This window comes from Somniosus microcephalus, unplaced genomic scaffold, assembly GCF_052327205.1.
Source record: "Somniosus microcephalus isolate GS21.2 unplaced genomic scaffold, FLI_Smic_1.0 unresolved_chr9, whole genome shotgun sequence".
NCBI classification, from domain to species: Eukaryota; Metazoa; Chordata; class Chondrichthyes; order Squaliformes; family Somniosidae; genus Somniosus; species Somniosus microcephalus.
This window is the reverse complement of record NW_028225187.1, coordinates 37279974-37568331: the sequence shown is the minus strand read 5'-3', so window position 1 is coordinate 37568331 and position 288358 is coordinate 37279974. Positions and strand designations below refer to the sequence as shown.

The window sequence follows — 288358 nt, the reverse complement described above, 5'->3', positions numbered from 1 at the left end:
ATACACAATGAATGGAAAGACCCTAGGCAAGACGGAGGGTCAGAGGGATCTGGGTATGCAAGTACACAGATCCCTGAAGGCGGCGGAACAGGTGGATAATGTGGTAAAAAAGGCATATGGGATACTTGCCTTCATTAGCCGAGGCATTGAATATAAGGGCAAGGAGGTTATGATGGAGCTGTATGAAACACTGGTTAGGCCACAGCTGTAATACTGTGTGAAGTTCTGGTCGCCACACTACAGGAAGGATGTGATCGCGTTAGAGAAGGTGCAGAGGAGGTTCACCAGGATGGTACCAGGGCTGGAGCACTGCAGCTATGAAGAGAGACTGGGCAGATTGGGTTTGTTTTCCTTGGAGCAGAGGAGGCTGAGGGGGGACATGATTGAGGTGTACAAAATTATGAGGGGCATAGATAGGATGGATGCTGAGGAGCTTTTTCCCTTAGTAGAGGGGTAAATAACTAGGGGGCATAGATTCAAGGTAAAGGGCGGGATGTTTAGAGGGGATTTGAGAAAGAACTTTTTCACCCAGAGGGTGGTTGGAGTCTGGAACTCACTGCCTGAAAGGGTTGTGGAGGCAGGAACCCTCACAACATTTAAGAAGCATTTGGATGAACACTTGAAATACCATAGCATACAAGGCTACGGGCCAAATGCTGGAATATGGGATTAGATTAGACAGGGCTTGATGGCCGGCGTGGACACGATGGGCCGAAGGGCCTCTATCCGTGCTGTATAACTCTATGACTCTATGACTCTATATTTCAGTATTTAATTATGTGGATAACTGTGAGGATATTTCTTTGAATAAAACAGTGTTTAATTCTGTAAAAAATTGTGAGGAACTTTCTTTGGATATTTCAGTGTTTAATTCGATGGATAATTGAGAGGATAAAGATTTGGATATTTCAATGTTCAATTCTACAGATAATTGAGTGGATAATTCATTGTATATTTCAGTGTTTAATTCGATATATAATTGAGAGAATAATTCGATGGATATTATAATGTTTAATTTGATTGATAATAGTGCGGTTAATTCTTTGGATATTTCAATAATAAATTATATAGATAATTGAGAGGATTATTATTTTTATATTCAGTGTCTAATTCGATAGATAATTGTGAGGATACATCTTTGTATATTTCTGTGTTTTATTCTGTTGATAATTGTGAGGATAATTATTGCAATAATTCAGTGTTTAACTTGATGGATAATTGATAAGATAATCTTTGTATATTTCAGAGTTTAATTCGATGGTTAATTGAGAGGATAATTCTTCAGATATTTAAGTGTCTATTACAATAGATAATTGAGTGGATAATTCCTCAGATATGTCAGTGTTTAATTCTATAGATATTGTGAGGATAATTCTTCAGATATTTCAGTGTCTAATTCTATACAGAATTGAGAGGATAATTCTTCAGATGTTTCAGTGTTTAATTCTATAGATAATTGAGAGGATAATTCTTCAGATATTTCAGTGTTTAATTCTATAGATAATTGAGAGGATAATTCTTCAGATATTTCAGTGTTTAATTCCATACAGAATTGAGAGGATAATTCTTCAGATGTTTCATTGTTTAATTCTATAGATAATTGAGAGGATAATTCTTCAGATATTTCAGTGTTTCATTCTATACAGAATTGAGAGGATAATTCTTCAGATATTTCAGTGTTTAATTCGATAGATAATTGAGAGGATAATTCTTCAGATATTTCAGTGTATAATTCTGCATATAATTGTGAGGATAATTCTTCAGATATTTCAATGTTTAAATCTATAGATAATTGAGAGGATAATTCTTCAGATATTTCAATGTTGAATTCTATAGATAATTGAGAGTATAATTCTTCAGGTATTTCAGTGTTTTATTCTATAGATAATTGTGAGGATAATTCCTCAGATATTTCAGTGTTTAATTCTATAGATAATTGAGAGGATAATTCTTCAGATATTTCAGTGTTTAATTCTATGGATAATTGAGAGGATAATTCTTCATATATTTCAGTGTTTAATTCTATAGATAATTGAGAGGATAATCATTCAGATATTTCAGTGTTTAATTCAAAAATAATTGAGAGGATAATTCTTCAGATATTTCATTGTTGAATTCGATAGATAATTGAGAGTATAATTCTTCAAATATTTCAGTGTTTAATTCTATAAATAATTGAGATGATAATTACTCAGATATTTCAATGTTGAATTCTATAGATAATTGAGAGTGTAATTCTTCAGAAAATTCAGTGTTTAATTCTATAGATAATTGAGAGGCTAATTCCTCAGATATTTCAGTGTTTAATCCAATAGATAATTGAGAGGATAATTCTTCAGATATTTCAGTGTTTAACTCTAAAGGTAATTGAGAGGATAATTCCTCAGATATTTCAGTGTTTAATTCTATAGATAATTGAGAGGATAATTCTTCAGATATTTCAGTGTTTAATTCTATAGATAATTGAGAGGATAATTCTTCAGATATTTCAGTGTTTAATTCTATAGATAATTGAGAGGATAATTCTTCAGGTATTGCAGTGTTTTATTCTATAGATAATTGTGAGGATAATTCCTCAGATATTTCAGTGTTTAATTCTATAGATAATTGAGAGGATAATTCTTCAGATATTTCAGTGTTTAATTCTATGGATAATTGAGAGGATAATTCTTCATATATTTCAGTGTTTAATTCTACAGATAATTGAGAGGATAATCCTTTAGGTATTTCAGTGTTTTATTCTATAGATAATTGTGTGGATAATTCCTCAGATATTTCATTGTTTAGTTCTATAGATAATTGAGAGGATAATTCTTCAGATATTTCAGTGTCTATTTCTATAGATAATTGAGAGGATAATTCCTCAGATATTTCTTGGTTTAATTCATAAGATAATTGAGAGGATAATTCTTCAGTTATTTCAGTGCCTATTTCTATAGATAATTGAGAGGATAATTCCTCTGATATTTCAGTGTTTAATTCTATAGATAATTGAGTGGATAATTCTTCAGATATTTCAGTGTTTAATTCTATAGATATTTGAGAAGATAATTCTTCATATATTTCAGTGTTTAATTCTATAGATAAATGAGAGGATAACTTTTCAGGTATTTCAGTGTTTAATTCTATAGATAATTGAGAGGATAATTCTTCATATATTTCAGTGTTTAATTCTATACAGAATTGAGAGGATAATTCTTCAGATATTTCAGTGTTTAATTCCAAAGATAATTGAGAGGATAATTCCTCAGATATTTCAGTGTTTAATTCTATATATAATTGAGAGGATAATTCCTCAGATATTTCAGTGTTTAATTCTATATATAATAGAAAGGATAATTCTTCAGATATTTCAGTGTTTAATTCTATAGAAAATTGAGAGGAAAATTCTTCAGATATTTCAGTGTTTAATTCTATAGATATTTGACAGGATAATTCTTCAGATATTTCAGTGTTTAATTCTATAGATATTTGAGAGGATAATTCTTCATATATTTCAGTGTTTAATTCTATAGATAAATGAGAGGATAACTTTTCAGGTATTTCAGTGTTTAATTCTATAGATAATTGAGAGGATAATTCTTCATATATTTCAGTGTTTAATTCTATACAGAATTGAGAGGATAATTCTTCAGATATTTCAGTGTTTAATTCCAAAGATAATTGAGAGGATAATTCCTCAGATATTTCAGTGTTTAATTCTATATATAATTGAGAGGATAATTCCTCAGATATTTCAGTGTTTAATTCTAAATATAATAGAAAGGATAATTCTTCAGGTATTTCAGTGTTTAATTCTATAGATAATTGAGAGGAAAATTCTTCAGATATTTCAGTGTTTAATTCTATAGATAATTGAGAGGATAATTCTTCAGATATTTCAATGTTTAAATCTATATATAATTGTGAGTATAATTCTTCAGATATTTCAGTGTTTAATTCTATAGATAATTGAGAAGGTAATTCCTCAGATATTTCAGTGTTTGATTCTATAGATAATTGAGAGGATAATTCTTCAGATATTTCAATGTTTAATTATATATATAATTTTGAGGATAATTCTTCATATATATCAGTGTTTAATTCTATAGATAATTTAGAGGATAATTCCTCAGATATTTCAGTGTTTAATTCTATAGATAATTGAGAGGCTAATTCTTCAGATATTTCAGTGTTTTATTCTGTAGATAATTCAGAGTATAATTCATCAGATATTTCAGTGTTTAATTCTATAGATAATTGAGAGGATAATTCCTCAGATATTTCAGTGTTTGATTCTATAGAAAATTGTGAGGATAATTCTTCAGATATTTCAATGTTGAATTCTAGAGATAATTGAGAGTATAATTCTTCAGATATTTCAGTGTTTAATTCTACAGATAATTGAGAGTATAAATCCTCAGATATTTCAGTGTCTAATTCTACAGATAATTGAGAGGATAATTCTTCAGATATTTCAGTGTTTAATTCTATAGATAATTGAGAGGATAATTCCACAGATATTTCAGTGTTTATTTCTGCAGATAATTGAGAGGATAATTCCTCAGATATTTCAGTGTTTAATTCTATAGATAACTGAGAGGATAATTCCTCAGATATTTCAGTGTTTAATTCTATAGATAATTGAAAGGATAATTCTTCAGCTATTTCAGTGTTTAATTCTATAGATAACTGAGAGGATAATTCTTCAGATATTTCAGTGTTTAATTCAATAATAATTGAGAAGATAATTCTTCAGGTATTTCAATGTTTTATTCTTTAGATAATTGAGAGGATAATTCCTCAGATATTTCAGTGTTTAATTGTATAAATAATTGATAGGATAATTCTTCAGATATTTCTGTGTTCAATTCTATAGATATTGTGATGATGAATCCTCTGATGTTTCAGTGTTTAATTCTAAAGACAATTGAGAGCATAATTCCTCAGGTATTTCAGTGTTTAATTCTATAGATAATTGAGAGAATAATTCTTCAGACATTTCAATGTTTAATTCTGTAGATATTGTGAGGATGATTCCTCCGATATTTCAGTGTTTAATTCTATAGATAATTGAGAGGATAATTCATCAGATTTGTTAGTATTTAATTATATAGATAATTGAGAGGATAATTCCTCAGATATTTCAGTGTTAAATTCTATAGATAATTGAGAGGATAATTCTTCAGATATTTCAGTGTCTAATTCTATAGATAATTGAGAGGATAATTCTTTGGATATTTCAGTGTTTAATTCTATACATAATTGAGAGTATAATTCTTCACATATTTCAGTGTTTCATTCTATAGATTTTGTGAGGATAATTCTTCAGATATTTCAGTGACTAATTCTATAGATAATTGAGAGGATAATTCTTCAGGTATTTCAGTGTTTAATTCTAAAGATAATTGAGAGGATAATTCTTCAGATATTTCAGTGTTTAATTCTATAGATAATTGAGAGGATAATTCTTCAGATATTTCAATGTTTAAATCTATATATAATTGAGAGTATAATTCTTCAGATATTTCAGTGTTTAATTCTAAAGATAATTGAGAGGATAATTCCTCAGATATTTCAGTGTTTAATTCTATAGATAATTGAGAGGATAATTCTTCAGATATTTCAGTGTTTAATTCTATAGATAATTGAGAGGATAATTCTTCAGATATTTCAGTGTTTAATTCTATGGATAATTTAGAGGATAATTCTTCAGGTATTGCAGTGTTTTATTCTTTCGATAATTGTGAGGATAATTCTTCAGATATTTCAATGTTTAAATCTATATATAATTGAGAGTATAATTCTTCAGATATTTCAGTGTTTAATTCTAAAGATAATTGAGAGGATAATTCCTCAGATATTTCAGTGTTTAATTCTATAGATAATTGAGAGGATAATTCTTCAGATATTTCAGTGTTTAATTCTATAGATAATTGAGAGGATAATTCTTCAGATATTTCAGTGTTTAATTCTATGGATAATTTAGAGGATAATTCTTCAGGTATTGCAGTGTTTTATTCTTTCGATAATTGTGAGGATAATTCCTCAGATATTTCAGTGTTTAATTCTATATATAATTGAGAGGATAATTCTTCAGATATTTCAGTGTTTAATTCTATGGATAATTGAGAGGATAATTCTTCATATATTTCAGTGTTTAATTCTACAGATAATTGAGAGGATAATCCTTCATGTATTTCAGTGTTTTATTCTATAGATAATTGTGAGGATAATTCCTCAGATATTTCATTGTTTAATTCTATAGATAATTGAGAGGATAATTCTTCAGATATTTCAGTGTCTATTTCTATAGATAATTGAGAGGTTAATTCCTCAGATATTTCTTTGTTTAATTCATAAGATAATTAAGAGGATAATTCTTCAGTTATTTCAGTGTCTATTTCTATAGATAATTGAGAGGATAATTCCTCTGATATTTCAGTGTTTAATTCTATAGATAATTGAGAGGATAATTCTTCAGATATTTCAGTGTTTAATTATATAGATAAATGAGAAGATAATTCTTCAGATATTTCAATGTTTTAATCTATATATAATTGTGAGTATAATTCTTCAGATATTTCAGTGTTTAATTCTATAGATAATTGAGAAGGTTATTCCTCAGATATTTCACTGTTTGATTCTATAGATAATTGAGAGGATAATTCTTCAGATATTTCAATGTTTAATTATATATATAATATTGAGGATAATTCTTCATATATATCAGTGTTTAATTCTACAGATAATTTAGAGGATAATTCCTCAGATATTTCAGTGTTTAATTCTAAAGATAATTGAGTGGCTAATTCTTCAGATATTTCAGTGTTTTATTCTGTAGATAATTGAGAGTATAATTCATCAGATATTTCAGTGTTTAATTCTATAGATAATTGAGAGGATAATTCCTCAGATATTTCAGTGTTTGATTCTATAGACAATTGTGAGGATAATTCTTCAGATATTTCAATGTTGAATTCTATAGATAATTGAGAGTATAATTCTTCAGATATTTCAGTGTTTAATTCTATAGATAATTGAGAGGATAAATCCTCAGATATTTCAGTGTCTAATTCTATAGATAATTGAGAGGATATTTCCTCAGATATTTCATTGTTTAATTCTATGGATAATTGAGAGGATAATTCTTCAATAATTTCAGTGTTTAGTTCTACAGATAATTGAGAGGATAATTCCTCAGATATTTCAGTGTTTAATTCTATAGATAACTGAGAGGATAATTCCTCAGATATTTCAGTGTTTAATTCTATAGATAATTGAAAGGGTAATTCTTCAGATATTTCAGTGTTTAATTCTATAGATAATTGAGAGGATAAATCTTCAGATATTTCAGTGTTTAATTCTATAGATAATTGAGAAGATAATTCTTCAGGTATTTCAGTGTTTTATTCTTTAGATAATTGAGAGGAGAATTCCTCAGATATTTCAGTGTTTTATTGTATTAATAATTGAGAGGATAACTATTCAGATATTTCTGTGTTCAATTCTATAGATATTGTGATGATGAATCCTCTGATACTTCAGTGTTTATTTCTAAAGACATTTGAGAGCATAATTCCTCAGGTATTTCAGTGTTTAATCCTATAGATAATTGAGAGGATATTTCTTCAGATATGTTAGTATTTAATTATATAGATAATTGAGAGGATAATTCCTCAGATATTTCAGTGTTAAATTCTATAGATAATTGAGAGGATAATTCTTCAGATATTTCAGTGTCTAATTCTACAGATAATTGAGAGGATAATTCTTTGGATATTTCAGTGTTTAATTCTATACATAATTGAGAGTATAATTCTTCATACATTTCAGTGTATAATTCTATAGATTTTGTGAAGATAATTCTTCAGATATTTCAGTGACTAATTCTATAGATAATTGAGAGGATAATTCTTCAGATATTTCAGTGTTTAATTCTATAGATAATTGAGAGGATAATTATGCAGATATTTCAGTTTTTAATTCTATAGATAATTGAGAGGATAATTCTTCAGGTATTTCAGTGTTTTATTCTATCGATAATTGAGAGGATAATTCCTCAGATATTTCAATGTTTAATTCTATAGATATTGTGATGATGATTGCTCTGATATTTCAGTGTTTATTCTAAAGACAATTGAGAGGATAATTCTTCAGACATTTCAATGTTTAATTCTATAGATATTGTGAGGATGATTCCTCCGATATTTCAGTGTTTAATTCTATAGATAATTGAGAGGATAATTCTTCAGATATGTTAGCATTTAATTATATAGATAATTGAGAGGATAATTCCTCAGATATTTCTGTGTTTAATTCTATATATAATTGAAAGGATAATTCCTCAGCTATTTCAGTGTTTATTTCTACAGATAATTGAGAGGATAATTCCTCAGACATTTCAGTGTTTAGTTCTATAGATAATTGAGAGGATAATTCTTCATATATTTCAGTGTTTAATTCTACAGATAATTGAGAGGATAATCCTTCAGGTATTTCAGTGTTTAATTCTATAGATAATTGAGAGGATAATTCCTCTGATATTTCAGTGTTTAATTCTATAGATAATTGAGAGGATAATTCTTCAGATATTTCAGTGTTTAATTCTATAGATATTTGAGAGGATAATTCTTCAGATATTTCAGTGTTTACTTCTATAGATAATTGAGAGGATAATTGTTCATGTATTTCAGTGTTTAATTCTATAGATAATTGAGAGGATAATTCTTCAGATATTTCAGTGTTTAATTCTATACAGAATTGAGAGGATAATTCTTCAGATATTTCAGTGTTTAATTCCAAAGATAATTGAGAGGATAATACCTCAGATATTTCAGTGTTTAATTCTATAGACAATTGACAGGATAATTCCTCAGATATTTCAGTGTTTAATTCTATATATAATTTAAAGGATAATTCTTCAGATATTTCAGTGTTTAGTTCTATAGATAATTGAGAGGAAAATTCTTCAGATATTTCAGTGTTTAATTCTATAGATAATTGAGAGGATAATTCTTCAGATATTTCAATGTTTAAATCTATATATAATTGTGAGTATAATTCTTCAGATATTTCAGTGTTTAATTCTATAGATAATTGAGAGGATAATTCCTCAGATATTTCAGTGTTTGATTCTATTGATAATTGAGAGGATAATTCTTCAGATATTTCAATGTTTAATTATATATATAATTTTGAGGATAATTCTTCACATATTTCAGTGTTTAATTCTATAGATAATTGAGAGGCTTCTTCTTCAGATATTTCACTATTTAATTCTGTAGATAATTGAGAGTATAATTCATCAGATATTTCAGTGTTTATTTCTATTGATAATTGAGAGGATAATTCCTCAGATATTTCAGTGTTTGATTCTATAGACAATCGTGAGGATAATTCTTCAGATATTTCAACGTTGAATTTAGTAGATAATAGAGAGTATAATTCTTCAGATATTTCATTGTTTAATTCTATAGATAATTGAGAGGATAAATCCTCAGATATTTCAGTGTCTAATTCTATAGATAATTCAGAGGATATTTCCTCAGATATTTCATTGTTTAATTCTATAGATAATTGAGAGGATAATTCTTCAAATATTTCAGTGTTTAATTCTATAGATAATTGAGAGGATAATTCCTCAGCTATTTCAGTGTTTATTTCTACAGATAATTGAGAGGATAATTCCTCAGATATTTCAGTGTTTAATTCTATAGATAACTGAGAGGATAATTCCTCAGATATTTCAGTGCTTAATTCTATAGATAATTGAGAGGATAATTCTTCAGATATTTCAGTGTTTAATTCAATAGATAATTGAGAGGATAATTCTTCAGATATTTCAGTGTTTAAGTCAATAGATATTGTGAGGATCTTTCTTCAGATATTTCAGTGTCTAATTCTATAGATAATTGAGAGGATAATTCTTCAGATATTTCATTGCTTAATTCTACAGATAATTGAGAGGATAATTATTCAGATATTTCAGTGTTTAATTCTATAGATAATTGAGAGGACAATTCTTCAGGTATTTCAGTGTTTTATTCTATAGATAATTGAGAGGATAATTCCTCAGATATTTCAATGTTTAATTCTATAGATATTGTGATGATGATTGCTCTGATATTTCAGTGTTTAATTCTAAAGATAATTGAGAGCATAATTCCTCAGGTATTTCAGTGTTTAATTCGATACAGAATTGAGAGGATAATTCCTCAGATATTTCAGTGTTTAATTCTATAGATAATTGAGAGGATAATTCCTCAGATATTTCACTGTTTAATTCTATCGATAATTGAGAGGATAATTCCTCAGATATTTCAGTGTTTAATTCTATAGATAATTGAGAGTATAATTCTTCAGCTATTTCAATGTTATTTCTATAGATATTGTGAGGATGATTCCTCCGATATTTCAGTGTTAATTCCATAGATAATTGAGAGGATAATACTTCAGATATTTCAGTGTATAATTCTGTAGATAATTGTGAGGAAAATTCTTCAGATATTTCAGTGTTTAATTCTATAGATAATTGAGAGGATATTTCTTCAGATATTTCAGTGTTTAATTCTATAGATAATTGAGATGATAATTCCTCAGATATTTCAATGTTTAATTCTATAGATAATTGAGAGTATAATTCTGCAGAAAATTCAGGCCTAGAAATGGGTTTTGGCGCAGCGACGGCTTTAGCGCCGGAAGTTAGTGCCGGAGCTAAGTCGCGCTGGGCGGGCCAAAAATTCAATAGTTCTGCGCCCAAACGGCTGCCGGCGCTGCTGAGAGCTGTTTGCGCCTGAAAACTGGCGCTACGCGCTGAATATGGGCGCTATTCCGGCGCTGCGGCGCCCGCTGCGGTGCGGCAGGTTCGGGAAGTGCAGGCCTCCTCCTTCCCTTAAGGAGGAGCTGCCTGCACCCGGCCGCGGCCCGCGAAAATCATTGTAAAAATGAGCCCGGCACCTCGGCCAAGTGCCGGACTTGCTTCTGTTCCGGGGCGCGGGGGGGGGGGGGGAAGTCCGGGGAGGGAGCTGCGGCCAGGCGGCCGGCGGGAAAGCGGCCGGTCGCCGCGGGGCCTTTAATGCGCCGGCGCAAAGTCATGTAAGACTCTGTTGCCAGAGTTTTAGTTGTGGCTGCCACGGGCGAGGCGGCCGCAACTGAATTTCGGCGCTGGGGCCCGTCGGCATGGCAACCGGGACGCTGCGCACACCGATGACGTCATCGGTGCCGGCGCAGCGCTACCGGTCTACCGCGGCGGAAGGGCCCCAGGCAATTTCGGCGCCGGCGCCAATTGCAGCGCTAGGCCCTCTAGCGCCACAAAATCGGCGCTAAGTGCACTGAATTTCTGGGCCTCAGTGTTTAATTATTTAGATAATTGAGAGGATAAATCCTCAGATATTTCAGTGTTTAATTCTATAGATAATTGAGAGGAGAATTCCTCAGATATTTCAGTGTTTAATTCAATAGATAATTGAGAGGATAATTCTTCAGATATTTCAGTGTTTAATTCTATAGATAATTGAGAGCATAATTCCTCAGATATTTCAGTGTTTAATTCTATAGATAATTGAGAGGATTATTCTTCAGATATTTCAGTGCTTAATTCTATAAATAATTGAGAGGTTAATTCTTCCGATATTTCAGTGTTTAATTCTCTAGATAATTGAGAGGATTATTCTTCAGGTATTTCAGTGTTTTATTCTCTCGATAATTGAGAGGATAATTCCTCAGATGTTTCAGTGTTTAATTCTATAGATAATTGAGAGGATAATTCTTCAGATATTTCAGTGTTTAATTCTATAGCTAATTGAGAGGATAATTCTTCATATATTTCAGTGTTTAATTCTACAGATAATTGAGAGGATAATCCTTCAGGTATTTCAGTGTTTAATTCTATAGATGATTGAGAGGATAATTCCTCAGATATTTCATTGTTTAATTCTATCGATAATTGAGAGGATAATTCTTCAGATATTTCAGTGTCTATTTCTATAGATAATTGAGAGGATAATTCGTCAGATATATCAGTGTTTAATTCTATAGATATTGTGAGGATAATTCTTCAGATATTTCAGTGTTTAATTCTACAGATAATTGAGTGAATAATCCTTCAGGTTTTTCAGTGTTTAATTCTATAGATAATTGAGAGGATAATTCCTCTGATATGTCAGTGTTTAATTCTATAGATAATTGAGAGGATAATTCTTCAGATGTTTCAGTGTTTAATTCTATACAGAATTGAGAGGATAATTCTTCAGATATTTCAGTGTTTAATTCTATAGATAATTGAGAGGATAATTCTTCAGATATTTCAGTGTTTAATTCTGTACAGAATTGAGAGGATAATTCTTCAGATATTTCAGTGTTTAATTCCAAAGATAATTGAGAGGATAATTCCTCAGATATTTCAGTGTTTAATTCTATAGATAATTGAGAGGATAATTCCTCAGATATTTCAGTGTTTAATTCTATATATAATTGAAAGGATAATTCTTCAGATATTTCAGTGTTTAATTCTATAGATAATTGAGAGGATAATTCCTCAGATATTTCAGTGTTTGATTCTATAGATAATTGAGAGGATAATTCCTCAGATATTTCAGTGTTTGATTCTATAGATAATTTTGAGGATAATTCTTCATATATTTCAGTGTTTAATTCTATAGATAATTTAGAGGATAATTCCTCAGATATTTCAGTGTTTAATTCTATAGATAATTGAGAGGCTAATTCTTCAGATATTTCAGTGTTTAATTCTGTAGATAATTGAGAGTATAATTCCTCAGATATTTCAGTGTTTGATTCTATAGACTATTGTGAGGATAATTCTTCAGATATTTCAACGTTGAATTCTATAGATAATTTAGAGTATAATTCTTCAGATATTTCAGTGTTTAATTCTATAGATAATTGAGAGGATAATTCTTCAGATATTTCAGTGTTTAATTCTATAGATAATTGAGAGGATAATTCCTCAGCTATTTCAGTGTTTATTTCTACAGATAATTGAGAGGATAATTCCTCAGATATTTCAGTGTTTATTTCTACAGATAATTGAGAGGATAATTCCTCAGATATTTCAGTGTTTAATTCTATAGATAATTGAGAGGATAATTCCTCAGATATTTCAGTGTTTAATTCTATAGATAATTGAGAGGATAATTCTTCAGATATTTCAGTGTTTAATTCTATAGATAATTGAGAGGATAATTCTTCAGATATTTCAGTGTTTAATTCTATATATAATTGAGAAGATAATTCTTCAGTTATTTCAGTGTTTTATTCTATAGATAATTGAGAGGATAATTTCTCAGATATTTCAGTGTTTAATTCTATAAATAATTGAGAGGATAATTCTTCAGATATTTCAATGTTTAATTCTATAAATATTGTGATGATGAATCCTCTGATGTTTCAGTGTTTAATTCTAAAGTTAATTGAGAGGATAATTCCTCAGATATTTCAGTGTTTAGTTCTATAGATACTTGAGAGGATAATTCCTCAGATATTTCAGTGTTTTATTCTATAGATAATTGAGAGGATAATTCTTCAGATATTTCATTGCTTAATTCTATAGATAATTGAGAGAATAATTCTACAGACATTTCACTGTTTAATTCTATAGATATTGTGAGGATGATTCCTCCGATATTTCAGTGTTTAATTCTATAAATAATTGAGAGGATAATTCTTCAGATATGTTAGTATTTAATTATATAGATAATTGAGAGGATAATTCCTCAGATATTTCAGTGTTAAATTCTATAGATAATTGTGAGGATTATTCTTCAGGTATTTCAGTGTCTAATTCTATAGATAATTGAGAGAATAATTCTTTGGATATTTCAGTGTTTAATTCTATACATAATTGAGAGTATAATTCTTCAGATATTTCAGTGTTTAATTCTATAGATATTGTAAGGATAATTCTTCAGATATTTCAGTGTTTAATTCTACAGATAATTGAGAGGATAATTCCTCAGATATTTCAGTATTTAATTCTATAGATAATTGAGAGGATAATTCTTTGTAGATTTCAGCATTAAATTCGATGAATAATTGCGTGGATTATTCTTTGGATATTTCACTGTTTATTTCGATAGAAAATTGAGAGCATAATTCTTTGTATATTTCAGTGTTTAATTATATAGTTAATTGCATAGATAATCCTTTGGATACTTCAGTGTTTAATTGGGTGCATAATTGAGAGTATAATTCCTTGTACATTTCAGTGTTTATTTCTGTAGATAATTGTGTTTAATTATATAGATAATTGAGTGGATAATTATTTGGATATTCAGTGTTTAATTAGATGGAAAATTGTGTTGGTAATTATTTCGATATTTGAATGTCTACATTTATAGATATTTTAAGGGTAATTCTTTGGATATTTCAGTGATCCATTATATCGATAGTTGTGTGGACATTTTTAAAAGAAATTTCAATGTTTAATTCGAAAGATAATTGAGAGGATAATTATTTGTATATTTCAAAGTTTAATTCGATAGATAATTGAGAGAATAATTCATTGTATATTTCAAAGTTTAATTCGATGGATAATTGAGAGGATAATTCTTTGTATATTTCAGTGTTTAACTTGATGGATAATTGAGAGGATAATTCTTTGGATATGTCAGTGTTTTATTCGATGGATAATTGAGAGGATAATTCTTTGTATATTTCAGGTTTTAATTCTATAGAAAAATGAGATATTATCCTTTCGACTATTGAGATAATAGTCATTCTTAACCGCCTGATGCACCTGCATCCTTACCTGAAAGTAAGCATGCAGGTGCAGCAGGCGGTTAAGAAGGCAAATGATATGTTGGCCTTTGTAGCGAGAGGGTTTGAGTACAGGAATAAGGATGTCTTGCTGCAGTTGTACAGGGCCTTGGTGAGACCACATGTTGAGTATTGTGTGCAGTTTTAGTCACCTTATCTGAGGAAGGATGTTCTTGCCATGGAAGGAGTTCAGCGAAGATTCACCAGGCTGATACCTGGGATGGCAGGAATGATGTATGAGGAGAGATTGGGTCGATTGCGCTTGTACTCACTGGAGTTTAGAAGAATGAAAGGGGATCTCATGGAAATTTATACAATTCTGACAGGACTGGACAGACTAGATGCAGGAAGGATGTTCCCGATGGTCGGGCAGTCCAGAACCAGGGGTCACAATCTAAGGATAAGGGGTAGGCCATTTAGGACAGAAATGAGGAGGAATTTCTTTACCCAGAGAGTGGTGAACCTGTGGAATTCTCTACTACAGAAGGCAATAGAGGACAATTCATTAAATATATTCAAGAAGGAGCTGGATATATTTCTTAATGCTAAAGGGATCAATGGGTATGGGGAGAAAGCAGGGACCGGGTACTGAATTTGGATGATCAGCCATGATCGCATTGAGTGGCGGACCAGGCTCAAGGGGCCGAATGGCCTACTCCTTCACCTAACTTCTATGTTTCTCTATGTTTGTATGTTTCAGTGTTTAATTCTTTAGATAATTGAGTGGATAATTATTTGTGTATTTCAGTGTTTAATTCGATGGATAATGGAGAGGAAAAATCTTTGCATATTTCAGTGTATAATTCTACAGAAAATTGTGAGGGTAATTCTTTCTTTATTTCAGTGTTTGCTTCGATGGATAATTGAGAGGATAATGCATTGGATATGCGAAAGGCTCAGAGGGTGTAGAATTCTTAAAGTGCTTCCAGGAGAGCTTTTTGAGCCAGCATGTAGAAAGTCCTACAAGAGAGGGGGCGGTACTGGACCTAATTCTAGGGAATGTGGCTGGCCAAGTGGAAAAAGTGCTAGTAGGTGAGCACGTTGGTGACAGTGACCATAATATGGTAAGATTTAAGGTGGTCATGGAAAAGGACAGGGATGGGCCGGAAATAAAGATTCTAAATTGGGGAAGGCCGATTTAAATAGGATAAGGCAGGATCTGGCCAAAATGGACTGGGATCAGCTACTTGTAGGAAAATCCGCATCGGAGCAATGGGAGGCTTTCAGAAGGGAGTTTGATATCATACAATGGCAACATGTTCCCGTAAAGGTCAAGGGTCCTTCCAAAAACCACAGGGAACCTTGGATGTCAGGGGATATACGAGAATGGATTAGGAAAAAAAGGAGGGCTTTTGGCAGATACAAAAGTCTAAAGACGGAGGAAGCCCTAGAGGAGTATAAAAAGTGCAGGGGGATACTTAAAAAAGAAATTAGAAGATCAAGGAGGGGCCATGAAATAAAACTGGCGAGCAAAATAAAGGAAAATCCTAAGATGTTTTATAAGTATATTAAGGGTAAGAGGATAACTAGGGAAAAAATAGGGTCCATTAGGGACAAAAGTGGCAATCTGTGTGTGGAGACGGAAAATGTAGGAGGGGTTCTAAATGAAATTTTTTCATCTGTTTTCACTGTGGAGAAGGACGATGTAGACATAGAAATAGGGCGGGGGGACTGTGATATGCTCGAACATATTAACATGGAGAGGGAGGAGGTATTGACGGTTTTAGCTGGCCTAAAAATGGATAAATCCCCAGGCCTGGATGAAATGTATCCCAGGCTGCTGTGTGAGGCAAAGGAAGAGATTGCGGGGTCTCTAACACATATATTCAGGACCTCGCTAGCCACAGGGGATGTGCCAGAGGACTGGAGAACCGCTAATGTAGTACCATTATTCAAGAAGGGTAGTAGGGAAAAACCGGGGAACTACAGGCCAGTGAGCCTAACATCAGTGAGGAAAATTATTGGAAAAAATTCTGAGGGACAAAATTTGTCTCCACTTGGAGAGGCAAGGATTAATCAGGGATAGTCAACATGGCTTTGTCAAGGGAAGATCATGTCTGACTAATTTGATTGAATTTTTTGAGGGGGTGACTAGGTGTGTGGATGAGGGTAACGCAGTGGATGTGGTATACATGGATTTCAGTAAGGCCTTTGATAAAGTCCCGCACAGGAGACTGGTCAAGAAGGTAAGAGCCCATGGAATCCAGGATGCCTTGGTACATTGGACACAAAACTGGCTTAGTGGCAGAAGGCAGAAGGTGATGGTCGAAGGTTGTTTTTGTGACTGGAAGCCTGTGGCCAGTGGGGTACCACAGGGATCGGTGCTGGGTCCCTTGCTGTTTGTGGTCTACATTAATGACTTGGATATGAATGTAAAAGGTATGATCAGTAAGATCGCGGATGATACAAAAATTGGTAGGGTGGTAAATAGCGAGGAGGGTAGCCTCAGTCTGCAGGACGATATAGATGGGTTGGTCAGATGGGCGGAACAGTGGCAAATGGAATTCAACCCGGAAAAGTGCGAGGTGATGCACTTTGGGGGGACTAACAAGGCAAGGGAATACACAATGAATGGAAAGACCCTAGGCAAGACGGAGGGTCAGAGGGATCTGGGTATGCAAGTACACAGATCCCTGAAGGCGGCGGAACAGGTGGATAATGTGGTAAAAAAGGCATATGGGATACTTGCCTTCATTAGCCGAGGCATTGAATATAAGGGCAAGGAGGTTATGATGGAGCTGTATGAAACACTGGTTAGGCCACAGCTGTAATACTGTGTGAAGTTCTGGTCGCCACACTACAGGAAGGATGTGATCGCGTTAGAGAAGGTGCAGAGGAGGTTCACCAGGATGGTACCAGGGCTGGAGCACTGCAGCTATGAAGAGAGACTGGGCAGATTGGGTTTGTTTTCCTTGGAGCAGAGGAGGCTGAGGGGGGACATGATTGAGGTGTACAAAATTATGAGGGGCATAGATAGGATGGATGCTGAGGAGCTTTTTCCCTTAGTAGAGGGGTAAATAACTAGGGGGCATAGATTCAAGGTAAAGGGCGGGATGTTTAGAGGGGATTTGAGAAAGAACTTTTTCACCCAGAGGGTGGTTGGAGTCTGGAACTCACTGCCTGAAAGGGTTGTGGAGGCAGGAACCCTCACAACATTTAAGAAGCATTTGGATGAACACTTGAAATACCATAGCATACAAGGCTACGGGCCAAATGCTGGAATATGGGATTAGATTAGACAGGGCTTGATGGCCGGCGTGGACACGATGGGCCGAAGGGCCTCTATCCGTGCTGTATAACTCTATGACTCTATGACTCTATATTTCAGTATTTAATTATGTGGATAACTGTGAGGATATTTCTTTGAATAAAACAGTGTTTAATTCTGTAAAAAATTGTGAGGAACTTTCTTTGGATATTTCAGTGTTTAATTCGATGGATAATTGAGAGGATAAAGATTTGGATATTTCAATGTTCAATTCTACAGATAATTGAGTGGATAATTCATTGTATATTTCAGTGTTTAATTCGATATATAATTGAGAGAATAATTCGATGGATATTATAATGTTTAATTTGATTGATAATAGTGCGGTTAATTCTTTGGATATTTCAATAATAAATTATATAGATAATTGAGAGGATTATTATTTTTATATTCAGTGTCTAATTCGATAGATAATTGTGAGGATACATCTTTGTATATTTCTGTGTTTTATTCTGTTGATAATTGTGAGGATAATTATTGCAATAATTCAGTGTTTAACTTGATGGATAATTGATAAGATAATCTTTGTATATTTCAGAGTTTAATTCGATGGTTAATTGAGAGGATAATTGTGCAGATATTTCAGTGTTTAATTCGAAGGATAACTGAGAGGATAATTCTTCCTTCTATTCAGTGTTTAATACGATATATAATTGTGAGGATAAATCTTTGTATTTTTCAGTGTTTAATTCTATAGATAATTGTGAAGATAATTCTTCATATCTTTCAGTTACTAATTCTACAGATAATTGAGAGGATAATTCTTTGGATATTTCAGTGTTTAATTTGATTGTTAATTGAGAGGATAATTATCTGGATATTTCAGTATTAAATTTGATTGATAATAGAGCGGATAATTCTTTGGATATTTCACTAGTTCTTTAACTAGATAATTGAGTGCATAACTGAGTTCGGAATTCTGTTGAAATTCGTTGAATAATTCAATAAATAATTATTTTGATAATTCCGTTGATAATCGTTTAGATAATTCTTTGGATTTTTTAATATTTAATTCGTAGATAATTGTGTCGATGTTTTAGAGGACAATTCTTCGATTGTTTCAGTTTTTTGTGTTTGGATAATTATTGTATAATTTATGGGTGAAATATATATATTATCCATGTGAATGAATTTCTCGAAATTGCAGATCCAATGAAAGTTCTGTCCATGTATCTGTTGTTCATTATCATAATATTGACTTTCATATTTCAAATTAATCCATATTAAATTAAACTCATCTCTTCATTTGGTTTAGTGGCGAGGCCTGGGGGGAGGGAGGGAATTCTGCTTTGAATTATCGAGTGTTTTATCCACAGTTTGTAACATTGCTAAGCAAAGTCTCTGTGGCCAACAGCAGCAACATAATTGATATCAGACAGACAGCAGTGGGGAGCCTACACCCAAACCATCTTCAGATGCTGCCAACCTGTAAATGTAGAAGCTTTCTCCGCATCTATGTATGAAAATATACTTATCCTCGTATCCGGTGCTTGCGCTTTCTGCCCAATATCTGCTCCTGGCTTCCCTCCAGAGGGCGCTATTCATGAGCTCTGGCGGCTTCCTATCACAGATTGGGTCCACCTCTAACAAAATCGCAATGCTTCAGCAATTACAACAACACGTTACTTATTTTTCACTTCTCTATCATCCTGCCAAGTCCCCATTGCAGTTTAAACCGCTCCAATCCCCACCATTTCTCCTTCGCCAGGCACAGTACCCATTGAACCGTCACCAGGCCGAGCCCCCATTGAAATTTCACCCTGCCCAAACCCCACTGCACCTTCCCGCTGCTCAAACCCAACTGCAACTGCTCTCTGCCCAAATCCCACTGCACCTTCCCCAGCCCAAAAACCACTGCACCTTCCCCCTGCTCAAACCCCACTGCACCTTCCCCCTGCTCAAACCCCACTGCACCTTCCATCTGCTCAAACCCCACTGCACCTCCCCCCTGCCCAAACCCTGCTGCACCTTCCCCCGTGCCCAAACCCCACTGCACCTTCACCCTGCCCAAACCCCACTGCACCTTCACCCTGCCCAAACCCAACTGCACCTCCCCCCTGCCCAAACTCCACTGCACCTTCCCCCTGCCCAAACCCCACTGCACCTTCCCCCTGCCCAAATCCCACTGCACATTCAACCTGCCCAAACCCCACTGCAACTTCCCCCTGCCCAAACCCCACTGCACCTTCACCCTGCCCAAACCCCACTGCACCTTCCCCCTGCCCAAACCCTATTGAACCTTCCCCCTGCACAAACCCTGCTGCACCTTCCCCCTGCCCAAACCCCGCTGCACCTTCCCCCTGCCCAAACCCCACTGCACCTTCCCCCTGCCCAAACCCCACTGCACCTTCACCCTGCCCAATCCCGACTGCAACTTCCCCCTGCCCAAAACCCATTGCACCTTCCCCCTGCCCAAACACCACTGCACCTTCCCCGTGCCCAAACCCCACTGCACCTTCCCCCTGCCCAAACCACACTGCACCTTCCCCCTGCCCACACCCCACTGCACCTTCCCCCTGCGCAAACCCCACTGCACCTTCCACCTGCCCAAACCCCACTGCACCTTCCCCCTGCCCAAACCCCACTGCACCTTTCCCCTGCCCAAACCCCACTGCACCTTCACCCTGCCCAATCCCCACTGCACCTTCCCCCTGCCCAAACCCCAATGCACCTTCCCGCTGCCCAATCCCCACTGCACCTTCACCCTGCCCAAACCCCAATGCACCTTCACCCAGCCCAAACCCCACTGCACCTTCCCCCTGCCCATACCCTGCTGCACCTTCCCCCTGCCCAAACACCACTGCACCTTCCCCCTGCCCAAACCCCACTGCACCTTCCCCCTGCCCAAACCATACTGCACCTTCCCCCTGCCCAAACACCACTGCACCTTCCCCCTGCCCAAACCCCACTGCACATTCCCCCTGCTCAAACCCCACTGCACCTTTGCCATGCTCAAACCCCGCTGCACCTTCCCTCTGCTCAAACCCCACTGCACCTTCCCCCTGCCAAAGCCCCACTGCACCTTCCCTCTGCCCAAACCCCACTGCACCACCCCTGTGCCTAAAACCCACTGCACCTTCACCCTGCTCAAACCCCACTGCACCTTCCCCATGCTCAAACCCCACTGCACCTTCCCCCTGCCCAAACCCCACTGCACCTTCCCACTGCCCAAACCCCACTGCACCTTCCCCCTGCCCAAAACCCAACTGCACCTTTCCCTTGCCCAAAACCCACTGCGCCTTCCCCCTGCCCAAACCCCACTGCACCTTCCCCCTGCCCAAACCCCACTGCACCTTCCCTCTGCCGAAAACTCAATGCATCTTCCCCTTAGCCCAAACCCCACTGCACCTTCCCTCTGCTCAAACCCCACTGCACCTTCCCCCTGCCCAAACCCCACTGCACCTTCCCTCTGCCCAAAACCCAATGCATCTTCCCCATGCCCAAACCCCACTGGACCTTCACCCTGCACAAACCCCACTGCACATTCACCCTGCCCAAACCCCATTGCACTTTCCCCCTGCTCAATCCCCACTGCACATTCCCCTGCCCAAAACCCACTGCACCTTCCCCCTGCCCAAACCCCACTGCACCTTCCCCCTGCTCAAAACCCACTGCACCTTCCCCCTGCCCAAACCCCACTGCACCTTCACCCTGCCCAAACCCCACTGCACCTTTACCCTGCCCAAACACCATTGCTCCTTCACCCTGCCCAAACCCCACTGCACCTTCACCCTGCCCAAACCCCAATGCACCTTCACCCTGCCCAAACCCCAATGCACCTTCACCCTGCCCAAACCCCACTGCACCTTCACCCTGCCCAAACACCATTGCTCCTTCACCCTGCCCAAACCCCACTGCACCTTCACCCTGCCCAAACCCCAATGCACCTTCACCCTGCCCAAACCCCAATGCACCTTCCCACTGCCCAAACCCCACTGCGACTTCCCTCTGCCCAAACCCCACTGCACCTTCCCCCGGCACAAACCCCACTGCACCCTCCCCCTGCTCAAACCTGACTGCACCTTCCCCCTGCCCAAACCCCACTGCACCCTCCCCCTGCTCAAACCTCACTGCACCTTCCCCCTGCCCAAACCCCACTGCACCTTCCCCCTGCCCAAACACCACTGCACCTTGCCCCTGCTCAAACAGCACTGCACCTTCCCCCTGCCCAAACACCACTGCACCTTGCCCCTGCTCAATCCGCACTGCACCTTCCCCCTGCCCAAACCCCTCTGCACTTTCGCCCTGCACGGTTTCCATTGTACCTTCACCCCGCATGATTCCCATTACATAGAATAGAATGACGAACAATTTTACATCACAGAAACCAGCCATTCTGCACTACTGATCTATGCCAGAGTTTATGTTCCACGAGAGACATCTCCCACCTTTCTTCATCTCACTCCACCAACATATCCTTCAATTCATGTTTGCCTCCTGTAGTTAACTAGTTGCCACTTAAGTGCATCTACGCTAAGCGCCGCAGCCTCTATGGCCTAGAAATTCAGTATAGCCCCTTTTGGGGCAGTAAAGTCGGGCGGCCACTAAAGTTTGCGCCCGGCGCAAAGTCGCGCCCCCTTCGCCGATATTCAGTCGCAACGCCCCAAGAGGATGCTGCTGCGCTAAAACAGGCGATGCATGACTATCTTTAGGTGCTAAGCCAGCGGTACTGAGCGATACCCCCGAGGCCGGGCGCAGCACCGGTGCGGCGAGTTTTTGATTGACGGCAGACACTCTGGCGCCGGTCAGCTCTTAAAGGGGGAGGGTCGATTTGTTTGCCTGCCACGCCCTGCACACTGCAGCCCTCAACCTAGGCCTGACCACTTCAGCTTCACCTGTACAACGCCCAGGACGATGGAGAAGGCCAGGGAGAGAGCGCAGCACTTCAGCGACAGTGACCTGAGGGTGCTGGTTGGCGGAGTGGAGCGCAGGCACCATGTTTTGTACCCAGAAAGTGGCAAGAGGCCGCTGCCCAGCGCCTACTGGAAAGCCTGGAGGGAGGTGTCCAACAGATTCTCTTCCCACAGCGTGGTTGCCAGGGCTGCTGTGCAATGCCAGAAGAAGTTCAACGACCTCACTCGGGTTGTCAGGGTGAGTACCCTTTCCAGTGTCCTCCTCATCCTTGCATGTGCGCCTCACACTATGGGCAAAGGGACCTGAAAGCCCTAATGGCCAGCCCTCACCCAGCAGCTATGGGACTGGCATGAAAATCACTTGCACATTCAGCACTTTAAACACTGTCCAAGCTATTCGACCATGGGAGGCAGTGCAGACAAGATCAGGGCTACGCACTGTCCAAGCTATTCGACCATGGGAGGCAGTGCAGACAAGATCAGGCCTACACACTGTCCAAGCTATTCGACCATGGGAGGCAGTGCAGACAAGATCAGGGCTACACACTGTACAAGCTATTCGACCATGGGAGGCAGTGCAGACAAGATCAGGGCTACACACTGTACAAGCTATTCGAACATGGGTGGCAATGCAGCCAAGATCAGGGCTACACACTGTACACAGAGGCCATCCTTTCTCTTGCAGGCCAAGGTTGCGCACAACCGGTGCAACCAAACTGAGACCGGGGGAGGCCATCCTGTCATCAAAGAGCTCTCCGACCTCGACCAGCGTGTGGAGCGCATTATGGGAGGCCGGCTGATTGGCCTCATCGCCACTGGAGATGCCGACCCTGTTCTGGGCACCAATGGTAAGGGCATGACCTTTTGGACCTCTCTCGTTCCACTTGCGCATCAGATCAGCATCCTTTGCCACTGTCCGACCAATGCGGTGAATGGCACCACTCATGCCACCCTCGCTGCCGCCCTGTCCTCATTCTAAAGCTACTCTTGTGCCTTCCTGCTTTCAGATGGTGAATCGCCAGGTGAGGAGGCGGGCCCTCAAGCTGCCACTGTCAGCCCTTCAGAAGACGAGGAGGAGGAAGTGGAAGCCGGCCCATCAGTGCCACCTTCAGCCGCGCCAGCCCATGCCGATGTAGGGGACACGTCTTCCCTGGAGGTGAGCCGGGGGAAGGGTCGGAGGAGAGTGAAGCTCCGGGGACCAGCGGCCTGCAGCAATGCGGGAGGGGTGGGGAAGCTCGGCGGACTTCTCTCCAGAGGGTGAGTGCGGCCTCCAGTCCTGCGACGGTCAGCGCAGAGGAGGTGCGCCTCCTAGAGGAAATGGCCATCCAGGCTGAGTGGAGGCACACTGAGCTCATGGCTGCAGTGGCACGGATGCCTGACTCCATAGAGTCACTGGCAAGGAGTGTGCAGGAATTCGGGTCAGCAAAGGCCAGGAGTCTGCAACAATTCAGTGCAGCACAGGCCAGGAGTGTGCAGGACATCAATGCAGCACAGGCCAGGAGTCTGCAGGACATCACGGTAGCACAGGCCACGAGTCTGCAGGACTTCACGGCAGCACAGTCGGCTTCTAGCAAGTGCTCAGTCGTGCCGTCCATTCACTGGCTGGTGTATTGCGGACACAGACCAGGGCCACACGGGCACTAACTGCTGCCACCCTCGCTGGATCAGCGAGGCCTCGCCAGGGCACTCGCCGTGCAGCAGCAGCCCAGCAATCTGTCCTTCAGCTGGTTGCTGCGCATGCTGCACTGCTGGCCCGTGCGAGTGCCAATGTGTCAGGCGACCAGCGAGCACCTGCGATCTGCCAGGTTGCCACCATCCCTGCAGCCGACACTGCCACTCTGCCATTGCAGCTGCCACGAGCTGCTGGACAGACTGCTGCCGCCCAGCCACAGTTGGAGCAGTCAGCAGCCGGCCCCTCCAAGGCCAGAGCTGGTGCAGGCCGACCCCCAAGGGCATCTGCCGTCTCACCATCTGCCCCTCAGCAGCCTTCCCCCAGCCTTGCTGCAGCCACTGGGCTCCCATTGAGGAGGAGCAGCAGGGCGGGCAGGGGCCAGGCAAGGATGCGCAAGGCATCGCCCTCGCAGGGCAAAAAATAGAGGTATGCACAAATGCCTGGTGCTTGTTGGAAGGCCGACACTTGTGCAGTTGTTTGGGTGTAAGGCCGAGACCGGTGTCTATCTTTATTTGTGTAAGGCCGAGACTGGTGTATATCTTTATTTGTGTAAGGCCGAGACTGGTGTCTTTCTTTATTTGTGTAAGGCTGAGACTGGTGTCTTTCTTTCTTTTTGTAAGGCCGAGACTGGTATTTTTGTGTTTTTGGAGGGGGCTTCTCCACATGAGCATGTAATGTGGGAAGGGCAGAGGTTTTCAATAAATTTTTGTTGTTAAATTGCTATGTGCATGGTTTTTTGGTTAAGTCCTGGTTGCCCTGCTCGGCTGAGGGCTTGTGGAGCGGCTACATTCATCTGCTGACATTGGCACAAGCCGGTTCCTGAGAGGGGGCCTAGAACCAACGTTCAATAAGCCGGTGACGGGCGGCCCTTGCACTTTGTGCCTCCCTCCTGTGCTGGTCCTCCTCCTCCTCCTCCTGCTCCTCCTCCTCAGGTGGTCCTCCAATGTGTGGTGGCAGTGGCTGAGTCCTGCGGATAGCCAGGTTGTGCAGCATGCAGCAAACGATGACGAAATGGGAGATTCGCTCCGGCGAATACTGCAGTGCTCCCCCGGAATGATCAAGACAGCAGAACTATTGCTTCAGGACGCCGATTGTTTGTTCGATGATGTTCCTGGTCGATTGATGGCTCTCGTTGTATTGCTCTTCAGCAGGGGTGCTGGGCGCACGGAGCGGGGTCATCAGCCAGGTACACAAAAGATAGCCTTTGTCCCTGATAAGCCATCCTCGTGGGTGAGGCTGGGCCTGGAACATGTCTGCCACAGAAGTCTGTCGGAGGAAGAAGGCATCGTGGCTGCTGCCTGGAAAGCGGGCATTGACAGCTAGGATGAGCTGCCTGTGGTCACACACCAGCTGTACATTCAGCGAATGGTAGCCCTTCCGGTTGCGGTAATCCTCGGCATTCTCCAGAGGTACCCGCAAAGCCACATGCGTACAGTCAATGGTGCCCTGCACCATGGGGAAGCCTGCGAATGCTGCAAAGCCCATTGCATGCTGTTGCTGCTTGGCAAGGGCCATGGAGAAGGAGCTGAACTGACGTCTCCTTTTGAAAAGGGCATTGGTCACCTGGCGGATGCAGCAATGCACGGCGAATTGGGAGATGTTGGCAATGTCGCCAGTAGCGGCTTGGAAGGAGCCGGTGGCATAAAAGTTGAGAGCCACCGTCACCTTCACTGCCACCGACAGAGACGTCCTGCACCTCAGCTGTGGCTGCAGATCACCGGCAAGCAGCTGGCAGTTCTCTGTGACCACCTCCCTTCTGAATCGCAGCCTCCGAACACACTGCTCCTCAGACATCTGGAGATAGGAGAACTGCTGGCGGTATACCCTGGGTGGGTAAGGCCTCCTTTGCCGACGCCGGTTGCCCCCTCTACCGTCTAGCCAGGGCTGCCAGTCTCTCATGGCGTCTCTGAGCCCTTTGGATGTAATTGAGAAAGCCAGCGTTTACACCCATTGCAGCCCCCATAATATGCTGGCAAACAATGAGATGTCAATGAAGGCAAAAACTTTTTGAAAGCTGTGGCCTGAAGCCAGAAGTACCTGTCCGAGTGTTGGGCCAAAGCAGAAAGCTATCTACCTTGGTCTCTCTCCAAAGATCCGTTTCGCAAGAAGGTGTGCTGCAAAATGGCAGCGTTTTATACTGCAGGATGAGTGCCCTTCAATTTGCGCCCCCCGCGCCCCGCATCGGCTGAGTACCGTTCCACTTCACATTCGTTAGGGGCGCCAGGTGCACAAAGGGGCGGCGCGACTGAAGTTCTGGTTGGGGGCGCACAAAGGGCGTTGCACGAGGAAATGACGTCATGATCTGCGCACGCAGCTGAGCGCGCGCAAAGACTTTGCGCCGCCGCTAAATCTCTAGTGAAGTTGGGGCGAGGCGCAGTTCACGCTTCTCCCGGGCGCAAGCCGCCTCGCACCTGGAATCTACTCCTCCTAAGGTGCTAACGGCTGGCGCAACCAACTGAATTTCTAGGCCAATATGTCATAGAGTCATAGCGTCATAATGGCACAGAAGGAGGCCATTGGCCCACCGACTCCATGCCAGCTCTCTGTAGAGCAATCCAGTCAAACTCATTCCCCCTGGGGGTTGTTTTATGAAGAAAGGTTGAGCAGGTTGTGCCAATACTCATTGGAGTTTAGAAGAATTAAATGTAAACTTATTGTAACATATACGATTCTGAGGCTGCTTTACTAGGTAGATGTAGAGAGGATATTTCCCCGTGGGTGGAATCCAGATCTCGGTCATAGTTTCAGAATAAGGGGTCGCCGATTTAAAACGGAGATGAGGTGGAATTTCTTCTCTCTTAGCAGGTCGTGAATCTTTTACATTCTCTATCTCAGACAGCTGTGGAGGCTGTGTCATTGAATATATTCAATATGGAGATAGACTGATTTTTGAAATATGGAGGAGTCAAGGGTAATGAGGAGCGGGCAGAAAAGTGGAGTTGAGGCCAAATCAGATCAGCAATGATCTTATTGAATGCAAACGTGTTTCAAATTCTAACCCATTTTGCACTTTCTCCAGTGCTTCTGCATACTTGTACTACGCAGATCATAACTGTGCACTGCACTCTAAGTGTGGTCTCTCCACTGTTCTATATAAGTTTAACATACCTCCTCTGTTATTGCAACCCATTCCTCTAGAAAGAAACTCCGTTGCTTTGACTGCACGTTTTATGGCTTCCTAAACCTCCTTAGCTACTTTTAATAATTTGTGAATTTGCCCCCCTAAATCCGTTTTCTTCTCTCCCCCATTTGGACTCTAATTTTCCAAGGCTCATGTGGCCTCCTTATTCAACCTAACAAAATTCACCACCTCACATATATATTTATTGAAAACCATTTATCATTTACTCTCCTTGATTCCATTCTGTTAATATCTTCTTGAATTTTGTCGCAGATTTCCTCAGTGTTAACTTTACACCATAATTTGGTGTAATCCGTAAATTTTGATGTTGTACTTCTGATTCCCAAGTCCAAACCTCCACTATAAATTGTAACCAAACATGACCCCTGTGGAACAACACTTCCCACCTTCCGCCAATCTGAGCAACTACCTTTAATCTTTACCCTCAGTTTTCTATTTAGCAGCCAGTTTGCTATCCATGCAGCTACTTGTCCACTGAGGCTACATGCTCGGATCTTAGCCACGAATCTACTATGGCGGTGGAAGCTCTTTGAACGTCTATGTATACTACATTCACTAACTTACCCTTACCTACTCTCTCTGCTAGTTTGTCAAATAATGCTATAATGTTGGTCAAAGATGTCCTTCCCTTTTGAAATCCATGCCGACAAGTCTTTATTATTGACGTAATAAAGACTCACTATGCACTTTAATCGACTTGTAACAAAACATGGAGGTCTAGTTAGTAGCCATTAGCTTCCTGTTTCCAGACTGTCTCTGGCCAAGCTGGCCTCACACCCTAGTATTTATACTCCTCGGGCGACGCCCTCAACTGGCCGTTCAGTAGTACTTCCTGAGTTACTTCTTGTAGAAGTTGCGATTTATGACAATTATGTTTTCGGATTTTAGAGTTTTTTCTATTTTATGTTTGAGCAAAGATTTCAATACCTTTCCTCTCACCGATTTTAAGCAAACTGGATGACAGAATTTGTTTTACATATAATAAATAAATAAAAATATATATATATATATAGTGCCTCTGCTATCTCTTCCTTAGCTTTGAGTATGAGTGGTAACTGTCTTTCCAGACCCCGGGTTATATCGTCCAGTTAATTAATGTCCAGTTCATTAAAAATCTCGCTCCTGTCTATCTTTGAAGCCATGGTATCCTTTTTGAATTCTTTGGCTAACTTCACGTGCACCATGTTTGTGACGCTTGTAAAAACTGCGGTAAAATAACTGTTCAATATTTCTCATTTCACTACCTTTATTTTAGAGATTATCTTGTGCATTCCTCGGTGGCCATATCCCTATTTTCCTATTCCTGTGTTTATCAAATACTTAACTATTTATTTCTATATTGGTTGCTAATTTAATTTCGTATTTTGTTTTGAATTCCTAATTGTTTACATACATTTAATAACAGAAGAACATAAGAAATAAGTTCAGGTGTAGGCCACATTGCCCCTATTGGCTGCCCCACCAACCAACAAAATCATGGCTGATCTTCGACCTCAACTCTATTTTCATGCCCGACCTCCATATCCCTTGACTCCCTGGAGTCCAAAAATCTATCTATCACAGCCTTGAATATACTCAATGCCTCAGCATTCACAGCCCACTGCGGCAGAGATTTCCAAAGGTTCACAACCCTCTGAGTGAAGAAATTCCTCCTTATCTCAAGATTCTATTGTAAGGGGAATAGATAGGCGTTTCTGCGGCCGCAAATGAGACTCCAGGATGGTATGTTGCCTCCCTGGTGCAAGGGTCAAGGATGCCTCGGAGCAGCTGCTGGGCATTCTGGGTTGGGGGGGGGGATGAGCAGCCAGTTGTCATGGTGCATAAAGTTACCAACGATATTGGTTAAAACCTGGTATGAGGTCCTAAAAGTTTAATACAGGCAGTTAGGAGATAAATTAAATAATAGGACCTCAAAGGTAGTAATCTCAAGATTGCTACCAGTGCCACGTGCTAGTCAAAGGAGAAATAGAAGGATATTTCAGATGAATACGTGGCTAAAGGACTGGTGAAAGGGGGAGAGATTCAAATTCCTGGGACTTTGGAATGGGTTCTGGGGAGGTGGGAGCAGTGCAAACTGAACGGTTTGCACATGGGCAGGACCGGGACCGATGTCCTTGGGGGAGTGTTTGCTAGTGCTGTTGGGGAGGGTTTAAAGTAAAAGGGCACGGGGTTGGGAACCAGTGCAGGGAGACAGAGGAAAGGGAAACATGGAATGCACCAAAGGCGAAAGACAGGAAGGAGAAAAGCAAAAGTGGCAGTCAGAGAAATCAAGGGTTTATATTAAACATGGCCACAGTAAATGATAATTTTAAAAGGAATAAGAGTGCTAAAAAACAAGCCTGAAGGCTTTGTGTCTTAATGCGAGGAGCGTTCGTAACCAGGTGGATGAATTTGCTGTGCAAATAGACATAAACGGATATGATATGAATGGGATTACAGAAACATGGTTCCAGGCTGACCAAGGCAGGGAAAACATCATCAATATTCAATATTCAGAAAAGACAGGCAAAAAGGAAAAGGATGTGGGGCAGCATTGCTAGTTAAAGAGGAGATTAACACAATTGTTAGGAAGGATATTAGCTCTGGTGATGTGGAATCTGTATAGGTAGAGCTGAGAAATATCAAGACACAGAAACAGTTAGTGGGAGTTATATACAGACCCGCAAACAGTTATGCTAAGTTTGGGGATGGCATTAAATGTCCAGATGAGATTTGAAAACAAGAATGAGAATATTAAAATTTAGGCTTTGTCAGACCGGAAGCCAATGAAGGTCACGAGCTCAGGGGGTGCTGGGTGAACGGGACTTGGTGCGAGTTGGGATAAGGGCAGCATAGATTTGGATGACTCAAGTTTATGAAGGTTGGAAGATGGTAGGCCGGAGAGAAGAGAGTTGGGGTAATCAATCCTAGAGGCCACAGCGGCAGAGTTGATGGGGTCACCAGCAGTTGAGATGAGGCAGGGGCTGAGTCGGTGATGTTACAGAGGTGGAAGCAGGCAGCCATTGTGATGGAGCAGATATTTGGTCGGAAGCTCATATCGGGTTCAATAAAACATCAAGTTTGGGCAAGGCTGGTCCAGCCTCAGAAAGTTGCAAGGGAGGGATGGAGCCGGTGGCTAGGGAATGAAGGTTATAGCAGGGACCGAATACAATGGCTTCGGTCTTCCCAATATTTAGTTGGAGGAAATTATAGTTCATGACAAATAGTGTGAAAATTATGGGCAAGGGACGTGTTGGGTGAGCTGGTGCTGAGATGGAGCTGGGTGTCTTCGGCATGCCTTTGATTCAGACGTTGTTTTATCGGATGATGTCACTGATGGGCAGCATGAAGATGATAAATAGGAGGAGTCCAGAGGTAACGGTGCATGAGTGGGAAGATAATCTGCTGCAGGCTCCGATTATATCGATAAGATTAGAACCAAGTGAGTGCAGTCCCCTGCAGCTGGCAGACGCTGGAGAAGCATTGGAGGAGGATTGTCTGGACAAAGGATGCAGACAGGTCGTGAAGGAAGAGGAGGGATAGCTTACCACAGTCACAGTCGCATAGGATGCCACTTGTGACTTTGTTAAGGGCCGTTTATGTACTGGGGCAGCGGGTGACACCAGATTTGAAGGGTTCAAACATGGAATTCTGTGAAAGATGGGCAGCGTCTTGGGAGGAGACAGCAGGAGCAAGGACGGGGTAAGGAATGGGAGGTTGGAGATTGGGCGGTAGTTGGCAAGTATAGAAGCTTCAAGGTTGTTTTTTGAGCAGGTGCTGATGACGGCGGATTTGAAGGGGAGGGGACAGTATGTGGGGAGAGAGAACTGTTAACAATATCAGCTAACATGGGGGCCAGGAAGTGAAGTTGAGTGGTCAGCAGTTTGGTTGGAATAGGATCGAGCGAGCAGTAGGTGGGTCTCATAGACAAGTTGAGCTCGTAGAGGGCATGTGGGGAGGTTTGAGAGAAATTGGATAAAGATGCGAGTTCAGATTAGATGGCAGATGGCAACCACCAGTGCGTGAATGATTTCCTATTAATCAGTGCAATAATAACTTGAAAGTTCACTCAAAACAACTTTAATAATGAGGGTTTTACTGCGACTCTGAGTGGAAACAAATCTCACTAATCTTTCTTTCTCTTGCAGTTAACTTGGTGGCGATTGTGATCCTGTCCCGAGGAAAGTGCGGTCTCTCCAAATGTATCACTCGCTACCTGGTGGCCATGGCAACGGCTGATCTCCTGGTTGTTTGTACGGATGTAATATTAGGGTGGATTGTTGTAATTTATTTCCCAGTTTCATTCTTGACCATTACCCCCGTGTGCTGTCTCAATATAGTCCTGGTTTGTGCAGCCACAGCGGCCTCGGTCTGGTTCACAGTGGTTTTCACCTTCGATCGATTTGTGGCCATTTGTTGTCCGAAGCTGAAAACAAAATATTGCACCGAGAAAACAGCGGCTGTCGTTATCGGGGTGGTGAGTGCACTGGGCTGTTTAATAAACATTCCCTGGTACTTTGTATTTGACCCTGAATATATAATGGAGAACGTGCCCCGGGGTTGTGTCTGGAAACCGACCTTTCTTACCTCACCCGCGTGGGCAGCGTTTGACGTCTTTAATCTTACTTTAATCCCTTGTGTCCCATTCGTTCTGATTTTGTTGCTCAATGTTCTCACCGCTAGACACATTTTAGTGTCCAGTCGAGTCCGCAGGGGACTCCGGGGCCTCAGCAATGGGGAGAATCACAAGGATCCCGAGATGGAGAACCGCAGGAAATCCATCGTTTTGCTCTTCAGTATATCGGGCAGTTTTATTTTGTTATGGACGACCATTGTTGTTTATTTTCTAATTCTCCGTATTACCGTCATTGAGTATGATAATGTTAATGACATTGAATCGGTGGGATTCATGCTTCAGGTTCTCAATTGCTGCACAAACACATTTATTTATGTGCTGACCCAGGATAAATTCAGAGAGGAGCTAAAGAATGGGGTAAAATATCCACTGAATTCAATTGCAAAATTATTTAAATAAGTGAAATAGCTGAAGTGTTTCCCACACAATATTTATCGGCGATAGCAATACAGCTCAAAACATGTTTAATGGATCAATCAATATTGGTACAACATTTTAAGCAAAGTTGCAAATCGATGCTTGCTGTAATATATTCTCCTTAATACACTGTGTTATGTATCGTCACAGATGTGATTCTTATGTTAAAAGTTTTCCTGTTATTAACTGTTAAAATTAAGGTAAACGAAGACTGAACATGCCCAGGTGATTCAGTTTCTCTTCTGATGGGAACAATTGTTCTAATGATACACGATGCTGCATCACTCTTCCAGCGGACACTAAATCCATCCAATAAATCATCGTGTGCAACATTAATAGTCACCTTTTATTATTCATTGATGGGATGTGGGCGTCGCAGGCCAAACCTACATTTAGTGCCCATCCCTAATTGCCCTTGAGAAGATGGTGGTGAGCTGCCTTCTTGAACCGCTGCAGTCCATATGGTGTAAGTACACCCACAATGCTGTTAGGAAGGGAGTTCCAGGATTTTGGCCCAGCGACAGTGAAGGAACGGCGATACAGGTCCAAGTCAGGATGGCGTGTGGCTTGGATGGGAATTTGTAGGTGGTGATGTTCCCATGCGTCTGCTGCCCTTGTCCTTCTAAGTGGTAGAGGTAGCGGGTTTGGAAGGTGCTGTTGAAGGAGCTTTGGCGAGTTGCTGCAGTGCATCTTGTAGATGGTACACACTGCAGCCACAGTGCACTTGTGGTGGAGGGAGTGAATGTTGAAGGCGGTGGATGGAGTGCCAATCAAGCAGGCTGCTTTATCCATAATGGTGTCGAGCTTCTTGAGTGTTGTTGGAGCTGCACTCATTCAGGCAAGTGGAGAGTATTCCATCACACTCCTGACTTGTGCCTTGTAGATGGTGGAAAGGCTTTGGGGAGTCAGGAGGTGAGACACTCGCCGCAGGATTCCCAGCCTGTGGCCTGCTCTTGTCAGACCATACCAGGCCAGCCAAAGAAACTGGACTCAAGCATGGCCCGTAAGAGTGTCGTGTAAAAAGCAAGAAAGTCAATTGCAGCCACTTTCCTCTCAACACAACAAACATTATCTGAAATGTACAGCCTTATGGTCTTCCACAATATCTCAGACAGTTCCTTCACCAGCAACTCTTATTTTACCTAATATCTTCAACCAGTAAGACGCAGTGAAAGGCTCTTGTGACAGATATTCTGTTACTAATACACGTTTTCACCCAATGAATGAATGCGATATGAATCCAGAGATGTATCACGTGTTATTTTTGATCAGTTTCACTCGAGCAAATTTCTTCTATCATGAGAACTAGCCTAAAAGCAAAGAGAAGGTAGAATTATCCTCACTCCCCATGGGTTGTGCTCTAAAAACCCACCTGCAAACTAAAATGCTTGTGCTCGCTCGATGAGGCAAGAGGCCTGTGCTGAAAATACAAACAATAAGAGCTATGAGGGAGACGTTCATAAACGTCTAATACCAGGTATCTCAGAATCATTGCTTATATTGTACATGTAATACTGCTTCAAATTACACTTAACAATACTTATAACTCAACATTGCTGATTTAATTGAGCGACTCAAACGCCTCACAATTCCGATTTTGGTTTACAGGCTTTATCAGATCTAATCCAATCATATGCATTTGTTCAAAACTACCACTTTTTTTTTACCTTTTTCTCTTACCATTATTTAGGATGTGATAACAGGGCACTTAGAAAATCAAAATGGCCCTGAAATTAGGAGCGGGTGCTTGCCGCGCGTGCAAGCCCCCGATCTGCACTCACCCTGCACGCCGACATCTGAAGCACGGGCCTGCTTGCATTCCCTGTCACAGGCCCGGTTCCGATGTCGGCGCGCTGTGCTAACCTGATCCAGCGGCGTAGTTAGTGCGATGTGCCGGCTAGGATCAGGTGAGCACTGTGCAGCCAATCAGGGAAGGGGAAACTCATTCATGAGCTTGACAGTAAGAGCTGTGAAACTCATGAAAAGTATGGGCTGCCAAAACACTATTTTAATTTTAAATAAAATTTTTAAAAACATCCCACTGATTATATTAACTATAAATAAGTTATAAAAAATATTTTAAGCAATTAATCAATTTTTTGAAAAAATAAAATTTAAATAATAGAGTTGAAAACTAAACTTACCTTACTGTAAATTCTTTAAAAATAACAAACCTGTGGAATAAAAAATTCTACATTGCTCTAAAAGCCCACTTACCTGTAAAACGAAATACTTACGTTTGGTTTTTCCACGCGTAAAGACCGGAGGACTATACACTCGGGCAACTCTGGAAAAAAAAAGGAATTTCACTGCGCACACGATGCCTGTGCAGTCGCGTGCATGCTACCTCTTAACCCCTTGGGTCAGAGGACAGGAAATGCCGGTGTTCAGCGCATGCGCTGTGCCTGCTGAAAACCGGCAATTCCTCCAGGCACACGTGTGAGTACCCCGTCCTTACTCACGCGTTGTGCCCGGAATTACTGGGCCAATATGATTAGGCAGGCTCAACATGGCTTTTTGAAAGGGAAATTGTGTTTAGCAAATTATTGTTGTATATTGAGGATGCAACGAGCAGGGTAGTTGAAGGGGAACCAGTGGATGTACAATATTTAGACTTCCAAAAGTCATTCAATAAGGAGCCACTTTAAAGATTGTTGTGGAAGATAAAGAGCTAGATTTTTAGTATAGGCAGTTTTGGGGCGCTAACCTTAGCGCCCGCCCGAAGTTAGCGCCCGCCCCAAAGTAGCGCCCCGTTGCCGGGAATTCAGTGGCTTCGCCCTAAGAGGTTGGTGGAGTGCTAAAAGAGGCGTTCCACTACTCTCTTTAGGTGCTAAGCTGGTGGTCCAGAGGGATAGCGCCCAGGCGGGGCGCAGCGCGGGTGCGGTCATTTTTGGACTGACAGCAGACCCCGTGGCGCCGACCAGCTCTTAAAGGGGGAAGGGACGAATTGGTCTGCTGCCACGCCCTGCACACTGCAGCCTTGCAAAGAGGCCTCAACACTGCTGCTCAGCCCCAGGGAGTCATGGCAACGCCAGAGAAGGCCCGTCAGCATGCCCTGCGCTTCTGAGAGGGTGATCTGGACATAATGGTCACAGCTCTGGAGGTGAGGCACAAGATCTTGTTCCCAGAGAGTGGGAGGAATCCAACCCACCACGACTACACCAAAGCCTGGTGGCAGATCGCCCAGAGGCTGACGTTCACCGGCGATGCCCCCAGGACCCACAAACAATGTCGTAAAAAATACAACGACCTGACCAGGATTGTCAAGGTGAGTAGCCTTTCCAGTCTCCTCCTCATTCTTGCATGTACACCTGACATGATGGGCAAAGGGAGCTGAAAGTCCTATTGGCCAGCCCTCAGCCAGCAGCATTGGGACAGTCATGAGCATCAAATGGCCATTTGGCACTCTACACTTTGGCCAAGCTATTCCACCATGGGAGGCTGTGCACACTACATCAGGGCTTCACTCTGTCCAAGCTATTCCACCATGGGAGGCAGTGCACACTGCATCAGGGCTTCACTTTGGCCAAGCTATTCCACATGGGAGGCAGTGCACACTACATCATTGCTACACTGCGCACTTACAGCCCATCCTTCCTCTTGCAGCCTAAAGTAGCCTTTAATCGCCAGGCCCGTGCCAGAGGTGGCCGTGCCAAGCTGCAGAAGCTCACTCGGCTGGAGGAGCGCGTGTGTGCGCTCATGGGAGCCCGTGTGATCGTCCCCACAGCGTGCGGAGTATCCGACACTCCACTGCCCGGCAATGGTAAGGACCTCGCCTTTTGGCCCTCTCGCGTCGCACTGGCCCATCTGAGCTACCTCTTTTGCCACTGTCCCACCAATGCGCTGAATGCCACCAGTCCTAACTCCCTCGCTGACACCGTCTCCTCACTCTGAAGCTACTCTTGTGCATTCCTGCTTTCAGCTGGTGATGACCAGGACCCTGAAGCTGCCAGTGACAGCACCTCCGAGCAGGAGGAGGAGGAGGAGCAAGCCGGACCATCGGGGGAACAGTCACGTCCCGCAGGAGAGGAGGAAATGCTTGGCACCTCCTCACTGGATGAGTGCCTGGAGGAACTGTCGCAGGGCAATGCAGCTTCTGGGACCAGTGGCGTCCAGCCACCCAGGAGCCGTGCGCGTGGCCCGCGGCCTTCCCCCCAAAGGGGGGAAGGATCAGAGGGGAGTGCTGCTGATCGGCACACTCGCCGACACCAACGTGGCCAGGGTCCCTTAGTTCGGCCCCATCCTCCCCAGCGGGAGAGTCGCGACTACAGTCCGGACACCTTCACCTCGGAGGAGGTGCGGAAGCTGGATAAGATGGCCGAGGATTCGGACCGGTGCCACACGGAGCTCATGAGCATGGTGGGGCGCATGCCTGAGGCCATCGAGTCGCTGGCGACCAGTGTGCGCGAGTTCGGGGCAGCAACTGCCGTGAGTGGCCGCATGCTGACTGAAGCCGTCAAGACCCTGGCGGATGTGATGCGCGCGCACACCAGGACAACAGGGGCACTCACTGCTGCCACACGCACTGTCTCAGGCAGGCATCGCCAGGGCAGCCGCCGCGCTGGACCATCCCAGCAAGCCGCCCCTCGGCTGATTGTTGCGGATCCTGCAGTGCGGGCCCGGCCGAGTGCCACTGTGCCACAGCACCAGCCAGCGCATCCTAGACGCCAGCTGGCCCACATTGCGCCGTCCGTCGCCGCCATTCCCCCACTGGGGCGTCAAGGGCAAGCGGCTGCAGCTGATGGTGGCCAGACTCAGGTGCGCCACTCAGCAGACGGCCCCTCGAGGCCCAAACGCCATGTAGGCCGCCCCCCAGCGGCATCTGGTGGAAGGGCATCTGAGCCTCAGGCACCTTCCCCCAGCCTCGCAGCAGCCACTGGGCAGAGCTTGCAAAGGAGCAGCAGGCCGGGCAGGGGAGGCAAAAGGCTGGGCAAGGTCTCGCCCTCGCGGCCCACTCAGTAGAGGGTGTGGCCAGCTTTCCTTTTATATGGCGGTGGCCATCTTTATTTTGCCCATGGTTGTGTTGTTGGAGGGTTTATTTTTTGCATTAGGCCGACGTTGAGGCCCGGTTTGAAGAAAGGTGGAGTGACTCCTCCCCAGTTTGTGGGAGTGAGTCGTTTGTTGGGCTTTTTGTGGGGCCCGTTTATTGTTTTTGGGGATTCATGTGGGAAGGGCTTTTCATTTTTGTGTAATAAAAAATTATCTTTATTCATGCAGTCTCCATGGTTGTTCTTCTTAGTGTTTGTTGGCTTCGCCGGCTGAGGGCTTGCGGAGCAGCTGCATTCATTTTCCCTCATGGCACCTGGCCATTCCCTGACAGGGGGCTTAGAAGTACCGTGTAATAAGGTGGCATCGTGTGGCCCTTGGCCCTGGTCGCTCCCTCCTGGGAACGTACTCCTGCTCCTCCTCCTCCTCCTCCTCATGCTCCTCCTGCTCCTCCTCCTGAGGTGCTGGTCCAACGTCAGGTGGCAGTGCCTGAGTCCTGCGGATAGCCAGGTTGTGTAGCATGCAGCAAACCACCACAAATTGGGAGACCCGGTCCGGCGAATACTGGAGAGCTCCTCCGGAGCAATCAAGGCAGCAGAACCGCTGCTTGAGGACCCCAATAGTTAGCTCGATGATGTTGCGGGTGGTTTGATGGCTCTCGCTGTAGGCCTCTTCAGCAGCGGTACTGGGCGCGCGGAGCGGGGTCATGAGCCAGGTGCACAAAGGATAGCCTTTGTCCCCGAGTAGCCATCCTCTTGGGGGAGGCTGTGCCTGGAACATGTCATGCACAGTACTCTGCCACAGGATAAAAGCATCGTGGCTGCTGCCTGGGAAGCTGGCATTGACTGCCATGATGCGCTGCTTGTGGTCACAGACCAGCTGCACATTCAGAGAATGGTAGCCCTTCCTGTTGCGATACTGCTCGCCATGCTCCAGAGGGGCCCGCAAAGCCACATGCGTACAGGCAATGGCGCCCTGCACCAAGGGGAATTCCCCGAGTCTGGAAAATCCCAATGCGCGCTGATGCTGGCTCTCCAGGGCCATGGGGAAGGAGATGAATTGGCTTCTCCTTCTGAACAGTGCTTCGGTCACCTGGCAGATGCAGCGATGCATGCCGTACTGGGAGATGTTTGCTATGTCTCCAGCAGCGTATTGGAAGGAGCCGGTGGCATAGAAGTTCAATGCCACCGTCACCTTTACTTCCACCGACAGAGACGTCCTGCACCTGAGCTTTGGCCGCAGATCTCGGTGAAGCAGGTGGCAGGCCTCTGCAATCACCTCCTTTCGGAATCGGAGCCTTTTAACACATCGCGCGGCACTCATGATTAGGTAGGAGCGCTGCTGGCGGTATAGCCTGACTGGGTAAGGCCTACGTGGCCGACACCTCTAGCCCCCTCTGCCTCTAGCCAGGGCTGCCCCTCTCACAATGCGTCTGTGAGCCCTACGGACATGGAGCTGCAGCTCCGCGTTGGCACCCCATGCAACCCCCATCAAATCCTGGCAAACACTCAAATTTCCAAAAGGCCACTTGCAGCGCTCTGGCCTGAGTCCAGAAATACCTGAGCTTTTGCTGCTTGAAACCAGATAGCTATCCTCCGTGTTGTGTCTCCAGAAATGCGTTGCACAAGAGTGTTTTCTGAAAAAAGGCTGGCCTTTATACTAGAGAGCACGTCCCCTTTAATTCGCACCCCCCGGGGCCCGCGCTGGTTGTGTTGCATTCCTTTTTCCAAACGCTCCGGCCGCCAGCCGCACAATGGGGCGGTCCGACTGAAGTTTGGAATCGGGGCGCACAAAGGGCGTTGCACGAAGATGTGACGTCATTTTCTGCGCGCGCATCCGGGCGGGCGCTAAACTTTGCGCCGGCGCTAACGGGCAACTTAATTTGGGGCGGGGCGCAAGCTGCGCTGCGCACGGGCGCTACACGCATAGCACCCGAAAATCACTTCTCTTAAGGCGCTATCTGCTGGCGCAATCAACTGAAAATCTAGCCCAAAGACTTATTAGGGTGGGGTAAATTACTGGCATGTTTAGAGGATTGATTAGCGGGCAGAAAACAGAGAGCAGGGTTAACCGGGTCATTTTCTGGGCGAGGGGAGAGAGTCTGGCCGAGGGGAGAGACTCTGGCCGACGGGATAGAGTCTGGGCATGGGGAGAGTCTGGGCGTGGGGAGAGACTGGGCGAGGGGGCAGGCTGTAATTATTGGGGTGCCGCAAGGATTATTGTTTGGGTCTCAATTATTTACAATCTAACTTAATGATTTACATGAAGGGGCCGAGTGTAATGTACTCAATTTTGACGACGAATCAAAGCTAGGTGGGAAAGTAAGTTGTGTGGAGGATAGAAAGATCCTGCAAAGTGATATAGACTGGTTATGCGATTGGGCAGTATAATGTGAGGAAGTGTGAGGTTATTTACTTTGGTAGGAAGAATAGAAAAAAAAAATACATTTTAACTGGTGCCAAAATAATGAATGTTGAAGTTCAGAGAGATATAGGTGTTATCGAACAGGAACCTTAGATGGTCAGCATGCAGGTACAGCAAACAATTAGGAAGGCAAATGGCTTGTTGGTCTTCATTGCAATGGGATGGAGTGCAAGAGTAAGGAAGCCTTACTACCATTGCAGAGGGCTTTGGCGAGACCACACCTGGAGTACAGCGCACAGTTATGTTCTCCTTAATTGAGAAAGGTTAAACCTGCCTTAGAGACGGTGCAACAACAGTTTACTAGATTGATCCATGCGATGGGAGGATTGTACTATGAGGTGAGTTTGAGTAGATCAGGCCTATGTCGCAAGAGTGGAGGCGGTGATGCTACTGAGGCGGAAGTCAGTGAACTTTGTTATAGAGTGACTGATGGTAATAACGCAGAACCTAGGATCAGATAGGTGCTGAGGGTCATTGGTAGCTCACAGCCAATGTGGGGATTGGTTTTGGTGGTTAGGAAACAAAGTTTGTAAAATTTGACTAAAGATGATGGGCTAGAAATTCAGTTGGTTGCGCCAGCCGTTAGCGCCTTAGGAGGAGTAGATGTCGAGCGCTAGGCGATCTGCGCCTCGCCCCAACTTCAGTAGACATTTAGCGCTGGCGCAAAGTCTTCGCGCACAGATCATGACGTCATTTCCTCGTGCAATGCCCTTTGTGCGCCCCCACCCGGATCGTCAGTCGCGCCGGCCCATTGTGCGCCGGGCGGCCCTAGTGACTGTTGAGTGGAATGGTGCTCAGCCAATGCGGGCTGCAGGGAGCACAAATTAAAGGGCACTCCTGCAGTACTAAGGGCAGCCGTCCTGCCACACTCCTTTGTGAGCGACAAAGGTAGATGATGATGATGGTGATGGTGGAGGTGGAGGTGGAGGTGGAGGAGGAGGAGGAGGAGGAAGAGGAGGAGGAGGAGGAGGAGGAACCACATAACAAACTGATGGAGAGACGCCCTCCCCAAAAACACAAATACAGCGGACTTTCAAAGCAACAAATCCACCCTCCCCCTTTAAGAGCACACCAGAGCCAGAGAGTCTGCCGTCAATCAACAGCTCGCCGCACCTGCCCTGCGCCCAACTTCCGGTGTTAGCACCCCGGGCCACCGGCTTAGCGCCTAATGATAGTCGTGCATTGCCTGTTTTAGCGCAGCAGCAACCTCTTCGGGCGATGCGACTGAACATCGGCGAAGGGGCCTCGACTTTGCGCCGGGCGCAAACTTTAGCAGCCGCCTGACTTTACCGCCCCAAAAGAGGCTATACTGAATTTCTAGGCCGATGGCTTTTGCCTTGCCAATGTTTGTTTAGAGAAAGTTATGGCTCATTCAAAGCAGGATGTTGTAAATGTAGTCGGATAACACAGGAAAGGGGGTCGAGAGAGGGGATGTTAAAACTGGTGGCGTCAACATACATGTTGAAGAGGATCCCATATCTGTGGATGGAAGTTTCAATGGGAAGGAGGTAGCTGAGGAAGAAGAGAGGGCTTGGATATGGAGAGTTGGAAAATAAACAACAGGAGCGTCCATAAACATATAAAACTGTCGGATATACTGAAGACCAAAACGATGGATTTCCTTCGGTTCTCCAACTCTGGATTCTCTCCATTTCTGCGGCCCCGGAGCCCCCTGCGGACTCTAGTGGCCGCTAAAATACCTCTGACCGTCAGAGCTTTGAGCAACAATATCAGAAAGAACTGGACACAAGGGGTTAAAATAGGTGCAACAACTCAAATGCGACCCATGCGTGGGATGGAAAGAAGCTCAGTTGATTGACACACCCCCAGGGCACATAGAAACAGAGAAACATAGAAACATAGAATATAGGTGCAGGAGTAGGACATTCGGCCCTTCCAGCCTGCTCCGCCATTCAATGTGATCGTGGCTGATCATCCAAATTCAGTACCCTGTCCCTGCCTTTTCCCCATATCCCTTGATCCCTTTAGCCTCAAGAAATATATCCAACTCTTTTTTGAATATATTTAATGAAGTAGCCTCCACCGCCCTCTGTGGCAGAGAATTCCACAGGTTCACCACTATCTGGGTGAAGAAATACCTCCTCATTTCAGTCCTAAATGGCTTACCCCTTATCCTTAGACTATGACCCCTGGTTCTGGACTCCCCGGCCATCAGAAACATCCTTCCTGCATCTAGTCTGTCCAGACCTGACAGAATTTTATAGGTTTCGATGAGATCCCCTCTCAATCTTCTAAACTCCAGTGAGTATAAGCCCAATCGACACAATCTGCCTCATACGTCATTCCTGCCATCCCAGGTATCAGCCTGGTGAATCTTCGCTGCACTCCCTCCATGGCAAGAACGTCCTTCCTCAGGTAAGGTGACCAAAACTGCACACAATACATAAGGTCCGGTCTCACCAAGGCCCTGTATAACAGTCGCAAGACATCCTTGTTGCTGTACTCGAACCCTCTTGCTACGAAGGCCAACATACCATTTGCCCTCTTAACTGCCTGCTGCACCTGCATGCTTACCTTCAGCGACTGGTGCACAAGGACACCCAGGTCTCTTTGCACTTCCCCTTCTCCCAATCTATTGCCATTCAAATAATAATCTGCCTTCAAGTTCTTGCCACTAAAGTGGATAACCTCACATTTATCCATATTATAGTCCATTTGCCATGTTTCTGGCCAAACACCCAACCTGTCCCAATCGTACTGGAGTTTCCCAACATCCTCCTCGCAGCTTACCCTCCCGCCCAGATTTGTGTCGTCTGCAAATTTGGAGATATTACATCCAATTCCCTCGTCCAGATCATTAATATATATTGTGAACAGCTGGGGTCCTAGGACCGATCCTTGCGGTACCCCACTAGTCACTGCCTGCCACTAGGAAAATGACCCGTTTATTCCAACTCTTTGCTTTCTGTCCGCCAACCAGTTCTCTGTCCAATTCAATACCTTGCCCCCAATCCCATGTGCCTTAATTTTGCACGCTAAGCTCTTATGCGGGACCTTATCGAAAGCCTTCTGAAAGTCCAAATACACCACATCCACTGGTTCTCCCTTATCTATTTTACCAGTTACATCCTCAAAAAATTCCAGTAGATTAGTCAAGCATGATTTACCTTTTGTAAATCCATGTTGACTTTGTCCGATCCTGTCACTGCTTTCCAAATGCTCTGCTATTACATCTTTTACCATACATTCTAGCATTTTCCCCACTACTGATGTGAGGCTTACCGGTCTATAATTCCCCGCCTTTTCTCTACCACCTTTTTTGAATAGTGAGGTAACATTAGCTACCCTCCAATCCATGGGTACCTTTCCAGAGTCTATCGAGTTCTGGAAGATGACCAGCAATGCATCTACTATCTCTAGGGCCACTTCCGTAAGTACCCTGGGATGTAGACCATCGGGCCCTGGGGATTTATTGGCCTTCAATCCCATCCGTTTTCCGAACACCATTCTCGTACAAATACTGATTTCTTTCAGTTCCTCTCTTTCATCAGACCCTATGTTCCCCGGCATCTCTGGGAGGTTATTTGTGTCCTCCTTTGTGAAGACAGAACCAAAGTATGTATTTAGTTGGTCGGCCATTTCCTTGTTTCCCATTATAAATTCCCCTGATTCTGACTGTAAGGGACCTACGCTTGACTTCACTAATCTTTTTCTCTTCACATATCTATGAAAGATTTTACAGTCAGTTTTTATGTTCCCTGCAAGCTTACTCTCATATTCTATTTTCCCTTTCTTAATTAATCCCTTTGTCCTCCTTTGTTGACTCCTAAACTGCTCCCAATCCTCAGGATTATTGCTTTTTCCAGCGAATGTATATGTGCTCTCCTTGGATCTTATGCTATCCCTAATTTCCCTTGTTAGCCACGGTTGAGTCACCTTATTTGTTTTATTTTTATGCCAAACTGGGATGAACAAATTCTGTAGCTCATCCATTCGGTCTTTGAATGTTTGCCATTGCCTATCTACCATCAACCCTTTGAGCACCATTCCCCACTCAATCCTACCTAACTCGCTCCTCAGACCATCGTAGTTTCCTTTATTTAAATTGAGGACTCTTGTCTCTGAGTCAACTACTTCATTATCCACCTTAATGAAGAATTCGATCATATTTTGATCGCTCCGACCCAAGGGGCCTCGTACAACAAGATTTCTAATTAAACCTTTCTCGTTACATAATACCCAGTCTAAGATGGCCTGATCTCTGGTTGGTTCCTCGCCATATTGGCCCAGGAAACCATCCCATAAACACTCCCGGAATTCCTCCTCCACAGTATTGTTACTAATTTGGTTGGCCCAATCTATATGTAGATTAAAGTCACGCATGATGACAGCTGTGCCCTTATTGCACGCTTCTTTACTTTCCCTTTTAATGCCATCCCCAACCTCCACCTTACTGTTTGGAGGTCTATATACCACTCCCACTAATGTTTTTTTCCCCTTAGTATTTCTCTATTCCACCCATACAGATTCCACATCATCAGAGCCAATATCCTTCATTACAATTGTACTAATCCCTTCTTTAACCAGTAATGCTACCCCACCTCCCTTTCCTTTTTGCCTATCTTTCCTAAATATCGAATACCCCTGGATGTTGAGTTCCCAGTCTTGGCCATCCTTGAGCCACGTTTCTGTAATCCCAACCAAATCGTACTCGTTTCCCTCTATTTGCGCAGCCAATTCATCCACCTTATTACAAATGCTCCTCGCATTAAGACACAAAGCCTTCAGGCTAGTTATTTTAATGCTCTTAGACCTATTAGAATTATTATTCACTGTGGCCATGTTTGATTTAAACCGTTGATTTCTCTGACTGCCACTTTTGTTTTTCTCCTTCCTATCTTTTGCTTTTATCCCTGTTTTCCTTTCCTCTGTCTCCCTGCTCAGGTTCCCAACCCCCTGCCATTTTAGTTTAAACCCCCCCGAACAGTGCTAGCAAACCTCCCCGCAAGGATATTTGTCCCGCTCTGGTTCAGGTGCAACCCGTCCGTCATGATCAAGTATATACTTAGGTTCATAAATGAAATACCAGGGGACAGACTCTAAACAGCCCAGCACACTCACTGTTCCGGTCACCAGAGCCGCCATTTTCTCTGTGCAATATTTTGTTTTCAGCTTCTCACAACAAATGGTCACAAATCGATCAATGGTGAAAGCGACTGTGAGCCAGACAGAAACCGCTGTGGTTGGATAAACCAGTAAGGTAACGAGACTTAACACGGGAGTAATTCTCAGGAATGAATTTGGGATATAAATCAGAAACATGCGCCTCAATATGGGATCAGTGATGACAGCCAGGAGATCGGCCATTGCCATTCCCAACAGTGATACATTTGGAGGGACCGCACTTTCCTCAGGACAGGATCACAACCGCCACCAAGTTAAATGTAAGAGAGAGAAAAGGAAGCAGAGAAATTACTGATCAGAGCTGGAGCCAAAGCAGCAGTTTGACAAGAACTGGGCTGATATTGCCAGATTTGATGCTGCATCGAACGGTGGAAACTGATTCATGGACCTGGGCAGCGCTTCAGGGCAGAGAATTGTATTTAAATACAATTATCATTAATTTAAAGGAACTTTGATAAAGAAAGTGAATAAAGTGATCACCGGATCCACTGGATGGGCCAAGTGAGGTCACAGCACAGTGGTCTCCTCTACATTGGGGAGACCAAACACAGATTGAGTGACCGCTTTGCGGAACACCTCTGTTCAGTCTGTAAGGGTGACCCCGAGCTTCCGGTCGCCTGTCATTTAAATTAACCACGCCATTCCCACTCAGATCTCACCGTCCTTGGCCTCTTGCATTGTTCCATGGAAGCTCAACGTAAATTTGAGGAACAGCACCTCATCTTCCGATTAGGCACTTTGTAGCCTTCTGGACTCAATATCGTGTTCAAGAATTTCAGTTCATAACCTCAGCCCCTATTACATTTTAACATATTGTTTTCCACCCCTTTGTTTTGGATCTTCCCCACCCCACCCCTTTTCTTTTTTTTTTCTCTCTCCCACACGCCAGCTGTCTCTCATCCTGCCAGTACACTTCACACCTAATCTTAGCCGTCTTTTGTCTCCACTGTCCTATTACCATCTCGTCTGGTTTTGAATACCTATTAAGGTCTCTTTTACTTCTTTTACTTCTTTTGTTCTATCGCAGCCCTGCCTTCGATCTATTGTATTTCCTTTCCAGTTTGAAAAAGGGTTAGACCTGAAACGTCACTCTAATTTCTCTCCACGGATGTTGCCTGGCCTGCTGAGTTTTTCCAGCATATTCTGTTGTTATTGAGGGCACAGTGCCGGTGGGCAAAGGAGGAGGGGTATCACGGAGCGGGTATCCAAAAGGTTAAATCTGGATTTAAGCTACAGATGGAGTATAGGAAATTTAAGGCCGGCATGATTTCGGGACAGGGGGAGGTGCTGCTGCTGTGTTGCTCCGGGTTAAGGGAGCCGACAGGGACTGGCACTAAACAGGAAAGTGTGAGAGCTGCGGCAGGGAGTTTGATGCTTTGGATCTGTTGGAAAAGGTAGCTGGAGGCCGAGTCAGTCAGTGAGATTGGGAGGGACTTGGGCTTAAAAATCAGTTCTACGGGAAATTTCAAACTGACTGTGAATGAACTGAAAGAGAAAGCAAGAAGGGCATTCTGTGCCATTAAAAAATCAATCCAAATAGAAATCCCAATTAGCATTTGGCTCAAAATTTTCAAATCAGTAATTGAACAAATTGCACTCTATGGCAGTGAGGTGTGGGGACCGCTAACACAACAAGAATTTGCAAAATGGGACAAACACCCAATTGAGATCCTACATGCAGAATTCTGTAAAAGTATCCTCCGGACTCAATGGAAAACCGTAAACAATGCATGCAGGGCAGAACGAGGCCAATATCCATTAATAATCACTATCCATAAAAGAGCCACCAAATTTTGGAAACACCTAGATATGAGCAACCCCCAATGCTATCATTACGAAGCCCTGAAATGCCAAGAGAGGACCATAAAGAAGAATACCCTCAGTCAACTAGTCTTGGGACTCAGTGAAGTAACTACTAACACTACGAACAATAACCAGCCCCAGGACAGTGACAGCGTATCACAAAGAATTCGACCCAACACAATCGTCGCTAAGCAAAAGGAAAAATATCTGTCATATTGGGCAGAAACAACAAAAACCCAAAGCAAACTCAATTGCTACTTGGCCCAAAGCAGACAATACAACATGGCTCATTACCTGACCATGGTAAAGGATAGCAAACTGAGAAAAACCTTGACAATGTACAGACTTAGTGAACATAGCCTGGTGATCGAAAAAGGTAGACACAGGGAGACCCGGCTACCAAGAGAGGACAGGATATGCTCTCACTGCAGTCAGGGAGTGGTGGAGACAGAGATGCACTTCCTCAAAGCTTGTAGAAAAGATCAGGGCATAAAGGAGAATTTCTACCCAAAATTCACAAAAATATGCCCGGAATTCAGAAATTTGAATGATGACCAAAAGCTGCCATACCTACAAGGGGAAGAGAGAAATTGTGTAACACCAGCGGCACACTATGCTACAGCTTGCCATAAACAGAAGGACATCCACTAAATATAAGAAAAGAGTATATATAAATTATATGAAAGTATTTTTATACACTCAGGGATATATCTGGTTATACACTGTATGGATAGATCTGTATTTTTGTGTACAAATATGAGGCCTAGAAATTCGGTGGGGTTAGCGCCCAATTAGAGGTGCTGGAGGGCCTTGCGCTGGAATTATAGCCGCGATCGTAATTGCGTTGGGCCCTACCATCGGTGTTAGCCGGTAGCGCTGCGCCGGCACCGATGACGTCATCGGTGTGCGCAGCATCCCGGTTGCCGTGGTAACGCGGCCGGACGCCCAAATTCAGTTGCGGCCGCCTCGCCCGTGGCAGCTGCAACCAACGATTGTTCAACGGGATGTTGCAGCACGTAGCACCGGCGCATTAAGGTGGAGCGGCGGCCGGCTGCTTTCCCGGCGGCCGCCTGCCGCACCTCCCTCCCCGGACTCCTCCACCACCCCCCCGCGGCACTGATGTGTGTGGCCCGCGAGCCCGGCACTTCTCCGAGGTGCCGGGCTCATTTGTCGGGCGAATCAGCCGTCTGGGCGCGGGGCAGCTGAATTTTTGGCGGGCGCAGCGGCAATTATCGCGGGCGCAAAATTTCGGGCGCAAAAGCCCTGGCGGAGGCAAACCTAATTTCTAGGCCTAATGTTTTTCGATGCTTTGGCAACATAAGATGTAACTTGTCATGCCAATAAAGTGATTTGAATTGAATTGAATTAAATTGAAATAAGGAAAAGGACACGGGGGAGCTGGAGGGGTGTCAAGAGCAGAGGGTTTGGGAATGCGGACAAACTGAAGAAACGGGTGAGGAGACAGAGGATTCAATGCAGGGGGAGGAGAGGCTGGGATTCACAGGGGGAGACTGCAGCAGAGAGTGAGAGGAAGTTAATGTATAGATCACAGTAACACCACTCAAATAATAAACTCAAACATTCATTTCTGTGTTTACTGGTGTCAGCTTGTTGTGTTTAAAATGTGGTCAAATAATTAACTCAGCAATTCAGTTACATCAAATTCAAATTCAAATATATCCGTTATAACTACCTCATTTTTTATTGAATACAGCTGGTGCACCGTTTTAAAAATCCACTATTCCAATAATTGATTAAGATTACTAAATCATGCATCCTGTATGTTAAGTCATTTTTTAATAATGTGTACTTATAAGTCATAAAGTAAGGAAAACAAATATTCGCCAAAACAGACAGAGGATCTGATGCACAAACACAGGGAGCGGGTCCAACAATAACATCTCACCAAATCTGACCACATCCTAATAACACCCTGAAGTCACATCTACTTGTAATTTTACTCGAGGTTTCAGTAGCTCGCTCTCTCTCACTTTCACTAAAACATATCCTTCTCGCTTGCCTTCTCCCTCTCTGTTTCTCTATTGCTCCTCTATCTTTCCGCACTGTCTGTATTCTCTTTGCCAAAGCTCTTTTTCACATCCGATTCAATCCTAACATTCGGCCCACATGCTCCGTGCTCATTGATCCTGTTCTCAGTGTCAGTTTGTCCATTGGCGAGATCTCTGAAAAATTAAATATCTCTGCAGATGATCCACGTCTCCTCCTGTTCATCGGCACTCTTCCCTTCATCTGTAATACATGGAATCAACAGAATTGAATATCTCTACCAGACAGAACTATAAGTAATTGAAGTGCTTTCTCCTGTAATTATAAATTGCAGCATTAGATGGGGCGATTTTTCAGTTAACAAAACACCAACATCACCGCTGCTCCTTATAATCTCCAGATCAATAGAAGGGCTTCTGATTCCAACAGATACAGTGCAAACTGATACAGAATATCCTAAAAATATTTCATGTTACAATGAAGTCCAGTGACAGTCAGCGAGTCCATCACACTGAAGCAGAGAAGGATCTATGAAAGTGTCAGCAGCAATGAAGGTAATCACAAGGATCCAGAGATGGAGAACCGAAGGAATTCCATCGTTTTACTCTTCAGTATATTTGGCAGTTTTATACTGTTTTGGGTGACCCTGATTTTATATTTATTCTCTATCAGCGAATTGCAAAGATTTATGCTTCCTCCGTCAATGACCCTCTTTATATCACAGGAGCCACAGCAGGAATGCTGCAGCTTCTCAGTTCCTGCACCAACACGTGTATTTATGCTGTGACCCAGACTACATTCAGAGAGGAGCTGAAGAACGCGGTGAAATACCCACTCAATCTAATAGTTAAATTAGTTAAATCATAGAAAGAGCGGAAGGGTTTGAAGCAGTAAAACTGATTCCCATTTCATGCTTCATTCCCTCAGTCCCCACTGGGCCGAAACTAAATTTTTATTAACAGCCCAGAGCCCTGAAATGAACTTAAATCTGATCCTGTTATTATTTTTTGTTGATGATCTGACCTATTGAGGCGGGACTCGCTCCGATGACGACACATTAATTGTTTCTCAAAAAGGCGGCACTAAAGTGCTCAGCTGGAATTCCAGTAAAGGCCCGCCCTGCACCGACAGCAACATGGGCAAACCAGCCAATCACAGTCGTTGCTCTGGGCCTGGTCAGTGCTCTGCACTGCACATAAATGGAGACACAGAATGACAGAGATAGATAAAGAGATAGGTTATCAATAGATAGAGAAAGGCAAAGAAAAGAATATAGAGTTACATAGAGAGATAAACATACATATAGTGGCAGGTGGAAAGTGGAAATTGTGGTGTATGTGCCTTTAAGAGCAATTATGGTGTATATACCTTTAAGAGCCCCAGGTGTGCATAATGCCGGTAATTGCCACTTGGGCTATATAAGTCTGTGTATTGTGTATATCCTTTAGAAACCCCCCCAGACTAGCTTAGTAAATACCTATGAACCAACTTCTGTCTTCAGTGTCTTTATCTACACACAGACACTACAGTGGCGACGAAGTGGAAACGGACTTACCTGCAATTCGGCAGCACCTCAAGGACATCGATTCCTCCAGCGTCCAGAAGACTCAAGGAAGTAAGAGAAACTGTGGTTTCACCAGCTGCCCAAGCTGGTGACAGGTACTGCGCTAATCCTTCCTGGGCGTCAGGCTGGAGCTCCAGCAGCGGGCTCTACAGCTGAGACAGGCAGCGAAATCGGAGGCAAGCAATAACGGACTGGGAGGGTGCACTCGAGAGACGGCCGGCGCGGCAAGCAGGTCAGCGTTTAGACCTCCGTCGGGAACGAGTCTCCAACAGTGAATAAACGGAAACCACAGTAAAACAGCGTTGTTATCGGTAGCAGCGGCGGAAAGCGCAGGAAGCGCCATATCTTTCCTGAAATGCCTAAATCCGGTAATATTGAGGCTTTTGATGGCGAAATAGAAGATTGGACCACATACGTGGAAAGAGTAGAGGTTTATTGCACTGCAAATGGAATAACAGATGAAAAAAAAGCTTCAGTACTTCTGAACTTAATGGGCGCAAAGACATACGGGCTGTTACGAAATTTAATCACTCCAGCCAAACCAAAGGACAAGACTTTTAAAGAAATTGTTGATACCCTGAAGGCGCATTTAAACCCAACACCGCTGCTGATAGCGGAACGATTCAAGTTCTTCAAGAGAAATCAACACAAGAATGAAAGTAACTCTGTTTACCTAACCGAATTAAGAAAGCTATCAAAGTACTGCCAATTTGGAGCAGGACTATCGGATTATCTTCGAGACTAATTTGTTTGCGGTCTCTTAAGTGAAGGAACACAAAAAAGACTGCTTTCTGAAAAAGATTTAACATTGGACAAAGCTTTCAGTATGGCTGTATCATACGAAGCAGCAGCAGAAGGAGCTGCAGAGATACAACAAGAGACACAGGAATTCGGCACCCATAAAATGACACAGGAGTTCGGAAGATGTTATCGCTGTGGCAGATCCACCCATAACCAGAGGGACTGCTGGTTCAAGGGCAAAGCATGCAGGCAATGTGGTAAGATTGGACACATTGCACGGGTATGCCAATCTGGACAAAATAAATCCACTGACAGAAAACAAAAAATCAATAAAGAAAAGTACAGGAAGGTACAAATGATGACGGACAATAGCTCCGAAGACCAGAATAGCGATAGCGATTCCGGAAACAAGAGACTAAGCTGTCTCAAATTACATAATGTACTTGCCAAAGAGGATTACCAAACCATTTGGGTTACCCTCACAATAGCAGGGTCCCCAGTTAAAATGGAGCTAGATACAGGATCAGCTCTAACCGTAATAAATCGACGAGATTACAAGAGGTTATTTTCGCATATACCTCTAAAAGACACATCCATTATCTTAAAAACATATACGGGGCAGAAAGTCTACCCCAAAGGAAAAATAAGTGTGCCTGTGGTATACAACGGCAAAGAAATACAAAAGTTGTATTTATACATTCTACAAGATGGTGGTCCACCGTTGTTGGGACGTGAATGGATAAGGAAGATACGTTTAGACTGGCACTCCATTCAGGCACTGACGGTTACCAGTAAGGAAAAAAACAATGATGACATCATACCTGAACGATTAAAAGACACCTTGGCCAACGCCAAAGAAGTGTTTCAAGAGAAACTAGGAACCTTGAAAGGCATCACCGCCTCAATAAAAGTGGAAGATACAGCAATTCCAAAATTTTTTAAGGCAAGACCGGTGCCATACGCAATATGTCCGGCAGTCGAGGCAGAGCTGAAGAATTTGGAAAAGGCAGGCGTATTATCCAAAATAGATTGGAGCGAATGGGCAACACCCATCGTTCCAGTCATGGAAAAAACATTGAAAAATAACTCTGAGGAACAGAAAAAAATTCGCATCTGTGGGGACTTTAAGGTGACTGTAAACCCGGTCCTTCACACGGTACAGTATCCTCTTCCGAGGCTTGAAGATATTTTCACCTCACTATCCGGAGGGAAACGTTTCACAAAAATTGACTTGGCACAGGCATATCTACAGATGGAGGTTGAGGAGACCTCTAAAAAGTATCTCATAATAAACACACACAAAGGCCTGTACCAGTACAATCGACTGGTTTTTGGAATAGCATCAGCTCCAGCTATCTGGCAAAGAGCTATGGAGCAAGTCCTGCAAGGGATTCCGGGGACTCAATGCTACCTAGACGACATCCTTATAACAGGAGAAAACGACAACGAGCACCTTGCCAATTTGGAGCAGGTGCTCACTAGGCTGAAAGAATGGGACCTACGAGCAAATCGCCCCAAGTGCGAATTTTTCCAAAATCAGATATCATATTGTGGCCACATAATTAATAAGGAAGGGTTGCATAAGTCACCTGAAAAAATTGAAGCAGTTATAAAAGCCCCAGCACCTGAAAATGTTTCACAATTAAGGTCATTCCTGGGATTAATAAATTACTATCATAAATTTTTACCGAACTTATCAACTATTCTACAGCCTCTTAATGATCTTCTACAGACAGGAGTGATTTGGAAATGGAACGAAGACTGTAAACGTGCCTTCCATAAATGTAAAGACTTAATCACATCCGCGAAAATTTTGGCTCATTACAACCCATCACTACCAATCAGACTGGCGTGCGATGCATCCCCTTACAGCATAGGAGCGGTATTGTCCCATAGATTCCCTGATGGCTCGGAACGGCCGATAGCTTTTGCGTCATGCTCATTGAACTCAGCTGAGCATAACTATGCCCAGATAGACAGGGAAGCACTCAGCCTGGTATGGGGAGTGAAGAAATTCAACCATTGCCTACACGGACAAAAATTTACCTTGCTGACTGACCATCAACCCCTCATCTCCATATTCAACCCTAAAAAATGTGTCCCCATTATGACGGCACAAAGACTACAGAGGTGGTCCCTTTTTCTAGGGGCACACCAATACAACATTGAATACAAAGGGTCAAAACAGCATGGGAATGCTGACGGTTTATCACGCCTACCGTTGCCAATGATAGAAGAGAATCATACAGTAGACCCAGTAGAGATATTCCACTCTACCATAGTGAAATGTCTACCGGTGTCAAATTCTGCCATTGAAAGGGAGACAAGAAATGACCCTACTCTCTCACGGGTCTACGATTTAACAGTGAAGGGATGGCCAGCACATGGCGAACCACTGTTGCCAGCATTCTCGTAAAGAAGAGAACAGCTGTCAGTGTGCCGAGGAACCTTGATGTGTGGATCCAGAGTGGTGATTCCACCCAAACTCCACGATAAAGTGCTAAAGGAGCTTCACGAGGGGCATCTGGGTGGAGTGAAAATGAAGAACCTAGCCAGGGCGTTTGTATGGTGGCCAGGTATCGATGGAGACATCGAAGAAATGAGCAAGAGCTGCCTAGGATGCCAGAAGGTCCAAAATGCTCCGCCACAGGCCCCTCTACATCCATGGGAGTGACCCTCATCTCCCTGGCAAAGGGTGCACATCGACTTTGCTGGTCCATTTATGGACTCAATGTTCTTAATCGCAGTTGATGCACACTCCAAGTGGCTGGAGGTAATAACGATGTCCTCCACCACCACAGAAAAAACCATCACAGTATTAAGGACCATATTTGCCAGGAATGGGCTGCCGGAGCAGATATGTTCTGATAATGGACCACAATTTGTGTCCGAAGAATTCAGAAAGTTCTTAAAGAACAATGGGGTAAAGCACTACACGTCCGCCCCATACCATCCCGCCACCAATGGATTGGCTGAAAGGTTTGTCCAGACCTTCAAGAAGGCCATAAAGGCCATGGGTAATGAAGACATAAAACCTCAGCACAAGGTGGATAACTTCTTATTTGCATATAGAAATGCAACGCATATGGTTACTAACCAAACTCCCGCCATGATGTTCTACAATAGAAAACTAAGATGCCGGCTGGATTTGGTCAAGCCCAACATCCGAAGGGACGTGGCGAACCGGCAGTTTCAGGGCATGAATGAAAGGCCAACTAGGGCCTTCCAGATAGGCCAACCGGTTTTGGCCCGGAACTACCGTACTGAGAAATGGCAGCCTGGAACTATCTGCACACGATTAGGACCACTGATGTATACCGTGGACATCGGAGACAGCATAATAAGGCGCCATGCTGACCAAATCATCAAGTCATCTGAAAAGGGACAACCTACAGCACCACTGTATACATCTAACGATGAAGTAGAGATACCCATATCTACCTCCGATCCGGTGATACTGGAGCCCGATGAACCCAACACTGGCCTTCAAGCCGAATCAGCCTTGCCAGAAGAACCTACTACACCACCAGAAACTACTACACCCCCGAGGCGTTATCCAGACCGAGTCAGGAAGCCTCCTGAGAGACTAACTTATAATTAATTAATACAGCAATGTATATTATTTTGCATATAACATGTAATTAATAATTACTTAAAATATGATGTACTAGTTAGCTAGAAGGGGAGGAATTGTGGTGTATGTGCCTTTAAGAGCAATTATGGTGTATGTGCCTTTAAGAGCCCCAGGTGTGCATAATGCCTGTAATTGCCACTTGGGCTATATAAGCCTGTGTATTGTGTATATCCTTTAGAAACCCCCCCAGACTTGCTTAGTAAATAACTATGAACCAACTCCTGTCTTCAGTGTCGTTATCTACACACGGACACTACAGAAATGACAGATAGTGAGAGCCCTAAAACAGAGACAAAATATAGGTCAGAACTCAGAAGGGAAGAAAGAGACAGAAATGAAACGTAGAGCAACCGAAAGTGAAACTGATTGCAGAGCGTAGAGAGCAGAGGTAACACGTTAAAGAAAGTAAACACAACAAGAGACCAATCAAAATAGGTAAAGAAGCAAAGAGTAAGAGATGCAGATGTTGAAATGGATAGTGAAACAGCAGAGAAAAAAGAATAGAGAGAAAGAGGGAGAGAGGGAGAAATTAATGGGCAAATACACTGAGAAGGCAGAAAGAGAAAACGGCAAAAGATGAGATGGAGGAAAGTAGAAAGAGATAAATATAATGAGGAAAGTTACATGGAGGGAAACCATAAACAGTAAAGGCACATGTATATAAATTTAAAAAGCAGCACACATTCAGCAGAAATTAAGAGAAAGATAGGAGTTTGTGAGCAAAAGAAAACTGCGAGAAATTTTTGAACAAATGGAGACAGAAACTGAGAGAGGTAGAGGAAAGTTAAACAGGAATAATACAGTCACGCAGGGGATTTATCAGCTTTCATTCCCATTAATTTCTCCAGCACTATTTTTTTACTATTAATTATTTCCTTTAATTCCTCCTTCTCCTAGACCCTTGGTTCGATAGCATTTCTGGAAAGTTAACTGTTTCCTCTTCCATGAAGACAGAACCACAGTATTTGTTTAATCACCGCACCATTTCCTTGTTCCCCGTTATAAATACCCCCGTTTATGACTGTAAGGGACCTCCATTTGTCTTCTCTAATCTTTTACTTTTTACATACTTGTAGAAGTTTTTACAATCCGATTTTATGTTCCTTGCAAGTTTTCTCTCATACTCTATTTCTCCCCTCTTAATCAATCTCTTTTCCCTTTTTAGATGAACTCTAAACTGTTCCCAATCCTCAGGCTTGCTACTTTTCCTGGCAACTTTATATGAATTCTCTTTCGATCTAATACTCTCCTTAATTTCTTTTGTTAGCCGTGGTTGTGGCTCTTTTGCTTTTGTGTTTTTGCGCCAGAAAGAAATGAATAACTGTTCCAATTTCACAGTGTTCTGGTTGACGGTCAGATGTAGTTTTAATTACATTAATAGAGTCATGTTTAGAGATGTTTGATGACACTAAGCTGCTTAAAAAATGCGATGTTCAAAAGTGACTCCCGCTGTTACACTGCCTCTGATCCCTCCCGTGCTGATGGCAAGAATTCAGTCATGGCCATGTGATGCCGCGTTGACAATCACCCTATACATCGATGATAAGCAGAAACTGCACCACGGGCACATAAGGTAAATAGCAGAGGATCCACAGTGCGAGTTAAGAATTTTTTTTATGCAGCAAGATGTTATGTTCTGGGCTGTCCTACTTGAAATGGTCGTGCTATCAGATTGAATGTTAAGTCTTGAAAGAAAATTGGATGTACATATGTAAAATGAATAAAAGTGCAGGGCAATGGGGAAAGAGCAGGAAGTGGGATGAATTGGATAGCTCTTTCAAAGAGCCGCCATAGGCACGGTGGGCCAAATGGCCTCTGTCGGTGCTGTAACATTCTAATATTCTATGAATCTATGATTCGGTTTCTACGATTCTATAACAAGTTAGGAAGTGACAACATCCAAGCTTCGACAATTGTTGTATTTGCCTGGAGATCACTAAGCCGCTCATGTGCAAAGTTTTTCAATTGCTCCATTGTGCTTTTCCGTTTAGTTCTTCGCCATCTGATTGTCAGACAGGCGATATAATGTGAGCATGTGACATTAAAATTAATGCCCAATTTATTAATATAAACCTGAGTTCACTATTACGTGACTGATTCATGGTTGATTGATAATCGTAATAGGTGTAGAGCTCTAGGGTGCGCTAAGTTATCACATAGAGAAATTCGGTTGGTAGCGCCACCGATTAGCACCTAAAGAGGCTGAGAAGTGGGGCGCTAGCCAATTTCCGGGCAGACACAAGTTGCATAGTGCCTCGCCCCATATTGAGCATGCATTTAACGCCGGCGCTAAATCTTAGCGCCCGCTGATGGGCGCAGGCTGATTATGACGTAATTTGAGTGTGCAACACCTTTTGGGCGTCCCGGGCCTGAAATTCAGTGGCGCCCCCCTCCGTAGCACCTGCCGCTAATAGTGACAGCTTACCTGGAACCTTACCAAGTCGCTCTCGGACTGGAGGAGCATAATTTAAAGGGGACTGGTGTGGTTTAAAAGCGGTAGCTATTTTTGGAGCACAACTTCCTCGAGAGCTACAGAGAGTTGCTGAGCTGCACACTGAGAGCCATTTGACCACTGACCCAGTGCAGGCAGACGATCTTTAGCCTTCTGACCATCACCTTGCTGTTGGTGAGCCTTAACAACGGGGAACCTTCCTGTGGGCACTTATTATGGGGGCTGCATTGGTGGGGAATGTCCTGCTGCTGCATCATCTGCAAAGGGCACTGAGACGGAGGGAGAGAGGGGCAGGCATGGCGAGACGGAGGAGGGCCAACAGGCATCGTCACACAAGACCTTACGCTGGCAGGGTTTTGCATCAGCACTTTTCCTACATGAGCATGTCGGAGGAACAGTGTGTCCGAAGGCTGCGATTTACAAAGGAGATGGTGACTGAGCTGTGCCAGCTGCTTCGGACAGATCTGCAGCCTCAGATAAGGTGCAGGACATCTCTGTCGGTGGCTGTGAAGATGACTGTTGCCCTGAACTTCTATGCGACCGGCTCATTTATAGCTGCATCTGGGATAATAGCCAGCATCTCGCAGTTTGCGGTTCATTGCTGCATCCGTCAAGTGACGGATGCCCTGTATAAAAGGAGGCAGCAGTACATCTCCTTCCCAATGACCCCAGACAAGCAGCGGGAGCACGCAGAGGGCTTCGCACAATAGCGCACTTCCCCATGGTGCAGGGTGCCATTGACTGCACGCACGTGGCTTTGCGGACGCCTATTTTCAATCTGGAGGAGTACTGCAGCCGCAAGGGGTTCCATTCCATGAATGTCCAGCTGGTCTGTGACCACGGACAGCAGATCCTCGCAGTGAATGCGCATTTCCCAGGCAGCAGACGTGACACCTTCATCCTGCGCCAGACTTCTGTAGCAGACATTTTTGATGCCCCGGCTCACCCAGAATGCTGGCTTCTCGGGGACAAGGGCTATCCTCTGTGCCTCTGGCTGATGACCCCGCTCCGGATGTCCATTACCACTGCTGAGGAACACTGCAATGCGAGCCATCAGGCGACGAGGAAGATTGTGTAGCACACAATTGGTGTGCTGAAGCAGCGGTTCCGCTGTCTGGACCATTCAGGGGGAGCACTGCAGTACTCGCCTGATCGAGTCTCGCACTTCGTGGTTGTTTGCTGCATGCTCCATAACCTTGCAATCCAACGTGCCCAGCCAATGCCTGCAGACATTGATGCACCAGCAGAGGAGGAGGGGGAGGAGGAGGAGGAGGCCCAAGATGGGAGGGAGGGACTTTCTGGAAGGGCCATGAGTCAGAGGCTCATCAGAAGTCACTTCTAGGCCCCTCTGACGGAATGCTTGTTGCCATTGCAAGAACAGAAATGGAACCAACCTCATACCACCAAGCCTGTGAAGGGCAAGATGCATGTAAATAGCAGACATGGTCATTGTAAATGAATAAAGGGTTTTATTACAAAAAAATCTGCTTCCTTCCAACATGATAAAACAAGACGGACAGAAATGTAAACTTAAACACAGACACGTTAGGCTCTCCCTCCCGTGAGACTGGTCAAATGATAAATAACAATACAGACAGCTCCCTTGGGCTTGAATCGACCTCAACAGAGGCTTCAGGTCCTGCCTTCAGTTCTGGCCCCTGATGGGGATCTTGCTCTTTTGCGAGTCTGTCCCCGTCCCTCACTGCAGCTCCTCCTTAAGGGGACCCCCGTGGCTGCAGCAAGGCTGGGGGAGGCCTGCTGACTATCCCTGAGCACAGGTGCCCCTGAGGTGCGGCTTGAACGACCTCTGGGCCTAGAGGGCCCAGCTGCTGACTGCTCCACCTGTGCATGGGTGGAAGCAGTCTGTCCGGCAGGTGGTGGTAGCTGCAGTGGAGAAGTGCCAGTGGTGGCAGCAGGAATGGTGTCATCTTGAGAGAGGACAGCACCTACCTGCTCCAACAACACACTGGCACTCCCACGGGGCAGCACTTCAGCATCCAGAGCAATCTGATGGAGCACAGATTGCTGGCCTGCTGTGGTGCTGTGAGGTCCCCAGGTAATCATGCCAGAGCCATCGAGGGTGGCAGCAGTCACTGGTCGCGTGGCCTCAATATGTGGTTGCAGGAGACCAGCGAGTGACTGCGTGGCAGCACTGAGCACTTGCGTGGCAGGTGCCAGTGCTTCGGCGAAGCCCTGGACAGTCCTTTCCATTGCTTCGGCGAAGACCTGGACAGACCTTTCCAATGCTGACCCGAAGTCCTGCGCACTCCAGGCCTGTGCTGCGCCAATGTCTTGGACACTCCTCGCCAGTGTCTCGATGGTTTCAGGCAACCTTGCCACTGCAGCCATGATCTCAGTGTGCATCCGGCCAGGCTGGGCGCTAATCTCAGTGAGAGCACGCACCTCCTCTGTGCTCTCTGCAGCAGCACTGGTGGCCTGACTCGCCCTCCGGGGAGACTGCCCCCGAGCTTCCCTTCCCCCCCTGCGTTGCTGCAGCCCGCTGGTGCCTGGCAATGAGTCCTCCTCCGAGCTGGCCCCCCCGCTCCCCTCTAGGGAAGGTGTGCCCCCAGTCCCCCATTGTGCTGGCTCGCCTGAGGTTTGTTCCAATGGGCTGGCTTTCTCCTGATCATTGCCTCTGGAGTCACTCATAATGGCAGCTTGAGGGCCCGCCTCCTCACCGGATGAGTCAGCATCTGAAAGCAGGGAGGTACAGGAGTGGCTTTAGTGTGAGGACAGGGTGGCAGCGAGGGAGGCATGAGTGCTGCAATGAACAGTAGTGGATCGACAGGCAAGAATCATGCTGCTGGTGGTACAAGTGGTAGGAGAGATTTCAAAAAGGGGAGAGTCTTACCATCGTAGGCCACTATGTGGCCGGCATCTCCAGAGGGGACAGGGTCAGTCAGCCGGTTTCCCATGATCCTCTGGACCCTTTCCTCCACATCGCTGAGGATGTGGCGGTCAGGAAGGCCTCCACCAGTGCGCAACTGGTCGCGCCTGTTGCTGGCCAGCTTTGCCTGCAGGAGAAAGGAAGGGAAGTGTTGAAACATCCTGCACTAAGCAGACATCACCTGCCCCCCATGATTGAATAGCCCATGCATCCTACACTAAGCAGATATAACCTGCCCCCCATGGTTGAATAGCCCATGCATCCTGCACGAAGCAGACATCACCTGCCCCCCATGGTTGAATAGCCCATGCATCCTGCACTAAGCAGACATCACCTGCCCCCCATGGTCGAATAACCCATGCATCCTGCACTAAGCAGACATCATCTGCCCCCCATGATAGAATAGCCCATGCATCATGCACTAAGCAGACATCACCTGCCCCCCATGGTTGAATAGCCCATGCATCCTGCACTAAGCAGACATCACCTGCCCCCCATGGTTGAATAGCCCATGCATCCTGCACTGAGCAGCATGTGCGTGTGTGTTTCCTAAAAGGGCCATGGGTGCTGGCTGACAGATGGCCTTTAGGGGTGCGGGCACCCTCTAGCCATGAAGTCAGGTGCAGGTGGAGGGATGAAAATGATCGTGGAAAAGGCACTCACCCTGACGACCCGAGTGAGGTCGTTGAACTTCTTCCTGCACTGAACGGCTGTCCTGGGGACCACGCTTCTGGATGCCACTCTTGTGGCCACATCCCTCCAGGCTCGCTGGAACTCTGCAGGTGGCGCCCTCCTCCCATCCTTAGGGTACAGAGTGTCTTGGCAGCGCTCAACAGCGTCCACCAAAGTTTCAAGGGCCAGGTCTGTGAAGCGCTCTGCCCTCTGCCTCTGCCTCACCCGCTGCATGTCTTCAGAAGTTGTTGCGCCTCTGGCAAGTCTGCGCTGAATGTAAGCCATGCCAGGAAGTGCTGTGTCTGGTGATCCTAATTGACCTGCCCCTTTAAGAGCTGTCCGGCGCCAGTGTGTCTCGGGGTCAGTGATTATTGACAGCACCTGCGCTGCGCCTGGCCAATGCGAAATTGGGTTGCGCCGCCGGATTAGCACCTTAGGAGTCCCGTGCAGCGCCTGATTTAATGCCGCAATCACCATCAGGGGCGCGACTACCCAATATCGTGCTAGGTGGCGCTAAATTGCGCCTGGCGCTAAACTTAGTGCTTCGCCAGTACTAGCGCCCCAAACGGGGCATTAATATTGATCAATATTTTCAATGGGAGACTCGATCGGCACTTGTGGGAAATAAACTTGCTGGGTGGGGGAAAAATTCGGTATCGCCCCATTTGGGGCACCATTATTGGCGGTGTGCAAAGTTTAGCGCCTGGCACTAATTATCGCCTCCGGCAGCAAACTTGGCTGGAGGTGATTGGAGCGCTAAATCAGGTGCTTCACACCTGTCTTAAGGCACAAAGGCCGAGAGCGAGGCGCTACTTCAGAGCGCTGGCGAAGCAAGGAAGGGCCAATCAAAATAAACCTGCAAAGTGCTGCTCAGTACTCAAAACTCCTTCACACAGCGTTGAATCTCTCCAGAAGTCTCTCGCTCTCTCTCTCTCAGAATGCGTGGTGCAAAAATGTCACCGACAAATAAAGGCAGGAAGCGGTCGCCTTTAAATAGCGCTCCCGCAGTCCCTTTCTGACAGCATATCACTCCCCTCAACCTGTCGTTGCTAGCGGCAGGGGGCGCCACTCAATGTCCGGTCCGGGGTGCTAACGGGGCGTTGCGCACTCGACTGACGTCACGAACTGCCGGCGCAGGAGATCGTGGCGGTAGTGTTTCGCACCGCCTCAAAATGTCTAGTTAATTTCACGAGCGGCACAACCATCGCGGCGCCCGGACTCTAGTTGCTTTGCACCCCAATTGGCGCCCTCTTAAGGTGCTAATGGGAGGCGCAAACAACTGAATTTTTCACCCGATGAGTAGGAATTTCTTCACTCAGAGGGTTGTGAATTTTTGGAATTAACTGCCCCAGATGGTTGTGCATGCTGAGTCTTTGAGTATATTCAAGGCTGAGCGAGAGAGTTTTTAAGACTCTAGTCGAATCAAGGGATAGAGAGATCATCGGGAAAGTTGAGCTGATGTCGATGATCACCCATGATCTTATTGAATGGCGGAGCTGGCTCGAAGGGCCGTATGGCCTACTCATGCTCTTATTTCATATGTTCTTATCTTATATTTATGCAGGCCTACGCCTGCAGGCCTACAAGACCCTAACTCTCTGTAGCTTTACTTAGGATTGCATTACATAGGACATATGGCACATACACAGGACATTCGGCCCAAACAGTCGATGCCTGCGTTTACGCTCCACTCGAGCCTCCTCCTTTCTTTCTTCATCTAACTCTATCAGCGTAACCCTCTATTCCCATTTCCCTCATATGCTTATCTAACCGCCCCTTAAATGTATCTAAACTACTCATCATAACAACTCACCCTGGTAGCGAATTCCACATTCTCACCACTCTCTGGGTAAAGTTCAGTTAATCGGCTTTTAGTGATATTGGTTGAGTGAAAAATATTGGCTACTTCACTGGGCAGAAGTCCTCTGATCTTCCTCAAACTAGTGCCATGAGATCATTTACGTCCATCTGAGAGGGCAGACGGGGCCTCGGTTTAACGTCTCATCCGAAAGTGGGCACCTCCGACACTGCAGCACTCCCTAAGTACTGGAAGTCGTCCACTGAGAGAGCATTATTGTATAAATCTACAACGCTCTCACTCAGATACTTTCAGACATTAGTCGATGTAATACCATTTCTTATTCAGAGCATTTGCCCACATCAATACTTTCCCTGGATGAACCGTCGAGTGTAATGCTGATCGGAAGACTAGTTTCCTTCACTTTAAGCTGTCAGCGACCCGGTTGGAAAATTTATCTCCATGAATCCAGCTCCAGGTTTAAAGATAAGGATGTCCGTTCCAACTTTCTTTGGGATGCTAAATCAATGATAAATGGAAACAGCTTCACATGTCAATGCATGCTCACTAACAATTCTTAATTTACAGCCTTCTGGACTCAACATAGAGTTCAACAAATTCAGGCCATATTTTCTGCCCTATTCTTTTTTTCCTTTTATTTCTTTATATATTTCTCTCTCACATGGCAACTGTCTTTCATTCTGCCAGTGCCACTTACACTTCAACTAGAGCCACTTCGGTGGCAAAAACAGGAAGGCAGATTATTATCTGAACGGCAATAGATTGGAAGAAGGGGAACTGCAACGAGACCTGGGTGTCCTTGTGAACCAGCCATTGACGGTAAGCATGCAGGTGCAGCAGGCGGTTAAGAAGGCAAATGGTTTGTTGGCCTTCGTAGCGATAGGGTTTGAGTACAGGCACAAGGATGTCTTGCTGCAATTGTACAAGGCCTTGGTGAGGCCACACCTTGAGTATTGTGTGCAGTTCTGTTCGCCTTATCTGAGGAAGGATGTTCTTGCCATGGAGGGAGTGCAGCGAAGATTCACCAGACTGATACCTGGGATGGCAGGAATGACTTATGAGGAGAGATTGGGGAGAATGGTGAAGCTGTGGAATTCTCTACCACAGAAGGCATTTGAGGCCAACTTATTAAATATATTGCAGAAGGAGTTAGATATTTTTTTTAAGACTAAAGAGATCAAGGGATATGGGGAGAAAGCAGGGACAGGGTACTGAATTTGGAAGAGACGCCATGATCTCATTAAATGGCGGAACAATCTCGAGTGGCCGAATGGCCTACTCCTGCTCCTATCTTCCATGTTGCTATGTTTCTCTGTTCCTTAACTTGTCCTATTACCATCTCCTTTTGCCTTGCACCATCTCTTAATGTCTCTTAATCTCTCCTGCCTTCCATCCTATCACAGACCTTCCCTTTTGTTCTTTACTCCCCTCCCCACTTTCCCTGCCCCTGCACTTGCTAAAAACCTGTTCCATCTTCAGCTTTTCTCATTTCTGACGAAGGGTCATCGATCTGAAACGATAACTGTGTTTCTCTCTCTATTGGATCCGTGGTTCAATGGATAAATAATCACACGGACGCTGTACATTATCAAATAACAGGTCTTTACTGGAGGAGGGTAATCTCTAGACTGCGGGTACAGAGGCATGCGCAAAGCTTATATACCGGTGTGGTCACTGCCGGTACTACAGTATACAGGAGCTGTAAAAGTAGTTCTGAATTAAAGGCACATACACTACAATTCCTCCCCTTTTAGATTAATAATACCCCCTAATATTCAAATAACAATTAACATTTTTACATGTACATTAAACAACAAACGTCCATTTATAGATTCAATCTTTGGGGCGGCTTCCTGACCCTTTCGGGATAGCGCCTTTCCAGAGGTTCTTGCTCTTGGTGCAGAGGCGATTCTGACCCCTTTTCATCGGGTAGTTCATCGGGTTCCACTGCTACTGGGTCTGAAGTAGATACTACCGGTATGTCGGGTTCATCCCCAGGTACTCGAGACATGGGGTTGATGCATTCCTGTGATGCTAAGATCTGATCGACGTGGCATCTCACAATGTTCTCCCCGAAATCCACTGTGTAATTCAATGGCCCCTGCCTTGTACATATCGTTCCGGGTTGCCACTTCTCTGTTCGATAGTCACGGGCCAAGACTGGTTGCCCTACATTGAAGCTTCTTGTCGGCTTCTCATTGATGTGCTGGAATTGTTTGTCCTCAACATTTCTTCGCACATTTGGTCTGAGCAAGTCCAGACCAGATCTCAAGCTTCGGTTAAAGAATATCATGGCCGGGGTCTGGTTGGTAACTGCATGTGTCACGTTTCGGTAGGCTAATAAGAAATTGTCCATCTTATGCTGTAGTGGAATTTCATCGTTGCACATGGCCTTTATCGCCTTCTTAAAGGTTTGTACGAACCACTCAGCCAATCCATTTGTGGCTGGATGATATGGGGCGGATGTATAATGCCTTACCCCATTACTTTTCATGAATTTTTGGAACTCGTCGGACACAAATTTTTGTCCATTATCAGAGCAAATCTGCTCTGGCAAACCGTTTCTGGCAAATATGGTCCGTAGGACTGCAATCGTTTTCTCTGTAGTGGTTGAAGACATTTTTATCACCTCAGGTCACTTTGAATGAGCATCCACTGCTATTAAGAACATTGAGTCCATGAATGGACCAGCGAAATCAATATGCACCCGTTGCCATGGAGAGGAGGGCCACTCCCAGGGGTGTAGAGGGGCATGTGGTGGTGCTTTTTGGACCTTCTGGCATCCTAAGCAGCTCTTAGTTAGGTCTTCGATTTGTTGATCGATTTCGAGCGACCACACATAAGCCCTAGCAAGGCTTTTAATTTTCACTCCCTCCAGATGACCTTCATGTAGCTCATTTAGCACTCTCTCCCTTAACTTGGGTGGAATCACCACTCTGGATCCACACATCAATGTCCCCTGGCATACTGACAGCTGTTCTCTTCTGGATGAGAATGCTGGCAACAGTGAGTCACCATGTGTTGGCCATCCCCTCACCGTCAATTCATATACCCATGACAGCGTCGGATCATTGCGGGTCTCCTTCTCTATATCCGCATTTGTTACTGGCAATCGTTCAATTATCGATGAATAAAATATCTCCATAGGATCCACTGCTGGTGCTTCCTCCACAGTAGGCAGTGGCAGGCGTGATAGCCCATCAGCATTCCCATGCTGTTTCGTGCCTTTATATTCTATTTCATATTGATTCGCCCCTAGAAACAGGGACCATCTTTGTAACCGCTGTGCAGTCATTACTGGAACGCCCTTCTTAGGATTAAAGATGGAGACAAGTGGTTGGTGGTCAGTCAGCAAAGTGAACTTCTGCCCATGCAGATAGTGGTTGAATTTTTTTACTCCCCATACTAGGCTGAGGGCTTCCCTGTTAATCTGGGCGTAGTTGCGCTCGGCTGAGGTTAGTGACCGAGACGCAAAGGCTACTGGCCTCTCCAACCCGTCTGGGCATTTGTGCGACAGCACCGCTCCAATACCGTAGGGTGATGCATCACATGCCAAACGAATTGGTAGTGCTGTGTTGAAATGGGCCAACACCTCTTTTGATGTGATCAATTCTTTACACTTCTGGAAAGCTCATCTACGTTATTCATCCCACTTCCATGGTACCCCTGTTTGCAGTAGGGTGTTCAGCGGGTGTAATACCGTAGACAAATTTGGTAAGAACTGGTGGTAATAGTTTACCAGCTCGAGGAACGACCTCAGTTGTGACACATTTTCCGGTGCTGGAGCCTTGACTACTGCCTCAATCTTGTCAGGGGACTTATGTAACCCCTCTTCATCGATGACGTGGCCACAATACGAGATCTGTTTCTGGAAAAACTCGCACTTGTGGCAATTAGCTCATAGCCCATACTCCTTTAATCTGGTGAGCTGCTTCTCCAATTTGGCGAGGTGATCACTTTCATTTTCGCCCGTGATAAAGATGTCGTCCAAATAACACTGGGTCCCTGGAAAACCTTGCAGGACCTGATCCATCGCCCTTTGCCAGATAGCCAGAGCCGAGGCTACTCCAAACACCAGCCGGTTATATTGATAGAGGCCTTTATGGGTGTCGTAAGGTAATGTTTCAAAGCTTCTTCTACCTCCATTTGCAAGTACGCCTGGGCAAGTTCAATTTTGGTGAAGCGTTTACCTTCAGATAGCGAGGCGAAAATATCCTCAATTCGTGGAAGCAGATATTGCACCGTGTGAAGGACTGGGTTCACTGTCACCTTAAAATCCCCACAGATGCGGACCTTCTTTGGTTCCCCAGGCGTATTACTCAACGACCTCTTCATTACAGGAACGATGGGTGGAGCCCACTCGCTCCAGTCCACTTTGGACAGTACTCCTGAACGTTCCAACCCTTCCAGCTCTGCTTCAACAGCTGGTCTGATAGCATAAGGCACTGGTCTGGCCTTCAGAAACTTTGGGCTTGCATTTTCCTCTATTTTAATCGTTGCTGTTATTCCTTTTAGTGTTCCTCGTCCCTCCTGGAACACTTCTTTTGCATCAGTTAGCATTTTTGACAGTCGTCCAGGTGTGACGTCATCATCCTTTTTGGCCTCAACCTTCAGTGCCTGTATGGAATGCCATCTAATTGTATCTTCCAGATCCATTCACGTCCTAGCAGTGGTGGTCCTCCATTTGGCAATACATATATATCCATTTTAGGTATTTCCTGGCCTTTATATGTCACTTTCACCCTTATTTTTCCTTTGGGGCAGACTTTTTGCCCCGTATACGTCTTCAAGACAATCTCTGTAGCTTTCAAGGGTATGTGTGAAAATAGCCGCTTGTAGTCTCTTTGATTTATGACTGTTAGAGCTGATCCTGTGTCCAATTCCATTTCCACTTGGACTCCGTCTATCTTGAGTGTAACCCAGATAGTCTGGTGATCCTCCATTTCGGTTACCTTATGTAGTTTCAGACAACCCAGCTCCTTGTTTCCAGAGTCTGTGTCACTTTTCTGTTCGTCTGCACCACTGTCCATCACCTGGTGTACCTTTTTGTACTTCTCCTGTGGAGATTTCTTACTGTTGGTTATCTTCCCAGACCTGCAGAATTTTGCTATGTGTCCTGCTTTCCCACACTGTCTGCAAACTTGGTCCTTGAACCAACAACCTTTCTGGTCATGTGTTGTTCTGCCGCAGCGATAGCACTTCCCTGTTCCATAGGACATTTCATTGGTGCCATATCCTTGCGGTCTCCGTTGTATCTCTGCAGCGCCCCTTGCGGCTGTTTCGTGTGATACTGCCATACTGAAAGCTTTGTCAAGCGTAATGTCCTTTTCTGATAGAAGCCGTTTCTGGGTTCCTTCACTTTGTAGCCCACACACAAACTTGTCCCTTAACGTGTCTGCTAGTCCCGCTCCAAACTGGCAGTGCTTCGATAGCTTGCGCAGTTCAGTTAGGTACTCAGCATTGCTTTCGTCTTTGTGTTGGTTCCTTTTATGGAACTTAAATCGTTCTGCTATCAGCAGCGGTATGGGGTTTAAGTGGTCCTGTAGTATTTCTACTATGCTTTCAAAATTCTTGTTTACCGGCTTCTCTGGGGTTATTAGATGTCGCAGTAACCAAAAGTTTTTGCACCCATGGAATTTAACAGAACCAGTGCTTTATTAGCATCTGACACTTCATTCGCCCTGCAGTACACCTCAATACGTTCCACATATGTCGCCCAATCTTCGACTTCATTGTCGAACGTAGAGATACTGCCACTCTTCAGCATCCTTGGGTGTGCGTTAAGTATCACCAATGGCGCCTCCCGCACTTCCCCTTCTTCACCGCTGCCACAAAATGGCGTCTCCCGTGCTTTCCTTCCTTCCCGCGCACGCCCTTCTTCTCCGCTGCGGCTTCTCAAAATGGCATCTCCCATGCTCTTCCTTCTTCTCCGCGGCTCAATGGCATCTCCCGCTCTCTCCCTGCTTCTCCGCGGCTTAATGGCGTCTCCCACGCTCTCCCTGCTTCTCCACAGCTCAATGGCGCCTCCCGCGCTCTTCCTTCTTGTCCGTGGCTCAATGGCGTCTCCCCTTTCTTCACCCCGCGGACCCTGTTCAGCCTGTGATCCCTGGCTGTGCTCTGTGCGTTCTTCTTTTGATATTTTTCGACGCCGCTCATTCTAGAACCCGGCTATTTCTTACCCTCTCTCTCTCCGGTTTGTTTAATTTTCCTCGACGCCGCTCTGTGTTCAACCCCCGGCTGTGCCCTGCGCTCTTCACCCTCTGTCTTACCCCGTCGACGCTGCTCGGCTCTCTCTCCACCGTTGGTCGGCTCCAGCCTCCTCTGCTGGGGAAGGGTCTGTGCTGGACCTGTCATCGGTCTCTTACTGCTCATTTTGGCTGGGGAACAAAGCCCGGCTCTCCACAGCGTCCCCTGCTAAGTTGGATCTCTGCCTGACTGCTGGACGGTTGCTCATGGTCGACGCCTGTGTTCCTGGCCTCGACTATTTTTTTTTTCTTTCTTTTATGTTGCAGGTAGATTCGAATCGACACTCGTCGCCACTGTTGGATCCATAGTTCAATGGATAAATAATCAAACGGATGCTGTACATTAACATATAACAGGTCTATGCTGGAGGAGGGTGACCTCTAGACTGGGGTACAGAGGCATGCGCACAGCTTATATACCAGTGTGGTCACTGCCGGTACTACAGTATACAGGAGCTGTAAAAGTAGTTCTGTCTTAAAGGCACATACACTACACTCTCCATAGTTTCTGCCTGACCTGCTGAGTATTTCAAGCATTTTCTCTTTTTAATTTGATAAATGGACCAGAAATTCGGGTCCCAACACGTGAGTACGCACGGGGTATTCATGCGTAGACCTAACGAAAGTGCCGGTTTTATGCATGCACTCTGCATGCACGGGAAACCGGCACTTCTGTTCCCTTGGAAGAAGGGGTTCAGAAGTCGAACGCATGCGCCGGAGAGGCAGCGCGTGTGCATCGAACTTACAGGTTTCTCCGGGAGGGTAAGTCTCCAGCAGTTACACTTTTAAAAAGCAGGTGCAAGGCCTGCTTTTAACAAGGTAAGTGGTGAATTATATTAAAATTTAAAAAAAATTTCCACTGCTTTATTATTTTTAAATACTTTAAAGAAAGGTAAGTTTATTTTTAGCCCGTTAGAAAATGTAATTATTTATAACTAAAAATTAAATTATTGTTTAAAATAGTTATTTCATGTAATTTATAGTTTATTTTAAGAATATAATTTTTAAAACATTTATTTGAGGTTTTAGTGATGTTTTGGGGCTTAAAGTATTTATAGGTTTGACAGCTCTTCCTGTCAAACTTATGAATGAAGCATTCCCTGCTACCATTCGCTCTGCATGTCCCACGTGATCCCAGGGGATGCAACAAACTAATTGCGCCCCTGGGATATGCAAGCACTGCGCGCCGGCAGTTGGAGGAGGACCAGGATCGCAATCCGACGCGGGCGCACAGCACAATGGCCGGCGTGCCAGGTAAGTGCAGGTAACCGCGGGAAGCCCCTGATCCGAATTTCTGGGCCATTATGTTTGTGCTCATTGTGAATTAATTAGTGCTACCCCTGTGTGTATAAATTTACAACAGTCACATTGATAAAGTACATTTGTTTTCCTGAATCTGTGGAGCATCGCCTCACGCATAAGTAGCTGAGTTTTCAAAAAAGCTGCGAAAGCAGTTACCTGAGCATGATTAATAATGTGCCTTAAAACCCATGTTACTCAGGTGTTATTCACAAGCCAACGCTGTACTTGGACCCTCCACCGGGTATGGTTATATGTGGAGAAAGCGTTACATTCATTTGCAGCACCCGGATTCCAGGTTTCAGATATTTATTCTTCAAAGAACAAATTATATTGGATTTCCGTGACAACCCCAAGGATACTTACAACACGACATTTGTCATCCAGAAGGCAAGGCTAACCGATACTGCGAACTATCATTGCAAGTATGTAAAACGCCTCAATGGGGTTATGATAGTTTCAGCACAAAGCGATCCGGTGCAGCAAATCATAGTAGGTAAGAAACCATCGTCATATACCTTTAACCGTGAAATATTTGATGCAAATCTTTATTGAAACCTGAGCTTTAAAAAATATTTGATGATGCCACATCAATTTCAACGAATAAATTATCTCCGCTTATAACGTTTGTGCAATGAAACTTGCATCTCGAGCATTGAGGCAACAATAAGTTATTTCGAACTGATCAGCATAGTGCAACCATGATGCATTGGAACGTGCAATAATTTACCTGGAAGTTGGGTTGGTGCGTTGATCACTCTGTGGAGATTATTTTACTGGGTGCAATGGCGTAAAATGGCCAATTTCGAATGATTCAGTAGAACGGGAAATCAAGCATGTCTTGGCTCAAAGTTAAAATTCGCTGCTTTAACCGCTGTTCTTGGTAGATGTTTGGTCCAAATGGCTTGCTAGGCCATTTCAGAGGGCATTTAAGAGTCAAGCACATTACTGTGGGCCTGGAGTCACATATAGGCCAGACGGTGTAAGGACGGCAGATTTCTTTCCCGAAACGACATTTGTGAACCAGATGGGTTTCTGTGACATACCGTTAGTTTCATGTAGTTAGATAGAAATATAGAAACATAGAAGATAGGAGCAGGAGTAGGCCATTCGGCCCCTCGAGCCTGCTCCGCCATTTAATGACATCATGGCTGATCATCCAAACTCAGTACCCGGTCCCTGCCTTCTCCCCGTATCCCTTGATCCTTTTAGCCTTAAGAAATATATCTAACTCCTTCTTGAATATATTTAAAGAATTGGCCTCAACCGCCATCTGTGGTAGAGAATTCCACAGGTTCACCAGTCTCTGGGTAAAGAAATTCCTCCTCATCTCAGTCCTAAATGGCATGCGCCTTATCTTTAGACTGTGGCCCTTGGTTCTGGACTCCCCCTCCATCAGGACCATCCTTCCTGCATCTAGTATGTCTCGTCCTGTTAGAACTTTATAAGTTTCAATGAGATCCCCTCTCATTCTTCTAAACTCCAGTGAGTATAAGCCCAATCGACCCAATCTCTCCTTATACAGGTAGACTATCCTTTATCCGAAAACCTCGGGACCAGCCGAGTTTCGGATAAAGGAGAATTTCGGACTTCGGAAGGTGGGTCGGCGGGGGTCCGCGGGGGGGGGTCGGCGGGGGGTCGTGCGCACGACTTACGCTGACGCTCAGCGTAGGTCAGGCGGGGTCGGCGGGAGTCGGGGCCGGCGGGGTACGCGGGGGGGTCGGCGGTTGTCGGGGCCGGCGGGGTACGCGGGGTGGTCGGCGGTTGTCGGGGCTGGCGGGGACGGCGGTTGATGGGGCCGGCGGGGTCCGCGGGGGGGTCGGCGGGGGGTCGTGCGCACAACTTACCCTTTATCTGAACTTCCGAAACCGGAACCCTCTAAAAACCAAAGGTTTTTTCGTTCAGCGTAAGTCGTACGCACGACTTACGCTGAACGAATAAGCCTTCGGTTTTTAGAGGGTTTCGGTTTTCGGAAGCCCGGATAAAGGGTAGTCTACCTGTACATCATTCCTGCCATCCCAGGTATCAGTCTGGTGAATCTTCGCTGCACACCCTCCATGGCAAGAACATCCTTCCTCAGATAATGGGGAACAAAACTGCACACAATACTCAAGGTGTGGTCTCACCAAAGGCCTGTTCAACTCAGCAAGACTTCCTAGCTCCTGTACTCGAATCCTCTCGCTATGAAGGCCAATATACCATTTGCCTTCTTAACCGCCTGCTGCACCTGCATGCTTACCTTCAGCGACTGGTGCACAAGGACACCCAGGTCTCGTTGGACTTCCCCTTCTCCCAATCTATTGCTGTTCAGATAATAATGTGCCTTCCTGTTTTTGCCACCGAAGTGGATAACCTCGCATTTATCCACATTATACTGCATTTGCCATGCATCTGCCCAGTCACCCAACCTGTCCAAATCATACTGGAGTTTCTCAGCATCATCCTCACAGCACACACGCCCACCCAGCTTTGTGTCGTCTGCAAACTTGGAGATATTACACCTAGTTCCCTCGTCCAGGTCATTAATATATATTGTGAATAACTGGGGTCCTGGCAACAAATCCCTGCGGTACCCCACTAGCCACTGCCTCCCATTCAGTAAAAGACCCGTTCATTCCAACTCTTTGCTTCCTGTCTGCCAACCAATTCTCTATCCAAGTCAGCACCTTGCCCCCAATCCCATGTGCCTTAACTTTACCAATACTGAAACTGGCTTTTTAAATCAAGCTCTATTTAATGAACTGTATTAAAAGTTCCCCGCTACCCTGGTGGGATTGGGAACTCAGGCCTCCATCTTACTAGTCCATTAACCATAAACACTATGCTACTGCTGCCAATATAAGAAGGCTAGCTAGGAGGATCTTTCCTGCTTATCTCCGATGAATGCCATTTACTTGGTTTTTCTATCATTGACCCGAGATCAATTTAACCTGAATTTGTATTTGTTTTTAGAGGGAGATCACATATATGTAGGTGAATTAAAGTTTTCCATGATTACTGTACTAAATAGAGCTATTTGTCATACTCTGTCATAAACACCATCTATCCCTGGGGATTAATTTGATTTGAGCTCTTTGTAGCTAGCCGAGATCTTCTAGATCATTCATTTGGAAGTCATTCATGTTGAACACTCTCTTTCCCGAGGGCTTGCTGCTCATCTTTACTCTTCCTGTGCATTGCAGACCAACTCCCGAAGCCTACAATCTCCATGGGCCCCACGGCTGGTGTAGTTACAGTGGGAGAGAATGTAATGATCACCTGCAGTGGTCTCACGCGTTACTCTGGTGACAGATATTATTTATAAAGAGAGGATGGGGCGAATCACATTCGCCAAAGGAATGTCTCAGCATCGGAGCATGCAGAAACCTTCATCATCACAACCATGAGCACAAATGACACTGGAAAGTGCACATGCAGTTATCAAACAATGATAGACAAGAAAGCACAAATGTCCCCAAGCAGTGATCCGGTGCAGATAACTGTGGAAGCTGAGTAGCATTAAAAGATTTTGTAAAGGTGGTTACTAATAAAGACCCATTTAAACATTGCAACTTACATTTTGGCAATATATTTTCAAAGTGACTATTTTCTGTCTATCCTGGTGGTGGCCTATGTTAATCACTAACAAAAGAAATAAAACAACAATCAGGATGAAATTCTTTGCAATTTCATTTAAACTTATACAATTCTGTCAGGACTGGACAGACTAGATGCAGGAAGGATGTTCCCGATGGTCGGGGAGTCCAGAAACAGGGGTCACAGTCTAAGGAAAAGGGGTAAGCTATTTACATAAGAACATAAGAAATAGGAGCAGGAGTAGGCCAATCGGCCCCTTGAGCCTGCTCCGCCATTCAATAAGATCATGGCTGATCTGATCCTAACCACCAATCCACTATCACAGAACCATCTCCTGAATCTAACAGAATTAGACACAGGAAATAGGCGCAGGATCAGGCTTCACGGCCCCTGGGCCTGCTCCGCTACCCACAGGGCCATGACCGATTCGAAACTAGACTCATGTCCAAATTCCTGCCCGCTCCCCGTAACCCTTAATTCCCTTTACTTCTAGGAAACTGTCTATTTCTGTTTTAAATTTATGTAATGATGTAGCTTCTACAGCTTTTTGGGGCAGCATATTCCATGTACCTACCGCCCTCTGAGTGAAGTAGTTCCTCCTCATCTCAGCTTTGAAAGAACAGCCCCTTATTCTAAGACTATGCCCCCTAGTTCTAGTTTCACCCATCATCGGGAACATCCTCCCCGCATCCACCCGATCCAATCCCATCACAATGTTACATGTTTCAATATGATCGCCTCTTATTCTTCTGAACTCCAATGAGTAGAGTCCTAATCTACTCAACCTCTCTTCAGATGTCCATCCCCCCATCCCCGGGATTAACCGAGTGAACCTTCTTTGCACTGATTCGAGAGCAAGTATGTCCTTTTTTAAGTATGGACACCAAAACTGTACGCAGTATTCCAGGTGCGGTCTCACCAATACCTTGTACAAGTGAAGCAATACCTCCCTATTTTTATATTCTATCCCCCTAGCAATGAAAGCCAACATTCCATTGGCCTTCTTAATTACTTGCTGCACCAGCATACAAACCTTTTGAGTGTCGTGCACCAGGACCCCCAGATCCCTTTGTACTTCAGTACTTTCCAGTTTCTAGCCATTAAGATAATAACTTGCTCTATGATTTTTCCTGCCAAAGTGCATAACCTCACACTTTCCAGTATTGTATTCCATCTGCCAAATCTCTGCCCACTTACTTAGCCTGCCTATGTCCCCTTGCAGGATTTTTATGTCCTCCTCACTCACTACTTTCCCTCCCATCTTAGTATCATCTGCAAACTTTGATATGTTACACATGTTCCCCTCCTCCAAATCGTTAATATACATTGTAAAGAGTTGGGGACCCAGCACTGACCCCTGTGGAACACCACTAGTTACTGATTGCCAGTCTGAGAATGAACCATTTATCCCAACTCTCTGCCTTCTGTTAGATAGCGAATCCTCTATCCATGCCAGAATATTACCACCAATCCCGTGATTTTTTATCTTAAGCAATAGTCTTTTGTGTGGCACCTTGTCAAATCCTTTTGGAAGTCTAAATATACTACGTCCACTGGTTTCCCTTTATCCACCCTATATGTTACTTCCTCAAAGAACTCCAGCAAATTTGTCAAACAGGACTTCCCCTTCATAAAACCATACTGACTTTGTCCTATTAAATTATGATTATCCAAATGTCCTGTTACTGTCTCCTTAATAATGGACTCAAAAATTTTACCTACCACATATGTTAGGCTAACCGGTCTATAGTTTCCAGCCTTCTGTCTACTGCACTTTTTAAATAAGGGTGTTACATTAGCAGTTTTCCAGTCTGCCGGGACAGAAATGAGGAGGAATTTCTTCACCCAGAGAGTGGTGAACCTGTGGAATTCTCTACCACAGAAGGCAGTAGAGGCCAATTCATTAAATATATTCCAGAAGGAGTTGGATATATCTCTTAAGGTTAAAGGGATGAAGGGGTATGGGGAGAAGGCAGGGACCAGGTATGAATTTGGATGATCAGCCATGATCGCATTGAATGGGGGAGCAGGCTCGAGGGGCGGAATGGCCGACTCCTGCTCCTCTCTTCTATGTTTCTATGTTGCTATGCTTATATAAAGCGATATGCACGACCTCAGGAAGTCCAAAGCCGGCCTACTGCCATTTAACTAATTTATAGTTGTATTCAATGTTGTAATGTAAAGTCGCACGGATGCCAATTTGCACACAGTACGACCCCACAGGAGTAGGCTATTCAGCCCCTTGACCTGCTCCGCCATTCAATGAGATCACGGTTGATCTGCGAACTTACTCCATATACCTGCCTTTGGATCATATCGTCTAATACCTTTGGTTAACAGAAAGCTATCAATCTCAGATTTAAAATTAACAATTGACCGAGCATCGATTGCCATTTGTGGAAGTGAGTTCCAAACTTCTACCACCGTTTCTGTGTAGAAGTGTTTCCTAATTTCAATCCTGAAAGGCCTGCCTCCATTTTTTAGACTATGCCCCCAATCCGAGAATATCCAATCAGTGGAAATAGTTTTTCTGTATCTACCCTATCTGTTCCCCTTGATATCTTGAAAACTTTGCTTGAATCACCTCTTAACCTTCTAAATTCTAGGGAATACAACCCTAATTTGTGTAATCTCTACTCATGACTTAACCCTTGAAGTCTGGACATCACTCTAGCAAACCTATGCTGCACTCCCTCCAAGGCCAGTATATCCTTCCTAAGGATTGGAGCCCAGAACTGCTCACAGTGCTCCTGGTATGTTCTAACCTGGGCTTTGTATAGCTGCAGTACAATTTCTAGCCCCTTGCATTCTAGGGCTCTGGATATAAAGGCCAGCATTCCATTAGACTTTTTGTTTGTTTTCTGTACCTGTTCATGACATTTTAATGATCTATGTACCTGGAACCTCAGGTCTCTTTGGACTTCCACTGTTTTTAGCTTTCAACCAATTAGAGAGTACCCTGTTCTATCCTTTTAATGTCCACGGTGGATGAGCTCACATTTGCTACATTGAAATCCATTTAGAAACATAGAAACATAGACGATAGGAGCAGGAGTAGGCCATTCGGCCCTTCTAACCTGCTCCGCCATTCAATGCGATCATGGCTGATCATCCAATTTCAGTACACGGTCCCTGCTTTCTCCCCATACCCCTGGATCCCTTTCGCCTTAAGAAATATATCCAGCTCCTTCTTGAATATATTTAATGAATTTGCCTCTACTGCCCTCTGCGGTAGAGAATTCCACAGGTTCACCACTCTCTGGGTGAAGAAATGCCTCCTCATCTCTGTCCTAAATGATCTACCCCTTATCCTAAGACTGTGACCCCTGGTTCTGGACTCCCCCGCCATTGGGAACATCCTTCCTGCATCTCGTCTGTCCAGTCCTGTCAGAATTGTATAAGTTTCAATGAGATCCCCTCTCATTCTTCTAAATTCCAGCGACTACAAGCCCAATCGACCCAATCTCTCCTCATACGTCATTCCTGCCATCCCAGGTATCAGTCTGGTGAATCTTCGCTGCACTCCCTCCATGGCAAGAACATCCTTCCTCAGATAAGGCGACAAAAACTGCACACAATACTCAAGATGTTGTCTCACAAGGCCCTGTAGAACTGCAGCAAGACATCCTTGTTCCTGTACTCAAACCCTCTCACTATGAAGGCCAATATACCATTTGCCTTCTTAACCGCCTGCTGCACCTGCATGCTTACCTTCAGCGACTGGTGCACAAGGACACCCAGGTCTCGTTGCACTTCCCCTTCTCCCAATCTATGCCATTCAGATACTAAACTGCCTTCCTGTTTTTGACACCAAAGTGGATAACCTTACATTTATCCACGTTATATTGCATCTGCCATGCTTCTGCCCAATCACCCAACCTCTCCAAATCATCCTGGAGTTTCTCAGCATCCTCCTCACAGCACACACGCCCACCCAGCTTTGTGTCTTCTGCAAACTTGGAGATATTACATCTAGCTCCCTTGTCCAGATCATTAATATATATTGGGAATAGCTGGGGTCCAAGGACCGATTCCTGCGGTACCCAACTAGTCACTGCCTGCCACTCGGAAAAAGACCTGTTTATTCCAACTCTTTGCTTTCTTTCTGCCAACCAGTTCTCTATCCAAATCAATACCTTGCCCCCTACTGCCTGTCTCCTGCTGCTCAGCCAACTTCCTAACCAGGTCAATAGCACATGGAAGCAATTAGGTAATGACCAAATAATCTGTTTTGCTGATGTTTGTTGAGGAATTAATTTTGATCAGGCCTCATGGGAAAGCTCTGCTACTAATTTTTGAATAATTGGATCGGATCTATCACATCCACCTGAGAGGACAGGTGTGGCCTCGGTTTAATATCTCAACTGAAGGAGAGCACCTCTGAAAGTGTAGCCCTCCCTCAGTACTGCACTGGAGTGTCACCCTAAATTATGGGCTTATGTCCTGAATGGGACTTGAAAGCATATCTAGAGTGCTACAATTGAATCAAGTCTGAAATGTTTATAGAACTTTTGGGCTAGAAATTGCGATCGGAGGCATACCTCTGGAGCATGCCTCCGACACACGAACAAATTATAAAATTAACTGCTGCCAGCCAGGCTGCACAGAGTTACAGTCTCATGACTCGAGGCAGAGGGCAGCGTAATGGCTCACGGACACCAGGGCCACAGGCGGTGTGGAAACGTGCCTGGGATCACAAGGGCCTGGTCCTCGGCTGACAAAGGAGAATTCCATTCCAATCGTTTCCGAAGTGAATCCCCTCATAAAATGCACTTGAATCACGAAATGTAAAAAGTATACAATTGACAGAATTGGAATTTTAATCATAATAACCTTCATTTCATCAAACTGAAAAAAAAATTGTTATTAATTTCATACTTCATTAAAACTGTATTCCTGGCCAACGTTTTGCATAAACTCATTTAATACAGTGATTCTGCTTAATTTTGGATATGTAAATGTTTAATTTAAGCCTTAGATATCCTCTTGTGCTGAAGCAAACATGCCCTGTTCCTGCTTGCATCAATCGTCAGACTTCGGTGGGCAGTTGATGGCCAGTCGTTGAGGAACTCTCTGCTAGTGATTGCTTCTCGGAGTCACCCGCAGATGGCCTGTCCACGTGTACCTTGACAGGCCTCAGGTTACGGATTACGTGCAAGTGCATGTGGAAATACAGAACTTGCGGGGTATTTCCAAGCGATTACAATGGCGTACGCTGAGACTACAGACACCGCAATTTCAGGGCCAAGATTGTGCTCCTTTAGTTTTCAAATTGCTGCCCTTTTATTGGCTTTTACTTTTCGTTAATCGATTGCTCTTTTTCATCTTATCATAGAGCCTCACTCTGTCATTGGAATGGCCCAATTGTGCCTCAGTGTTGTGGTTCTGATTTTACTGGTTATTATCATTGCCGAACATTTTTATTCCAATGTAAGCAAAGTTAAAGGTAGGTACTGGTTTTCATCACACTTCTTACATTCTTCACTAAAATTTCAGGATATTACTTTACATTAAAATGTTATAGATCATAGAACTAATAGATGCAACATTTTCTGAAGAAGGAACTGCAAAAGGTAATTTTCAAGTATTCCACCCAATACATGTCCTAAAGAATGGTTTCTGGGATCCGTCAGAGCTAACATATAACCGTAGGGAAAGAAAGAAAGAACGAGAGAAAGAAAGAAAGAGAGAAAGAGAAAGAAAGAATGAGAGAAAGCGAGAAAGAAGAGAAAGAGTGTATGAAAGAGAGAATGAAAGAGAGAATGAAAGAGGGAATGAAAGAACGAAAGAAAGAAAGAAAGAAGGAAGGAAAGAAAGAATGAAAGAGAAGCAAAGAAGGAAAGAAAGAATGAAAGAAATAAAGAAATAAAGAAAGAAATAAAGAAATAAAGAAGGAAAGAAAGAATGAAAGAGAGAAAGAAGGAAAGAGAGAAAGAATGAAAGAAAGAATGAAGGAGAAACAATGAAGGAAAGAAAAAGGAAAGAGAGAAAGAAAGAAGGAAAGAAGGGAAGAAAAAAGGAAAGCAAGAGCGAAACAATGTAAGAAAGAAGGAAAGAAAGAAATAATGTTTTTATTCATTCATGCGATGTGGGCTTCGCTGGCAGGGCCAGCATTTATTGCCCATCCCTAATTGCCCTTGAGAAGGTGGTGGTGAGCCGCCTTCTTGAACCGCTGCAGTCCGTGTGGTGATGGTACTCCCACAGTGCTGTTAGGGAGGGAGTTCCAGGATTTGGACCCAGCGACGATGAAGGAACGGCGATATATTTCCAAGTCAGGATGGCATGTGACTTGTAGGGGAACGTGGAGTTGATTGTGTTCCCCTTTACCTGCTGCGCTTGTCCTTCTCGGCGGTAGAGGTCGCGGGTTTGGGAGGTGCTGCCGAAGAGGCTTTGGCGAGTTGCTGCAGTGCGTCTTGTGGATGGTGCACACTGCAGCCTCGGTACGCTGGTGGTGGAGGGAGTGAGTGTTTAAGGTGGTGGATGGGGTGCCAATCAAGAGGGCTGCTTTGTCCTGGATGCTGTGGAGCTTCTTGATTTTTGTTGGAGCTGCACTCATCCAGGAAAGTGGAGAGTAAATCAATATATTAAGTGTGAGGTGGGAATTTCACAAAGACAAGTTCACGGCCAATGTGGATTGGAGACGGCTAACATTTAGAATAAAGGTAGAAATTGCAGCCACTTTCTGAAATGCAAACAGGATAAAAATGTTTTTGTATTCTTCTTCTGATAGGTAAATCAACCAAGCCGATACCATCCAATTCTTTCCATTGTACCATTTGAGCAATGAGTCTCATTTTCAAGTGATGGAATCTCGGTGATGTTCAAATATGTTCTACCTAATTTCTTCCTGGGGAATAAACAGCTATTATTCCTCAAACCTGCCTTTGCTTTGCAAACTAAGGTCAAGGACCAGATGAAATGCACTTTAATGATAGCATGTGCGATTTTTAAAAAAAGGTTTGCGTTTAAATGATGAAATTCATATCGTGTGCGTACATTTTTGTTTAATTTACTTGCCAGAATATCTACTCATGATCGCTCAATGTCTTTTTTCCTGTATCCTTCTGAAGCAGATGTTTTATCTTTACTTGGTTGATATGAAGAATTTTGTTTTTGCTCATCTGTGAATGCACTGCTCAGGGTTAGGTCGTGGCTCTGTTTATATTATTAATTTCCACCTCTGTATCATCGCCCGTCTCGGCCCTTGCCTCAGCTCATCCGCTGCTGAAACCTTCATCCATGCCTTTGTTACCTCTGGACTTGACTATTGCAACACACTCCTGGCTGGCCTTCCACATTCCACCTTAAGTTAACCTGAGGTCATCCAAAACTCAGCTGTCCGTTTCCAAACTCGCGCCAAGTCCAGTTCACCCATCTCCCCTCTGCTCGCTGACCTGCATTGGCTCCCAGTTAAGCAACGCCTCGATTTCAAAATTCTCACCCTTATTTTCAAATCCCTCCGTGGACTCGCCCCTCCATATCTCTGTAATCTCCCTCATCCCCACAACACACCGAGATAGCTACCCTCCTCTAATTCTACCCTCTTGAGCATCCCTGATTATAATCGCCCAAATTTGGTGGCTGAGCCTCTTGTTGACTAGGACTTAAGCTCTGTAATTCCCTCCCTAAACGTCTCCGCTTCGCTGCCTCTCTTTCCTCCTTAAGATGTTCCTTAAAACCTACCTCATTGCACAAGCTTTTAGTCACCTGCCCTAATTTATCATTAAGCGGCTCAGTGTCAATTTGCTTGTCTTAAAATATGTCTGTGCAGTGCCTTGGGACGTTTTGTTGCGTTAAAGGCGGTATATAGAACAAACTGTTGTTGTTGTAACTGGTAACATGGTTTTTGCTGTTTCATTGCATTTATTAAAGTGCCCGTTCATTTCAAGATAGAGTTTAACGCACACATGTGCATCAAGATCCCCAGTAGTGTTCTTGATGTACATATGTAGCAGTTATATACAAGCGATTGACATTATCCATTGCAGATACACAGGAGAGTTGCATTGATGGCTGCCTTGCACAGTCTTGGCGCGGACTATAGCACTTGTGGGCGAGCAGGTCTTGTGTGAGTTATACAAACACGTTGCTGGACTATGAACAATGTTCAAATATGTTATTGCACCTGCCTTAGTATCGTTGCCAAGTCCAGGGGGTGGAATTGATCTTCACTAGGGGGGCTCATAGTGAAGCCAAAATCAGCAGATCCCTCAAACTATGTAAGGGCAACATTTAATGGCAATCCCTAATTTCCCTTGAGAAGGTGGTGGTGAGCCGCCTTATTGAACCGCTGCAGTCGTTGTGGTGAATGTACTCCCACAGTGCTGTTAGGGAGGGAGTTCCAGGATTTTGACCCAGCAATGATGACGGGATGGCGATATATTTCCAAGACAGGATGGTGTGGAACTTGTAAGGGTACTTGAATGGGGTGGTGTTCACATGCGCTTGCTGCCCTTGTCATTCTAGGTGGAAGAGGTCGGGGGTTTGGGAGGTGCTGCCAAAGAAGCCTTGGTGAGTTGCTGCAGTGCATCTTGTAGATGGTACACACTGCAGCCACAGTGCGCTGATGGTGGAGGGAGTGAATGATTAAGCTGGTGGATGGGGTGCTAATCAAGTGGGCTGCTTTTTCCTGCATGGTTTCGAGTGTCTTGAGTGTTGTTGGAGCTGCACTCATCCAGGCAAGTGGAGAGTATTCCATCACATTCCTTACTTGTGTCTTGCAGATGGTGGAAAGGTTTTGGGGAGTCAGGAGGTGAGACACTCATCACAGAGTACCCGACCTCTGACCTGCTATTGTTGCCACAGTATTTAATTGTCTGATCCAGTTAAATTTATGGAATATTGAGACCCCCAGAATAATGGGGCATTGGGCAATGGTAAAGCCAATGAATATCAAGGGCCGGTGGTTAGACACCCGTTTTTTAAAGTTAGACATTGCCTGGCACTTGTGTGGTGTGTATATTACATGCCACTTATTAGCCCAAGCCTGAACGTCGTCCAGCTCTTGGTGCATGCAGACATGGACTTCTTCATTATCTGAGGAGTTGTGAATGGCACTGAACACTGTGCAGTCCTCAGCGATCATCCCCCCTTGGACCCTCTCGTCATCCCACCCTGTGCCTGTGAATGCCTCATAAAGTGCTTTCCCTCTCATGATTAGCTGTTTATGGATTGCTTCATGCTGCTCTTTAGACAACCCAACAAGAATCTTCCCCCGTTAGAGAGAAAAATTGTGCCCATTTAACAAGCCGCCTGATTTTCTTTTTCAATAGATATAAACATCGTGTAATGTGTAATGCGTGCTATATCATCTGCTTTCCTCTAGGGCCACAGTGTCATTTCAACCCCATTCTGCAAGCTTTTCGGGCTGTCTCCCCACTCCAAACCACTGGAGGCGCCACCCAAAACCTTCCCCATGCCTGGCAAAGGATACCTAAATAGTTCTGATGTGAATATTTGTTTGGATGGAATTGCACTGCTGCAGATACGTTGATTTATTCATCAATAAATATTTAATGGCAAATCTTGTGTTATCATTTATTCCAGTTTATAACTTGATATCTATAGTTTCCATTGTAACTACATTCTTTTGCATTTTTTGCATTGGAGAAAGAAAGAAAGATTTGCATTTATATCGCGCCTTTCACGATCACTGGATGTCTCAAAATGCTTTACAGCCAATGAAGTACTTTTGAAGTCATAGAGTCATAGAGTCATAGAGTAATACAGCACGGATAGAGGCCCTTCGGCCCATCGTGTCTGCGCCGGCCATCAAGCCCTGTCTAATCTAATCCCATATTCCAGCATTTGGCCCGTAGCCTTGTATGCTATGGCATTTCAAGTACACATCCAAATGCTTCTTAAATGTTGTGAGGGTTTCTGCCTCCACAACCCTTTCAGGCAGTGAGTTCCAGAATCCAACCACCCTCTGGGTGAAAAAGTTCTTTCTCAAATCCCCTCTAAACCTCCCGCCCTTTACCTTGAATCTATGCCCCCTAGTTATTGACCCCTCTACTAAGGGAAAAAGCTCCTCAGCATCCATCCTATCTATGCCCCTCATAATTTTGTACACCTCAATCATGTCCCCCCTCAGCCTCCTCTGCTCCAAGGAAAACAAATCCAATCTGCCCAGTCTCTCTTCATAGCTGAAGCGCTCCAGCCCTGGTAACATCCTGGTGAACCTCCTCTGCACCCTCTCTAACGCGATCACATCCTTCCTGTAGTGTGGCGACCAGAACTGCACACAGTATTCCAGCTGTGGCCTAACCAATGTTTTATACAGCTCCATCATAACCTCCTTGCTCTTATATTCAATGCCTCGGCTAATGAAGGCAAGTATCCCATATGCCTTTTTTACCACCTTATCCACCTGTTCCGCCGCCTTCAGGGATCTGTGTACTTGCACACCCAGATCCCTCTGACCCTCCATCTTGCCTAGGGTCTTTCCATTCATTGTGTATTCCTTTGCCTTGTTAGTCCCCCCAAAGTGCATCACCTCGCACTTTTCCGGGTTAAATTCCATTTGCCACTGCTCCGCCCATCTGACCAAACCATCGATATCGTCCTGCAGACTGAGGCTACCCTCCTCGCTATTGACCACCCTACCAATTTTTGTATCATCCGCGAACTTACTGATCATACCCTTTACATTCATATCCAAGTCATTAATGTAGACCACAAACAGCAAGGGACCCAGCACCGATCCCTGTGGTACCCCACTGGCCACAGACTTCCAGTCACAAAAACAACCTTCGACCATCACCCTCTGCCTTCTGCCACTAAGCCAGTTTTGTATCCAATGTGCCAAGGCACCCTGGATTCCATGGGCTCTTACCTTCTTGACCAGTCTCCTGTGCGGGATTTTATCGAAGGCCTTACTGAAATCCATGTATACCACATCCACTGCGTTACCCTCATCCACACACCTAGTCACCCCCTCAAAAAATTCAATCAAATTAGTCAGACATGATCTTCCCTTGACAAAGCCATCTTGACTATTCCTGATTAATCCTTGCCTCTCCAAGTGGAGACAAATTTTGTCCCTCAGGATTTATTCCAATAATTTTCCTACCACTGATGTTAGGCTCACTGGCCTGTAGTTCCCCGGTTTTTCCCTACTACCCTTCTTGAATAATGGTACTACATTAGCGGTTCTCCAGTCCTCTGGCACATCCCCTGTGGCCAGAGAGGTCCTGAATATATGTGTTAGAGCCCCCGCAATCTCCTCATTTGCCTCACACAGCAGCCTGGGATACATTTCATCCGGGCCTGGGGATTTATCCATTTTTAGGCCAGCTAAAACCGCCACTACCTCCTCCCTCTCGATGTTAATATGTTTGAGCATATCACAGTCCCCCTGCCCTATTTATATGTCTACATCGTCCTTCTCCATAGTGAAAACAGATGCAAAAAATTCATTTAGAACCCCTCCTACATCTTCCGGCTCCACACACAGATTGCCACTTTTGTCCCTAATGGGCCGTATTTTTTCCCTAGTTATCCTCTTACCCTTAATATACTTATAAAACATTTTCGGATTTTCCTTTATTTTCCTCGCCAGTGTTATTTCATGGCCCCTCCTTGATCTCCTAATTTCTTTTTTAAGTATCCCCTGCACTTTTTGTACTCCTCTCGGGCTCCCTCCGTCTTTAGCCTTTTGTATCTACCAAAAGCCCTCCTTTTTTTCCTAACCCATTCTCGTATATCCCCTGACATCCAAGGTTCCCTGTGGTTTTTGGAACCACCCTTGACCTTTACGGGAACATGTTGCCATTGTATGATCTCAATCTCCCTTCTGAAAGCCTCCCATTGCTCCGATGCGGATTTTCCGACAAGTAGCTGATCCCAGTCCATTTTGGCCAGATCCTGCCTTATCCTATTAAAATCGGCCTTCCCCCAATTTAGAACCTTTATTACCGGCCCAACCCTGTCCTTTTCCATGACCACCTTAAATCTTACCATATTATGGTCACTATCAACAAAGTGCTCACCTACTAGCACTTTTTCCACTTGGCCGGCCACATTCCCTAGAATTAGGTCCAGTACCGCCCCCTCTCTTGTCGGACTTTCTACATGCTGGCTCATAAAGCACTCCTGGATGCACTTTAAGAATTCTACACCCTCTGAGCCTTTCACACTCTGACTATCCCAGTTAATATTGGGGAAGTTGAAATCCCCCATTATTATTACCCTATTATTTGCACATTTCTCTGAGATTTGCCTACATATCTGTTCCTCTATCTCCCCCTGACTGTTTAGAGGCCTATAGTACACTCCCAGCAAAGTGCTTGCCCCCTTTTTGTTTTTAAGCTCCACCCAAATGGCCTCATTAGAGGACCCTGCGAATATATCATCCCTCCTTACTGCAGGAATTGACTCCTTAATTAATATTGCGACACCCCCTCCTCTTATACCTCCCCCTCTGTGTAGTTACTGTTGAAATGTGACAACCGCTTTCCACAATTTCCTCTCAGCAAGCTCCCGCAAACAGCAATTTGATGACGACCAGATAAACTGTTTTATTTTTATGTTGATTGAGGGATAGATATTGGCCAGGACACCGGGGCTAACTCCTAATCTTCGAAAGAGTGGCCATGGGGTCTTTTACCTCCAGCTGAGAGAGAAGACGGGGCCCCGGTTTAACGTCTTGTCCAAAAAATGGCAACTCCGAAAGTGCAGCACTCACTCAGCACTGCACTGGATTGTCAGCTTTGATTTATGGGCTCAAATCCCTGGAGTGGGACCTGAACCCACAACCTTCTGACTCAGAGGCGACGGCTAACACTTTATCAGCTCTCAGCTGGTGTGACGTTTTTAAATAATAGCCTGAATGCTACTTAACAGAAGCTCAGTGTAGTGGAGAAAATGAGGTAATGGGGAAGTAGGAAGAATGGTATAATGCAAATAGACAAGACCACCTTCAATTTCTCCATCGGGAACCAAGCTATATGTGAGTGCCAGACTCTATCATGTGTCTCACTCTTGAGAGCTCCAGCAGTAATGGCCCAGAAATTCGGGTCGGGGGCTTCCCGCGGGTGCAAGCCCCCGACCTGCACTTACCTAGCGCGCCGGCCGCTGAGCTGAGGGCCCCCGTGGGATTCCGATCCTGGGCCTCCTCCAACTGCCAGCGCGCAGTGCTTGCGTATCCCAGGGGCGCAGTTAGTTCGAAGCGTCCCCTGAGATCACGTGGGCCATGGGGAACCAATCAGAGCAGGGAATGCCCATTCATAAGTTTGACAGGAAGAGCTGTCAAAACTTATAAATACTACGGGCCCCAAAACATCGCTAAATCTTCAAATAATTTTTTTTTAAATCACATTTTTTAAATAAACGATAAATTACATGAAATAACTATTTTAAACAATAATATACATTTTTGAAAAAAATAATTTTATTTTCTAACGGGGCTTAAAATAAACTTACCTTGCTTTAAAGTATTTTAAAATAATAAACCTGTGGAAAAAATGTTTTAATTTTAATTAATTCACCACTTTCCTTGTTAAAAGCAGGCCTTGTGCCTGCTTTTTATGTGTAACTTCTGGAGACTTACCCTCCTGGGAAAACCTGCCAAAAAACGTAAGTTCGATGCGCACGCATTGCCTCTCCGGCGCGCACGTTTGACCTCTGAACCTCTTCATTCAGGGGAATGGATGTGCCAGTTTCCTGCGCATTCGCAGTGCATGCAGGAAACCGGCACTTCCATTGGGCTTATGGGTGAGTACCCCGTGCATACTCAACCGTGGAGACCCGAATTTCTGGGACAATTATATAATGAGATACTTTAACAACAGTTCTATATATGGATATTCCCAATCTTATAATGAAACTATACAACTCTCATGCTGCATTCAGATAATTTCATAGTAACGTAGGAATAGGAGTAGGCCACTGATCCCCACACACCTGTTTCACCATTTTATTAGATCATAGCTGATCTGTACCTGGACACCATCTATCCGCCTTGGTTCTGTATCCCATAATATGATTACTTATTAAAAATCAATCAAAGCTAGTTTTCAAATTTCAATACAAAAAGCCTCAGCTATCTCGTGGAGAGAGCTCCTGATTTCCATTTTAGTGTGAAGAAGTGCGTCATGGCATCACCCCTAAACGACTTAGCTTTAATTTAAGGATATGGCCCCTTTGTGCTGGACTGCCCCCACCAGAGGAAATAGTTTCACTCTATCTCCCCTATCATCATCTAAAACACCTCAATTAGATCACCCATTAGCCTTGAATACTTAAGGGTACACAAGCCTAACAATTGCAACCTGACCGCATAATTTAAACCTTTCAGTACCGGTGTCATTCTGGGGAATGTGCACTGCTCGCCCTCCAAGCCCAATATTTAATTCCTGATGAAGGGTCATCGACCTGAAAGGTTAACTCTATTTCTCTCCTCATAGATGCTGACCTGCTACGTATCTCCAGCATTTCCTGTTTTTTATTCAGCTTTCCAGCATTCAGCTTTCCGCCCCCCTGCCATCTGGGAGACACTACAGATGCATTCGCACCAGAACGACCAGACTTAGGAACAGCTTCTTTCCCAGGGCTGTCATCCTACTGAACTCCGCAAATAAACTCTAAAGCCTGCACATCTGCCAATGCACTTTATTATGTTTATGTTTATGTATTACAAGCCAAATGAATGTTGAATGTTTAAATGTCTTAATTTAAATGTACACTATCGGGAGCCGCAAGCCTACATTTCATTGTACTGCACTTGTGCACTAAAAATGACAATAAAGTTGATAATTATTATTATTATTATTATTATCTGCAGTATTTTCTGTTTGATTTAATTCCTGATGCCCGGCGCCCAGACACTGATAAAAGTGCTGTGAATGTAAGCAAAAAGTGTTGGTGGATCATGTTTTCTCCGTGAGTGAAAGAAATGTTCATATCATCAGAATAGCAGGATGTTAGCATTGGTGGAAATTTTAATTACACGGTGGAATGCTTCAATTTCAGTGGCAGTGAGGCGATGGTACTTGGCAAGTGCCAAGATAATGTTCATAACAGAGAATGGGGAAACGCAATTTGCAATGAGCACAGAATAACGTAGAAGTGAGGTCTTCTGGACGGAGTTAAATTCTACAAGGTGTTTCCTCTTGGGTGCTTCATATCAACTCCCGTAGGTTCGGTGCAAGATCGACTTGAACCCTGTTTACGCTGTAATCATTATGAGTAATGCACCAGAATTATAGCACTTGATAGGTGTATGCCTAGGCAGCGATAATCCTTAACATTTGAGACTCCTGAAGATGTCCCATATAGATAAAAAAATAGTTTTAAAAATCATGTAATATTCTTTAGCTGCATGTTGCTTTCTTTGTGCTCATAAATCTACTTGGTAGCACACCAACTAACTATCAAAGCAACGCAAAGTTACTGTATTCCTTGCCTGCAGAGCAGCATCCGAACAGCTTAATAAGCCACACTTTGGACATATGCTCGCGTTCAGTTTACCAAAGTTCTTGTTTGCTAACAAGCTGTATGAACGTATTCTGGATGATTCACACATAGGTGAGACTCCTAAACCAAAAGGGCAGTTTGTGGCAACGTCAATTTGCAGGTAACAGTTGGTTAGTAAAATACGACATTGGATCTCAACACATTCAGTAAGCCGACTCGTTGTTTTCCAGTCCCTGCGCCAATCAATTCCTAGGGGACGTTTTCTCTGTATCTTACTGGGACATACTCATTAAGATGAGGTAGGAACGTGCATTGCATTGCATTCGACGAGTTGGTTCGTGTCAGTAATTTTATTGAGAATGATCGAAGGAAGGAAGGAAGGAGGAAAGAAGGGAGGGAGACATAATGGAGCAAGTTAGAGAGGGAGGGAGGCAGGCAGAAAGAAACGGAGCAAAGGAGTAAAGACTTTGTGATGTAATTCTGGCATCCAGGTTGAATAATATGAATTGCATGTTTGGGTTGCTAGCTTGAAGGCTTAGTGGGTAAATGGTTTGGTTTGTGCCTCTCCATAGCTCAAAACCCCGAGTGCTCATGCACGGTGCCGCTAACGCCTCCCGTGAAATTCAGCAGGAGGTAAATGGCGGTGGCAGCCAGTACCAGCCCGCGCCGTTGCACCACCGGTGATGACGTCATCGCCGCGCACAGTGCCCAAATGGGTGCCACCCAATTTGGTTATAACTTTGAGATTTATGCTGACTGAGGTGTTGCCTGACTGATCACCAGGTTGACCATTAAAATCAATGGATATTAACGCATCAGATGCTTAATGCGTTCGTCCAAATAATCTTCTCTCAGATATTTAAACGGAAACGGATAATCAACTTTAAATGTTCAAGATTTCCATTGGGGGAAAAATTCATTTGGTTGTGGCTCCCGTTAGCGCCTTAAGAGGGCGCTAATGGGACGCATCTAGCGCCCGGGCGCGGCACTGCCCACGCCTCCCGCAAAATTCAGCGGGCGCTTCCTGGTGGCGCTAACCAGTACCGCCCTGCCGCGCTGTGCTGCTGGCGATGACGTCATTGGTGTGCGCAGCACCCCGCTTACGCCCCCGCCATGAACTTCGGGTGCGCCCCCTGACTTACCGCTTGAAGCTAAGTCCAATGGGGTCAGGGGACGTACCTGCGGCCGGGGAGGCGCAATTTAAAGGTGAGGTGCGGGGCGGCCATTTTTGTTGCTGGCTGCCTGCCAGCACCTTCCTGCGCTCCCAACCCAGACCTCCTGAAACGCCCCCCCCTGAAATGCGCTCCAAGAACCCGGCACTTCTCTTGAGTGCCGGGCTCTTTTGCCTGCACTCCCGATCCCCGGGGACCCAGCTGATCCCCGGGGGCTCAGCTGGGCCCCGGGTCACGCTGCACAATGCCCCTCCCCTTAAAGAAGGGGAGGAAGGCCTGCAAAACTGCGGCGCGACGTGCCACAGCGTGTGGCGCTGCGGCACATAACGCCGCAATATTGACACACAGTGCCCCAAGAGGGATGCGGGGTGCTTCCAGAAGCGCCCTACTTCCATCTTGGGGCGCAACCACTCAATTTCCGGTGCGGGGATGCTAATTTTTCCAGGGCGGCACTTTTAGCACCCCGGCGAAGTTAGCGGCCCAATTGAGCCGCTACTCAATTTTTAGCCCTTTAAACTGTTCCCGTTGGCAGAAGAGTCGAGAACCAGAGGACACAGATTTAAGTGATTGGCAGAACAGCCAAAGGCGACATGTTAGGATGTGGAATGCACTGATTGAAAGGGTGGTGGAGGCAAATTGAACCATGGCTTTCAAAAGGGAATTTGATAATTACTTGAAGGAAAAAAAAATACAAGGCTATGGGGAAAGGGCAGGAGAGTGGGACGAGCAGAAGTGCTCTTGCAGGGAGCCGACACGGGCTCGAGGGGCCAAAAGACCTCCTTCTGTGTGGTGACCATTCTATTCTAAATTGCAGCCATCTTTGATGAAGGATAAAAAGGAGAAAGGTTCTGTTGTTTGCTTCTTCTGACAGCTAATTCAATAAAGCCCATAATATCTGATTTTTCCATTGTCCCCGAAATATGGTCAGTGAGCCTTCATGTCAAGTGTTTGAACCTCAGTGATGTGCCAATATTGGCCTTGCTCCACATAAAAGAATTGTGACACTTTGAACATCCTCACAATTATTAAACACTAGAATCAGCGACTCGATGGGTTATGCTTCCCACAGGATCATGGTTGAACAGTGAATCTTGCAGAGTAATGCAATTTGGTGAGATGAGAGACTGAGCGATCCTCCCTGTGCCTTTAACATCGAAGCAGGCATGGCGAAGATAAATCGGAAAGCACTGATTAAAGTTGAACATTCCTTTTTTTGTTCATTCATGGGTTGTGGGTGTCGCTGACAGGGCCAGCATTTACTGGCCATCCTGGACTGAGAAGGTGGTGGCGAGCCGCCTTCTTGAAAAGCTGCAGTCCAGGATACTTCTTTGATGCGGTTTGGTACAAATGAGTGGCTTGCTAGGCCATACTCAGAGAAGCACGTGAGATTCAACCATGATTTTGTTGGTCTGGAGTCACATATAGGCCAGACCAGGAAAGGACGGCAGATTTCCTTTACTAAAGGACATTAGTGAAACAGATGCTTTTTTTTACAACTATCCGGTAGTTTCATAGAAATATAGAAGATAGGAGCAGGCGTTGGCCATTCTGCCCTCCAGCCTGCTCCGCAATTCAATGCGATCATGGCTGATCATCCAAATTCAGTACCCTGTCCCTGCCTTCTCCCCATATCCCTTCATCACTTTAGCCTTAAGAAACATATCCAACCCCTTCTTGAATATGTTTAATGAATTGACCTCTACTGCCTTCTGTGGTAGAGAATTCCACAGGTTCACCACTCTGGGTGAAGAAATTCTTTCTCGTTTCTGTCCTAAATGGCTTGCCCCTTATCCTTAGACTGTGACCCCTGCTTCTGAACTCCCCGTCCATCAGGAACATCCTTCCTGCATCTAGTCTGTCCAGTCCTGTCAGAATTTTATAAGTTTCAATGCGATCCCCTCTCATTCTTCTAAACTCCAGCGAGTATAAGCCCAATCGACCCAATCTCTCCTCATACATCATTCCTGCCATCCCAGGTATCAGACTGATGAATCTTCGCTGAACTCCTTCCATGGCAAGAACATCCTTCCTCAGATAAGGCGACCAAAGCTGCGCACAATACTCAAGGTGTGGTCTCACCAAGGCCCTGTACAACTGCAGCAAGACATCCTTGTTCCTGTACTCGAACCCTCTCACTACGAAGGCCAACTTACCATTTGCCTTCTTAACCGCCTGCTGCACCTGCATGCTTACCTTCTGCGACTGGTGCACAAGGTCACCCAGGTCTCGTTGCACTTCCCCTTCTCCCAATCTGTTGCCATTCAGATAAAAAGCTGCCTTTCATGGTCATCATTACTGCTACTAGTTCTTTATTCAGATTTATTGAATTAACATTCCCCAGCTGCCATGGTGGGATTTGAACTCTCAGTCTACTGGCCCTGGATAACTAGTCCAGTAACATAACCACTATGCTTCCATACCCTAAATGTGACAGTTGAAATCATCAGTGTACTAAACGCTGCAAATTCAAATATCTGTCTGGGCAATATCCATCTGTTTCTCGCCTGCCTTTGCTTTGCAAACTAATGTGAGGATCCAGATGAAACCCACTTTAATAACAGCATATTATGTGGAGTTTTTTTTTAAAAGGCAAGGGTGCAAATGATGAAAATATTATTGTGTTTGCTATGGTTTCCTAATTTACTTGCGAAACTACTTGCTGACGATTACGAAACTTCTTTGTTCGTTTATCGTTATGTTGCAGATGTTTACCCTCAGTTGGTTCACATGGAGAACTAGCAATGTTTTTCTCATTTGTGAATATGATGTTTAGGGTCTTGGAGTGGTTCAGTTTATATTCTTGATAGGTAATACATTTGTTGTTATGAAACAAAGAAAAACTTGCATTCCTATAACGCCTTTCACGATCATGTCCAAAAGTGCTTCATCATCAATGTAGGAAACGCGTCAGCCAATTTGCGCACAGGAAACTCCCACAAACAGAAATGTGACAATGACCTGATAATCTGAAATTTTTTTAGTGATGTTGATTGAGGGATAAATATTGGCCCCAGTACACCGGGGATAACACCCCTGCTCTTCTTCGAAATAGTGCCTTGGGATCATTTAAATCCGCGCGACAGAGCAGACGGGGCATCGGTTTAATGTCTCATCCGAAAGACGGCACCCTCGACATGGCAGCAGGGGAGTGAGCAGATGAGTTTATGTGCACAAATAAGCATATCGTGTCCCCCAATAATATTTTTGATGTTCACATGAGGTAGTGGGACAGCAGGGATATGTGTTCATCATTGTAGATGGTGAGCGGAAACACATTGATGGCAGCCTTGCGCAATCCTGGCTCTCACCACAACAACTGTGGATGAGCAGGTCTTGGGTGAGTTATGCAGAGAGTACTAAGTTCTAAACAGTGCTCCGAGCCAGTTATTGTTCCGGCTTAATAAGGGTGCAAAGTCTAGGGGGTAGAAATAATCTTTGCTGGTCGTGTAATTAAACATATCCAGTAAAAGTTTTGGGCATAGAAATTGACTATCGCCCCATTTGGGGTGCCAGCCTCGCCAGGGCGCTAAAAGTAGCGCCCCAGAAGCCTCGCGGCCGCCTGCCAGAAATTCAGTTGTTGCGCCCCAGAGGGAAGCGCGACGCTGCTGGAGGCGCCCCGCATCCCTCTTGGGGCGCTGCAGCTGAATATCGCTGTGGCACGTCGCACTGCAGTACTGCAGGCCTTCCTCCCCTTCTTGAAAGGGAGGGGCTTTGTGCAGCGCGATCTGAGGCCCAGCTGGACCCCCGAGGATCGCGAGTGCCGGCAAAAGAGCCCGGCACCGAGGAGAAGTGCTGGGCTCTTGGAACGCAGTCAGCAATCCGCAGGGGCTGGGGGGCTCAGGAGGCCGGGGACAGCAGCACGGAGAGGTGCTGGCAGGCGGCCAGCAACAAAAATGGCAGCCCTCCGCACCTCTCTTTCAATTAGCGCCTCTACCGCCGCAGGTAGGCCCCCCTGAACTGTTCGCACATAGCGTCCGGCGTTAAAGCAGGTGGCGCATCTAAATATCGGGATCGGGGCGTCAGCTGGGCGCTGTGCACACCGATGACGTCATCAGTAGTGGCGCCACGCTAACGGCTAGTGCCACCATTAGCGTCCCGCTGAATTTAGCGGGAGGCACGGCCAGTGGCTTACGACCCACATCGCGCCCTCTTAAGGCGCTAATGGGTGGCGCAGCCCACGGACTTTCTAGGCCTTGCTATTTTCCGCAGACACGGCAGCAATGCATTTTCAGGGTTTTGTTTTCCGCTCCATCCCTTATATGCTCATTAGGATTTTGACCTACAGCCATGCATCATAACTTTATTAATTGGAGAGTAAAGAGCAACTTGAGTTCAGAATGATTTAAAATAACCAAAAATATACTAGTTTTGGTCAAATAAAGACTTGCACTTGCATAGCGCCTTTCATGACTTCTGGACGTACTAAAGCGCTTTACAGCAAATTAAGTACTTTTGCAGTGTATCCACTGTTATAATGTAGGAAACGCGGCAGCCAATTTGCGCACAGCAAGCTCCCACAAAGAGAATTTTTTTCCACTCATTTATCATTTAAAAACTTTTAAAACAGTTAAGTTTATTTTACAGGCCCATAAAAAACTAATTATTTTTCGCAAAAGATAAAATTTTTGTTTAAAATATTTAATTTATTGTCATTTCAACCCATTTTAAAAATGTGATTTAAAAAAGAATGTATTTAATGTTTTACTGTGTTTTGGGGGTGATCGCCATTCATTTATTTAAAGATCTATCTGTCAAGTGTATGAAGGGAGAGTTCCTTCTCCTATTGGCTCCCCATGGCCCAAGTTATCCCAGGGACGTTTGCGAACCGCATGCGCCTCTGAGCTACGTGGACCCTGCACATTTCGAGTTTGGAGAGGCCCAGGAATGGAAGTGTACGCACCTTGGGAGCCCTCAGGTAAGTCTGTAGATTTTTTCCAAATCGGAGGCCTCCGCATGCAGGAAGCTTCCAATCGGAAAATACAGCCCAATTCTCTCTTTGACTGGATTTCCATTTTAATTACAAATATCAATCAAACCCACCATATACCTGTGGGCTCTTGCAGTCGGATGCTTTACTTTACATTTTTACTGTTTGCTTCAGTTAAATTTGGTATTGCTCGCGCATTTTTTGGCCGTTAACATATTTAAGCCTTTCAAATGAGATGAGTTTTGCCATCTCTGCTGAACCAGGCAGACCATCTGAAGTGTGTTACTGAGTCCTTGTTTGCATTACAGATGACACAAAGCTGGGTGGGCGTGTGTGCTGTGAGGAGGATGCCGAGAAATTACAGGATGATTTGGACAGGTTGGGTGATTGGGCAGAAGCATGGCAGATGCAATATAACGTGGATAAATGTGAGGTTATCCACTTTGGTGGCAAAAACAGGAAAACAGATTATTATCTGAATGGCAATAGATTGGGAGAAGTGGAAGTGCAACGAGACCTGGGTGTCCTTGTGCACCCATCGCTGAAGGTAAGCATGCAGGTGCAGCAGGCGGTTAAGAAGGCAAATGGTATGTTAGCCTTCGTAGTGAGAGGGTTTGAGTACAGGAACAAGGATGTCTTGCTGCAGTTGTACAGGGCCTTGGTGAGACCACATCTAGAGTGTTTTGTGCAGTTTTTGTCGCCTTATCTGAGGAAGGATGTTCTTGCCATGGGAGGAGTTCAGTGAAGATTCACCAGGCTGATACCTGGGATGGCAGGAATGACGTATGAGGAGAGATTGGGTCGATTGGGCTTGTACTCGCTGGAGTTTAGATGAATGAGTAGGGATCTCATTGAAACTTTTAAAATTTTGACAGGACTGGACAGACTAGATGCAGGAAGGATGTTCCCGATGGTCGGGGAGTCCCGAACCAGGGGGGCCAGTCTAAGGATAAGGGGTAGACCATTTAGGTCAGAAATGAGGAGGAATTTCTTCACCCAGAGAGTGGTGAACCTGTGGAATTCTCTACCACAAAAGACAGTAGAGGCCAATACATTAAATATATTCAAGAAGGAGTTGGATATATTTCTTAAGGCTAAAGGGATCAAGGGGTATGGGGAGAAAGCAGGGACCGGGTACTGAATTTGGATGATCAGCCATGATCGCATTGAATGGCGGAGGAGGCTTGGGGGCCGAATGGCCTACTCCTGCTCCTATCTTCTATGTTTCTACATTTCTATTAATACAAGTACTGAGTTATTCATTATAGGTTTATAATTTGAACGTGCAAATGTACAATGGTGGATGTGCACAGCGTGTCCACCTATCGTGGTATCAGAAAGAGGTGGCATTTCCTTCATCTATCTTTTTAAACATTAGCCCGAGCTTCTGCAACCTTTGAAGATGTGAGTGTAGCAATGCTTTCATTAGTTGTTGCATATAAGCCTACTGATGTATGAATGTTCTTTTAGATGTATTCCCTGAGCTGTATATTTTTTACAGGGCTTCACATGGGAAAAAAACAGCTTCCCCGCACTTTTGTGTTGCAGTTTCCTTTCCTTCGCGCTTGGTCCTGCAACCTCGCCCTTCGCTAAAAACATTCATTTCATCCTCTTTCGTTCTCTCTAATTATCCTTCATCCCTCTGCACCCCTCCTCTGCCCCTTGTTCTCCCCTCTCTCCAACTCCTTGCTTATTCCTCTCCCCTTGCACTCACCCCCCTACCACACCCACGACTCCTAGAAACCCATCTTCACCCTCCCTCTATCCTTATCCTCTCACATTGCTCCCCTCCCTTACTTATCTAGCTACCATCCTCCTCTCCCACCAGCAATCAGTGCTCCGCCTCCACCTTCATTCGCTGTCCCTTTCTCCTCTCCCTTTTCCCTCTTCATTTCACACCATCCTACGCTCCTCCAGTTCATGCCACTTCCTTCAATGCCTCTCCTCTTCACATCTAAGTTATTTGCTTCAACCGCCTCCTGTTGTAGCGAGACATACATTCTATCCATTTTTGAGTAAAGGAATGTCCCCTTGTTTCGCTATTGGATGTATTACTCCACATTCTTGGCCTGAACACTTCCCTTTGCAACTGGACCCTGGACATCCTAACTAACAGACCCCAGTCTGTCAAATTAGGTAACCACACCTCCCCCACCGACCCTGAACACGGGGGCTCCACAAGGATGTGTGCTGAGCCCCTCCTCTACTCCCTCTTCACCCACGACTGTGTGGCTGTTCATGGTTCCAACACCATCATCAAGTTTGCGGATGATACCACGGTGGTAGGCCAGATCACCAACAAGGATGAGTCAGCCTACAGGGAGGAGATCCAGCATCTCTTGAAGTGGTGCGCCGATAACGACCTGGCCCTTAACATCAAGAAAACCAAGGAAATCATTGTGGACTTCAGGAAGTCAAAAGGTGGAAGTCACACCACCGTCCACATCCATGGGGCTGTGGTGGAAAGGGTGGACAGCTTTAAGTTCTTCGGAGTCCACATCATGGAAGACCTCTCCTGGTCCCTCCGTAACTCCTCTTTGGTAAAGAAGGCCCAGCAGCGCCTATATTTCCTAAGGAGGCTGAAGGGATGTAACCTGTCACCCCTCATCCTCTCTAACTTTTACCGCTGCACAATAGAGAGGATCCTGACGAACTGTATCACAGTGTGGTATTGCAGCTGTAGCTCCTAAGATCGGAAAGCCCTGCAGCGGGTAGTCAAAACTGCCCAACGCACTACCGGCACCCGGCTGCCGACCATAGAGAACATCTATCAGAAACGCTGTTTACGGAGGTCACTGACCATCATCAAAGACCCTACCCACCCCAGCCACAGTTTGTTCACCCCGCTGCCATCTGGGAGACGCTACAGATGCATTCGCACCCGAACGACCAGATTTAGGAACAGCTTCTTTCCCAGGGCTGTCATCCTACTGAACTCTACAAATAAACTCTAAAGCCTGCTCATCTGCCAATGCACTTTGTTATGTTTATGTTTATGTATTACAAGCCAAATGAATGTCGAATGTTAAATGTCTTAATCTAAATGTACACTCTCGGGAGCCGCTAGACTACATTTCGTTGTACTGCACTTGTGCACTAACAATGACAATAAAGTTGATTATTATTATTATTGTTATTATTATAATCTATTTTGTTTTTGATCTCCCGCAAGTGGAAACCTAATTTCACATTTACCCTGGACAAATGATTCATAATTATAATGACCTCGATCTGATCACCTTTAAAACTTCTCTGTTCCAAAGAAAAGAGTCTAAAGCTGTTCAATCTTTCCCGAATGCTGTAATCTCATTTATGTTACCATCTTGTAAATATTTTGATCATTTTTTCCACTAATTCTGTGGCCTTATCATAATGTGGAGGTCTGATCTGTGCGGCGTGAACAAGGTCCTATAAAGGTTCAACATAACTTCACTAATTTGGAACACTATTCCCCTGAAATAAATCCCAGTGCTCTTTTAGCAGTTTTAATTATTTTGCTGATCTGTGATGCTGCATTTAATTATATGTTCACCTTTAGCACTAGTTCATTGTACTCTTCGCCACATTCAAGTTCTTATATTACACGGAATAGGTGACATTTCTATCAATGCATCACATCACATTTATTTATATTAAAGTGAATTTGACACTTATCTTCCAAGTCTACAATTTTTCTAGACTGTATTATGTTAATACAATACTGACGTCATCTTATTGTATTTGCATATTTAATTAAATCTGACATTGCAAAAACAAAAAGAAACTTTCAAGACAACAAAAAGTTTACTCGCTACATTATTCATGTTACAGATTTGATAAACTGTTTCCTTCACTTATTGAAAACTATATGCAGCCAGTGAGGTATTTAAGAGGAAGATATTTTGAACACCCGTAGATAGTTAACACACCATTTCACAAATCTCTCATCTCCGAAAATGAGCCACTGCATTATTCCAAAAAATGCAGCAAGTAATTCAGTTAATCCGAAGTACATTGTGCCCTCTCAGAGCAATAATGCATTTTGCTAAATCTCTCCCTGTCTCTCTCTCTCTCTCTCATATCTTAATTAATCCTTGAATGACTACATTGTTGAAAATGTATTATCATTGATATCCAGTATTGATTAACAGGCACGTTCTCTGAGCAACAGATTAATTTTGTTGTCTGTAATTGATTAGAGGGGATATGACTGATTCGATCATTTAAAACGGTATATAGCTTATTTTCCCAGGAAATAGACTACTGATGGCCGAATCCTTAAAATGTTCTCAGTCCCGAGGGCACTTCTACAAATGTATATCCTTCCTAAGGGCAGCACGGTGGCATAGTGGTTAGCACTGTTGCCTCACAGCGCCAGGGACCCGGGTTCAAATCCGGCCTCGGGTGACTGACTGTGCGGAGTTTGCACATTCTCCCCGTGTTTGCATGGGTTTCCTCCGGGTGCTCCGGTTTCCTCCCACAGTCCAAAGATGTGCAGGTTAGGTTGATTGGCCATGATAAAAATTGACCCTTAGTGTTAGGGGGGATTAAATACGTGGGGTTACGGGGATAGGGCTTGGGTGGGTTGCCTGTCGGTGTAGGGACCGGGTGCTAGGGTTTGGATGATCAGCCATGATCTCGTTGAATGGCGGAGCAGGCTCGAAGGGCCGAATGGCCTACTCCTGCTCCTATCTTCTATGTTTCTATGTTACATCTAATAAATAGGCATTTTCAAGCGTAAATATTGTTTATTGTTCCAGCTTCATGCAAATCGAAATTAAAACATTGCTTTCAAGCTTTTTTAATCAACTGCTTCGCATCGTAAATGTCACATATGATAAGATATGCCCACAGCATTAGAACAAAAGGAATAGGAGCAGGTGTAGGACATTTGGCCCTTCGAGCCTGCTCTGTCATTCAATAAAAGCATGGCTGATCTTTTACCTTACCTCCACTTCCCTGCACTATCCCCATATCACTTGATTACCTTAATATTCAACAATCTATCGATCTCTGTCTTGAATATACTCAAAGACTGAACCTCCACAGCCGTCAGGTTTAGCGAATTCCAAAGATTCACCACTCCCTGAGTGAAGAAATGTCTCCTCATCTCAGTCCTGAATGGCCGACCCCTTATTCTGAGACTGTGACCCCTGGTTGTAGACTCGCCAGCCAGGGGAAACCTCCTCCCTGCATCAACCATGTCAAGTCCTGTAAGAAATGTGTATGCTTCAATGAGTTCACCTTTCATTTTTTCTAAACTCTAGATAATATAGGACGAATCTACTCAATCTCTCCTCATAGGACAATCCTCCCATCCCTGGAAACAGCCTGGTGAAACTCCGTTGCACCCCCTCTAAGGGAAGTATATCCGTCCTCCTGGAAGGAGACCAGCACTGTACAGAATGCTCCAGGTGTGTTCTCACCGGGGCCCTATATAATTGCAGTAAGACGTCTTTACTTTTATACTCAAATCCTCTTGTAATAAAGGCCCTCATACAATTAGCTTTCCTAATTGCTTGCTGTACCTGCATGTTGACTTGCAGTAATTATTGTACAAGGACACCCACATTTCCCAATCTCGCGCCATTTAAAAAATACTCTGCTTTTCTATTTTTCCTACCAAAAGGAATAACTTCACAAATTTCCACGTTATATTGCATTTGCCATATTCCTGCCAACTCATTCGCCTGTGTATATCCCCTTGGTGCCTCCATACATCATCCTCACATCATCCATTCCATGTTATGATTGAAGCAATTAGTATAAAACATGTTGCTACATGTAACAGCTTGCATGTGAAAAGCATGCAATCCTTTATACCTACTAAAAAACAACATGCTGAGCTAAAAAATAATGAGGCAATATAGTTGTAGATTTTTGTGTTTACCACTAGGGCATTAAGCATGTTCTGGGCAAAGCAGAAAATTGAAAATCCAGCGGGGTGAATCGCCTGTAATAGAAACCACCTCATTTTCTATTTTGATATTAATGGAAAGGAACTCTGGCCAGTTCTGTCGGAGTTGTGCATAATATTCTGCCGGAATTTCGAGCCTGCCGTTCGCCCCGGTCATGCTTAATCTCCAAGCATTAATTACGAAAATCGCGACCCTACTCCCACCATCCATCCCGAGAAAGCAGTTGTCTCCACAGGTCTTGGTGAGTAACATATATCAATGCTGCTGAGAACTTTTATTTCTTTTTCACTTCGGCATACACAATGCTTTCTGCAGCAGTGGCCAAGGCAGCTTCTTTCTGATTCAGAGCTTCCATATTCAAAGTAGCATAGGTGAGTTCCTGGTGGTCGCTCTCTGGTACATCAACAGACGCTCCCTGTGAAGAATAACATGAAAAAATGGCAGAAGTAGATAATGTACAGATAATGTGTTTCTTTCCTCCTCTCCAACTCTCGTCGCCTCTCCATATCAATCTTTTTCTCTCTGTCTCACTTCCTCTGCCTCGCTCTCTCTCTCTCTCTCTCTCAGCTATCTTACTCTCCATCTGGCTCTCTGCCTTTGACTGTCTATCATTCTCTGTGTCGCTGTGTCTCACTGCAGTTTCTCTCTCTCTTTCTCTCACTCTCTGTTTCTGTGTCTGTCTCTCTTGGAGTCTGTCTGTCTGTCCCTTTTGTTTCTCACACCTCTGACTCTCGTTCGTTCGTCTGTCTGTTCATTCTGTCTTTCTGTTCATATTGTCTGGTCAGTCTGTCTGTCTGTCTGTTCGTTCTGTCTGTCTGTCTGTCTGTTTATCTGTCTGTCTGTCTGTGTGTCTGTCTTTCTGTCTGTCTGTGTTTCTGTCTGTCTATCATTCTGTCTGTCTGTCGTTCTGTCTGTCTGTCGTTCTGTCTGTCTGTCGTTCTCTGTCTCTCGTTCTCTTTCTGTCGTTCTCTGTCGTTCTGTCTGTCATTCATTCTGCCTGTCGTTCTGCCTGTCGTTCTGCCTCTCTGTCTACCTATATATATTTCTATCTATATATCTATCTGTCTGTCTGTCTGTCTATCTATCTATAAATGTATCGATCTCTATCTCTGTGTCCATCTGTTCTTCTCTCGGTCTTGTCTTTCTCTCTCCTTCTCTCTCACTCACTCTCTATCTCGTTCTTTCACTCTCGCACTCTCCCTCGCTCACTATTCTTTAAGTTTCCGACTCTCTCTACAGGAGCCAGCTTATCGGTGTTTGCAAAGCAAGAGGCGTAATGATTGGTATTTGAGAAAAATTGAACTTACGTTTTTGTCAGGATCTAAAGGAAGATTCGCAGTCTCATCTGAAAAGAAGGACATTTATTTTGTGAAGTCTCTGCCTGTTTTTCCAGTGAGTTTCAAAGGGCTAGAATGCCAACTGGCTGCTCGGGCAGACAACTGCCGTTGCCATGCTTTATAGCAAATGCCTAGTTACTAAATTCCTTTAAAATCAGTTGATGGGCAGTTCATCCCCGCACTGAAAATCTTCCCCGATATTAAAAAATGTCCTCACTAATCACTCATTACCACAAATTTAGCGCAAAATTAAAATCATGTTTAGATATTTGTCTTTACCTAATGGGTAATAACAATCACAAGGCCACATTTCAGAAAGCAAAATATCACAACAAGTATAACATGGCACTTCATTTCAAAGGAAGGGAAATCTGGCGGGTTAGGTTACAAGCAGGGATCAGTGTTGGGGCCTCAGCTATTTACAATCTATATTAATGGGCGAGATGAAGGGACCAAGAGAAAACAGGGAGGGGGAGAAGTATGTTTCTGGAGGTACTCACAACTATGAAATTAATTAATTCAGATGAAGTCCGTGGTCAGGGACAGGATGGTGTGACTATAAGTGAGGCAGGTACGGGGATCCAGGAGGTAGTGTTGAAGGAGCCGCAGCCCTTGCTCTTGTCAAACAGGTTCGAGGTACTTATTCCCTGTGAGGGATGAAACGGGGACTGCAGGGAGGATGAGCAACCTGGCCACAGCACCGTGGAACAGGGGGCCATTCAAGTGAGGGGAGTAACAAGAAATGTTGTAGTGGTAGGGGATAGTATCATTAGGGGGATAGATAGGGTTCTCTGCAGTCGAGGGCGGGAGTCCCGAAGGCTGTGTTGCCTGCCCGGTGCCAGGGTTAAGGACATCTCTTCTGGGCTGGAAAGAAACTTGGAGTGGGAGGGGGAGGATCCAGTTGTCGTGGTCCATGTTGGTACAAACGACGTAGATAGGCAAGGAAGAAGGTTCTGTTAAAGGAGTATGAGCAGCTAGGGGTCAAATTAAAAAACAGGACCTCAAGGGTAATAATCTCTGTATTATTAACTGAGCCAAGAGCGAATTTGGCTAGGAAAAATAAAATTAGAGAGTTAAATGTGTGGCTCAACGACTGGTGTGGGAAAAATGGGTTTTGCTTCTTGGGACACTGGCACCAGTACTGGGACAGGAGGGAGCTGTTCCATTGGGACGGACTTCACTTGGCCAGTGCTGGGACTAGAATCCTGGCGAAACATATAACTAGAGCTGTAGAGAGGGCTTTAAACTAATTAGTGGGGGGAAGATTTCTAGAGAGCAAATAATAAAAATGACAACGGAGAAGGCTATAGACTTAGGTAGCAGTGGGGGAATTAAAAACCAGAGCGTGTCAGAAAGGGACAGAAGGTATGGAGTAAAAGATACAGTAGTAAAAGGGGAAAAAGCAGGAACTAAGTGTCACAAAACGTATTTGAAATTTCTTTATCTGAATGCACGTAGCATTTGTAACAAAATGGACGAGTTAATGGCACAAATAACTACATATGGGTATGATCTGGTGGCCATTACAGAAACATGGCTGCAGGGTGACCATGACTGGGAATTAAACATACCAGGCTATTTAACAATCAGAAAGGACAGGCAAAAAGGAAGGGGAGGTGGGGTGGCTATGTTAATTAAGGATGGAATCACTGTAATACAGAGAAATGATATTGGGTCAAAGGATCAGGATAGTGCAACAGTTTGGGTGGAGATAAGGAATAATAAGGGGAAAAAACACTAGTGGGCTTGTCTATAGGCCTCCGAACAGTTGCAACTCTGTTGGACAGAGTATCAATCAGGAAATAGTTGAGGCTTATAATAAGGGAACAGATATAATTATGGGGGATTTTAACTATCATATTAACTGGACAAATCAAATTGGGCAGGACAGCCTTGAGGATGAGTTCATTGGGTGTATTAGGGATGGGTTTCTTGAGCAGTGTGTAACTGAACCGACCAGGGCGCAAGCAACCTTAGATTTGGTCCTGTGTAATGAGACAGGATTAATTAAAAATGTCCTAGTAAAGGATCCTCCATATTAAATTAGAGGGTGAGAAGGTTGGATCTCAAACAAGCATGCTGAGCTTGAATAAAGGAGACTATGCAGGTATGAGAGCGGAATTGATTAGAGTGGACTGCGAAAATAGATTAAAGGGTAAGACGGTACTTGATCAGTGGTGTACATTTAAGGAGTTATTTTAAAACTTCCAAAAAATATATATTCCACTGAGGAAAAAAGGGCGTAAAAGAAAAGATAGCCATCCCTGGCAAAGTAAGGTAATTAAGGATAGTATCCGACTAAAAATAAGGGCATATAAGTTAGCCAAATCTAGTGGGAGGATAGAAGATTGGGAAGTCTTTAAAAGACAACAAAAAATAACTAAAAGATTGATTAAGAAACGAAAGATAGATTATGAATGTAAATTAGCAAAAAATATAAAAACAGACAGCAAAAGTTTCTATAGTTATATAAAAAGTAAAAGGGTGGCTAAAGTCAATGTTGGACCCTGAGAGGATGAGACTGGGAAATTAATGGTGGGAAACATGGAGATGGCAAAAACACTGAACAAATATTTTGTATCAGTCTTTAAGGTCGAGGACACTAAGAATATCCCAACACTGGACAAACAGGGGGCTCTAGTGGGGGAGGAGCTAAATATGATTAAAATCACTAAGGAAGTGGTGCTCGGTAAAATAATGGGACTCAAGGCGGATAAATCCCCTGGACCTGATGGCTTACATTCTAGGGTCTTGAGGGAAGTGGCGGTAGGGATTGTGGATGCATTGGTAATAATTTTCCAAAACTCCCTGGACTCAGCAAAGGTCCTGGCAGATTGGAAAACTGCTAATGTAACACCCTTATTTAAAAAGGGTAGTAGGCAGAAGGCTGGAAACTATAGACCTGTTAGCCTAACATCTATGGTTGGTAAAATTTTAGAGTCCATTATTAAGGAGACAGTAATGAGATATTTGGATGAACATAATTTAATCGGACAAAGTCTGCATGTTTTTATGAAGGGGAAGTCATGTCTGACAAATTTGCTTGAGTTCTTTGAGGAAGTAACATACAGGGTGGATAAAGGGGAACCAGTGGACGTATTGTATTTAGACTTCCAAAAGGCATTTGACAAGGTGCCATACAAAAGATTATTGCTCAAGATTAAAAATCACGGGATTGGGGGTAATATTCTGGCATGGGTGGGGAATTGGCTATTTAACAGAAAGCAGAGAGTTGGGATAAATGATTCATTCTCAGACTGGCAATCAGTAACTAGTGGTGTTCTGCAGGGGTCCGTGCTGGGTCCCCAACACTTTACAATCTATATTAATGATTTGGAGGAGGGGGCCGAGTGTAACATATTAAAGTTTGCAGATGATACAAAGATGGGAGGGAAAGTAGTGAGTGAGGAGGAAATAAAAAACCTGCAAGGGGACATAGACAGGCTAAGTAAGTGGGCAGAGATTTGGCAGTTGGAATACAATACTGGAAAGTGTGAGGTTATGCACTTTGGCAGGACAAGTCATAGAGCAAGTTATTATCTTAATGGCAAGAAACTGGAAAGTACTGTAGTACAAAGGGATCTGGGAGTCCTGGTGCACGAAACTCAAAAAGTTAGTATGCAGGTGCAGCAACTGATCAAGAAGGCCAATGGAATGTTGGCTTTTATTGCTAGGGGGATAGAATATAAAAACAGGGAGGTATTGCTGCAGTTGTACAAGGTATTGGTGAGACCGCACCTGGAATACTGCATACAGTTTTGGTGTCCTTACTTAAGAAAAGACACACTTGCTCTCGAGTCAGTACAAAGAAGGCTCACTCGGTTAATCCCGGGGATGAGGGGGTGGACATATGAGGAGATGTTGAATAGATTTGGACTCTACTCATTGGAGTTCAGAAGAATGAGAGGAGATCTAATTGAAACATATAAGATTGTGAAGGGGCTTGATCGGGTGCATGCGGTGAGGAGGTTCCCAATGATGGGTGAAACTAGAACTAGGGGGCATAATCTTAGAATAAGGGGCTGCTCTTTCAAAACCATGATGAGGAGACACTTCTTCACTCAGAGGGTAGTAGGTCTATGGAATTTGCTGCCCGAGAAAGCTGTGGAAGCTACATCATTAAATAAATTTAAAACAGAAATAGACAGTTTCCTAGAAGTAAAGTGAATTAGGGGTTACGGGGAGCGGGCAGGAAATTGGACATGAGTCTAGGTTCGGAACGGTCATGGCCCTGTGGGTAGCGAAGCGGGCCCAGGGGCCGTGTAGCCTGGTCCTGCTCCTACTTCTTGTGTTCTAATTCTGTGTTAGATTTCTGGAGATGGTTCTATTCACAGGGATTAGTGGAGACATCGAACAGGCTTCCAGCTAGGTGTCCTTCAAGAGTAAATTGGGCCTGTTCCTGGCTGGGGTGGAGATCAACTTTTACAGAAGGTAAGTACTGTAGGAAATACAGGGACAGATTGATCTCCTGGACGAGTTTTGATCGCCTAGATGGGTCGGAGAGGAATTTCCCAGATTTTTTTCCCCAAATTGGCCATTGGGTTTTTTATCTGGTTCTTCGCCTCTCCCGGGAGCTCACATGGGTTCGGGTGCGATTGCGAGTGATAGTAGATTTGAGGTTAGGATCAGTTCAGCCATGATCTTATTCAATGATGGAGCAGGCTCGAGGGGCCGATTGGCCTACTCCTGCTCCTATTTCTTATGTTCTTATGTTCTTAAATGTATCCAAAATTGATCACAATACAATGCAAGGTGGGACAGTAAACTGTGAGGAGAACTAAAAGGGTCTGCAGAGGGATACAGATAGATTAAGTCAGTGGGCATTAAGGTGGTAGACCAACTATAATGTAGGGAAATGTGAGGTTATTTACATTGGTAGAAAGAATAGAAAAACAGAACATTTTATTAACGATGAGAAACTTTCAAATGTTGGTGTTCAGAAAGATTTGGGTGTCCACCTGCAAGGAACACAGAGAACTAGCATAAAGGTACAGCAAGCAATATGTAATGGAAAAGGCATGTCGGCCTTTATTGCAAGGTGGGTTGGAGTATAAGAGTAAGGACGCCTTGCTACAATTGTACAGAGCCTTGGTGAGACCACACCTGGAGTACTGTGCACAGTTTTGGTCTCCTTATCTGAGGAAGGATATACTTGCCTTGGAGGCGGTGCAACGAAGGTTCATTAGATTGATTACTGGGATGAGAGGGCTGTCCTATGATGAAGGATTGTTTAGAATGGGCCTATATTTCTGGAGTTTAGAAGAATGAGAGGTGATCTCATTGAAACATACAAGATTCTGAAGGGGATTGACAGGGTAGCTGCTGAGAGGATGTTTTGCCTGGCTGGAGTGTCTGGAACTAGGGGGCATAGTGTCAGGGTAAGGGGTCGGCCATTTAAGACAAAATACGGAGGAAATCTTCACTCTGAAGGTTTTGAATCTATGAATTCTCTACCCCAGAGGGCTGTGGATGCTCAGTCGTAGAGTATAATCAAGGCTGAAATAGATACATTTTTGGAATCAAGGCAATCAAGGGATATGGAGATCTGGCGGGAAAGTGGAGTTGAGGTCGATGATCAGCCATGATCTCATGGACAGGCGGAGAAGGCACGAGGGGCCGAATTGCCTAAACCCGCTCCTGTTTATTATGTTATTGTGTTCTTATGTAGGCATGCGTCCCTTCCATGGAGCTAGTACCTTTTCCACCCCGTTCAGATGGTGCCGGGTAGCCAGGCTCCAAAGAGCTAAATTTGACTCCACGACATTATTAATTGTTTCACATATTTGGGGGACAAATTTGTACATGGGTGTGATGCAATAAAGGCATTATCGCTCCTGTCATCTGTAATCCGCTCAAGTCCTCATTCAGTTCCATTAACTTGAATAGATTGGAATATCAGACGTGTCGTACAACTGTTCACATTCAAAGGCATTACCATCGCTGAATCCCCCACTATCAACATCCTGGGGGTCACCATTAACCGAAAACTTAACTGGACCAGCCACATAAATACTGTGGCAACAAGAGCAGGTCAGAGGCTAGATATTCTGCGGCGAGTGTCTCAACTCCTGGCTCCCCAAAGCCTTTCCACCATCGACAAGGCACAAGTCAGGAGTGTGATGGAATTCTCTCCACTTGCCTGGATGAGTGCAGCTCCAACAACACTCAAGGAGCTCGACACCATCCAAGACAAAGCAGACCCTTTGATTGGCACCCCATCCACCACCTTAAACATTCACTCCCTCCACCACCGGTGTACCATGGCTGCAGTGTGCACCGTCTCCAAGATGCATTGCAGCAACTCGTCAAGGCTTCTTCGGCAGCACCTCCCAAACACGCGACCTCTTCCACCTCGAAGGACAAGGGCAGCAGGCGCGCGGGAACACCACCACTTCCAAATTCCCCTCCAAGTCACACACCATCCTGACTTAGAAGTATATCGCCGATCATTCAACGTCTCTGGGTCAAAATCCTGGAACTCCCTCCCTAACAGCTCTGTGGGAGCACCTTCACCACACGGACTGCAGCGGTTCAAGAATGCGGCTCAGCCCCACCTTCTCAAGGGCAACTCGGGATGGGCAATAAATGCTGGCATTGCCAGCGATGCCCTGATCCCATAAACTAATTTTTAAAAATGTGAATCCGCCTGTTTGTTTCCAGGCCCGTGTCAAATTTCACCTGCATTGTATCTAATTCAATCGTATGCAGGGTATTATTTTGCATTTTTCATTCCATATTAGTTACACCAGTGCATTAATAACTAAAAGCCGATCCAGCTACAAATATTACAAATTAAGCCATTAAGATATCTGTCGCTGTTAGCGTCGCATAGAATCATATTGACCTGGATCTTACGGTCGGCAGCGTAACTACTCTGAACGCAATGCGCACTTAGCTCAATGTACCAAGCACTTCCTCCGAGCTTTACATGGACATTAGAAAAATTGCCTGAGCAAAATCTGAAAATGCTTCCCTTTCCGGCCGCATATAGCTTTTAGAAATTCTTGGAATTGACAGGCGGTATGTGTCATGCCCTGCGCCTGTTTGCATAAGCTGTTAAAATTGTAATGTTGCTGAGCAATTAGCCCTAATTTTTGGCCAGCAATTAGAATATCCCCATCGGTGCAAATCATCTGTCAAGTCGGAACGGAACAGAGAGCAATTTCGGGATGTTGTGCACGTGCATTCGCATGTGGAAATTCCGAACGTGCTGCACATTTCCATGGCAAATTCTGGCCCATTATATTTAACCTTATTCATTAAAGCAACACCGCACTTACACGTGTTATCAGCATCTTCGTGACTCGTAACTCCATCTGCAGAGGCTGCCCTTCTGTAACATACACAAACATGTTATATTATCCTAAATATAGCCCCAAATTAATGTTTAGTCTCTGCACCATTACCTAAGATGCAATGAACTTGAGTGATTAAAGTATAATTGCATAATTTGCATAAAACTATGAGTATCAAAATAAAGTGTGTCTCATGGTATTCTCACCTCTCAATATTTTGCCTTCTTAATTGTCCTGCAAGGTAACAATGGGAACATATAAATCACTATGTTAAATTTCGCAATAAAGTGACCCAAACTATCAACATTTCCACTGTTCAATATTAATACAAGTGAAGTAGATTAAATTGTTTAATATGCACCCTTCCCAGAAGAAATCAAGGAATGGAGACGTGCATACGCACAAAAGGTGCAAGAAAATATGGAATGAGAAAGAAAAAAACAGTTTCCTCTACTTGGTTACCTCAGCAACAACGCGAACTGCTTGCTGTTTTCGGTCTAGAAATTCGTCTCTTCCTACCCCAAAATATTGACAGCAAAGTCGGAAGCTATTACCACCTTAAATAGTATTGGGCCTAAATTTGCGGTTGGAAGTGTACCTCCGGAGTACGCCTCCGACCCGAAAAATAAATCCAAAAGTACCTGCCGGCTCTCAGGAAGGATATACTTGCCTTGGAGGTGGTGGATCGAAGGTTCACTAGATTGATTCCTGGGATGAGAGGGCTGTCCTATGGTGAGAGATTGTGTAGAATGGGCCTGTACTCTCTGGAGTTTAGAAGAATGAGAGGTGATCTCATTGAAACATTCAAGATACTGAGGGGGATTGACAGGGTAGATTCTGAGAGGTTGTTTCCCCTGGCTGGGGAGTCTAGAGCTAGGGGTCATAGTCTCAGGATAACGGGTTGGCCATTTAAGACTGAGATGAGGAGGAATTTCTTCACTCAGAGGGCGGTGAATCTTTGGAATTCTCTGCCCCAGAGGGCTGTGAATGCTGAGTCTTTGAGTATATTCAAGGCTGAGATCGATAGATTTTTGGACTCTCGTGGAAACAAGGGATATGGAGATTGGGCGGGAAAGTGGAGTAGAAGTCGATGATCAGCCATGATCTTATTGAATGGCGGAGAAGGCTCTAGGGGCCGTATGGCTTATTCATGCTCTTACTTATTATGTTCTTCTGTCACGGGCATCAGAGCCGTTGCGTCCTCGGGCCGCATAAAGGCCCACGGATCCCAGGTAGGCAGGTGGTTAGGAAGCGTTCCTCGATTCCCATGAGCCAGATCAGCACCCCATAATAGACTGATGAACAAGTTCAGGGAATGCGGGGTCAGGGGACAAGTAGCAGAATGGATTGCTTGCTCTCTTCAGGACAGAAAGCAGTGAGTAGGAGTAACGTGTAGCTACTCAGAATGGCAGGTGTGTCTAGAACGAGGGGTCACAGTCTCAGGGTATGTGGTAGGACATTTAAGACTGAGATGAGGAGAAATTTCTTCACTCAGAGGGTGGTGAACCTGTGGAATTCTCTACCACAGAAGGCTGTGGAGGGCAAGTCACTGAATCTATTTAAGAAGGAGATAGATCGATTTCTAGACACAAAAGGCATCAAGGGGTATGGGGAGAGAATGGGAATATGGTATTGAGATAGAGGATTAGCTATGATCATATTGAATGGCGGAGAAGGCCCGAAAGTCTGAATGGCCTACTCCATGTTACTATGTTTCTATAGTGGCTGTGGGGTCTTTTCCATCCACCTGAGTGGGCAGACGGGGCCTCGGTTTAATGTCTCATCTGAAAGACGGCACCTCCGACAGTGCAGCACTCCCTCAGTACTACAGTGAGGACTGTCAGCCTAGATTTTTGTGCTCAATTATCTGGAGTGGGACTTGAACCCACAACCTACGGACTCAGGCGAACTGGACCACAGATGACACTATCAAGGGTAAAGAGTAGCTATTCACAGTGGCAGAAGGTGGGTAGTGGTGTTCCACAAGGATCAGTGCTGGGACCACTGCTGTTCACAATTTACATTAACGATTAAGACTTTGGAATCAAAAACACTATTTCTAAGTTTGTGGATGACACCAAATTGGGGGGGATAGTCAATACTGAGGAGGACTGCAACAAATTACAGGAGAACGTCAGTAAATTCGGAGAATGGGCATATAATTGGCACATGAAGTTCAACACGGAAAAATATGATGTACTACATTTTGAGAGGGAGATTGGGGAGGTCACTGGTCACTTGGAGGATTCGAGTCTCGGTCGTGTAGAGGATTAAAGGGTCTCGGAGTACAAATTCACAAATCTGTAAAAGTTGCGACACAGGTTAGCAAGGCTATAAAAAAGCAAACCAGGCACTAGGGTTTATTTCTAGAGGGATAGAATTGAAAAGTAGGGAAGTTATGCTAAACCTGTATCGAACCTTGGTTAGACCGCACTTGGAGTATTGCGTACAGTTCTGGTAGCCATATTATAAAAAGGATATAGAGGCACTGGAGAGGGTGCGGAGAAGATTTACAAGGATGATACCAGAAATGTGAGGGCATACATATCAGGAAAGGATGAACAGTCTGGGTCTCTTTTCTCTTGAAAAAAGAAGGCTGAGGGGTGACCTAATAGAGGTCTTTAAAATTATGAAAGGTTTCGATAGAGTGGGTACAGGGAGAATGTTTCCACCTGTGGGGAAGAACATAACTAGAGGCCATCAATATAAGATAGTCACCAAGAAATCAAACAGGGAAGTCAGGAGAAACTTCTTTACCAAAAGAGTGGTGAGAATGACGAACTCGCTACCACAGGGAGTGGTTGAAGTGAATAGTATAGATGTATTTCAGGGAGGCTGGACAAGCATATGAGGGAGAAGGGAACAGAGGGATACGCTGATAGAGTTAGATGAGGAAAGACGGGAGGAGTCTCGAGTGGAGCATAAACACTCGCATGGGCTGAATGGCCTGTTACTTTGCCGTATATCCTATGTAATCCTACGTAAGCACATTAGAAGGGAGAATCCACATAAGCAAATGAAAAATCCCCAAATAAGTAATAATTTACAAAATTCTAATAAAATTAAATATTCTCATGTTCAAAATTAATTAAAAGCTCCAAATTAAGCATTTAAAATAAAAATTGAATTGTCTGAAAAATAATTTTAATTCAGGACAAAATTTAGATGAGTTAATTTTAAAGGTTTTTTATATTTTTATCATTTAGAAAATGTAATTTAACATCTATTTTAATCCTTACTCTGGTAAAAGCAGGGCCAGTGCCTGCTTTTACCAGGCGTCAGTGTTTTCCTGGGCACTCACTGAAGTAGATGAGTCATCTCAGGAGTAGTGACCAACAAATGACACGGTTTCAGGTCCAAATAGAAAGAGAAAAGGTTTATGCAAAGATGAGTGAGCGGATTGAGGCAAGGTGGAAAGACAAAGCTTGACAGACAGGACTGTAGATCAGCAATGGGATTTTGTTTTAAATTGCAAGGGTATGTAATAAATATCTACCATTTGGTAAAAAAGAGAGCAATTCTGGACCCCATTTGCGCACAGCTTCTTTTTAATCCCGAGATAGTCAAATCCAAAACTGCTCCAGCAATAGAGTTTTTTTTATAGCGCATGCGATGATCACCTCGACAGGTCGCAAATTCCGGTTTATCGTGCATGCGCAGCGTTATGCCGAAACCTGGAACTTGCGGGGCTATTCTGAGGGCTTCCTATGGTGTGTACACTGTGCATACGCCGTCATCGGCCCCGCAATATCCGGGCCAATATATTCTGGAGATCCGACTAGACAGAGAAGCCTTTCCAAAGCAAGCAGACAGAACTCTTCAACATTTGCCTTACCGTCACCTTTCACAATCTTAATGCTGGACTGAGGACTGCAGGCTGTTTGCAAGGCCTGACCAGCTTTTCAACGGTCTTAGTTCATGTGAAAATTCGTACTTTTTCCCCCCCATGAACACTCACTTCTCTTCGCGATCACGAACCAGGTCAGCACCACAACCAGTAAAACGATGAGCCCAGCAGCACATCCCAGGCCAATGTTCAGCAATAAACTGTTATCTGCACCTATACAGTGATAGAAAGATGGAAGATTGCTAAGGTTTCATCAGCACACAAGAACTGTCAGCACTTACGCCCAGCAGAATATCCGGTGCATAAAATGGCACGAGATGCTAATCTCTGCTTGACTGATGGCTTTGCATCAGTGACACATTCTACCCCACGCCTGAAATTAAATTAATTTGACGTGAGTATGATTATATTGGGGTGAAATTGAACATGGGCAGAAAATTCAAAGAAAACGTCAGTGTCGCACTGTTATCTTGTTTTACGCCCCGTTTGATTTCCAGTTACATTGCGCTCGAAATTCCACTCGGGCGGTGGCGCAGGATTGGCGATATCAGATCGGCCATCCATTATATGAAGCTGATGATATTCAATTCCATTGCAGACCGATACAGCCAATATGGCGCCCGTTCTGCGCCAATGCCCGAGCCAAATTTCTAAGCCCCATATCCTCACATCTCTCTGTATAGAGGGACTTTTCCTGCTGTCTCCCCTCTAATATTGTATTTACTACACTTCCTTATAGGCCCCTAACTATTGACACTAGTTTGCTTCTATCATGATTTTAAATTATCATAGAAGCCAACTTCCGTGCTTTCATAATTTAAAAAACATATTTGGCCCAGAAATTCGGGTCCCCACAGATGAGTACGCTCGGGGTACTCACCCGTAGGCCCAATGGAAGTGCCGATTTCGTTCATGCACTGCGCATGCACAAGAAACCGGAACTTCCGTTCCCTTAAAGGAAAGGGTTCAGAGGTGGAAGGCGTGCGCTGGAGAGGCAGCGCGTGCGGATCGAACTTACATTTTTTTTTGCAGGTTTCTCCGGGAGGGTAAGTGTCCAGAAGTTAAACTTTTAAAAACAGGCGCAAGGCCTGCTTTTAACAAGGTAAGTGGTGAATTAATTACAATTAAAACATTTTTTCCACAGGTTTATTATTTTTAAATACTGTAAAGAAAGATAAGTTTATTTATAGCCCCATTAGAAAATGTAATTCATTTTTTCAAAAATTTAAATTATTGTTTAAAATAGTTATTTTATGCAATTTATAGTTATTTTAAAAGTGTGATTTAAAAACAAAATATTTGAAGTTTTAGTGATGTTTTGGGGCTTATAGTATTTATAGGTTTGACAGCTCTTCCTGTCAAACTTATGAATGAAGCATTCCCTGCTACCATTGGCTCTCCATGGCCCACATGATCCCAGGGGACGCATCGAACAAACTGCGCCCCTGGGATACGCGAGCACTGCGTGCCGGCAGTTGGAGGAGGCCCAGGATCGGAATCCCACGCGGGCCCACAGCTTAACGGCCGGCGCACCAGGTAAGTGCAGGTCGGGGGCTTGCACCCGCGGGAAGCCCCCGACCTGAATTTCAGGGCCATTTTAATTGTCATTTTTATAATGGCCCATATTTTCCAATCACAGCATCCCTGGGATCTCGTGGGCCTTGGGGAGCCAATCGCAGGAGGGAATCTCCCTTCATGCAATTCACAGGAAGACCTGTCAAATATATGAATTGAGATCAATGAAAAAACATAGCAAAACTTTAAATAATGTTATTTTAAAAAACACATTTTTAAAATGACTTGAAATTACAATAAATTAAGCATTTTAAACAAAATAATAATTTTTTGAAAGAACTAATTCAAGTTTTTTACAGGGCTACATATAAACTAACATTTTTTTAAAAAGTATTTTAAAATGATAAATCAGTGAAATGTTTTTTTCTTTTTTGAACTCTTATCCTGGTAAAAGCAGGTCTTACTCCTGCGGGTACACAGCGCATACCCACCCGTAGGAATCAGAATATCTGGTCCAATAAAACTAGCCTGTATATTTGAAGGATTTTTTCATATCTCTATCTCATCATACCAGGCAGCATCACAGTGAATTTGCGTTGCGCCATCTTTAACGTGTCAATTTCATTCAATGTGTGATCTCCTTACTTGGATGGATCACAGATAGTCCGAGTTGGCCTTCCACGCCCATCAGACCATGCAGAAAATGGAGGAGTGCCCAAGTTAAAAATCAGAAGATATCGATGGGCGAGATATTCGACTGCTGATTAAGACGGGCGGCATATCCGATACCGACGCTTTCGTACCTCTGCCCTGGGAATATTCTCAGCCGCAGACTGGTTCATGTATTATTAATCTTTTGCACAGTTCTCTTGGTGGAGACAGACACAAGAACTGTGGTGCACCCTATCAGGCAGCACTGAATGTATGCAGAGACCATTCCCTGGTATGTTTGCTGCTGATGCACAGCGCTCAAAGCGAATGGAAATCAAATTCAGGAGCTTTCTGGCGTTTCAACGCTTATGAAGAAACAGCGTTAAATAACGCTTCCAGCTCTTAATTCGTGACCATTATTTCTGGATAACAGGCGGAGGGGTTCAGCCTCTGCAGGCTATGCAGAACTAATGGGAACTTTAAGCCAGCAGATAACAGAACGATCCCCAGTTAACAGCTGCAGCGAAATATGTATGTCTCAGTTCGATTTTAAAGGGAATTGGTCATCTATATTTACAATATATGAGCGAACGAGACAGACATTGAGATACAAGAACACACAACCTCATTTTGAAATGTGTTGGTCCCTACCTGTCTCCATAATCGGGACATCTTTTCTGAATGGCGAATTTATCGAACGTCCTGCAACATCTGTTTGATATCGACAACTGTAATTTCCCACAAAGCCTTTGCTTCGGGTATTTATGTTGAAGGTCACATTCCGCTCATCGCCAGTCACAGTGCGAGCCTGTACATGGTTTATTTTCTGATCTTTGTACAATAGAAATGTACCCCCTCTTGAGCGAATGTCGCCTTTGCAGGAAATGCCAACATTTTCCCCATTTGAAACTGCACCGGAATGTGGGTCCATGTAGAATGTCGGCTCCGGGAGTTCATCTGTATCAAAAATACCGCATGAAATTGTGTGTCAAAAGTTTACTCAATAACATATCAGGACACTTTTGTGAAAATGGAACAAAATCTGTCGCCTTCATTCCAATGCATACTTCGCTTTTTATTATTATTTCAAGGAAAGGACAGATGGGACACAGGGTGAACCAGAATGTGCTGATTTTTTCTATTATGCAAGTTATTTAATTCAGTCTTTATTTTTCTGCTTTCAATAATCACCTTTGGTTAGCCGCTTCCTGAACATCTCCATTCAATCTACAAAACCCGACCTTCTTTTGGCTCAACGCTTTAAATGACCTCCCATTCCCAGGCCGACGTTCCATTTATCTGATTCTGTTGGAACTCGGATTAATCGGCTTCTGAAAGGTTTTCATGTATAGTTCATTCAGTACACAGCAAATAAATGCTGTTGGCATCATTGGAGAGAGAATGAGAGAGAGAGCGAGAGAGTGATTTCACTTAGCAACAGCCAGTGTTCAAGATTGATGTTTATTGTATTGCCTTAATATAAACATCCCATCAACTAACCTTTTCGGGTCCCCACGGGTAAGTATGCGCTGGATACTCATGCGTAGGCCCAACGGAAGTGCCGGTTTCGTGCATGCACCGGAAACTGGAACTTCCATTCCCTTGAAGGAAGGAGTTCGGAGGTCAAACGCATGCGCCAGAGAGGCAGCGTGTATGCATGGAAATTCTGTTTTTTTCCAGGTTGCTCAGGAGTGTAAGTCTCCAGCAGCTATGCTTATAACAAGCAGACATAAGGCCTGGTTTTAACAAAGAAAGTGGTGAATTATGTAAAATTAAAACATTTTTTCCACAGGTTTATTATTTTTAAATACTTTAAAGAAAGGTAAGTTTAATTTTAGCCCCGTTAAAAATTGTAATTAATTTTTTTTTAATTAAAATTATTGTTTAAATTAGTTAATTTATGTAATTTATAATTATTTAAAAATGTGATTTTAAAAAATGTATTTGAAGTTTTAGTTAGGTTTTGGGGCTGATCTCTTTTCATAGATTTGACAGGTCTTCCTGTCAAATTGATGAATAGAGATTCCCTGCTACGATTGGCTCTCCATGGCCCACGTGATCCCAGGATACGCTTTGAATTAACTGCACCCCTGGGATATGCAAGGACTGCACGCCGGCAGCTGGAGGAGGCCCAGGATCGGGATCCCACGCGGGCCCACAGCACAATGGCAGGCATGCTAGGTGAGTGCAGGTCGGGGGCTTGCACCCGCGGGAAGCCTCTGACCCGAATTTCTGGCCCAATTGCAAACTAAGCAATGGGATGTTAATCTACGAGAAGTGTAAACTTGTGTGCATACAAGGCGTCTGAATTACAGTGCAAAGACCAGTAACTACTGAATATTGATGTATGAGAAATGTCAACATGTGTGGGTATGAATCTGCTGATGGAATGTGCATTGACTGGACAATACAGAATGTTGATGTACGAGCAACAAGATCTGAAAAGCACTGCCTGAAAGGGTGGTGGAGGCAGACCCAATCATGGCTTTCAAAATGGAATTGGATAAGTACCTGAAGGGAAAAAAATGGCAGGGCTATGGAGAAATTGCGGGAGGAGCGGGAATAGCTGAAATGCTCTTGAAGAGAGCTGGCATGGGCTCGACAAGCCGAATGACCTCCTTCTGTGCTGTAACCAATCTAAGGTTCTATTGTGAAATAATATAACCTTGTAGAACAGTTATATAAAATTAATGTTAATAGTGTATGTACTAAACCTGTTAATAGAAAAAAAAATCGTGTGTGAATCTTAAGTTGAGTTATTGTCACCGGATAACCCTTTGCTGTGCTGGTAACCATTAAGAAATCCGCTCACACCATGTAAAGAGGTTGGGTTTGAAAACTAACATCAAAGGTCCAATATAACTGCAGCGCAAGTGTCCTTCTGTTCCACTGGATCGTTTGATTGCTGAGTAAGCACAAATTGTTCTAATCCCATTGGGAGAATAGGTTTTGTTAACATACCTCGAATAATTATCTGAATAGTGTTGCTCGGTCTTGAAGATCTCCATTGTTCATTCTCTGAGTGTAGACATACACATGAGTAACGATTTTGATAGCCATGATCTGCGATGAATTCACAAGCGGTATAACATTGTCCTTCAGGAGCTTCCAGTTCCGTGAATAAACCTTGCCTTCGGTAATAACGGTTCATTGTGAGGGGACACTGACAGCGACAAGTCATAGTTACTGTCTCTCCATCTAAAATGACTTCATATGGTGGATTCACAGTGAAGATTTGCTTCGATAAATCATCTGAGGAAAGCACAGTGAAAAGAGTTTAAGCACCGAAAAGCTTCAATCAATTAACATCAATATCACTGCAATAACCTAAGTTCAACCTGCCCTTTACCAATGTATGCCCCCGCACTGAAATGGTAAATGTGTCAGGAGATAGCGAGCTCTCCGCTTTGTAGATCATTGGAATTAATGTGCAATTTTTAAATTGCTGTAACAGTGACATGATGTTTCAAACAACACAACAGGAAAGTGCAACAGCAGTCATATTAGAAACGGGTAAATTAGGTGGATTAGCGCCTCCCGTTAGCGCCCACAGGGGCATACCAGATTGTTTTAACTGCACCCCGCTCCCTGGTGGTCTAGCAGGGCCCCGATATGTGCGGCGCTAGATTCCACCCTATTAATCAGGGGAGGAACCCTGCAATGAGGCAGCGGTATGCTCCAACGCACGTGATGCTGTTGCACATAGCCACCCGATCATCCGTTATGGCAGCCCAAGAAGGAGGTGGGGCTCTTCCAGTCGCTCTCCACATTCTGCTTGGGACACTACTAATGAATTTCCGGCGGAGTGGCGCTAACATTTACGGGGCGCAAAAATTAGCGCCGGCGACTTTGGCATCCCGAAAGGGTCGCCAACCAATTGATCCACCCAAATACTGAATATCAGGCGCTGTGTATTACGGGCGGCTGATCCGATGCTGCCCGTTTTGCGCCCCGCCCGAGATGAATGTTGAGCCCTATCTAATAATAGTGATGGACAGTGTTAATAAATACAATTTTACAAAACGCGTACAAGCCGTGATCGCCATTCAAATAAGTGCAATTTTTTTTTTTGAATATCAGAATTTAAGAAACAATTGCGGGATGTTGCACAACACTTCCTGCATTAGATCAGTGCGCCCTGGAGTTAAACGACATTCCAACTATGAAGTATTAATTTCGGCTAACTGATGACTATATTAATGAATTGACTATTCATTTTAATGTCGCATACATACATTTTATTTTCTGTCCGAACAACGCCTGGAAATGAACTGAAAGAAAAAAAATGAATCAATGAAAAGTTTTTGCCTATCAATAACCGGTTGACTTGTCGCATTAACCAACTGCTCCCAGAGCTCGCATGTTATCACTTCCGAAATTGCCATCAGATTTTCTTTCCCAGAATTAGGTGTACCTTTGTAATTCAGTACAGGTATGGCACAAAATTCAAATTGAATCAAAATTATCAGACAACAACAAGCATAATTATACTACTACATAATTAAACAGATCGTATACACCGAGAAAAACATTTTGAAATGCCACTTTGTGTTTCGTAGTTGATATAAATGTTAATACATCTTGTTCTAGACTGTTGCAAAAAGAGATAGTTGCAAAGAAAGAAAGAGAAAGTAAGAAATAGAGAATGAGCACAAGAAAGAAACAAACAAAGGAAGAGAGAAAAATAAATTAAAAAGCAATAAATAACGAAAGAGATAGAAACAAAGAAAGAATGAATGAAAGAATGAAAGTATGAAAGAAAGAATGAAAGTCAGGTAGATAAAGAGATTGATGCATACATCGAGATAGTCATATTGACAGAAAGAAAGAACCAAAGAAAGAAAGAGCAAATAAGAAAGAAAGAAGGAAATAAAGGAGAAAAAAGAAAGAAAAAAGGAGATGGTAAGAAGGAAGGAAAGAAAGAAAAAGAAAAAAGAAAGAAGAAGGAAAGAATGAAAAAAGATAGAAAGAAAAAAGAAAGAAAGAAACAAGGAAAGAGGGAATGATCGACAGAAGAAAAAGAGGGAAAGAAGGAAAGAAAAACTAAGAAGAAGAAAGAAAGAAAGAAAGAAAAACATTGTCAGGTAGATAAAGAGATTGATGGATACATCGAGGTAATCAAGTGAACAGAAAGAAAGAAAGAAAGATAGTCAGGGGGATAAAGAGATTGACGGATACATCGAGATAATCACGTAAACAGAAAGAATGAAATAGAGAATGAGCAAAGGAAAAAGATAGAAAGAAAGAAACAGAGAAAGTGCGAAAGAACAACAGAAAGAAAGACGGAAAGAAGGAAAGAAAGAAAAAGAAAGAATCAGAAGGAAGGAAAGAAGGAGGGAGTTAAAGATCATAAGAAACATAAGAACATAAGTACCAGGAGCAGGAATCGGCCAATCGGCCCTTCGAGCCGGCTCCGCCATTCAATAAGATCATGGCTGATCCAATCTTGCCCTCAACTCCACTTTCCCGCTCTCTCCCCATACCCATTGGCTCCCCTGTATTTCAAATGTCTGTCAATCTCCGCCTTGAATATATTCAATGACTCCGCCTCCACAGCTCTCTGGGGTAGAGAATTCTAAAGATTCACGACCCTCTGAGAGAAGAAATTCCTCCTCATTTCCGTCTAAAATGGGCGACCCCTTATTCTGAAACTATGCCCCCTAGTTCTAGATACCCCCATTAGGGGAAACATCCTCTCAGCATCCAACATGGCAATCCCACTCAGAATCTTATATGTTTCAATAAGATCACCTCTCATTCTTCTAAACTCCAATGGGTATAGGCCCAACCTCCTCAAACATTTGTCAAGAGAGAATGAAAGAAAGAAAGAAAGAAAGAAAGAGAGAGAGAGAGAGAGAGAGTTAAAGTTTTAGGTGTATAAATGTAATGAGAAGTAGCAGATATTAGAGATGAAGAGCATTTATAATAAATATCCGCCCCCCTTGGGAGTCTAACTACCTTCCGTCTGCCACATTGCCGATCCAGGACAAGCCTCTGCACTTTGAACAGGGCAAGCCTCCGAACCACATGAGTCCCTGGGATACATGGTCCTCCTCGCATTTTGTAGTGGAGAGAACCAGGATCGCAATCCTCGGCACCTACAGAGCCAACAGGTTAATGCGTAGATTTTTCCTGATCGGAGACATCCGCACGCACAAAGCCACCGATCGGAAATACAGGGCCAATGTGTCTTTGACGTATGTCTATAGCAGCCTCACATACCTTCTGCTTTCTTCCTTTAATAAGCTTTTAGATTGTACGGTAAGATTGTCCAGATCATGAGAAACATCTGTGCGATTTATATTATAAGCTACTAGAGCACATCATCCAGTTTGTATCCTGTGAATTGCTACTTCATGTATTTAAAATGTCAAAGAAATGTCGAATATGATCAAATATGCACTTTAGAGAAAAAACAGCTGTGTGCTGAACCCTGTGTCGGCAGTTCCTCATTTCAAGCAATAAAGATCTTCGAGTAGTTAATGTTACCAGACAGTACACCCATGGCCACTGATCACAAGAGCAACTGCGAGAGTAAGCATGTTCTAATTAGATTCGTGCACACTGTTCGGATCTTCCAAAATACCGAGATATTGTGTTTTGTTAATTGCCTTTGTTATTGATTTGGAGATAATGGATATGACAGGAACGTTGCTGTAGTAACCGAGATTTCAACACAGACTGAAGTCACTTATTAGGGCACTGGGTTAACATTAGTCAAGTTGTCATAAAAAGGAATGGATAACTTCTCTTATTCTTTATGTTGGATTGTAGTAGGGATTTGGGAGGGTAGACTATCCAAAAGTGGAGAGAGGGAAGGAGGCAGAACAACAGGAGGGCACGGTCATGGAGGGATAGCAAGAAAAGTAAAAGGGGAGAGAAAGTGGAAAAAGAAATGAACGGCTCGGGTCCAGACTGCCAGTCAAATAGCTCACGGGAATAGACACAGGGGAACAACCTGTGGAATAGTGCAAAAGGTGATAGATGCACACATCGATATAGACACAGAGCAATAAATAAACAGAGAGAAAGGGAGAGAGAAAGAGAGAGTGAAAGAGAGAGAGAAAGAGAGAAAGAAAGAGAAAGAAAGATTGAAAGTTTGAAAGAAAGAAAGATTGAAAGAAAGATTGAAAGAAAGATTGAAAGAAAGAAAGAAAGATTGAAGGAAAGATTGAAAGAAAGTTTGAAAGATTGAAAGAAAGATTGAAAGAAAGATTGAAAGAAAGAAAGAAAGATTGAAAGAAAGATTGAAAGAAAGATTGAAAGAAAGACAGAAATATTGAAAGAAAGATTGAAAGAAAGATTGAAAGAAAGAAAGATTGAAAGAAAGAAAGATTGAAAGAAAGATTGAAAAAAAGAAAGATTGAAAGAAAGAAAGATTGAAAGAAAGATTGAAAGAAAGATTGAAAGAAAGATAGATTGAAAGAAAGATTGAAAGAAAGATTGAAAGAAAAATAGATTGAAAGAAAGATTGAAAGAAAGATTGAAAGAAAGAAAGATTGAAAGAAAGATTGAAAGAAAGAAAGATTGAAAGAAAGATTGAAAGAAAGTTTGAAAGAAAGAAAGATTGAAAGAAAGAAAGATTGAAAGAAAGATTGAAAGAAAGATTGAAAGATTGAAAGAAAGAAAGAAAGATTGAAAGAATGAGAAGGAAAGAGTGGTAGAAAGAAATGAAGAAAGAAAAAAGAAAGAGGAGAAAGAACGAAAGAAAGATAGAAAGAAAGTAAGAAAGAATGACAGAAGAGAGAGAAAGAAAAAGAGGAATGGTAGAAAGAAAGTAAATAAGAAAGAAAGAGGGAGAAAGAAAGAAAGAGGGAAGTAAAGAAAGAGGCACAGAAGGAAAGAGAGAGTGAAAGAAATAAAGAAAGAAGGAAAGAAAGAAAAAGAGAGTGTAAGAAAGAAAAAACAACGAGATAGTGAGGCAGATAGATAAAACAAAACACTGTGATCCTGGAATCCTGAAATACAAACAGGAAATTCAGGAAACACTCAGCAGGTCAGGCAGTATCTGTGGAGAGTGAAACAGAGTTAACGATTCAGGTCGATAATTGAAATGAGAACTAGAAGATATTAGAGATGAGGTGCTTTTAAAATAAGAGCAGGGACTGGGAACAACTCCCAGAAACCTCTTTCGCACACTTCCACCATCAGCCCTTCCCTCCCAGAAACAATTTCCGACCACCAACCGCACCCGTGGGAGTCTACCTACTATCTTCCGCCTCATTCCCGAACCAGGTTAAGCTTCTCCACCTTGTTAGATTTTCCACGATTCCTTTACCTGTTGCTGTTCTACTGTAACCATTAAAAATCCTTCGCACCCAATATGTGTTTGTAGACTTGCAACATTAGCACTCCCATTTGCCTTACACCATCATCCATTTTGTCACTGAATCACTCATGTCCTCCAATCTATCACAGACTGCCTCCTTTTATTAATTTCCCGTCGACTTTATCCTGGCACTTTATATTCTTAAAAGCTGCTCATCACTAACAACTTCCAGTTCTGATGAAAGTTCTTTGAACTGAAACAATAACTCTACTCTCTCTCCACAGTTGATGCCTGACCTTCTGAGTGTGTCCAGCACTTACTGTTTGAAGTAAGTTAGATAGACAATGTGTCTTTGAATTAGTGATACAGCAGCCACACATACCCTGCCCTTACTTCCTTTAATCCGCTTTTAAAACTGTACGAGAACAGTGTCCAGATCTTGAGAAACGTCTGTGTGATTTATTGTTAAGCTACCAGAGCACATCATCCAGTTTGTAACCTGTGAATTGCTCGCCCACCTTTTAACAATTACAAATACAGGTCGAGTTTGACCGACTAAGCTCATTAGAAAAAAAAACAGCAGCGAGCAATGCCCTGTGTAGACTGTTCCTCAATTCAAACAGTTTGCGTAACTCTCTATTTCAACTTTTCATTGAAATAAAAATCTTCGAGGTGTTAAAATTAACAGACACTAGAATCATACTCACCGATCCCAAGAAGAACTGAGAGAGTATACATGTTCTAATTAGATTCGTGCACAATTTTCGGATCCTCCAAAGGACCGAGATAGTTTTCTTTCTTAATATCCTTATTCATTGGTTTGGACATAACGGATATGATGTGGCTGTTGCTGTAGTAACCGAGATTGCAACACAGATATCACGTTAATCAAGTTGGTACTAAAGGAACGAATAATCTTCTTCTTCTTCTTCATAGGCAGTCCCTCGGAACCGAGGATGACTTTCTTCCACAATAAAACTGAGCTCGCAGGTGACTGATGAGTCCAATGCAGGACCTACAGTCTCTGTCACAGGTGGGGCAGACAGTGGTTGAAGGCACGGGTGGGTAGGGTGCTTGGGTGGACGTGCGCTCCTTGATCTTGCTCCCGGCGAAGGGACTCGAGGTGTTCGGTGCCGTCCCGGATGCTTCTCCTCCACTTTGTGCGGTCTTGGGCCAGGGATTCCCAGGTGTCAGTAGGGATGTTGCTCTGTTTCAAGTAGGCTTTGAAGGTGTCCTTGAAGCGTTTCCTCTGCCCACCTGGGGCTCTCTTGCCGTGCCGGAGCTCCGATTAGAGCACTTATTTTGAAAGTCTCGTATCGGGCATGCGGACAATGTGACCCATCCATCGGAGCTGATCCAGCATGGTCAAAGCTTCGATGCTGGGGCTGTTGGCCTGAGCGAGAATACTGACGTTGGTGCGCCTATCCTGCCAAAGGATTTGCAGGATCTTGTGGAGGAACAGTTGGTGGTACCTCTCCAGTGTTTTGAGGTGCCTGATGTACATTGTCCATGTCTCTGAGGCGTGCAGCAGGGCGGGTATCAATGCTGCTCTGTAGACCATGAGCTTAGTGTCAGGTTTGAGGTCCTGGTCTTCAAACACTCTCTTCCTGACCTGTCAGCTCATATAATTACTACACACTCATTCTGAACATGAATTTGACATGTTACACCAGTGTGTGTGTGTGTGTTTAATATATTGATTTACCAGGAGAGATTACACAAATTAGGATTGTATGTCCTAAAATTTAGAAGGTGAGGGTGTGATCTGTTCGATGTTTTCAAGATAGCAAGGGGAACAGATAGGATAGATAGAGATAAACGATTTCCGCTGGTTAGGGATTCCTTGACTAGGTGGCATAGTCTTAAAATTAGAGCCAGACCTATCAGGAGTGAAAATATGAAATTGCAAAATTTTACACACAAATGCTGGTCGAAGATTGAAACTATCTCTCGCAAACGGCAATTGTTGCTAGATCAATTGTTAATTTTAAATCGGAGATTGATAGCTTTCCGTTAACCAAAGGAATTAAGGGATATGGGCCAAAGGCGGGTTTGTGGAAATAAATCGCAGATAAACCATGATCTCAATGAATGGCAGAACAGGCTTGAGGGTCTGAATGGCCTCCTTTTCCTATATACCTATATATAAGCCTGTAGCTCATATTAAACAATGTATTGAAACAATCATCTACAATGACAGTGCGTTTTAGGCAATCACATATAACTTACCGGCGCCTCTCTGAAGACCTTTCAATATTAAACATCTTGTTTCAATGATAAAGGACTGAAAACCATAATTTAAAAAATCAGAGACTTTTCTAGGATCGCAGAGAGAAGCTCAGAAGGATTAATTTCTATTCCAGATTATGTTAATTGTATGTTGACGTTATCTTAATATATTTGCATATATATGTACATATTATTACATTTAATTGCTAAACACACAACAATGCTGTTTATTTCTCTGTACAACAATAAGATTACTCACTACATTATTCAAAGTGCAGATTTGTTTAAATATTAGCTTCACCTACTGTAGCCTATCTGCAGCCATTTCAATATTTAGGAGGAAGAAATGTTTAATACACATGGATAGTGAACAAATCACTTTACACATATTTCATCTCTGATAATGATACCCTGTATTATTCCAAAGACATGCAGCAAACAATTTGTTTAATCAAAAGTGTTCTGTGTACTTTTCAGAGACATTTTACAAATGATTGTATATATATAATAAAACAGCACAGAATGTGGACATCGCGCCGGTGCAGTCTCTTTGAAAGAACTATTTATTTGACCCACTCCCCCGTTGTTTCACCAAAGCCCTGTAAATGTTTCATTTTCAACTATAAAATCACTTACCTTAAATTAACTCTGAAATCTGTTTCTATTTTCCTTTCAAGCCATGAATTCCAGGTAATAATTAATAGGGTACTAAAAAAATATCCGCAACTCCCCTCTTTGTTTGCCAATTACCATACATGTGTATCCTCTGGTCAATGATCTCTAGCCAGTGGGAACCGTTTGTCCTGATTCAACCTATCAAAACCCTTTATAATTATGATCACTTTAGGTTCTTCTCAGATACATGATGCAGATTGTGGTATCTCTCTCTCTCTCTCTCTCTTTCTCTCTCTCTCTCTATCACTCTCTCTCACTATATATATATTGAAGTGGATTTTTAGAAATCACACTTAGCAGAAGCATAGCTTCATGTGTAAGAATAAGTAGTCAATGCATTTCTGCCTGGCAACAACAGCCAGAAATAAAGAGGCTTTGCATATGGCTCAGAAGTGAAGCATTGGCACCCTTCAGGAATTAAGGGGTTAACAATGCAGCTTGCACACGAGACAACAGCGGAGACAGTTCAGACATGTTAACCGCAAGGACTTGATGCTTTTGCAAGATTAGATAAAACAGGTACAGAAGCACCAACCACAAATAATGGAACCTAGAGTTAAGTAAAATCACACGGGGCACAGTGAGATAGAAATGTAGACATGCAACTTTACTAGAGGTCGCAAAGATACAATAATAGGTGAGGTCATAAAGATCATGTGACAATAAATACAGGGGAAAGATTATGTGATGCGAGATAGGGAATCAGCCAATTAGCAAATGTGCACGTGGGCTTTAAGCCAATTAATGGATTATGCACCAGCCTGCCACGGTTATTGTACACTTAAATACCAGAGACCAAAGACAATCGGGGAGTCAGCCAGCAACAATTGGCAGGAACTCTAAGCTGTACTCCCTGATCAGCCCTTAGATACCTGCGCGGACTGTCCATATTGTACTGTTAAATAATTTTGTATTTTAAATAAATTGCTTGGCTATTTTACTATTTACAGACTAGTGTGCGGATTTAATTAATTTTATTTCCTCACTACATATATAGTAGCTGGGGGGGGGGCCCGGCGTTGCCAAGGCTTTTTTATAAAATGGCAGTTTACAGGGCCGCGCTGTTTACGGCCGGCCGCTGCCACTCCCCCGCTCTGTGTCTCGGGCCGATCGGTTGTGAGGCCCGGCCCGAGTGACCCCAACTCACCTCCTGCTCCGGAGAGAGAGAGAGAGAGAGGCATTTATACAAGCTTACATATATACAGGACAAACATAAAATTAAACCGAAAATGAATACATTGCTGAAAATGTAATGATTGATATCCCGAAAACATATAAACGCACCTTGTCTGAGCCACAGTTTTCCTTCGCTAATTGATTAGAAGGGAGCTGTATTATTAATGTATCGCTTCATCGGCACTGATCTATCTGCAAAGAAGACAGAAGGAAAATTGAAAAAAAAGAAAGAATTGCATTTATATAGCGCCTTTCACGACCATCGCACATCTCAAAGCGCTTTACAGCCAATGAAGTACATTTGAAGGGAAATCACTGTTGTATTGTGGGAAATGCGGCAACCATTTTGCACACAGCAAGGTCCCACAAGCAGCACTGTGATAATGACCAGATAATCTGTTTTTGTTAGGTTGGTTGAGGGATAAATATTGGCCAGGACACCGCGGATAACTCCCCTGCACTTCTTTGAAATAGTGGCCATGGGATCTTTTTAACATTCACCTGAGAGAGAAGACATGGCCTCGGTTTAATATCTCATCTGAAAGACGGCACCTCCAACAGTGCAGCTCTCCCTCAGCTTTGCTTTGGAGCATTATGCAAGGCTTTACGTGCTCAAGACCCTAGATTGAGACTCTGAACTCACAACCTTCTGCCTCAGAGGCGAGTGTGCTAGCAACTGAAGCACAGCTGACAGAGATGTGAATACAGAAGTTATACTTCCCTAGATACACTGCTCTGCACAAAGCAGTTGTATTCAAGGCATATTCCTCAACTGATGGTGTTGCTATGAAATTGCAAGCAGCAGCTTTCAGCAGAGGTGTCAGTTTCACAGGAAAAATGTTAAATTGAGCAATGATTGAACGAAACTTGCTCTAACTGCCGGCATCTGGCGTATCAGCCCAGTGAAGTTTTTGACAAATTATTCTGCATCTAATAGTGCATGGGCCAGGAAACCTCAGTTAATTATCTCATTCCATGCTTTAATCTATGGCCCTTACCCAAGATATGCATGTTGATCAGTTATTCTCCATTGTGTTTTATCTCATAATCATTTGTCTTCAAACATTCAATTGCTCATCAACGGATATTTTGACACTTGCTTTTTTTTATATTGCTTCATGCCTGAAGTTCCTCTTCCTTTTCCAAGGCAGGACATTGATTAACGTCGAAATGTTGGAAGCATTCCCAACGTGTGAGACCAGACGGCCAAAGTCGGGAAGTTCCTGGGTTGGTTTAGGGCTCACTAGTCACTAGGTAGTCACTAGGACACCAGTGAAACTCTTCTGCTCTTAATTGAATAATGCTGTTCAAGCTGAGAGAACAGATGGTGCTTCGGTTTAATGTCTCATGATAAAGGCGGTAACTCCGACACTGCTGCGCTCCCTCAGGACTGCACTGATGTGTGAGTCTAAATTACGTGATCAAATTTCTCACGTTAGAATTTAACCCATGCGCTTCTGATTAAGATGAAACAGTGTTACCACTTAGACAAGGCTGACACCTGGGATAGGTGGGCGAGCTGGACAAGATATTCCGCTGCCTGCAACTATTACTAGGTTACAATATTACTAAAAGCAAAGGAAAGGTGGCATCCCTGGGCACAACTCTACTAAATGAATTAGGAATATGGGATTATAAAAGAGCCAATATGTTATTAGGCAGGCCGTTAAATGAATCTGAAAGCAGATAGTCAACAACAATGTTACTGTACTGGAAATAAAAAAGTCAACTTGGATGAGATAAAAGGTAACCGCTGGATAAAATTGGGAAGAGAGTTTGGCAGATAAGATGGCGAACAAACACAATGGGAATGTATCAATTGGCAATATTTGGGAGAATCAAGAGATACATTCCAGTATATGAAAAGAACGTGATGCAAACGTTTTTTCCGATTAATAGATTAAATCAATTATGTTAAAACTTTAGAACAAATACAGTGAAGTTATAGTAATGGTAAAAATTATAAACAACGTTTTTGGCCTTAGGTGGAGTATTGTGTGCAACTGTGGCACTACACTTCAGTAAGTGTGTCAAGGCCATGATGAGGTACAAGAAGTTATTTAATAGAATGGAACCTGGGTTGAGGGACTTCAGTTATGTGCAGAGACTGGAGAAGCTGGGGTTCTCCTTAGAACAGAAAAGGTTAAGGGGAGATTGACCAGAATGGTACCAGGGATGAGGGACTTCAGTGATGTGGATAGACTGGAGAAGCTGGGATTGTTCTCCTTAGAGCAGAGAAGGTTAAGGGGAGATTGACTAGAATGGTACCAGGGATGAGGGACTTCAGTGATGTGGATAGACTGGAGAAGCTGGGATTGTTCTCCTTAGAGCAGAGAAGGTTAAGGGGAGATTGACCAGAATGGTACCAGAGATGAGGGACTTCAGTGATGTGGAGAGACTGGAGAAGCTGGGGTTGTTCTCCATAGAGCAGAGAAGGTTAAGGGGAGATTTGCTAGAGCTATTGCAAATTATGAGTTGTTTTGATAGAGTAAGCAAGGAGGAAGTGGTTTTACTGCTAGGAGGGCGGGTAACCAAAGATCACAGATTGAAGACAACTGGCAGAAAAAAACAGCGAGAGATAAGGAGAATATATTTCAAACATAGGATTTTTGAAGGCCCAAACTATCCCATCAAAACGCTTTGGATCTTGAATCAGATAGAGATGACAAGATTGATAAATTCAATTTTGTTTCTTAATTGTATTAAACATATGGAGCAAAGGTGGGTAAATGGATTTGAGGTTCAGACCATCCAAGATCTCATTGAATATCAAATCTGTCTCATGGGGCTGAATGGCCTCCTCATGTTCCAAGTGTGCTAATGTTTCAAGATTTCATTTCTATTCTAAGGTTGGAACGGCTACAGACCACAGACATAACCAATGGAATAAATTGGTTAGTTGATAGATAAATGTAATCTTCCCTGGTCCTATATATTCCCTATGTTATTTTAGAAATAGTTATGTTGCAACCAGATATTTTTTTGATTAGTGGCAATTTGTTGTATTAATGAATTCATATAAATAAATAAATAAATTGAGGTCTTGACAATGTTTTTGCAATATGTATTAAATATACATATGCATATATGTATAGAATTTTAGAACGAAACAGTACAGTATGTGATCATTTGACCCATTGCGCCTATGCACTCTCCAAGAAAGACCTATTCAATTTATCCCTTTCCCCAGTTGTTTACCCATAGCTCTGTAAATGTTTTATTTTTAAGCATAGATCCAATTGCCTCAATATAACTATTAAATCTGATTACATTACCCTTTCAGACAATTAATTCCTGATAATAAGAACATAAGAACATAAGAAATAGCAGCAGGAGTAGGTCATATGGCCCCACGAGACTGCTCCCACTTTCAATAAGATCATGGCTGATCATTGACCTCAACTCTACCTTCCTGCCCGATCTCCACATCACTTGATTGCCCTGGAGTTGAAAAATCAATCTATCTCAGCCGTGAATATATTCAAAGAATCATCATTCACAGTCCTCTGGGGCAGTGAAGTTCCAAGATTCGCAACCATCTGAATGAAGAAAGGCCTCCTCATCTCGGTCTTAAATGGCCTACCCCTTATCCTGAGATCATGCCCCCTTGTTGAAGACAATCCAGCCAGGGGAAACAACATCCCAACATCTACCCTAACAATTCTCTTCAAAATCTTGTATGTTTCAATGAGGTCACCTCTCATTCTTCTAAAATCAAGAGAGTATAGGCCCATTCTACACAACCTCTCATCACAGGACAGCCCTCTCATCCCAGGAATCAATCTAGTAAACCTTCTTTGCAACGCCTCCAAGGCATGTATCTCCTTCCTTAGATAAAGAGTACAAAACTGTGCACAGTGCTCCAGGTGTGGTCTCACCAAGGCCCTGTACAATTGTAGCAAGACTTCCTTACATTTATACTCCAAACCCATTGCAATAAAGGCCAACATGCCATTTCCTTCCTAATTGCTTGCCGTACCTGCATGCTAGCTGTCAGTGTGTCTTGCACGACGACGCCCAAATCTGTCTGAACACCAACATTTAAAAGTTTCCCACCATCGAAAAAAGATTATGTTTCTCTATTCTTCCTACCAAAGTGAATAACGTCAGGTTGTGGCAGAGCCACCAAGGGACTCTTATATGGATGTACATAATTGCCTTTAACAGAGTGAATCGGTATCTGTATTCGTTTGCTGCATGTAAGCAGCGCGTCGCTAAAGGATTAAGACCAAACGAGATGACGTCACCACGTGGGTCACGTGATGTTCCCAACGGCGGGAAACGTGATGACGTCATGACGTCGGACTGAGGAGCCTCCCCTCTCAGTCCTCTTGGAGCCAGCCTTAAGCAAACACCTGTTGATTAGTTCTCCTGCAGTTTTGAATGTTACTTCCTCCAGTTTGCATTAAACATCGTTTGGTTATCTGATTGACTCGCTCTCAGTATTTTCGTCAGGAATTTACCAATTCCTACAATGTTACACTTATTTATACTCCAGCTGCCACCGTACTGCCCACTCACTAAGTCGATCTATATCCCTTGGGAGACTCTTTGAGTTCTCCTCACAGCTTAATGTCTCACCTATCTTTGTGTCATCCGGAACTCGGATACATTACACTCGGTCCCTTTATCTAGGTCATTGATACTGATTGTAAAAAGCTCAGGCCCCAACACTGATCCTCCATCCATGCTACAGTATTACCCCCAACCCCATGAGCCCCTATCCGTAAACTCGAGGAACAGCACCTCATCTTTGATTCGGCACTTTACAGCTTTCCGGACTCAATATCAAGTTCAACAATTTCAGATCATAACCTCGGCCCCTATTCCATTTTTTCTTATATTTTTATCCACACCTTTGTTTTTGACCTTTCCCCCCCACCTTTTTTTTCTCTCTCCCACATGGCAGCTGTCTCCCATTCTGCCAGCGCATTTCACATCTAATCTAGAGCCGTCTTTTGTCTCTCCACTAGTCCTATCACGATCTCGTCTTGTTTTGAATACCTCTTAATGTCTCTTCACTACTCTTTTGTTCTCTCCCAGCCTGACCTCTTTATCTATTTCATTTCCTGTGCCTTTCCAGTCTCGACAAAGGGTTTTCACCGGAAACGTTGACTCTATTATCTCTCCACGGATGTTGCCTGGCCTGCTGAGTTTTTCCAGCATTTTCTGCTGTTATTCCATGAGCCCCTATCGTGTGTAATAACCTTTTACGTGATGCCTTATCGGATGCCTTTTGGAAATCAAAATATACTACATCCACAGATTGCCCTCAAAAGAATCTAACAAATTTGGCAAATACGATTTCCCTTTCATAAAACAATGTTAACTCTGCGTAAACATGTTAAAATGTTCCAAGTGCCCTCATACAACTTCCGTAACAATGAATTCCAGTATATCCCCGATGACTGATGTCAGGCTAACTGGCCTGTCATTCCCTGTATTCTCTCTTCCTCCTTGCTGGAATAGCCGTGTTACATTTGTGACCTTCCAATTCGCTGGGACCTCTACAGAATCTAGGGAATTTTGGAAGATCAAAACCAATGCATCCACTGTCTCTTCAGCCACCACTTTTAGAATTCTAGCTTGTAGGCCGTCAGGTCCAGGGGATTTGTTGGCTTTTACTCCCATTAGTTTCTCTAGTACTTTTTCTCTACTTATATTAGTAAGTTTAAGTCCTGACCCTAATTGGACTCTTGCTTCCCCAGAAATTTTGGTCTGCTTTTTGCGTCTTTTACAGTGAAGACAGATACAAAATAAGTGGTTATTAAAAAAAATCCTCATCTCCCCTCTGATGCTTTTGCTAATTATCATAATTGTGCATCCCCTGGTCACCGACCTCTAGCCAATGGAAACCTTGTTCCTTATTCACTGTATCCAAACCGTTCATAATTAACAACACTTTATTTTCTTCACAGAGACATGGTGCAGATTGTGGTATCTCTCTCTGTCACTCTCTCTGTCACTCTCTCTCTCTCTCTCCCTGTCTGTATCTCTCTCTCACCCTCTCTCTCTATCTGTCTCTCTCTCTACCTCTCTCTCCCTGTACTTCACGTTCTCTTTCTCCATCCGTGTCTCGATCTCTCTGTCTCTCTCTCCCCCTGCCCTTCTCCCTTTATCTCTCTCTCTGTCTCTCTCTCTCTGTCTGTCTCTCTCTGTCTCTCTTTTTATGTCTTTCTCTGTCTGTCTGTCTCTCATTGTCTCTATCTGTCTCTGTCTCTCTCTCTCTGTCTCTAATGTACATTTAGCGAGAGAGACATTTATATAAGCTTACATATATGCAGGACACGGATAAACTTAATAATGAATACATTGGGCCAGTAATTCCGGGCCCAACACGTGAGTACGGACGGTGTACTCACGCGTGGGCCCATTGCAACTGCTGGATTCCAGCATGCATAGCGCATGCGCGGGAAACCAGCATTTCCTCTCCATCAAACTAAGGGGTTAAGAGGTCCAACGTTTTGACAGGTTTGCGCGTGTGCAAGGGCCTGAACTTTTTGGAAATGAAAAAAGGAGGCATAAGCAGTGGATTCTTGAAGGTAAGTGGTTTAATATTTAAAATTATTTCATTTTTTCCATAGCTTCATTGTTTTTAAGGACTTTACAGTAAGGTAAGTTTATTTTTAGATCCGAACTCGTAAAAAAAAAAATTCAAAAATGTTATTAATTGTTTTAAATAGTTTTTTAAATTTATTTATAGTTTATTTAATTATTGGGATGTTTTTCTAAATTTTAATTAAAGTTAAACAAGTCTTTTGGGCGCCTGTAATTTTCATGAGTTTGACAGTCTTTACTATCAAACTCATGAATGAGTTTCCCCTCCCCTGATTGGATGCACAGTGCTCACCTGATCCCACCCGGCACATCGCACCAGCTACGCCACTGGATCAGGTAAGCACATCGCGCCGACATCTGAACCGGGCCCATGACAGGAAATGCAAGCAGGCTCGGGCTTCAGATGTCGGTGCGCCGGGTGAGTGCACATCGGGGGCATGCACGCGCGGCAAGCCCCCGATCCTAATTTCTGGCCCATTGTTGAAAATGTATTGATTGATATCCAGAATACATTTACAGGCATGTCCTATGAGCTAAGATTCCTGGCGCTTTTGATTAGAGAGGAGCTGTATCACAATTTACAGCATCTGCGACACTGATCACAAAGAGCACAATGTGAAAAATGATGGTTCAATAATCTTAGGTGCTAACTTTTTTGCGATGGGAGTACAGAAATAGACTTTCCCGACTATACTATTCTGCACAGAGAAATTTGGATTATAGGGACCTGATGGTATTGCTGTGAAAATGCCAGCAGTAGCTTTCAGCAGAGATATCAGTTTTCACAGGAAACACCTTAAAATTTGCAATGACTGAATCACGCTTGCTCTAACTGCAGGCAGCTGGTGATTCAGCCCAGGGAAGACTTTGACTAATTATTCTGTTTCTATAACTGCCGGTGCCAGGATTGCTCAGTTAATTATCTTATTTCACGTTTTATTCTCAGACCTGTACCCGAGATATACATATTGATAATTTATTCTCCAATGCGTTTCATCTTATAGTCATTTGTCCTCAAATTTGCAACAACTTCACAAACGGGTGGATTTTACAAATGCTATTTTGGGTTGGCTGAGTGAGGAATAATGACGAGGACACCAGTGCCACTGCCATGCTCTTCATTGAATCATGCTGTGGGATAACTTACATCCACCTGAGGGAGGACGAAGGGGCCTCAGTTTAACATCACATACTAAAGAGGGCACCTCCGACAGTGCAGCGCTCCCTCTGGCGATTTTACCATCTGCCCTAAATGTGCACCCTCTGGTTGTTGATCTCTGGACAGTGAAACGGTTATACATATTTGCATTTTCAAAATAATTTCTAATTATGAACAACTCTATTAAAACCCCTTGCCCTTCTCTGCTGCATAGAGAACATCACCCTGCTTCTCTACTATGTCCACATCATCGAAGTTCCTCATCTGGTTCCATTCTGTTAAATTTTCTCTGCATCCTTTCCAAGGCCTTTACATACTTTGTAAAATCTGATGGCCAGAACTGGACACAATGTTCCATCTGAGCCCTAAAAATGATGTGTAATGATTTAGCATCACCTCATAATTATTCATCACTATTTTATGGGTCTATTTATAAATCCCATGATACGGTATACTTTTTATCAGCCTTTACAATTGGCCTGCCAACTTCAAAGATGTGTGTACGTGAACCTCCAGGTATATCTGCTCCTGCACCCACTTTAAAATTACACCAAGCTATTTATATTGTCTCACCTCATTCTTCCTTCCAACAGGCATCACTTCCCTGCATTACATTTCAGCAGCCAGGTCTCTGCACATTTGAAATGATGCCCTTTAACCCCAAGTCCAGGTCGTTAATATATAGGAACAAGAGCAGGGGTCTCAATAAGTGACCCATGGGGGACCCCCTACATACTTCTCTCCAGTCTGAAAAACTAGCCTTCAGCTCCACTCACTTCTTTCTGACCCTGAGTTGATTTTATACCCACGCTGCCACTGGCTCTTAATTAATATAATTGAGAAAACATAAGAACAAAAGAACATAAGAAATAGGAGCAGGAGTAAGCCAATCGGCCCCTCAAGCCTGCTCCGCCATTCAATAAGATCATGGCTGATCTGATCCTAACCGCCAATCCACTATCACAGAACCACCTCCTGAATCTCACAGAATTAGAAACACGAAATAGGAGCACGATCAGGCTACACGGCCCCTGGGCCCGCTCCGCTACCCACAGGGCCATGACCGATCCGAACCTAGACTCATGTCCAAATTCCTGCCCGCTCCCCGTAACCCTTAATTCCCTTTACTTCTAGGAAACTGTCTGTTTGTGTTTTAAATTTATGTGATGATGTAGCTTCTACAGCTATTTGGGGCAACATATTCCATGGACCTACCTCCCTCTGAGTGAAGTAGTTCCTCCTCATCTCAGTTTTGAAAGAGCAGCCCCTTATTCCAAGACTATGCCCCCTAGTTCTACTTTCACCCATCATCGGGAACATCTTCGCCGCATCCACGCGATCCAACCCCTTCACAATCTTATATGTTTCAATAAGATCGCCTCTCATTCTTCTGAACTCCAATGAGTAGAGTCCCAATCTACTCAACCTCTCCTCAAATGTCCATCCCCTCATCCCCGGGATTAACCGATTGAACCTTCTTTGTACTGACTCGAGAGCAAGTATGTCCTTTCTTATGTATGGACACCAAAACTGTACGCAGTATTCCAGGTGCGGTCTCAACAATACCTTGTACAACTGAAGCAATACCTCCCTATTATTATATTCTATCCCCCTAGCAATGAAAGCCAACATTCCATTGGCCTTCTTAATCACTTGCTGCAGCTGCATACTAACCTTTTGAGTTTCGTGCACCAGGACCCCCAGATCCCTTTGTACTTCAGTACTTTCCAGTTTCTTGCCATTAAGATAATAACTTGCTCTACGATTTTTCCTGCCAAAGTGCATAACCTCACACTTTCCAGTATTGTATTCCATCTGCCAAATCTCTGCCCACTTACTTAGCCTGTCTATGTCCCCTTGCAGGTTTTTTATGTCCTCCTCACTCACTGCTTTCCCTCCCATCTTAGAATCATCTGCAAACTTTGATATGTTACACTCGGTCCCCTCCTGCAAATCGTTAATATAGATTGTAAAGAGTTAAGAGCACTGACCCCTGCGGAACACCACTAGTTACTGATTGCCAGTGAGAATGAACCATTTCTCCCAACTCTCTGCCTTCTGTTAGATAGCCAATCTTCTATCCATGCCAGAATATTACCCCCAATCCTGTGATTTTTTATTTTAAGCAATAATACTTTGTGTGGCACCTTGTCAAATGCCTTTTGGAAGTCTAAATACACTACGACCACTGGTTCCCCTTTATCCACCCTATATGTTACTTCCTCAAAGAACTCCAGCAAATTTGTTAAACATGACTTCCCCTTTAGAAAACCATGCTGACTTTGTCCTATTAAATTATGATTATCCAAATGTCCTGTTACTGTCTCCTTAATAATGAACTCCAAAATTTTACCGACCACAGATGTTAGGGTAACCGGTCTATAGTTTCCAGCCTTCTGTCTGCTGCCCTTTTTAAATAAGGGTGTTACATTAGCAGCTTTCCAGTCTGCCGGGACATTTGCCGAGTCCAGGGAGTTTTGGAAAATTATTACCAATGCATCCACAATCCCTACCGCCACTTCCCTCAAGACCCTAGGATGTAAGCCATCAGGTCCAGGTGATTTATCTGCCTTGAGTCCGATTATTTTACCGAGTACCACTTCCTTAGTGATTTTGATCGTGTTTAGCTCCTCCCCCGCTTTAGCCCCCTGTTTGTCCAGTGTTGGGATATTCTTAGTGTCTTCTACTGTAAAGACAGATATAAAATATTCATTCAGTGTTTTTGCCATCTCCATATTTCCCACCATTAATTTCCCGGTCTCATCCTCTAAGGGACAAACATTTACTTTAGCCACCCTTTTTCTTTTTATATAACTATAAAAACTCTTACTATCTGTTTTTATATTTTTTGCTAATTTACTTTCATAATCTACCTTCCCTTTCTTAATCAATCTTTTTGTTATTTTTTGCTGTCTTTTAATGTTTTCCCAATCCTCTATCCTCCCACTAGATTTGGCTACCTTATATGCCCTTGTTTTTAGTCGAATACTATCCTTAATTTCTTTACTTAGCCGCGGATGGCTGTCTTTTCTTTTACACCCTTTTCTTCTCAGTGGAATAAATATTTTTGGAAGTTGTAAAATAGCTCCTTAAATGTACACCACTGATCATGTATCGTCTTACCCTTTAATCTATTTTCCCAATTCACTCTACTCAATTCCGCTCTCATACCTTCATAGTCTCCTTTATTCAAGCTTAGCACGCTTGTTTGAGAACCAACCTTCTCACCCTCTAATTGAATATGGAATTCACCCATGTTATGGCCACTCATTCCAAGGGGATCCTTTACTAGGACATTTTTGATTAATCCTGTCTCGTTACACAGGACCAGATCTAAGGTTGCTTGCCCCCTGGTCAGTTCAGTTACATACTGCTCAAGAAACCCATCCCTAATACATTCAATTAACTCATCCTCAAGGCAGCCCTGCCCAATTTGATTTGTCCAATTAATATGATAGTTAAAATCCCCCATAATTATAGATTCTCCCTTATTACAAGCCTCAACTATTTCCTGATTGATACTCCATCCAACAGAGTTGCAACTGTTCGGAGGCCTATAGACTACGCCCACTAGTGTTTTTTTCCCCTTATTATTCCTTACCTCCACCCAAACTGTTTCATTACCCTGATCTTTTGACCCAATATCATTTCTCTGTATTATAGTGATTCCTTCCTTTATTAACATAGCCACCCACCTCCCCTTCCTTCCTGCCTGTCCTTCCTGATCGTTAAATAACCTGGTATGTTTAATTCCCAGGCATTGTCACCCTGCAGCCATGTTTCTGTAATGGCCACAAGATCATAGCCATATGTAGTTATTTGTGCCATTAACTCGTCTATTTTGTTACGAATGCTACGTGCATTCAGATAGAGAACTTTCAAAGATGTTTTGTGACACTTAGTTCCTGCTTTTGCCCTTTTTATTACTTTACATTATACTCCATACCTTCTGCCACTTCCTGACACGCTCTCGTTTTTAATTTCCCCACTTCTACCTAAGTCTATGACCTTCTCTGTTGTAATTTTTATTATTTGCTCTCTAGGAACCTCCCCCTCACGAGTTAGTTTAAAGCCCTCTCTACAGCCCTAGTTATATGATCCGCCAGGACTCTCGTCCCAGCTCTGGCCAAGTGAAGCCCGTCCCAACGGAACAGCTCCCTTCTGCACCAGTACTGGTGCCAGTGTCCAAGGAATCAAAACCCATTTCTCCCACACCAGTCTTTGAGCCACGCATTCAACTCTCTAATTTTATTTGTCCTTGCCAAATTCGCTCGTGGCTCAGGTAATAATCCACCTTGTGGTTCTGCTTTTTAATTTGGCCCCTAGCTGCTCAAACTCCCTCAGCAGAACCTCCTTCCTTGTGCTATCTATGTCGTTGGTACCAACATGGACGACGGCAACTGTATCTTCCCCCTCCCACTCCAAGTTTCTCTCCAGTCCAGAGGAGATGTCCTTAACCCTGGCACCGGGCAGGCAACACAGCCTTCGGGACTCTCGCTCTCGGCTGCAAAGAACTCTATCTATCCCCCTAACGATACTATCCCCTACCACTACAACATTTCTTTTAACTCCCGCCACTTGAATGGCCCCCGTGCTCCACGGTTCTGTTGCCAGGTTGCTCATCCTCCCCGCAGTCCCTGTTCCCATTCTCACAGGGAGTAAGAGCCTCGAACCTGTTGGACAAGTGCAAGGGCTGTGGTTCCTCCAACACTACCTCCTGGATCCCCGTACCTGCCAAAATTCTAGTCACACCATCCTGACCCTGGCCACGGACTACATCTGAATTAATTAATCTAATTGGCGTGAATCCCTCGTGATACACAGAGTCCAGGTAACTCTCCCCCTCCATGATGTGTCTCAGTGTTTGAAGCTCGGACTCCAGCTCTTCAACACGGAGCCGGAATTCCTCGAGCAGCCAACACTTACTGCAAATGTGATCACCGTGAGCATCAATGGTGTCCACCAGCTCCCACATATTGCAGCAGCAACACATCACCTGATCTCCCATTCTATGTAATTAATTAAATTTATTAATATTAATCTTAAATACCCTCTGCCCCGATTCTAGCTGGTGAATATCACACCTTAGAAACTATAAACCAAAGAGATTTAAGCTTAAAAAGGGAGAAATACTTACCAACCAATCACTTACCCGCTTTCTGGTGACGTCACACTTGGATTGCTTTTTACCTCTCTCCTTCCCTCCGAGTTCCAAGACTGGAGATTGTTAAACCTACCTGGGTCTCGGGAGCCTTTATACAGCCGCTCAGTCCGCGATTCCCGCCGATTCTTGCACTGAGGCCTTACCTGGTCTCTGGAGCCTTTATACAGCCGCTCAGCCTGCGATTCCCGCCGATTCTCACACTGAGGCCTTACCTGGTCTCTGGAGCCTTTATACAGCCGCTCAGCCCGCGATTCCCGCCGATTCTCGCAGTGAGGCCTTACCTGGGTCTCGGGAGCCTTTATACAGCCGCTCAGCCTGCGATTCCCGCTGATTCTCGCACTGAGGCCTTACCTGGTCTCTGGAGCCTTTATACAGCCACTCAGCCTGCGATTCCCGCCGATTCTCACACTGAGGCCTTACCTGGTCTCTGGAGCCTTTATACAGCCGCTCAGCCCGCGATTCCCGCCGATTCTCGCACTGAGGCCTTACCTGGGTCTCGGGAGCCTTTATACAGCCGCTCAGCCTGCGATTCCCGCTGATTCTCACACTGAGGCCTTACCTGGTCTCTGGAGCCTTTATACAGCCGCTCAGCCCGCGATTCCCACCGATTCTTGCACTGAGGCCTTACCTGGTCTCTGGAGCCTTTATACAGCCGCTCAGCCTGCGATTCCCGCCGATTCTCACACTGAGGCCTTACCTGGTCTCTGGAGCCTTTATACAGCCGCTCAGCCCGCGATTCCCGCCGATTCTCGCAGTGAGGCCTTACCTGGGTCTCGGGAGCCTTTATACAGCCGCTCAGCCTGCGATTCCCGCTGATTCTCGCACTGAGGCCTTACCTGGTCTCTGGAGCCTTTATACAGCCACTCAGCCTGCGATTCCCGCCGATTCTCACACTGAGGCCTTACCTGGTCTCTGGAGCCTTTATACAGCCGCTCAGCCCGCGATTCCCGCCGATTCTCGCACTGAGGCCTTACCTGGGTCTCGGGAGCCTTTATACAGCCGCTCAGCCTGCGATTCCCGCTGATTCTCACACTGAGGCCTTACCTGGTCTCTGGAGCCTTTATACAGCCGCTCAGCCCGCGATTCCCACCGATTCTCGCACTGAGGCCTGACCTGGTCTCTGGAGCCTTTAGACAGCCGCTCGGCTCGCGATTCCCGCCGATTCTCGCACTGTGGCCTTACCTGGTCTCTGGAGCCTTTATACAGCCGCTCAGCCCGCGATTCCCGCCGATTCTCGCACTGAGGCCTTACCTGTGTCTCTCGAGCCTTTATACAGCCGCTCAGCCCGTGATTCCCGCCGATTCTCGCGGGGAACATGTTGGTGTTCAGAGGGACCTGGGTGTCCTTGTGCACTAATGTTTGAAAGTTAACATGCAGCTACATCAAGCAATTTGGGAAGCAAATGATATGTTGGCATTTATTACAAGAGGATTTGAGTATAAGTGTGATGACATCTTAAAGCAATTTCATCGGTCCTTGTTTAGACCACATCTAATATGTACAGTTTTGCTCTGCTTACCTATGTAGGGATATACTTGTCATAAAGGAGGTGCAACAAAGGTTCACCAGACTGATTCATGAGATGTGGTGATTGTCCAGTGAGGAGAGATTGAGGTCTATATTCCCTAGATTTTAGAAGAATGAGAGGTGATCTAATTGAAACATACACATTTTTAATGGGATTGACATGTTAGATGCAGGGAGTATGTTTCCCCTGGTTGGGGAATCTAGAATTGGGGTTACAGTCTAAGAATAAGTGGGGCACCGTTTAGGACTGAGTTGAAAAATGTCTTCTCTCAGAGTGTAGTGAATCTTTGCAGTTCTGCACCCCTGAGGGTTCTGGAGGCTCAGTCGTTGAGTAGCTTCAAGGTGTGGAGATGCCGCTGTTGGGCTGAGGTGGACAAATGTAGGAAGTCACCACAACACCAGGTTATAGTCCAACAGTTTTATTTGAAATCACAAGCTTTCGGAGCGCTGCTCCTTCGTCAGGTGAAGTGGAGAGATGCCTATAGACACAGATTATATAGTCAGAGAATATTTCCAGATGATTACAGGTAATCTTTCTAACTGCCATTTATCACACCTCGGCAGAGAGATAATCACAGCAATCAAAGGTGTGAATGGTGTCCAAACAGGTCAGTCAGGAAAACATTACATCAATGATGATTGCTGTGATTATCTCTCTGCCGAGGTGTGATAAATGGCAGTTAGAAAGATTACCTGTAATCATCTGGCATTATTCTCTGGCTATATAATCTGTGTCTATAGGCATCTCTCCACTTCACCTGACGAAGGAGCAGCACTCCAAAAGCTTGTGATTTCAAATAAAACAGTTGGACTATAACTGGGTATATTCAAGACAGAGATCGACCGATTTTGGGATATTAAGGGAATCAATCGATATGGGTATAGTGCAGGAAAGTTGAGTTTAGTTTGAAAATCAGCTGTTGAATGGCGGAGCAGGTTCGAGGGTCCGAGTGGCCGACTCCTGCTCATATTTCTTATGTTGTTATGTGTTCATTTTAATTTACATTGTGCCTCTCTTTACAAAGCCCAGCTGCCGTATGATTTTATTTATCAGCCGTATCTACTTGTCCTGTCATCGTCACAATTGTCAATGTGAACTGTCAATTCTCTTTGCTACTGCACTTCCTTTAAAACAGAACCATTTAATGTGTATTGCATCTCATAGTTCTTCGCAAATGCTTCACGTCACATTTCTCTGCATTATATTTCAGATGGCATGTGCCTGCCCATTTGAAACTATGCCCTTTATAAACGAGTCCAGGTCATTAATGTATCTTAAAAAGAGCAGCGTTCTCAATAACCGACGTCGGAGGAACACCACGAAGTTCTCCCCCCAAGGCTGATAAATAAGCGTGCAGCACCACTGTGCTTATTGTCCATTAGCCAATGTTGTATGCACGCTGCTACTGCCCTACTAATAATATAATTGATGGAACGACAATAAGCAGCCACGACTATAGAAATTACAGTCACTAAATATTAATTGAAAGTCGAGGAATAACAGGAGGGATCCGGATGAAGTGTCAGGGCCAGCAGCAAGCGCAAGCACTGTACATTGCCACGTGTAAAGTTTTAAGTGAATAAACGTTTTAATCAGATGAAAACCCAGGGGCTGTGGGGAAGCAGCAGGATATTAGGATGTGTTCTGGCTAGCTGCAACAAACAGCCAGCAGAGACAGAATGAATTCAATGGCCCTGTTATGTGTTGCAAACTTCCACTGTAGTCCTGCTGATAAAGCCATACGTTTGAATGTCAGCTTTTACAATCACCTGTAATGCCTGTTTAACTACACTGCGTACTGTACAGAAGATAACTAAACAATTTTAAACCAGAGTTGACAGCATTGGAAAAAATCAAATAAAGTACAGTTCCCGTTACCGAGATGTAACAATAACTTACTGTCTGAACAGGTTAATACTCACCACTCACAGGTATCATGAAATATGGAACCTGATCAGAGGAGAAATCTTTCACTATTTCTGAAGCGGCCAGTTTCTGTTGAGGTCCACTCAGAACTGATAAATTCTGCAGCCACTGCATTCACACAGCAAGAGCCTGCTCCTTCCTTCCTGCTTTCATGTCATTGCATTAAGAGTAGGGTTAGTGCAGCAACAGGAAGTGGGAGCTTTACAATATCTTTGAAATTTTCCTTCGCATTGCAGCCATAAGATATCTGGAAGAGTTTTTTGTTATGCATCATTAAAATATGTGGGTATTCAAAACATGCAATTTACTCTTACTGGTATTACAGATGGATTTGTTTCACTGACTCTACGTTCCATATATCAATCACAGGGTTGCAGTAAAGGGAGAAAAGGGCAACACCATTAAAGACAATTCTCAGCAAACTACACCTACAATTCAGGAAACCTGACAAAAACGAATGCTGTGCTACTGACAGGATTTTGTTACGATACATTTTACCCTCATTAAATGGTTTTGTTGGCACTTCCTTCTGCAGCTGTTGTGCTACCTACGCAACGGATTATGACCTCGGCATTGCTCTACTTCCAGATCATTACTTTTTCCGGTCCTGTCCATCTACGTTCCGCTCCTCACTCCAATTCATTGCAACATGGCGGATGATCATATTTTCTCTCTTAGCGAATAACTCTTCTATTCTCTTTCCCTTGAAACACAACGTCATGGCAACGCGATTGTACCTGAGCAAAAATCCAGTGGCGCAAACTGCTTGTAAACTCGCAATTATTGAGCACGGATAATGAAGAGTAATTTGATTATGTTGTGAATCAGCTCAGAAGGCTGTAGTAGATCTCTTCGATTGCCAAATTGTGTTTACAGTGGGAAGTAACTATTCGGCCAATGGTGCCTGTGGCAGTTCTTTGCAAGAGCTATCCAACTGTTCCCACTCACCTGCTCTTTCACCATAGCCCTGCCAAAGTTTCCTTTCCAAGGATGTATCCAATTCCTTATTGAAAATTTAAATTAAATCGGTTTCCAGAACCTCCTCATTGTTTCCGTCTGTTCCAAATTTCGTGTCAGCTGCAAACGTTGAAATTTTGCCTTTATTACCAAATCCAGTCAAAGTCTATGTAAAAAAGAGCAGCGGCATTAATATCTATTCCTGGGGACAGAACAACATTCTGCCATATTGTCTAAAAAAATGAAAACTAATATTTACAATGCCGGTTGATTTGACAATGGAAGGGTTAAATATTCAAACACAATGTGCACATAAAAATGTCGAGTTCTCAGTATTATAATATATCTCCTGCCTAACTGGCCTGCCACCACTTCCCTATTTGCAACATACAATCTCATAACGGTTCTGTTCTACTTCCTGCCGTTGGAGAAGTTATCTGGCGAGTGAGATAACAGGCATGTAGTCAATCGTTCCACAGAGGACATTTTCTGGGCATTGCGACTGAACAGGTTTGAAGATACAATCGCAGACATACATCTGTTTGCCTCAAGTGAAAATAAAATTATTCAAACATTTAAATTATACACTCCCGAATTATTAATGTAATGCATTTCCTAAGATGAAGATTGAACCCATCTGCTTTTTTCTGAGGCACTGCAATTCATACCTTCAACAATTCATACCTTATCCATTGCAGTTTGAACATAGGAATGTAGGAACATAAGAACAGGAATAGGCCTTTCAGCCCCTCGAGCCTAAGTACAGATACGCACCCTTGCCCCATATCCCGCAATATCTTTAGTTAGCAAAACGCTACCAATCTCAGATTTAAGATTTATAATTGACCTAGCTCCAATTGCCATTGATGGAAGAGAGTTCAAAAGTTCTCCCATCCGTTGTGTGTGGAAGTGTTTCTTAATTTCACACCTGAAATGTCTGGCTCTCATTTTTAGACTATGCCCCCTAGTGCTAGAATCCACAACAAGCGGAAATATTTTCTCTCTATCTACCCTATCTGTTTCCCTTAATATCCTGAAAATTTGGATCAGATCACCCCTTAACCTTCTAAATTCTAGGGAATACAAGCCAATTTGTTTAAGCTCTACATTGAACTTAACCCTTGAAGTCCGGGTATCATTCTGGTAAACATACGCTGCACTCCCTCCAAGGTCAACATATCATTCCTAAGATGTGCTGCCCAGAACTGCTCACAGTACACCAGGTTTGGTCTAGCCAATGTTTTGGTTAGTGGTAGCATAACTTATAAACCCTTATATATTGTCATCCAGACATAAAGACCGACATTCCATTAGCCTTTTTGATTATTGACTCAACCTCTTCATGATATTGCAATGATGGATTTGCTGTCACTTTAACATCCGACCTGCAGACGAGGTGTGAACACTTGGTGTGTTGATTATGGTATGGAAACAGCAGCCTAGAAATTACGTGTAGTGTTGGTATTTCCGAGCCAGTTTCAGCAGCAAAAATACTCAGCAAAGCTGTGCGTTGTTATACAAATTACAATTGTTTCATTAAAGTCTTTCACCGAGGAGAATCTGCCTCCAATCCAGTATTTCCCACCACAATCAATGCCATGGGCAGTCTGGCCTCCAAGATGCAATGAGCGGGCTGTCCTGTGTTGAGAGGTTGTGCAGAATGAGCCTGTACTCTCTGGAGTTTAGAAGAATAAGAGGTGATCTCATGGAAATATACAAGATTCTGAAGGGATTGCCAGGGTAGATGCTGAGAGGTTGTTTTCCCCCTGGCTGGAGTGTCTAGGACTTGGAGGCATAGACTCAGAATAAGGGGTCAGCCATTTAAGACCGAGCTGAGGGTGAATGTCTTCACTCAGAGAGTTGTGAATCCTTGGAGTTTTCTGCCCCAGAGTTCTGTGAATGCTGAGTCTTTGATTATATACAAGGCTGATGCAAATGGATTGAAGGGATATGGAGCTCGGGTGGGAAAGTGAAGTTGAGGTCGATGATCAGCCATGATCTTTTTGAATAGAGGATCAGTCTCCAGGGTCCTTATGGCCAAAGCCTGCTCCTATTTCTGATGACCTTCCGTTCTTCTGTCCCATAGACAGCGTCCCATAGTTGTTTACAACGAGTCATAGCTATGACTTAGCATCCCACCATCAAGCCTGTAAAGTTCGAGTGTCATCCTCAGGATAGGCCAAACATGCTATATCCGGACAAAAATGCACGATCATTGGGTAATGAACATTGAATCCAGACTCAATAAATCTCATGGATTGAGGAATTGAGTCAAACAAGCTGAAGGAGTCTTCCTGACAATGAACATCTTTTCCTCGACAAGTGATGAATTAGTGCTCTTCCATGTTGACCAACAATTACTGGAAGCACCTACTGAGTTAAAGGCGCAGAATGTGAGGTGATGATTGTGACTAGTCTGATGGAGCGGAATCCAGCACTACTTTGTCAGGCCGCATAGTTCTTTAGGTGTCCAGGGCACTCAGCAGGTTCTTGAGCTTACGTGAAGAGAATTGAATTGGCTTTATGCTGGCATCTGTTGAGGACCTCAGGAGCTGTACAAGAAACTGCATGTGCACAACACTTCTGGCTGAGCATGCTTGCGAACTCATCCCCCTTGCGTTTTGCATTCACACGTCATTATGTCGGATGGCGATGTTCTAACCGTCTCCTCCTCCAGTTAGTTGCACAATTTTGCACCCACATTCACGACTGGATGTTGTAGGATGGCAGACCTCTGACCTGATTTGTTGGTTCTGGAATGGCGCTGTCATGCTACTTCCGACTTTTATCTTGCATTTAGGCATGTGTTCCAGCTTCACCCGAGAGGCACTTCATTTACTGGTTCACCTGGTTATGATCATCGCATGCACTTTGAAACGCATTAAACTTAAGTTGTTCATCTGACATCTTTGTGTCAGAGGAGTGAGGGTTATGCTGGTTTGTGGGCTACATATTTGTGATGGAATACAACTCTACTGCTGCTGATGTTGCACAACGACTCTTGAATGCACACTTTAGAGCTCATAGATCTGCCCTTCATCTATCCCACTTTTAATGGCGATAATGCTATACTTCACCACAGAGGGCGTCCTCAATATAAAGATAGGACCTGGTCTTTACCAGTACTGTGAGTTGATCATCCTGCCAATCCTATCATGCCAAGTGGATCTTTTCCTTTCATTCGTTCTGGGATGAGTGCATCGCTGCCAAGGTTGCCATTTATTGACCATCCCTATTTGCCCTTGAGAAGGTGGTGAAATGATGTAGTCCTTGCAGTGAAGGTGCTCCCACAGTGCTGTTAGTAAGGGAGTTCCAAGATTTTATCCCAGCGACGATAAAGGAACGGCGATATATTTCTAATTCAGGATGATGTGTGACTTGGAGGGGAACTTGCAGGTCACGTTGTTCCCATGCGCCTGCAGCCCTTGTCCTTGTAGGTGGTAGATGTCGCGAGTTTAGGTGGTGCTGGAAAAGAAGCCTTGGCGAGTTGCTGCCGTGCATCTTGTAGATGGTACACACTGCAGCAACAGTGCGCCGGTGGTGGAGGGACTGTAAGTTGAAGGTTGCGGTTGGGCTGCCAATCAAGAGGGCTGCGTTCACATGGATTTTGTAGTTTCTTGAGTGTTGTTGGAGCTGCACTCATCCAGGCAAGTGTTCCATCACACTCCTGACGTTTGCCTTGTACATGGTGGAAAATCTTTAAGGAGTCAGGAGGTGAGACACTCGACGCTGAATACGTCGTCTCTGACTAGCTCATGTTGCCACGGTGTTTATGTTGCTGGTCCAGTTAAGTTTATGGTCAATGCTGACCCCCAGTATATTGATGTTGGGGGTTTCGGCGACGGCAATGCTATTGACTGTAAAGGGGTGGTGATTAGAATCTTGCTTGTTGGAGATCTTTATTGCCTGGAGCTTGAGTGCCGTGAATGTTACCTGCCACTTATCAGCCCGAGCCTGATTGTCATCCAGGTCTTGTTGCATGGGGCATGGAATGCTTTATTTCCTGAGGAGTTCCGGAAGGAACTATACACTGTGCAATCATCAGCAAACATCCACACTTGTTAGCTTATGATGATGAAAGGCCATTGATAAAGCAGCTGGAGATGGTTGGGCTTACGAGGTTTCCCTGAGGAACTCATGCAGCAATATCCTGGGGCTGCGCTGATTGACATCCACAGCAACAATCATCTTCCTCTTTGCTTGGTTTGATTCAAGCCAGTGGATTGTTCCCCCCCACCCGATTCACATTGACTTCAGCTTTACTATGGCTCTTGATTCCATACTCGGTCAAAGGCGGCCTTGATGTCAAGGGCAGTCAATCTCGCCTCACCTCTGGAAGCCAGCTCCTTTGTCCATGTTTGGCCCAATGCTGTAATGAGGGCTGGAGTCACGTAGTCCTGACGGAACCCACACTAGTCATCAGTGAGCAGGTTATTGGTGAGTAAGTGTTGCTTGATACAACTGTCGATGAGACCTTCCATCTCTTCGAACCAGGGTTTGTCCCATGACTTATCAGTAATGCTTGAGTGAGGGATATGCCAGGCCATGAGGTTACAGATTGTGCAGGAACACAATTCTGCTGCTGCTGATTGCCAACTACGCCACATCGATGCCCAGATTTGAGCTGATAATTCTGCGACCGGTTTACTGAATAGCTTATTTGCTCGTGTTGGTTCTCTCTCCACCTGCAGCAAGTCCGGTCTGGCATCTGTGCCCTTCAGGTCCCGGCCAGTTCGGTCAATGTTGTTATTTCCGAGCCTATTGTAGAGCTAGACATTGCTGGTGGGGCAGGACAGAACCACGGACGTTAGCTGAAAGTTATTATTCTATGAATATGCGTACGTCAGGCTTTTACTTCACTAGGTTCGCCCAAACTGGCCAGCAGTCCACAGATGCCAGTGAGGAGGACATTGCAGGGTCTAGTGTGCGAGATAAGCCGTTGTTGTGATTTTATTCAATGTCTAGATCATAGCGTAATTATCAATTCGATGTTATTGCTTTATTCCTTTCTAGCTGTATTGATACAACTGAGTGGTTGTTTGACCAATTCAGAGGGCAGTTAGAAATCAAAAACATCGATGTGTGGCTGAAGTTATCTATAGCCCAGACCGGGTAAGGACTGTAGATTTCTTATGAGGAAATGTTTAGCAGGTTAGAAGAACGAGAGGTGATCTTATTGAAATCTATAATATTCTGAGGGGGCTCGACAGGGTAGAGGCAGGGAGGATGTTTCCCCTCGTGGGGGAATCTAGAACTAGGGGGCATTGTTTCAGTATAAAGGGTCGCCCATTAAAAACGGAGATGAGGAGGAATGTCTGCTCTCAGAGGGTCGTGATTCTTTGGAGTTCTGTACCACAAAGAGCTGTGGAGGCGGAGTCATTGAATATATTCCAGGCGGAGATAGACAGATTTTGAAACACATTGGAATCAAGGGTTATGGGGAGCGGGCAGCAAAGTGGAGTTCAGGCCACGATCAGATCAGCCATGATCTTATTGAATGGTGGAGCAGGCTGGAGGGGCCGAATGGCATACTCCTGCTCCTATTTATTATGTTCTTGTATTCGTATGTTTCCTTCACTAAAGCACAATAAGCTATGCTTGGAATATTGCGAATAGTTTAACTGTGTGTCAGGATCAGAGAACACACTTTCAGGTTAGTGCCAAACTAAGGATTTATCTCAGAGAGCAATATACACGAATTGAGTTAACTCGAACCGAAAGTAATACATCTCCGGAAAGATTGAGCAGACTGGGGATCCTTTCTGTAGAAAAAGGAACGCTGAGGGTTGAAGAGACTTTTAAGAATATGAGAGAAATTGAAAGGATTCCACTTGTGGGGAAACCAAAATTGGGGCCATAAATATTAGAGAATAACTGGTAAGTCAAACAGGAAATTTAGGAGCAATGTATTCAGCCAGAGTGTGGTTACAATGTGGAGCTGGCTAACACATGAAGTGTTGGTGCTAATAGCATAGATGCAGTTAATAGGGAAGATAGATAAATCACGAGGGATTAGGTTATGCTATAGGGTTAAATGAAAAGTGGTGGGAGGAGACTCACGTGATGCCTAAACATCGGCATGGACCAACTGGGCCGAAGGGCCTCTTTCTGTGCTTTTAATTCCATCTAATTCAATGTAAAAAGAGCATTAAGGAATGAAACCATGGCCGGAGACGCTCGGATTTGAACTGTGTGTTTTCCCATCTGAAACTGTAACTTTTGGCATTGGGAGATGAACTCTTTGCATGATTTCATTCACTCTTACCATTAATCAGAGAAGGCAACCGTGTTTTCAACTAAATCAATCGTGATACAAAACCAAAATACTGTGGATGCTGGAAATCTGAAATAAAAACAGAAAATGCTGGAAATACTCAGCCGGTCAGGCAGCATCTGTGGAGAGAGAAACAGAGTTAACGTTTCAGGTCGATGACCCTTCGTCAGAACTGGCATAAGGTTGGAGATGGAAGTGCAGGGCCAGGTGGAGGGGGCAGGGGGGAGGGGAGGAAAGAACAAAAGGGAAGGTCTGTGATAGGATGGAAGGCAGGAGAGATTAAGATACAAAAGCGATGATGTGCAAGGCAAAAGTAGATGACAATGGGTCAAGTTAAGAAACAAAAGATGGCTCTAGATGAAGGGGAAATGGCAATGGCAGAATGAAGGACAGCTGCCATGTGAGAGAGAGAAAAATATAGATAAAAAAAGATAGGGGCAGAGGTTATGATCTGAAATTGTTGAAAATTATGCTGTGTCCAAAAGGCTGTAAAGTGCCGAATCGAAAGATTGAGGTGCTGTTCCTCAAGCTTACGTTGAGCTTCATTGGAACAGTGTAAAAGGCGGCAAACCATGAGGTGTGAGTGGGAGTGCAGTGGAGACTTAAAGTGACAGGCGACTGAAAGCTCGCGGTCCCCCTTACGGACTGAATGGAGGTGTTCCATCAAAGCGGTCACCCAATCTGTGTTTGATCTCCCCAAGGTAGAGGAGACTGCACCGTGAGCAGTGAATACAGTATACTAAATTGCAGGAATTGCAAGTAAATCGCTGTATCACCTGCAAGGGGTGTTTGGGGCCCTGGGCAGTGGGAAGGGACTGGTATAAGGGCATGTGTTGCATCTCCTGCGCAAGGGAATTCATTTAAGGAAGCTACAACAACAACTTGTGCATATATATATATATATTGCGCCTTTAACTTAGTAAAACGTCCCAAGGTGCTTCACAGGAGTGCGATAAAACGAACAAAAATTGACAGCAAGCCACATAAGAAGAATTTAGGGCAGATGATTAAAAGTTTGGTGAAAGTGGTAGGTTTTAAGGAGCGTCTTAAATGAGGAAATAGAGGTAGAGAGGTGGAGCGGTTTAGGGAGGGCTCTCCCGAGGTTATGGCCTAGGCAATAGAAGGCACAGCCACCATGGTTGAGCGATTATAATCAGGGATGCTCAAGAGGGCAAAGTTAGAGGAACACAAATATCTCGCAGAGCTGTGCGGCCGTAGGAGATTACAGAGATAGGGATGGTCGAGGGCCATTGGAGGGTTTTGAAGAAAAGGATGACAATTTTGAAATCGAGGTGTTGCTTTACCGGTAGCCAATGTCGGACAGCGAGCACAGGGGTGATGGGTGAAGGGAATTTGCTGCGTGTTAGGACACGGGGCAGCCGAGGTTCCTACATTTATCTTATTGTAATACAGCATGTTCAATGTGTTCTGTACCAGAAAGGCATCCGTCAATCAATGGAAATACTGTCAGAAGGCAGCATGCTCTCTGCTTTTGAATGCTTCTACATCTTCGGAACTGACATGCAATTTTTAATGATTGTTACAGAGATATCAGTAACATGCAGAAAATGAACAATCCATGACCGCATGCAGAAAGACGTGAATGACATTTAGCCTTCAGGGATAAGTGGCAGATAACATTTGCGATACTCAAGTGACAGGCAATGACTATCGACAATAAGCGAGAGTCTCACCATCTTCCCATGACACTCAACGGTATTAAATGTTGGGGGGGTTACCATTGACCAGAAACTTAACAGGACCAGCCGCAAAAACATTGTGGCAACAAGAGCGTGTCAGCAGCTGGGTAGTCTGCGGCAAGTGTCTCACCACCTCACTCCCCAACACCCTTACACCATCTACAAGGGAAAAGTCAGGATTGTGATTGAATGCTCTCCCCTTGACTGGATGAGTGCAGCTCCAACAACACTCAAGAAGCTCGACACCGTTAAGGGAAAAGCAGCCCGCTTGATGGGCACCCCATCCACCACCTTAAACACCACTCCCTTCACAACCAGTGCACTGTGGCAGCAGTGTGAACAATCTGAAAGATGCACTGCAGCAACTCGCCAAGGCTTCTTCGGCAGCAGTTCCCAAATCCATGACCTCAAACTCCTAGAAGGACAAGGGCAGCATACGCATAGGAACAACATCACCTCCAAGTTCCACTTCAGCTCACACATCCTGACTTGTAAATAAATCGGGCCGGTTATTCATTGTCGCTGGATCAAAATCCTGGAACTCCCTCCCTAACAGCACTGTGGGAGTACCTTCACCACACGGAATGCAGCGGTTCAAGAAGGTGGCTCACCACCACCTTCTCACGGGCAACTAGGGATGGGCAATAAATGCTGGCATTATCAGCGACGGCCAAATCCAAATAATGAATACAACACGTGAAATAAAAGCTGTTTGTACAGCAAAAGGCAGTGTTATTAAAAACAAATTTAAAATACGGGAAATATGGTGATGACCCCTCGAGAAAAAAGAAATATTATTTGGTTATGTTAGAAATTTAAGAAACTGTTCTCTAATGTTCCATTGTGGGAACGGTAGCATAGTGTTAATGTTACTGGACTAGTAATCCAGAGGCCTGGGCTAATAAGTGGGGAACAAGAGTTCAAATGCAACTGGGGAATTGGAATTCAATTAATTAAATAAATCCAAAATAAAGAGTTCGTACCAGTAATGGTGACTATGTAACTGCCGGATTGTCAAAAAATCCCATCTGTTTCATTAATGTCCTTTAGGGAAGGAAATCTGCCGTCCTTTCCTGGTCTGGCCTATATAACACTCAAGGGCAATTAGCGATGGGCAATAAATTCTGAACTTGCCTTCAACACCAAAATCCCATGAATGAATAAATAACAATTTATGTGATAACTTAACGCGCCCTAGAGCTCTACATCTATTACGATTATCAATCAATCATGAATCAGTCACGTAATAGTGCACTCAGGTTTATATTAATAAATTGGGCATTAATTTTAATGTCACATGCTCACTTTCTATCGCCTCTCCGACCAGCGGATGGAGAAGAACTAAATGGAAAAGCATAATGGAGCAATTGAAAAACTTTGCACAGGAGCAGCTTAGTGATCTCCAGGCAAATACAACAATTGTCGAAGCTTGGATGTTGTCACTTCCTAACTTGTTATATAATCGTAGAAACCGAATCATAGAATCATAGAATTTTAGAATGGTACAGCACCGACAGAGGCCATTCGGCCCACCGGGCCTGTGGCGGCTCTTTGAAAGAGCTATCCAATTCATCCCACTTCCTGCTCTTTCCCCATTGCCATGCACGTTTTTCATTTTACATGTGTACATCCAATTTTCTTTCAAGACTTAACATTCAATCTGCTAGCACGACCATTTCAAGTAGGACAGCCCAGAACATAACATCTTGCTGCATAAAAAAAATTCCTAACTCGCACTGTGGATCCTCTGCTATTTACCTTATGTGCCCGTGGTGCAGTTTCTGCTTATCATCGATGTATAGGGTGATTGTCAACGCGGCATCACATGGCCATGACTGAATTCTTGCCATCAGCACGGGAGGGATCGGAGGCAGTGTAACAGCGGGAGTCACTTTTGAACATCGCATTTTTTAAGCAGCTCAGTGTCATCAAACATCTCTGAACATGGCTCTATTAATGTAATTAAAACTACATCTGACCGTCAAACGGAACACTGTGAAATTGCAACAGTTATTCATTTCTTTCTGGCGCAAAAACACAAAAGCAAAAGAGCCACAACCACGGCTATCAAAAGAAATTAAGGAGAGTATTGGATCGAAAGAGAAGTCATATAAAGTTGCCAGGAAAAGTAGCAAGCCTGAGGATTGGGAGCAATTTAGAGTTCATCTAAAAAGGGAAAAGAGATTGATTAAGAGGAGAAAAAATGAGTATGAGAGAAAACTTGCAAGGAACATAAAATCGGATTGTAAAAACTTTTACAAGTATGTAAAAAGTAAAAGATTAGAGAAGACAAATGGAGGTCCCTTACAGTCATAAACGGGAGTATTTATAACGGGGAACAAGGAAATGGTGCGGTGATTAAACAAATACTGTGGTTCTGTCTTCATGGAAGAGGAAACAGTTAACTTTCCAGAAATGCTATCGAACCAAAGGTCTAGTGAGAAGGAGGAATTAAAGGAAATCATTAATAGTAAAAAAATAGTGCTGGAGAAATTAATGGGAATGAAAGCTGATAAATCCCCTGCGTGACTGTATTATTCCTTTTTAACTTTCCTCTACCTCTGTCAGTTTCTGTCTCCATTTCTCCAAAAATTTCTCGCAGTTTTCTCTTGCTCACAAACTCCTATCTTTCTCTTAATTTCTGCTGAATGTGTGCTGCTTTTTAAATTTATATACCTGTGCCTTTACTGTTTATGTTTATCCTCCGTGTAACTTTCCTCATTATATTTATATCTTTCTATTTTCCTCCATCTCATCTTTTGCCGGTTTCTCTTTCTGCCTTCTCAGTGTATTTGCCCATTAATTTCTCCCTCTCTCCCTCTTTCTCTCTATTCTTTTTTCTCTCCTGTTTCTCTATCCATTTCAACATCTACATCTCTTACTCTTTGCTTCTTTACCTATTTTGATTGGTCTCTTGTTGTGTTTACTTTCTTTAACGTGTTACCTCTGCCCCTCTACGCTCTGCAATCAGTTTCACTTTCGGTTGCTCTACGTTTCTTTTCTGTCTCTTTCTTCCCTTCTGAGTTCTGACCTATATTTTGTCTCTGTTTTAGGGTTCTCACTATCTGTCATTTCCACTTTCCACCTGCCACTATATGTATGTTTATCTCTCTATGTAACTCTATATTCTTTTCTTTGCCTTTCTCTATCTATTGATAACCTATCTCTTTATCTATCTCTGTCATTCTGTGTCTCCATTTATGTGCAGTGCAGAGCTCTGACCAGGCCCAGAGCGGCGACTGTGATTGGCGGGTTTGCCCATGTTGCTGTCGGTGCAGGGCAGGCCTTTACTGGAACTCCAGCTGAGCACTTTAGTGCCGCCTTTTTGAGAAACAATTAATGTGTCGTCATCGGAGCGAGTCCCGCCTCAATAGGTCAGATCATCAACAAAAAATAATAACAGGATCAGATTTAAGATCATTTTAGGACTCTGGGCTGTTAATAAAAATGTAGTTTCGGCCCAGTGGGGACTGAGGGAATGAAGCATGGAATGGGAATCAGTTTTACTGCTTGAAACCCTTCCGCTCTTTCTATGATTTAACTAATTTAACTATTAGATTGAGAGGGTATTTCACCGCGTTCTTCAGCTCCTCTCTGAATGTAGTCTGGGTCACAGCATAAATACACGTGTTGGTGCAGGAACTGAGAAGCTGCAGCATTCCTGCTGTGGCTCCTGGGATATAAAGAGGGTCATTGACGGAGGAAGCATAAATCTTTGCAATTCGCTGATAGAGAATAAATATAAAATCAGGGTCACCCATAACAGTATAAAACTGCCAAATATACTGAAGAGTAAAATGATGGATTTCCTTCGGTTCTCCATCTCTGGATCCTTGTGATTACCTTCATTGCTGCTGACACTTTCATAGATCCTTCTCTGCTTCAGTGTGATGGACTCACTGACTGTCACTGGACTTCATTGTAAAATGAAATATTTTGAGGATATGCTGTATCAGTTTGCACTGTATCTGTTGGAATCAGAAGCCCTTCTATTGATCTGGAGATTATAAGGAGCAGCGGTGATGTTGGCGTTTTGTTAACTGAAAAATCGTCCCATCTAATGCTGCAATTTATAATTACAGGAGAAAGGACTTCAATTACTTATAGTTCTGTTTGGTAGAGATATTCGATTCTGTTGATTCCATGTATTACAGATGAAGGGAAGAGTGCAGATGAACAGGAGGAGACGTGGATCATCTGCAGAGATATTTAATTTTTCAGAGATCTCGCCAATGGACAAACTGACACTGAGAATAGGATCAATGAGCACGGAGCATGTGAGCAGAATTTCGGCGTTGTAGGATAGGATTGAATCGGATGTGAAAAAGCTTTGGCAAAGAGAGTACAGACAGTGCGGAATGATAGAGGAGCTATAGAGAAACAGGGAGGGAGAAGGCAAGCGAGAAGGATATGTTTAGTGAAAGTGAGAGAGAGGGAGCTACTGAAACCTCGAGTAAAATTACAAGTAGATGTGACTTCAAGGTGTTATTAGGATGTGGTCAGATTTGGTGAGATGTTATTGTTGGACCCGCTCCCTGTGTTTGTGCGTCAGATCCTCTGTCTGTTTTCGTGAATGTTATTTTTCCTTACTTTATGACTTATAAGTACACATTCTTAAAAATTAATTAACATATAGGATGCATGAATTAGTAATCGTAATCAATTATTGGAATAGTGGATTTTTAAAACTGTGCAACAGATGAATTCAATAAAAAATGAGGCAGTTATAACGGATATATTTGAATTTGAATTTGATGTAACTGAATTGCTGAGTTAATTATTTGACCACATTTTAAACCCAACAAGCTGACACCAGTAAACACAGAAATGAATGTTTGAATTTATTATTTGAGTGGTGTTACTGTGATCTATACATTAACTTCCTCTCACTCTCTGCTGTAGTTTCTCCCTGTGAATCCCAGCCTCTCCTCCCCCTGCATTGAATCCTCTGTCTCCTCACCCGTTTCTTCAGTTTGTCCGCATTCCCAAACCCTCTGCTCTTGACACCCCTCCAGCTCCCCCGTGTCCTTTTCCTGGTTTCCCTCCCAATCTCACTCAATTCAATTAAATTCAAATCGCTTTATTGGCATGACAAGGTGCATCTTATGTTGCCAAAGCATCGAAAAACATTTATGGTTGAACACAAACACAGATCTATCCATACAGTGTATAAACAGATGTTTATAAATATACAATGTATAAATATACATTCATATAATTTGTATACACTCTTTTCTTAGATTTACTGGTTGTCCCTCTGTTTATGGCAAGCTTTAAGATGATTGATTGGATGGATTTAGTGTCCGCTGGAAGAATGATGCAGCATCGTGCATCATTAGAACAATTGTTCCCATCAGAAGAGAAACTGAATTACCTGGGCATGTTCAGTCTTCGTTTATTTTAATTTTAACAGTTAATAACTTTTAACATAAGAATCACATCTGTGACAATACATAACACAGTTTATTAAGGAGAATATATTACAGCAAGCATCGATTTGCAACATTGCTTAAAATGTTGTACCAATATCGATTGATCCATTAAACATGTTTTGAGCTGTATTGCTATCGCCGATAAATATTGTGTGGGAAACACTTCAGCTATTTCACTTATTTAAATACTTTTGCAATTGAATTCAGTGGATATTTTACCCCATTCTTTAGCTCCTCTCTGAATTTATCCTGGGTCAGCACATAAATAAATGTGTTTGTGCAGCAATTGAGAACCTGAAGCATGAATCCCACCGATTCAATGTCCTTAACATCATCATAATCAAAGATGGTAATGCGGAGAAATAGAAAATAAACAACAATGGTCGTCCATAACAAAATAAAACTGCCCGATATACTGAAGAGCAAAACGATGGATTTCCTTCGGTTATCCATCTCTGGATCCTTGTGATTCTCTCCATTGCCGAGGCCCCGGAGTCCCCTGCGGACTCGACTGGACACTAAAATGTGTCTAGCGGTGAGAACATTGAGCAACAAAATCAGAACGAATGGGACACAAGGGATTAAAGTAAGATTAAAGACGTCAAACGCTGCCCACGCGGGTGAAGTAAGAAAGGTCGGTTTCCAGACACAACCCCGGGGTACGTTCTCCATTATATATTCAGGGTCAAATACAAAGTACCAGGGAATGTTTATTAAACATCCCAGCGCACTCACCACCCCGATAACGACAGCCGCTGTTTTCTCGGTGCAGTATTTTGTTTTCAGCTTCGGACAACAAATGGCCACAAATCGATCGAAGGTGAAAACCACTGTGAACCAGACCGAGGCCGCTGTGGCTGCACAAACCAGGACTATATTGAGACAGCACACGGGGGTAATGGTCAAGAATGAAGCTGGGAAATAAATTTCAACAATCAACCCTAATATTACATCCGTACAAACAACCAGGAGATCGGCCGTTGCCATGGCCACCAGGTAGCGAGTGATACATTTGGAGAGACCGCACTTTCCTTGGGACAGGATCACAATCGCCACCAAGTTAACTGCAAGAGATACAAAGATTAGTGAGATTTGTTTCCACTCAGAGTCGCAGTAAAACCATCATTATTAAAGTTTTTTTGAGTAAACTTTCAAGTTATTATTGCACTGATTAATAGGAAATCATTCACGCACTGGTGGTTGCCATCTGCCATCTAATCTAAACTCGCATCGTTATCCAATTTCTCTCATAGCTCCCCTCATGCCCGCTACGAGCTCAACTTGTCTATGAGACCCACCTACTGCTCGCTCGATCCTATTCCAACCAAACTGCTGACCAACCAACTTCACTTCCTGGCCCCCATGTTAGCTGATATTGTTAACAGTTCTCTCTCCCCACATACTGTCCCCTCCCCTTCAAATCCGCCGTCATCAGCACCTGCTCAAAAAACAACCGTGAAGCCTCTGTCCTTGCCAACTACCGCCCAATCTCCAACCTCCCATTCCTTACCCCGTCCTTGATCGTGCTGTCTCCTCCCAAGTCGGTGCCCATCTTTCACAGAATTCCATGTTTGAACCCCTCAAATCTGGTGTCACCCACTGCCCCAGTACATAAACGGCCCTTAACAAAGTCACAAGTGCCATCCTATGCGACTGTGACTGTGGTAAGCTATCCCTCCTCTTCCTTCACGACCTGTCTGCATCCTTTGTCCAGACAATTCTCCTCCAATGCTTCTCCAGCGTCTGCCAGCTGCAGGGGACTGCACTCACTTGGTTCTAATCTTATCGATATAATCGGAGCCTGCAGCAGATTATCTTCCCACTCCCGCACCGTTACCTCTGGACTCCTCCTATTTATCATCTTCATGCTGCCCATCAGCGACATCATCCGTAAACACAACGTCTGAATCAAAGGCATGCCGAAGACACCCAGCTCCATCTCACCACCAGCTCACCCAACACGTCCCTTGTCCATAATTTTCACACTATTTGTCATGAACTATAATTTCCTCCAACTAAATATTGGGAAGACCGAAGCCATTGTATTCGGTCGCCACTATAACCTTCATTCCCCAGCCACTGGCTCCATCCTTCCCTTGCAACTTTCTGAGGCTGGACCAGCCTTGCCCAAACTTGGTGTTTTATTGACCCCGATATGAGCTTCCAACCAAATATCTGCTCCATCACAAAGACTGCCAGGTTCCACCTCTGTAACATCACCGACTCAGCCCCTGCCTCATCTCAACTGCTGCTGACCCCCTCATCTATGCCGCTGTGGCCTCTCGGATTGATAACCCCAACTCTTTTCTTCCGGCCTACCATCTTCCAACCTTCATAAACTTGAGTCGTCCAAATCTCTGCTGCCCATATCCCAACTTGCACCAAGTCCCGTTCACCCAGCACCCACTGAGCTCACTGACCTTCATTGGCTCCCGGTCTGCCAAATCCTAAATTTTAATATTCTCATACTTGTTTTCAAATCTCACCTGGCCATTTAATGCCATCCCCAAACTTAGCATTACTGTTTGCGGGTCTGTATACAACTCCTGTAGTGTCCGTGTGTTGATAAAGACACTGAAGACAGGAGTTGGTTCACAGGTATTTACTAAGCAAAGTCTGGGGGGGGGGTGGTGGTTCTAACGGATATACACAATATAAAGGCTTATATAGCCGGAGTGGCAATTACCGGCATTACAGCACACCTGGGGCTCTTAAAGGCACATACACCACAATTCCTCCCCTTTTAGCTACCCAGCACATCATATTTTAAGTAATTATTAATTACATGCTATAAACAAAATAATATACATTGCTGTAGTTAATTAATTATAAGTCAGTCTCTCAGGAGGCTTCCTGACTCGGTCCGGATAACGCCTCGGGGGTGTAGTAGTTTCTGGTGGTGTAGTAGGTTCTTCTGGCAAGGCTGATTCGGCTTGAATGCCAGTGTCGGGTTCATCGGGTTCCAGTATCCCGGGTTTCGGTACCACCGGATCGGAGGTAGATATGGGTATCTCTACTTCATCGTTAGATGTATAGAGTTGTGGTGTAGGTTGTCCCTTTTTGGATGACTTTATGATTTGGTCAGCATGGCGCCTTATTATGCTTTCTCCGATGTCCACGGTATACATCAGTGGTCCTAGTCGTGTGCAGATAGTTCCAGGCTGCCATTTCTCGGTACGGTAGTCCCGGGCCAAAACTTGTTGACCTATCTGGAAGGTTCTAGTTGGCCTTTCATTCATGCCTTGAAACTGCCAGTTCTCCACGTCCCTTCTGATGTTGGACTTGACCAAATCCAGCCGGCATCTTAGGTTTCTATTGAAGAACATCATGGCGGGAGTTCGGTTGGTAACCATATGTGTTGCATTCCTGTATGCGAATAAGAAGTTATCCACCTTGTGCTGAAGTTTTATGTCTCCATTACCCATGGCCTTTATGGCCTTCTTGATGGTCTGGACAAACCTTTCAGCCAATCCATTGGTGGCGGGATGGTGTGGGGCGGACGTGTAGTGCTTAACCCCGTTGTTTGTTAAGAACGTCCTGAATTCTTCGGACACAAATTGCGGTCCATTATCAGAACAGATCTGTTCAGGCAGCCCATTCCTGGCAAATGTGGTCCTTAATACTGTGATGGTTATTTCCGTGGTGGTGGAGGACATCTTTATTACTTCTGGCCACTTGGAGTGTGCATCAACCGTGATTAAGAACATTGAGTCCATAAATGGACCAGCAAAGTCGATGTGCACCCTTTGCCAGGGAGATGAGGGCCAATCCCATGGATGTAGAGGGGCTTGTGGTGGACCGTTTTGGACCTTCTGGCATCCTAGGCAGCTCTTGGTCATTTCTTCGATGTCTCCATCGATACCTGGCCACCATACAAACGCCCTAGCTAGGTTCTTCATTTTCACTCCACCCAGATGCCCATCGTGAAGCTCCTTTAGCACTTTATCCTGGAGTTTGGGTGGAATCACCACTCTGGATCCACACATCAAGGTTCCTCGGCACACTGACAGCTGTTCACTTCTTTGCGAGAATGCTGGCAACAATGGTACGCCATGTGCTGGCCATCCCTTTACTGTTAAATCGTAGACCCTTGAGAGAGTCGGGTCATTTCTCGTCTCCCTTTCAATGGCAGAATTTGTCACTGGTAGACATTCCACTATGGTAGAGTGGAACATCTCTACTGGGTCTACTGTAGGTGCCTCTTCTACCGTTGGTAATGGTAGGCGCGATAAACCGTCAGCATTCCCATGCTGTTTTGACCCTTTGTATTCTATGTTATATTGGTGTGCCCCTAGAAAAAGGGACCACCTCTGTAGCCTTTGCGCTGTCATAATGGGAACACCTTTTTTAGGGTTGAATATGGAGATGAGGGGTTGATGGTCAGTCAACAATGTAAATTTTTGTTCGTGTAGGTAATGGTTGAATTTCGTCACTCCCCATACCAGGCTGAGTGCTTCCCTGTCGATTTGGGCATAGTTACGCTCTGCTGAGTTTAATGAGCATGACGCAAAAGCTATCGGCCGTTCTGAAACATCAGGGAATTTAAGCGATAATACTGCTCCTATGGCATAAGGGGATGCATCGCACGCCAGTCTGATTGGCAGTGATGGGTTGTAATGAGCCAAAACTTCTTCGGATGTGATTAAGTCTTTGCATTTATGGAAGGCACGTTTACAGTCTTCGTTCCATTTCCAAATCACTCCTGTTTGTAGAGGTTCATTAAGAGGGTGTAGAAGAGTTGATAAGTTCGGTAAAAAATTATGATAGTAATTTATTAATCCCAGGAACGACCTTAATTGTGAAGCATTTTCAGGTGCTGGGGCTTTTATGACCGCCTCAATTTTTTCAGGTGACTTTTGCAACCCTTCATTATTAATTATGTGGCCACAATATGATATCTGATTTTGGAAAAATTCGCACTTGAGGCGATTCGCTCGTAGGCCCCGTTCTTTCAGCCTAGTTAGCACCTGCTCCAAATTGGCAAGGTGCTCGTTTACGTTTTCTCCTGTTACAAGGATGTCGTCTAGGTAGCATTGAGTCCCCGGAATCCCTTGCAGGACTTGCTCCATACCTCTTTGCCAGATAGCTGGAGCTGATGCTACTCCAAAAACCAGTCAATTGTACTGGTACAGGCCTTTGTGTGTGTTTATCGTGAGATACTTTTTAGAGGTCTCCTCAACCTCCATCTGTAGATATGCCTGTGCCAAGTCAATTTTGGTGAAACGTTTCCCTCCGGATAGTGAGGCAAAAATATCTTCTATCCTCGGAAGAGGATACTGTACTGTGTGAAGGACCGGGTTTATAGTCACCTTGAAGTCACCACAGATGCGAATTTTTCTCTGTTCTTCAGATTTATCTGTATTCAATGCTTTTTTCATGACTGGAACGATGGGCGTTGCCCAATCAGTCCAATCTATTTTGGATAATACGCCTGCTTTTTCCAAATTCTCCAGCTCTGCTCCGAGTGCTGCATGTATTACGTATGGCACCGGTCTTGCCTTAAAAAATTTGGGAATTGCTGCATCTTCCACTTTTATTGAGGCGGTGATGCCTTTCAAGGTTCCTAGTTTCTCTTGCAACACTTCTTTGGCATTGGCCAAGATGTCTTTTAATCGTTCAGGTATGATGTCATCATTGTTTTTTTTCTTACTGGTCACCGTTAGTTCCTGAATGGAGTTCCAGTCTAAACGTATCTTCCTGATCCATTCACGTCCCAACAACGGTGGACCACCATCTTGTAGAATGTATAAATACAACTTTTGTATTTCTTTGCCGTTGTATACAACAGGCACCTTTATTTTTCCTTTGGGGTATACTTTCTGCCCCGTATATGTTTTTAAGATAATGGATGTGTCTTTTAGAGTTATATGCGAAAATAGCTTCTCGTAATCCCGTCGATTTATTACGGCTAGAGCTGATCCTGGATCTAGCTCCATTTTAACTGGGGACCCTGCTATTGTGAGGAGAACCCAAATGGTTTGGTAATCATCTTTGGCAAGTACATTATGTAATTTGAGAAAGCTTAGCCTCTTGTTTTCGAAGTCGCTATCGCTCTTCTGGACTTCGGAGCTACTGTCCGTCATCATTTGTACCTTCCTGCACTTTTCTTTATTGATTTTTTTTTTCTGTCTGTGGATTTATTTTGTCCAGATCGGCATACCCGTGCAATGTGTCCAATCTTTCCGCATTGCCTGCATGCTTTTTCCTTGAACCAGCAGTCCCTCTAGTTATGGGTGGATCTGCCGCAGCGATAACATCTTTCGAAACCCTGTGTCATTTCATGCGTGCCGAAGTCCTGTGGTTTTTGTTGTATCTCTGCAGCTCCTGTTGTTGCTGCTTCATATGATGCAGCCAGACTGAAAGCTTTGTCCAATGTTAAATCTTTTTCAGAAAGCAGCCTTTTTTATGTCCCTTCACTTAAGAGACCGCAAACGAATTTGTCTCGAAGATAATCTGATAGTCCTGCCCCGAATTGGCAGTACTTTGATAGCTTTCTTAATTCGGTTAGGTAATCAGAGTTACTTTCATTCTTATGTTGAATTCTCTTGAAGAACTTGAATCATTCCGCTATCAGCAGCGGTGTTGGGTTTAAGTGCTCCTGCAGGGTATCAACAATTTCTTTAAAATTCTTGTCCTTTGGTTTGGCTGGAGTGATTAAATTTCATAACATCCCGTATGTCTTTACGCCCATTAACTTCAGAAGTACTGAAGCTTTTTTTTCATCTTCTATTCCATTTGCAGTGCAATATACCTCTACTCTTTCCACGTATGTGGTCCAATCCTCCATTTCGCTATCAAAAGCATCAATATTGCCAGACTTAGGCATTTCAGAAAAGATATGGCGCTTCCCGCGCTTTGTTTTCTTTTCTGTAGCAAAGTTATTGTGCTTCCCGCGCTTTCCCGCCGCTGCTGCCGATAACAACGTTGTTTACTGCGGTTTCCGTTCTCTTTCCTTTTTTTTCTTTTTAGTTACCGTTGGAGACTCGTTCCCGCCGGAGATCTGAATGCTGACCTGCTTGCCGCGCCGGCCGTCTCCCGAGTACTCCCTCCCAGTCCGTTATTGCATGCCTCCGACTTCGCTGCCTGTCTCAGCTGTAGAGCCAGCCACTGGAGGCCCAGCCTGACGCCCAGGAAGGATTAGCGCAGTACCTGCCACCAGCTTGGCCAGCTGGTGAAACCACAGCTTCTCTCACTTCCTTGAGTCTTCTGGACACCCGAGGAAAATATGTCCTTGAGGTGCTGCCGAATTGCAGGTAAGTCCGTTTCCACTTCATCGCCACTGTAGTGTCCGTGTGTTGATAAAGACACTGAAGACAGGAGTTGGTTCATAGGTAATTACTAAGCAAAGTCTGTGGGGGGGGGGTTCTAATGGATATACACAATATACAGGCTTATATAGCCCGAGTGGCAATTACCGGCATTACAGCACACCTGGGGCTCTTAAAGGCACATACACCACAACTCCCACTAACGTTTTCTGTCCCTTGGTATTTCTCCACTCTATCTATACAGATTCCACATCAGAGCTAATATCCCTCCTTACAATTGTGTTAATCTCCTCTTTAACCAGCAATGCTGCCCCACCTCCTTTTCCTTTTTGCCTGTCTTTTCTGAATATTGAATACCAGTGGATGATGATTTCCCAGCCTTGGTCACCCTGGAACCATGTTTCTGTAATCCCAATCATATCATATCCGTTTACATCTATTTGCGCAGCTAATTCATCCACCTTGTTACGAATGCTCCTCGCACTAAGACATGAAGCCTTCAGGCTTTTTTTTTAGCACTCATAGTCCTTTTAAAAATATTATTTACTGTGGCCATGTTTAATATAAACCCTTGATTTCTCTGATTGCCACTTTTGCTTTTCTCCTTCCTGTCTTTTGCCTTTGGTGCGTTCCTTGTTTCCCTTTCCTCTGTCTCCCTGCACTGGTTCCCAACCCCCTGCCCTTTTACTTTAAACCCTCCCCAACAGCACTAGCAAATACTGCCCCAAGGACGTTGGTCCCGGTCCTGCCCATGTGCAAACCGTCCAGTTTGTTCTGGTTCCACCTCCCCAGAACCCGTTCCAAAGTCCCAGGAATTTGAATCTCTCCCCCTTGCACCAGTCCTTTAGCCACGTATTCATCTGAAATATCTTTCTATTTCTACTTTGACTAGCATGTGGCACTGGTAGCAATCTTGAGATTACTACCTTTGAGGTCCTATTTTTTAATTTACCTCCTAACTCCCTGTATTCAACTTTTAGGACCTCATGCCATGTTTTAACCTATATCGTAGTGAGCTATATTCACCACGACAACTGGCTGCTCAACCACCCCCCACCCAGAATGCCCTGCAGCCGCTCCAAGACATCCTTGACCCTTGCACCAGGGAGGCAACATACCATCCTGGAGTCTGGTTTGCGGCCACAGAAATGCCTATCTATTCCCCTTACAATAGAATCTTGAGATAAGGAGGAATTTCCTCACTCAGAGTGTTGTGAACCTTTGGAAATCTCTGCCGCAGTGGGCTGTGAATGTTGAGACTTTGAATATATTCAAGGCTGTGACAGATAGATATTTGGACTCTAGGGAATCAAGGAATATGGAGATCGGGCATGAAAGTAGAGTTGAGGTCGATGATCAGCCATGATTCTGTTGATTGGCGGGGCAGGCTCGAGCGCCCATGTGGCCTACACCTGATCTTGTTTCTTATGTTCTTCTGTCCTTAAATTAATATAACTAATTATTAACTCAAAAGAAAATACGATATTAAATTAGCAACCAATATAAAAATAAATAGTTAAGTATTTATAAACACAGGAATAGGAACATAGGGATATAGCCACAAAGGAATGAACAAGACAAACTCTAAAATAAAGGCAGTGAAATGAGAAATATTGAACAGTTATTTTAAAGCAGTTTTTACCAGCGTCACAAACATGGTGCACGTGAAGTTAGCCAAAGAATCCAAAAAGGTAACCAGGGCTTCTAAGATAGACAGGAGCGAAATTTTTAATGAACTAGACATTAATTAACTAGAGGATTAAACCGTGGGTCTGGAAAGACAGTTACCCCTCATATTCAAAGCTAAGAAAGAGATAGCAGAGCCACTATATATATATATATATTTCTTTTGATTTATTATATGTAAAACAAATTCTGTCGTCCAGTTTGCTTAAAATCGGCGAGAGGAAAGGTATTAAAATCTTTGCTCAAACATAAAATAGAAGAAACTCTAAAATCCGAAAACATAATTGTCATAAATCGCAACTTCTACAAGAAGTAACTCAGGAAGTACTACTGAACGGCCAGCTGAGGGCGTCGCCCGAGGAGTATAAATAGTAGGGGTTGGGCCCAGCTTGGCCAGAGACAGTCTGGAAACAGGAAGCTAGTGGCTTATAACTAGACCTCCATGTTTTGTTACAAGTCGATTAAAGTGCGTAGTGAGTCTTTATTACGTCAATAATAAAGACTGGTCAGCATGGATTTCAAAAGGGAAGGACATCTTTGACCAACTTTATAGCATTATTTGACAAACTAGCAGAGAGAGTAGGTAAGGGTAAGTTAGTGAATGTAGTATACATAGACGTTCAAAGAGCTTCCATAACCATAGTAGATTCGTGACTAAGATCCGAGCATGTAGACTCAGTGGGCAAGTAGCCGCATGGATATTAAACTGGCTGGTGAATAGAAAGCAGAGGGTAAAGATTAAAGGTAGTTGCTCAGATTGGCGGAAGGTGGGAATTGTTGTTCCACAGGGGCCACTTTTGATTACAATTTATAGTGGAGGTTTGGACTTGGGAATCAGAAGTATAACATCGAAATTTGCGGATTACATCAAATTATGCGGTAAAGTTAACACTGAGGAAGTCTGCGACAAAATCCAAGAAGATATTAACAGAATGGAATCAAGGAGAGTAAATGATAAATGATTATAAATAAATATATATGTGAGGTGGTGAATTTTGTTAGGTGGTATAAGGAGGCCACATGAGCCTTGGACAATAAGAGTCCAAATGGGGGAAAGAAGAAAACGGATTTAGTGGGACAAAATCACAAATTATTAAAAGTAGCTAAGAAGGTTTAGGAAGCCACAAAACGTGCATTCAAAGCAACGGAGTTTATTTCAAGAGGAATGGGTTGCAATAACAGAGGAGGTATGTTAAACCTATATAGACCATTGGCGAGACCACACTTAGAGTGCAGTGCACAGTTATGATCTGCTTAGTACAAAAAGTATGTAGAAGCACTGGAGAAAGTGCAAAATGGGTTAGAATTTGAAACTCGTTTGCATTCAATAAGATCATTGCTGATCTGATTTGGCCTCAACTCCACTTTCCTGCCCGCTCCTCATTACCCTTGACTCCTCTATATTTCAAAAATCAGTCTATCTCCATCTTGAATATGTTCAATGACCCAGCCTCCACAGCTGTCTTAGGTAGAGAATGCAATAACTTCGCGACCCGCTGAGAGAAGAAATTCCACCTCATCTCCATTTTAAATGGGCGAGCCCTTATTCGGAAACTATGCCCCCAAGATCTGGATTCCACCCACGGGGAAATATCCTCCCTACATCTAACTAGTAAAGCCCCCTCAGGATCTTATATGTGAAAATAAGATCACCTTTAATTCTAGTAAACTCCAATGGGTATTGGCACAACCTGCTCAACCTTTCTTCATAAATCAACCCCCAGGGGGAATGAGTCTGACTGGATTGCTCTACAGAGAGCCAGCATGGAGTCGATGGGCCAATGGCCTCCTTCTGTGCCGTTATGACGCTATGACTCTATGACATTTCGAGGCTGAGGCGCTTAGCATAGATGCATGTAAGGGGCAGCTAGTTAAGTAGAGGAGGCAAACATGAATAGAAGGATATGTTGGTGGAGTGAGATGAGGAAAGGTGGAAGATGACTCCCGTGGAACAGAAACTCTGGCATAGATCTTTTGGGCATAATGGCTGGTTTCTATGATGTAGAATTGTACGTCATTCTATTCTATGTAATGGGAACCAAGCGGGGTGAAGGTACAATGGAACTTGGGCACGGGGAAGGTGCAGTGGGGTTTGGGCACGTGGAAGGTGCAGTGGGGTTAGGGCAGGGGGAAGGTGAAGTGGGGATTGAGCAGGGGAGGATGCAGTGGGTTTTGGGCAGTGGGAAGGTGCAGTGGGGTTTGGGCAGGGGAAGGTGCAGTGGTGTTTGAGCAGGGAGAAGGTGCAGTGGGGTTTGGGCAGGGGAAGGTGCAGTGAGGTTTGGGCAGAGGAAATGTGCAGTGGGGTTTGGGCATGGGAATGTGCAGTGGAGTTTGGGCAGGGGAAGGTGCATTGGGGTTTGAGCAGGGAGAAGGTGCAGTGGGGATTGAGCAGGGTGAAGGTGCATTGGGGTTTGAGCAGGGAGAAGGTGCAGTGGGGTTTGAGCAGGGTGAAGGTGCAGTGGGGTTTGAGCAGGGTAAAGTTGCACTGTGGTTTGAGCAGGGTAAAGTTGCATTGGGGTTTGGGCAGGGTGAAGGTGCAGTGGGGTTTGGGCAGGGTGAAGGTGCAGTGGGGTTTGAGCAGGGTGAAGGTGCATTGGGGTTTGGGCAGGGTGAAGTTGCTGTGGGGTTTGAGCAGGGGGAATGTGCAGTGGGGTTTGAGCAGGGAGAAGGTTCAGTGGGGTTTGAGCAGGGGGAAGGTGCAGTGGGGTTTGAACAGGGGGATGGTGCAGTGGGGATTGAGCAGGGGGAAGGTGCAGTGGGGTTTGAGCAGGGTGAAGGTGCATTGGGATTTGGGCATGGGGAGGTTGCACTGTGGTTTGGGCAGGGGGAAGTTGCAGTGGGGTTTGAGCAGGGGGAAGGTGCAGTGCGCTTTGAACAGGGGGAAGGTGCAGTGGTGTTTGAGCAGGGTGAAGGTGCATTGGGGTTTGGGCATGGGGAGGTTGCAGTGCGGATTGGGCTGGGGGAAGGTGCAATGGGTTTTGAGCAGGGAGAAGGTGCAGTGGGTTTTGAGCAGGGTGAATGTGCATTGGGGTTAGAGCAGGGAGAAGGTGTAGTGGGGTTTGGGCAGGGTGAAGGTGCAGTGATTTGTGCAGGGGGAAGGTGCAGTGGGGTTTGTGCAGGGGGAAGTCGCAGTGGGGTTTGGGCAGGGGGAAGGTGCAGTGGGGTTTGGGCAGAGGGAAGTTGCAGTGGTGTTTGAGCAGGGTGAAGGTGCAGTGGAGTTTGGGCAGGGTGAATGTGCAGTGGGTTTTGGGCAGGGGGAAGGTGCAGTGGGAATTGAGCAGGGAGCAGATGCAGTTGGGTTTGAGCAGCGGGAAAGTGCAGTGGCGTTTGGGCAGGGTGAAAATGCATTGGCTTTTGGGCAGGGTGAATGTGCAGTGGGCTTTGGGCAGAGGGAAGGTGCAGTGGTGTTTGGGCAGGGGGATGGTGCATATGTATTTGGGCAGGGGGGAGGTGCAGTGGGGTTTGGGCAGAGGGAAGGTGCAGTGGTGTTTGAGTAGGGTGAAGGTGCAGTGGAGTTTGGGCAGGGTGAAGATGCAGTGGGTTTTGGGAACGGGGAAGCTGCAGTGGGATTTGGACAGGGAGCAGTTGCAGTTGGGTTTGAGCAGCGGGAAGGTGCAGTGGGGTTTGGGCAGTGTGAAATATCAATGGGGGCTCGGCCTGGTGACGGTTCCATGGGTACTGCGCCTCACGAAGGAGAAAGGGGGATTGGAGGGGTTAAAGTTGCAATGGGGACTTTGCAGGATGAAGGTCCAATTCGATCACCTGTTTCCTCCGTTTCAAAATCGAGCTTGCTGTATGATAAAGAAGTGAATATGAAGTAATGAGTTGTTGAAAGTGCTGAATCATTGTGATATAGTTAGAGGTGGACCCAATCCGTGATAGGAAGCCGCCAGAGCTCATGAACAGCGCCCTGTGGAGGGAAGCCAGGAGCAGATATTGGGCAGAAAGCGCAAGCACCGGATACGAGGATAGGCGTATTTTCATACATAGATGCGGAGAAAGCTTTTACATTCACATGTGGGCAGGAACTGAAGATGGTTTGGCTGTAGGCTCCCCACTGCTGTCTGTCTGATATCAATTATGTTGCTGCTGTTGACCACAGAGACTTTACTTAGCAATGTTACAAACTGTGGATAAAACACTCGATAATTCAAAGCAGAATTCCCTCCCTCCCCCAAGACACCAGCACCAGACCGAATGAAGACATGAGTTTAATTTAACACAGATTAATTTGAAATATGAAAGTCAATATTATGATAACGAACAACAGATACATGGACATAACTTTCATTGGATCTACAATTTCGAGAAATTCATTCACATGGATTATATATATATTTAACCCATAAATTATACAATAATTATCCAAACACAAAAAACTGAAACAATCGAAGAATTGTCCTCTAAAACATCGACATTATTATCTACGAATTAAATATTAAAATATAAAAGAATTATCTGAACAATTATCAACAGAATTATCAAAATAATTATTTATGTAATTATTCAATGAATTTCAACAGAATTCCGAACTCAGTTATGCACTCAATTATTTAGTTAAAGAATTACTGAAATATCCAAAGAATTATTTGTTCAATTATCAATCAAATGGAATACTGAAATATCCAAATAATTATCCTCTCAATTATCAATCATAGAAAGATAGAAACATAGAAGGTAGGAGCAGGAGTAGGCCATTCGGCCCTCCGAGCCTGCTCCACCATTCAATGTGATCATGGCTGATCATCCAAATTCAGTACCCTGTCCCTGCCTTTTCCCCATATCCCTTGATCTCTTTAGCCTCAAGAAATATATCCAACACTTTCTTGAATATATTTAATGAACTAGCCTCCACCGCCCTCTGTGGCAGAGAATTCCACAGGTTCACCACTCTCTGGGTGAAGAAATTCCTCCTCATTTCAGTCCTAAATGGCTTACCCCTTATCCTTAGACTATGAGCCCTGGTTCTGGACACCCCGGCCATCAGAAACATCCTTCCTGCATCTAGCCTGTCCAGAGCTGACAGAATTTTATAGGTTTCGATGAGATCCCCTCTCAATCTTCTAAACTCCAGTGAGTATAAGCCCAATCGACACAATCTCTCCTCATACGTCATTCCTGCCATCCCAGGTATCAGCCTGGTGAATCTTCGCTGCACTCCCTCCATGGCAAGAACGTCCTTCCTCAGGTAAGGTGACCAAAACTGCACACAATACTCAAGGTGCGGTCTCACCAAGGCCCTGTACAACTGTAGCAAGACATCCTTGTTCCTGTACTCGAACCCTCTTGCTACGAAGGCCAACATACCATTTGCCTTCTTAACTGGCTGCTGCACCTGCATGCTTACCTTCAGCGACTGGTGCACAAGGACACCCAGGTCTCTTTGCACTTCCCCTCCTCCCAATCTATTGCCATTCAAAATGAAACACTGAAATATCCAAAGAATTATCCTCTCAATTATCTGTTGAATTATCCGTTCAATTATCAATCAAATTAAATACGGAAATACCCAAAGACTTATTCTCTCAATTATCAATCAAATTAAACACTGAAATATAAAAAGAATTATCCTCTCAATTATCCATCAAATTAAACTTTGAAATATACAATGAATTATCCTCTCAATTATCCATCGAATTAACTTTGAAATCTTCAAATAATTATCCTCTCTATTATCCATCGAAATAAACAATGAAATTTCCCCCCAAAATATCCTCACAATTATCTATATAATGGAACACTGAAATATCCAAAGAATTATCCTTACAATATCTATAAAAGTAGACATTGAAATATCCAAAGAATTACCAACACAATTTTCCATCGAATTAAACTCCGAATATCCAAATAATTATCCACTCAATTATCTATATAATTAAACGCAATTATATACAGAACTAAACACTGAAATATGCAAGTAATTATACACTCAATTATGCACCTAATTAAACACTGAAGTATCCAAAGGATTATCTATGCAATTAACTATATAATTAAACACTGAAAAATCCAAAGAATTATCATCTCAATTTTCCATCGAATTAAACAGTGAAATCTCCAAAGAATAATCCACGCAATTATTCATCGAATTTAATGCTGAAATCTACAAAGAATTATCCTCTCAATTCTGTATAGAATTAAACACTGAAATATCTGAAGAATTATCCTCTCAATTATCTATAGAATTATACACTGAAATATCTGAAGAATTATCCTCTCAATTACCGATAAAATTAAGCACTGAAATATCTGAAGAATTATCCTCTCAATTATCTATAGAATTAAACATTGAAATATCTGAAGAATTATCCCCTCAATTATCTATAGAATTATACACTGAAATATCTGAAGAATTATCCTCTCAATTACCGATAAAATTAAGCACTGAAATATCTGAAGAATTATCCTCTCAAATATCTATAGAATTAAACACTGAAATATCTGAAGAATTATCCTCTCAATTCTGTATAGAATTAAACACTGAAATATCTGAAGAATTATCCCCTCAATTATCTATAGAATTATACACTGAAATATCTGAAGAATTATCCTCTCAATTACCGATAAAATTAAGCACTGAAATATCTGAAGAATTATCCTCTCAAATATCTATAGAATTAAACACTGAAATATCTGAAGAATTATCCTCTCAATTATCTATAGAATTAAACATTGAAATATCTGAAGAATTATCCCCTCAATTATCTATAGAATTATACACTGAAATATCTGAAGAATTATCCTCTCAATTACCGATAAAATTAAGCACTGAAATATCTGAAGAATTATCCTCTCAAATATCTATAGAATTAAACACTGAAATATCTGAAGAATTATCCTCTCAATTATCTATAGAATTAAACATTGAAGTATCCAAAGAATTATCCTCACAATATCTATAGAATTAGACACTGAAATATACAAATAATTATCTACTCAATTATCCATCGAATTAAAAACTGCAATATCCAAAGAATTATCCTTACAATATCTATAACAGTAGAAATTGAAATATCCAAAGAATTACCAACACAATTTTCCATCGAATTAAACATTGAATATCCAAATAATTATCCACTCAATTATCTATATAATTAAACACAATTATCTACAGATATAAACACTGAAATGTACAAGGAATTATACTCTCAATTATGCACCAAATTAAATACTGAAGTATCCAAAGGATTATCTATGCAATTAACTATATAATTAAACACTGAAATATCTGAAGAATTATCCTCACAATTTTCCATCGAATTAAAAAGTGAAATATCCAAAGAATAATCCACGCAGTTATTCATCGAATTTAATGCTGAAATCTACAAAGAATTATCCTCTAAATTCTGTATAGACTTAAACACCGAAATATCTGAAGAATTATCCTCTCAATTATCTATAGAATTAAACACTGAAATATCTGAGGAATTACCCTCTCAATTATCTATAGAATTAAACACTGAAATATCTGAAGAATTATCCTCACAATATCTATAGAATTAGACACTGAAATATACAATTAATTATCTACTCAATTGTCCATCGAATTAAACACTGAAATAGCCAAAGAATTATCCTCACAATGTATCTATAGTATTAAACACTGAAATATCAAAAGAATTATCCTCTTAATTATTCATTGAATTAAAATTTGCAATATCCAAAGAGGTATCAATGTAATTATCTAAAGAATTAAACACTGAACTGTACAAAGAATTATTATCTCAATTATCTATAGAATTAAACACTGAAATATCCAAAGAATTATCCAGACACTTATCTATAGAATGAAACACTGAATGTTTCAAAGAATTATCCTCAAAATATCGATATAATAAAACACTGAAATATCCAAAGAATTAGCAACACAAGTTTCCATCGAATTAAACAATGAATATCCAAATAATTTTCCACTAAATTATCTATATAATTAAACACAATTCTCTGGAGAAATAAACACTGAAATGTACAATGAATTATACTCTCAATTCTGCATCGAATTAAACGCTGAAATATACAAAGATTATCCTCTCAAATATCCATCGAATTAAACATTGAGATATCCAAAGAATAATCCACACAATTACACATCGAATTAAACACTAGAATCTACAAAGAATTCACCTCTCAATTATGTATAGAATTAAACACTGAAATAGCCAAAGAATTATCCTCACAATTATCTACCGAATCAAATACTGACATACTGAAATTCTTTTGTTCTGCATTACCGACTGATCTATCCAAATATAACTTCTTTCTGGACTCCTATTCACTTACAGGATATTATTAAAATATTATTTTCAGCAGACACACGTTTCGGTTCCCCTGCGCTTCTTGCTGCAATGACCCCACTATAGTGTAACCATTGAATGATTGGTATTTCTACAAACCTCTGACATTCAGCACCCCCTGAATGACATTTTAGTTTTGTTATAGTTTTAGGTACGAAAGAGAGAGACTGGAACACACAACTTCCTGAAATAAATGCCGGCGCGCTGGCAACAAAGCCAAGCCAACAAATACACATATTGAAACGCAGCTTACTGGGAGAACCTGTAACTTCAGGGAGAGCCACTCCAACAAGCATTGAGTTTAATGTTAAATGATTGAGTTGTGCTCAATAAAATGATGCACCACTTTCTAACTGGAGAGATACAGGAGTCCACCCAGAGCCGATTCTGATCTGTAAATAATGCGGTAACTTAGGTTTCCTAATGATACACAGGAACGTGACAATACATAACATCAAACAGCTCCACTTTCAAATGCATTTTCTTTATAGTTAGAAAAATGATTTAAAACAGAACGCAACAACAGGAATGTAGGACAACATTGGACTGAGCTGAATCATGAGATCAAGAAGTTGTCAATGTGCAGACATGACTGAATCTTGCTTCCAAACATAAGTAAATAAGACATCGAAATTCCATTAACATTTACAACTTTGTAGTTTGGCCAACATTGCTGATGTGCTCACTGTGCACAGTTCAAAATAAATATCGCTGTAATAGAAAGTAAGTGATTAGTAGGACGTTCGTTCCTTGCAATACTGTAACACCTGGGAAACTCATTCAATTACATTGTTAATTATTTCAATGTGAATTTTGGAGAATGCTTCAAACAAGACATTAATCAGCTCTATGTAATTGTTGCCATTTTACACACTTCATGTCTAGTGACAACATTTCTCATTTGATAGAGTCCTTTGATCCGGAGCCCAGATTGCAAGACAATCAGTTCAGAAAAAGCACGGTGACGTCACTAGAAACTAGAGCGTGAAAGAAGACACCACATTAATTAAACAGGAACATTGAGGTTAAACTGACACTGCAGCTTACATAACGGCAAGAGAGGAACTCAAAAAGCAGCTGCTTTGTCAGACACGCAGCACCAGAAGCCATGTAGTTAACAGAGTTTATACGATTCGTATATTTTAATAACCTCTTACCAGGAACACCAACAGCTGCGAGAATAGGGAAGTAAATGGCTCTTATCTGTTGAAGTATCGGGACTTCCATTTAATGTGAGAAGTGACTATTCCTGTTGTGATGGATACACCAGCCCCGGTGAAAACTGTGAAGTGAGACATTGAAAGCAGCCCTCATTTATACAGCAGGGAAATCTCCAGTGTACAGTTCTGTCCCCGGGCCATTGATATTAGTTACAGTCATTTGAACAAACAGTTTGCGTCAGCCGCTTTACACCCAGGTTAATACTGCTATGGGAATAAAACTTTCAATGTGACACGTCACACTTTGGAACTGGATAACAAAGACTTTGAAAGTTAGAAAACAATGGTTAAATGTTACAGGAGTTACGGCACGGCAGGGCGGGGGAGAACTGTGTGGGCTTTGTGGGGATCGGTGTTGGGAAAGGTATTGTTGCTAATTTCCCTCTTTAAGAAAGTCTAGGAAACTCAATGTCAATTGATCAAATTTTAGATATTGTCAAATCAGAGAGGGTGCTATAGGTGGAGAACACAGCTCAGAAACAACACGACATTTTAGGCAAAATATTCAAGTGAGAACAATAATGGTTGGTGTAATTTAATGCGGGCCAGTGTAAATTACTACACACAGTTAGAGGAATTAGAATTCTATGCATTAAATGAAAAGTGTTGTTGGAGCTGAGGGTAAGGTGTTTAAGTAGATTGGACATTGAACAATCCAACAAAGGCAATGCAGCAATCAAAAATATCAGTAAAATATTCATCTACAAACACAAACAAGAGAGTACAAGTCAGGGAAATCACCGTGCAACTGTGTGTGGCTCGGCTCCATCCAATGTTTAAGAAATCTGTTCAGCTTTATTCACCGAAATACAAGGCTGACATTAAGTGTGGGGCGCAGAGCACGCAACGGCTAGGAGTCTGATCCCCAAAGCCAAAGCTCTGGTTTATGAGTAAAGAATGGAGGAAATTGGTCTTTTAATCTCGAAAACAATCGACTGGGCTGATTTATTATTTATTTGTTCATGGGATAAGGGCGTCGCTGGAAAGGCCAGCATTTATTTCCCATCCCTTGCCACCATTCAAGGCTGGATGTGGCAGGTCTGCAGAGCTTTGATCTGATCCGTTGTTTGTGTGATCGGTTAGCTCTGTCTATATCACGATGCTTCCGCTGTTTCTCATGCATGGGGTCCAGATTGTAGCTTCGCCAGATTGGCAGCTCTTTATATCTAGGCCTGGTGAAGTTCATGGCATGTTCTTCCACGCTTTTCATTGAACAAGAGGTAGTCCGCTGGCTTGATAATACCAGTAGAGTGAGGGATATGCCGGGCCAACCCATGAGGTTACAAGTTGTATAGATTACAATTCTGCTGCTGCTGATGGCCCAAAGCCCCTAATGGTTGCCCAGTTATAATGGCCAGATCTGTTCTGAATCTACCCCATTTAGCACGGTGGTAGTGCCACACAACACGGAAAAGGGTGCCCTCAATGTGAAAACTGGATGTGGTCTCCACAAGGACTGTGTGGCGGACATTCCTCCACAGTACTGTCATGGACAGATGCATCTGCGCCAGGGGGATTGGCGTGGACGAGGTCAAGTTGTTTTCTTTGCCCCTCGTGCTCGTTGTATCATCACATGCGGCAAGCCTTTCCTGACTTCGATATCCTTCAGGACTCTGATAGCTTGGTCAGTACTGGTGCTGGCGAGTCAATCTTGGTGATGAACATTGAAGTCCCCCACCCAGGGTATATTTTGTACCGTTGCAATCTCAGTCCTTCTTCGAAGTGGTGTTAAACATGAAGGAATACAGATTCATCAGCTGAGGGAGGGCGATAGGTGATAATTAGCAGGAGTTTTCCTTGCCCATGTTTGACCTGTAACCATCTGAGTTCATGGGGTCCGGTGTCAATTTTGATGACTTACAGGGCGATTCCCTCCCGACTGTGCAGCAACCACTGGTGTGTCAGTCCTGCCACCAAGACAGTACGTATCCAGGGATGGTGATGGAGGATTCTGGGATGTTTGCTGAATGCTATGATGCTGTGAGTATGACTTTGTCAGGCTATTGCTTGACTAGTCTGTGGGACAAGTCTGCCAATTTTGGGCAGATTCCCCAGGTTTTAGTGAGCAGCCATTTTCAGGGTCGACTGGGCTGGATGTGATTTTGTCCTGTCCGAATCCAATGCCTAGTTCGATGCAGAGTTGTCCATTCAATTTTATTCTTCTTAAAGTCTGTCGTACTGGTTTGGAACAAATGTGAGGCTTGCTAAGTGAATTCTGAGGGGAGTTAAGATTCGACCACATTCCACGTGAGATATGGGCTCGTGAGTTTGGGGGTAATATAATAGCATGGATATAGCATTGTCTAACGGACAGAAAACAGATAGGGATAAACGGGGCATTTTCAGGTTGGCAGGCTGTAACTAGTGGGGTGTTGCAAGGATCATTGCTGGAGCCTCAGACATTTACAATCTATATTAATGAATTAGAAGAAGGGACAGCCGTTTAAGTCTGAATGAGGATGAATTTCTTCACTCAGACTGTTGTGAATCTTTGGAATTCTCTACCCTAAAGGATTGTGAATGCTCAGTCGTTGAATATATTCAAGGCTGAGATAAATTGATTTTTGGACTTTCGGGGAATAAAGGTCTATGTAGATCAGGCGGGAAAGTAGAGTTGAGTTCCATGATAAGCCATGATCTTATTGAATGGTGCAGCAGGCTCGAAGGGCTGTATGGCCTACATCATGCTCCCAATTCGTATATTACCTCATACAACACCCAGCACTTCAATCTAAGGACAGAGACCTGTATGGCCGCAGCACGGTTTTCTTTAAGAAAACAGTCCTTCATAATAATGGCACCTGCACTGTATGTACACGTACCTGTAAAAAGCTGCTGGCACTGCACTGCAAGGGCATAGACCTTTACAACAACCAGCATTGTAATGTAAGGACACAGACTTGCTCAAACCCCAGCACTGCACTGTAAGGACACTGTCAGAGCGGCTGTCTTTCGGAGAAGACCTTGAACCAAGGACCCGTCTGCTGTCAGGTGGATGTAAAATCTCCCAGGACAATATAGCAAAGAAGAGCAGGGGACTTATTCCCTGTGCACTGGCCAATATTTATCCCACAATTAAGACGACTAAAAATATATTATCTGGTCATTATCACATTGCTATTTGTAGGAGCTTGATTGATTCCTGGGAAGAGAGATTGAGTAGCATGCACCTATACTCTCTGGAGTTTGGAAGAATGAGAGGTGATCTCATTGAAATATACAAGATTCTGAAGGGGATTGACAGGGTAGATGCTGCGAGCGTGTTTCCCCTGGCTGGAGTCTCTAGAACTAGGGGGCATCATCTCAGAATAAGGGGTTGGCAACTTAAGACTGAGATGAGTCAGAATTTCGTCACTCAGAGGGTTGTGAATCTTTGGAATTCTCTGCCCCAGAGGGCTGTGCATGCTGAATCGTTGAGTATATTCAAGACTGAGGTAGATAGATTTTTGGACTCTAGGGGAATCAAGGGGTATGCAGATCGGGCGGGAAAGTGGAGTTGAGGTCGATGATCAGCCATGATCTTATTGAATGGCAGAGCAGGCTCGTGGGGCCATATGCCCTAATCCTGCACTTATTTTTTATGTTCTTAGAGTGTGCTGGAAGAAATGGAATGGATGGCCGCCATACGGAAGCGAAGGACCAGGCAGGTAGTGCAGGAGTCCCCTGAGTGCATCTCGCTCAATATTCAGTTCTGGATACTGGTTTGTGCGATGGTTCCTCTGGGATCGCAGCAAGAGCCAAGTTCACGGCACCATGGGTGGCTCCACTGCCCAGGTTGGGAGGAGGAAGAGCGTAAGAGCAATAGTTGTAGGGTATTTGATAGTTAGGAGAATAGACAGGCCTTTCTGCAGCTGCAGACGTGACTCCAGGATGATATGTTGCCTCCCTGCTGCCAGGGTCAAGGATGTCACTGAGCAGCTGCAGTGCATTCTGAGGGGGAAGGTGAAAATCCAGAGATCGTGGTCCCCATCGGTACCAACGACATAGGTAGAAAGAGAAATGAGGTCCTGCAGGCAGATTTCAGGGAGCTAGGAGAAAGATTAAAAAGCAGGAGCTCAAAGGTAGCAATCTCCGGATTACACCTGGTGCCTCGTGCTAATGACTGCAGAAGCAGGAGGATAGAGCTGATGAATGCATGACTGGAGTGATGGCGCATGCAGGAGGGATCTAGAATCTTGAGGCACTGGGACCGTTTCTGGGGGAGGTGGGACCTGTACAAGCCAGACTGGTAGGTTAAGAAGACATACGGGATACTTGCATTTATTAGCCGAAGCACAGAATAAAAGAGCAGGGAGGTTATGCTTGGATAGAATAAAACACCAGTTAGGCCACAGGTAGAATACTGCATGCAGTTCTGGTCACCACATTAGAGGAAGGATGTGGTTGCACTAGAAGGAGTGCAGTGGTGATTTACGAGGATGTTGCTTGGGCTGGGGCACTTTAGCTATGAGGAAAAATTCGATAGGCTGGGGTTATTTTCTTTGCAATAGTGGAGGCTGAGGGGAGACCTAATTGAGGTGTATTAATTTATGAGGACCCAAGATAGAGTGGATAGGAAGGACCAATTTCCCTTAGCGGTAGTTTCAATAACCAGGGGGCATAGATTTAAAGGACTTGTTTGGAAGTTTATAGGGGATTTGAGGGGAGTTCTTTTTCACCCAGAGGATGGTGGGGGTCTGGAACTCAGTTCCTGAAAGGGTAGTGGAGGCAGAGACCCACATCACATTTAAAAAGTACTTGGATATTCACTTGAAGTGCCGTAACCTACAAGGCTACAGACCAAGTGCTGGAAAGTGGGATTAGGCTGGAATAGCTCTTTGTTATCCAGCATGGAAAAGATCGGCCGAAAGGCTTCCTTCTGTGCTGTAAATTTCTATGATCCTGTGATAATTCTATATAGCTTTGAATGTGCCTCTGCGCAGGAACTGAAAGGCAGCAGGAAAATAAATTAAAACTGTATCACTTTGGATGACATCATCGACAGGATTCAAGGTTAGGCGGGAAAACCCCAAAAGGTTTCGATTGACAATCGACTTAACCACTCGGTCACGACTACTATGCCGTTCGCTCTGCCTCATGCAGCTTCTCATTTGCTGCAAAGCCGGTGCCTCCAGTCTGAACGCAGTTTCAGCCTTTTGTCCCATTAGTTTATCTTGTACATTTTCTCCAGTGACAGTGATTGTTTTAAGTCCCTCCCTTTTGCCACTTGATTTTCCACTAACATTGGGGGGCTTTTACATCTCTCTTGAAGCCAGATACAAAATATTTGTTGAAAGTCTTTGCAATTTCCTTCTTTCCCATTATTAATTCCCCAGAATCATCCACTATGGACCAACGTTTCCTTTAGCTACTCTCTTCTTCTTTATACACTTGTAGAAGCTCTTACTGCCTGTTTTATATATGTCTTGCATTTTTACTCTCATAATTTATTTTCATCCTCTTTATTTGTTTTCAATCATCCTTTGCAAGTTTCTAAATATTTCCCAATCTTCTGGCCTACCAATAATATCTGCAAAATTTCATGCCTTTTCGTTCAATTTGATACCATATTTAACTTCCTTAGTTAGCCATGGATTGTTCATCCTTCTCGTCGAGTCTTTCTTTTTCACTGGAATATATCTTTGTTGAGAGTTATGAAATATCTACTTAAAGTTCTGCCACTGCTTATTTACCATTTTACATTTCAATCTATTTTCCCAGTCCACTTTAGCCAACTCTGTCTTCTTACCCTTGTAATTGCCTTTATTTAAGATTAAGACACTAGTTTAATATCCAAGTTTCTCACCCTCAAACTGAATGTGAAATTCCGACATGTTATGATCACTCTGCCCTACAGGAACCTTTACTATGAGATAATTAATTAATTATGCCTCATTACAAAGTACCAGATCTAAAATAGCCTGTTCACTGCTTGGTTCCACAACGTATTGTTCTTTAGAAACTGTCCTGAATAAACTATATAAACTCGTCCTCAAGGCTACCTTTGGCAATTTGATTTGTCGAATCTATATGAAGATATCGCCCACGAATATTGCAGTTCCTTTCTTGCAAGCCCCCATTGATTCCTGACTGATAATCTGTCCTAGAGTGTAACAAATGTTATGGTGCATATAGATTATTCCCACCAGTGACATATTTCCCTTATTATTTTTTATCTCCAGCCAAACTGATTCTACATCTTGATTTCCCGTGCCAAGATAATTTCTCACTACTGTACTGATCACATCCTTTATTAACAGAACAACCCCCATTCTTTTCCTTTCTGGCTATCCTTCTGAAATGACAAATATCACGGAATATTCAATTCCCAGCCTTGTTCACCTTACGACCACGTCTCTGTAATGGCTAGTAGATCATAGAAACATATAAGATAGGAGCAGGGGCAGGATAAGGGGTAAACCATTTAGGACAGAGCTGAGGAGGAATTTCTTCACCCAGAGAGTGGTGAAGCTGTGGAATTCTCTACCACAGAAGGCAATTGAGGCCAATTCATTAAATATATTCAAGAAGGAGTTAGATATATTTGGTAAGGCTAAAGGTATCAAGTGATATGAGGAGAATGCAGGGACAGGATACTGAGTTTGGATGATCCGCCATGACCTCATTGAATGGCAGAGCAGCTCGAGGGGCCGTATGGCATATTTTTGCTCTTAATTGTATGTTCGTATGTTTGTGATTGCCTACAAATACTGATTCATTTCAGTTCCTCCCTCTCATTAGACCCTATATTCCCCGACATCTCTGGGAGGTTATTTGTGTCCTCCTTTGTGAAGACAGAACCAAAGTATGTATTTTATTGGTCTGCCATCTCTTTGTTCCCATTATAAATTCACCTCATTCTGACTGCAAGGGACCTGCGCTTGAGTTCAACAATCGTTTTCTCTTCACATATCAATAGAAGCTTTTACAGTCAGTTTTTATGTTCGCTACAAGCTTACTCTCATACTTTATTTTCCCCCTCTTAATAAATCCCTTTGTCCTCCTTTTTTGAATTCTAAACTGCTCCCAATCCTCAGGTGTACTGCTTTTTCTGGCCACTTTATGTGTCCTCTCCTTCCATCTTATGATATCCCTAATTTCCCTTGTTAGCCACGTTTGAGTCAACATTTTTGTTCTATTTTTTATGCCAAACAGAGATGAACAAATTCTATAGTTCATCCATGCGATCTTTAAATGTTTGCCATTGCCTATCCACCGTCAACCCTTTGAGTAACATTCCACAATCAATCCTATCCAGCTCACACCTAATACCAGCGTAGTTTCCTTTATTTAAGTTCAGGACCCTAGCCTGTGAGTCTAATACTTCACTCTCCATGTTAATGAAGAATTCTATCACATTATGTTCGCTCTGCCACAAGCGGTCTCGAACAACAAGATTTCTAATTAATCCTTTCTCATTAAATAATACCCAGTCTAAGATGGCCTGATCTCTAGTTGGTTCCTCGACATATTGCTCCAGGAAACAATCCTGTATACACTCCAGGAATTCCTCCTACACATTATTGCTACTATTTTGGTTAGCCCAATCTATATGTAGATTAAAGTCTCCCATGATATCTGCTGTGCACTTATTGCACGCATCTTTATTTTCCCATTTAATGCCATCCCCAACCTCCACATGACTGTTTTGGGGTCTGTATACAGCTCCCACTAACGTTTTCTGTCCCATGGTTTTTCTCAGCTCTACCCATAGAGACTCTACATCATCAGAGCTAATATCCTTCCTTACAATTATGTTAATCTGCTCTTTACCCAGCATTGCTACCCCACCTGCTTTTCCTTTTTGCCTGTCTTTCCTGAATATTGAATACCCCTGGATGTTGAGTTCCCAGCCCTGGTCACTCTGGAGCCATGTTTCCGTAATCCCAATCATATCATATCCGTTTACATCTATTTGCACATCTAATTCATCCACCTTATTACGAATGCTCCTCGCATTAAGACACAAAGCCGACAGGCTTGTTTTTTAACACTCTCAGACCTAACTATTTATTTCTATTTCTGCCGTTAATTCATCTATCTTGTTCTGAAGGCTGCGTGCATTCAGATAATGAGCCTTTAGTGTTGTCTTTTTGCTATTTTCCCTACTCTGACCCTGTTTGCTGGTGCGCTCTTATGTTTGTACGCTTTGTCCCTTCTTCGCACTCTCTGGTTCTCATTACCCCTAAGCTACCTTGCATTTTGGCCTTCTCCTTTCTATTTAAATTTCTAAGTTTCCCCTCACCTGAACACACCCCCACCACCCCACCCCGCTATTTAGTTTAAAGCCCTATCTACATCCCAGGTTATTCAATTGTCCAGGACACTGGTCCCAGCATGGTTCAAGTGAAGCCCGTTACAATGGAAGAAGCCCCTCTTTCCCCAGTACTGGTGCTTGTTCCCCATGATTCGAAACTCATTTCTCCCACACCAATCCTTGAGCCAGGCGTTCAAATCTCTGAGTTCATTGACCCTATGCCAATTTGATCGTGGGTCAGGTAGTAATCCAGAGATAATTACCATTGTGGCTTTGCTTTTTAATTAGGATCCAGCTCCTGAAACTCACTTAGCAGAACCTCTTTCTTAGACCTACCTATGTCATTGGTACCTACGTGGGCCACGGCAACAGGATAATTCCCTCGCACTTCAAGTTCCTCTTCTGCCCCAACGATATGTCCTTAAAATTGGCAACGTGCAGGCAACATCGCTTTCTATAGTCACGCTCTTGGCTGCAGAGAACAGTGTCTATCCCCCTAACTGTACTGTCCCCTACCACTACTTCATTCGTTTTTACTCCCCCAACATGAATATCCCCCTGTACAACCGTGCTGTGTTCAGTTTACTCAACCTTGCTGCAGTCCCTGCTCTCGTCCACACAGGCAGCAAGAACGTCGTACCGGTTCGACAAGTGCAAGGGCTGAGACTTCTCCAATGCTATTCACAATATATATTAATGATCTAGACAAGGGAACTAGATGTAATATCTCCAAATTTGCAGATAACACAAAACTGGTTGGGCGTGTGTGCTGGGAGGAGGATGCCGAGAAACTCCAGGATGATTTGGACAGGTTGGGTGATTTGGCAAAAGCATGGCAGATGCAATATAACGTGGATAAATGCGAGGTTATTCACTTTGATGGCAAAAACAGGAAGGCAGATTATTATCCGAATGGCAATAGATTGGGCGAGGGGGAAGTGAAACGAGACCTGGGTGTCCTTGTGCGCCAGTTGCTGAAGGTAAGCATGCAGGTGCAGCAGGTGGTTAAGAAGGCAATGGCATGTTGGCCTTTGTAGTGAGAGGGTTTGAGTAAAGGAACAAGGATGTCTTGCTGCAGTTGTACAGGGCATTGGTGAGACCACATCTTGAGTATTGTGTTCAGTTTACATCGCCTTATCTGAGGAAGCATGTTCTTGCCATGGAAGGAGTTCAGCGCAGATTCACCAGGCTGATACCTGGGATGGCAGGAATGATGTATGAGGAGAGATTGGGTCGATTGGGCTTGTACTCTCTGGAGTTTAGAAGAATGAGAGTGGATCTCATGGAAATTTATACATTTCTGACAGGACTGGACAGTCAAGATGCAGGAAGGATGTTCCCGATGGTCGGGGAGTCCAGAACCAGGGGTCACAGTCTAAGGATAAGGGGTAGGCTATTTAGGACAGAAAAGCGGAGGAATTTCTTTACCTGTGGTGAACCTCTGGAATTCTCTACCACAGAGGGCAGTAGAGGCCAATACATTAAATATATTCAAGATGGAGTTGTATATATTTCTTAAGTCTTAAGGGATCAAGGGGTATGGGGAGAAAGCAGGGACAGTGTACTGAATTTGGATGATCAGCCATGATCACATTGAATGGTGGAGCAGGCTCGAGGAGTCAAATGGCCTACTCCTGCTCCTATCTTCTATGTTTCTATGTTTCTATGTTTACCTTCTGCATCCCGATACTTGCCTCAATCGAAATCAGACCCTCCTGTCGTTGACCATGTACCAAATCTGAAATATTTAACCTGAAGGTTGTGACTCTACAGAGTAGTAAAGTCGGAAATTCATTAACTCATCCAATATTAATATTAATAGTCAATTGAGTGTATTAAAATTAGTTATATGCATTAGGTCTTTACTGTAACTTAGCCCACAGTCATAATTTAACCTTGTTGTTTATTTTTGTTATGCATCAAGCAGAACCTTTTACTCCCCGCCCCCCCCCCACCCACCTCACCGAAATCCCTCACTTAGCAAATTTCCGAGTTTATTAATCTGTCGAAGCATTAATCCATAGACCTGGACTCGATGCTACTTACCTCCGTGGATTATTAAACCAGCAGAAATTCCAAATCCCTGATTCAGCCCCTGCTGACAGGAATTACCAGGTAACCAGTTCTAGCTAGATACCGCATTAACTGTGCAGCTGGCACTAGCAGGCAGTCTGTTTACCACTGTGAAATAAACTACAAATTAAGGTTAAAGTTAAGTTAAATGCCAAATGTTAAATGCAAAATGTAAAGACATTTTAGAAAGAGATCAACCCTTAACAACCACTTCACTCACCAAATTACCGAGCTTATTACTCTGCAGATGTAGTACTCCGTAGAACTGTAATAGGTGCAACAAAAATAGTGCCTATCGAATTATTAAAGCTGCACAATGTGTTCCTACGCAACCATTACTACAGGTGTGGACCTCAGATTGTCCAGATTATATGCTGTCACCGCTGGCCTGGTGGCAGGTGCGATTGTGCTTTTTCGCATATGAGTTGCCTGCATCCCGCCCCCCATCTCCATTCCCCAACCCCGTGATTGTGAGAGATGCGAAATATATACATTCTGCATATAAAGCCATTCATGTGTGTGTGTGTGTGTGTGTGTGTCTTTATGTATACTTACAATCTATATTAATGATGGGACCGAGTGCAATATATCCAAGTTTGCTGATGATACGAAGCTAGGTGGGGAAGTAAGCTGTGAGGAGAACACAAAGAGCCTCCAAAGGGATACAGAGAAGTTAAGTGAGTGGGCACTAATGTAGTAGATGGACGATAAAGTGGAGAAGTGTGAGGTTATCCACTTTGGTAGCAAGAATAGAAGAGCAGATTATTTTGAATGATGATAAATTTTTAAATGTTGGTGTTCAGAGAGCTTTAGTTGCCCTCGGTCAGGAAACACAGAACGTTAGCATGCAGGCACAGCAAGCAATGCAGAAGGCAAATGGTTTGTTGTCCTTTATTGCAAGTGGGTTGGTGAATACGAGTATGGAAGTCTTGCTACAATTGTACAGAGCTTTGGTGAGACCACACCTGGAGTACTGAGCACAGCTTTGGTCTCCTTATCTAAGAAAGTGCATACATATATTAGAGGGAGTGCAGAGAAGGTTCACTCGACTGATTCCTTGGATGGGGGCTTTTTCCTATGCGAGTTTGAGTAGATTGAGCCTTTACTCTATGGAGTTAAAAAAATGAGAGGTGATCTCATTGGAACATATAAGATTCTGAGAGGGATTAACAGGGTAGATGCTGAGAGGTTATTTCCCCTGGCTGGAGAGTCGAAAAATAGGAGGAACAGTCTCAGGATAACGGGGTTAACACTGAGATGAGGAGGAATTTCTTCACTGAGAGGATTGTGAATCTTGTGAATTCTCTACCACAGAGGGCTGTGGATGCTGATTCATTGAGTATATTCAAGGCTGAGATCGAGAGATGTTTGGACTCAAGGGATATGGAGATCGGGCGGGAAAGTGGAGTTGAGGTCGAAGATCAGTCATGATGTTATTGAATGGCGGAGCAGGTTCGAAGGATTGTGTGGCCGACTTCTGCTACTAATTGTATATTGGTATATTTGTGATTGTGTGGGAGTGTGTGTGCTTATGTTTATTTCTGTGTGTGTGTGTTTTCGTGTGTGAATGCGCTCTATATGTGTATGTTTATATATGTGTGTGTGGCCGTGTTTTGTGTGCAAATTTCAGTCTGTGGTTATGCATTTGTGTCTGTGCATGATGTTATGTGTATGTGTATCTGTGTGTGTGTGTGTCTGTGTTTGTGTATCTGTGTGTGTGTGTGTCTGTGCATGACGTTATGTGTTTCTGAGTGTATGTATCTGTGTTTGTGTATCTGTGTGTGTGTGTGTGCCTGTGCATGTCGTTATGTGTGTGTGTATCTGCATGTGTGTGTGTGTCTGTGCATGATGTTATGTGTACCTGTGTGTGTGTGTATCTGTGTTTGTGTATCTGTGCGTGTGTGTGTCTGTGCATGACGTTATGTGTATCTGTGTGTGGGTGTATCTGTGTTTGTGTATCTGTGTGTGTGTGTATCTCTGTCTGTGCATGACATTATGTGTATCTGTGTGTGTGTGTATCTGTGTTTGTGTATCTGTCTGTGTGTGTATCTGTGTGTGTGTGTGTCTGTGCATGACATTGTGTAGCTGTGTATGTGTGTGTATCTGTGTTGGTGTATATGTGTGTGTGTGTGTGTGTGGTATCTTAAATCATGATGCTTTTGCATTGGCTGACAATCTTCAGCATTCTGTGTCATGACGAAATTTGTACCAGTAATGGGATTTCAAAAATAAAGATTTATTAATCCAATACGTTAATCTCATATATTGATCACATCTATTAACCAAATTTGACAAAAACAGAATGAAATCAGTTAAGTGAAATTACAGAAGGAACACAGATTGAATGCAACTGGACAACCTGCCAATTATCACAAAAGTATTTCTGTTGATTTCGTTAGGAAGCCAGTAAAAATAACCATTAATATATTGTAATGAGTTAAGTGCATTATATAAAACATGTTAAAACATTATTTGAATGAAACTTCATGTTACGTTTTTTGTCTTCTGTTTGATATGAATGATGGAAGAGACTTCCATTCATATAAAAACAGTCAGGTTGCTAATGATAGTCTGAAACGCATTGTACAAAATAACACCCCTGTTGCTATAAAGACAAATAAATGATGGCTATTCCAAAAGCGAAATCGGAAACTTGCAGTTATCATTGATATGCGCTTTTCTCTGGGCCGAATTCATTAAAAACCTACACCAGGTTAGATGTAAGAGGAGAGCGGAATCCTTTATTATTATGGGGAGTGCTACCGATTTAGAATGATAACCGTCTAAATAAGAAAGCAGTATAAATTATCACATCATATGTTGCATCGTGGTGTCTTTATGTTCTCAAAACGTGGCCTTTGCGTTGAAGGTAGGATTCATTTCATTTAAGTTGGCGGCAGCTTTTACCAAACTGGCATGTCCTGCGAATTTCAGAACATAAAGTGTTGTATTCCATGAGACAGGTTAGATCATGATGCTCAATTTACCGACCTCTGTCGTTGATTCATTTCAAAGTAAGTTGTGTTAACCAATCATTACACAAGCCGGGTACACAGAAGTCTCATTGGAGTCGAGGTTCAGCTTGGAAGGTCGGCCTCCTGCTACACGCGCTGCTCAGTATTCAATTCCATTAGTGTCAATGGAACTCAAAATCAAGCGGGGCGTGGAATGAGCGACCACTCCACTAATTCCCTTTTCCGCTATCACCCGGGACAGATTTCTACCCGGATAAACCTGGAATTCCTCTTTTTATAAATTTAGGATTCATGTTTATCTCTCTCCCTTTCTCTTTGTTTCTTCCCTCTTTGTGATGCCGCATATGATTTTTATGTATTTCTTATCTGAGGAAGGATGTTCTTGCCATGGAAGGATTTCAGTGAAGTTTCACCAGGCTGATACCTGGGATGGCAGGAATGACGTATGAGGAGAGATTAGATCGATTGGGCTTGTACTCGCTGGAATTTAGAAGAATGAGAGGGGATCTCATCGAAGCTTATAAAATTCTAACAGGACTTGACAAACTAGAAGCTGGAAGGATGTTCCCGATGGTCGCGGAGTCCAGAACCAGGGGTCACAGTCTAAGGATAAGGGGTAAGCCATTTAGGACAGAGATGAGGAGGAATTTCTTCACACAGAGAGTGGTGAACCTGTGGAATCCTCTACCACAGAAGGCAGTAGAGGCCAATTCATTAAATATATTCAAGAAGGAGTTGGATATATTTCTTAAGGCTAAAGGGATCAAGGGGTATGGGGAGAAAGCAGGGACATGGTACTGAATTTGGATGATCAGCCATGATCTCATTGAATAGCGGAGCAGGCTCGAGGGGCCGAATGGCCTACTCCTGCTCCTATCTTCTATGTTTCTATGTTTGGGGCTTACTAGCAAGTTGACTGAAGTCGGCCGGGAGTTTATTATTCCCCATTGTAGAAATACATATATTCATGATTTAACTCAATGTGTGTATCAAACACATGTGGTTGTATCATCATAGCAATGAAACACTTGGTCTGTTTAAGTTGAAGATAGTTAAATGATGACAAATTCTTTATTTTACCTTTTCTTATCTGGTTCCTTATGGCGATCGCTGCAGCAACTGCTCCAACACCCCCACCGCAATCACACAAACATTGCGAAACATCATTTCAATCGGTGATTTGGCTGTGAAATAACAAGCTGCTGTATTAGACAGATAGGTTTGTGTCTGAATTTCACCACTAATTCATTTTACACTTGGTTACTTTTCACAATGCTTGAGATCTAATAAGTAGTCGAAGATTGGTTGTACAGTAAATGGCACTTAAAATAAACTCAACCGCAGCAAATTTGAAGCCCTCAAGTTTAAAGAGGATTGGCAGCATGGACTCGCTATTGGCTGAGAGGGAGGAGGTGGAGAGCAGTGGTGAACGGCTGTATTTCAGAATGCAGGGATGTACAAATCGGTGTCCCCTGGAGTTGATATTAGGACCATCGCTCTTTCTGATATATATTAATGAACTGCACGGTGTATCGGCAGAATAATTGCCAAGTTCGCAAATGACCCAAAGCATAGAAATATAGTGAGCAGTGAGGAGCATAGTAGCAGACTTTAGGAGGAAAGAGAAAGAATGGTGAATTGGGCAGAACAATGGTAGATATATTTGATGGAGAGATTTGTGAAGTGATGCATTTTGGCAGGGAAAAAAATGAGGAGCTGCAGAATAGACTCAATGGAAAACATTTACACAGGATGCGGGAACAGAGAGAACTGTCCATTCACATATACACATTTTTGATGGTCGCAGGACAAGTTGAGAAGGCTGCGAAAAATGAATCCGGGACACATTGGTTTCAAAATAGAGGCAAAAACAAGGAAGTTATGGTAAAGCTTTATATATCACTCCTTACGCCTCAGCTAGAGTCTTGTGTACTATTATGTTCACCACACTCTAGAAAGAATGTCACGGCCTTGGAGCAGGTACAGAAGAGATATACCGGAATTAGGGAATTCAGTCATGTGGAGAGACTAGAAAAGCTAGGATTGCTCTCCTTGGAGGAAAGATTAAGTAGAGATGTATTCAAAATTATGAGGGTTTTTTTGTAGAGTACATAGGGAGCAATTGTTTCCACTAGCAGGAGCGTTGTTAAGCAAAGGCCACAGATTTTAATTTATTTGTCAAAAAAACAGAGGAAGGGTGAGGAGATTTTTTTGAACTCAGCGATTTATGATCTGGAATGCAATGCCTGAAAAAGTGTTGTAAGCATCTTCGACAGTAACTTGCAGGGCTAAGGGGAAGGAGTAGGGGAGTTGGACTATCTGGAGAGCACTTTCAGAGCGCTAGCACAGGCACCATGGCGCTAATAGCCTCCTTCTGGGCTGCATGATTCTATGAATATTAGCTGTGCTGAATTTTCTTCGATGTGAATATTTTTTGTCAGAAACAACCTGATGGTTTTTATATTCCGTAATAGTTTTAAACGGGCTTACAATGGTTCTTATTAATACACAAACCGCGTTAAACTATTTTTGGCTTTTACCAGCGCACAGTTTTTGCGAATTCTTCACGGTCTATCAATATTTCCTCCTCGCAAGACGAAGGGTGAAATCCGAATTCGGGAGATTTACCAAAAGGGGGGAGCGGATCGGCTGACCGTTATACACGCAGCTCATTTTACTTTCCATTTGGGATTAATTTGAACTCCTGTCACAGGTGAACAACGGGCGACATTGAATTAGCCGCTGAATGTGCAACTCTCCCGATTTTACATTCCATCACCTTCAGTGGAAAGGGAAATCCGGTGTGGTTTATAATGGGTGTCTATTTCAATACTGCACATTCTGCGCCATCAGCCAACTGTAAGATTCACCTATTAAATTCAATGGGAACTAAATTCGGGCCGGGTGTATAACAGGTGATGTGTCCGCACCTGCCCTCTTTTCACCCTTGCCATTGAACCCCCCGTCTCCCAGTTGAGGCTTTGCTCAAATTGTTTACTGTCCAAAGAGCGCCCTCATGTGCTTCGTGAAATGTGTCTATTATTCTTGTTCTGGTTGTTCAAAGGCCAGTGGCCAATGCTCAGTGCCTCATTGCTTGAACCCACTGAGACACTGTGTAAAGCAGCACCCATTTGTGTTGTTCATTGTTTGATAACAATATCTTCCTGGACTTTACTCTTACCTTTTCTATATCAATCGTGGAATCACATTTGGGAAGTAAGAGCGAATATTTGACGTGCTGGGACAAATTTTCAACATCATTGTTTAGGAGGTAATTTGGTGTCGCATATTGTCTGTACTTGATAGAACCCAGCAATTTACATTCAATTTCGAGCGGTTTTATAACTGGAAGCAGATGCGATTCCGCACATGTTCCATCCCCGCACAGGTGGAATTTCACCACCTCGAATCTAGGCCACGGGTTACATTCGGTTAAACTACATTTTACCCACAGATCTCTTGAGTCTAATGCAGCTTTCTTTCGTTCCATGTGTTATTTGTCTGTTTGTCAGGATGAATTGATTCATTTATACAGTGTGGCTGCAGAAATCGAAAAATGTATATATTGCCACGAGCCCTGTATTCATTCTTTACCTTTACCCACATGTCACTGTATAAATAGCACTCACCCTTTACAGTCACCTGCACAAGTTGACTGATAGCTGATGATATCACTGTTCCATTAACCATTGCTTTATAGCAATAGGAGTAGACTCCTTCATCATCCTGAGTCACATTTGTGAAGGTGAATGTGAAGGTGACAGAATTATCCTCTGCTGACACGGTCAGGGAGGCAGAGCAATTGGTATTGCCAGCTCTCTGCAAGAAGAATATGATGCTGCGATAGACAGTCGGTCTGGTGCAGGTAATAGAGACGTTTCCACCGATTTCAACTTTTCCTGGATGTATTGATATAACTGGTTTAAAAATCTCTGAAAAGAAAACGTATTGAGGTAATTTGACTAAATTTCCTATGTTGAAGCCATTGCCATCAATTCAGTGTAGAGTTGCGCTAAGTACAATTGGGCAAGTTGCTGATGATATGATTGAGTCGTTAGAAGTCAATAGAGAAATTGGACTCGGACGGTGGCGAAAACCGGATGGTGTTGGATCGGCCGCCCGCTCTATGTAGCGACTGATATTAAGTTCAATTGACAGCATATTCCTCGGCGAATTAATTGAACATCGGGCACAGCATATACCAGGTCACTAATGTGCTACCGTCAGTTTTACAAGCGCACTCCCTACCCCTTGTGCCGCCATGACCAATTCCACCACAATCATTCTTCACACTTCAACTTCACGTTTGTCTTTAATGTGCTAAATGTTGATCCATTTCAGTTTCAGTGTGGTTCGGATCCTCATAGGTAGCAGATTCATTCCTGGATAATGGGCTCGTTGTTTATTTTGCTGGCTAAGTGTATTAATTGTCGTTATGCATTGGCAGCTGGTTGTAGAACCGTCTCCAGTTACATTTCCATTGGTTTCTGTAATGGGAACACCGGGGTTCTGCCCAAGCGGTAGGTAGAATATCTATCCCTATATGACTAATGTTTAACCAGATTGTTGTCACTATTCTTACTGCTGTGTCTTGCAGAACAGGAACACACTCTGAAATAGCCCATTTAAAGTATTGGGGCTTCCACAGGGGAAGCTCTACAGATATGGAGAGACAGCCACATAATACCAGTTATGAGTAGATTTACATGGCATGTGCCAAAATTGTTGAAGGTGAGCAGAGATGTGGCAAGGCAAAAGGTTTAGCAGGATAATTCACTAGAGCAGGATTCAGTTAGTCTAATGCTTAACCAATCACAACAATTGTCACGAATAGAAGTGAAAGACACTGGATATGATCGACCAGTAACTCCACAGATTTTCTACCGCCAGGTGATTCACCGGCGGGTTCAGTCCCATTCATGTTAATTGGACTGAATATCCGGCGGGGCAAATAACACGCGGCCAATAAGATTCCGCCCGTTTGTCGCTTCTGCCAAAGACGAAATTCAGCTGTGTAACAGCCGCATCTCTTACCAGTTCAGAAAGAGTATGTTTTGCCGAAGGATGGGGGATGTATTGTTTGTTGCATGAGTGAGGAAATCATAAACTCCTTCTAGCTGCAGGAATTGAGATTTTGTTAAGTAAAGCAGAAGGAGGAAGAGTTACCTTCTACAGTTATTAACACAGAGTTACTGAGGTTTGATAATAATTGCCTCCCGAACACTCTCAACTCGTACTTGCAGCTGTAAAATCCTGTGCATATATCGGAAATGTTGCTGATAATGATCGAGGCAAAACCATGAGGGTAACCAATATCTAGGGAGCTCAGTAACAAATTGTCCCGATAGAAAGTGAAGTTGTTAACCTTGTTCTGGTTGGAATCGGAACAGGTAATGGGAGCTGACTCTACTTTCATATACACACCCAACTCGTGGTATAAAGAAACACTGGCGATCATCTTTTGTCCTGGAACAGAAGTTTAAAATAATAGATTTGAAAGAATTTATATTCGTATCGCAAAATAAATCTCTAAGGCGCGAGTCTCTGAGGGTCAATTAATTTTGCGAGGTGGTATAAAACGGTTGATAATGAATTGACCGGTCCTTATAAATAAATTCAATGGAGGGAAAAGCAGGCTTGCAAGTATTACAGGCGGCCAATGGAAATCACCCAATTTGCACCATCGCAAAAATGTAAAACAAGATCTGTTATCATGGGCCACAATTACAGAGATATGCGCCAGAACTCTCAACTTTCCTAGGGGCGTAAAACGGCGATTTCCGATCATCCTTCCATCATACCCACTGCCCGCCCCACATTATTTTATTTTCCATTGAAAACAATGCAAAGCAAAAGCGAGCATGATATATAATGGGCAGCATTCCCATATTGCCCATATTATCCAGCTGAAGTTGAGGCAGCCACACACAGGCAGCCAACATCAATAGAGACACCAACGGCATCATTCAGATGCATTTCTATTGATTTCGTCTAGCAATTCTTATATTACATTACTGGTTTTTAGCCTGCTGCCTTAGCTCGGGTTAATTCGTTATAAATTTGTTTCCTGAAGATGTTGCGGTATTAAATCATATCGGGTGTAACACAAAACGCGAGCAATGCAATCGGCCTCCCATTATACGCACCGGGGTGTGGAACAGGCAGACGAAGCGATGCCGCCTATTATACCGTTGCTGCCCAGGAGGAAGTCCTACCCCATAAAGATGCAGCAGAAGAACAATTCTAGATGTCGCTACAATTTAACGTGGTAACTCGGTAAAAGCATATTTTTGCGGTGAAATTTGTGTTGTGCGGAAGCACAAAATGGTGGGAATTAATCGGCCGCCCCTTTTTAACACTGCCCAGTTTCCGTTTCCACAGAGGGTTGAGCACACACAATAAGATTTTTACCAGTTATCAGAGCCAAGTTTTACAGGTAGATATTCAGTTCCATTGCAGTCAATCGATGTCAACATCAGGCGGGACCAAAAACGTGCAGCAGATTGGATAGCGCCCATTTGTGCACCAGCCCAAGAGCAATATCTACGTTTCTTCAACTGAAGGTGTTGCTGATCTCTGGAAGCCGTTATACAAAATTGGAATGGCATAAAATATCAGAAAGTATAACTCACTTTGGACAGTCACAGCATCACTGGGAATAGAGTTAATCCGGCGTCCGGACACTTGTTTCTCATAAAGGCATTTGTAGCATCCGTCACTATTGTTATTTACATTTATTATTGAGTTAGTAAACGATTGTTGTTCCTTGTATATTTCATTGGCTGCATTGCCAACCGGCCACCTGAGTAACCACTGAAGCTGACCGAAAGTGTAACCATTGGCAGCTTCGCAGATAATGATGTGTTCTTCTCTGACCAGATATACCGGATAACTGGGCCTTGTTGGAGGAGGTGGGGGGTCTGAAACGATAGAATTCATTACTGATGTTACACTCAGGCTCTGACTGATGAATAAGCCAATTAACATTGCATTAACACATATGATCTGGTGCGCGTTCAGTGTCACAATGTTGCTGCTGTGTTAGAACAAATGTAAACATCATTATATAAAGGACAGAAAATAACAGGTTTCTGTCAAAGTTTGTTCTATAATAAACGGACCAACACAATTATAATAATATACACCAGTGAATATCACACACTTATTTTACAAACTACCGTTGTATTCCTTGGTATTTAGATGATTAAGATGTGATTTTATTGAACTTTTCAAGATATTATGGGTAACATAGGGTCCTAAATTTAAATGAAGGAAACTACGATGGTCTGAGGCTGGAGTTGGGTAGGATTGATTGGGGAATGTCACTCAAAGGGTTGACGGTGGATAGGCAATGGCAAACATTCAAAGACCGCATGGATGAACTACAGAATTTATTCCTCACAGTTTGGCATGAAAATAAAACAAAAAAGGGGACTCAACCGTGGCTAACAAGGGAAATTAGTGATAGCATAAGATCCAAGGAGAGGACATATAAATTGGCCAGAAAAAGCAGTAAACCTGAGGATTGGGAGCAGTTTAGTATTCAACAAAGGAGGGCAAAGGGGTTAATTAAGAAAGGGAAAATAGAATATGAGAGTGAGCTTTCAGGGAACATAAAAACTGACTGTAAAAGCTTTTATAGATATGTGAAGAGAAAAAGTTTGGGGAAGTCAAGCTAAGGTCCCTTGCAGTCAGAATCAGGGGAATTTATAATGGGGAACAAAGAAATGGCAGGCCAATTAAATACATTTTTTGATTCGGTCTTCACAAAGGAGGACACAAAACCTCCCACAGATTTCGGGGAACATGGGGTCTGATGAAAGAGAGGAACTGTAAGAAATCAGTATTTGGAGGGAAATGATGTTAGGGAAATTGATGGGAGTGAAGGCCGATAAATCCCCACTGCTTGATAATCTACATCCTAGGGTACTTAAGGAAGTGGCCCTAGAAATAGTTGATGCTTTGCTGATCATCTTCCAGCATTTGATGGAATCTGGAACAGTAGCCATGGATTGGAGGGTAGCTAATGTTACCCCACTATTCAAAAAAGGTGGTAGGGAGAAAACAGGGAATTACAGACTGGTAAGCCTGACAGTGGTAGTGGGGAAAGTGCTAGAGTCCATTATAAAAGATGTAATAGCAGAGCACTTGGAAAACAGTGACAGGATCGGACAAATTCAACATGGATTCACAAAAGATAAATCGTGCTTGACTAATCTACTGGCATTTTGTGAGGATGTAACTGGTAACATAGATCAGGGAGAATCAGTGGATGTGGTGTATTTGAACTTTCAGAAGGCTTTTGATAAGGTCCTGCATAAGAGATTAGCGTGTAAAGTTAAAGCACATGGGATTTGGGGAAAGGTATTGACTTGGATAGAGAACTAGTTGGCAGACAGAAAGCAAAGAGCTGGAATAAACGGGTCATTTTCCGAGTGGCAGGCAGTGACTAGTGGGGTACTGCATGGATCGGTCCTAGGACCCCAGGGCCTAGAAATTCAGTTGGGCGCGCCAACTGTTAGCGTCTTAGGAGGAGTAGATCTCGAGCGCTAGGTGCTTAGCGCCCGGGCGCAGCGCGATCTGCGCCTCGCCCCAACTTCAGTACATATTTAGCACCAGCGCAAAGTCATAGCGCGCGCCCTGCTGCGCGCGCAGATCATGACGTCATTTACTAGTGCAACGCCCTTTGTGCGCCCTGAACCGGAACTTCACTCGCGCCGGCCCATTGTGCGCCGGGCGGCCGTAACGACTGTGAAGTGGAACGGTACACAGCCGATGCGGGCCGCGGAGAGCGCAATTTAAAGGGCCCTCCTGTACTACAAATGGTACGGTATGGCTGGGGGGGTGGGGGGAGAGGAGGAGGAGGAGGACGAGGAGGAGAATGAGGAGGAGGAGGAGGAGGAGGAGGAGGAGACGGAGACGACTGGTGTTCCGGGAACACATAACAAACTGATGGAGAGACACCCTCCCCAAAACCATAAATACACCAGTGTCGGCCTTTCAAAAAAATCCACCCTCCCCCTTTAAGAGCTCACCGGAGCCAGAGTGTCTGCCGTCAATCAGCAGCTCGCCGCACCTGCCCTGCGCCCAACTTCCGGTGTAGCACCCCGGCCCGCCGGCTTAGCGCCTAAAGAGAGGCGTGCAGCGCCAGTTTTAGCGCTCGAGCAAACTCTTAGGGTGAAGCTAATGAATATCGGAGAAGTGGCCTCGAATTGGCGGCGAGCGCAAACTTTAGCGGCCGCCCTACTTTACCGCCCCAAAAGTGGCTACAATGAATTTCTAGGCCCAGCTGTTCACAATCCATGTTAATGATCTGGATGAGGGAATTGGATGTAATATCTCCAAATTTGAAGACGACACAAAGCTGGGTGGGAGGGTATGCTGTGAGGAGGATGTCGTGAACCTCCAGTACGATTTGGACAGGTTGGGTGATTGGGCAGAAACATGGCAAATGCACTAGAATGTGGATAAATGTGAGGTTTTCCACTTTGGTGGCAAAAACCAGAAGGCAGATTATTTTTTGAATGGCAATAGATTGGGAGAAGGGGAAGTGCAAAGAGACCTGGGTGATCTTGCGCACCAGATGCTGAAGGTAAGGATGCAGGTGCAGCAGGTGGTTAAGAAGGCAAATGGTATGTTGGCCTTCGTAACAAAAGGGTTCGAGTACAGGAACAAGGATGTCTTGCTGCAGTTGTACAGGGCCTTGGTGAGACCGCACCTTGAGTATTGTGTGCAGTTTTGGTCACTTTATCTGAGGAAGAACGTTCTTGCCATTGAAGGAGTGCAGCGAAGATTCACCAGGCTGATACCTGGGATGGCAGGAATGACGTATGAGGAGAGATTGTGTCGATTGGGCTTGTACTCGCTGGAGTTTAGATGAATGAGAGGGGAACTCATTGAAACTTATAAAATTCTAACATGACTAGACAGACTAGATGCAGGAAGGATGTTCCCGATGGTCGGCGAGTCCAGAACCAGGGGTCACAGTCTAAGGGGTAAGCCAATTAGGATAGAGATGAGGAGGAATTTCTTCACCCAGAGAGTGGTGAACCTGTGGAATTTTCTACCACAGTTGAGGCCAATTAATTACATATATTCAAGAAGAAGTTGGATATATTTCTTAAGGCTACAGGGATCAAGGGATATGGGGAGAAAGCAGGGACAGTGTACTAATTTTGGATGATCAGCCATGATCTCATTGAATGGTAGAGCAGGCTCGAGGGGCCGAATGGCATACTCCTGCTCCTATCTTCTATGTTTCTTTGTAAATAGTGACTGTAATTCCCACTTCAAACAGGAGGTGACGATCGAATGGGTGTAGAGCCACCTGTTCATGTGATTCGTGCTCTAGACCCAGCTTAATCATTATCGCAGCTCATTAACAGAGAGCTTTCGAGACAGTTGCCTCGGCTGGAGTTCAGCCTAATGACAACATTGTGATGCCAAGATTTTGTGTCAATGGGAAAGGAACAGAAAGTATTTGAGCAGTGGTCAATGGAAGGGTTAAATCTCCAAGGCATCAGAGAGGATGGAATCATTTATCGAGGGGCGGCAGTCTAGAGGGAGGAGAAGGACATTAAAGGTCAGGAACGGAAAGTTATAACAAGGTGGATGAAGAAGTTCACAGTCCGTTGTGTATGTTCAAAATACACAAGAGGGGAAGGTGAGTGGCAGTGCCAACGAAACCATTTATTCGGGGTAATATAAAGCAGTTAAAATTCTGCCATTAGTACATCATTCATCCGTGCCAGTTGTAGTGAATGGTAGGTGCTGTTTGATGCAGATACTCTTTAATGCTATTCGCCTTTATTCCCTTCACTGCACGCTAATGAGTGACAAATGGAAAGCAAAGACACAAACACGTAAGCAGAGTAAATGACATGCATTAAACTTTCACAATATAAGAGGTATAACATATGCTAATGAAGCTGAGATCAAAACCTCTCCCAGCTAGCTGCCTATTCTGTGAAATGAAAGAAGGATTTGCATTTATATAGCGCCTTTCATGGCCACCGGACATCCCAAAATGCTATACAGCCAATGAAGTACTTTTAGAAAATTAGAGACGTGCAATATAGAAAACTCGGCAGCTAATTTGCACACAGCAAACTCCCACAAGTAGCAATGTGATAATGACCAGATCATCTGTTTCTGTGATGTTGAATGTGGGATAAATATTGGCCAGGTCAATCGGGAATAACTTCCATGCTCCTTTTCAAAATTGTGCCATGGAATAATTTACGTCCAACTTAGAGAGCAGAAAAATCTGAAAGACGGCACCTCCGACAGTGCAGCACTCCCTCAGCACTGTACTGGAGTGTCAGCCCTAGGTTTTTGTGCCCAAGTCTCTGGAGTAGTGACTTGATCCCATGAGCTTGTGCGAGAGTGCGACCCATTGAGCTCTGGTTAACACTACAACAGGAAGAATACTTTCAAATATTTTGTCAAGCTATCATTTCCTGTTGCTGTACTGTTCCCTCTCGCTCGCTATGTGAACCATGTGACTGCACAGTATCAATGTTGGGAAAGCACCTTAACAGAAGCTGGCCGCTGTTGAAATGCAATTAATTTTCTTGGCTGGTCAGGTTCCACCTTTCTTGTTGCGTGTGACCGTTTAGTATTAACATGTTCAAACAGCAGGTTATTGCTCCTTCTGAGTAACGAGGCATCTGCCGTGATGGCTTTGGCTCAGTGCTGTCCACCCTGTGGGATTAGAATTTTATAGTAATATTCTGCACAATATAGAGTGTAGCCGAGCTGATGTTTTAACTGAAGTTATAGGCAAATATGACAGCAGCAAATTATGCCTGTGGCTCAATTATCAGGCCAAAAACATTACATTTTATGTCGCCCAATGTGTACAAACACTGGATGTAATTTTATTGAAATGGCACAATATCATCAATGTCCTTCCATATTCAGTTGATGAGGTTGGCTGTGATGTTATTTAATTGCTGCATCATTTGAATCAATGGAATAGATCTTCCACTTCATATCTCAGGGAATCTTTGAATCTGAATTATTCCATTGTGAAGGAGTGTAGAAAAAGCGCTGGCCTAAGATTTATTTCTACAGACACAGTGATTTCCTTCTTGGCAGTTTCACTGCCATCCTCCCTGTGACATCCACCGCCAGACCTACCCGAGCCCCTTTCCTGAGGCATCACCCAATTCATTATCAGCAAGTCAGGAACGCTTACACAGAAGGTGGTATACGGACCTGGTCCTTTGTTAACAACTCTAATCACTGATCACATACAATACCTTATCTCCGAGTCACCCGGAGATCCCCTTTTTCTGCAGAATAATTTTGGAGAACCGAGAAATTCCTCAACTCCACTTTTCAATCTCTAATCGGTTACTTACAGAGTCTTTCCCTCCCTTGGGAAAGAACGGTTCAGATTCACTGGGAGAAATTGCTGACAAATATCCTGTAGATTACAACATTGCACAAGTCAAATAACGAACTATCACTCAAATACTGGATTCAGGTCCAGAAAATGCTCCACAATTGCGCATTTCTGTCATCTTTGAACAGACCAACATACATTTTAAAGTGAAGCCTAGGCTATACAGTACTACAATATCATATCAGTTACTCATATTCTATTTTATGTTAATTGTGTTACAACATCGACTCACCTAGATTTTAAAACTACCCATGCACGGAATACAATCGTGTTTTGATTTAATAAAGGCTTTCATAACCTGTATATCTTTCTGACAGCACGTTTATACAGTCTGTGCATATTAGTGATGTACACCACCGCATCATCATCAACCGATCCCCTCCCACCCCACCAGTATGTCACTTTGTTTGTTTTAGCCTAGTTTAACCTTGAGTACAGTCACCATTCAAACGTAAGCAGTTTTCTCTTTCGCATGAATTGCTTCTTTTGAAGTTTTCTGAAACTTTAGGATTTTGCAGATGCTCATGACACCATTCAGACCTCCCTCTCTCTCCCTGTCTCTCTCTGTCTCTCTCTCTCTGTTTGTCTCTCTGTCTTACTCTCTCTCGATCTCTCTCTGTCTCTGTCCCTGTCTGTCTCTCTCTGTCTGTCTCTCTCACACTCTTTGTCTCTCTCTGTCTCCCTCTCTCTCTCTCTGTCTCTCTCTCTGTCTCTCTGTCTCCCTCTCTGTCTCTCTGTCTCTGCCTCTCTCTCTGTCTGTCTGTCTCTCTCTCTGTCTCTCACTCACTCTCCCTCTTTCCCTCTCTGTCTCACTCTCTCTCTGTCTCACTCTCTCTCTGTTTCTCTGCCTCTCTCTCCGTCTCTGTCTGTGTGTGTGTGATTCTCTTTCTCACTCTCCCTGTCTCTCTCTCTGTCTGTTTGTTTCTCTCTCTGCTGGCTGTTTGCTGCAGCAACCCTGATGAAATTCCAATATCCTGCCGTTTTGCCATAGCCCTGTATTTGCCTCAGCTTAAAACATGTAAACTCTTACCACTTAAACAAGTCAATACAACCTGCTTGTAGATGCTGCCTGTGTTGCTACTGTATCCGGGTCCCTCCTTTTATTCCTCGACATTCAATTAAAAACTATTGAACGGTAATTGCCCACTTATTGCTGCTTATTGTCCTTTTCTCAATTATATTAATTAAGAGTCTGTGGCAGCGTGGATATAAAAACAGCTCAGGGTCAGAAAGAAGTGAGTGGTGCTGAAGGCTTGTTTTTCAGACTGGAGAGAAGTATGTAGTGGGGTTCCCCATGGGTCGCTTATTGAGACCTCTGCCCTTGCTCCTATATATTAACGACCTGGACTTGGGGTTAAAGGGCATCATTTCAAATGTGCAGAGACATTGCTGCTGAAACGTAATGCAGGGAAGTGATGCCTGTTGGAAGGAAGAATGAGGTGAGACAATATAAATAGCTTGGTGTAATTCTAAAGGGGGTGCAGTAACAGATAGACCTGGAGGTTCACTTACACACATCTTTGAAGTTGGCAGGCCAATTGTAAAGACTGTTAAAAAGTATACCGTATCATGTGATTTATAAATAGAGCCATAAAGTAGTGATGAATAATTATGAGGTGATGCTAAATCATTAAACATCATTTTTGGGGGCTCAGATGGAACATTGTGTCCAGTTCTGGCCATCAGATTTTACAAAGGATGTAAAAGCCTTGGAAAGAATGCAGAGAAAATTGAACAGAATGGAAACAGATGAGGAACTTCGATTATGTGGAAATGGTAGAGAAGCAGGGTGATGTTCTCTGTGCAGCAGGGAAGGGCAAGGGGTTTTAATAGAGTTATTCATAATTAGAAATTATTTTGATGATGCAAATAGGAAAAACCGTTTCACTGTCCAGAGATCAGCAACCAGAGGGTGCACATTTAGGGCAGGTGGTAAAATCGCCAGAGGGAGCGCTGCACTGCCGGAGGTGCCCTCTTTAGTATGAGATGGTAAACTGAGGCCCCTTCCTCCTCCCTCAGGTGGATGTAAGTTATCCCACACCATGACTCAATGAAGATCAGGGCAGCTGCACTGTTGTCCTGGTCATTATTCCTCACTCAGCCAACCGAAAATAGCATTTGGAAAATCCACCCGTTTGGGAAGTTAGTGCAAATTTGAAGACAAATGATATAAGATGAAACGCATTGGAGAATAAATTATCAATATAGGTATATCTCAGGTACAGGTCTGAGAATAAAGCATGAAATAGTAATCCTGGCGCCGGCAGTTATGGAAACAGAATAATTATTCACAAAGACTGAATCACAAGCTGCCTGCAGTTAGAGGAAACTTGATTCAGGCATTGCTCAATTTAACCTGTTTCCTTTGAAAACTGATATCTCTGCTGTAAGCTGCTGCTGGCATTTTCACAGCAACACCATCAGTTGAGGAAGATGCCTTTAATACACACTGTTTTGTGCAGAGAGGGAAGTGTAACTTCTTGACTCACTTCCCTGTGAACTGTGGCTCAGTTGCTAGCACACTCGCCTCTGAGTCAGAAGGTTGTGGGTTCAGAGTCTCACTCTATGGTCTTGAGCACATAAAGCCATACTTGAAGCTCTGAAGCAAAGCTGAGGGAGAGCTGCACTGTCGGAGGTGCTGTCTTTTGGATGAGACATTAAACAGAGGGCCTGTCCCTCTTCTCAGGTGAACATTAAAAAGGTCCCACGGCCAATATTTCAAAGAAACAGGGGAGTTATCCCCGGTGTCCTGGCCAACATTTATCCCTCCACCAACCTAACAAAAACAGATTATCTGGTCATTATCACATTGCTGTTTGTGGGACCTTGCTGTACGCAAAATGGCAGCACCGTTTCCCACAATACAACAGTGATTTCACTTGAAAAGTATTTCATTGGCTGTAACGTGCTTTGAGAAGTCCGATGTTCGTGAAAGGCGCTATATAAATGCAAGTCTACATTTTTTCCAATTTTCTCGCTGTCTTCTTCGCAGATAGATCAATGCCACAGAAACGATACATTAATAATACAGCTCCCTTCTAATCAATTAGCGAGGGAAAACTGTGGCTCAGAGAAGGTGCCTTTATATGTATTCTGGATATCAATCATTACATGTTCAGCAATGTATTCATTTTCGGTTTAATTTTATGCTTGTCTGTATATATGTAAGCTTGTCTAAATGCCTCTCTCTCTATCTCTTTCTTTCTCCATATCTATCGTAAGAGAGAGTGTAGGGAGAAATAGATACCACAATCTGCATCGTGTACCTGAGAAGAACCTAAAGTGATCATAATTATATAGGGTTTTGATAGGTTGAATTAGGACAAACAGTTCCCACTGGCTAGAGATCGTTGACCAGAGGATGTACATTTATGGTAATTGGCAAAAAAGAGGGGAGTTGCGGATATTTTTTTAATACCCTATTAATCACTACCTGGAATTCATTGCTTGAAAGGAAAATAGAAACAGATTTCACACTTAATTTAAGGTAAGTGATTTTATAGTTGAAAAGGAAACATTTACAGGGATTTGGTGAAATAACAGGGGAGTGGGTCAACTGAATAGTTTTTTCAAAGAGACTGTACAGGCACGATGACCACATTCTGTGCTGTTTTACTATATATATACAATAATTTGTAATATGTCTCTGAAAAGTACACAAAACACTTCTGATTAACCAAATTGTTTGCTGCATGTCTTTGGAATAATACAGGGTATCATTATCAGAGATGAAATATGTGTAAAGTGATTTGTTCACTATCTTTGGCTATGAAACATTGCTTCCTGCTAAATACTGCACTGGCTGCAGATAGGTTACAGTACGTAAAGCTAATTATTATACAAATCTGCTCTTTGAATAATGTAGCGAGTAATCTTATTGTTGTACTGAAAATTAAACAGGGTTGTTGTGTGTTTAGCGATTAAATGTACTAATATGTACATATATATGCAAATATATTAAGATAACGTCAGCATACAATTAACATAATCTGGAATAGAAGTTAATCCTTCTGAGCTTCTCTCTGTGATCCTAAAACAGTCTCTATTTTTTTAAATTAAGGTTTTCAGTCCTTCATCATTGAAACAAGATGTTTAATATTGAAACATCTTCAGAGAGGCACCGGGAAGTTATATGTGATTGCCTAAAACGCACTGGCATTGTAGGTGGTTGTTTCAATACATTGTTTAATATATGCTACAGGCTTCTATTTACATATATAGGAAAAGGAAGAGGCCATTCCGCCCTTCGAGCCTGTTCTGCCATTCATTGAGATCATGGTTAATCTGCCTTTGGCCCATATCCCTTAATTCCTTTGGTTAATGGAAAGCTATCAATCTCCGATTTAAAATTAACAATTGATTTAGCAACAATTGCCGTTTGCGAGAGATAGTTTCAAACTTCGACCACCATTTGTGTGTATAATTTTGGAATTTCATATTTTCACTCCTGATAGGTTTGGCTCTAATTTTAAGACTATGCCACCTAGTCCAGGAATCCCTAACCAGCGGAAATCGTTTATCTCTATCTATCCCATCTGTTCCCCTTACTATCTTGATAACATCGAACAGATCACCCCCTCACATTTAAATTTTAGGAAATACATGCGTTGTTTGTGTAATCTCTCCTCGTAACTCAATATAACATGTCAAATTCATGTTCAGAATGAGTGTGTAGTAATTGTATGTGCTGACAGGTCTGGAAGAGAGTGTTTGAAGACCAGGACCACAAACCCGGCACTAAGCTCCTGGTCTACAGAGCAGCAATGATACCCGCCCTGCTGTACGCCTCAGAGACATGGACCATGTACAGGAGGCACCTCAAAGCACTGGAGAGGTACCACCAACGCTGCCTCCGCAAGATCCTGCAAATCCTTTGGCAGGATAGGTGCACCAATGTCAGTATTCCCGCTCAGGCCAACATCCCCAGCATCGAAGCCTTGACCACACTCGATCAACTCCGATGGATGGGTCAAATTTTCCGCATGCCCGATACGAGACTTTCAAAACAAGCACTCTACTCAGAGCTCCGGCACGGCAAGAGAGCCCCAGGTGGGCAGAGGAAACGCTTCAAGGACACCCTCAAATCCTCCTTGAAAAAGTGTAACATCCCCACCGACACCTGGGAATCCCTGGCCTGAGACCATAGCACAAAGTGGAGGAGAAGCATCTGGGAAGGCACCGAACACCTCGAGTCTCTTCGCCGGGAGCAAGCGGAAGCCAAGCGCAAGCAGCGCATGTCAACCGAAGCACCCCACCCTCCCACCCCTTCAACCACCGTTTGCCCCACGTGTGACAGAGACTGTAGGTCCTGCATTGGACTCATCAGTCACCTGCGAACACATTTTTAATGTGGAAGAAAGACATCCTCGGTTCCGAGGAACTGCCTATGAGGATGAAGAAGATTATTCGTTCCTTTAGTAACAACCTGATTAACGTGATATCTGTGTTGCAATCTTGATTACTACAGCAACAGCCACGTCATATCCTTTATGCACAAACCAACGACGAAGGAAGTTAAGAAAGAAATCTATCTCAGTCCTTTGGAGGCTCCGAAAATTGTGCGCGAATCGAATTAGAACATGTATACTCTCTCAGTTCTTCTTGGGATCAGTGAGTATGATTCTAGTGTCTGGTAATTTTAACTCCTCGAAGATTTTTATTTCAATGTAAAGTTGAAATAGAGAGTTACGCAAACTGTTTGAATTGAGGAACAGTCTACACAGGGCGTTGCTCGCTGCTGTATTTGTTTCTAATGCGCATAATCGGTAATACTCGGCCTGTATTTGTAATTGTTAAAAGGTGGGCGAGTAATTCACAGGGTACAAACTGGATGATGTGCTCTGGTAGCTTAAACAATAAATCATGCAGTGGTTTCTCAAGATCTGGACACTGTTCTCGTACAGTTTTGAAAGCGGATTACAGGAAGTAAGGGCAGAGTATGTGTGGCTGCTATATAACTAATTCAAAGACACATTGTCTGTCTAACTTACTTCATACGGTAAGTGCTGGACACACTCAAATAGTCAGGCATGCTTTGTGGAGAGAGAATAGAGTTATTGTTTCAGTTCAACGAACTTTCATCAGAACTGGAAGTTGTTAGAGATGAGCAGCTTTTAAGAATATAAAGTGCCAGGATAAAGGGGACAGGAAATTAATAAAATGAGGCAGTCTGTGATAGGTTGGAGGACGTGAGTGATTCAGTGACAAAATGGATGATGGTGTAAGGGAAATGGGAGTGCTATTGTTGCAAGTCTAGAAACACATATTGGGTGCAGAGGATTTTTAATGGTTACAGTAGAACAGCAGCAGGTAAGGGAATCGTGGGGAATCTAACAATGTGGAGAGGCTTACCCTGGTTCGGGAATGTGGCGGAAGACAGTAGGTAGACTGCCAGGGGTGCGGTTGGTGGTCGGAAATTGTTCCTGGGAGTGAGGGTCTGATGGCGGAAGTGTGAGAAAGAGGTTCCTGGGAGTGGTTCCCAGTTCCTGCACTTATTTTAATAGCACTTCATCTCCAATATCTTCTAGTTCTCATTACATTTACCAACCTGAATCGTTAACTCTGTTTTACTCTCCACAGATACTGCCTGACCTGCTGAGTGTTTCCTGAATTTCCTGTTTGTATTTCAGGATTCCAGCATTCACAGTGTTTTGTTTTACCTACTTGCCTTACTATCTCTTTGTTTTTTCTTTCTTACTATCTCTCTTTCTTTCTTATTTACTTTCTTTCGACCATTTTTTTTTCTTTCTGTCTCTTCTATCTTTCAATCATTCTTTCTTTCAAACTTTCTATATTTCTTTCGTTCTTTCTCACTCTCTTTCCTATTTCTTTCTTTCTTACTTTCTGTCTACCATTCTTTATTGCTTTCTATCTCTTTCTTTCAATCTTTCTTTCTTTCAATCCTTCTTTCAGTTTTTCTTTCAATCTTTCTTTCTTTCATTCTATCTTTCAATCTTTCTTTCTTTCAATCTATCTTTCAATCTTTCTTTCTTTCAATCTCTCTTTCTGTCTCTCTTTCTATCTCTCTTTCTCTCTCCCTTTCTCTCTGTTTATTTATTGCTCTGTGTCTATATCGATATGTGCATCTATCACCTTTTGCACTATTCCACAGGTTGTTCCCCTGTGTCTATTCCCGTGAGCACATTGACTGGCAGTCCGGACCCGAGCCATTCATTTCTTTTTCCACTTTCTTTCCCTTTTACTTTTCTCGCTCTCCCTCCATGACCGCGCCCTCCTGTTGTTCTGCCTCCTTCGCTCTCTCCACTTTCGGATACTCTGCCCTCCCTAATCCCTACCCCAATCCAACATAACGAATAAGGGAAGTTATACGTTCCTTTTCGTGACAACTTGACTAATGTTAACCCAGTGCCCTAATTAGTGACTTCAGCTAACGTGACGTCTGTGTTGCAATCTCGGTTACTGCAGCAACATTCACATCATATCCGTTATCCCCAAACCAATGACAAAGGCAATTAACAAAACACAATATCTCGGTATTTTGGAAGGATCCGCACAGTGTGCAAGAATCTAATTAGAACATGTTTCCTCTCTCAGTTGTTCTTGGGATCAGTGGGCATGGGTGTACTGTCTGGTAACATTAACTACTCGAAGATCTTTACGTCAATGAAAAGTTCAAATAGAGAGTTCCGCAAAATGCTTGAATTGAGGAACTGCCGACACAGGGTTCAGCATGCAGCTGTTTTTTTCTAATATGCATATTTGATCATATTCGACATTTCATTGACATTTTAAATACATGAAATAGCAATTCACAGGATGCAAACTGGATGATGTCCTCTAGCAGCTTAAACAAAATCACACAGATGTTTCTCATGATCTGAACAATCTTATCGTACATTCTAAAAGCCTATTAAAGGAAGAAAGGAGAAGGTATGTGAGGCTGTTATAAACATAAGTCAAAGACACATTGGCCCTGAATTTCCGATCGGAGGGTTCGTGCGTGCGGATGTCTCCGATCAGGATAAATCTACGCATTAACCTTTTGGCTCTGTAGGTGCCGAGGATTGTGATCCTGGGCCTCTCCACTACGAAATGCAAGGAGGACCATGTATTCCAGGGATTCATGTGGTTCAGAGGCTTGCCCTGTTCAAAGTGCAGAGGCTTGTCCTGGATCGGCAATTTGGCAGACGGAAGGTAGTTAGACTCCCAAGGGGGCCGGATATTTATTATCAATGCTCTTTGTGGTGTATGTAACCTGTTCCACCTTAAGAGAACTACCTTAAGAGATGTACTACTTTCTCTTGGCTGCTGTATACTGTAATACCGGTGGTGGCCACACCGGTATATAAACGTTGTGTAGGGAATTGCTGGGCAGTTCAGCCCTGACCTCCAAATAGAAAAGACCTGATAAAAGTTATTCTTGTGGTCTGTGTCCAGTGATTTATAATAAGCATAACTGGGACACACAGACTTAACAGTGGCGATGAGTCCGATCTTACCCTGCAGCAGTTTTACATCCAAGGCAGCTTCGTCCTCAGAATGGGCGTCGAGAAGAAGCATCCGCCCTCATCATCCTGCTGAGCACCATCGCACGGGAGGCATCGAGAACCCGGGTTAAAAAGAAAAATTCTGATCACGAAGCCCTCCATCAGTGACAGGCAGTGATCATCCCTTCTACCACGGTGGTGGGTAAGCCGATCAGCGACACGAGCAGAACGTCGGCCACGTTGACTGGAGTGGGGGAGGGAAAATGGAGGAAAAAGGGTGGAGAACTCGACCACAGCCGGCGAAAAGGGCCGGGCTGCAATCGAGGCCAAGAGGCACAGCGACTGTGGCAGCTTAAGGCACGAGAGCCGCGGAGAACTCAAACGCAGCCGGTGTAAAGGACCGGGCTGCATGCGGGGCTGAGAGGCGCAACAGCAGGGGAAGCGTGAATGCCCACGGGAACCGCGGGGGAGTAAAAGCAGCGTCGGGGAATTGAGAACCGCTGGGGAGGCGAGAACGGCAGCAGCACGACAATCGCCATTGCAGCCAGCGGGGGAAGAAGGCAAACGCGGGAATCCACCATTGTAGTCGGCGGGGGAAGAAGACGAGCGCGGGAAAGACAGCCAAGCGCGGGAAGCCGCCATTTTAGTAGGCGGGGGAAGAAGACAAGCGCGGGAAGCCACCATTTTGAGAAAAAGAAAAATTTAAAAGCTTGCAAGGATGCCTAAACATGGGAACATTAATACCTTTGATAGCGATATCGAAGATTGGACCACGTATGTAGAACGCATGGAAGTATATTGTAAAGCAAATAAGGTACCAGATGATGAGAAAGCACTAACCTTATTAAGCTCAATGGGTGCGAAGACATACGGGCTATTGAAGCACCTTCTATCACCAGATAAACCAGCGGATCAGACTTTTGCGAATATTGTTACTGTCCTGAAAAATCATTTAAACCCCACGCCGCTGATGATAGCGGAACGATTTAAATTTTACAGAAGAACGCAGCTGAAAGACGAAAGCAACGCTGAATTTTTAATTGAACTGCGTAAGCTATCAAAGTACTGTCAGTTTGGAACAGGACTAGCAGATGCGGTGAAGGATAAATTTGTGTGTGGATTGTTAAAAGAAGGAACACAAAAGCGACTGCTTGAGGAGAATGATCTTACGCTTGATAAAGCTGTCACTATTGCAGCATCGCACGAAGCCGCAGCGAGAGGCACTGCAGAAATGCAGCTATGGTCACCGGAACTCAGCACCAATCAAATGGTCTTGGGTAGAGTAAAATGTTATCGTTGTGGAAAGACAACGCACGATCAGAACCAGTGCTGGTTCAAAAATCAGGAATGCAGAAAATGTGGCAGGCTTGGTCACATAGCTAAAGCATGCCGGTCAGGAAAGAAGACCAGCAACAAAAAGTCACCGCAGGAAAAGTAAAGAAAGGTACACAAGGTGACAGAGAGCAGTTCGAACGAACAGAAGTCAAATTCAGACTCCAGCAGTAATGAACTGGGTAGTCTAAGAGTACACAATGTTGGTAATGACGCAGACCTACAAACAATCTGGGTCACACTTCAGATAGCAGGAGTCCAAGTGAAGATGGAATTGGACACTGGATCGGCATTGACGGTCATGAATAAGCAAGATTACAAAAGGTTATTCCCACATATTCCCCTACGGGATAAGGAGATTGTATTGAAAACATACACGGGGCAAAGAGTATACCCCATTTGGAAGATAGAGGTAAAGGTGGTCCTCAAGGGCAAAGGAAGCTGAGGAATGGACTTATATGTGCTACCTGAGGGAGGTCCACCACTACTGGGACGGGAGTGGATTAGGAAAATAAATATGGACTGGCATTCCTTTAAAGCACTAATGGTAGATTCCGGTAAAAAAGATGTCAAACCTAAACGATTGTCTAGAATATTGGTCGATGCTAAAGAGGTGTTCCAACAGGGACTGGGAACACTGAGAGGAATTAAGGCAAACATCAAGGTTGAAGAACATGTAAACCCGAAATTTTTCAAAGCCAGACCGGTACCTTGTGCGATACGACCTGCTGTGGAAGCTGAGCTGGAAGGGCTAGAACATTCAGGAGTACTGTCTAAGGTAGACTGGAGTGAGTGGGCCATGCCCATTGTTCCCGTCATGAAGTGTTCATCGAGCAACAAGCCAGGGGAACCGGGGAAGGTTCGCATCTGTGGAGATTTCAAGATCACTGTTAATCCGGTGCTTCACACGGTGCAGTATCCATTTCCGCGGATTGAGGATATCGTCGCTTCATTGTCTGGCGGGAAACACTTCACCAAGATAGACCTGGCGCAGGCGTACTTACAGATGGAAGTTGAGGAAGAGTCACGCCAGTATCTCACGATCAACACGCAAAGAGGCTTGTACCGGTATAATGGACTGGTTTTTGGAGTGGCATCGGCTCCAGCAATTTGGCAGAGGGCCATGGAGCAGGTATTACAGGGAATTCCAGGCACACAATGTTACCTGGACGATATTCTGATTACAGGAGATGATGACGAGGAAAACCTTGCAAATTTGGAACTGGTGCTCACCAGATTGAAAGAAAATGGACTTCGAGTTAATCGCCAGAAATGTGAGTTCTTTCAGAAGTGGATCTCGTACTGTGGTTATGTCATTGACCAGGAGGGGCTTCATAATTCTCCTGACAAGATCGAAGCTGCTTTGAAGGCTCCCGCTCCGGATAATGTATCCCAGTTGAGGTCGTTCCTAGGGTTGATTAACTATTACCATAAGTTTCTGCCAAATTTATCCACGGTGCTGCACCCGCTGAATGCTCTTTTGCAGAAGGGAGTACCATGGAAGTGGAGCGAGGACTGTAAGAGGGCCTTTCTCAAATGCAAGGCATTGATCACCTCAGAGGAAGTGTTGGCTCACTTCAACCCAACGCTGCCTATTCGTTTGGCTTGTGATGCTTCTCCATATGGTATTGGGGCAGTACTCTCACACAAGTTGCCAAATGGCCTGGAGAGGCCAGTTGCGTTCGCATCCAGATCATTGACCTCCGCTGAGCGCAACTATGCTCAGATAGATATGGAGGCTCTCAGCCTTGTGTGGGGAGTAAAGAAGTTTAATCATTACCTGCAGGGCCAAAAATTTACGCTTCTGACAGACCACCAGCCGTTGGTATCCATTTTTAACCCTAAGAAGGGTGTTTCGGTGATGACAGCACAGAGACTCCAGAGATGGTCCCTTTCCTAGGGGCACATCAATATCAGATCGAATTCAAAGGTACAAAGCAGCATGGTAATGCTGATGGGCTGTCGCGCCTGCCACTACCTACAGAGGAGAAGGCACCGATGGTTGACTCTGCCCTGTTGAGTTATTTCACTCAACCTTCATCGAATGTTTACCAGTCACCAATGCAAGTATTGAAAGAGAAACCAGGAATGACCCGACACTGTCCCGGGCCTACGAAGTGACAGTGAAGGGATGGCCAGCACATGGTGATCCACTGTTACCGGCATTCTCAGCAAGACGAGAACAGCTGTCCGTCTGTCAAGGAACATTGATGTATGGAACAAGGGTGATTATTCCGCCTAAGTTAAGAGAGAGAGTTCTAAAGGAACTGCATGAAGGTCATCTGGGGGGAGTCAAGATGATAAGCCTTGCAAGGGCTTATGTGTGGTGGCCGGGTATCGAACAACAGATAGAGGATCTGACGAAAAGCTGCTCAGGGTGCCAAAAAGTGCAAAATGCACCTCCGATTGCACCGCTGCATCCATGGGAATGGCCTTCAACCCCATGGCAATGGTTACATATTGACTTTGCTGGTCCATTCATGGACTCCTTGTTTTTAATTGCGGTGGACGCACATTCTAAATGGCCAGAAGTGATTAAGATGACTACCACTACCTCGGAAAAGACGATCGTGGTGCTAAGAACGATATTTGCCAGAAATGGATTGCCAGAACAAATATGATCAGACAACGGACCGCAGTTCGTGTCAGAAGAATTCCAGAAATTCATGAAGAAGAATGGGGTGAAACATTATACCTCTGCCCCATATCATCCGGCTACAAACGGGTTGGCTGAGAGATTTGTACAAACGTTCAAAAAAGCAATAAAGGCCATGAGCGAAGATCAGATTCCACTACAACACAAGGTATACAAATTCCTACTGGCATATCGAAACGCCACTCATGCAGTGACAAACCAAAGTCCTGCCATGATGTTCTATTACAGGAGGTTGCGGTCCATGTTGGACTTGTTAAAACCAAATGTGCGGAGGGAAGTTGAAAACAAACAGTTCCAGCATATAAATAACAAGACCACTCGGAGTTTCGAAATAGGACAACCAGTGTTAGCCCGGGACTATAAATACGAGAAATGGCAATCTGGAACAATTCGGGCCAGACAAGGACCCTTGATGTACACGGTAGATATTGGTGAAAATGTAATACGGCGTCATGCTGACCAACTGGTAGAATCGAGAACAAGTGTCGAACCCAGGGTTACGGCAGAGACAACCATGGAAGAAGTTAGTGAACCTGAAGCATCTACCTCAGAAGTGAATGTACCTGAGGATGATGTCCAATCCAAAAGAGATCAACTAGATGAGTCACCCCAGCAACGAGAATCAGAGACCCCTGAAAGGCGTTATCCAACTCGAATCAGGAGGCCTCCTCAGAGACTGAATCTTTGAACTGTTTTGCATGAAGTTGTATATATATATGTCTATATGTTATTATGTTATGTTAAATGGGGATATAACTGTTAAGCTAAAAAGAGAGGATTGTGGTGTATGTAACCTGTTCCACCTTAAGAGAACTACCTTAAGCGATGTACTACATTCTCTTGGATGCTGTATACTGTAATACCGGTGGTGACCACACCGGTATATAAACGTTGTGTAGGGATTTGCTGGGCAGTTCAGCCCTGACCTCTGAATAGTAAAGACCTGTTAAAAGTTATTCTTGTGCTCTGTGTCCAGTGATTTATAATAAGCATAACTGGGACACACAGACTTAACACTCTTCATCTCTAATATCTGCTAGTTCTCATTACATTTATATACCTAAAACTTTAACTCTGTTTCTTTCTTTCTTTCTTTCTTTCTTTCTTTCTTACTTTCTTTCCTTCTCTCTCTTGACAAATGTTTGAGCAGGTTGGGCCTATACACGTTGGAGTTAAGAAGAATGAGAGGTGATCTTATTGAAACATATAAGATTCTGAGGGGGATTGACAGGTTGGATGCTGAGAGGATGTTTCCTCTAATGGGGGTATCTAGAACTAGGGGGCATAGTTTCAGAATAAGTGGTCGCCCATTTAAGATGGAGATGAGGAGGAATTTATTCTCAGAGGGTCGTGAATCTTTGGAATTCTCTACCCCAGAGACCTGTGGAGGCGGAGTCATTGAATATATTCAAGGCGGAGATTGACAGACATTTGAACTACAGGGGAGCCAAGGGGTATGGGGAGAGAGCGGTGAAGTGTTGTTGAGGGCAAGATTGGATCAGCCATGATCTTATTAAATGGCGGAGCCGGCTCGAGGGGCCAATTGGCCGACTCCTGCTCCTATTTCTTATTTTCTTATGTTTTTATGATCTTTCTTTCTTTCTTTCCTTCCGTCTGATTTTTTCTTTCTTTCTTTCTTTCGTTCTTTCCTTCCTTCTTTCTAATAGTCTAGACCAAAATGTATTAACATTTATATCCACTACGCAACACAAAGTGACATTTCAAAATGTTTTTCTCGGTGTATACGTTCTGTTTAATTGTGTAGTAATATAATTATGCTTGTTATGTTTGATAATTTAGAGTCAATTTGAATTTTGTACCTTACCTGTACTGAATTATAAAGGTACACATATATCTGGGGTAGAAAGTCTGATGGCAATTTCGGAAGTGATAACATGCGAGCTCTGGGAGCTGTTGGTTAATGCGACAGGTCCACAGGCTATTGATGGGCAAAACTTTTCATTGATCCATTTTTTTCTCTTTCAGTTCATTTCCAGACGTTGTTCGGACAGAAAATAATATGTAAGTATGCGACATTAAAATGAATAGTCAATTCATTAATATAGCCATCAGTTAGCTGAAATTAATATTTGATAGTTGGGATTTCATTTAACTCCAGGGCGCATTGATCTATTGCAGGAATTATTGTGCAACTTCCCGCAATTGTTTCTTAAATTCTGATATTCCAAAAAAAATTGCACTTACTTGAAAGGCAATTACGGCTTGTACGCATTTTGTAAAATTTTACTTATTATCACTGTCCATCACTATTATTATGGTCTAGATATTTGTCTTGGGCGGGGCGCAAAATGGGCAGCATCGGATCGGCCGCCCGTTATACGCAGCGCCTGATGTTCAGTAATTGGGTGGATCAATTTGTTGGCGACCATTTTGGGATGTCAAAGTCACCGGCACTGATTGTAGCGCCCCATAAATGTTAGCACCCCCCCCGCCAGAAATTCATTAGTAGTGTCCCAAGCAGAATGTGGAGAGTGACTGGAAGTGCCCCACCTCCTTCTTGGGGCACCATAACTGAAGATCGGGGGGCTACGTGCAACAGCGCCACATGCGTTGGAGCATACCGCTGCCTCATTGCAGGATTCCTCCCCTGATTAATAGGGTGGAACCTAGCGCCGCAGGTATCGGGGCCCTGCTAGACCACCGGGGAGCGGGGTGCAGTAAAAACAGCCTGGTCTGCCCCTGTGGGTGCTAACGGGAGGCGCTAATCCACCTAATTTACCAGTTTTTAAAATGACTGCAGTTGCATTTTCTTGTTATGTTGTTTGAAACATCATGTCACTGTTACAGTAATTAAAAAATTGCTCATTAATTCCAATGATCTAGAAAGCGGAGAGCTCGCTATCTCCTGAAACTTTTATCATTTCTGTTCGAGGGGCATACACTGGTAAAGGACAGGTTGAACTTAGCTTATTACAATGATAATATCGATGTTAATTGATTGAAGCTTTTCGGTGTTTAAACTCTTTTGACTGCGCTTTCCTCAGATGATTTACCGAAGCCAATCTTCTCTGTGAATCCACCATATGAAGTCATTGTATACGGAGAGAAAATAACTATGACTTGTCGCTGTCAGTGTCCCCTCACAATGAACTGTTATTACCAAAGGCAAGGTTTATTCACGGAACATGTTGCTGCTAAAGGACAATGTTATACCTCATTTGATTTCACCGCAGATCATGGCTTTGATGACATTTACACATGTGAATGTCTACACTCGGAGAATGGACAATGGAGATCTTCACAACCGAGCAACCCTGTTCAGTTAATTATTCGAGGTATGTTAACAGAACCTATTCTCCCAATGGGATTAGAACAATTTGTGCTTACTCAGCAATGAAACGATCCAGTGGAACAGAAGGACACTTGGGCTGCAGTTACATTGGATCTTGGGTGTTCGATTTCAAACCCAACCACTTTACATGGTGTGAGTGGATTTCTTAATGGTTACCGTCACAACAAAGGGTTGTCCGGCGACAATAACTCCGTTTGTAATTCACACACGATTTTTTTTTCTATTAACAAGTTTAGTACATGCACTATTAACATCATTTTATATAACTTTTCTACAAGGTTATATTATTTCACAGTAGAACCTTAGAATGATTACAGCACAGAAGGAGGTCATTCGGCCCGTCGAGCCCCTGTCGGCTCTCTGAAAGAGCATTTCATCTATTCCCACTCACCCCGCCCTTTCCCCGTAGCCCTGCCATCTTTTTTTCCTTCAGTTACTTATCCAATTCCATTTTGAAAGCCAAGTCATTTTGAAAGCCATTTTGAGTCTGCTTCCTCCACCCTTTCAGGCAGTGCTTTTCAGATCTTAACCAGCCGTGGCGTAAAAAAAAGCTTTCCCTCATTTCGCCTCCGGTTCCTCTGCCAATCACCTTAATTCTGGTTCTCGAGCATTCCACCAATGGGAACAGTTTCTCTCTATCTACTCTGTCTGGACCCCTCGTGATTTTGAACACCACTATCAAATCTCCTCTCAAACTTCCCTTCTCTATGGAGAACAACCCCAGCTTCTCCAGTCTATCCACGTAATTGAAATCCCTCATCCTTTGAACTATTGTTGTAAATTTTTCCTGCGCCCTCTCTAATATCTTCACATCCTTCCCAAAGTGCGGGGCCCAGATGTGGACACAATACTCGAATTGAGGCCGTAACTGTGTTTTTTAATGGTTCATCATAATTTGTTTACTTTTGTACTCTTATGCCTCTCCTGATAAAGCTCAGGATTCGTAAGCCTTTTTAAATGCTTTCTCAACCTGATAATCTACATCCTAGGGTACATAAGGAAGTGGCCCTAGAAATAATAGATGCATTGCAGATCATCTTCCAACATTCGATGGAATCTGGAATAGTAGCCATGGATTGGAGGGTAGCTAATGTTACCCCATTATTCAGAAAAGATGGTAGAGAGAAAATGGGGAATTACCTGACATCGGTAGTAGGGAAAATGCTGGAGTCCATTATAAAAGATGTAATAGCAGAGCACTTGGAAAACAGTGACAGGATCCGACAAAGTCAACATGGATTTACAAAAGGTAAATCGTGCTAGACTAATCTACTGGAATGTTTTGAGGGTGTAACTGGTAATATAAATAAGGGAGAACCAGTGGATGTCGTGTATTTGGGCTTTCAGAAGGCTTTCGATAAGGTCCCGCATAAGAGATTAGCTTGTAAGTTAAGGCACATGGGATTGGGGGCAAGGTATTGACTTGGATAGAGAACTGGTTGCCCGACAGATAGCAAAGAGTTGGAACAAACGGGTCTTTTTCCAAGTGGCAGGCAGTGACGAGTGGGCTACCGCAGGGATCGGTCCCAGGGCTCCTGCTATTCACAATATATATTAATGATCTAGACGAGGGAACTAGATGTAATATCTCCAAATTTGCAGATGACACAGAGCTGGGTGGGCGTGTGTGCTGTGAGGAGGATACAGAGAAACTCCAGTATGATTTGGACAGGTTGGGTGATTGGGCAAAAGCATGGCAGATGCAATATAACGTGGATAAATGTGAGGTTATCCACTTTGGTGGCAAAAACAGGAAGGCAGATTCTTATCTGAATGGCAATAGATTGGGAGAAGGGGAAGTTCGACGAGGCCTGGGTGTCCTTGTGCACCAGTCGCTGAAGGTAAGCATGCAGGTGCAGCAGGTGGTTAAGAAGGCAAATGATATGTTGGCCTTTGTAGCGAGAGGGTTTGAGTACAGGAACAAGGATATCTTGCTGCAACTGTTCAGGGCCTTCGTGAGACCGCACCTTGAGTATTGTATGCAGTTTTGGTCGCCTTATCTGAGGAAGGATGTTCTTGCCATGGAAGGAGTTTAGCTGATACCTGGGATGGCAGGAATGACGTATGAGGAGAGATTGGGACAATTGAGCTTGTACTCGCTGGAGTTTAGAAGCATGAGAGGGGATCTCATTGAAACTTATAAAATTCCAGCAGGACTAGACAGACTAGATGCAGGAAGGATGTTCCCGATGGCGGGGGAGTCCAGAACCAGGGGTCACAGTCTAAGAATAAGGGGTAGGCCATTTAGGACAGAAATGAGGAGGAATTTCTTCACCCAGAGAGTGGTGAACCTGTGGAATTCTCTACCACAGAAGGCAGTAGAGGTCAATTCATTAAATATATTCAAGAAGGAGTTGGATATATTTCTTAAGGCTAAAGGGATCAAGGGATATGGGAAGAAAGCAGGGACAGGGTACTGAATTTGGATGATCAGCCATGATCTCATTGAATGGAGGAGCAGGCTCGAGGGGCTGAATGGCCTACTCCTGCTCCTATCTTCTATGTTTCTATGTTTCTGACCTGCCTCCTTCAATGATGAATGCACATAGACCCCCGGGTCTCTCTGTTCCTGAGCCCTCTTTAGAACTGTACCCTTTAATTTAAATTGCCTCTCCTTGTTATTCACACCAAAATGTATCAGTTCACAATTTGCTGCGTTAAATTTCATCTGCCACGTGACCGTCCATTCCACCAGCCTGTCTTTGTCCTCTTGAAGTTTATCACTATCCACCTCACTGTTCACTATATATCCAAGTTTTGTGTCATCTGCAAATTTTGAAATTGCGCCCTGTACACAAGTACTAGTCATCAATATAAATCAAGAAAAGCTGTGGTCCTTGCAGCAATAACCTCGTGAACAGCAATATATACCTCCCTCCATCCCGCAGACAACTGTTCACCACTACTCTCTGTTTCCTTTCACTTAGCCAACTTCGTGTCCATGCTGCCACTGTCCCTTATATTCCATGGGCTTCAACTTTGTTGGCAAGCCTCTTATTTGTCACTTTAACCAGCGCCTTTTGTAAGTCCATGTCCACTACATCCACCGCATTGCCCAAATCAACCCTCTCTGTTACCTCATCAAAATCACAATCAAATTAGTTAGGCACGATTTGCCTTTAACAAATCCATGCTGGCTTGCCTTAGTTAACCCACACTTGTCCAAATGACTGTTAATTTTGTCCCTGATGATCGTTTCTAAAAGTTTCCCCACCACCGAGTTTAAACTTACTGGCCTGTAGTTGCTGGATTTATCCTTATATTTTAATTTGATTTTTTAATTCTCCAGTCCTCTGGCACAACCCCCGGAGCTAAGGAGGATTGGAAGATTGTGGCCAGTGCCTCCTCAATTTCCACCTTTACTTCCCTCAGCACCCTAGGCTACATCCCATCTGGTCCTCGTGCCTTATCTACTTTAAGCACAGCCAGCCATTCTAGTGCCACCTTCTTATCAATTTTTAGCACATCCAGTACCTCAACTACCTCCGCTTTCACTATGACAAGAGGAAATTCAAGATGATATGCAATTAATAAGACTTACTTCCCAGGCCCGGAATGGCACCTTTTGGCTCTCGCAGCTGCTGGTGTGGCTGTGGGCTTACGGCTGCACAAGAAATGCTTATCTAACTAACAGATCAAAAATGTCCCATTCTTATAATTTTCGGCTAGCTGGATCTACCTCTGTCACAACATAAATGCGCAGAATCCACATTTTTAATTTGTAACCCAGTTTACAATCTATTTAGCCTTTGCCACTTTGCTAGAATCTTTGTTTTTAGTACAGTAATTGCACAGCTTATGGGACGTGACAATGAGTTGCCCCAAGTTGGCCACATATCTGTTTTACGCTTAATATTATTTTTACCTGGGAGTAAAGGGTAATCGTATTTTGAGAGGCTGATATGCAATTTCAAACCGTCTACTGGATACCACGAGCACCACTGTGCATGTTGGTTATTTAGAACCTGTTTAAATTTTACTATGCTTGCAAAAAAATGAATACCAGCAACAAATGCAATTCACTGTGTGATTTTTAACCAGGCAGTATCGTTTAGGAAACGCTGGAGATTATAGGGTGTAGGAATGCTAATATCAATGCTCTGATTACTGAGAGTGTTTGCACTGTCGGTATCAGGGAACATAAATGAGAGCCTGAAGTATTAAAAGTATACAGGCATCTGTTCTTAAACAGTCTTCTGTTTTTCAGTCGAGTAGTAAAGGCTTCTGTGTTATGATTATTTATCACTTTATTTTTTTCTACATTAAATTAAAAATCAATCTAAACATGGAGTATAATTTCCTCAGAGTGTAACATAGTTCACAAGCAGAGAGTTGTCAGCAGTTCCGAGAGTAAGCGTGCACTCAAATAGGTTTCTCTCTTTTTCTCAAAATTTAACACACATGCTTCCTTTTTTATACACTGTTCATTGTATCAAATTAGAAGTGGTCTGGCCTTATTTGGTAGCCTCCAGTCAATGCATTTTCCTTCAGCCGATTCATACCCACACAAGTTGACATTTCTCATACATCAACATTCAGTAGTTACTGATCTTTGAACGGTACTTCAGACGTCTTGCATGCATACAACTTTACAATTCTCGTACATCAACATCCCATTGATTAGTTTGCAATGCCAGAAATTCGGGTCGGAGGCTTCCCGCAGGTGCAAGCCCCCGACCTGCACTCACCTAGCGCGCCGGCCATTGTGCTGTGGGCCCGCGTGGGATTGCAATCCTGGGCCTCCTACAGCTGCCGGCGCGCAGTCCTTGCTTATCCCAGGGGCACAGTTAGTTCGAAACGTCCTCTGGGATCACATGGGCCATGGAGAGCCAATCGTAGCAGGGAATCTGTATTCTTAAATTTGACAGGAAGACCTGTCAAATCTATGAATAGAGATCGGACACAAAACCTAACTAAAATTTCAAATAAATATTTAAAAAACATCACATTTTTAAAATAACTATAAATTACATAAATTAACTATATTAAACAATAATTTAAATATTAGAAAAAAGTAATTGCAGTTTTTAACGGGGCTAAAAATAAACTCGGGACCGAGAACGTTTTAAGGATTCGGCCATCAGTAGTCTATTTCCTTGGACAATAAGCTATATACCGTTTTAAATTATCGAATCAGTCATATCCCCTCTAATCAATTACAGACAACAACATTAATCTGTTGCTCATAGACCGTGCCTGTTAATCAATTCTGGATATCAATGATAATACATTTTCAACAATGTAGTCATTCAAGGATTAATTAAGATATGAGAGAGAGAGAGAGAGACAGGGAGAGATTTAGCAAGATGCATTATTGCTCTGAGAGGGCACAATGTACTTCGGATTAACTGAATTACTTGCTGCATTTTTTGGAATAATGCAGTGGCTCATTTTCGGAGATGAGAGATTTGTGAAATGGTGTGTTAACTATCTACGGGTGTTCAAAATATCTTCCTCTTAAATACCTCACTGGCTGCATATATTTTTCAATAAGTGAAGGAAACAGTTTGTCAAATCTGTAACATGAATAATGTAGCGAGTAAACTTTTTGTTGTCTTGAAAGTTCCTTTTTGTTTTTGCAAAGTCAGATTTAATTAAATATGCAAATACAATAAGATGACATCAGCATTGTATTAACATAATACAGTCTAGAAAAATTGTAGACTTGGAAGATAAGTGTCAAATTCACTTTAAAATAAATAAAGGTGATGTGATGCATTGATAGAAATGTCACCTATTCCGTGTAATATAAGAACTTGAATGTGGTGAAGAGTACAATGAACTAGTGGTAAAGGTGAACATTTCATTAAATGCAGCATCACAGAGCAGCAAAATAATTTAAACTGCTAACAGAGCACTGGGATTTATTTCAGGGAAATAGTGTTCCAAATTAGTGAAGTTATGTTGAACCTTTATAGGAGCTTGTTCACGCCGCACAGATCAGACCTCCACATTATGAAAAGGCCACAGAATAAGTGGAAAAACTGAACAAAATATTTCCAAGATGGTAACATAAATGAGATTACAGCATTCAGGAAAGATTGAACAGCTTTAGACTCTTTTCTTTAGAACAGAGAAGTTTTAAAGGTGATCTGATCGAGGTCATTATAATTATGAATCATTTGTCCAGGGTAAATGTGAAATTAGGTTTCCACTTGTGGGAAATCCAATACAAAATAGATTATAATAATAACAATAATAATAATAATCAACTTTATTGTCATTGTTAGTGCACAAGTGCAGTACAACGAAATGTAGTCTTGCGGCTCCCAAGAGTGTACATTTAGATTAAGACATTTAACATTCGACATTCATTTGGCTTGTAATACATAAACATAAACATAATAAAGTGCATTGGCAGATGTGCAGGTTTTAGAGTTTATTTGTAGAGTTCAGTAGGATGACAGCCCTGGGAAAGAAGCTGTTCCTAAATCTGGTCGTTCGGGTGCGAAAGCATCTGTAGCGTCTCCCAGATGGCAGCGGGCTGAACAAACTGTGGCTGGGGTGGGTAGGGTCTTTGATGATGGTCAGTGACCTCCGTAAACAGCGTTTCTGATAGATGTTCTCTATGGTCGGCAGCCGGGTGCCGGTAATGCGTTGGGCAGTTTTGACTACCCGCTGCAGGGTTTTCCAATCATAGGAGCTACAGCTGCCATACCACACTGTGATACAGTTCGTCAGGATCCTCTCTATTGTGCAGCGGTAAAAGTTAGAGAGGATCAGGGGTGACAGGTTACATGCCTTCAGCCTCCTTAGGAAATATAGGCGCTGCTGGGCCTTCTTTACCAAAGAGGAGGTACTGAGGGACCAGGAGAGGTCTTCCGTGATGTGGACACCGAGGAACTTAAAGCTGTCCACCCTTTCCACCACAGCCCCATGGATGTGGATGGGGGTGTCACTTCCGCCTTTAGACTTCCTGAAGTCCACAATGATTTCCTTGGTTTCTTGATGTTAAGGGCCAGGTTGTTATCGGCGCACCACTTCACGAGATGCTGGACCTCCTCCCTGTACGCTGACTCATCCTTGTTGGTGATCTGGCCTACCACCGTGGTATCATCTGCAAACTTGATGATGGTGTTGGAACCATGAACAGCCACACAGTCGTGGGTGAAGAGGGAGTAGAGGAGGGGGCTCAGCACACATCCTTGTGGGCCCTCGTGTTCAGGGTCGGGGGGGGAGGTGTGGTTACCTAATTTGTCAGACTGGGGTCTGTTAGTTAGGAAGTCCAGGGTCCAGTTGCAAAGGGAAGTGTTCAGGCCAAGAGTGTGGAGTAATACGTCCAATAGCGAAACAAGGAGACATTCCTTTACTCAAAAATGGATAGAATGTATGTCTCGCTACAACAGGAGGTGGTTGAAGCAAATAGATTAGATGTGAAGAGGAGAGGCATTGAAGGAAGAGGCATTAACTGGAGGAGCGTAGGGTGGTGCAAAATGAAGAGGGAAAAGGGAGAGGAGAAAGTGACAGCGAATGAAGGTGGAAGCGGAGTAAAGATTGTTGGTGGGAGAGGAGGATGGTAGCTAGATAAGTAAGGGAGGGGAGCAATGTGAGAGGATAAGGATAGAGGGAGGGTGAAGATGGGAATCTAGGAGTCGTGGATGTGGTAGGGGGTGAGTGCAAGGGGAGAGGAATAAGCAAGGATTTGGAGATAGGGGAGAACAAGGGGCAGAGGAGGGGCGCAGAGGGATGAATGATAATTAGAGAGAACGAAAGAGGATGAAATGAATGTTTTTAACGAAGGGCGTAGTTGCAGGACCAAGCGCGAAGGAAAGGAAACTGCAACACAAAAGTGCGGTGAAGATGTTTTTTTCCCATGTGAAGCCCTCTAAAAAATATACAGCTCAGGGAATACATCTAAAAGACCATTCATACATCAGTAGGCGTATATGCAACAACTAATGAAAGCATTTCTACACTCAGATCTTCAAAGGTTGCAGAAGCTCGGGCTAATATTTAAAAAGATAGATGAAGGAAATGCCACCTCTAACTGGCACCACGATAGGTGGACACGCTGTGCACATCCACCATTGTACCTTTGCACCTTCAAATTAAAAACATCTAATGAATAACTCAATACTTCTATTAATAGAAACGTAGAAACATAGAAGATAGGAGCAGGAGTAGGCCATTCGGCCCCTCGAGCCTCCTCCACCATTCAATGCGATCATGGCTGATCATCCAAATTCAGTACCCAGTCCCTGCTTTCTCCCCATACCCCTTGACCCCTTTAGCCTTAAGAAATATATCCAACTCCTTCTTGAATATATTTAATGTATTGGCCTCTACTGTCTTTTGTGGTACAGAATTCTGCAGGTTCACCACTCTCTGGGTGAAGAAATTCCTCCTCATTTCTGTACTAAATGTCCTACCCATTATCCTTAGACTGTGACCCCTGGTTCTGGACTCCACGACCATCGGGAACATCCTTCCTGCATCTAGTCTGTCCAGTCCTGTCAGAATTTTAAAAGTTTCAATGAGATCCCCTCTCATTCTTCTAAACTCCAGCGAGTACAAGCCCAATCGACCCAATCTCTCCTCATACGTCATTCCTGCCATCCCAGGTATCAGCCTGGTGAACCTTCGCTGAGCACCTTCCATGGCAAGAACATCCTTCCTCAGAAATGGCGACCAAAACTGCACACAATACCCAAGATGTGGTCTCACCAAGGCCCTGTACAACTGCAGCAAGACATCCTTGTTCCTGTACTCAAACCCTCTCACTATGAAGGCCATCATACCATTTGACTTCTTAACCGCCTGCTGCACCTGCATGCTTACCTTCAGCGACTGGTGCACAAGGACACCCAGGTCTCGTTGCACTTCCACTTCTCCCAATCTATTGCCATTCAGATAATAATCTGTCTTCCTGTTTTTGCCATCAAAATGGGTAACCTCACATTCATCCACGTTATATTGCATCTGCCATGCTTCTGCCTAATCACCCAACCTGTCCAAATCATCCTGTAGTTTCTCGGCATCCTCCTCACAGTACACACGCCCACCCAGCTTTGTGCCATCTGTAATGAAAACAAGGACTCAATACCGTACTTCAGATGGTCTGCCTGGTTCAGCAGAGATGGCAAAGACTCATCTCAATTGAAATGCTTAAATATGTTAACGGCCAAAAAATGCGCAAACAAAACCAAATTCAACTGAAGCAAACAGTAATAATGTAAAGTAAAGCATCCGACTGCAAGAGCACACAGGTATATGGTGGGTTTGATTGATATTTGTAACTTAAAATGGACATCCAGTTTTTTATGGGCCTGTAAAAGAAACGTAACAGTTTTAAAAGTTTTTAAATGATAAATGAGTGGAAAAAAAATCTCTTTGTGGGAGCTTGCTGTGCGCAAATTGGCTGCCGCGTTTCCTACATTATAACAGTGGCTACACTGCAAAAGTACTTCATTTGCTGTAAAGCGCATTAGTACGTCCTGAAGCCATGAAAGGCGCTATGCAAGTGCTAGTCTTTATTTGACCAAAACTAGTATATTTTTGGTTATTTTAAATCATTCTGAACTCAAGTTGCTCTTTACTCTCCAATTAATAAAGTTATGATGCATGGCTGTAGGTCAAAATCCTAACGAGCATATAAGGGATGGAGCAAAAAAAAAACCCTGAAAATGCATTGCTGCCGTTTCTGCGGAAAATGGCAAGGCCTAGAAATTCCGTGGGCTGCGCCACCCGTTAGCACCTTAAGAGGGCGCGAAGTGGGTCGTAAGCCACTGGCCGTGCCTCCCGCTAATTTCAGCGGGATGCTAATGGCGGCACTAGCCATTAGCGTGGCACCACTACCGATGACATCATCGGTGTGCGCAGCGCCCAGCTGACGCCCCGATCGCGATATTTAGATGCGCCACCTGCTTTAACGCCGGAGGCTATGTGCGAACAGTTCAAGGGGGCCTACCTGCGGCGGTAGAGGTGCTAATTGAAGGAGAGGTGTGGGGCGGCCGTTTTTGTTGCTGGCCGCCTGCCAGCACCTCTCCGCACTGCCATCCCTGGCTTCCTGAGCACCCCCGCCCCCGCGGAGTGCCGACCGCGTTCCAAGAGCCCAGCACTTCTCCTCGGTGCCGGGCTCTTTTGCCGGCACTCGCGATCCTCGGGGGCCCAGCTGGGCCCCAGATCGCGCTGCACAAAGCCCCTCCGTTTTAAGAAGGGGAGGAAGGCCTGCAGTACTGCAGCGCGACGTGCCACAGCGATATTCAGCTGCAGCGCCCCAACAGGGATGCAGGGCACCTCTAGTAGCGTCGCGCTTCCCTCTGGGGTGTGCCAACTGAATTTCCGGTGGGCGGCCGCGACGGTTTCCGGGGCGTTACCTTTAGCGCCCTGGTGAGGCTGGCACCCCAAATGGGGCTATAGTCAATTTCTATGACCAAAACTCTTACTGGATATGTTTAATTACTTTACCAGCAAAGATTATTTCTACCCCCTAGACTTTGCACCCTTATTAAGCCGGAACAATAACTGGCTCGGAGCACTATTTAGAACTTATTACTCTCTGCATAACTCACCCAAGCACTGCTCATCCACAGTTGTTGTGGTAGAGCCAGGATTGCTCAAGGCTGCCTTCAATGTGTTTCCGCTCACCATCAACAATGGTGAACACATATCCCTGCTGTCCCACTACCTCATGTGAACATCAAAATATTACTGGGGGACACTCGATGCTTATTTTTGCCCATAAACTCATCTGCTCACACCCCTGCTGCCCTGTCGAGGGTGCCGTCATTCGGATGAGACATTAAACCGATGCCCCATCTGCTCTGTCGCGTGGATGTAAATGATCCCAAGGCACTATTTCGAAGAAGAGCACGGGTTTTATCCCCGGTGTACTGGGGCCAATATTTATCCCTCAATCAACATCACTAAAAAATAATTCAGATTATCAGGTCATTGTCACATTTCTGTTTGTGGGAGCTTCCTGTGCGCACATTGGCTGACGCTTTTCCTACTTTGGTGATGAAGCGTTTTTGGACGTTCGGTGTTCGTGAAAAGCATTATAGGAATGCAATCTTTCTTTGTTTGTTTCTTAGCAACAAATGTGTTACTAATCAAGAATATAAACTGAACAACTCCATGACCCTAACCATCATAATCACAAATGAGAAAAACATTGTTAGTTCTTCATATGAACCAACTGACGGTAAACATCTGCAGCATAAGGATAAAGGAACAAAGATGTTTCATAATCGTGAGCAAGTAGTTTCGCAAGTAAATTAGGAAACCATAGCAAACACAATAATAATTTCATCATTTGCACCCATGCCATTTAAAGTAAAAACTCCTCATAATATGCTGTTATTAAAGTGGGTTTCATCTGGATCCTCACATTAGTTTGTAAAGCAAAGGCAGGCTAGAAACAGGGGGATATTGCTCAGACAGACATTTGAATTTGCAGCATTCAATACACTGATGATTTGAACTGTCACATTTAGTGTATGGAAGCATAGTGGTTATGTTGCTGGACTAGTTATCCAGGGGCTTGAACTAGTAGACTGAGATTTCAAATCCCACCACGGCAGCTGGGGAATGTTAATTCAATAAATCTGAATAAAGAACTAGCATCAGTAATGATGACCATGAAAGGCAGATTATTATCTGAATGGCAATAGATTGGGAGAAGGGGAAGTGCAAAGAGACCTGGGTGTCCTTGTGCACCAGTCGCTGAACGTAAGCATGCAGGTTCAGCAGGCGGTTAAGAAGGCAAATGGTATGTTGGCCTTTGTAGAGAGAGGGTTCGAGTACAGGAACAAGGATGTCTTGCTGCAGTTGTACAGGGCCTTGGTGAGACGACATCTTGAGTATTGTGTGCAGCTTTGGTCGCCTTATCTGAGGAAGGATGTTCTTGCCATGGAAGGAGTGCAGCGAAGATTCACCAGGCTGATACCTGGGATGGCAGGAATGACGTATGAGGAGAGATTGGGTCGATTGGGCTTATACTCGCTGGAGTTTAGGAGAATGAGAGGGGATCGCATTGAAACTTATAAAATTCTAACAGGACTGGACAGACTAGATGCAGGAAGGATGTTCCTGATGGTCGGGGAGTCCAGAACCAGGGGTCACAGTCTAAGGATAAGGGGTAAGCCATTTAGGACAGAAATGAGAAAGAATTACTTCACCCAGAGTGGTGAACCTGTGGAATTCTCTACCACAGAAGGCAGTAGAGGCCAATTCATTAAACATATTCAAGAAGGAGTTGGATATGTTTCTTAAGGCAATAGTGATCAAGGGATATGGGGAGAAGGCAGGGACAGGGTACTGAATTTGGATGATCAGCCATGTTCGCATTGAATGGCGGAGCAGGCTCGAGGGGCCGAATGGCCTATGCCTGCTGCTATCTTCTATGTTTCTATGAAACTACCGGATTGTTGTAAAAAAAAGCATCTGTTTCACTAATCCTTTAGTAAAGGAAATCTGCCGTCCTTTCCTGGTCTGGCCAATATGTGACTCCAGACAAACAAAATCATGGTTGAATCTCACGTGCTTCTCTGAGTATGGCCTCGCAAGCCACTCATTTGTACCAAACCGCTTCAAAGAAGTATCGTAGACTGCAGCTTTTCAAGAAGGCGCCTCGCCACCACCTTCTCAGTTTGGGATGGCCAGTAAATGCTGGCCCTGTCTGCGATGCCCACAACCCGTGAACGAACATAAAAAGGAATGTTCAACATTAATCAGTGCTTTCCGATTTATCTTTGCCATGCCTGCTTCGATGTTAAAGGCACAGGGAAGATCCCTCAGTCTCTCATCTCACCAAATTGCATTACTCTGCAAGATTCACTGTTCAACCGTGTCCCTGTGGGAAGTGTAACCCATCGAGTTGCTGATTCCAGTGTTTAATATTTGGGAGGACGTTCAAAGTGCCGCAATTCTTTTATGTGGATCAAGGCCAATATTAGAACATCACTGAGATTCAAACACTTGACATGAAGACTCACTGACCATATTTTTGGAACAATGGAAAAATCAGATATTATGTGCTTTATTTAATAAACTGTCAGAAGAAGCAAACAACAGAACCTTTATCCTTCATCAAAGGTGGCTGCAATTTAGAATAGAATGGTCACCACACAGAAGGAGGTATTTTGGCCCATCGAGCCGGTGTCGGCTCCCTGCAAGAGCACTTCTGCTAGTCCCACTCTCCTGCCCTTTACCCATAGCCTTCTATTTTTTTTCCTTCAGGTAATTATCAAATTCCCTTTTGAAAGCCACGGTTCAATTTGCCTCCACCACCCTTTCAATCAGTGCATTCCACATCTTAACATGTCGCCTTTGGCTGTTCTGCCAATCAATTAAATCTGTGTCCTCTGGTTCTCGACTCTTCCACCTACGGGAACGGTTTGGGGGAAAAAATTGGTATCACCCCATTTGGGGTGCCGTTGTCGGCCATGCGCAAAGTTCAGCGCCTGGCGATAATTATCGCTTCTGACAGGAAACTTGGCTTTTATCGCCGCTGGAGGTGATTGGGGTGCTAAATCAGGTGCTTCACACCTGTCTTAAGGCGCAAAGGCCGAGGAGTGAGGCGCTACATCAGAGCGCTGGTGAAGCAAGGAAGGGCAAATCAAAGTAAACCTGCAAAGTGCTGCTCAATACTCAAAACTCCTTCACACAGCGTTGAATCACTCCTGAAGTCTCTCTCTCTCTCTCAGAATGTGTGGTGCAAAAATGTCACCGATCAAAAAAAGCAGGAAGTGACTGCCTTTAAATAGCGCTCCCCTAGTTGCTTTCTGGCAGCAAAACGCTCCCCTCAACCAGTCGTTGCTAACGGCAGGCAATAAGACAGGGGGTGCTACTCGATATCCAGTCCGGGGCGCTAACGTGGCATTGCGCACTCGACTGACGTCACAATCTGCCAGCGCAGGAGAGCGTGGTGGTAGTGTTTAGCGCCGCCGCAAAATGTCTAGTTAATTTCGCGAGTGGCACAAACATTGCCGCGCCCTGGCACTAGTTGCTTTTTGCCCCAATTGGCGCCCCCTTAAGGCGCTAATGGGAGGCGCAAGCAGCTGAATTTTTACCCCTTTGTCTTTAGCTACTATGTCTAGTCCCACATCATTATTTTGAACACCTCTATCCAATCTCCTCTCAAACGTTTTTGCTCTATCCTCAGTCTACATTTAACCTCCATCAACCCACATTGCCCTTGAAGTTATCCTTCAATCAGTTTCAACCTCACACATAACATTGGTCTGAAGGCCCAATTTCCGTTATTTTACTGGAGACTTTATCTCGATCATTTAAAGTTGGTTATCTGTTTCCGCTTAAATATCTGAGAGAAGATTATTTGGACGAATGCGTTAAGCATCTGATGCATATGTTGGCCTTCGTAGCGAGATGGTTCAAGTACAGGAACAAGGATGTATTGCTGCAGTTGTACAGGGCCTTGGTGAGACCACACCTTGAGTATTGTGTGCAGTTTTGGTCGCCTTATCTGAGGAAGGATGTTCTTGCCATGGAGGGAGTGCAGCGAAGATTCACCAGACTGTTACCTGGGATAGCAGGAATGATGTATGAGGAGTGATTGGGTCGATTGGGCTTATACTCGCTGGACTTTAGAAGAATGAGAGGGGATCTCATTAAAACTTATAAAATTCAAGCAGGACTAGACAGACTAGATGCAGGAAGGATGTTCCCAATGGCCGGGGAGTCCAGAAGCAGGGGTCACAGTCTAAGGATAAGGGGTAAGCCATTTAGGACTGAGATGAGGACGAATTTCTTCACCCAGAGAGTGGTGAACCTGTGGAATTCTCTACCACAGAAGGCAGTGGAGGCCAGTTCATTAAATATATTCAGGAAGGAGTTAGATATATTTCTTAAGGCTAAAGGGATCAAGGGATATGGGGAGAAGGCAGGGACAGGGTACTGAGTTTCGATGATCAGCCATGATCTCATTGAATTGTGGAACAGGCACAAGGGCTGAATGGCCTACTCCTGCTACTATCTTCTATATTTCTATGTTTCTATATCCATTGATTTTAATGGTCAACCTGGGTATCAGCAGGGCAACTCCTCAGTCAGCATAAATCTCAAAGTTATAACCAAATTGGGCAGCGCCCATTTGGGGCGCTGCGCACGGCATTGATGTCATCGCCGGCGGTGCAGCGGCGCAGTGCGGTACTGACTGCCGCCGCCATTACCCTCCCGCTGAATTTCACGGGAGGCGTTAACAGCACCGCGCATGAACGCTAGGGGCTTTGAGCTAGGGAGAGGCACAAACCAAAATCAAATCCCCCTATGCCTTCAAGCTGGCAACCCAAACATGCAATTTCTATTATTCAACCTTGATGCCAGAATTACATCACACATTCCTTACTCCTTTGCTCCGTTCCTTTCTGCCTGCCTCCCTCCCTCTCTAACTTGCTCCATTATGTCTCCCTCCCTTCATGCCTCCTTCCTTCCTTCGATCATTCTCAATAAAATTACTGACACGAACCAACTCGTTGAATGCAATGCAATGCATGTTCCTACCTCATCTTAATGAGTATGTCCCAATAAGATACAGAGAAATCGTCCCCTAGGAATTGATTGGTGTAGGGCCTGGAAAACAATGAGTAGGCTTACTGAATATGTTGAGATCCAATTTCGTACTTTACTATCCAACTGTTACCTGCAAATTGACAGCGCCACAAACTGCCCTTTTCGATTAGGAGTGTCACCCATGTGTCAATCGTCCAGAACACGTTGTTACAACTTGTAAGCAACCAAGAACTTTGGCAAATTGAACGCGAGCATATGTCCAAAGTGTTGCTTATTAAGCTGTTCGGATGCTGCTCTGCAGGCAAGGAATACAGTAACTTCATGTTGCTTTGATAGTTAAGTGGTGTGACGCCCAGTCGATTATGAGCACAAAGAAAGTAACATGCAGCTAAAGAATATTCCTTGATTTTTAAAAATATTTTTTTAATCAATATGGGACATCTTCAGGAGTCTCAAAGGTTAAGGATTACCGCTGCATAGGCATACACCTGTCAATAGCTATAATTCTGGTGCATTACTCATAATGATTACAGCATAAACAGGGTTCAAGTCGATCTTGCACCGAACCTATGGGAGTTGATATGAAGCACCTGTGATGAAATATTCCGTTCATCACTGCCTGTGACTGTGGTTGGTTTCAGGTTTCCCCTCACCATTGTATTGCCTGTGACTGTGGTTGGTTTCAGGTTTCTCCTCACCATTGTATTGTATATTGGAATGTACGGAATGTGTTGTGTGCAGGGCTCCGCCCATACCTGGCCTCTATGTAAGCCAGCTCAGTCTGGCCTCATAACCAGTACTGCAGAGCTCCAGATGGAAGATACCTCTCTCCACTGCATGTTATCTTCTAAGTTAATAAAAGCCTTGTTTTGTTCCGCTAACATCGAGTCTCGGGATTATTGAGGCACATCAATTTTATTAACTTATTTTTCAACACAATGGATCAACTCCTGAAACCCGAACGTTTGGATTTGGATCAGCATGCTCCGACGCATCAGCATGCTTCGGACACTGGTTTATGTGTATGGAATTCTTCCTGGACAATTCCGCAGCCGTCAAAGACGCTACGGACGCTGCGAGTATGAAACTCGGAATTCTGCGGAATTGGGTAAGCCACCGGGTTTACCCCCTCATCCAAGACGCCGACACGTACCTGGCCGCCTGCAACATCTTAAAGGCGCATTACCAGCAGCCTACGAATGAGGTGTATGCTAGGCATCTGCTCGCCACTCGCGCACAGCGACCTGGGGAATCTGTGGAGGAGTTCCTAGGCACACTGAAAATGCTTGGCAAAGACTGCAAGTGCCGAGATGTAAAAGCCGCAGTGTACACCGACGAGCTTGTTCACGATGCCTTTATCACAGGCCTCAGCTCCACTTACATCCGGCAAAGACTGCTGGAAAAAACGGGATTGGACCTGATACAGGCTGCGGACACCGCGCAATCCCTGGATGTGGCCCAGAGAAACTCGGACGCCTACTCTTCAGCCCGCGCCGTCCACGCCACCACGTGTGCACCAAGGGTGCCGCCATCTTGGAAGTCATCTTCCCCGCCCGACAGCCCGACACCGTCGGGGCCCCGCTCTCCCCCCAGAAGCCCTACGACAGCCGCGACGCATCGGGGACCCAACTGCTACTTCTGCGGGCAGCAACAGCACACCAGAAACCTGTGCCCGGCGAAAGGCACCACCTGCTTTAAGTGCGGTAAGAAGGGGCACTTCGGGAAGGTGTGCAGAGGGAACCCCGCCGGAAAACCAAAACCCGCAACCACCGCGTGTGCGCCGTGGGAGCGGCCATCTTGAACGCCATCTTTCCCGACCTTGTGGGGTCCGCCATCTTGTAAGCAGACAGCGTGGACGCCATCTTATCTCGATCAGGGCCCTAAAGTGGCATCGGTCACAGTGGACCAGACCAGGCCCCACCCGCTATCCAAATCAATGGTGGACATCGAGGTAAACGGGTGCCGGGTTAAATGTTTAATTGACAGCGGAAGCACGGAGAGTTTTATCCACCCTGAACTGGCACAACAACTCTCCCTAAAGGTGGTCCGTACTCGGGGTACCATCTCTATGGCTGATAAAACCCAGACATCGACAATTTTGGGTTACTGCACGGTACAATTGTCCGTTAACGGGACTGTATACGATAATTTTAAAGTATTAATCATGAAGAATCTATGCGCGAGCGTGATCTTGGGCCTGGATTTCCAGTGCAACCACCAAAGCATCACGCTCAAGTACGGTGGGTCCCAGCCGCCCCTCACAGTGTGCGGCCTGGCTACCCTGAAGGTAAAGCCGCCTTCGCTATTTGCGAACCTTACCCCTAACTGCCGGCCAATAGCGACCAAAAGCAGGAGGTACAGCTGGGAGGACAGGCGGTTTATCGCGACCGAGGTAGACAGGCTCCTGAAAGAGCGCATTATTGAATGCAGCAATAGCCCGTGGTGCGCCCAAGTGGTGGTGGTAAGGGTTAGCGAGAAGAAACGGATGGTGATCGACTATAGCCAAACGATCAACAGGTACACCCAACAAGACGCCTACCCGCTACCCCGCATATCAGAAATGGTGAAGCAAATCGCCCAATACCGGGTGTTCTGCACCATCGACCTCAAGTCAGCGTACCACCAGCTCCCTATCAGATCAGAGGACCACCCGTACACCGCCTTCGAGGCGAACGGACGCCTCTACCAATTCCTCAGTGTCCCCTTTGGGGTGACGAATGGGGTCTTGGTCTTCCAGAGGGAGATGGATCGCATGGTCGATGACCACCACTTGCAGGCAACCTTCCCCTACCTCGACAACGTCACCATCTGCGGTCACAACCAGCAGGATCACGACTCGAACCTCGAGAGGTTCCTGAAAACCGCACAAAAACTCAACCTCACCTACAACGAGGACAAGTGCATTTTCAACACCACGCGCCTCTGCATACTAGGCAGCGTGGTGGAGAATGGGGAAACCTGACCAGACCCCGACCGATTGCGCCCCCTATGGGAGCTGCCCCTGCCCAACACTCCCAAAGCCCTGAAAAGGTGCCTGGGGTTATTTTCTTCTTATTCCCAATGGGTCACCAACTACTCCGACAAAGCCCGCCCCCTCTTGAAAGCATCCTCTTTTTCGCTCTCTGCTGAGGCCCACGCCACCTTCAAAAGCATTAAGCAGGATATTGAGCGGGCCACGCTACAGGCAGTGGACGAGAACACTCCATTTCAAGTGGAAAGTGATGCGTCTGACTTTGCCTTGGCAGCCACCCTCAACCAGGCGGGGCGGCCCGTAGCATTCTTCTCGAGGACCCTCCATGGGCCCGAGATCAGACACTCCTCCGTGGAAAAGGAGGCCCAAGCCATCGTGGAGGCAGTGCGCCACTGGCGCCACTACCTAGCCGGCAAACGCTTCACTCTACTTACCGACAAGCGGTCGGTAGCGTTTATGTTCAATAATAAACAGAGGGGGAAGATCAAAAATGATAAGATTCTTAGGTGGCGGATCGAGCGCTCCACCTTCGAGTATGCCATCATTTACCGGCCAGGGGCCCTTAACGAATCCCCAGATGCCCTCTCACGAGGGATGTGTGCCAGCGCCACCGGGGATCGGCTACAGACCCTCCACAACGACCTCTGCCACCCAGGGGTCACGTGGCTGTTCCACTTCATAAAGTCCCACAACTTACCCTACTCGATTGAGGAAGTTCGGTCTCTGAACAGGAACTGCCGCACTTGTGCTGAGTGCAAGCCTCGGTACTACCGCCCTGATAGAGCCCACTTAATCAAAGCTACACGGCCCTTTGAGCAGCTCAGCTTAGATTTCAAGGGCCCCCTCCCGTCCGTCGACCGCAATGCTTACTTGCTGAACATTGTGGACGAATACTCCCGGTTCCCATTCGCCTTCCCCTGCCCAGACATGACCAGCGCCACGGTCATTAAATGCCTCAACAGCCTGTTCTGCCTGTTCGGTATGCCGTGCTACATCCACACGGATAGGGGGGCGTCCTTCATGAGTGAAGAGCTACGCCAGTACATGCTGTCCAGGGGTATCGCCACGAGCCGTACCACCAGCTACAACCCCCGGGGTAACGGTCAAGTGGAGCGAGAGAACGGGACAGTATGGAAACCAGTCACTCTAGCTCTAAGGACCAAGGGCCTCCCTATCTCCCGCTGGCAGGAAGTCCTCTCAGATGTGCTCCATTCGATACGGTCGCTATTGTGTACTGCCACTAATGCCACGCCTCATGAACGAATGTTTAGCTTTCCCCGGAAATCCACCTCAGGTGTATCCATGCCGTCATGGCTCTCCACCCCAGGTCTGGTATTCGTGCGAAGGCATGTGAGGGGCCATAAGACGGACCCTCTCGTGGAGCCAGTGCACCTACTCCATGCCAACCCCCAATACACGTATGTCCGGCACGCCGACGGAAGGGAGGACACCGTGTCAATAAAAGACGTTGCCCCAGCCGGTAACGACAACAACCATGGCAATAGCAGCAACAACGACCACAGCAACTCTTACCCACCCACTACTCTTTCATCACCCCCGGAAGAACATCGACCAACGGCACCCCCACCAACTACCCCTTCAACAACCTTGGCGGCACCCCCGGCAGAGACCCAGGAGGCCACCGGGGACACCCAGCTGACACCCGCGACACCACAACAGCCACGTCGGTCGCAGAGGACTACCAAACCCCCGAACAGACTAAATCTATAGAAGGGGTGAATGTGATGAAATATTCCATGCATCACTGCCTGTGACTGTGGTTGGTTTCACGTTTCCCCTCACCATTGTATTGCCTGTGACTGTGGTTGGTTTCAGGTTTCTCCTCACCATTGTATTGTATATTGGAATGTAGGGAATGTGTTGTGTGTAGGGCTCCGCCCATACCTGCCCTCTATGTAAGCCAGCTCAGTCTGGCCTCATATCCAGTACTGCAGAGCTCCAGATGGAAGATACCTCTCTCCACTGCGTGTTATCTTCTAAGTTAATAAAAGCCTTGTTTTGTTCCACTAACATCGAGTCTCGGGATTATTGAGGCACATCAGCACCCAAGAGGAAACTCTTTGTAGAATTTAACTCCGCCCAGAAGACCTCACTTCTACGTAATGCTGTGTTCATTGCAAATTGCGTTTCCCCATTCTCTGTTATGAACATTATCTTGTCACTTGCCAAGTACCATCGCCTCACTGCCACTGAAACTGAAGCATTCTACCACCTAATTCTGACTTTCCTCACTACTAGCATCCTGCTATTCTCATCACATGCACATTTCTTTCACTCACGGAGAAAACATGATCCACCAACTCTTTTTGGTTACAATGCCCCGCACTTTTATCAGTGTCTGGGCGCTGGGCAACAGGAATTAAATCCAACAGAAAATACTGCAGATGCTGGAAATCTGAAATAACGACAGAAAATGCTGGAGATACTCAGCAGGTCAACATCTGTGCAGAGAGCAACAGAGTTAACGTTTCAGGTCGATGACCTTTTATCAGGAATTAAATATTGGGCTTGGAGGGCGAGCAGTGCAGATTCCCCAGAACGACACTGGTACTGAAAGGTTTAAATTATGTGGACAAGTTGCAATTGTTAGGCTTGTATACCCTTAAGTATTCAAGGCTAATGGGTGATCTAATTGAGGTGTTTTAGATGATGATAGGGGAGATAGAGTGAAACTATTTCCTCTCGTGGGGGCAGTCCAGCACAAAGGGGCCATATCCTTAAATTAGAGCTAGGTCGTTTAGGGGTGATGTCATGACGCACTTCTTCACACTAAAATGGAAATCAGGAGCTCTCTCCACGAGATAGCTGAGGCTTTTTGTATTGAAATTTGAAAACTAGCTTTGATTGATTTTTAATAAGTAATCATATTATGGGATACAGAACCAAGGCGGATAGATGGTGTCTAGGTACAGATCAGCTATGATCTAACAAAATGGCGAAACAGGCGTGTGGGGATCAGTGGCCTATTCCTATTCCTACGTTACTATGAAATTATCTGAATGCAGCATGAGAATTGTATAGTTTCATTATAAGATTGGGAATATCCATATATAGAACTGTTGTTAAAGTATCTCATTATATAATTGTCCCAGAAATACGGGTCTCCACGGTTGAGTATGCACGGGGTACTCACCCGTAAGCCCAATGGAAGTGCCGGTTTCCTGCATGCACTGCGAATGCGCGGGAAACCGGCACATCCGTTCCCCTGAATGAAGAGGTTCAGAGGTCAAACGCGTGCGCCGGAGAGGCAATGCGTGCACATCGAACTTACGTTTTTTTTGGCAGGTTTTCCCAGGAGGGTAAGTCTCCAGAAGTTACACATAAAAAGCAGGCACAAGGCCTGCTTTTAACAAGGAAAGTGGTGAATTAATTTAAATTAAAACATTTTTTCCACAGGTTTATTATTTTTAAATACTTTAAAGCAAGGTAAGTTTATTTTAAGCCCCGTTAGAAAATAAAATTATTTTTTTCAAAAATTTATATTATTGTTTAAAATAGTTATTTCATGTAATTTATCGTTTATTTAAAAAATGTGATTTAAATAAAAAATTATTTGAAGATTTAGTGATGTTTTGGGGCCCGTAGTATTTATAAGTTTTGGCAGCTCTTCCTGTCAAACTTAAGAATGGGCATTCCCTGCTCCGATTGGTTCCCCATGGCCCACGTGATCTCAGGGGATGCTTCGAACTAACTGCGCCCCTGGGACACGCAAGCACTGCGCGCTGGCAGTTGGAGGAGGCCCAGGATCAGAATCCCACGGGGGCCCACAGCTCAACGGCCGGCGCGCAAGGTAAGTGCAGGTCGGGGGCTTGCACCCGCGGGAAGCCCCCGACCCGAATTTCTGGGCCATTACTGCTGGAGCTCTCAAGCGTGAGACACATGATAGACTCTGGCACTCACATATAGCTTGGTTCCCGATGGAGAAATTGAAGGTGGTCTTGTCTATTTGCATTATACCATTCTTCCTACTTCCCCATTACCTCATTTTCTCCACTACACTGAGCTTCCGTTAAGTAGCATTCAGGCTATTATTTAAAAACGTCACACCAGCTGAGAGCTGATAAAGTGTTAGCCGTCGCCTCTGAGTCAGAAGGTTGTGGGTTCAGGTCCCACTCCAGGGATTTGAGCCCATAAATCAAAGCTGACAATCCAGTGCAGTGCTGAGTGAGTGCTGCACTTTCGGAGTTGCCATTTTTCAGACAAGACTTTAAACCGAGGCCCCGTCTTCTCTCTCAGCTGGAGGTAAAAGACCCCATGGCCACTATTTCGAAGATTAGGAGTTAGCCCCGGTGTCCTGGCCAATATCTATCCCTCAATCAACATAAAAATAAAACAGTTTATCTGGTCGTCATCAAATTGCTGTTTGTGGGAGCTTGCTGAGAGCAAATTGTCGAAAGCGGTTGTCACATTTCAACAGTAACTGCACAGAGGGGGAGGTATAAGAGGAGGGGGTGTCGCAATATTAATTAAGGAGTCAATTACTGCAGTAAGGAGGGATGATATATTAGCAGGGTCCTCTAATGAGGCCATATGGGTGGAGCTTAAAATCAAAAAGGGGGCAAGCACTTTGCTGGGAGTGTACTATAGGCCTCCAAACAGTCAGGGGGAGATAGAGGAACAGATATGTAGGCAAATCTCAGAGAAATGTGCAAATAATAGGGTAATAATAATGGGGGATTTCAACTTCCCCAATATTAACTGGGATAGTCAGAGTGTGAAAGGCTCAGAGGGTGTAGAATTCTTAAAGTGCGTCCAAGAGAGCTTTTTGAGCCAGCATGTAGAATGTCCTACAAGAGAGAGGGCGGTACTGGACCTAATTCTAGGGAATGTGGCCGGCCAAGTGGAAAAAGTGCTAGTAGGTGAGCACTTTGTTGATAGTGACCATAATATGGTAAGATTTAAGGTGGTCATGGAAAAGGACAGGGTTGGGCCGGAAATAAAGGTTGAAATTGGGGGAAGGCCGATTTTAATAGGATAAGGCAGGATCTGGCCAAAATGGACTGGGATCAGCTACTTGTAGGAAAATCCGCATCGGAGCAATGGGAGGCTTTCAGAAGGGAGATTGAGATCATACAATGGCAACATGTTCCCGTAAAGGTCAAGGGTGGTTCCAAAAACCACAGGGAACCTTGGATGTCAGGGGATATACGAGAATGGGTTAGGAAAAAAAGGAGGGCTTTTGGTAGATACAAAAGGCTAAAGACGGAGGGAGCCCGAGAGGAGTACAAAAAGTGCAGGGGATACTTAAAAAAGAAATTAGGAGATCAAGGAGGGGCCATGAAATAACACTGGCGAGCAAAATAAAGGAAAATCCGAAGATGTTTTATAAGTATATTAAGGGTAAGAGGATAACTAGGGAAAAAATATAGCCCATTAGGGAAAAAAGTGGCAATCTGTGTGTGGAGCCGGAAGATGTAGGAGGGGTTCTAAATGAATTTTTTGCATCTGTTTTCACTATGGAGAAGGACGATGTAGACATATAAATAGGGCAGGGGGACTGTGATATGCTCAAACATATTAACATCGAGAGGGAGGAGGTATTGGCGGTTTTAGGTGGCCTAAAAATGGATAAATCCCCAGGCCCGGATGAAATGTATCCCAGGCTGCTGTGTGAGGCAAATGAGGAGATTGCGGGGGCTCTAACACATATATTCAGGACCTCTCTGGCCACAGGGGATGTGCCAGAGGACTGGAGAACCGCTAATGTAGTACCATTATTCAAGAAGGGTAGTAGGGAAAAACCGGGGAACTACAGGCCAGTGAGCCTAACATCAGTGGTGGGAAAATTATTGGAATAAATCCTGAGGGACAAAATTTGTCTCCACTTGGAGAGGCAAGGATTAATCAGGGATAGTCAAGATGGCTTTGTCAAGGGAAGATCATGTCTGACTAATTTGATTGAATTTTTTGAGGGGGTGACTAGGTGTGTGGATGAGGGTAACGCAGTGGATGTGGTATACATGGATTTCAGTAAGGCCTTCGATAAAATCCCGCACAGGAGACTGGTCAAGAAGGTAAGAGCCCATGGAATCCAGGGTGCCTTGGCACATTGGATACAAAACTGGCTTAGTGGCAGAAGGCAGAGAGTGATGGTCGAAGGTTGTTTTTGTGACTGGAAGCCTGTGGCCAGTGGGGTACCACAGGGATCGGTGCTGGGTCCCTTGCTGTTTGTGGTCTACATTAATGACTTGGATATGAATGTAAAGGTTATGATCAGTAAGTTCGCGGATGATACAAAAATTGGTAGGGTGGTCAATAGCGAGGAGGGTAGCCTCAGTCTGCAGGACGATATCGATGGGTTGGTCAGATGGGCGGAGCAGTGGCAAATGGAATTTAACCCGGAAAAGTGCGAGGTGATGCACTTTGGGGGGACTAACAAGGCAAAGGAATACACAATGAATGGAAAGACCCGAGGCAAGATGGAGGGTCAGAGGGATCTGGGTGTGCAAGTACACAGATCCCTGAAGGCGGCGGAACAGGTGGATAAGGTGGTAAAAAAGGCATATGGGATACCTGCCTTCATTAGCCGAGGCATTGAATATAAGAGCAAGGAGGTTATGATGGAGCTGTATAAAACACTGGTTAGGCCACAGCTGGAATACTGTGTGCAGTTCTGGTCGCCACACTACAGGAAGGATGTGATCGCGTTAGAGAGGGTGCAGAGGAGGTTCACCAGGATGTTACCAGGGCTGGAGCGCTTCAGCTATGAAGAGAGACTGGGCAGATTGGATTTGTTTTCCTTGGAGCAGAGGAGGCTGAGGGGGGACATGATTGAGGTATACAAAATTATGAGGGGCATAGATAGGATGGATGCTGAGGAGCTTTTTCCCTTAGTAGAGTGGTCAATAACTAGGGGGCATAGATTCAAGGTAAAGGGCGGGAGGTTTAGAGGGGATTTGAGAAAGAACTTTTTCACCCAGAGGGTGGTTGGAGTCTGGAACTCACTGCCTGAAAGGGTTGTGGAGGCAGAAACCCTCACAACATTTAAGAAGCATTTGGATGTGCACTTGAAATGCCATAGCATACAAGGCTACGGGCCAAATGCTGGAATATGGGATTAGATTAGACAGGGCTTGATGGCCGGCGCAGACACGATGGGCCGAAGGGCCTCTATCCATGCTGTATTACTCTATGACTCTATGACTCTATGACTTCAAAAGTACTTCATTGGCTGTAAAGCATTTTGAGACATCCAGTGATCGTGAAAGGCGCGATATAAATGCAAATCTTTCTTTCTTTCTCCAATGCAAAAAATGAAAAAGAATGTAGTTACAATGGAAACTATAGATATCAAGTTATAAACTGGAATAAATGATAACACAAGATTTGCCATTAAATATTTATTGATGAATAAATCAACGTATCTGCAGCAGTGCAATTCCATCCAAACAAATATTCACATCAGAACTATTTAGGTATCCTTTGCCAGGCATGGGGAAGGTTTTGGGTGGCGCCTCCAGTGGTTTGGAGTGGGGAGACAGCCCGAAAAGCTTGCAGAATGGGGTTGAAATGACACTGTGGCCCTAGAGGAAAGCAGACGATATAGCACGCATTACACATTACACGATGTTTATATCTATTGAAAAAGAAAATCAGGCGGCTTGTTAAATGGGCACAATTTTTCTCTCTAACGGGGGAAGATTCTTGTTGGGTTGTCTAAAGAGCAGCATGAAGCAATCCATAAACAGCTAATCATGAGAGGGAAAGCACTTTATGAGGCATTCACAGGCACAGGGTGGGATGACGAGAGGGTCCAAGGGGGGATGATCGCTGAGGACTGCACAGTGTTCAGTGCCATTCACAACTCCTCAGATAATGAAGAAGTCCATGTCTGCATGCACCAAGAGCTGGACGACGTTCAGGCTTGGGCTAATAAGTGGCATGTAATATACACACCACACAAGTGCCAGGCAATGTCTAACTTTAAAAAACGGGTGTCTAACCACCGGCCCTTGATATTCATTGGCTTTACCATTGCCCAATGCCCCATTATTCTGGGGGTCTCAATATTCCATAAATTTAACTGGATCAGACAATTAAATACTGTGGCAACAATAGCAGGTCAGAGGTAGGGTACTCTGTGATGAGTGTCTCACCTCCTGACTCCCCAAAACCTTTACACCATCTGCAAGACACAAGTAAGGAATGTGATGGAATACTCTCCACTTACCTGGATGAGTGCAGCTCCAACAACACTCAAGACACTCGAAACCATGCAGGAAAAAGCAGCCCACTTGATTAGCACCCCATCCACCAGCTTAATCATTCACTCCCTCCACCATCAGCGCACTGTGGCTGCAGTGTGTACCATCTACAAGATGCACTGCAGCAACTCACCAAGGCTTCTTTGGCAGCACCTCCCAAACCCCCGACCTCTTCCACCTAGAATGACAAGGGCAGCAAGCGCATGTGAACACCACCCCATTCAAGTACCCTTACAAGTTCCACACCATCCTGTCTTGGAAATATATCGCCATCCCGTCATCATTGCTGGGTCAAAATCCTGGAACTCCCTCCCCAACAGCACTGTGGGCGTACATTCACCACAACGACTGCAGCGGTTCAATAAGGCGGCTCACCACCACCTTCTCAAGGGAAATTAGGGATTGCCATTAAATGTTGCCCTTACATAGTTTGAGGGATCTGCTGATTTTGGCTTCACTATGAGCCCCCCTAGTGAAGATCAATTCCACCCCCTGGACTTGGCAACGATACTAAGGCAGGTGCAATAACATATTTGAACATTGTTCAGAGTCCAGCAACGTGTTTGTATAACTCACACAAGACCTGCTCGCCCACAAGTGCTATAGTCCGCGCCAAGACTGTGCAAGGCAGCCATCAATGCAACTCTCCTGTGTATCTGCAATGGATAATGTCAATCGCTTGTAGATAACTGCTACATATGTACATCAAGAACACTACTGGGGATCTTGATGCACATGTGTGCGTTAAACTCTATCTTGAAATGAACGGGCACTTTAATAAATGCAATGAAACAGCAAAAACCATGTTACCAGTTACAACAACAACAGTTTGTTCTATATACCGCCTTTAACGCAACAAAACGTCCCAAGGCACTGCACAGACATATTTTAAGACAAGCAAATTGACACTGAGCCGCTTAATGATAAATTAGGGCAGGTGACTAAAAGCTTGTGCAATGAGGTAGGTTTTAAGGAACATCTTAAGGAGGAAAGAGAGGCAGCGAAGCGGAGACGTTTAGGGAGGGAATTACAGAGCTTAAGTCCTAGTCAACAAGAGGCTCAGCCACCAAATTTGGGCGATTATAATCAGGGATGCTCAAGAGGGTAGAATTAGAGGAGCGTAGCTATCTCGGTGGGTTGTGGGGATGAGGGAGATTACAGAGAAATGGAGGGACGAGTCCACGGAGGGATTTGAAAATAAGGGTGAGAATTTTGAAATCGAGGCGTTGCTTAACTGGGAGCCAATGCAGGTCAGCGAGCAGAGGGGAGATGGGTGAACTGGACTTGGCGCGAGTTTGGAAACGGACAGCTGAGTTTTGGATGACCTCAGGTTAACTTAAGGTGGAACGTGGAAGGCCAGCCAGGAGTGTGTTGCAATAGTCAAGTCCAGAGGTAACAAAGGCATGGATGAAGGTTTCAGCAGTGGATGAGCTGAGGCAAGGGCCGAGACGGGCGATGATACAGAGGTGGAAATTAATAATATAAACAGAGCCACGACCTAACCCTGAGCAGTGCACTCACAGATGAGCAAAAACAAGATTCTTCATATCAACCAAGTAAAGATAAAACATCTGCTTCAGAAGGATACAGGAAAAAAGACATTGAGCGATCATGAGTAGATATTCTGGCAAGTAAATTAAACAAAAATGTACGCACACGATATGAATTTCATCATTTAAACGCAAACCTTTTTTTAAAAATCGCACATGCTATCATTAAAGTGCATTTCATCTGGTCCTTGACCTTAGTTTGCAAAGCAAAGTCAGGTTTGAGGAATAATAGCTGTTTATTCCCCAGGAAGAAATTAGGTAGAACATATTTGAACATCACCGAGATTCCGTCACTTGAAAATGAGACTCATTGCTCAAATGGTACAATGGAAAGAATTGGATGGTATCGGCTTGGTTGAGTTACCTATCAGAAGTAGAATACAAAAACATTGTTATCCTGTTTGCATTTCAGAAAGTGGCTGCAATTTCTACCTTTATTCTAAATGTTAGCCGTCTCCAATCCACATTGGCCGTGAACTTGTCTTTGTGAAATTCCCACCTCACACTTAATATATTGATTTACTCTCCACTTTCCTGGATGAGTGCAGCTCCAACAAAAATCAAGAAGCTCGACAGCATCCAGGACAAAGCAGCCCTCTTGATTGGCACCCCATCCACCACCTTAAACACTCACTCCCTCCACCACCGGCGTACCGAGGCTGCAGTGTGCACCATCCACAAGACGCACTGCAGCAACTCGCCAAAGCCTCTTTGGCAGCACCTCCCAAACCCGCGACCTCTACCGCCGAGAAGGACAAGCGCAGCAGGTAAAGGGGAACACAATCAACTCCACGTTCCCCTACAAGTCACACGCCATCCTGACTTGGAAATATATCGCTGTTCTTTCATCGTCGCTGGGTCCAAATCCTGGAACTCACTCCCTAACAACACTGTGGGAGTACCATCACCACAAGGACTGCAGCGGTTCAAGAAGGCGGCTCACCACCACCTTCTCAAGGGCAATTAGGGATGGGCAATAAATGCTGGCCCTGCCAGCGACGCCCACATCGCATGAATGAATAAAAACATTATTTCTTTCTTTCCTTCTTTCTTACATTGTTTCACTCTTGCTTTCCTTTTTTCTTCCCTTCTTTCCTTCTTTCTTTCTCTCTTTCCTTTTTCTTTCCTTCATTGTTTCTCCTTCATTCTTTCTTTCATTCTTTCTCTCTTTCCTTCTTTCTCTCTTTCATTCTTTCTTTCCTTCTTTATTTCTTTCTTTCTTTCTTTCTTTATTTCTTTATTTATTTCATTCTTTCTTTCCTTCTTTGCTTCTCTTTCATTCTTTCTTTCCTTCCTTCTTTCTTTCTTTCTTTCGTTCTTTCATTCTCTCTTTCATTCTCTCTTTCATACTCTCTTTCTATTCTTTCTTGCTTTCTCTCATTCTTTCTTTCTCTTTCTCTCTTTCTTTCTTTCTCTCATTCTTTCTTTCTTTCCCTACAGTTATATGTTAACTCTGACGGACCCCAGAAACCATTCTTTAGGACATGTATTGGGTGGAATACTTGAAAATTACCTTTTGCAGTTCCTTCTTCAGAAAATATTGCATCTATTAGTTCTATGATCTATAACATTTTAATGCAGAGTAATATCCTGAAGTTTTAGTGAAGAATGTAAGAAGTGTGTTGAAAACCAGTACCTACCTTTAACTTTGCTTACATTGGAATAAAAATGTTCGGCAATGAAAATAACCAGTAAAATATGAACCACAACACTGAGGCACAAATGGACAATTCCAATGACAGAGTGAGGCTCTATGATAAGATGAAAAAGAGCAATCGATTAACGAAAAGTAAAAGCCAATAAAAGGGCAGCAATTTGAAAACTAAAGGAGCACAATCTTGGCCCTGAAATTGCGGTGTCTGTAGTCTCAGCGTACGCCATTGTAATCGCTTGGAAATACCCCGCAAGTTCTGTATTTCCACATGCACTTGCACGTAATCCGTAACCTGAGACCTGTCAAGGTACACGTGAACAGGCCATCTGCGGGCGACTCCGAGAAGCAATCACTAGCAGAGAGTTCCTCAACGACTGGCCATCAACTGCACACCGAAGTCTGACGATTGATGCAAGCAGGCGCAGGGCATGTTTGCTTCAGCACAAGGGGATATCTAAGGCTTAAATTAAACATCTACATATCCAAAATTAAGCAGAATCACTGTATTAAATGAGTTTATGCAAAACGTTGGCCAAGAATACAGTTTTAATGAAGTATGAAATTAATAACAATCTTTTTTCAGTTTGATGAAATGAAGGTTATTATGATTAAAATTCCAATTCTGTCAATTGTATACTTTTTACATTTCGTGATTCCAGTGCATTTTATGAGGGGATTCACTTCGGAAACGATTGGAACGGAATTCTCCTTTTCAGCCGAGGACCAGGCCCTTGTGATCCCAGGCAAGTTTCCACACCGCCTGTGGCCCTGGTATCCGTGAGCCATTACGCTGCCCTCTGCCTCGAGTCATGAGACTGTAACTCTGTGCAGCCTGGCTGGCAGCAGTTAATTTTATAATTTGTTCGTGTGTCGGAGGCATGCTCCAGAGGTATGCCTCCGATCGCAATTTCTAGCCCAAAAGTTCTATAAACATTTCAGACTTGATTCAATTGTAGCACTCTAGATATGCTTTCAAGTCCCATTCAGGACATAAGCCCATAATTTAGGGTGACACTCCAGTGCAGTACTGAGGGAGGGCTACACTTTCAGAGGTGCTCTCCTTCAGTTGAGATATTAAACCGAGGCCGCACCTGTCCTCTCAGGTGGATGTGATAGATCCGATCCAATTATTCAAAAATTAGTAGCAGAGCTTTCCCATGAGGCCTGATCAAAATTAATTCCTCAACAAACATCAGCAAAACAGATTATTTGGTCATTACCTAATTGCTTGCATGTGCTATTGACCTGGTTAGGAAGTTGGCTGAGCAGCAGGAGACAGGCAGTAGGGGGCAAGGTATTGATTTGGATAGAGAACTGGTTGGCAGAAAGAAAGCAAAGAGTTGGAATAAACAGGTCTTTTTCCGAGTGGCAGGCAGTGACTAGTTGGGTACCGCAGGAATCGGTCCTTGGACCCCAGCTATTCCCAATATATATTAATGATCTGGACAAGGGAGCTAGATGTAATATCTCCAAGTTTGCAGAAGACACAAAGCTGGGTGGGCGTGTGTGCTGTGAGGAGGATGCCGAGAAACTCCAGGATGATTTGGAGAGGTTGGGTGATTGGGCAGAAGCATGGCAGATGCAATATAACGTGGATAAATGTAAGGTTATCCACTTTGGTGTCAAAAACAGGAAGGCAGTTTAGTATCTGAATGGCATAGATTGGGAGAAGGGGAAGTGCAACGAGACCTGGGTGTCCTTGTGCACCAGTCGCTGAAGGTAAGCATGCAGGTGCAGCAGGCGGTTAAGAAGGCAAATGGTATATTGGCCTTCATAGTGAGAGGGTTTGAGTACAGGAACAAGGATGTCTTGCTGCAGTTCTACAGGGCCTTGTGAGACGACATCTTGTGTATTGTGTGCAGTTTTTGTCGCCTTATCTGAGGAAGGATGTTCTTGCCATGGAGGGAGTGCAGCGAAGATTCACCAGACTGATACCTGGGATGGCAGGAATGACGTATGAGGAGAGATTGGGTCGATTGGGCTTGCAGTCGCTGGAATTTAGAAGAATGAGAGGGGATCTCATTGAAACTTATACAATTCTGACAGGACTGGACAGACGAGATGCAGGAAGGATGTTCCCAATGGCGGGGGAGTCCAGAACCAGGGGTCACAGTCTTAGGATAAGGGGTAGATCATTTAGGACAGAGATGAGGAGGCATTTCTTCACCCAGAGAGTGGTGAACCTGTGGAATTCTCTACCACAGAGGGCAGTAGAGGCAAATTCATTAAATATATTCAAGAAGGAGCTGGATATATTTCTTAAGGCGAAAGGGATCCAGGGGTATGGGGAGAAAGCAGGGACCGTGTACTGAAATTGGATGATCAGCCATGATCGCATTGAATGGCGGAGCAGGTTAGAAGGGCCGAATGGCCTACTCCTGCTCCTATCGTCTATGTTTCTATGTTTCTAAATGGATTTCAATGTAGCAAATGTGAGCTCATCCACCGTGGACATTAAAAGGATTGAACAGGGTACTCTCTAATTGGTTGAAAGCTAAAAACAGTGGAAGTCCAAAGAGACCTGAGGTTCCAGGTACATAGATCATTAAAATGTCATGAACAGGTACAGAAAACAAACAAAAAGTCTAATGGAATGCTGGCCTTTATATCTAGAGTCCTAGAATGCAAGGGGCTAGAAATTGTACCGCAGCTATACAAAGCCCAGGTTAGAACATACCAGGAGCACTGTGAGCAGTTCTGGGCTCCAATCCTTAGGAAGGATATACTGGCCTTGGAGGGAGTGCAGCGTAGGTTTGCTAGAGTGATGTCCAGACTTCAAGGGTTAAGTCATGAGTAGAGATTACACAAATTAGGGTTGTATTCCCTAGAATTTAGAAGGTTAAGAGGTGATTCAAGCAAAGTTTTCAAGATATCAAGGGGAACAGATAGGGTAGATACAGAAAAACTATTTCCACTGATTGGACATTCTCGGATTGGGGGCATAGTCTAAAAAATAGAGCCAGGCCTTTCAGGATTGAAATTAGGAAACACTTCTACACATAAACGGTGGTAGAAGTTTGGAACTCACTCCCACAAATGGCAATCGATGCTCGGTCAATTGTTAATTTTAAATCTGAGATTGATAGCTTTCTGTTAACCAAAGGTATTAGACGATATGATCCAAAGGCAGGTATATGGAGTAAGTTCGCAGATCAACCGTGATCTCATTGAATGGCGGAGCAGGTCAAGGGGCTGAATAGCCTACTCCTGTGGGGTCGTAATGTGTGCAAATTGGCATCCGTGCGACTTTACATTACAACATTGAATACAACTATAAATTAGTTAAATGGCAGTAGGCCGGCTTTGGACTTCCTGAGGTCGTGCATATCGCTTTATATAAGCATAGCAACATAGAAACATAGAAGAGAGGAGCAGGAGTAGGCCATTCCGCCCCTCGAGCCTGCTCCCCCATTCAATGCGATCATGGCTGATCATCCAAATTCATACCTGGTCCCTGCCTTCTCCCCATACCCCTTCATCCCTTTAACCTTAAGAGATATATCCAACTCCTTCTGGAATATATTTAATGAATTGGCCTCTACTGCCTTCTGTGGTAGAGAATTCCACAGGTTCACCACTCTCTGGGTGAAGAAATTCCTCCTCATTTCTGTCCCGGCAGACTGGAAAACTGCTAATGTAACACCCTTATTTAAAAAGTGCAGTAGACAGAAGGCTGGAAACTATAGACCGGTTAGCCTAACATCTGTGGTAGGTAAAATTTTTGAGTCCATTATTAAGGAGACAGTAACAGGACATTTGGATAATCATAATTTAATAGGACAAAGTCAGCATGGTTTTATGAAGGGGAAGTCCTGTTTGACAAATTTGCTGGAGTTCTTTGAGGAAGTAACATATAGGGTGGATAAAGGGAAACCAGTGGACGTAGTGTATTTAGACTTCCAAAAGGCATTTGACAAGGTGCCACACAAAAGATTATTGCTTAAGATAAAAAATCACGGGAATGGTGGTAATATTCTGGCATGGATAGAGGATTCGCTATCTAACAGAAGGCAGAGAGTTGGGATAAATGGTTCATTCTCAGACTGGCAATCAGTAACTAGTGGTGTTCCACAGGGGTCAGTGCTGGGTCCCCAACACTTTACAATCTATATTAACGATTTGGAGGAGGGGAACATGTGTAACATATCAAAGTTTGCAGATGATACTAAGATTGGAGGGAAAGTAGTGAGTGAGGAGGACATAAAAAACCTGCAAGGGGACATAGGCAGGCTAAGTAAGTGGGCAGAGATTTGGCAGATGGAATACAATACTGGAAAGTGTGAGGTTATGCACTTTGGCAGGAAAAATCATAGAGCAAGTTATTATCTTAATGGCTAGAAACTGGAAAGTACTGAAGTACAAAGGGATCTGGGGGTCCTGGTGCACGATACTCAAAAGGTTTGTAGGCTGGTGCAGCAAGTAATTAAGAAGGCCAATGGAATGTTGGCTTTCATTGCTAGGGGGATAGAATATAAAAATAGGGAGGTATTGCTTCAGTTGTACAAGGTATTGGTGAGACCGCACCTGGAATACTGCATACAGTTTTGGTGTCCATACTTAAGAAAGGACATACTTGCTCTCGAATCAGTGCAAAGAAGGTTCACTCGGTTAATCCCGGGGATGAGGGGATGGACATCTGAAGAGAGGTTGAGTAGATTAGGACTCTACTCATTGGAGTTCAGAAGAATGAGAGGCGATCATATTGAAACATGTAACATTGTGAAGGGGTTGGATCGGGTGGATGCGGGGAGGATGTTCCCGATAATGGGTGAAAATAGAACTAGGGGGCATAATCTTTAAATAAGGGGTTGCTCTTTCAAAACTGAGATGAGGAGGAACTACTTCACTCAGAGGGTGGTAGGTCCATGGAATATGCTGCCCCAAAAAGCTGTAGAAGCTACATCATTACATAAATTTAAAACAGAAATAGACGGTTTGCTAGAAGTAAAGGGAATTAAGGGTTACGAGGAGCGGGCAGGAATTTGGACATGAGTCTAGTTTCGAATCGGTCATGGCCCTGTGGGTAGCGGAGCAGGCCCAGGGGCCGTGTAGCCTGATCCTGCGCCTATTTCGTGTGTCTAATTCTGTTAGATTCAGGAGATGGTTCTGTGATAGTGGATTGGTGGTTAGGATCAGATCAGCCATGATCTTATTGAATGGCGGAGCAGGCTCAAGGGGCCGATTGGCCTACTCCAGCTCCTATTTCTTATGTCCTTATGTAAATGGCTTTCCCCTTATCCTTAGACTGTGACCCCTGTTTCTGGACTCCCCGACCATCGGGAACATCCTTCCTGCATCTAGTCTGTCCAGTCCTGACAGAATTGTATAAGTTTCAATGAAATTGCAAAGAATTTCATCCTGATTGTTGTTTTATTTCTTTTGTTAGTGATTAACATAGGCCACCACCAGGATAGACAGAAAATAGTCACTTTGAAAATATATTGCCAAAATGTAAGTTGTAATGTTTAAATGGGTCTTTATTAGTAACCACCTTTACAAAATCTTTTAATGCTACTCACCTTCCACAGTTATCTGCACCGGATCACTGCTTGGGGACATTTGTGCTTTCTTGTCTATCATTGTTTGATCATTGCACTGCATGTGCACTTTCCAGTGTCATTTGTGCTCATGGTTGTGATGATGAAGGTTTCTGCATGCTCCGATGCTGAGACATTCCTTTGGCGAATGTGATTCGCCCCATCCTCTCTTTATAAATAATATCTGCCACCAGGGTAACGCGTGAGACCACTGCAGGTGATCATTACATTCTCTCCCACTGTAACTACACCAGCCGTGGGGCCCATGGAGATTGTAGGCTTCGGGAGTTGGTCTGCAATGCACAGGAAGAGTAAAGATGAGCAGCAAGCCCTCGGGAAAGAGAGTGTTCAACATGAATGACTTCCAAATGAATGATCTAGAAGATCTCGGCTAGCTACAAAGAGCTCAAATCAAATTAATCCCCAGGGATAGATGGTGTTTATGACAGAGTATGACAAATAGCTCTATTTAGTACTGTAATCATGGAAAACATTAATTCACCTATATATATGTGATCTCCCTCTAAAAACAAATACAAATTCAGGTTAAATTGATCTCGGGTCAATGATAGAAAAACCAAGTAAACGGCAGTTATCGGAGATAAGCAGGAGAAGGTCCTCCTAGCTAGCCTTCTTATATTGGCAGCAGTAGCATAGTGTTTATGGTTAATGAACTAGTAAGACGGAGGCCTGAGTTCCCAATCCCACCAGGGTAGCGGGGAACTTTTAACTCAGTTCATTAAATAGATCTTGAGTTAAAAAGCCAGTTTCAGTAATGGTAAAGTTAAGGCACATGGGATTGGGGGCAAGATACAGACTTGGATAGAGAATTGGTTGGCAGACAGGAAGCAAAGAGTTGGAATGAACGGATCTTTTACTGAGTGGGAGGCAGTGACTAGTGGGGTACCGCAGGGATTTGTTGCCAGGACCCCAGTTATTCACAATATATATTAATGATCTGGACGAGGGAACTAGATGTAATATCTCCAAGTTTGCAGACGACTCAAAGCTGGGTGGGCGTGTGTGCTGTGAGGATGATGCTGAGAAACTCCAGTATGATTTGGACAGGTTGGGTGACTGGGCAGATGCATGGCAAATGCAGTGTAATGTGGATAAATGCGAGGTTATCCACTTCGGTGGCAAAAACAGGAAGGCACATTATTATCTGAACAGCAATAGATTGGGAGAAGGGGAAGTGCAACGATACCTGGGTGTCCTTGTGCACCAGTCGCTGAAGGTAAGCATGCAGGTGCAGCAGGCAGTTAAGAAGGCAAATGGTATGTTGGCCTTCATATCGAGAGGATTCGAATACAGGAGCAAGGATCTCTTGCTGAGTTGTACAGGGCTTTGGTGAGACCACACCTTGAGTATTGTTTGCAGTTTTGGTCCCCTTATCTGAGGAAGGATGTTCTTGCCATGAAGGGAGTGCAGCGAAGATTCACCAGGCTGATACCTGGGATGTCAGGAATGAAGTATAAGGAGAGATTGGGTCGATTGGGCTTATACTCACAGGAGTTCAGAAGAGTGAGAGGGGATCTCATTGAAACTTATAAAATTCTAACAGGACTAGACATACTAGGTGCAGGAAGGATGGTCCTGATGGAGGGGGAGTCCAGAACCAAGGGCCACAGTCTAAAGATAAGGGACAAGCCATTTATGAGTGAGATGAGGAGGAATTTCTTTACCCAGAGACTGGTGAACCTGTGGAATTCTCAACCACAGATGGCGGTTGAGGCCAATTCTTTAAATATATTCAAGAAGGAGTTAGATATATTTCTTAAGGCTAAAGGGATCAAGGGATATGGGGAGAAGGCAGGGACAGGGTACTGAGTTTGGATGATCAGCCATGATGTCATTAAATGGCGGAGCAGGCTCGAGGGGCCGAATGGCCTACTCCTGCTCTTATCTTCTATGTTTCTATATTTCTATCTAACTACATGAAACTAACGGTTTGTCACAGAAACCCATTTGGCTCACAAATGTCGTTTAGGGTAAGAAATCTGCCATCCTTACACGGTCTGGCCTATATGTGACTCCAGGCCCACAGTAATGTGCTTGACTCTTAAATGCCCTCTGAAATGCCCTAGCAAGCCATTTGGACCAAACATCTACCAAGAACAGCGGTTAAAGCAGCGAATTTTAACTTTGAGCCAAGACATGCTTGATTTCCCGTTCTACTGAATCATTCGAAATTGGCCATTTTACGCCATTGCACCCAGTAAAATAATCTCCACAGAGTGATCAACGCACCAACCCAACTTCCAGGTATATTATTGTAGGTTCCGATGCATCTGGGTTGCACTATGCTGATCAGTTCAAAATAACTTATTGTTGCCTCAATGCTCGAGATGCACGTTTCATGTCACAACCGTTATAAGCGGAGATAATTTATTCATTGAAATTGATGTGGTATCATCAAATATTTTTTAAAGCTCAGCTTTCAATAAATATTTGCATCAAATATTTCACTGTTAAAGGTATATGACGATGGTTTCTTACCTACTACGACTAGCTGCACCGGTTTGCTTAGTGCTGAAACTATCATAACCCCATTGAGGCGTTTTACATACTTGCAATGATAGTTCGCTGTATCAGTTATCCTTGCCTTGTGGATGACAAATGTCGTGTTGTAAGTATCCTAGGGTTTGTAGCGGAAATCCAATATTATTTGCTCTTTGAAGAATAAATGTCTGAAACCTGGAATTCGAGTCTTGCAAACAAATGTAACGCTTTCTCCACATATAACCATACCCGGTGGAGGGACCAAGTAGAGCGTCGGCTTGGGAACAACGTCTAATTAACATGGATTTAAAGGCACATTATTAATTCATGCTCAGGTAACTGATTTTGCAGCTTTTTGAAAATTCAGCTACCTATGCGTGAGGCGATGCTCCACAGATTCCGGAAAACAAATGTACTTTATCAATGTGACTGTTGTAAACTTATACGCACAGGGGTAGCACTAATTATTTCACAATGAGCACAAACATAATGGCCCAGAAATTCGGGTCGGGGGCTTCCCGAGGTTACCTGCACTTACCTAGCATGCCGGCCATTGTGTTGTGCGCCCGCGTCGGATTCCGATCCTGGGCCTCCTCCAACTGCCGGCGCGCAGTGCTTCCGTATCCCAGGGGCGCAATTAATTTGTTGCGTCCCCTGGGATCACGTGGGCCATGCAGAGCCAGTGGTAGCAGGGAATGCTTCATTCATAAGTTTGACAGGAAGAGCTGTCAAACCTATAAATACTTTAAGCCCCAAAACATCACTAAAACCTCAAATAAATGTTTTAAAAATCATATTCTTAAAATAAACTATAAATTACATGAAATAACTATTTTAAACAATAATTTAATTTTTAGTAAAAATAATTAAATTTTCTAACGGGGCTAAAAATAAACTTACCTTTCTTTAAAGTATTTAAAAATAATAAACCTGTGGAAATTTTTTTTTAATTTTACTTAATTCACCACTTACCTTGTTAAAAGCAGGCCTTGCACCTGCTTTTTAAAAGTGTAACTGCTGGAGACTTACCCTCCCGGAGAAACCTGTAGGTTCGATGCACACGCGCTGCCTCTCCGGTGCATGCATTCGACTTCTGAACCCCTTCTTCCAAGGGAACAGAAGTGCCGGTTTCCTGCGCATGCACAGTGCATGCATAAAACCGGCACTTTCCTTAGGCCTATGCATGAATACCCCGTGCATACTCACGTGTTGGGACCCGAATTTCTGGGCCATTTATCAAATTAAAAACAGAAAATGCTGGAAATACTCAGCAGGTCAGGCAGAAACTGTGGAGAGTGTAGTGTATGTACCTTTAAGACAGAACTACTTTTACAGCTCCTGTATACTGTAGTACCGGCAGTGACCACACCGGTATATAAGCTTTGCGCATGCCTCTGTACCCCCACTCTAGAGATTACCCTCCTCCAGTATAGACCTGTTATTTGTTAATGTACAGCATTCGTGTGATTATTTATCCATTGAACTACGGATCCAACAGTGGTGACGAGTGTCGATTCAAATCTAACTGCAACATAAAAGAAAGAAATAAAAAATAGTCGAGGCCAGGAACACGGGCGTCGACCATGAGCAACCGCCCAGCAGTCAGGCAGAGATCCAACTTCGCAGGGGAGGCTGGGGAGAGCCGGACATGGTTCCCCAGCCAAAACTAGCAGTAAGAGACCGATGACAGGTCCAGCGCAGACCCTTCCCCAGAAGCGGAGGCTGGAGCCGACCGACGGCGGAGAGAGAGATGAGCAGCATCGACGGGGTAAGACAGAGGGTGAAGAGCGCAGGGCGCAGCCGGGGGTTGAACACCGAGCGGCGTCGAGGAAAATAAAACAAACCGGAGAGAGAGAGGGGGTAAGAAATAGCCGGGTTCTAGAATGAGCAGCGCCGAAAAATATCAAAAGAAGAACGCGCAGAGCACAGCCAGGGATCACAGACTGAACAGGGTCCACGGGGCGAAGAAAGGGGAGACGCCATTGAGCCACGGACAAGAAGGAAGTGCGCGGGAGGCGCCATTGAGCTGCGGAGAAGCAGGGAGAGCGCGGGAGACGCCATTGAGCCGCAGAGAAGCAGGGAGAGAGCGGGAGACGCCATTGAGCCGCGGAGAAGAAGGAAGAGCATGGGAGACGCCATTTTGAGAAGCCGCAGCGGAGAAGAAGGGCATGCGCTGGAAGGAAGGAAAGCGCGGCAGACGCCATTTTGCTGCAGTGGAGAAGATGGGGAAATGCGGGAGGCGCCATTGGTGATACTTAACGCACACCCAAGGATGTCGAAGAGTGGCAGTATCTCTACGTTCGACAATGAAGTCGAAGATTGAGCGACATATGTGGAACGTATTGAGGTATACTGCAGGGTGAATGAAGTGCCAGATGCTAATAAAGCACTGGTTCTGTTAAATTCCATTGGTGCAAAAACTTTTGGTTACTGCAAAATCTAATAACCTCAGAGAAGCCGGTAAACAAGAATTTTGAAAGCATAGTAGAAATCCTACAGGACCACTTACACCCCACACCGCTGCTGATAGCAGAACGATTTAATTCCATAAAAGGAACCAACACAAAGATGAAAGCAATGCTGAGTACCTAACGGAACTGCGCAAGCTATCAAAACACTGCCAGTTTGGAGCAGGACTAGCAGACACGTTAAGGGACAAGTTTGTGTGTGGGCTACAAAGTGAAGGAACCCAGAAATGGCTTCTATCAGAAAAGGACATTACGCTGGACAAAGCTTTCGGTATGGCAGTATCACACGAAGCAGCCACAAGGGGCGCTGCAGAGATACAACGGAGACCGCAAGAATATGGCACCAATGAAATGTCCTATGGAACAGGGAAGTGCTATCGCTGCGGCAGAACAACAGATGACCAGAAAGATTGTTGGTTCAAGGACCAACTGTGCAGACAGTGTGGGAAAGCAGGACATATAGCAAGAGTCTGCAGGTCTGGGAAGAAAAAAACAGTAAGAAATCTCCACAGGAGAAGTACAAAAAGGTACACCAGGTGATGGACAGTGGTGCAGACGAACAGAAAAGTGACACAGACTCTGGAAACAAGGAGCAGGGTTGTCTGAAACTACATAAGGTAACCGAAATGGAGGATCACCAGACTATCTGGGTTACACTCAAGATAGACGGAGTCCAAGTGGAAATGTAATTGGACACAGGATCAGCTCTAACAGTCATAAATCAAAGAGACTACAAGTGGCTATTTTCACACATACCCTTGAAAGCTACAGAGATTGTCTTGAAGACGTATACGGGGCAAAAAGTCTGCCCCAAAGGAAAAATAAGGGTGAAAAAGACATAAAAAAGCCAGGAAATACCTAAAATGGATATATATGTATTGCCAAATGGAGGACCACCACTGCTAGGACGTGAATGGATCTGGAAGATACAATTAGATGGAATTCCATACAGGCACTGAAGGTTGAGGCCAAAAAGGATGATGACGTCACACCTGGACGACTGTCAAAAATGCTAACTGACGCAAAAGAAGTGTTCCAGGAGGGACTAGGAACACTAAAAGGAATAACAGCAACGATTAAAAAAGAGGAAAATGCAAGCCCATAGTTTCTGATGGATAGACCACTGCATTATGCGATCAGACCAGCTGTTGAAGCAGAGCTGGAAGGGTTGGAACGTTCAGGAGTACTGTCCAAATTGGACTGGAGCGAGTGGGCTCCACCCATCGTTCCTGTAATGAAGAGGTCGTTGAGTAATACGCCTGGGGAACCAATGAAGGTCCGCATCTGTGGGGATTTTAAGGTGACAGTGAACCCAGTCCTTCACACGGTGCAATATCCGCTTCCACGAATTGAGGATATTTTTGCCTCGCTCTCTGGAGGTAAACGCTTCACCAAAATTGATCTAGCCCAGGCATACTTGCAAATGGAGGTAGAAGAAGCTTTGAATCATTACCTTACGATGAACACTCATAAAGGTCTCTATCAATATAACCGGCTGGTGTTTGGAGTAGCCTCGGCTCTGGCTATCTGGCAAAGGGCGATGGATCAGGTCCTGTAAGGGATGCCAGGGACCCAGTGATATTTGGACGACATCTTGGTCACGGGCGAAAATGACGGTGATCACCTCGCCAACTTGGAGAAGGTGCTCACCAGATTAAAGGAGTATCGGCTACAAGCTAATCGCCACAAGTGCGAGTTTTTCCAGAAACAGATCTCGTTTTGTGGCCACGTCATCGATGAAGAGGGGTTACACAAGTCCCCTGACAAGATTGATGCAGTAGTCAAGGCTACAGCACCGGAAAATGTGTCACAACTGAGGTCGTTCCTCGGGCTGGTAAACTATTACCACAAGTTCTTACCAAATTTGTCTACGGTATTACACCCGCTGAACACCCTACTGCAAACAGGGGTACCATGGAAGTGGGGTGACGAACGTAGACGAGCTTTCCAGAAGTGTAAAGAATTGATCACATCAAAAGAGGTGTTGGCCCATTTCAACCCAGCACTACCAATTCGTTTGGCATGTGATGCATCACCCTACGGTATTGGAGCGGTGCTGTCGCACAAATGCCCAGACGGGTTGGAGAGGCCAGTAGCCTTTGCGTCTCGGTCACTAACCTCAGCCGAGCGCAACTATGCCCAGATTGACAGGGAGGCCCTCAGCCTAGTATGGGGAGTCAAAAAATTCAACCACATGGGCATGGGCAGAAGTTCACCTTGCTGACTGACCACCAACCACTTGTCTCCATCTTTAATCCTAAGAAGGGCGTTCCAGTAATGACTGCACAGCGGTTACAAAGATGGTCCCTGTTTCAAGGGGCGAATCAATATGAAATAGAATATAAAGGCACGAAACAGCATGGGAACGCTGATGGGCTACCGCGCCTGCCACTCCCTACTGTGGAGGAAGCACCAGCAGTGGATCCTATCGAAATATTTTATTCATCGATAATTGAACGATTGCCAGTAACAAACGCGGATATAGAGAACGAGACCCGCAATGATCCGATGCTGTCATGGGTATATGAATTGATGGTGAGGGGATGGCCAACACATGGCGACTCACTGTTGCCATCATTCTCATCCAGAAGAGAACAGCTGTCAGTATGCCAGGGGACATTGATGTTTGGATCCAGAGTGGTGATTCCACCCAAGTTAAGGGAGAGAATGCTAAATGAGCTGCATGAAGGTCATCTGGGGGGAGTGAAAATTAAAAGCCTTGCTAGGGCTTATGTGTGGTGGCTGGAAATCGATCAACAAATCGAAGACCTAACCAAGAGCTGCTTAGGATGCCAGAAGGTCCAAAATGCACCACCACATGCCCCTCTACACCACTGGGAGTGGCCCTCCTCTCCATGGCAATGGGTGCATATTGATTTCGCTGGTCCATTCATGGAGTCAATGTTCTTAATAGCAGTGGATGCTCATTCAAAGTGGCCTGAGGTGATAAAAATGTCTTCAACCACTACAGAGTAAACGATTGCAGTCCGACGGACCATAATTGCCAGAAACGGTTTGCCAGAGCAGATTTGCTCTGATAATGGACCAAAGTTTGTGTCCGACGAGTTCCAAAAATTCATGAAAAGGAATGGGGTAAGGCATTACACATCCGCCCCATATCATCCAGCCACAAATGGATTGGCTGAGAGGTTCGTACAAACCTTTAAGAAGGCGATAAAGGCCATGTGCGACGATGAAATTCCATTACAGTATAAGATGAACAATTTCTTATTAGCCTACCGAAACGCGACACATGCCGTTACCAACCAGACATCGGCCATGATATTCTTTAGCCGAAGGTTGAGATCTCATCTGGACTTGCTCACACCAAATGTGCGAAGAAATGTTGAGGACAAACAATTCCAGCACATCAATGAGAAGCCGACAAGGAGTTTCAATGTAGGGCAACCAGTCTTGGCCCGTGACTATCGAACAGAGAAGTGTCAACCCGGAACGATATGTACAAGGCAGGGGCCATTGATGTACACAGTGGATTTCGGGGAGAACATTGTGAGATGCCACGTCGATCAGATCTTAGCATCACAGGAACGTGTCAACCCCATGTCTCGAGTACCTGGGGATGAACCCGACATACCGGTAGTATCTACTTCAGACCCAGTAGCAGTGGAACCCGATGAACTACCCGATGAAAAGGGGTCAGAATCGCCTCTGCACCAAGAGCAAGAACCTCTGGAAAGGCGCTATCCCGAAAGGGTCAGGAAGCCGCCCCAAATATTGAATCTATAAATGGACGTTTGTTGTTTAATGTACATGTAAAAATGTTAATTGTTATTTGAATATTAGGGGGTATTATTAATCTAAAAGGGGAGGAATTGTAGTGTATGTGCCTTTAAGTCAGAACTACTTTTACAGCTCCTGTATACTGCAGTATCGGCAGTGACCACACCGGTATATAAGCTTTGCGCATGCCTCTGTTCCCCCAGTCTAGAGATTACCCTCCTCCAGTAAAGACCTGTTATTTGATAATGTACAGCATCCGTGTGATTATTTATCCATTGAACCACGGATCCAACAGAGAGAGAAACACAGTTCACGTTTCAGATCGATGACCCTTCGTCAGAAATGGGAAAAGCTGAAGATGGAACAGGTTTTTAGCAAGTGCAGGGGCAGGGAAAGTGGGAAGGGGAGTAAAGAACAAAAGGGAAGGTCTGTGATAGGATGGAAGGCAGGAGAGATTAAGAGACATTAAGAGATGGTGCAAGGCAAAAGGAGATGGTAATAGGACAAGTTAAGGAACAGAGAAACATAGCAACATGGAAGATAGGAGCAGGAGTAGGCCATTCGGCCACTCGAGACTGTTCCGCCATTTAATGAGATCATGGCGTCTCTTCCAAATTCAGTGCCCTGTCCCTGCTTTCTCCCCATATCCCTTGATCCCTTTAGTCTTAAATAAAATATCTAACTCCTCCTGCAATATATTTAATAAGTTGGCCTCAAATGCCTTCTGTGGTAGAGAATTCCACAGCTTCACCGTTCTCTGGGTGAAGAAATTCCTCCTCATCTCTCTCCTAAATGGTTTACCCCTTATCCTTAGACTGTGACCCCTGGTTCTGGACTCCCCCGCCATCAGGAACATCCTTCGTGCATCTAGTCTGTCTACTCCGGTTAGAATTTTATAAGTTTCAATTAGTTCCCCTCTCATTTTTCTAAACTCAACGAATATAAGCCTAATCGACCCAATCTCTCCTCATAAGTCATTCCTGCCATCGTAGGTATCAGTCTGGTGAATCTTCGCTGCACTCCCTCCATGGCAAGAACATCCTTCCTCAGATAAGGCGAACAGAACTGCACACAATACTCAAGGTGTGGTCTCACCAAGGCCTTGTACAATTGCAGCAAGACATCCTTGTGCCCGTACTCAAACCCTCTCGCTACGAAGGCCAACATACCATTTGCCTTCTTAACCGCCTGCTGCACCTGCATGCTTACCGTCAATGACTGGTGCACAAGGACACCCAGGTCTCGTTGCAGTTCCCCTTCTTCCAATATATTGCCGTTCAGATAATAATCTGCCTTCCTTTTTTTGCCACCGAAGTGGCTCTAGTTGAAGTGTAAGTGGCACTGGCAGAATGAAAGACAGTTGCCATGTGAGAGAGAAATATATAAAGAAATAAAAGGAAAAAAAGAATAGGGGCAGAGAATATGGCCTGAAATTGTTGAACTCTATGTTGAGTCCAGAAGGCTGTAAATTAAGAATTGTTAGTGACCATGCATTGACATGTGAAGCTGTTTCCATTTATCATTGATTTAGCATCCCAAAGAAAGTTGGAACGGACATCCTTATCTTTAAACCTGGAGCTGGATTCATGGAGATAAATTTTCCAACCGGGTCACTGACAGCTTAAAGTGAAGGAAACTAGTCTTCCGATCAGCATTACACTCGATGGTTCATCCAGGCAAAGTATTGATGTGGGCAAGTGCTCTGAATAAGAAATGGTATTTCATCGACTAATGTCTGAAAGTATCTGAGTGATAGCCTTGTAGATTTATAGAATAATGCTCTCTCAGTGGACGACTTCCAGTACTTAGGGAGTGCTGCAGTGTTGGAGGTGCCCACTTTCGGATGAGACGTTAAACCGAGGCCCCGTCTGCCCTCTCAGATGGACGTAAATGATCTCATGGCACTAGTTTGAGGAAGATCAGAGGACTTCTGCCCAGTGAAGTAGCCAATATTTTTCCCTCAACCAACATCACTAAAAGCCGATTATCTGAACTTTGCCCAGAGAGTGGTGAGAATGTGGAATTCGCTACCAGGGTGAGTTGTTATGATGAATAGTTTAGATACATTTAAGGGGCGGTTAGATAAGCATATGAGGGAAAAGGGAATAGAGAGTTACGCTGATAGAGTTAGATGAAGAAAGTAAGGAGGAGGCTCGAGTGGAGCGTAAATGCAGGCATCGACTGTTTGGGCCGAATGTCCTGTGTATGTGCCGTATGTCCTATGTAATGCAACCCTAAGTAATGCTACAGAGAGTTAGGGTGCTGTAGCCCTGCAGGCGTAGGCCTGCATAAATATAAGATAAGAACATATGAAATAAGAGCATGAGTAGGCCATACGGCCCTTCGAGCCTGCTCCGCCATTCAATAAGATCATGGGTGATCATCGACATCAGCTCAACTTTCCCAATGATCTCTCTATCCCTTGATTCCACTAGAGTCTTAAAAACTCTCTCGCTCAGCCTTGAATATACTCAAAGACTCAGCATGCACAACCATCTGGGGCAGATAATTCCAAAAAATCAAAACCCTCTGAGTGAAGAAATCCCTACTCATCGGGTGAAAAATTCAGTTGTTTGCACCTCCCATTAGCACCTTAAGAGGGCGCCAATTGGGGCGCAAAGCAACTAGAGTCCGGGCGCCGAGATGGTTGTGCCGCTCGTGAAATTAACTAGACATTTTGAGCCGGTGCGAAACACTACCGCCACGATCTCCTGCGCCGGCAGGTCGTGACGTCAGTCGAGTGCGCAAGGCCCCGTTAGCACCCCAGATCGGACATTGAGTGGCGCCCCCTGCCTTACTGCCTGCCGCTAGCAACGACAGGTTGAGGGGAGCGATATGCTGTCAGAAAGGGACTGGGGGAGCGCTATTTAAAGGCGACCGCTTCCTTCCTTTATTTGTCGGTGACATTTTTGCACCACGCATTCTGAGAGAGAGAGAGCGAGAGACTTCTGGAGAGATTCAACGCTGTGTGAAGGAGTTTTGAGTACTGAGCAGCACTTTGCAGGTTTATTTTGATTGGCCCTTCCTTGCTTCGCCAGCGCTCTGAAGTAGCGCCTCGCTCTCGGCCTTTGTGCCTTAAGACAGGTGTGAAGCACCTGATTTAGCGCTCCAATCACCTCCAGCCAAGTTTGCTGCCGGAGGCGATAATTAGTGCCAGACGCTAAACTTTGCACACTGCCAATAATGGTGCCCCAAATGGGGCGATACCGAATTTTTCCCCCACCCAGCAAGTTTATTTCCCACAAGTGCCGATCGAGTCTCCCATTGAAAATATTGATCAATATTAATGCCCCGTTTGGGGCGCTAGTACTGGCGAAGCGCTAAGTTTAGCGCCAGGCGCAATTTAGCGCCACCTAGCGCGATATTGGGTAGTCGCGCCCCTGATGGTGATTGCGGCATTAAATCAGGTGCTGCACGGGACTCCTAAGGCGCTAACCCGGAGGCGCAACCCAATTTCGCGTTGGCCAGGTGCAGCGCAGGTGCTGTCAATAATCACTGACCCCGAGACACACTGGCGCCAGACAGCTCTTAAAGGGGCAGGTCAATTAGGATCACCAGACACAGCACTTCCTGGCATGACTTAAATTCAGCGTGGACTTGCCAGAGGCGCATCAACTTCTGAAGACATGCAGCGGGTGAGGCAGAGGCAGAGGGCAGAGCGCTTCACAGACCTGGCCCTTGAAACTTTGGGGGACGCTGTTGAGCGCCGCCAAGACACTCTGTACCCTGAGGATGGGAGGAGGGCGCCACCTGCAGAGTTCCGACGAGCCTGGAGGGATGTGGCCACCAGAGTGGCATCCAGAAGCGTGGTCCCCAGGACAGCCGTTCAGTGCAGGAAGAAGTTCAACGACCTCACTCGGGTCGTCAGGGTGAGTGCCTTTTCCACGATCATCTTCATCCCTCCACCTGCACCTGACTTCATGGCTAGAGGGCGCCCGCACCCCCAAAGGCCATCTGTCAGCCAGCACCCATGGCCCTTTTAGGAAACACACACGCACATGCCGCTCAGTGCCGGATGCATGGGCTATTCAACCATGGGGGGCAGGTGATGTCTGCTTAGTGCAGGATGCATGGGCTATTCAACCATGAGGGGCAGGTGATGTCTGCTTAGTGCATGATGCATGGGCTATTCAACCATGGGGGGCAGATGATGTCTGCTTAGTGCAGGATGCATTGGCTATTCGACCATGGGGGCAGGTGATATCTGCTTAGTGTAGGATGCATGGGCTATTCAACCATGGGGGGCAGGTGATGTCTGCTTAGTGCAGGATGCATGGGCTATTCAACCATGGGGGGCAGTTGATGTCTGCTTAGTGCAGGATGCATGGGCTATTCAACCATGGGGAGCAGGTTATATCTGCTTAGTGTAGGATGCATGGGCTATTCAACCATGGGGGGCAGGTGATGTCTGCTTAGTGCATATGTTTCAACACTTCCCTTCCTTTCTCCTGCAGGCGAAGCTGGCCAGCAACAGGCGCGAACAGTTGCGCACTGCTGGAAGCCTTCCTGACCGCCACTTCCTCAGTGATCTGGAGGAAAGCGTCCAGAGGATCATGGGACACTGGCTGACTGACCCTGTCGCATCTGGAGATGCCGGCCCCATAGTGGCCTACGATGGTAAGGCTCTCCCCTTTTTGAAATCTCTCCTACCACCTGTACCCCCAGCAGCATGATTCTTGTCTGTCGATCCACTACTGTTCATTGCAGCACTCATGCCTCCCTCGCTGCCACCCTGTCCTCACGCTAAAGCCACTCCTGTACCTCCCTGCTTTCAGATGCTGACTCATCCGGTGAGGAGGTGGGCCCTCAAGCTGCCACCATGAGTGACTCCAGAGGCAATGATCAGGAGAAAGCCGGCCCATCGGAACCAGCCTCAGGTGAGCCAGCACAATGGGGGACTGGGGGCACACCTTCCCTAGAGGGGAGCGGGGGGGCCAGCTCGGAGGAGGACTCATTGCCAGGCACCAGCGGGCTGCAGCAACGCAGGGGGGGAAGGGAAGCTCGGGGGCCATCTCCCCAGAGGGCGAGTCAGGCCACCAGTGCTGTTGCAGAGAGCACAGAGGAGGTGCGTGCTCTCACTGAGATTAGCGCCCAGCCTGGCCGGATGCACACTGAGATCATGGCTGCGGTGGCAAGGTTACCTGAAACCATCGAGACACTGGCGAGGAGTGTCCAAGACATCGGCGCAGCACAGGCCCGGAGTGCGCAGGACTTGGGTCAGCATTGGAAAGGTCTGTCCAGGGCTTCGCCGAAGTAATGGAAAGGACTGTCCAGGGCTTCACCGAAGCACTGGCACGTGCTACGCAAGTGCTCAGTGCTGCCACGCAGTCACTCGCTGGTCTCCTGCAGCCACATATTGAGGCCACGTGACCAGTGACTGCTGCCACCCTCGATGGCTCTGGCATGATTACCCAGGGACCTCACAGCACCACAGCAGGCCAGCAATCTGTGCTCCATCAGATTGCTCCGGATGCTGAAGTGCTGCCCCGTGGGAGTGCCAGTGTGTTGTTGGAGCAGGTAGGTGCTGTCCTTTCTCAAGATGACAGCATTCCTGCTGCCACCACTGGCACTTCTCCACTGCAGCTGCCACCACCTGCAGGACAGACTGCTTCCACCCATGCACAGGTGGAGCAGTCAGCAGCTGGGCCCTCTAGGCCCAGAGGTCGTCCAAGCCGCACCTCAGGGGCACCTGTGCTCAGGGATAGTCAGCAGGCCTCCCCCAGCCTTGCTGCAGCCACGGGGGTCCCCTTAAGGAGGAGCTGCAGCGAGGGACAGGGACAGACTCGCAAAAGAGCAAGATCCCCATCAGGGGCCAGAACTGAAGGGAGGACCTGAAGCCTCTGTTGAGGTCGATTCAAGCCCAAGGGAGCTGTCTGTATTGTTATTTATCATTTGACCAGACTCACGGGAGGGAGAGCCTAACGTGTCTGTGCTTAAGTTTACATTTCTGTCCGTCTTGTTTTACCATGTCGGAAGGAAGCAGATTTTTTGTAATAAAACCCTTTATTCATTTACAATGACCATGTCTGCTATTTACATGCAACTTGCCCTTCACAGGCTTGGTGGTATGAGGTTGGTTCCATTTCTGTTCTTGCAATGGCAACAAGCATTCCGTCAGAGGGGCCTAGAAGTGACTTCTGATGAGCCTCTGACTCATGGCCCTTCCAGAAAGTCCCTCCCTCCCATCTTGGGGCTCCTCCTCCACCTCCTCCTCCTCCCCCTCCTCCTCTGCTGGTGCATCAATGTCTGCAGGCATTGGCTGGGCACGTTGGATTGCGAGGTTATGGAGCATGCAGCAAACAACCACGAAGTGCGAGACTCGATCAGGCGAGTACTGCAGTGCTCCTCCTGAATGGTCCAGACAGCGGAACCGCTGCTTCAGCACACCGATTGTGTGCTACACAATCTTCCTCGTCGCCTGATGGCTCGCATTGTAGTGTTCTTCAGCAGGTGTAATGGGCATCCGGAGCGGGGTCATCAGCCACAGGCACAGAGGATAGCCCTTGTCCCCGAGAAGCCAGCCTTCTGGGTGAACCGGGGCCTCGAAAATGTCTGCTACAGAAGTCTGGCGCAGGATGAAGGTGTCATGTCTGCTGCCTGGGAAATGCGCAGTCACTGCGAGGATCTGCTGTCCGTGGTCACAGACCAGCTGGACATTCATGGAATGGAACCCCTTGCAGTTGCAGAACTCCTCCAGATTTAAAATAGGCGTCTGCAAAGCCACGTGCGTGCAGTCAATGGCACCCTGCACCATGGGGAAGTGCGCTATTGTGTGAAGCCCTCTGCGCACTCCCGCTGCTTGTCTGGGGTCATTGGGAAGGAGATGTACTGCTGCCTCCTTTTATACAGGGCATCAGTCACTTGACGGATGCAGCAATGAACCGCAAACTGCGAGATGCTGGCTATGTTCCCAGATGCAGCCTGAAAAGAGCCGGTCGCATAGAAGTTCAGGGCAACAGTCATCTTCACAGCCACCGACAGAGATGTCCTGCACCTTATCTGAGGCTGCAGATCTGTCCGAAGCAGTTGGCACAGCTCAGTCACCATCTCCTTTGTAAATCGCAGCCTTCGGACACACTGCTCCTCCGACATGCTCATGTAGGAAAAGTGCTGACGCAAAACCCTGCCAGCATAAGGTCCTGTGTGACGACGTCTGTTGGCCCTCCTCCGTCTGGCCATGCCTGCCCCTCTCTCCCTGCGTCTCAGTGCCCTTTGCAGATGATGCAGCAGCAGGACGTTCCCCACCAATGCAGCCCCCATAATAAGTGCCCACAGGAAGGTTCCCCGTTGTTAAGGCTCACCAACAGCAAGGTGATGGTCAGAAGGCTAAAGATCGTCTGCCTGCACTGGGTAAGTGGTCAAATGGCTCTCAGTGTGCAGCTCAGCAACTCTCTGTAGCTCTCGAGGAAGTTGTGCTCCAAAAATAGCTACCTCTTTTAAACCACACCAGTCCCCTTTAAATTATGCTCCTCCAGTCCGAGAGCGACTTGGTAAGGTTCCAGGTAAGCTGTCACTATTAGCGGCAGGTGCTACGGAGGGGGGCGCCACTGAATTTCAGGCCCGGGACGCCCAAAATGCGTTGCACACTCAAATTACTTCATAATCAGCCTGTGCCCATCAGCGGGCGCTAAGATTTAGCGCCGGCGTTAAATGCTTGCTCAATATGGGGCGAGGCACTATGCAACTTGCGTCTGCCCGGAAATTGGCTAGCGCCCCACTTCTCAGCCTCTTTATGCGCTAATCGGTGGCGCTACCAACCGAATTTCTCTATGTGATAACTTAACGCACCCTGGAGCTCTACACCTATTATGATTATCAATCAATTATGAATCAGTCACGTAATAGTGCACTCAGGTTTATATTAATAAATTGGGCATTAATTTTAATGTCACATGCTCACATTATATCACCTCTCCGACAATCAGATGGAGAAGAACTAAACGGAAAAGCACAATGGAGCAATTGAAAAACTTTGCACATGAGCAGCTTAGTGATCTCCAGGCAAATACAACAATTGTCGAAGCTTGGATGTTGTCACTTCCTAACTTGTTATAGAATCGTAGAAACCGAATCATAGATTCATAGAATATTAGAATGTTACAGCACCGACAGAGCTATTCGGCCCACCGTGCCTGTGGCGGCTCTTTGAAAGAGCTATCCAATTCATCCCACTTCCTGCTCTTTCCCCATTGCCCTGCACTTTTATTCATTTTACATGTGTACATCCAATTTTCTTTCTAGACTTACCATTCAATCTGATAGCACGACCATTTCAAGTAGGACAGCCCAGAACATAACATCTTGCTGCATAAAAAAATTCTTAACTCGCACTGTGGATCCTCTGCTATTTACCTTATGTGCCCGTGGTGCAGTTTCTGCTTATCATCGATGTATAGGGTGATTGTCAACGCGGCATCACATGGCCATGACTGAATTCTTGCCATCAGCACGGGAGGGATCAGAGGCAGTGTAACAGCGGGAGACACTTTTGAACATCGCATTTTTTAAGCTGCTTAGTGTCATCAAACATCTCTAAACATGACTCTATTAATGTAATTAAAACTACATCTGACCGTCAATCGGAACACTGTGACATTGGAACAGTTATTCATTCCTCTCTGGCGCAAAAACACAAAAGCAAAAGAGCCACAACCACGGCTAACAAAAGAAATGAAGGAGAGTATTAGATCGAAAGAGAAGTCATATAAAGTTGCCAGGAAAAGTAGCAAGCCTGAGGATTGGGAGCAGTTTAGAGTTCAGCTAAAAAGGGAAAAGAGATTGATTAAGAGGGGAAAAATAGAGTATGAGAGAAAACTTGCAAAGAACATAAAATCGGATTGTAAAAACTTTTACAAGTATGTAAAAAGTAAAAGATTAGAGAAGACAAATGGAGGTCCCTGACAGTCATAAACGGGGGTATTTATAACGGGGAACAAGGAAATGGTGCGGTGATTAAACAAATACTGTGGTTCTGCCTTCATGGAAGAGGAAACAGTTAACTTTCCAGAAATGCTATCGAACCAAGGGCCTAGTGAGAAGGAGGAATTAAAGGAAATCATTAATAGTAAAAAAATATTGCTGGAGAAATTAATGGGAATGAAAGCTGATAAATCCCCTGCGTGACTGTATTATTCCTGTTTAACTTTCCTCTACCTCCCTCAGTTTCTGTCTCCATTTGTACAACAATTTCTCGCAGTTTTCTCTTGCTCACAAACTCCTATCTTTCTCTTAATTTCTGCTGAATGTGTGCTGCTTTTTTAATTTATATACCTGTGCCTTTACTGTTTATGGTTTTCCTCCGTGTAACTTTCCTCATTATATTTATCTCTTTCTACTTTCCTCCATCTCATCTTTTGCCGGTTTCTCTTTCTGCCTTCTCAGTGTGTTTGCCCATTAATTTCTCCCTCTCTCCCTCTTTCTCTCTATTCTTTTTTCTCTCCTGTTTCTCTATCCATTTCAACATCTACATCTCTTACTCTTTGCTTCTTTACCTATTTTGATTGGTCTCTTGTTGTGTTTACTTTATTTAACGTGTTACCTCTGCTCTCTACGCTCTGCAATCAGTTTCACTTTCGGTTGCTCTACGTTTCTTTTCTGTCCCTTTCTTCCCTTCTGAGTTCTGACCTGGTTTTTTCTCTGTTTTAGGGCTCTCACTATCTGTCATTTCCACTTTCCACCTGCCACTATATGTATGTTTATCTCTCTATGTAACTCTATATTCTTTTCTTTGCCTTTCTCTACCTATTGATAACCTATCTCTTTATCTATCTCTGTCATTCTGTGTCCCCATTTATGTGCAGAGCTCTGACCATGCCCACAGCAGCGACTGCGATTGGCGGGTTTGCCCATGTAGCTGTCGGTGCAGGGCGGGCCTTTACTGGAACTCCAGCTGAGCACTTTAGTGCCGTCTTTTTGAGAAACAATTAATGTGTCGTCATCGGAGCGAGTCCCGCCTCAATAGTTCAGATCATCAACAAAAAATAATAACAGGATCAGATTTAAGATCATTTCAGGGTTCTGGGCTGTTAATAAAAATGTAGATTCGGCCCAGTGGGGACTGAGGGAATGAAGCATGGAATGGGAATCAGTTCTGCTGCTTGAAACCCTTCCGCTCCTTCACTGATTTAACTAATTTAACTGTTAGATTGAGTGGGTATTTCACCGCGTTCTTCAGCTCCTCTCTGAATGTAGCCTGGGTCACAGCATAAATACACGTGTTGGTGCAGGAACTGAGAAGCTGCAGCATTCCTGCTGTGGCTCCTGTGATATAAAGAGGGCCATTGACGGAGGAAGCATAAATCTTTGCAATTCGCTGATAGGGAATAAATATAAAATCAGGGTCACCCATAACAGTATAAAACTGCCAGATATGCTGAAGAATAAAATGATGGATTTCCTTCGGTTCTCCATCTCTGGATCCTTGTGATTACCTTCATTGCTGCTGACACTTTCATAGATCCTTCTCTGCTTCAGTGTGATGGACTCACTGACTGTCACTGGACTTCATTGTAACATGAAATATTTTGAGGATATGCTGTATCAGTTTGCACTGTATCTGTTGGAATCAGAAGCCCTTCTATTGATCTGGAGATTATAAGGAGCAGCGGTGATGTTTGCGTTTTGTTAACTGAACAATCGCCCCATCTAACGCTGCAATTTAAAATTACAGGAGAAAGGACTTCAATTACTTATAGTTCTGTCTGTTAGAGATATTCGATTCTGTTGATTCCATGTATTACAGATGAGGGGAAGAGTGCAGATGAACAGGAGGAGACGTGGATCATCTGCAGAGATATTTAATTTTTCAGAGATCTCGCCAATCGACAAACTGACACTGAGAATAGGATCAATGAGCAGGGAACATGTGAGCAGAATTTCGGCGTTGTAGGATAGGATTGAATCGGATGTGAAAAAGCTTTGGCAAAGAGAATACAGACAGTGCGGAATGATAGAGGAGCAAAAGAGAAACAGAGATGGAGAAGGCAAGCGAGAAGGATATGTTTAGTGAAAGTGAGAGAGAGCGAGCTACTGAAACCTCGAGTAAAATTACAAGTAGATGTGACTTCAGGGTGTTATTAGGATGTGGTCAGATTTGGTGAGATGTTATTGTTGGACCCGCTCCCTGTGTTTGTGCGTCAGATCCTCTGTCTGTTTTGGTGAATATTTGTTTTCCTTACTTTATGACTTATAAGTACACATTATTAAAAATTACTTAACATATAGGATGCATGATTTAGTAATCGTAATCAATTATTGGAATAGTGGATGTTTAAAACTGTGCACCAGCAGAATTCAATAAAAAATTAGGTAGCTTTAACGGATATATTTGAATTTGAATTTGATGTAACTGAATTGCTGAGTTAATTATTTGATCACATTTTAAACACAACAAGCTGACACCAGTACACACAGAAGTGAATGTTTGAATTTATTATTTGAGTGGTGTTACTGTGATCTGTACATTAACTTCCTCTCACTCTCTGCTGCAGTCTCTCCCTGTGAATCCCAGACTCTCCTACCCTTGCATTGAAGCCTTTGTCTCCTCACCGGTTTCTTCAGTTTGTCCACATTCCCAAACCCTCTGCTCTTGACACCCCTCCAGCTCCCCCGTGTCATTTTCCTTGTTTCCCTCCCAATCTCACTCAATTCAATTCAATTCAAATCGCTTTATTGGCATGACAAGGTACATCTTATGTTGCCAAAGCATCGAAAAACATTCATGGTTGAACACATAAACACAGATCTATCCATACAGTGTATAAACAGATGTTTATAAATATACAATGTATAAATATACATTCATATAATTTGTTTATACTCTTTTCTTAGATTTACTGGTTGTCCCTCTGTTTATGGCAAGCTGTAACATAGTGTGCCGCTAAGGTTACACAATTTCTCTCTTCCCCTAGTAGGTATGGGAGTTTTTGGTCGTCATTCAAATTTCTGAATTCCGGCCCTATTTTTGTGAATTTTGGGTAGAAATTCTCCCTTATGCCCTGATATTTTCTACAAGCTGTGAGGAAGTGCCTCTCTGTCTCCACTACTCCCTGACTGCAGTGAGAGCATATCCTGTCCTCTCCTGGTAGCTGGGTCTTCCTGTGTCTACCTTTTTCGATGGCCAGGCTATGTTCACTAAGTCTGTACATTGTCAAGGTTTTTCTCAGTTTGCTATCCTTTACCATGGTCAGGTAATCAGCCATGTTGTATTGTCTGTTTAGGGCCAAGTAGCAATTGAGTTTGTTTTGGGTTTTTGTTGTTTCTGCCCAATATGACAGATATTTTTCCTTTTGCTTAGTGACGATTGTGTTGGGTCGAATTCTTGCTGTTACGCTGTCACTATCCTGGGGCTGGTTATTGTTAGAAGTGTTAGTAGTTACTTCACTGAGCCCCAGGACTAGTTGACTGAGCGTATTCTTCTTTATGGTCCTCTCTTGTCATTTCAGGGCTTCGTAATGATAGCAGTGGGGGATGATCATTTTTAGGTGTTTCCAAAATTTGGTGGCTCTTTTTTGGATGGTGATTATTAATGGATATTGGCCTCGTTCTGCCCTGCATGCATTGTTTACGGTTTTCCTTTGAGTCCGGAGGATACTTTTACAGAATTCCGCATGTAGGATCTCAATTGGGTGTTTGTCCCATTTTGCAAATTCTTGTTGTGTTAGCGGTCCCCACACCTCACTGCCATAGAGTGCAATTGGTTCAATTACTGATTTAAACATTTTGAGCCAAATGCTAATTGGGATTTCTATTTGGATTGATTTGTTAATGGCATAGAAAGCCCTTCTCGCTTTCTCTTTCAGTTCATTCACAGCCAGATGAAGATTTCCCATAGAACTGATTTTTAAGCCCAAGTATGTATAGTTAGTGGTTTGTTCAATTTTAGTTGTTCCTAGTGTGAAATTTATTTTGGGTCCCTGATGTCTGGATCTTTGCTGGAACACAAGGACTTTGGTTTTTGGGGGTTTATTGTCAGGGCCCATGTCTTACAGAACGACTCCAGCAGATCCAGGTTCTGCTGTAGACCCTCCTTAGTTGGTGACAGCGGAACCAATTCATCTGCATAGAGGAGGAATATAACCTTGGATTCATATAGGGTGAGGCCGGGTGCTGTAGATTGTTCAAGTAGTTTTGCCAATTCATTTATGTAAATATTAAAGAGTGTTGGTGAGATGGGCGAGCCCTGCATCACACCATGCCCCTGTGGGAAGTATTTTGTTTGTTTGTCTCCAATTTTAACAGCACATTTATTGTTTGTATACATTGATTTAATTACATCATATGTTTTTCCCCCTACACCACTTTCGATAAATTTCAGGAATAGACCATTGTGCCAGATGGAATCGAAAGCCTTCTGTAAATCTATAAAGCAGGCAAAAATTTTGCTTTAGTTTTGATGAACATGTTTGTCAATTAGGGTCTTTCGGGTGAAGATATGATCTGATGTTCTATAGTTTGGTAGGAATCCAATTTGGCTTTTACTCAAGACATTGTGCTCCTCAAGGAAGTTTATAAGTCTTTTGTTTATGATACGACAGAATTCCTTCCCCAGGTTTCTGTTTACACAGATGCCTCGATAGTTATTTGGGTCAACTTTGTCCCCACTTCTGTATATGGGCGTTATGAGTTCTTTGTTCCAGATATCAGGGAAGTAACCGACACTCAGAACCAAGTTGAAGAGTTTTAGGATAGCCAGTTTCATTTTATCGTCTGTGTGTTTAATCATCTCGCTTAGTATGACTCGACCTCCAGCTACCTTTTCCAACAGATCCAAAGCCTCAAACTCCCTGCCGCGCCTCTCGGCCTTTCCCGTTTAGTGCCAGTCCCTGTCGGCTCCGTTAACCCAGAGCAAACACAGCAGCACCTCCCCCTGTCCCAAAATCATCCCGGCCTTAAATTTCTTTCACTCTACCTGTAGCTTAAATCCGGATTTAACCCTTTGGATACCCGCTCCGTGATACCTCTCCTCCTTTGCCCACCGGCACTGTGCCCTCAATAACAACAGAAAATGCTGGAAAAACTCAGCAGGCCAGGCAACATCCGTGGAGAGAAATAAGAGTGACGTTTCGGGCCTATCCCTTTTTCAAACTGGAAAGGAAATAAAATAGATCGAAAGCAGAGCTGCCATAGAACAAAAGAAGTAAAAGAAGTAAAAGAGACATTAAGAGGTGTTCAAAACCAGACGAGCTGGTAATAGGACAGTGGAGACAAAAGACGGCAAGATTAGGTGTGAGGTTGGGAGACAGCTGCCGTGTGGGAGAGAGAAAAAAAAAGGAAAGGGGGCGGGGGGAGATCCAAAACAAAGGGGTGGAAAAAATATGTTAAAATGTAATAGGGGCCGAGGTTATGATCTGAAATTGTTGAACTCGATATTGAGTCTGGAAGGCTCCAAAGTGCCTAATCGGAAGATGAGGAGCTGTTCCTTGAGTTTACGTTGAGCTTCCATGGTACAATGCAAGAGGCCAAGGACGGTGAGGTCTGAGTGGGAATGGAGCGGTGAATTAAAATGATAGGCGACCGGAAGCTCGGGGTCACCCTTACAGACTGATCGGAGGTGTTCCGCAAAGCGGTCACCCAACCTGCGTTTGGTTTCCCCAATGTAGAGGAGACCAGTGTGCTGTGACCACACTCGGCCCATCCAGTGGATACGGTGCTCACTTTATTCACTTTCCTTATCAATGTCCCTTTTAATTAACGATAATTGTGTTTAAATACATTTCTCTGCCCTGAAACGCTGCCCAGGTCCATGAATCAGTTTCCATCGTTCGATGCAGCATCAAATCTGGCAATATCAGCCCATTTCTTGTCAAACTGCGGCTTTGGTTCCAGCTCTGATCAGTAATTTCTCTGCTTCCTTTTCTCTCTCTTACATTTAATTTGGTGGCGATTGTGATCCTGTACCGAGGAAAGTGCGGTCCCTCCAAATGTATCACTGGTGGGAATGGCAACGGCCGATCTCCTGGACTTCACCACTTATCCCATATTGAGGCGCATGTATCTGATTTATATCCCAAATTCATTCCTGAGAATTACTCCCGTGTAAAGTCTCGTTACCTTCCTGGTTTATCCAACCACGGCGGTTTCTGTCTGGCTCACAGTCGCTTTCAACATTGATCGATTTGTGACCATTTGTTGTGAGAAGCTGAAAACAAAATATTGCACCGAGAAAACGACCACTGTGGCTATCGGAACTGTGAGTGTGCTGGGCTGTTTAGAGTCTGTCCCCTGGTACTTCATTTATGAACTTAAGTATATACTTGATCATGTGCCCTGGGGGAGGGGGGGTGTCAATCAACCGAGCTTCTTTCCTTCCCCCGCATGGGTCGCATTTGAGTTGTTGCACCTATTTTAACCCCTTGTGTCCCGTTCTTGACGATTTTGTTACTCAATGCTCTGACGGTCAGACGTATTTTAGTGGCCAGTAGAGTCTGCAGGGGACTCCGGGGCCGCAGCAATGGAGAGAATCACAAGGACCCAGAGACGGAGAACCGAAGGAAATCCATCGTTTTGGTCCTCAGTATATCCGGCAGTTTTATATGTTTATGGACACCCATGTTGTTTATTTTCTATCTCTCCATATCCAAGCCCTCTCTTCTTCCTCATCCAACTCCTTCCCATTGAAACTTCCATCCCCAGATATGGGATCCTCTTCTACATGTACATTGACGCCACCAGTTTTAACATCCCCTCTCTCGACCCCCCTTTCCTGTGTTATCCGACTACATTTCCAACATCCTGCTTGGAATGAGCCATAACTTTCTCTGAACAAACATTGGCAAGGCAAAAGACATCATCTTTAGTCAAATTTTACAAACTTTACAAACTTTGTACCCTAACCACCAATACCAATCCCCACATTGGCCATGAGCTGCCAATGACCTTCATCACCTCTCTGATCCTAGGTTTTGCGTTATAACCATCAGTCACTCAATAACAAATGTCACCGACTTCCGCCTCAGTAGCATCACCGCCTCCACTCTTGCCACATAGAGTATAGGCCCGATCTACTCAAACTCTCCTCATAGTACAATCCTCCCATCGCATGAATCAATCTAGTAAACTGTTGTTGCACCGCCTCTAAGGCAGGTATAACCTTTCTCAATTAAGGAGACCATAACTGTGCTCAGTACTCCAGGTGTCGTCTCCCCAAAGCCCTGTACAATTGTAGTAAGGCTTCCTTACTCTTGCACTCCATCCCATTGCAAGAAAGACCAACAAGCCATTTGCCTTCCTAATTGTTTGCTGTACCTGCATGCTGACCTTCTAAGGTTCCTGTTCGATAACACCTATATCTCTCTGAAATTCAACATTCAATATTTTGGCACCAGTTAAAATGTATTATTTTTTTCTATTCTTCCAACCAAAGTGAATAACCTCACATTTCCCCACATTATACTGCCCAATCGTGTAACCTGTCTATATCACTTTGCAGGATCTTTGTATCTTCCACACAACTTACTTTCCCACCTAGCTTTGATTCGTCGTCAAAATTGAGTACATTACACTCGGCCCCTTCATGTAAATCATTAATTTAGATTGTAAATAATTGAGACCCAAACAATAATCCTTGCGGCACCCCAATAATTATAGCCTGTCAACTGCAAAATGACCCGGTTAAACCTGCTCTCTGTTTTCTGCCTGTTAATCAATCCTCTAACCATGCCAGTAATTTACCCCGACCTAATAAGTCTTTATCTTCCATAACAAACTTTAAAGTGGCTCCTTAGCGAATGACTTCTGGAAATCCAAATATAGTACATCCACTGCTTCCCCTTCATCTACCCTGCTCGTTGCATCCTCAATATATTACAATAAATTTGCTAAACACAATTTCCCTTTCAGAAATCCATGTTGAGCCTGCCTAATCATATTATGATTTTCTAAGTGCACTGTTATCACATCCTAAATAATGGTAAGAGAAAAAGGTAAAAAAAAGTGGTAGTTTTGATCAAATGCATATGATTGGATTAGATCTGATTAAGCCTGTAAACCAAATTCGGAATTGTGATGCGTTTGAGTCCCTCAATTAAAACAGCAACGTTGAGTTATAAGTATTGTTAAGTGTAATTTGAAATAGTATTACATGTACAATATAAGCAATGATTCTGAGATACCTGGTCTTAGACGTTTATGAACGTCTCCTTCATAGCTCTTATTGTTTGTATTTTCAGCACAGGCCTCTTGCCTCATCGAGCGAGCACAAGCATCTTAGTTTGCAGGTGGGTTTTTAGAGCACAACCCATGGGGAGTGAGGATAATTCTACCTTCTCTTTGCTTTTAGGCTAGTTCTCATGATAGAAGAAATTTGCTCGAGTGAAACTGATCAAAAATAATACGTGATACATCTCTGGATTCATAGCGCATTCATTCATTGGGTGAAAACGTGTATTGGGAACAGAATATCTGTCACAAGAGCCTTCAACTGCGTCTTACTGGTTAAAGATATTAGGTAAAATAAGAGTTGCTGGTGAAGGAAGTGTCCCAGATATTGTGGAAGGCCATAAGGCAGTACATTTCAGATTTTGTTTGTTGCGTTGAGAGGAAAGTGGCTGCAATTGACAATCTTGCTTTTTACACGACACTCTTACGGGCCATGCTTGTGTCCAGTTTCTGGGGCTGGCCTGATGAGGTCTGACAAGAGCAGGCCACAGGCTGGGAATTCTGCTGCGAGTGTCTCACCTCCTGACTCCCCAAAGCCTTTCCACCATCTACAAGGCACAAGTCAGGAGTGTGATGGAATACTCTCCACTTGCCTGGATGAGTGCAGCTCCAACAGCACTCAAGAAACTCGACACCATTCAGGATAAAGCAACCTGCTTGATTGGCACTCCATCCAGCACCTGCAACATTCACTCCCTCCACAACCAGCGCACTGTGGCTGCAGTGTGTACCATCTTCAAGATGCACTGCAGCAACTCGCCAAAGCTCCTTCAACAGTACCTTCCAAACCCGCGACCTCTACCACTTAGAAGGACAAGGGCAGCAGACGCATGGGAACATCACCACCAACAAGTTCCCCTCCAAGCCACGCACCATCCTGACTTGGACCTGTATCGCCGTTCCTTCACTGTCGCTGGGCCAAAATCCTGGAACTCCCTTCCTAACAGCATTGTGGGTGTACTTACACCATATGGACTGCAGCGGTTCAAGAAGGCGGCTCACCACCATCTTTTCAAGGGCAATTAGGGATGGGCACTAAATGCAGGTCTAGCCAGCGACGCCCACATCCCATCAATGAATAAAAATAGGTGATTACTAATGTTGCACACGATGATTGATTGGATGGATTTCGTGTCTGCTGGAAGAATGATGCAGCATTGTGTATCATTAGAACAATTGTTCCCATCAGAAGAGAAACTGAATCACCTGGGCATGTTCAGTCTTCGTTTATTTTAATTTTAACAGTTAATAACAGGAAAACTTTTAACATAAGAATCACGTTTGTGATGATACATAACACAGTGTATTAAGGGGAATATATTACAGCAAGCATCGATTTGCAACTTTGCTTAAAATGTTGTACCAATATTGATTGATCCATTAAACATGTTTTGAGCTGTATTGCTATCACCGATAAATATTGTGTGGGAAACACTTCAGCTATTTCACTTATTTAAATAATTTTGCAATTGAATGCAATGGATATTTTACCCCATTCTTTAACTCCTCTCTGAATTTATCCTGGGTCAGCACATAAATAAATGTGTTTGTGCAGCAATTGAGAACCTGAAGCATGAATCCCACCGATTCAATGTCATTAACAGCATCATACTCAATGATGGTAATGCGGAGAGATAGAGAATAAACAACAATGGTCATCCATAACAACATAAAACTGCCCGATATACTGAAGAGCAAAACGATGGATTTCCTGCGGTTCTCCATCTCTGGATCCTTGTGATTCTCTCCATTGCTGAGGCCCCGGAGTCCCCTGCGGACTCGACTGGACACTAAAATGTGTCTAGCGGTGAGAACATTGAGCAACAAAATCAGAACGAATGGGACACAAGGAATTAAAGTAAGATTAAAGACGTCAAACGCTGCCCACGCGGGTGAAGTAAGAAAGGTCGGTTTCCAGACACAACCCCGGGGAACGTTCTCCATTATATATTCAGGGTCAAATACAAAGTACCAGGGAATGTTTATTAAACAGCCCAGCGCACTCACCACCCCGATAACAACAGCCGCTGTTTTCTCGGTGCAATATTTTGTTTTCAGCTTCGGACAACAAATGGCCACAAATCGATCGAAGGTGAAAACCACTGTGAACCAGACCGAGGCCGCTGTGGCTGCACTAATCAGGACTATATTGAGACAGCACACGGGGGTAATGGTCAAGAATGAAACTGGGAAATAAATTTCAACAATGCAGCTTAATATTGCATCCGTACAAACAACCAGGAGATCGGCCGTTGCCATGGCCACCAGGTAGCGAGTGATACATTTGGAGAGACCGCACTTTCCTCGGGACAGGATCACAATCGCCACCAAGTTAACTGCAAGAGATACAAAGATTAGTGAGATTTGTTTCCACTCAGAGTCGCAGTAAAACCATAATTATTAAAGTTGTTTTGAGTGAACTTTCAAGTTATTATTGCACTGATTAATAGGAAATCATTCACGCACTGGTGGTTGCCATCTGCCATCTAATCTGAACTCGCATCGTTATCCAATTTCTCTCATAACTCCCCTTATGCCCGCTACGAGCTCAACTTGTCTATGAGACCCACCTACTGCTCGCTCGATCCTATTCCAACCAAACTGCTGACCACCCAACTTCACTTCCTGGCCCCCATGTTAGCTGATATTGTTAACAGTTCTCTCTCACCACATACTGTCCCCTCCCCTTCAATTCCGCCGTCATCAGCACCTGCTCAAAAAACAACCGTGAAGCCTCTGTCCTTGCCAACTACCGCCCAATCTCCAACCTCCCATTCCTTACCCCGTCCTTGATCGTGCTGTCTCCTCCCAAGTCGGTGCCCATCTTTCACAGAATTCCATGTTTGAACCCCTCAAATCTGGTCTCACCCGCTGCCCGAGTGCATAAACGGACCTTAACAATGTCACAAGTGGCATCCTATGTGACTGTGACTGTGGTAAGCTATCCCTCCTCTTCCTTCACGACCTGTCTGCATCCTTTGTCCAGACAATCATCCTCCAATGCTTCTCCAGCGTCTGAAAGCTGCAGGGGACTGCACTCACTGGGTTCTAATCTTATCGATATAATCGGAGCCTGCAGCAGATTATCTGCCCACTCCTGCACCGTTACCCCTGGACTCCTCCTTTTTATCATCTTCATGCTGCCCATCAGCGACATCATCCGAAAACACAACGTCTGAATCAAAGGCATGCCGAAGACACCCAGCTCCATCTCACCACCAGCTCACCCAACACGTCCCTTGTCCATAATTTTCACATTATTTGTCATGAACTATAATTTTCTCCAACGAAATATTGGGAAGACCGAAGCCATTGTATTCGGTCCCCGCTATAACCTTCATTCCCTAGCCACCAGCTCCATCCCTCTCTTGCAACTTTCTGAGGCTGCACCAGCCTTGCCCAAATTTAGGTTTTATTGACCCCGATATGAGCTTCCGACCAAATATCTGCTCCATCACAATGGCTGCCTGCTTCCACTTCTGTAACATCACCGACTCAGCCCCTGCCTCATCTCAACTGCTGCTGACCCCCTCATCTATGCCGCTGTGGCCTCTAGGATTGATTACCCCAACTCTTTTCTGTCCGGCCTACCATCTTCCAACCTTCATAAACTTGAGTTGTCCGAATCTCTGCTGCCCATATCCCAACTTGCACCAAGTCCCGTTCACCCAGCACCTACTGAGCTCACTGATCTTCATTGGCTCCCGGTCTGCCAAAGCCTAAATTTTAATATTCTCATTCTTGTTTTCAAATCTCATCTGGCCATTTAATGCCATCCCCAAACTTAGCATTACTGTTTGCGGGTCTGTATACAACTCCCACTAACCTTTTCTGTCCCTTGGTATTTCTCAGCTCTACCTATACAAATTCCACATCATCAGAGCTAATATCCTTCCTTACAATTGTGTTAATCTCCTCTTTAACCAGCAATGCTGCCCCACCTCCTTTTTCTTTTTGCCTGTCTTTTCTGAATATTGAATACCACTGGATGATGATTTCCCAGCCTTGGTCATCCTGGAACCATGTTTCTGTAATCCCAATCATATCATATCCGTTTACATCTATTTGCGCAGCTAATTCATCCACCTTGTTACGAATGCTCCTCGCATTAAGACACGAAGCCTTCAGGCTTGTTTTTTAGCACTCTTAGTCCTTTTAAAATTATTATTTACTGTGGCCATGTTTGATATAAACCCTTGATTTCTCTGACTGCCACTTTTGCTTTTCTCCTTCCTGTCTTTTGCCTTTGGTGCCTTCCTTGTTTCCCTTTCCTCTGTCTCCCTGCACTGGTTCCCAACCCCCTGCCCTTTTACTTTAAACCCTCCCCAACAGCACTAGCAAATACTCCCCCGAGGACATCGGTCCCGGTCCTGCCCAGGTGCAAACTGTTCAGTTTGTACTGGTCCCACCTCCCCAGAACCCGTTCCAAAGTCCCAGGAATTTGAATCTCTCCCCATTGCACCAGTCCTTTAGCCACGGATTTATCTGAAATATTCTTCTATTTTTACTCTGACTAGCACGTGGCACTGTTAGCAATCTTGAGATTACTACCTTTGAGGTCCTATTTATTAATTTACCTCCTAACTCCCTGTATTCAACTTTTAGGACCTCATGCCAGGTTTTAACCGATGTGGTTGTGACTGCACAACAACAACTGGCTGCTCAACACCCCCTACCCAGAATGCCCTGCAGCCGCTCCGAGACATCCTTGACCCTTGCACCAGGGAGGCAACATACCATCGTGGAGTCTGGTTTGCGGCCGCAGAAATGCCTATCCATTCCCCTTGCAATAGAATCTTGAGATAAGGAGGAATTTCTTCACTCAGAGGGTTGTGAACCTTTGGAAATCTCTGTCGCAGTGGACTGTGAATGCTGAGACTTTGACTATATTCAAGGCTGTGATAGATAGATTTTTGGACTCTAGGGAATCAAGGGATATGGATATCGGGCATGAAAGTAGAGCTGAGGTCGATGATCAGCCATGATTTTGTTGATGGGCGGGACAGGCTCGAGGGCCCGTGTGGCCTACACCTGATCTTATTTCTTATGTTCTTCTGTCCTTAAATTAATATAAACAATTAGGAACTCAAAACAAAATACGAAATTAAATTAGCAACCAATATAAAAATAAATGGTTATGTATTTTATAAGCACAGGAACAGGAACATAAGGATATAGCCACTAAGGAATGAACAAGATAAACTCTAAAATAAAGGCAGTGAAATGAGAAGTATTGAACAGTTATTTTACCGCAGTTTTTACCAGCGTCACAAACATGGCGCACGTGAAGTTAGCCAAAGAATTCAAAAAGATAACCACGGCTTCTAAGATAGACAGGAGCGAGATTTTTAATGAACTAGACATGAATTAACTGGAGGATATAACCTGGGGCCTGGAACGACAGTTACCACTCATACTCAAAGCTAAGGAAGAGATAGCAGAGGCACTATATACCTATATATATATTTTTTTTAATTTATTATATGTAAAACAAATTCTGTCGTCCAGTTTGCATAAAGTCGGTTAGAGGTAAGGTATTGAAATCTTTGCTCAAACATAAAATATAAAAAACTCTAAAATCCGAAAACATCATTGTCATAAATCGCAACATCTACAAGAAGTAACTCAGGAAGTACTACTGAACGGCCAGCTAAGGGCATCGCCCGAGGAGTATAAATACTAGGGCATGGGCCCAGCGTGGCCAGAGACAGTCTGGAAACAGGAAGCTAGTGGCTAATAACTAGACCTCCATGTTTTGTTACATGTCGATTAAAGTGCGTAGTGAATTTTATTACGTCAATAATAAAGACTTGTCGGCATGGATTTCAAAAGTGAATGACATCTTTGTCCAACATGATAGCATTATTTGACAAACTAGCAGAGAGAGTAGGTAAGGGTAAGTTAGTGAATGTAGTATACATAGACATTCAAAGAGCTTCCACCGCCATAGTAGGTTTGTGGCTAAGATCCGAACATGTAGACTCAGTGGACAAGTAGCCGCATGGATAGCAAACTGGCTGCTAAATAGAAAACAGAGGGTAACGATTAAAGGTAGTTGCTCAGATTGGCGGAAGGGGGGAAGTATTGTTCCACAGGGGCCACATTTGGTTACACTTTATAGTGGAGGTTTGGACTTGGGAATCAGAAGTATAACATCAAAATTTACGGATTACACCAAATTATGAGGTAAAGTTAACACTGAGGAAGTCTGTGACAAAAATCAAGAAGATATTAACAGAATGGAATCAAGGAGAGTAAATGATAAATGATTTTCAATTAAATATATATGTGAGGTGGTGAATTTTGTTAGGTGGTATAAGGAGGCCACATGAGCCTCGGAAAATAAGAGTCCAAATGGGGGAGAGAAGAAAACGGATTTAGAGGGACAAATTCACAAATTATTAAAAGTAGCTAAGCAGGTTAAGGAAGCCATAAAACGTGCAGTCAAAGCAACGGAGTTTCTTTCCAGAGGAATGGGTTGCAATAACAGAGGAGGTATGTTAAACCTATATAGAACATTGGCGAGACCACACTTAGAGTGCAGTGCACAGTTATGATCTGCTTAGTACAAGTATGCTGAAGCACTGGAGAAAGTGCAAAATGGGTTAGATTTTGAAACTCGTTTGCATTCAATAAGATCATTGCTGATCTGATTTGGCCTCAACTCCACTTTCCTGCCCGGTCCTCATTACCCTTGACTCCTCTATATTTCAAAAATCAGTCTATCTCCATCTTGAATATGTTCAATGACCCAGCCTCCACAGCTGTCTTAGGTAGAGAATGCAATAGCTTCCCGACCCGCTGAGAGAAGAAATTCCACCTCATCTCCATTTTAAATGGGCGACCCCTTATTCTGAAACTATGCCCCCAAGATCTGGATTACACCCACGGGGAAATATCCTCCGTACATCTAACTAGTAAAGCCCCCTCAGAATCTTATATGTGAAAATAAGAACACCTTTAATTCTTCTAAACTCCAATGAGTATTGGCACAACCTGCTCAACCTTTCTTCATAAAACAACCCCCAGGGGGAATGAGTCTGACTGGATTGCTCTACAGAGGGCCAGCATGGAGTTGAAGGGGCCAATGGCCTCCTTTTGCGCCGCTATGAGGCTATGACTCTATGACATATAGAGGCTGAGGCGCTTAGCATAGATGCATGTAAGGGGCAGCTAGTTAAGTAGAGGAGGCAAACATGAATAGAAGGATATGTTGGTGGAGTGAGATGAGGAAAGGTGGGAGATGACTCTCGTGGAACAGAAACTCTGGCATAGATCATTTGGGCATAATGGCTGGTTTCTATGATGTAGAATTGTACGTCATTCTATTCTATGTAATGGATACCAAGCGGGGTGAAGGTACAATGGAACCTGGGCACGGGGAAGGTGCAGTGGGGTTTGGGCAGGGGGAAGGTGCAGTGGGGTTTGTGCAGAGGGAATGTGCAGTGGGGTTTGGGCAGGGGCAATGTGCAGTGGGGTTTGGGCAGGGGGAAGGTGCAGTGGGGTTTGAGCAGGGAGAAGGTGCAGTGGGGTTTGTGCAGGGTGAAAGTGCATTGGGGTTTGGGCAGGGTGAAGGTGCATTGGGCGTTGGGCAGGGGGAAGGTGCAGTGGGGTTTGAGCAGGGGGAAGGTGCAGTGGGGTTTGAGCAGGGGGAAGGTTCAGTGGTGATTGAGCAGGGGGAAAGTGCAGTGGGGTTTGAGCAGGGTGAAGGTGCATTGGGGTTTGGGCATGGGGAGGTTGCAGTGCAGTTTGGGCAGGGGGAAGGTGCAGTGGGGTTTGAGCAGGGGGAAGGTGCAGTGGGGTTTGAGCAGGGGGAAGGTTCAGTGGTGATTGAGCAGGGGAAGGTGCAGTGGGGTTTGAGCAGGGTGAAGGTGCATTGGGGTTTGGGCATGGGGAGGTTGCAGTGCAGTTTGGGCAGGGGGAAGGTGCAACGGGGTTTGAGCAGGGAGAAGGTGCAGTGGGGTTTGAGCAGGGTGAAGGTGCATAGGATTTGAGCAGGGAGAAGGTGTCGTGGGGTTTGGGCAGGGTGAAGGTGCAGTGGGGTTTGGGCAGTGGGAAGGTGCAGTTGGGTTTGGGCAGGGGGAAGGTGCAGT

General features: G+C 44.0%; 1 protein-coding gene across 1 annotated transcript; it reads right to left on the bottom strand.

Moving 5' to 3' along the window:
- Window positions 1-100886: 100886 nt before the first annotated feature.
- LOC147085079 (immunoglobulin superfamily member 1-like) lies at window positions 100887-254440 on the bottom strand. The gene is made up of 10 exons (XM_085979424.1): window positions 254380-254440; window positions 195999-196298; window positions 194462-194764; window positions 118995-119285; window positions 116685-116990; window positions 113979-114080; window positions 110227-110254; window positions 110006-110058; window positions 102696-102733; window positions 100887-101803 (listed from the first exon to the last, which is right to left on the bottom strand). Exons 1-10 carry the CDS (start codon window positions 254438-254440, stop codon window positions 101663-101665), a joined length of 1623 nt encoding a protein of 540 aa, XP_085835550.1. The 3' UTR covers window positions 100887-101662.
- Window positions 254441-288358: the final 33918 nt, after the last annotated feature.

Excerpts from the sequence above, each read along its gene's own strand:
- LOC147085079 (XM_085979424.1), bottom strand. The coding sequence starts at position 254,440 with ATGATAGACAAGAAAGCACAAATGTCCCCAAGCAGTGATCCGGTGCAG. Across the intron at positions 196,299-254,379 it reads GGTGCAGATAACTGTGGAAG|GACAAAAGATGATCGCCAGT; the intron begins GTGAGTAGCATT and ends CTTCTGTTCCAG. Across the intron at positions 110,059-110,226 it reads AGAAGGCAAAATATTGAGAG|AAGGGCAGCCTCTGCAGATG; the intron begins GTGAGAATACCA and ends TGTATGTTACAG.